This window comes from Uranotaenia lowii, chromosome 3 (assembly GCF_029784155.1).
Source record: "Uranotaenia lowii strain MFRU-FL chromosome 3, ASM2978415v1, whole genome shotgun sequence".
Classification (NCBI taxonomy): Eukaryota; Metazoa; Arthropoda; class Insecta; order Diptera; family Culicidae; genus Uranotaenia; species Uranotaenia lowii.
Window position 1 is genome coordinate 309,333,064 of NC_073693.1, and position 288,358 is coordinate 309,621,421.

The window sequence follows — 288,358 nt, forward strand, 5'->3', positions numbered from 1 at the left end:
AAGATGAAGAAAAATTTTCTATTGATTTGATTCGTAAAAATGTTAACTTCATACAAAAGCAAAATTTTTATATCATTTGATTTGGTATAAAAAAAAAAGATAAGTTATAGTTATCAGAATACCACACGATCAATTTTTATCGCAACAATTCTAAATAAAATCCAATTACGTTGGAAACCCATTATTATTTTTACAATTCATGTTATAAAAGTGCTGAGGATTGAAAATAATTTTCCCAAGTTAATGCTATCATTTTTTTTTTCAAACCGTTATAAGACCGGAAAGAAATTTATAAATTCTTACTAAATTTTTCACTATAATCAAACATGGTTTTACACTCTAGTGTTTGCCGAAAAATTAACTTCTAACATTGTGATGTCTGATAAGTTTCACAAAACTGAACTAATACAAGCTGAAAAACGTAGAACTGACTTTTCTTACATCCACAACAATTGCTATACACACACATCCATAAATCACTTGCAGCCCAAAGTAGATTGAATGTTTTCAAAACGTTTTGAAAATATGGTTCATATTATAAAAAAAAATTCTAACTGAAACATAATTCAACAACCGTTCGAAGCCCTATAATCTAAGATGTCAATTTTCAATTCTAAATCTGAACTCTGATTATAAATTCTGAATCTGAGTTCTGAATCTGAATTCTGAATCTGATTTCTGAATCTGAATAGGAATTCTGAATCTGAATTCTGAGTCTGAATTCTGAATCTGAATTCTGAATCTGAATTCTGAATCTGAATTCTGAATCTGAATTCTGAATCTGAATTCTGAATCTGAATTCTGAATCTGAATTCTGAATCTGAATTCTGAATCTGAATTCTGAATCTGAATTCTGAATCTGAATTCTGAATCTGAATTCTGAATCTGAATTCTGAATCTGAATTCTGAATCTGAATTCTGAATCTGAATTCTGAATCTGAATTCTGAATCTGAATTCTGAATCTGAATTCTGAATCTGAATTCTGAATCTGAATTCTGAATCTGAATTCTGAATCTGAATTCTGAATCTGAATTCTGAATCTGAATTCTGAATCTGAATTCTGAATCTGAACTCTGAATCTGAATTCTGAATCTGAATTCTGAATCTGAATTCTGAATCTGAATTCTGAATCTGAATTCTGAATCTGAATTCTGAATCTGAATTCTGAATCTGAATTCTGAATCTGAATTCTGAATCTGAATTCTGAATCTGAATTCTGAATCTGAATTCTGAATCTGAATTCTGAATCTGAATTCTGAATCTGAATTCTGAATCTGAATTCTGAATCTGAATTCTGAATCTGAATTCTGAATCTGAATTCTGAATCTGAATTCTGAATCTGAATTCTGAATCTGAATTCTGAATCTGAATTCTGAATCTGAATTCTGAATCTGAATTCTGAATCTGAATTCTGAATCTGAATTCTGATTCTGAATTCTGAATCTGAATTCTGAATCTGAATTCTGAATCTGAATTCTGAATCTGAATTCTGAATCTGAATTCTGAATCTGAATTCTGAATCTGAATTCTGAATCTGAATTCTGAATCTGAATTCTGAATCTGAATTCTGAATCTGAATTCTGAATCTGAATTCTGAATCTGAATTCTGAATCTGAATTCTGAATCTGAATTCTGAATCTGAATTCTGAATCTGAATTCTGAATCTGAATTCTGAATCTGAATTCTGAATCTGAATTCTGAATCTGAATTCTGAATCTGAATTCTGAATCTGAATTCTGAATCTGAATTCTGAATCTGAATTCTGAATCTGAATTCTGAATCTGAATTCTGAATCTGAATTCTGAATCTGAATTCTGAATCTGAATTCTGAATCTGAATTCTGAATCTGAATTCTGAATCTGAATTCTGAATCTGAATTCTGAATCTGAATTCTGAATCTGAATTCTGAATCTGAATTCTGAATCTGAATTCTGAATCTGAATTCTGAATCTGAATTCTGAATCTGAATTCTGAATCTGAATTCTGAATCTGAATTCTGAATCTGAATTCTGAATCTGAATTCTGAATCTGAATTCTGAATCTTAATTCTGAATCTGAATTCTGAATCTGAATTCTGAATCTGAATTCTGAATCTGAATTCTGAATCTGAATTCTGAATCTGAATTCTGAATCTGAATTCTGAATCTGAATTCTGAATCTGAATTCTGAATCTGAATTCTGAATCTGAATTCTGAATCTGAATTCTGAATCTGAATTCTGAATCTGAATTCTGAATCTGAATTCTGAATCTGAATTCTGAATCTGAATTCTGAATCTGAATTCTGAATCTGAATTCTGAATCTGAATTCTGAATCTGAATTCTGAATCTGAATTCTGAATCTGAATTCTGAATCTGAATTCTGAATCTGAATTCTGAATCTGAATTCTGAATCTGAATTCTGAATCTGAATTCTGAATCTGAATTCTGAATCTGAATTCTGAATTCTGAATCTGAATTCTGAATCTGAATTCTGAATCTGAATTCTGAATCTGAATTCTGAATCGGAATTCTGAATCTGAATTCTGAATCTGAATTCTGAATCTGAATTCTGAGTTCTGAATTCTGAATTCTGAACTCTGAATCTTTATGAACGACTGTTTTGGTTTATTTCTTAAATGATTTTTAACGTCTATCACTCTCGGATTTTTTTAAGTTACAACGACTGTTTTTTACTTCAACGTTTAGATCCTTATTGGATCTTCATCAGGGGCTAAAATTTATCGATGGAAATCTACTTCGAATTTTGTTGTTGCTTTCCCCTGATGAAGATCCAATAAGGATCGAAACGTTGGAGTAGAAAACAGTCGCTTTTACTTAAAAATCCGGGACTGATAGCCGTTAAAAATCCTTGAAAAAGAAATTCTGAATCTAAATTCTGAATCTGAATTCTGAATCCAAAATCTGAATCTTAATTCTGCATCTGAATTCCGAATCTGAATTCCGAAGATTGAATTCCAAAATTTGAACCTTAATTTCACATTCTGCCAAATTTTAAACTGTTTCTCACGTTACCCTTTCTTGAAGGATTTCAGCCAACTACATTTACTTAATTATTATACAACTTAAGAGATTATGTTGCCATCATCGCTTCATTTAGTCCGAACAAAAACACTCATCATTCGGCAAGTAGATAAGTATGCAAACTTTCCGGGCTGGGAAAAATGTTAATTAAGAGTCGCATGGAAGCGCTTTTGTGCTGCAGCCCCAAAATCAGTAAGCAAGGTAGAGTTTTTCGATGTGTTAAAGTCTTACTCACTTTGCTGTGCCGCCGATTGCACCAACGAAAATCCACCGAAGAAATTCGCCAACAAGAGCAGACAGAGCGATGCAATTGATTTGCATTTTCCGCAACGGACGCCCATCTTCAGCATCTGTTTCTGTTGATGTTGCTGCCGCTGTTTCTGTTTCATCTTCACAACAAACACACGAACTTCACACAAACACTCACACAAAAAGGGGGTAAAGCAAGGGTGCTACTTGTAATTTTTCGCGAATGGTAAGCTTTCTTAGGGCAGGTTAGATTTTTTTAAAACCAAATTTCCCTTAAAACACAAACACTTTTGCAGCTCCCGATCGTATGGAGATAATTTCACTTGTTCCGAATCCAATCCGTATCCGATGGGAAAGAAACAATTTTTTTTTCGGTGCAACGCACAGGTGTTTTGAATTTGTGTTTCCTCTTTGCGTGTTTCAATTCCTATAATTTGGTCTGCGATTATGCACGATTGTGATAACGAAAAACTTTAGCATTTTCACTTGCCATTTTTTTTGCTGCTGCTTCTTCAATTATAATTTTTTTTTCTGCTTGGCTTATTAAAAACAAACACCGAAGCACGGAGTTACGATTTTCACATTTTTTGTGCTTTATTTTCGCGCAACCAAACGGCTCTAGGCTAAGCTGCACCAATCGATTGTGGATTGCACAATTTCCCCCTGCTGAGGGGTTGTGCATCGATAGTGGGTTTTTAGTGGTTTTCTTTCTCTATTGCACGAATCAATCGGAGGAATCGAGGCCTCACAAATTTTGGAGATCCCCCAACCCGGAAACCAGCTGATTGTCACACACGTTCGAATTCCTCAAATCCAACCGGATCCAAAGCCGAAACAATTCACGATTATTGTGAGAAATGCCAGTGATCGAGGCCACTCACCAAACACGGTATTGCACAATAGCCCCCACGGGCTCAAAAATGCTGAAGCACTCACACCGAAGCACGAACGTCTCACGGGGACACACAACGCGGCCAAACCTCAGGGTCCCAGGGCACTCGCTAGCTACTGGGTTCGGTGCATTTCGTGTATAAGTCGAGACCGTTTTAGGAATGTTGTGTCTCCCGAAAGCTGCTACTCACTACCAGCAATTGGTGGGTAGTTGCACAAAATCACCATCAACAAACACACAAGAAAACAAATTGAAAAAACGAGGTTCGTCGCCTAGCCGCTCCAAGCGCACAGGCAACCGCATTGAAGTCACCACCGAACAGAAGCAGAACACTATCGTGGATATTTGGCTCAGAAAAAAATGAAAGGCCATCCGCCGCGCGTCGTCGTCGCAAAACGATCGGTGCCAAATCCGCGGTTGGACCCCAATCAGAAACGTGCGTCCGATCCAACCAAGCAAAACTCCTAAACTGACTGAAGAAACCCCAATGAAAGTCGTGAGTGTGAGGGCTCCCCCCACGATTCGTGATCGGGAGCATTCGGCCAAAAGACGCACGGAACGAAGAACGGGTGCAGCAAGCACAGCAAACAAGCTGGGGCTATTTCTTGTGTCTTGGTGGTGTCTTTGGCGAAAGACACGATCGGCTTTAGTGGAGATAGTCAACAGAAACGTACACAACTCCGTTTCGGAAAGTTGTTTTCCTACCGCACTCACACCAACCAGTGGTTCAGAGGAGATCAACCTCGGCTGAGATAAACAGATTTACAACTTACCGACGAAAATATATTATAAATAGGTAGATACATTTATTATACTAACATGTAACGATTTTCTAAAGGTTGAATTGTACACCAAATGTCATGAAACAGATTTCAACGATTTGACCGTAAAAATTTATATTTTCCCACAATGCGATAACTAACCCACATAATCAATTACACTTTAGTTAGAGACCTGATGAAGTTTCCGAAAGAAACATTAATACCATATGGCTTCTGAGTGCACGAACACTCTCAACCACGATGTTGGATACCGGACTGTAACTGTGAGTTGTGTGGCCCCCAACAAGCAGCTGGAGCAGGTAGCGGTGTATCCTTTGGCAATCATCATGTGGATGGAAACTGTCGATTTGCTACGTCCCATTACCAACACCAACAATGCGTTTAGATTCGTTTGTAGCCCGAGCGAAGATGAGTCACAAAAATTTGGTATACGTCCAAAAAATTAAATAATATCGTAGATCTGATCTTGGGAATAATTTCAGATGGTCTTTCCTACATCCCTTTCAGTGACGATACACTAAAAATGAACTCGAAAAAATGTAACTCTTTCGTTTATGTAAAACCCTTGATAAAATCCAAGGCCGGATTAAGAGGGGGGAGTGAAGCCGATGGGGGGCAATATCCCCGAGCCTCCGGGCAGGCGCGGTCCTATGGGGGGGGGGGTGATCGGGGTGATCACCCCCCCCCCCCCCCCAAACGGCAAAAAACCTTTACAAAATACCCGTAAATGCTTGAATTTCTATAAAAACTTCGAACTTCCCCTAGTAGATGTGCTTTTGAATTTTCAAAAAAATTCCACTCCGTGGGGGTGTTTAACCAACGAAAATAATTATTTATTTATTAAAGGCTCAATTGAAGAAAAGGCGGTCTACCAAAATCAAGCAGCTGTTGCTGGCAATTCTCTGGACCGAATTATATCAATCAATTTCTGTTGAATTACTAAGGGTGTTGACTTTGAGGTGAAGAGGCAACACTGCCAAAGTGTAAACATTTGTTTAGTGCTAGTGCAGATAAAATTTTGAAAATATATTCGAAAAAGGGCCGCAAATTGCTCGTTTTTGTCCTTCAGTTTAGTGATTTATTGTTTCCTGTGTCGAGAAAGTGGAGTTTCACCGAAAAGTCGGAAAATTCAGTGTTTTTTTTCGGGTTTAAACTAAATGAAGAAGTGCAGAGGGCTGGTGTTCTGCCCCCAAGATTCACCTAAGAACAGCAACGAGAGGGCTATTTTATAGACGTGATCCTCCTGAGGCTACACGAGAGTTAAACAGATTACAAGATAAGTCCATTGTTTATTAGTACATACATAATTCATTAACTTTTTCAAACTTAAATTTTGGATTTAGATTTACAGTACAGAATGACAGAAGCTTTGAAATATTTCATAGAAACATTTCAAGGATAGTAGTATGGAATACAATCTTTTGTACAAGTTTATACACAAGGAAACTTCGCAAGTAACATTTGAAGATTCATAGCAGCCTATAAGATAAAGTTTTGGTTTTAAGGGGTTTGAGGTGTCCAGTAAAGCTATCGGTGTTACTTGGGTTTACTCAAATTGGCAGTTTAATTTTTTGCTAGGTACAGATTTTCAAAGCATCGAATATAATTTTTCAATATAGGAATCGAAATAAAAAAATGCTTCTGTTAAAGAAATTTGATGATGGTTTTTGGACCCAAGATGTGTGTGTGTGTGTGTGTGTGTGTGTGTGTGTGTGTGTGTGTGTGTGTGTGTGTGTGTGTGTGTGTGTGCATGTGTGTGGATGTGTGCGTTTGTTGGTTCTGTCGTAGGAGTTTGAAAATAAAGTGCCTTAATGCTGTTGCGAGTGCAAAGAAAAAGAGCTACTATGGAGATTTCCTCCACCGTTTAGTTGCTTGGGAACAGAGCATATCAGGCAAGCGAGGCGCGATCGGATGCGTTTTTTTTTCTCTTTCTTTCCCCGTTTTCATAACGCGTTAGAACGTTTTTGCACGTTAGTTCGTTCTTGCTCCTCTCGTTTTAAATGCTTGATTAAATACGGTGAGTTGCACCGGTGCCAAGTGTATTGTACGTGAGTGAGAATGCCACGTTAGGACGTTTTTGCTCTTCTTGTTTTAAGCGCGCGATAATCTTCGGTGAGTTGCACCGGTGCTAAGTACATTGTCCGTGTATGACAATGCCACGATAAGACGTATTTATTCTAAATAAACACGCGATGTACTCGATAGTATGCGACGCGACGATCATTAAATATTTAACTTTGCTTTGATCGCATCCCTTCCCAAAGGGAATCCAGATCTTATTTACCTTCCCCACTAACAAACCACCCTTCCTGAGACGACCGTGGAGATTTAGAGGTGTATTCGGTCTCTAGTAGCAACGGAAGTCGAACTAACAATCCTTCCCTTTCCCCGATAAACCGTAAGGACGTGGCCGGCGCCGTTATTGACCATATAAGATAAGGAACCTTCGAAACGTGCACACAGAAAATGGTAAGCTAATCCCAAGCCCCATTTATTTGGATCTATGTACAATTTTGATGGTTCTTGTCAATCACGGAGTAGCAACTACTGAAATGTACGGTTTGTCTAAGCTCAAGCTAAGCTCAAGCTCAATTACTAAGGGTGTTGACTTTGAATATGCTAACCATTTATATACTTATAATTTGAGCTAGGTAATGAAATGTAGGGACATATTTTTAATTGTCACTAATATGCCGCATATGCCTTAATTTACATGAGCAAATTGTGATTAATTTTGTACCTATTTGTTTCAAAATCTGAGCTTCTTAATCTTTCATTATGTTTTGGATTTCAATGGAATGACAAATTTGAAATAGTCAAAAAGGGGAGAGAATATTGTTGTAACACTGAAAAACTTGAATATTTTTTCTTCTGAAGTCATATATTGATTGCTTTTTTATTCAATCTGATAGAAAAAAACAAAAATCCGAATCTTCAACTCAAACGTCAAATCCGTATTGCTGTACGGGTGCGAAACTTGGTGCAAATATGCGGTAACGACGCGAAAACTGCAAGTATTTGTAAACCGCTGCCTGCGGAATATCATCCGCGCTTGGTGGCCTGGCAACTGGATCTCGAATGAGGAACTACATCGCCGGTGTCATCAAAAGGCGCTAGAAATCGAGATTCGGGGGGAACGTAAGTGGAGATGGATTGGGCACACGCTGCGAAAAGATGAAAACGAGATTTGCAGAGAGGCGCTTGACTGGAATCCAGAAGGTCATCGAAGAAGAGGCAGCCCAGAAACTCGTGGCGGCGAGCCTAGCCGACTGAAATCCGAACTGTCGACGAGAATCTTGACTGGGACCAGGTGAAGACGCTGGCTCCAGATCGTCAACAGTGGAGGTCTTTTACCACGGCCCTATGCACCGGAGGATCGGCGCGGGATCATTAAAGAAAGAATAGAAAAAAACAATAAAAATACTCAAACTATATACATATGTACCAAGGCCGTGCGAACGGGGGGGATTTTAAGGGTTTAACCCCCCCCCATGAAGATTTTTTCCAAGTAAAATTTTCGAAGAAGTAAAGAGAAATCACTTCATCTTAAAGGTGTTAAATAAGTGTTAACAGAAAGGCAGAAATTTTTCTCGCCTCCGGCGGAAATTAATCTTGAATAAACCTAGGCTTGAGACATTTTATTTTACGACATTACATACATATATGCCCGTTCACGAATTGGAACTAATTTTCAATAATAAATTTCGATTTGCATTTCAATCAACCTTTAGCATGGAAACTCTTATCTTGACATATAAAAACCATACCTCGTCTTTAGAATGGGTTTTTATTCCAGAAGTGTAAACCAAACAAATTCAGAATTTGGAACATTTTAACTTCAAAATTAATTTACCGAATACTAATTTCATGCATCAACAAGTTGGAAGCCATGTATCATGGCTATGACTCAGGATGGTCATCAGAATTAACAAATTAAAATCTTCAACTAGTATTCTCTACTTTTTTACTTAGAATTTTGATTTACAAAAACATGTGGTGATATGAAATATTGTTTAACAACCCAATTTCGGTCTCAATTTTATTTTGTGCTTTTTTGCTTTTCTAAGTGCTCAACATCACATTCAAAAACGTTTTGGTAAATTACACAAGGCCCCGAAATTAAACATCCTTCGAGGTGCAAAAAATTTAAAAGCTTATTTGCGACCCATTCAGGTGCCCTGGATCTAAAGATGCAGTTTTACTATCAGCTTTTTTCTTGAATAACTTTTGCAAATATTTAAAAGTAATTTAATAAATTTCTGCATTTTGACAAAAACTTTGAAACAAAAACACGAGGTCTTAAAATCAAGGTTTAAATCAATATTCAACTTTCCTCAATACTTCAAGTAATTTTGAATTCTGTGAAAAAGTTATATAGATTTTCAAATTGTGTACCTTTCTTCATTTTTATTGAAGTTGAATTGAAATTTAAATATTTTTAAAGCAAAAATCTAATCGTTTTGCAGGTTTTAAACAATTTTTTATAAACTGTAGAATTTAACTTTTTTAGATTATGCATCATCATCATCTTTAAAATATTATTTCTTAATTCAATAAATGGGTATAGTAAACAAATTCAAAATTTCTGTAGCCGTAGATGTCTTACTTCATCAGTTATCAATGATTGATTTCGCTTAAAACTGATGAATTTTAAAGCTTATAAACTCCATATCACCAAACGCAAGGTGATGGACAAAAATTTGAAAAAAGATTCGAGTTCAGAACGCTTAAATCTACCAAATCAATCATTCAATCATAGGCATAAAAATGCTGTTCCTTTAAGTTGTTAATTAAATTCTTTTTAAAATGATTGGACGAGTTTTATGAAAAAAATCCTTCGAAAATATTAAGAAATTAACCTTTTTCTTCTTCATATTTTGATTCAATTTTCAAATAAATTTAAGGAATTTAATGAAAAACTATTTAAATTTTACGAAATATTTTTCTTAATTTTCTCTTTGTTTTTCAAATCTGAATTTTCGTGTTCTAAAAACATAATCTACAGCTTTTGAAACTAAATTTTTAATAAGAAAAACATAGTTTCCATCTCCTGTCCTTTTCAGGACCCAGTATTGCAATTGATTGCGACAAAATATTCAGATCTTCAAATTTTAAACATCAATTGAAATTTTTTAAAGTTTATCTAGTTTTCATTATATTAAATAATGCATTTTAATCGATCATGAATTTAAATTTATCTTATCTTATCTGATTCGAAGTACCAACTTTAAAGTAAAATTTAAATACGCAATTTTGAATTAATTTGTATTATCTTTGTGGTTTGAATATTAACAACAAAACTTGGAATTCATTATTTTTATTTTATCAGTTTCTTATTGATCATTTCCCAACCTGTAATTTGTTAGTATAACTTAACACGTTGTATTTTAAAGATATGTAAAAAGACATTATTTTGAACTTCAGAGCTGTTTTTGCCTTTTGTTTGAATTACTTAATGAATTTTAATATAGAAAAGGGTTTTTTCTTTGGCTTTGATCAAAATTAAATATTTTCTTCTTTTAATCAAATAAAATTCAATTATCTACTCTTGAAGTTCAAAATGTTTTTCTCCTAATCAAAATTCACATTGCTAATCAGGATATATTTTTTCCGAAATTCAAGATACCTACTACAGTGGATTTTTTAATCAATACTTCCATTAAAAATGAAGAAAAGAAATGTGAAATAAGATGAGTTATAAAAAAAACAATGATTATAATTTTTTTAACAATTTTTTATCATGGGTAATTTTTAACGTGATCTGACATTTATTGAAAATTCGAGTTTATTATATTTTGAGCTTGTGTGATAATTATAAATAAGCAAATAGTTTAAAATTTATTTACCTATTTCTTGTGTATTTTTGGTATTGTTATTATTTTCGGCTGAATTTTAATTTCGAAACCCCCCCCCCCCCCATGGACGAGTCCTTCGCACGGGCCTGATATGTACGATATCATAAGGTTGGTAATTTCCTTTAATTTTCAGAAATTACCATTATGTTTAATGGATTGGAAGTGCTAAATTGCCTTATTAGTAAGAAAATTAAATTGTAGTCACGTTCTCCATTGGAGTGATCAGTTTTCCAGTAGGCGCTTAAGAAACGTGTGAATTCAATTGACAGTCTTTGGTACCTTCTACACTTTCTGTTTGACAACAATATTTTACAAAATAAATTCAATCGTAATAAACAAAATGTTGAGGTCGCATGAAATCCATTTTCAAGGAAGATTCGGGAACGGAAATTTCCTCATTAGGATTTTTCTTTGTAGTTCAAAATATCTTAAAAACCGAAAGAATCGGGACAAAATATTACAATATACCTTTACTTCTAGAATAGAAAGCTAAGACGAATCAGAAATTCAAATATCAATTAGAATTTCCATTTCTGTATTTTTTCTTTTGTTCACAGTTGGTTTATGGTCAATATTAAATCTTCACAAAGTGAAGTCTAACTCATTCCAAAATCAAATGCAGTACTATTCTCACTTGCGTTTTCAAGGAATTCATAATTAGAATGCCAAAAAAAAAACAATTGAGTTTTTGAATCACAGTAAAGATTCTCTTGCACGATTCATCTCTCCCTCGATTTTACATCATTCAAATATGAATTTTGACACTTCAAACTAACCTTTATTAAGAAATTTAAAAAAAAATTAAGATCCAATTTAATTGAGTTGGTTTGCAATTTATCACATCAAGCATTCATATAATGGATGACCGTTAAACGATTCAAGTATATACTACCAATAAGAAATTGAATATGAAAATTTTAAATTTTAATTGTTAGAGTTTTAGTTTTAAAAACTTTTTAAAGATTTCTAAATGCAAGTTAATGCGTCCCTATGAGCTTTTAGAGCCAAAAAGGAATAAAAACTATTTATAAAAGCTGTTTCAATATGAAGGAATTGGTGTTTCGAGAAAAAGATTTTAATTCATCTTCAAAACTCAAATCTGCATTCACAATTATAACACAAGGAAACATAATTCACATTTTCCGAGGTGCAAAGAATTTGAAAACTCCCGATCAGGAGAGCATATCAAAATAATAACTCAAACGTATTTCACCAAGATATTTACATCTGATTCAGTTATAATTAAGTACTGAAAAGTTTAGATTCTAAGTTTCTCCAATCTGAATTATATCTTATTCTGATTGACAGACTTGAATGGGGTTGAGATAATTTTCAATGATAATGAATTCTTTCGGGTTGTCCCAAAAGAAAATGATTATATCTTATTTTGATATATGTACAACTTTTTCTGAAACACGGACATCGAAGTCAACGGCCCAAAACGTACATTAATGAGTTTCACTCAACAGATCCTTAAAATTGGATCCAATTTTTGGGAAACCAAAAATGGAACATGGTTTTAGCAAATAATATGGTTTATTGACATTCTACTAGTAATTTTTCTCGAAGCACTCATATCTTGATAAGTTCCCGATCAGGAGAGCATATCAAAATAATAACTCAAACGTATCTCACCAAGATATTAAAATCTGATTAAGTTATATTTAAGTACTCTTAATTTTCGATTTTAAGTTTCTCCATTCTGAATTATATCTTATTCTGATTGACAATCTTGAATGGGGTTGAGCTCATTTTCAATGATAAAGATTTTTTTCGGATTGTCCTAAAATCAAATGATTATATCATATTTTGATATACGTGCAACTTTTTATGAAACACGGACATCGAAGTCAACAGCCCAAACCGTGCATTAATGAGTTTCGCTCAACAGATCCATAAAATTGAATCCAATTTTTGGGAAACCATAAATGGAGCATGGTTTTAGCATATAATGTGGTTTATTGACATTCCACAAGAAATTTTTCTCGAAACACTCATTTCTTGATAAGTTATAATTTTGAGAGGTTTTGTTCTGTCCAATATCAAACTTTGCTATCTGAATGAGATATAATATTGAAAGGAGCATATCTGAAATTGATATAATTTAGCTATGATCGCATAAATTTTTTGATATAATTTGAGTTATTTTAACATCCAACGAGTACTGAATAATAACTAATTTAGATAGGAAAAAATTAATATCAAAATATCTCATCTTGATATAATTTAGTTTTTCCCTCCTGATCGGGCTAACTTTGACTTATTTAAGGGTACCGAATGCAAATTTGAATTTTTTTTCTATCTGCTCTGTTTTTCGGTATAACTTTGAAAATACAAGTTTGAAATTCATAAAAAAAAATTATGCACTTTTAGCAAAAGTGAACAGTATCAAAAAGATTTAGAAAAAAAGGTTTTTACTTCATAATCAATTTACTGAAGACTGTGAGTAATTTACCATGACTTCTGGATGACAAAATCATACAACTTAAGAAAAAATGTTAAATTTATTTATTCAAATAGTTGTTTTTTAGAAACAAAATTTTTTTTTTTGGAAATTTGCCACTTAGTGGCATTTTTCCTTAAAATATGCACCGATGAATGAATAAAATATAATTTATAGATTCAAAATAATTATTTGTTGTTCATATAGGTAAGTTGCTTTGTCAATTATCTTTGATCGATTAAACTCTAAACTTATTAGTTTTCTGATAAAAAATCGAGTTAAGGATGCAAATATTTTTTAAAATCAGTTTCCCTATGTTTAATTTTTTCTCTTGTGGATTAAAACTTTCCCGTTATCAGTTGATTATTTTTTCGGCATCAAGGCAATCCATCAAGCTAACATTCGAAAGAGCTTTTTGTGACTTTTGACTTATACTGCTGGATTTCAATTATATTGCCAAAACTGCTTTCAGCTCATCCACATAATAATTTTGAAATTTTAAGTTAATATCCAGTTTAAGTTTTGACACTCTACAACTGAAAATTTGGCTAATTCAATTCCTTCATATACTCTTCACTAAATTAACCCTTCATGGCTTCATTCCCTGTTTTTATTACAAATCCATATCATTCCAAGAGTTTGGAATTATGAATAAGTACCTTCATGAAGAAAAAAAAACGTTGTTTCACTTTCTTTATAATATATTTGTTGCTATTTCAATTGTTTCAGTACAACAAAAATTTAAAATTTTGCATTATATCCTGAAATTTAAGAGCAAATCAATTGAAATTAAGTTTTAGAAGCTTCATACTTCAATATCTGATTTTGATAGTCTTATTTCCAACTAAATTTATATTTAGAGTGTTGATTTTTTATTTTGAAAATATGAAAAATCAATAGAACTTCGAACAAGGATTGTGTTTTCAAATTAAAAATTATACTACGAAATTTCCAAATCACCATTCAGTAAACTATTTCAATGAAAAATTCAATCCGTGTTATCATAGCAAATTGAAATTCATAGCAATAACTAACTAAAACTTATCTCAAAATTCTAATTTTTGTTTGGCCTAGCACTAATATTCAGAAGCTCAACAATGTGTTTATAATTTTCATTTGTCAAATGACATTTAAAACAAGAAATTCTTTAAAAATCTTTATAGGTGACAATTGTAAACTACCAAATATACAAATTATGTCAATTTTCTTTTTATCAACATTTTTTGCAGTGATTATTATAGATTTGCTGATTATTCGATAAATAATGAAAAAGTCAGTTAAAAGATTTAAAAATTCTTCTCTTATTTCATATTTTTCGAAATACATCTGATTTTGTTCAGTGAAAAGTGGGGGAGGAGGGGTAGTTTGCAGCTTATATTATACTCATTTGAAAAACCTTTTCCCCCAACCCTCCCAATCTGACAGATTTTTGAAATTTGGAAAAATCACACCCCCCCCCCCCCCCCTCCCCAAGAGCCAACTCTAGGACCGCCTCTGCCTCCGGGTAATTCAATAATATTTGAGTTATAAAAATCCAGAAAAAGAAATCAAATTAAAAAATCCGAAATGAATACCTATCATAGTTAAGGGAGGACCCGCGAACGAATGTCGTGGAAATCTTTCTCTAATATTAGCTTAGGGCAGGGATGAGCAACACACGGTCCATAAGACAGTTTTTTTGCGGCCCGCGAAGCATTTTGCAAATTCAATTTAGAAAAAAACAATCCTAAAATTGACTTTATTTCTTGACTTTTTCCCAATAAATATACGCTGTTCATTATCACGATTTATGAACTTCTATGAAATTTCTATGGAACTTTTTAGTTTGTCGAAAACTTTAACAAAAACTTTCACAATCTCCAGAAAACTTTTCAATTTCATTCGTAATTTTTGACAGTGAATATAAGAATGGATTATTTGCCAAAACAAAGCCAGTAATCTATCTATCTATTATATAAAATTCTCTTGTAACGGTGTTTGTAGTACAACCTCTCCGAAATGGCCCAAACGATTCAAATGAAATTATTTTTAGAATATTCTGTAGGCATGCGAATCGGTTTATATCGAATGAAAAAACACAAAGTCGCATCAATTGTCCGTAATAATTAAATTTGTAGTTTTTTTAATCAAATTAAAGTCATGGCTTCCATTTTTTCGAGATTTTCTTTCCTTTGGACGGTTTGTTTTTCGTCTCCAAGTTCGAGGCGTCGCAAGTAAACGTCGCGAGAGAATAGTAACCATGGCATAGCACAGGATAGCTAGATTCCTTAGGTATGCTACTTCGTTGCTTGCATATGGGTCATTCCATGTCAAGTGTGCACAGCGAAAAAAAAATCTTATCAAAAATTCGCCAAACTTGGCCGAAAGACTTTCTGAGGCCTACAAAATAAATCCTCAATTTTTGAGAATGATCCACCCACCCCTCGTTGCAGGACCCTCCCTTCTTTTTTTCACGATTTTGAAAAATTCTTCATTTTTAAAATACTATATCTCCGGACTAAAAAATCATACCAAATTGACAAAATATGCGTTGTGTTTCAAACGTCAAAACATAGCTCTAAAAATAAAACGTTTAATTTCGCAAGGAAAGTATATTTTTTTCTTGAATTTTATGATTTCATTGTTTTTTTTTGAGAAAATTTTACGTAAGAACCATTTAAAATCCCATTATAATATTTCTTGTTTTCGAGATATGAAAGATTTAAGTTAAACCCTTAAACTTTTGGTAATTTTTTTTTCTCTAATTATAGACACTTTACCACGTTTGTGGCGTTCGTGTCTTAAACTTTTGGTAATCCCATTCACGATTTTTTGGACGATTTAAATTTAAAATCAGCATACAAATGATGTTACCTTCTAGTGAGCAGCAATTTTTTGTAAAGATAAGATGCTTTAAAAATATAATAACACTTTTTTTTAAAATTCGTTTTGCTATTAAATAATAATTTTATTCACTATCACACTGTATAAAATCATTAAGCAAGAGCTTTCTTAGCGAATACTGCGGATGAATAAATGTGAGGATTTGGTTCATTTTTCCATAAAACTGTTAAACTTATTCACAGAAAATGTGTAAATGTCGAGAATCTGCTCGTATGTTGATTACCTACTAAACTTACATGAATTATGGCGATACTGGTCTAACAATACTGACTATTGACGCACAACATTTGTTCATTGTATAACATTGTATAGTATTGTATTGTATAATTTTATAATAGTTTTGTTTTGTTGACACCGAGTGGCACTGAACAATAACAATTTTTTTAAACTGATTCACTGACTATTGTGAACGAATTGTTGCCTCAACTGCTCGCTTGCTGCTACTTACTAGTAGTTATGAATACAACTTCTAAAATCAAAGATTGCGGTTGAAATATCCAGTTGCCTTCTGTTACTGCATTAGAACGGAGTTGTCTTAGTGACTTTTTTGTTAAGCTTCTAAATAGTCGGGAGCAGTTTTCCGAGCATTGCAAAAGCAACGTGTTCAATTGGAAAAGAACTTCATAAGCGATGCTCAGTGGATACATTTTTCAAGAACACACGACTTTTTACCTCAAGGAGTTAAATTTGTTCAAATTGCGATCAAAAGTGCATAATCTAAAGTTTGTCTGCAAAAACCATTCTAACAAGTTTGGTAAATTGTATCCTGTCTTATGATTAATGCTTTCAAATCAGAATAACATTGACTTGCAGGTTTGAAGCATCTATGATGGCAATCGAAGGAATTTGTTCGTTTCACGCCGCAATCCCTTTAGATGCTGAAAAATTGGAATGAAAACATTTTCAAGCTCCACAGAATTTGAAATGTTCAATGTATGCAAAAAGAAAAGACAATCTGAAGATGATTTAACTTGCAGAGTTGGAACGAAAAAAAAAGAAGAAACAAATTAGTTATACTTCGAATAAACATATTTCAAAAACCGATAATATTCAATACTGATGTTATGAAATCGCTTGGTACATCTTTGTACCTGAAAATATTCACATTTTCGTAGATTTCACCACGGTGAAATTGGCTAACGCGCCGTTGTACTGAAGCGGAGATTGCTGGTTCAAGTCCTGCCGGTGAGCCGTTGTATCTTTTTCGAAAAATTCATGATATTTACGGCTTATGTTCTTTCGTTCTTTGATAGCTCATTTTTCTCTAATTCTTTCCATCATCTACGAAAATGCTGATAATATTGTTTTCCGTTCATTCAAAATGTTTTTTCAAATTTTCTTTAGTTATAAAACAAATCATGAAAACAAAAAATCTGTTCAAGCATGGAAGATGTGACTAAAAATTTCGACGATTGTTGCACTCTAGTGAAACCACTGAGCGCTGCGAGTAAATAATTGTTAGACAATTCAACTTAAATCTTTCAAATCTTGAAAACAAGAAATATTATATTGGGATTTAAATTGGATCTTACGTAAAATTTTCTCAAAAAAACAATGAAATCATAAAATTCAAGAAAAAAATATACTTTCCTTGCGAAAATTAACGTTTTATTTTAAGAGCTATGTTTTGACGTTTAAAACGTCATTATTTCAAAAAATGAATAACATCAATTGATAGATTTTAATAAAATCTACACAACGCATATTTTGTCATTTTGGTATGATTTTTTAGTCCGGAGATATAGCATTTTAAAAATGATGAATTTTTCAAAATCGTGAAAAAAAGAAGGGAGGGTCCTGCAACGAGGGGTGGGCGGATCATTCTCAAAAATTGAGGATTTATTTTGTAGGCCTCAGAAAGTCTTTCGGCCAAGTTTCGCGAATTTTCGATAAGATTTTTTTTTTCGCTGTGCACACTTGACATGGAATGACCCATATGTATTAGTAGGCCAGCCAAAATATAGTTCTAAAAATTCCACAGAAATGTATGGAATTTTTTTTTAAATATTAGTTTTCTAGAAAAATTACTGATTTTAAAATTCTGCAAAAAAATATAAAAATATTAACCAAAGTATTTACAATCCATTAAGCGCTTATGCGGTTGAAAAACATAATTTTACGTGGATTTTTTATTGAGTCAAAAAATAGCCCTTTGCTAAATTCCTTATAACTGATTATTTTCAGAGGTCGGCATTAAAGCGCTATTCGCTAGTTAGTCCGCTACATTTTTGTTTTAATATTTATTTTTTAACTTTATTTCTGGAGAACTTACGACACAAACAACTCCATCACTTTATAGAAAATCATATTCATCAGCATTTCTGCTTGAATAATTGCACCTGGTAGAGTTTGTTTATCCTTTTTTTCAACTGAAATCCCGTAAGAAAATAAATTTGTCGAAAAAAAAGTAGCAGACTAATTAGCGATTAGCGATTTAACGCCAGACACTAGGAAAAAGCATGTATCAGCATTCTTCCTGGACTGATTACCAAGGATGGAAAAATTCGTTCACCAGCATGAACGCTAATGATTCTCAATCACCGCTCCGTTCACGATGATAGCATCGGCGATGCGAGCGTGAACAGACGACCGCTGATTGGTCGGATTGGCAATCCGAATGAATGAACTTTTAAATACGTTCGGGTGAACGAACCGATGGCCGAAACGTTCGCCGCAGTTAACAGGATCGTTTTTTATTTTCACCACGACGTTCGTTGGGTGAATTGATTCGCAAATGATTGTTGAAACACAATCGCCAAACGATTGCACGATTGCATTCGCGAATGTTTCTGTAACCGGTAAAGGATTGCACCATCAGGTGCTTGTTTTTCGGCTAATTTTGTGCGTGTTTTAGCCCCCGCGCTCGCTGACGGTTTGTTTTCTCATGATTTTATTATAATTTATTTTCGAATAAGAACATTCAGCACTTTTGCACATTGCGTAGATAACTAAACTGACAAAGGGGGGTTTGAAAATGTCCACTCTTGTTTACGAAGCGTAGGGATTTATCTTTTGGCTACTGGGACATTTTTTTAACCAAAATTGCCAAATAATCATTTAATTATGTTGAGATTGCAAGAATACAGAATACAAAATTATTACTTTTATATGCGTCACATAAAAGTTATAAAATCCCACACATAAATATTGTAAGCTGACATAGCACTCAAATATCTGCCTACATCTGGGCGATTACGTGCCTGCCTACTTGAAGGCGTTTTGTTTTGTTCGAATTGGTTTTCGGAAGGAAATAAAAAAATGTGAGGTATTGGGTCGAAATTTTTTAAAATTTTTATTGTTAATTGAAATAACTATAAAAATGCTAAGCCTAATACGTGCGTATGTTTCGCGTATCCCATTGGGACATAAAAGCGAATTCCGCACCGGAAAATCAGCAGCTAAGACGACGTTTATTCGACTGAAACAATATCGACGGCTTTGATCGACACCAGGCCGACGTCCTTGCCTCCTATTTTCAAACCCCCCATTGTCAGTTTAGTTTCCTACGCAATGTGCAAAAGTCCACACTTTTACTAATTATATGTTGAATGTTCCTATTCGAACATAAATTAAAATAACATCATGAGAAAACAAACCATCAGCGAGCGCGGGGGCTAAAACACGCACAAAATGATGGCGCAATCCTTTACTGGTTACGGAAACATTCGCGAATGCAATCTTACAATCGTTTGGCGATTGTGTTTCGACTAGTGAACCTACATATAAGAGAAGCGACGTCTGAAACGCAAAATTCCAATGGATACAAAAGAACTGTCAAAATCGATTCCAATCGATCCGAGCATTTTTCGCAGATCTTTTACCTTTCTTATTGAAAACTCAACCAAGGAAGGTATTGTGATTGTTGTTATAGTTCAAACAGATAATTTTAAAGCTGGTCATATGAATTTATGATTAGGTGCAATTTCCTAGGTGTTCCTAGTTAGAAAACTATCTGATTGTTAACGAAATTCAAGTCATTCATACCGTTTATCGCGATCCTTCGGGCATCGATTTCAATGTTGTTTTGTTGAATTGAAGGAGCGTTCACTTTAGAGCTTGAACATTGAGCCAGAAAACAGTGCTGAGGATTTTTTTGTTCAAGATTTTGGCGATGTTGCCACATACTTTATTTCAAAAGGGATCAGATGTCGCTTCTCTTATATGAAGGTTCACTAGTTTCGACAATCATTTGCGAACGTCGTGGTGAAAATAAAAAACGATCCAATTGAACGCGGCGAATGTTTCGGGTTTCGTTTCGTTCACCCGAACTTATTAAAAGTTCATTCATTCGGGATTGCAATCGTTAGTGTTCATTGTGGTGTGTTAACTTTTTCCTTTCCCGATTGCTTCGATTGGCAGTTAGAATTGAATGAGTTCACCACGGATTGCAGATTGAATGTACTTCGATCCGATTTTTCCCATGCTTGCTGATTACTTGTGGTGACATTTGTTTATCTGCTGGTTCAAAAGTTTGGTGAAAAAAATAAATGAAAACGATAGTTATCTAACAAAAACGGATCAGACAAATTAGCGATTAGCGCTTTAATGCCGAACACTGATAATTTTTAAATTTTGTAGGATCTAAAATGAAGTAGCATTCATTACAAGTTGCAACAAGTCATTTTTTCCGCATATTTTTACAACTATATTTGAAAAAAAAAATGCTTTCCAAAATTCGAATATTTTGCGGAAATCCTGCTAAATTTCTAAAGAAAAACTGTCTCGTAGTCAGAACATTGAAAGCATTTGAACATAAATTTAACTAATTGCCACACATGTGATTTCAAAGAATGTGACTGCATACTTATTTGAACAATAAGACCCCTCAATTTTCCATAAATTGTAATTTTGTTTCAAATCCCGTAGGTACATACATATCGTTCGAAATTCCATAACTATTTTTTACCCTGCGTTTACACGGCTATGTCGATTGAGGTTGAGTGCAATGATTTACCTTTTTCTCTACCTATCTTGGGCATAGCATAGGGGAGAGTGGGGATACTTGATCCCTTTTTCTTATTTTCACCATATTTTTTTGAAAAAATTTAGCAACTCGCACTCTTTTACATTTTCTGACAGCGTGTAACTTCCAGTTTCTATGCTCCTAAAATTAGAACGATACTTGAACCCGTAGATGAACTAAAAGCATTTTCGTGGGAGCAAAAAAATTGCGATATTTTGAAAGTTAGGGGAGACTTGATCCTTTACTCAGGAAGTCCTAATCCATGGATAAAATCAAACAAAACCTCAAGATAGAATGTTAATTGACTATTTTGGTCATGTTTGTTCTCATTTCACAATCTATAATTGTCAGAAAAAAAAATCTATAGCTTATTCTCAACCCTTATGACATTGCATACTTACGGGCGCAATTTTTTATAAACAAGAGAAAATCAATTATTTTAGCCCTTTTCTTCAGATAATTGATGGATGAATATTAGTTATCGGATAAATATTAGTGATCTCGTAATCAGCAATGACCACGATCCATTGAGAAGAAGAATATACCGGGAACATTTGTACCCATATATTAGGGATCAATTCTAGAGTTTGTTTTGATTAGGTCGTATGAACCAATATGACCAAAATCGAGTTATTCACTGCAAACGATTGATAAACATGTATTTTATCTTTGGTAAAAAATTGGTTTCATTTTATCATTAAATAATTTTTACACAATAATTTAAATTTAGGACGTATGTTGACTTTTTCATTTTTGAGTGCAATTTGGTTTTTGCGTCATTTTGCATTGCAGTGTATTTGCCGCGATGCAAAAGGTCGCTAAAAACAATTCGGCAGGTTGGTTTTTACGACGTAATGCTTCGTCGCAAAAAGTTCTTTGAAAGTGATGAAAATTCGTGTGAATAATAAAAGAAACTGTCTCCAGGAGTGATCATAGCTGTGCTAATATAATAAATGGCTCAAAATTGGTATTGGGTGAGTACCATAAGCTTCACTATTTCCACTGTGTGAATGGTCAGTGTTATTTTCTTCATTACAGAGGCAAACAAAATAATCAAGAGATGGATGCTTTTTCACACTCCTCGAACGACCAGTAGCACCTATGATAATGGTTGAAAATGTCCGGGTGGACTCCCAATGACCAGCATCACAATGCAGTAATTAGAAATTACCATCGATCAAGGATTTACGCGTACTAACTGAATAGGATTATCATTTAAAGCCTTTCTTCAATCAACTTTGAATCAATAAGTGAAGATTTGGGCCAATCACCTCAGTTTATGCACACAAAATTATCTATTGATCAAAAGGACGTTTGCGGCAAAAGAAAAATGCAATATGTCGTAAGTACATCTTCATTGATAAGAAAAGAATTAATTCAAGTTTCAAGGGCATCATCATGTTCTGCGTAAAGTTTTACATTAAATTTCGCATTAGCAGACGAATTGGACCAGCAATCATAAAATAAGAATTGAAAAGGTGTTTCGAAACTTTAACATCGATTTTCTCAAAACGTACCAAGTGGTTCATACGACCTAATCAAAACAAACTCTAGAATTGTACCCAAAATCAACATTTTAGAAAACTTTTTCTGAAACAAGTTGGGAGTTTTCCATCGCTTTGAAAATATTGTATTTTTAAGTTCATTTTACACTCAAAGATTGATGTATTGGAATAAATATTTTTGTTATAATATTTCCATGTTAGGAACATTTTAAAATGATGAGAAAAGATCTTCAAGTCACATTTTGTGAAATTTTTCAAACAAAGTTCAATAGCCCAAAAACTTATTTTGTTAAAAATTTTTGAGCTTCAACCATTGCTGTTTTTTTTTCATTTGGCACATTTTTCTAGAACATTTGATCTTTGTACGACATTCCAGTTTGGAGATATAGCTAAGGAATCAAGTATCCCCAGGGATCAAGTATCCTCATTCTCCCCTACTATACTGATTAGTGGGAACATTTGGGCGCCTATTTCTCAACCAAGCATATTTTCAATGCACGTGGTGGCGCTATGAAGCCTAGATGTGATTTTTTTTCTTCCTCATTCTTATCTCATTTGTACCTACCTACCTACCTAAGAGTCCGGCGCCGATTGACCGACGCATAGGGCTGAGATAAAAGATCTCCACTGCTGGCGATCCAGAGCCAGCGTCTTCACTTGCTACCAGCCAAGGTTCTCGTCAACTGTACGGATTTCAGCGGCTAGACTTCGCCGCCACGAGCTTTTGGGCCTGCCTCTTCTTCGATGCCCATCTGGATTCCAGTCAAGCGCCTCTCTGCAAATCTCGTTTTCATCTCTTCGCAGCGTGTGCCCAATCCATCTCCACTTACGTTCCCGAATCCCGATTTCTAGCGCCTTTTGATGACACTGGCGATAAAGTTCGACGTTTGAGATCCAGTTGCCAGGCCACCAAGCGCGGATGATGTTCCGCGCTTGGCGGCCCAAGTTTCACACCCGTACAGCAATACGGATTTGACGTTTGAGTTGAAGATTCGGATCTTGGTTCGTAGAGAGATCTGGCGTGAGCGCCAGATGTTTCGGAGACTCGCAAACGCAAATCGGGCTTTTCTGATCCGGGTTTCGATGTCCTTCTTGGTACCACCATCAGGCGTAATCTGGCTACCAAGATACTGGAAGCACTCCACCTTCTCAACCTGTTGTCCAGCTACCACGAAATTGGAACGATTTTCTGTGTTGATTTCCATCGACTTGGTCTTTCCGACATTGATTATGAGACCTGCTGCCTTGGAGCTTTCGGCGAGGTCGTCGAGTTTGCTCTGCATGTCTTGTTGTGTTTGGGCGAGCAAAACAATATCGTCAGCCAGGTCAAGGTCGTTCAGTTGCTCCATTGTTGAAGGATTCCACGGCAATCCTCGGTTCGGTGCACAGTCGATTGATCCAGTCAGAATCTCATCCATTACGATTAGAAAAAGTAGCGGTGACAAAATACATCCTTGTCTCACTCCAGCAGTTACCGGGATTGGTTCGGACAAGACACCGTCGTGCAAGATCTTGCACGAAAATGCCTCGTACTGTGCTTCGATGAGATGGACTAGTTTCTCTGGGACCCCTCGTCGTCTAAGAGCAGCCCAGATGTTTTGTACAGCACATATTAATGAATGATGCCTAGATGTGACCCAGATTGATATTTTGCCAATCGAATCAAAACCATCTTAAACGATTTTAAAAATTAAAACTATTCTGATTTCGTGTTATTTAAAGCAGCAATTGTTGTCTAAAAAGTATGAATTAATGGTATGACTGATTGCGGACGTTTGAAAAAACAAGTGGGAAGATTTACATACAATTTTGAAATCATTACGCCTAGAAAGTTAGTTTTGATGCATATCGAAAACAGAAAAAAAAAGAATAAGATGTTTTCAACAGAAATAAATCGAAAACATTTTTTGAACATGTTCTTAACTGAATATGTATCAAGCGCCTTATAAATTTTCAGAACAACAACAAAATCCGATGAAATTAAACAGACACTGAGCTGAACAAGATCCTGTCCTTTAAAATAGAGGATTGATGTTTTCAAAGTCCGAATGCAGAGAACTTTTTGATTTTTTGCAAGCATAAGTGAAAGTTATCAATAAAATGAACCACTTTTTCATAAAAAAAAGGTGAGCATATGCATTTTCCGGAATAGTTTTAAGTTAAGAAAATACACAACGTTCAACGTTTATAAATTGTTAGGCTAATCATACATAAACTTATACTGCAAAAATACTTCAGATTTATCAATAAAATTTGCTGAAACAAACAGGATCAAGCATAATATTAATTTCAAAGCCTTAGGGTACGAACACAGTGAGCGCGAAGCGAACTGCGAAGCGAAATATTCATTCACCGGATGAATTTCGCAAGTTCGTTTTTGAAGGCCGGCCACAGTGTACGCGAATTGCGAAGCGGTTCAACACTGAAAAAAACCTTCGGTCTTTTGCAAAAATTAATCACTCATGAAAAAATCTTTGCAAATTTAATTTGCAGAATCAAAACTGTGAGCGAGGAATACGTACCGCGCAAAAAAAAAATTAATCCGCGTTAATTCCGAAAAACCACGTTAATTCGGAAAACCGTGGAAAAAAAACCTTGCGCGTTCTAGGACCGCAGGGATAATGAAAAGAAATCTTAAGGTCATGAATACTCGGTGCCTGGACTTTATGAGTACGTCGGAGAATAGATTTTTGACACCCAAATCCTATATGGCGGCTTCAGCCTAACACCAAAATGCTTTGAATGACTGAAAATCGCATAAAACAAGCATAATGTGGATATTAGGTGAGAGGAATCAATTAGAAAAAGTCGAAATTTGCAGTCTGACGCTATGAAATGCCATCTTAAAATCCAATACGGCGGATTCCGCTCAACTTTAAAATATTTTAAATGACTGAAAATCGCAAGAAAAAAAATCTAACAAAACTATGACAAAAACATAACAAAATAATGAAAAAAAATTTACAATATAATAACAACAAAAATTACGAAACGCTGACAAAACTTTATAGAAATATGGCAAAGGTGACAAAAATATTACAACAATATGATTAAAATATACTAATTCTATGGTAAATTTTACAGTTAAAAAAATCTAACAAAAATTAAAAAAATTGACTGAATAATAAAAAAAAACAATCATTTCAAAACTCGAAATAAAAACTTTTACAAATATTTGACAACATTATGGAAAATATGAAAATTGAAATAATAATATGACAAATAGGGTAGGTGTACCCTCCTCCGTCGTATCCCTCTGATTCGTCGCAATTCAAGAATGCATGTTTTAGAGCCGAAGAAACACTTTCCACTTTAATTGGCTACATCACATGATAAACTTAAGCTTGTGAGTTTATTTTCTATCATAAATTTGTCACTTTTAAAACTATTTCTTAATTTATTTGATATTGAAATCGCGAAGTGAATTGAATTATTGACGCTTTCCGCCATATTGTAAAACGAACTTAGTGATCCCCCCAACGTGTTTCTTTGTTTTATCGCTTCCTGTCAATGCATATAACGATCAAAATCATAAAATTCGATAGAAAAGTGTTGAAATAAAATTAGAAAAATGATTTCAAACTAATCTGAACGATATAAATTTGTCAATATTCGATTGAAATCGAATCGCTCGGGCCCCATAATTCGTCGTAATTTTGCGACAGGAATAGGAAACCGTTTTGCAAGAATTGGAATTAGACCGGTTCATTTTTACTATTTTTTGCTGAACACAGTCGGACTCATAGAGAATGAACATAATGGATTTCCAAGTAATCACAACACAATACAGTAATTTTGTTTATTTTGAAGCTACGAACTTGATGCGCTGGGAGATAAGTGCAAAAAGTCTATTTATATTAATAAATTACTTGAATGTATTCAGCATTGCTTATAATGCATAATTTCAAATGAACAAAGAATTGATGGATTTTTTAGCTTAATGGTTGGTGTTTTACAAATTATTTACTAACAGTATCGTGCATAATTAAATAGACTTTTGGGTGCACGCAAGAATATCTCCAACTTTCACATTTCTAACGTTCAACTCCAATGACATTGTTTCTTCAAAATTATTTCATATTTTAAGATTTGATTATTTTTGGTTCTATTATCTGATGACACTAAACCTTTCCCAAGTGTTTGAAACATGAGATACATCAATTATTTGAAAATTAGACTTTTTAAACTTCTTGCATTCAAACTGCAATATCTCACATACGACCAAACGCTTTGCTCCACAGAATGGTCACTGAGAGATACTTGAAAACTAAAACTAAAACTTCTCCAGTTTTCAGACATTCTCTAAATGGGGATCAACTCGAGGAAACAAATTCAATTCCTGGACCGAAAACCTCGATTTTTATTGAATCTTTACGATGCATGGAAAAACGATGCAAAAAATTCCCGTTAATGGTCAAAATGACAAGAGAATTTGGATGAATGGATCATTTAAACTTTGAAATAAGAGTTCATGAGTCTCTGGTTAGGATCTCAATACAAGTTTGGATAAAAAATCGGTAGATATGATTTTTTGTACATATAGTCGTTCAAATTTCATTAAAATGAAACCCGCTTATATTCTGATTTCTACCATATAAGTTTTAATACTTGACTCATGTTTGCTGCATTTTTATAAATTCTCAGTGAATTTTCAACAAAAGATGTTTTGTCGTTTTTGACATATTACAATTTGAATGAAAAAAGTCGAAAAGTTTAATTTCAGTTGGATTACTCTACGTCATTTCCCAAAAAATTGAACCCAAACAACAAAATGTTAGAATAACGAAGCGTCAATTTCCGAAAAAAAAACATTTTTGCAAAAACTTTTATCGCTCGCAAAAAAACTCGAATAGATGAGCTGAACCAGTCTAATGCGCATTACACGCATCAACGTGGCGTTGCTTTGTGTCGATATCCTTCGCCAGGGCTCCCACATGCATAAGAATACACATGTTGACAAAACGCAAGTGTGATTCTGCCTCTCCTCAAATGTCTTACTATTCAGTCTCATTGCGTAGAAAAACATATAGTACTATTAAAAATGTTGATGTTCTTTAAATATATGCAGTTACTGTGTAAATTTGTGCCATGTAATTTGTGAAAAATGTTTGTTTGAATGTTATAAAATCTTATTTTACAGACAAATCTTGGATCATGGCATCCCAGTCCGTTGGAGAGTGTGTTGGTACAAAATACATTTGCAGGGTGGATTCAATTTGTAAGGTCTAATATTGTGCTGCCTGCAATTGCCTTAGCCAAGCAATGGTACCTAGCTACAAATTCGCTACCTTGGGATTTCTTGGCAAGTCCATTTTATTGCGACTTAGATCTCTCTCGAACTTTGCAGTTATCCTGCACGGTTGATCCGTGCGAAGTAAATAATCGCATTTGTATGAACCGCAACCGCAAAATTTCAAATCTATCCCTCATGAGGGAGGAATAGTTTGAGACAATTTCGGTAGAATTGAATAGAAGGTATAATACTTTGCTGCCTGCAGATGCATTAGCCAAGCAATGGTAGACCTGTTTAGAATAAAGCTATCCTTGTTTCATAGCTTATTGCGACTGGTTACTCGAGAGAACTTCTGCTGTTATCCTGCGCGGTTGGTCCGTTCGATGTAAGCTGATGCTAATTGCATGAACCGCAACCGAAAAATTTTAAATGTATTTCTGAAGAGGGTGGAATAAATTGAGACAATTCCGGTCTCCTTGTACGACGGAATTAGGGACCTGGTACGACAATGGAGGAACTTGAATGAGAAAAATAAATCATAAATTGACTCAAAAGTACGTAATGGATTGATCTTTTTCCTACATAGTTTCATAAAACAGTATTCGAAATATGGTTCAATGAATAAATATCAGTTTCAACTCAACATGGAAGGCAATTCTATTGAATTAATGAAAACAGCTTCCTTAAGCCGTTGTCTTAGGTACATTTACCCTATAATAACTTATCAAATTGAATTGTAACCGAACGATTTCTTGAATAGTCAAAAGACGGTTTGATGAAGCGTAAAAAAACTTTTAGTAAACGATTATTCAAACCGTGAAATACATTGGTTGAACCGTGAATTCCGAATTCACAGTATTTTTAATATGTCGTTAGGTTATGTTATTGTTAAAAACTGTTAACACACTTATATGGAGGAACTGTTCTACAAACAGTTGAGATAATGTACAAAATCCGCTTGTAGAAACGTTTTTCATGCATCGAACTGTTTTTGCTATAGTTTTCCTTAAAGTTCTATTGTATCTTAACATTTATGTCTATAGTTAAGAAAGGATTTGACAAAACGTTCTTCTAACGTTACAAAAACGGTATTCGGAACCGTGCGTGGATAAATCACGCACACATACACAAATGTGTTTGGAGTTTTAGGATTCGAATAAATAAAAACTTTTGGAATATGGAGAGCCGTAAAGAACGAACTAGCTTCGTTAACAGTTGGAACAAGAGAGAATTTTATTCAAATTTAAAACATGGGTCACTATGATTATTTCGCTACTATTAAACGCCTGCTGCGTTCAACAAAAACACCATTTCTTTTCACTTTTTGCATATTATTTTAATTCACATTTTCGTTCAGCTTTAACTCCTGCTCAGATAGGTACCGCATGCGTATTTTGTTTAGAAGTTACCAATGGTAATATTTAGATATCCTACGAGCATGATTAATTGAGCCAGAATCTTCACTGACCGCACACAGCTCACTGTAGAGGGAGGTTCTCACGGCTGGGGAACTCGGATTTCAAGTCCTTATATTAGTTCTGTCAGGTAATTTTATTGTCAAATTTTGATTATAATTTTGTCATAATTTTTTTTTCTCATTTGTCATAGTTTTGCCATTTCTGTGAATTTTTTCTCATATTTTTGTCTAATTTTGTAATATTTGTCATATTTCTGGCATAATTATTTTACCACATTTGGCGTGTTTTGTTCAAAGTTTTGTAAATTATTACTATTTTTTTGTCATATTTTTGTCATATTTTTAAATATTAGTAATGATTATTCATATTTTCCCACAGTTTTGTTATATTTAGTATTAGTACCATTCGATTTTCAGTTATTTATTGCATTTTGAATTAAGCGGAAACCGCCATATTTTATTTCAAAATGGCGTTGGACAACCAAATTCGACTTCTTACTTATTGAGTACTTTCATCCAATACCCATATTGTGGGAGTTTCATGTGCTTTTCAGTCACTTCCAGCATTTTAAAGTTGAGTGGAAGCGGCCATATTGGATTGCAAGATGGTGTCGGATAACAAATTCCAACTTCTATCCGTTCAACCCCTTCACCCTATACACATATTGTGGGGCTTTCATGCCACCGGTCGTTTATTGCCAGTTAGAATTTGTGTTTCAATTTAAAAAGACTGAAACCACGATTTTTTTTTTTGAAAATCCGCGCTAAAAATCCGCGCATTTTTCATTACCAATACAGAAAGTGATAATTAAATAAATAAACTTCTGAAAGAGATTTTTTTGATAAATCATTTTACGATAAAAAATATCCGAGAGAATAATTTCAGTGTATGTCCAGATGAACAGGATGAATTCGCGCGATCCAGCCGGGTTTTCGCATGAAAATTCGCTTGCACTGTGGCCGGTCGATGTTTTTTTCAACGTGTTTCAATGAAAAGCGGTTTGCCGCGCGAATTGAAAATTCGCTTCGCACTTCGCTTCGCGCTCACTGTGAATTCGACCTTACACTGTTTCGCATCTATGAATAAGTTCATAAAAGGCATAGTGTTTTCACTTGCCTTAATAAACGGGACAAATGTGAGCTTAGAAATATCTTTTTGTCAACATGTTTGCATATTTTACGTTCAACAAGAGTTGTTGTCTAACTAACAAACGAAAATTGATTTGCTTTAAGGATTTTAATTTTTTTTAGATTTATAAAAGTTCAACTATGGTAAAATCCGTTTGCACTTGCCCGGGGTATCTGAATTGAAAAGAAGATTGAAATTAAAAAATAGAAGCAAAAGAAACTAACTGTTAACATTCTCAGCGCAAAAATCTACATTCTAAGGTTCTTAGTGATTTTTGCATGAATTTCTAGAAAATATTCATACCACCATCGAAGCATGAACAGATTTTTTTTCGATCTATTCAATTTTTGAAAATCTATTTTTCAATAGATTTTTAATGAAATGATAAGGTCAGTTAGTTGAAATCTTTAAAAAGACTCTCATCACAAAAGAGAGAAAAAGTCGCCAAATGTTGTTCGGCATTACTTGAAGTTGTTATGTGTCATATCTACAAATTCGAAAACATTATTTACATGATTTTATCATGAGAAGGTAATTGGGTACGAGATATGTTTTTATGAGCTTTACAAACATATCTGCATTGCAGTGTTAAGATGGGAGGAACAAAGGGAGTTCCATATGAATTGCGTTGAATAGCTTTAAAATTTATCAGGGCTTCCATACAAGTTTGTTGACATGAATCGAGAATTTATCGAGCAAAAGGAAGAGAGGTTGTTTGCATACGAAAAATTTGAGACCCTTCCTTATTTCTGGGTAGAGTTGGAAAGAAGATCTTTATTCATATCATATTTGGCATAATTTGAAAACTTATGAGACAAATAAAGCTAAATGTTGCGTCATTTAGAAACAAAAAATGATTTAATAGTAGCACTTCTTGCATTGTAAGAGGGAAAGGACTGGAAGTCTATATCATTAAAACATACATTTTGACATCATTATAAACTTTTTGAAGCTTATAAAAACAGAGTAAAATTATCAGATCTTGAAAAACAAATCTAAAGATCGATTCTAAGAAAATATTATTAAAACATCTTTGAAATGTAGTTGGAAACTTCAGGTGCTGCTCTTTCTTTCTTTTTTTAAAGCATTCGCTTCTAAATTATGTTGAAATTTGGTTTGAAACGCTGTCTAGGCAATAAAACTGAATTTTAATTATTTCAACAAATTTTATTGAACTTTGGAAGGTGGAGCAAAGCACACGGGGTCAGCTAGTCTATATAATTTAAAAAAATGAATTTCTGTCTGGCTGTTCCCTATAGACTCGAAAACTACTGAACCGATTTACTTACGTGAAACTTGAAGTATGTGGATATTGGAGGCCGGGGAAGGTTTCTATAATAATTCAGGAACCCTCCCTCTTCCTGGAAGGGGGGAGGTGGTCTCTCATATAAAAGTAATAAGTCTTCATTACTCGAGATCTGATCGAGCAAATAATACTAAACTTGGCATGGATGGGTACTTGGGTACGGGGAATGTTTCTAAGAATATTTGGTACCCCTCTCTCCTTCCAGTGCACTAGTAGTATAACTATGAATCTAGCTATCCTGATGTCGAATGACTTCCCGTCGTTCATCCGCGAATCTTCTTCGCTCAATCATCCAGTTCACTCTCTTGCGTTTATTCATCTATGTTTTTCTCTCACAGCCACTCAAATAGAGTGAATGAGTTGATTGAATTTTACACTTTTAACTTGAAACAATCAGCTTCTTAAAAATAACTTCATTTACGGATGCGATTGAACAAGTCGAATGAGTAATCTCCAATAAATAATATTTCGATTGTTTGAGGTTGTTCTAACCAATGCGATTCTAGTATATAAATTTAAACTATTTATATTTCATATTTGTTTTTACTGTCAGGACATAACTACCACACTAGATAGTGGAGCACAATGCTCTGTTCTAGGCCTAGGATCTGATTCATTACTAAAACAGCTCTAGTTCAACTACCTTACTCAATGCAGCTGGGAAATTATTGCCAGTGATCGGTTGTGTTGATTTACCTTTTGAATTTGACAACAAAATTAAAGTTACGTTAATCGCACGAATCGCACCACAACTTAACCGAAGATTGATGGTAGGAGCCGACCAATGTGGTGGAAAGAAGGTGATGAAGAAACACGCACACTAATACAGAACTCGTTATTAAAGAAGTAAAAAGGTAAACAAAGCCTACGTCACTTGCCAGGATGTTTATGTATCCTAGGCGAGAATCGTAAACAGCAGTTGGCAATGATTTTTTTCTCTATGGTTTTCGCTGTTGATTGTTTGTTTGGAAATGCAACTGACGTCACGAATTGTCATGGTTTCAATGTTTACAATAAAAAACTTTTACTAACACTTAGCACGGGATTTCCATCGCCACCTGAGATGTGTATACAGGTTGGGAGCCGACATCATCACTTATTCGAAAACGATGAGATAGCTACAACAAAACAAGAAATTCAACTCACAGTTCTCAGAAAGCTCAGTTAGAAAACATAAAGAAAATGTTCAAAGTTGCCATCGAGGGAGAACCCCTCGGTGTAACACCAGTTATTTCTCATAAGATCTTGAATTCTTTTCGCCCGGATTTTCTTTTTAACATGTTCATAGTCACATTTAAATTCACTGGAAAATGAATGTGATACAACTCGTGCTTCTTTTCTATTCGGGTTCGCAACGTTTTTTTCTCTCTTTCCGCCACATTTTTTTATATTTATTTATTTGATCATTGGGATTTTAACATCTATGGGGTCATTCATCCCTCAAATTTTCGCCACATTGCTGGAAGCGTTGGTTTTAGAAGAAAAAAAAAGTTGAACATGTAGTAAGCATTGCGAATTGCTCCCACAGTTACCGGTTACCGTTTCCATGGATTCTTCGTTTGTTAGGAAAATAAAACATTTATTTTTTGTTAGCACTCAAACACGTAAGTTCAGTTTTATTCCCAGCGTTTTCGATTACAAGTGTATTATAGTTTTGTAGTACGTCGAAATGAATACTCGATCGTATGATGTGTTAGTATGGTTGGATACCTAGTTTTGTTAGGAAATATGATTTTTTTTAAACTTCCAGAGCCAGTCGAAAGCAAAACCCATATTGGTATTCACAGTTGTCATCTTCTTACAAATTCTCCCAATCAAATCAAGGATCAAGTAAATGCAGGTGCTCCGCTTACCACCTGCTTGCTGCTGTTCGACAAATGGCTCAACCAAATTTTGCCAAAACGAGGCTTGGTGCTTCCCAAAAGCAACCAGAAAAATTCGGTAGTGAACGTTGCGTTTGCCACGTGGAGTGATTGGGACTTGGGGCATGTTTGAACAACGAATGCACGCGAAAAGGGATCAATAAACCAGCTTACTTTGGTCAATGGATTGATGTAAGGGACATTTATAGGGTGCGTTTCAGTTGATACTTACGCTGAGAGTTTCATTGATATGAATGTTTCTCTCTCCATCCAGATTTTTTACCATCGGTAGTCGAGTTTCCCGGAAGCACTAGCCCAGAGGGGTCTACGATTCGAAGGTAAAGAACACTGTGGACTTGACGATGCAAAAAATCTGGCCCGGCTGATAATGCGGATGGGACAAGATGGTGCCCTACCCTTCTTGGGATGATTTGATTATTACCTTGTTATCTTACCTTATCTTTTTGTTTAATTAGTAGCTTGTATAAGTGAATACATGCTTAGATTATCGAAGAAATTGAGAAAAAACCTTTCTCTTTAAAAATGTAACCTGTAATCTGTAAATGTACCTAAATCTCATTTCAATTATAAACAAAAAAAAACCTATAGTTTTTCTGGATTTTTATTTTAAAGGTGGCTTGTAGCCGCCACTGACCGATCCCTTACTGGCGTACGACTTAAGCGCCACTCCGTTAGGAGATCGTATGCCACGGTTTAATATGCCCGGTGAGACTCCGCTAAGGGCGAGTCCATAAATTGTCCTTAGAAGTGATTAAGGACCGGATCAGATAGGGCTTTCCAAATAGCTAACCCAAAATGCGACGAAACTAACACATTATGACGAAATTGCTACCAATCAACATAAAATCCTTAGAAAAACTCAGTTATAGATCGCCCATACCTGGCAATCTCATCACTGAGCTAACGACCTCCCATTCCCCGATTGTAAAGGACAGCTTATTTGCGCATGAAACCCCCAGGTCCTCCCCAGACTACCCCAGTATGGTCAAATTCTTCAATCAATAACGAAAGCGAATCACTACTTACTATTACAATTCATAGATTTTATTTCCTACGGTCTTCGATTATGGCATTTTAAATCTATCTAATCCTACTTGCGTGCAACATTAAATAAAACGCCTAAAGGTATCCTTATAAATCGTGCGTGCTTTGGCGACAAGCTTATAGCAACATATACCGTATTTGTTTATGCCGAGTGTTGCACTAGTGTTGCACTGGTGCACCACTAGGTGCTGTCAAACTGTTTGTTTATTCGGACGGTGTTGCACTGGTTTTGACCTGTCGGAGTTCTGCTTACGGACGGTGGCCCACCGATAATTTTGCCAGTGTTGCGAGAGAGCGTGTGAGTGAGTGAGATAGCAATACACTGGCGACGATTTGTGTTTGTTTTTATCGGGTACGGTGGAACACTCCACGAGTGGAGAAAACAAATACAGTAATAGCTTGTCGCGCCCGGGCTTTTATGTTTCCAGAGGGGTTTCCCTAAACAAAGGCACGGGAATTTCGACCTCACTTCTGGCTTTACATTCGTGACGGGACTATGTTAACCGTCGGCTAGCATTAAACATAATTCAACATGGATCTTTAAATATGGATGACCCCTTTGTTGAACATTAAAGCTCTCCAATTAGAATGGGCTCACCGAATGCTGCGATCCTGTTCCTTGCTGGACGAAGATGAGAGCGTTGGCGATGTTGAATGATGACTCCTTAGCGGTGATGAGTCATCATGCTCTCGGAATGCTGGCTGGCGAGTATTCGGCGACCTCGATGGCGATTTTGGCGAACACCGATGATGTTAGGTGCTGGCTGGTGATTTAGCGCCCGCTGAAGGTGTTGGCTAACATTCAGCGATGATGAAACTCGACAAACGAGTTGTCAAGTGTCGTTTGACCTGCGGTCAAAGGTCGACGACCGACGCTGTGCTGCCTTGCCTTGACCTTGAACAGCACTTGGGTTGGTAATTGGTTGGCTGTGACAACTGTTGGCCCACACGGCCACGTGGAGTTCCCGGCACTCCCCCGAGACGCGATGTTGACGGAGCGCCTCGCTTCAGACGGGTCTGAACGTCGGGTGTTCCTGGTGTGGCGGGAAAATTAAGCAGCGGAGTGCTGCGTGATCCATGGATTGATCCGCTTCTGGTGGGAAAAATGTGCTGTGCCTTCTTCGACACAAAGAAATTAAAACAACGCACGATTTATTCTCACACGCACAATTTACCTGCAGTTTTTATGATGCAACGAATCACACGCTCTAACTATCTAGGCACGCAACTTCCCTAGCTTATATACCTAAACATACGAATAATAATTTAATTATAATTGAAGGTTCTGACCGCACTTCAATTTACCAAAATTCGGACCCAATCAATCTCGGCCCACGCGCACTTCCACTGCCGATCACACTCAAGAAACGTTTGATCGTCTCCTTGAGCTCTCAGAACAGGGAAGGTGATCTTGCTACGAACGCCCTCGGCGGAAGTTCATAATCCCTGAGAGTTCTATGAGATTATCTCAAGAGATAAGAATTTCGGCAGATGCATTAGAATCGCAGTAGCTAATTGGTTCTAACTAAAACAATTCAACACCTCGCGGGAGAATGTATGAACGTCTCCTCAGCGTATCGAACCGCATTGCTCAAACCGTCGATCGCGCGAATCGATATTATGTTCGAGATCGATCGAGGGGCGGACAAACTGGGCCTACTTTAAGGCGGAGAGTAAATGTTGAATTTTCGAACATGCGGACTGCTACAGGCTCCCGTTCTGTGAGATATTTAAGGCCTGTGCAAAGGTAACGATATTATACGTTTTTATCAATCCTTTGCAGTCAAAAACTCAATTTTGGTTATATTGGTTCATACGACCTAATCAAAACTAACTCTAGATTTGTATTAAACAGGCTAGCCAAAACTCATACAGGTAAACTTCTCATAACTTTAGGTACTTACACTTACCTACGTTTTCATCAATATTTTTCACTTGACTGTATCATATGAGCTAAAAACTTTGGCAGGCAAGATTAACCTGTTAATAATGTGGATAAAAATCAAACTAAAAGGCAGACTAACGCAACTATTTAACATTTTTGCAAGTTTTTAGTTTTGCTCACCTGCTTCTCTGTCAGTCTTACTTTTTACGTTAGAGACTGTCTTTTTAAGCTCCAAGTTGGGCCACTGCATAAAATCGGGAACCAATTTAATCATGGGAAACTTGACAACCCAAAGTTAAACGAATACGACAAATAAAGATGGCTTTTGGTATCATCCGTAACAAAAAAAAGTTAATATCAAAGAATTTAGATTCACTGCCATCTATAATCGTACCGAAGTACCGATTCCTTATTGGGAAAAAAATAGGTATACACTTAAGCACATCAAGACCCAGCGAGGCTTTAACGCCTGAATGTAGACAATAGAATTTTCTGTTCCAGATGCATGGCGCGTCCAGAGGAATTGCATACAAGTATTTCAATCCCTTGCATGCAGGTAGTGTTTACAGTGTTGCTGTCAATCAATAATTGAACTTAATGTCGTCATATAAAATCTCATATTCAATACCAACGATGACGTTCCGAAAGTCAAAACTAAGGAAGCGAAATGCTCAATGTTTGAAGTGGACTTTTAGTGAATGATGGAAAAATAAAATAAAATTTAATTTATTATAATTTAATTATATTAATTAACTTGATTTTGCAGCCAAAACGCCCAAAAATAAGCTGTTCCGATTTGTAAATAAAGTTTCAGAACATCAGCACGAAGGAAATGGCAACCCTTCCGCATTTCTACCAACATAACGGAACAAAAATGCCACTGTCAACAAAATAACGGGCACTGCATTATTCTCTCACAACGAAACCGAAAGGGCGTAAAAACTCAACTTTTGTTTCTCAGAAATTCATTTTTCTTCAATCTTGGACAGTTTTTTAGAAAATCTATATTTTTTATGTTACAACTAATAAAAGTTTTTCTCAATGATGCTAAATAATTGATTTTAAAGTACAAATTTAAAAAAAAAATCATTTCAATATTAAACCTTTTCGCCATATAGTGCTAGTGTTTTCTCCTGTTGATAACTGCCCTCTCTGCTGCGGAAAGAAACCAGCCAACTCCCCCAGCAGAAAGCAAGCAGCATATCTGGCTGGCCCGTCGTCGCGGTGGTTTAACGCATACACATCAGCAGCATACATTTTCATTGATGGCGTCTTTTTCGATTTGACGCTTGGGATTTGAGTGAAGTGAAAGAAAATCTGCCGATTTACGTCGTTTTAAACGAGGAAGACATCTGTAACCGTAATCAAACTGTGCGCGAAGTTAAGCTGAGTTCGAGTACCATCGAGTTTAGTGGTAAGTATTACGGATTTGAGTGAATATTTAGGTGAAAACTAGTACCGAGTAATTGTTTTGGAAGAGACGCGCGTTTTTCTCGTTCCTCTTCCATTGTATTCCGTTATGATTTGGCGATGGTGGGAAAGATTTCGTAGCAAAACGTGAAATCGAAACGACGAGAGCGAGAGGAATTTTGCTAAATTTTCACACTATCAGCAAGTGCCAGTGTTTAAACTGTTTAGTGTGGAAGTGGGACCAAAAACAAAAAAAAATAGCGCGAACAGACAATAATAGTTTCTGGTAGAGTTTGGCCTCCGAGAAGAAAATCTAGGAGATAACCTCGTTTTTGGCTTCAGCTTGGTGCTATTTTTGGTTTCCGAGATCGCCAGTAAAACTGGTTTCATTTACTCCGTTGTTTTCTTATTTTTGGTGACCTTTTTTTGTGGTCCGCAGGTTGGAGTAATGGAAAGTCGTCGAGCAACACGGGGTGCTCCCACCGGAACGGGGACAACGGCTACCGCAGTTCCAGGACCGGCTGAGTTGGCCAAACGGGGTCGCAAATCGGTGGCAGTCCGTAACCGGTCTCCTTCGCCCCCAGCCAGGAAACCGTCACCCGCGAGAAAGACATCACCCGCAAGAAAGGCATCACCCGGACGACCCAGGAAACAATCTCCTGCTAGGAGAGCCTCGCCGGCCAGGAAGGCATCACCGGCTAGAAAAGCATCACCCGCCCGGAAAGCAAGTCCTGCTAGAAAGGCATCACCCTCGAGAAAATCTCCAGGACGGAAACCCGCCCCAAAACCAACGAAGGTATCACCGGATGAACCCAGACGTACAACAAGGAGCAAAACTTCGGAACAGCGAGACAAAAGTCCTCCTTCCAAACGGGTTTTGCGAGATAAAAATCTCTCAATAATCCTAGACGAAGCCGAGGAGCTTTCGAAAAAAGGTTCCCCCGCTAAGAGCATAACTCCAAACACCAGCCAACGGTCGATTGTGACCTCTACCGAGCGCAGTCGTATCACCGGTTCCCGTTCCGTTAGTGTGGCCAACGACTCCCAGGAATTCTCCGATCACGAAGAAATTGAATTCCAGAGTTTCCGCAAGGACGACAATGGGCTACTTGGAGAAAAATCTTACGCCCGGCGAAGTGCGACCAAACAACTGCAAGAGCTCAAAGAATTCGGGGGAACCTGGGGAGCAGTTGCAGCCCTGCTCCTGGTACCGGCCTTCATATTCTTTACCAACCATTTCTGCTCCGGAGCCACCCATCGGGATTGCTCCTTCAAAATACCCGCTAATTTGGATGAATTCAAAAGCCTTTCGACATACTTCAACCGGGAAATCGGAGTCATCTTTCTGCTGTTTACATGGGGTATAGCAGCCGTGACCGCACTCCCCATCGGCAAAGCCGTGAAAATCGTCGATGAAATTCGGGGCCAGCAAAGTTTCACCTTCACCGGTCTAACTTGTGCCGTTTTCACCGGACTCGTAATCTTCGTAGCCGAATATTGCTACAAGTACCCTCTGATCTCAACAATCAGCAAAGGCTACAACCAACTGTTGGTCATAAGTCTTGTCTATGCGCTAATAACCGCCACCCTTGCCTTCATCAAATCTCGCTATGTTCCACAAGCCAACCACAATCCTTACGCCAAGTCCAACAAATTCCTACCGGACTTCTTCATCGGTAGAGAAATCAATCCCCTCACCTTCAACCATCTGAACCTTAAACTGGTCCACTATCACATCTCGATTATCTTGGCCCTGGTATTCAACTCCATCATCCTGTACCGTAATCTCCACTTCCCGGCCCTACCTGATGCTGAAGAACCGCTAACACTTCTCGAAAAAGTCACCTTCACCCTCAAGAACCTCGAATTCGTTCCGGCCTCGGTGGTCGCCGCTTCGCTCACCATCCTGTACCTACTGGATCTCCTAGCCTACGAACACCACCTAACCTTTTCGTTCGATCTGCAAAACGAAGGCTTCGGTTCCGGTTTGTTGCTGCGCTATGCCATCTTCCCCTTCACCCTGACGCTGCTCCCGAAATACATCTCGGCCCACAAGCTAACGGAAGTTCCGGTGTGGGCCCTGGCCACCGTTGCCCTTCTAGCCCTGGTCGGACTCTTCGTCAAACGATCTAGCCAACGGTTGAAGCATCTGTACCGGTTGAACCCACTGGGCGAGAAATTTATCGGTAAGTTGAACTTTTTATTTACTATTTGAAATGTTTTTGGGAGGAGTTTTGTTTGGAATATATTTGAGTTGGTTTTAAAAAATGCTGTTGCTGAGCAAAGGTTTGATCGATCAAGATTTGTCAATAGACACACATTTTCACATGATTTCAGAGAAATGTTGTATTCCATCTCTACATAAAAAATATCATTTGCTTTCTTCGACAACAGACACAGAAGTTCACTCACAGTCACAACAACAAGTTAAAAAAAAAGATATATCCGTATAACAGAAAAATCGTTGAAAAAAATGAGTTGAAATGTTTCTTTGTAAACATTGGATAGGACTGTTTCTTTACTAATTGGTTTAAACCTTATTAACGGCGTGTTCGTAAATTGATTTTTTCTATCGAAGTGATTTTTTCTATCGATGCTGGCGTTCGTAAATTAAACAAACTGTATGCAAAAGCATTGAAAAGTGATTTGACATCTACCAAAAAATCGTTTTTCAATTTCAGTCGGCCTCTGAATATAAGCGTTCTATCGATTTAGTAAGGCAAAATCGATTTAGACTAGTTTGAATGAATTGCTTTTTGTGGTCGACTAGACCCACAAGATTCGTCTCGTCTGAAAGTCATTAGGTACTACCCGCCCTCACGATTGTTCTTTCCATAGACATGTGTTCATTTTTGTTATTGTTCTTGCCAATCAAGCTCTTAGCTAATTGTCGGCGATTATCATCTTGAGCTCGTCTACCTATAGCTAGGAACTCCACAAATTTCGCTTACTTTTTTTTGTACCTGAAAAGTCTCGACAGTTCGACAGCTTTAATTTTACGGAAGGATCTAGTCCAGACGTTAGGTCGCCGTGCCTTCTACTTTCGATAGTTTATGACGGTATGTTCTTTTTAGTAGACGGCTACCAAACAGTTTATGACGATACATTAAAAAAAAACGAACAATAACACATACAGGATCTCAATGAAACTTAATGTTTCCTCGAAGAGATTCCTTTCACTTAACTCTAAGCGTACATCTTTCGAGGATATAATGGCTAGCATCTTACAAATGCTAAAACCACCAACCCACAGAAAGTGTACTATGTATGCCGTGACCGGGATTTGATCTCACGACCGTTGGCTTAGAAGACTGGAATGCTATCCTCTACGCCACGGACTGCGGACTGCGGACTCATCAGGAATGCAATCGATTCCATGTGCTTTGTTAGACTGATATCTTTGATTACCGCTGCTATCTCAGCTAAGGAAAGCGTGTCCTAGTTGACGTCATCAATGCGTTTTACTGTTGGCGCCACGTACTGCGGGTTGCTATTGAACATTTTTCGCGGAATAACTTTATCCAGGACCGTAACTTTGTATCTTATCAGGCAAAAAAGTTATTAGCTGTTAAACAGGGGTATGTCTTTTGGCATTGAAAAACAATAAATTTAATTGACATAACTGCTCGTGCCTCGCGAAGTATTGCATGAAAGTAGTCAAGCAAATAGTCAATTTCGATGCTTTCGGGATTAGATTTCTCCGCGGTCCTCAATGTACTCTAATCGTACTTCCATAGCCAGAACTTATGTCTGAGTCCCACAGAATAATAAAGTGTTTTATTATTCCTCTTTTCTTTGTTTATGTTTTTACTCATTTTAACATTAAAACATTAAAATGATCAAAGTGGTTGGGCCTACCATGGAGCCGAGAACGCAGAGACATCTGGAACACAGGAACAAGAAGAAACGTGGACCACCAGTACCATACGTTTCAAAGATTGTATACCGATTGGCAGCTCGCCGTGCCTTGGAATGCAATCCGTAAAAAGGATTTACCACCTGGGTGATCAACTAATAAAAAAAAAAAATACCGATTGGCATAAAGTCATTTGGCATAAAGCCGTTTGGCATAACGGCGTTTGGCATAAAAGTCGTTTGGCATAAAGCCGTTTGGCATAATGGCCATTTGGCATAATGGTCGTTTGGCATAATGGACGTTTGGCATAATGGTCATTTGGCATAATGGCCGTTTGGCATAAAATGATGGATCAAAATTTCGAGTAAGCCTCCTCACGCTTCGCGTTCGAACTAAAATTAAGTATGGTCCTTACGCTTCGCGTTGCGGACCGGGCTAGGGGATTGTCCCTAGCTTTGGGTAAACCTAGAAACACGGGGCCTTCCTAGGGCTTTGAATAAACTTTGGAAGACGGGGCCATCCTAAAATAATGGATCAAAATTTCGAGTAAGCCTCCTCACGCTTCGCGTTCGAACTAAAATTAAGTATGGTCCTTACGCTTCGCGTTGCGGACCGGGCTAGGGGATTGTCCCTAGCTTTGGGTAAACCTAGAAACACGGGGCCTTCCTATGGATTTGATTAAACCTAGAAAATCGGTAAATTGAAAAAAAAACTTATGTATTTTAATTTTTAGCAACATTTTATGTTACCTTATGAATGTTTATATTTTTATGCCAAACGGCCATTATGCCAAACAGCCATTATGCCAAATGACCATTATGCCAAACGGCCATTATGCCAAATGACCATTATGCCAAACGACTTTTATGCCAAACGACGTTATGCCAAACGGCTTTATGCCAAATGACTTTAGGTCAAACGGCGTAGGACCGTTTCAAATGGGCAGTATCGTTGGAAGCATGCTAAGATAAATGCTCCTTGATGAAGAAACCATGTGAAATGTAAAGTAGCTTCGTCAATCGATTGGACTTTTCTGAGTGGCTGGAAATGACTTATTTTGTACACAGAAATCACAAAACTTATGAATAGGAGCATTTTGCAGAAATGATTGTAATAAATTAAAGTATTGGAAATGGTTTAGCTGTTATTTTGCTTGAACTGTTATGGATTTCTGTGTTCAATCATTTCTGGTCATCGACCAAGGATATAGCGCCTTTACTCGCTCTTGAAAATAAAAAGAGAAACAGAAAATATGATTACTTCACAAAACCTTTCGAGTTCTGTTTAGAGCTCGAGAGATTCTTTAAAAAATTTCATTTCATTTAACATATATTTAAGTAAATATTTTTTTGTAATAAAATCAAGTTTCTTCGAACCACAATTGAAAAATTCCCACTTCATTTTTGTAAGTGATCTACTAAGAACCTTCAAAAAATTTTCAAAATGGATACATGACAATTCTCAAGGACACTTAGCTTTGAGGGGCTTCAATATTCAACCCTCAGTTGTTTTTCAAAGAACACATTTTCCATTTGAAAATCAAGATTAATTGCGGTGCAGCAGCATAAAAAGCATCACATGTGGGGGAAAACGGCAAAAACACTTCACTGATGGTATGAATTATTTTCACCCAAACCACACCAAACATATTTTGCCTTTTAGAGCCAATATGGACTTGGACTGGAAACTTTTTTTTATAAGCGATTCCTTGTAACAAGCCCACTTTCCTACGTAGCACAACGTGTTTTCATTTTTCCAAATCACAGTAGGTACGCTGTAACACATACGTCACCTAGGTTCCATAGTTGTTAAGATAACCGACTATGAAAAGATCTAAACCTGTTCTTTCAAGATCCTGTTTAAAATTCTTCTTTCAACCACACAGCACAAATTGATTTATTCACTCTTAGCACCCGTGTCAATTTTTAAATTAAAATTGGTTTCCCATTTTCAATCACAACACTAAAAAGTAAAACTCCAACCAGAGTTTCCTTCACAATTGTTGGGGTCCGGTTCCCAGCAGAGCTCCAGACAGTACAAATTAAACACCAAAGAAGCGCTAACAATTCACTTTCGAGCTGGTCATGCTTATACTGAATTCTAGCCTTTTTTAGTCATATTTCGGTTATGATCCTTTTAACACATTTTCGTATTTATCACCAAAAAACACAAATTTCCGAAAATTTTTACGAGCGAAAAAAAAACGCGTGCGTTTGCCTTTGCTCAACGCCTACTTCTCCTTCTTCGCGGTCCTCAATGTACTTACATAAATTAATGATCCCGCGCCGATCCGCCGGTGCATAGGGCCGTGGTAAAAGACCTCCACTGTTTACGATCCGGAACCAGCGTCTCCACTTGGTCCCAGTCAAGACTCGTCGACAGTTCTTCGTCGCCACGAGTTTCTGGGTCTGCCTTTTCTTCGATGTCTTTCTGGATTCCATTCAAGCATATCTCTGCAAATCTCGTTCTCATCTTTTCGCAGCGTGAGCCCAATCCATCTCCACTTACGTTCCCGAATCTCGAATTCTAGCGCCCTTTGATGACACCGGCGATGCAGTTCCTTATTTGAGATCCAGTTGCCAGGCCACCAAGCGCGGATGATATTCCGTAGGCAGCGGTTTACAAATACTTGCGTTTTTGCGTCGTTACCGCATATGTGCACCAAGTTTAGCGCCCGTACAGCAAAACGGATTTGACTTTTTATTAAAGATTCGAATTTTCGTTCGTAGAGATATCTGACGTATTTTTTTTTTTCTTTATTAGTGACACTTAACACCTATAAGGCTATTCGTGCCAATATCTGACGTATGTTCCAGATGTTCTGGAGCAATGCAAATCGGGCTTTTCTGATCCGGGTTTCGATGTCTTTCTTGGTATCACCATCAGGCATTATCTGGTTACCAAGAAACTGGAAGCACTCCACTTACTCAACCTAGTGCCCAGTTACCAAGAAACTGGAGAAGTTTCCCGTGTTGATCTCCATCGACTTGGTTTTTCCGACATTGACTTTGAGACCTGCTGTCTTGGAGCTTTCGGTGAGGTCGTGGAGTTTGCTCTGCATATCCGGTTGTGTTTAGGCGAGCAAAACAATATCGTCTGCCAGGTCAAGATCTTTTGCTCCATTAAGGATTCCGATCGATTCGATCGATCCAGTCAGAATCTCATCCATCACGATTAGAAAAAGTAGCGGTGATAAGATACATCCCTGTCTCACTCCAGCAGTTACTGGGATTGGTTCGGACAAGACACCGTCGTGCAAGACCTTGCACGAAAATGCCTCGTACTGTGCTTCGATGAGATGGTCCCAGAGAAACTCCTCGTTGCCTTAAAGACGCCCAGATGTTTTCATAGTTAAGTCGGTCAAATGCTTTTTCGAAATCGACGAACATTAGCAGAAGAGAGTCCTGGAAGTCGTTGTATTGTTCCAATATGATTCGTAGCGTTGTGATGTTGTCCACACATGATCGTCCGGATCGGACTCTAGCTTGTTGCCGTCGGAGTGTAGCGTCGATGTTCTCCTGGATCCTGTCCAGGATCACTTTGCAGAGTACTTTGAGGGTTGTACAGATCAATGTTATGCCTCAGCTACCGCACTCGGTCAGGTCTCCTTTCTTCGGAACCTTTACGAGGATACCCTGCATCCAGTCGGTCGGGAATGTTGCACTCAGTACAACCTTAACCTTAACCACGTGCGTATCGCAGTAATCAAAGAAGACATTTTCTAGCTAGAAACGAATCCTGATAGTTTTTTTGGAGCGATTTTCGGAACATTGTGTTGCAGTATCCCAAATGTCAGCAAAAAAACGGTGCAACATTTGTGCTGACAAGGGTCGGCTTTCAGCATTTCAGTAAGGGTGCAATCGATCCCAGGCGCTTTGTTGGATATCATGTCTTTGATTGCCGCTTCTATTTTAGCCAGCGAGGGCGCTTCCGAGTTAACGCCATTTATGCGACTTACTGTTGGCGCTTCAAGCTGCGGGTTCTGTTGGCCATCGCTATTCGTGACTCGGAAAAGTTATTTGAAGTGCTCAGTCCTTCGTTTGAGCTGATCTGTTCGATCGGTCAATAACTGACCTGCTCGGTCATCTAGCGGCATTCTAGCATTAATCCTTGCACCACTAAGGCGGCGAGAAATGTCATAAAGTAATCGGATATCTCCATTGGCGGCGGGTCTTTCTCCCTCTTCGGCTAGGGCGTTTGTCCAGGCTCTCTTATCTCGTCTACAAGCTCGTTTAACTGCCTCTTCCAGCTCCGCATATCGTAAGCGGGCGGCTGCTTTGGCTGACCCAGTACATGCCTGCTCAATTCCGACTTTCGCCTTTCTCCGATCATCGACCATCCTCCAAGTTTAATCCGACATCCATTCACATCTTCTTCAACAAGCTTTACCGAGAGTACCATGGCACGTCGTGATAAAGGCATTCTTGATTCCACACTCTAGCTGTTCAACGTATGCCCTTTTCACCTCTGGGTTCTCCAACCGGGTCGTATCGACACCCGACTTTCTCCTCGCGCCGTTGGGCACGCGCAACTCTCAGTCGTATCTCGCCAAGGACGAGGTGATGGTCAGATGCAATGTCTGCGCTTCGTTTGTTGCGGACATCAAGAAGACTCCTTCTCCATTTTCGGCTGATGCAGATGTGGTCAATTTGATTTTCTGTTCGGCCATCTCGAGATACCCAAGTGACCTTATGTGCTGGTCGATGGGGAAAGAGCGATCCAACGATCACCATGTTGTTGTTGTCACAAAATTCTACAAACAGCTCTCCGTTTTTGCTCATCTGTCCTAGGCCATGGCGCCCCATGATGCGCTCAAGGTCCTGATAGTCGGAGCCAATCTTTGCGTTGAAGTCGCCCAAATGGATTTGAATGTCACCCTTCGGAATTTTCTCTACCACGCTGTTCAGTTGACTGTAAAACTACTTTTTCTCCTGCAAATCGGTAACTTCAGTTGGCGCATAACACTGGACCATTGTATGGTTTCAAACCCGTGTTCTAAATCTGGCTACGATTATTCTTTCGTTTATCGGTTCCCATCTAATGAGGGCCGCATGGGCCTGCGGGCTTAACAGGAAACCAACTCCTCGTTCCCAAGTAGCGTGTCCGTTTGCCAGAGTAAAGCAAGTACTGCGTCTTGTTTTCTCCAGCGTTATGCCAATGGACTTCGCTGAGTCCCAGAATTTCAAGCTTGAGGCGGCTAGCTTCTCTAGCAAGTTGAGCCAGCTTGCCTGGTTGGGCAAGGGTTAAAACGTTCCAAGTTCCAATTCGTATCCGTGTTTTCATGCTATAAGTCGTTGCCAAAGTTCCAGGTCGGTCATTTCTTCCAGATTCCGTAACAATTTTATAAATCGGGAACAGTAGGTTGGGGCTGCCATCTTGGACTTAGCTGGCGAGAGCCGCATTTCATAAATGGGGAACAGACGCGTGCGGCCACCTTTTCAGTCTGCATGCGACCAAAGCATCCACCGGGGTTGGGTACCCGATCTCCGCTTAGGTTACTTGCATCCCAGCCGGCACCGCGGGGAGGTAGAGATAAGAATTGTGAATAAGAGGTGATATGAACACTATGGGGCCTCGTGTTGCACATTATCCACCATTTGCCAGCCAACGTGTTGATACAAATTGTGACAACATTTCTTGAACCTGGGTAAGACAACTCGTTAATAACAGTTATGAAAAAAGGGGTCCTCGGTGACTCCCTTGTGGTACACTACTAGTGACTGAAAAAGTACTGGATCTCACTGTCTCGAGCAGGTTCTTTCGATTAGGTAAAAACAAATCCATATAAACTTGTTAAAATGTAACAGCTGTAGAAAAAAAAAAGTTTTAATGCTCCCGGATCGTCAAAATCGTCAATCATTTCATTGGCAGGTACACGAATTCGCCATATGACCCGAATAAGCTTAGATTTCCTTGTTTCTTTTTTCAATAATGACAGAATGTTAAAACAAATTGAACAAATTACAACTGTACGCATTTTTAAATTTAAGCATTTGAACTCCCATAACACAAATTCTATTCAACACCTTTTATAATACATGGAGCTTCAGAGTTCCCCTTTTTTATTTTACTCGTTTATATGTGTAAATTAGAAGGCTTCATATTTCTGCATTTATATGTTTTCCTCTAAAAATGTTCGTCTGTGAGGTGTTTTTAAAATTTTCATAAAAAAATCTTCAACGGTGGTTTGCATTATAAACGTAGTTTAAAATTGTGAATTAATAAAATATTAACAGAGTCACAGCCACACTTTTCTGTTCTTTACTTGAACCCTTGAACTGAATTGATCGGCCTGCAATCGAAAAGACAACAGTGACACTCCTTCGAGTGATTGGCTTGCTGCTGATGATGCACGCGAACAATTCGAGCCCCAGCCCTCGTTTCCCTTTTTGCATTGGCGATAAGGAAAGGAAGGGCTCGGCCAGACATTGTTTTTGTTTTGCATCGGAATGTTAATAACCTCTCGCACGAGGGGAAAGAAAAAAAAACGTATCGATAAATGGGGAGAAAGATGGAACGATTTCCTACGTTGGTTGTCGCATGTATTTTTCTATTTTCTCTGACGTACTAAACTACCGGCAGTGATTTGCCTGTCTGTCGAAACGGTCGAAACGTTAAAACCCAGAATGTTTGTCAAACGAACTTCTCAGTTGATAATTTTTTTAAGAAATAGGGAAACATTAGGTTATTTTTAACAATTTTTAAACGCATATCGCTTTGTAATTCAACACAAATGAACGAGGCCTTCAACTCCCAACAACATAAAATGTTTTGTTGCCTCGTACGACCTGCTCCAAATGCGCACACCTGACGGGGCCAATCTCATGCGAACGAAGCGCTACGTTCGCTAGAGGTGGTAGAATGTGGACCACGTTTGTTGTAGAAGCACGAAAGGAATGTGCAATGTTTAAAAACGTGTTCTCTCGCTCCCCAAAGTCAGGTTGTTGTCTATCTATGTAGCTAGCCAGCTAGGTAGCTGGTTTATTACGTCCTCTCTTTTGACTTTCATGCTTGAAAAAAAAGCGCGCGCAGCCCAGCCTGGGTGTTGTGTGTAGAATCTCTTTCTGTTCCTCCCGTTGTTCGTTTTGTGCGTTGCTGTTGTCGAGCAAAGCGCAGAGGGTGATGATAGAATAGTAATTAAATGATATGCAGGCGCTAGAGCCGGTCCGTGATACCGATATGTTCCGTTGGTATGCTGCGCGCTAATCAACTGATGCTCTTTGTGCGTCCGAACTGGTGGTGTTCAAGAAATCATTACTTCGATCATATAACATACCAACATATTATTTGAAATTCCTTTAAAAAATATTGTTTAGGTTTGATAGTTGTCCTTCTCAAAACACAGAGTTCAAACACGGTTTTTTTTTTATTTTCCACAGATTTGGAAACGCTGCCCACCTTCCAGGGTCGTCGGCTACTGGTGGCTAAGCTTTGGGGGCGAATCCGTCAGCCCAACTACGTCGGTGATATCCTGCAAAATGTGGCTCTGTTGCCCCTGCTCTACTGGCGCTTTGCCTGGCCTCCGCTATTGGCCGTGCTCTTCACCGTGATCCTGCTGGTGCACCGGGCTCATCGGGTTAACGAACGGAACGCCAAGAAGTACAACTCGGCCTGGCAACGCTACTGCACCACTGTCCGGTACATGCTGATCCCAAAGGTGTATTAAAGCAGGTTGAAAGGCTAAAACAGACCGGAGAGAATCGAATACAAAGCATTATTTGTATAAAGAACAATTTTCTCGTTGCTCCAGAAAAGACGCGATTATGATATGCTTTTGAGAGCACTATTCTAAACGCTAATGAATGATGGTTTAAAGCAACTAAAAAAAAACAATTAAATTGAAGCCAGGCGATCGTGTTGAAATGTGTGACTTTTGACTAGTTCTAGAGTTGGCGAGTGACATTCAAACACAGATTTGAACAAATTTATCGAATATTTCATGTTAGAAGTAAGATAGAAAATTCAACCATTTTGATTAAACCACTTCAATCTTTTCTTTATGGATAGCATTTTCGCAACGCATTCTAACATTAAGGCAAAAAATGAACATTTATTAGCAATATTCGCATGGCCACTCTTTATAGAAGAATCTATATAATTTTTGGAAACAAAACAAAGTAACGAAAATTTATTTTTAAGATGGTTTACTGTAAGCAAAATTGACATCTTGAACAACAATTTTTAAAAACATCTTGCAAATAAGGGCAATTTTACAATATTGACTGTACAAATTGGACTTAAGTGAAATATAGCGTAATATTAGAAGCACTGATGAACAGCTTAAATTCAGTGAATTTGGAGAACACAACATTAAATTAAAGGAAACAAAAGACACCACAATCTACAATTATTTTCTCAAACAACAGACAGCATTTCTCACCCCGTATTTTCTTGCTACTAAAATAGTTTCCCTCCTCTATTTTTTTTTTGCGAGTGCGCTAAGAGCTGTACTATTTAATTTTTTTTCTTAAGATGTTTGTTTTTCTCCAAGGGAGATTTTAGTTCGACCGCACTTGGAGCACACTTCTTGTGAAAACAGAATTACTCAACGCTTTCCCACTGATCCTATCGATTGGGATGGGAAGCGTTAATGTAGGACGAGGGGTCCCGAAGATGTACCTTTGTAAGTTGTGTGAAGCCATTTTAATATATGACAGTAGACACCGAGAAATAGAATCAGAGATTTGTATGAAAGAAAGAGCACACTTCTTCGGTGGCTGTGCTTAAAGAAATCAAACTCATTGTACAGAATTTAATTTTTTTTTTTTCTGAATATAGTAATAACAAAAAACGCGTTTAAACAATTATAATTTTAATTTTTCAAGAGTCGACAAAAGCCGTTCTATATTAGGGAAAACTGAAGAGTCCGAAAAAAACAATATAAATTTCAATGTCAACCCTCATTTTTTCTTCGTTTAGCGTTTAAGTAAGTTTCTATCTATGCTTTTATTTTGAACCATCAAACAAAAACATTCACTTGCTCCATTATTAGACAGGAAACCCCATAAATTAGTGATTGTTGTAAGTTCACACATACCTACACACAGACACACCCTTTTCTTTTATTAGGAATAAAGATTTTACAAACACAACACCGATAAGGTTGTTTTCGAACGTAGTTGATACTATCACTTTCATAAACTAATATTTTTTCAGCATAAATCATGCTTAAGTTATAATAATAATTTTTGGACTGGGATAAGCTTGGAACCTTGAGACAATAGACATGAATCCTGTAACCTTAACCCTCTGAGATCTAAGACCTTAGACCGAGCGTTAATATTTGGGACCTGCAACCAGAGACAGTTTTAGGTTCAGATCTCAAATATCAGGCCTCATGTTTGGTCTCAAGATTTATGTCGCAGATCTTATCTCTTTAGAATCATAACTAGAATATCCCCTATAAACCCCTTCCTTTTCCCTTGTTTAAAGTTTTTTTTACTGTTGATTCGCCGCGACTATTACGGCCCCCTTCCGGCTTCCCTAATAACCTAGTGAAGCGAATACACTCGGCACATTGAAACTTTGTAAAAGTAAAAGGTTTTTAATAAACTATTTTTTAAATAAAAAAAGTCTCATTACTTATGCCTCAGGGCTAATCGCCATCTCAACTCAACATTTTCCACAAGTTGAAAATGAATTGCAAAAATACGTTATTGAGCTTTTCAGTTTGTTGGATATTATGTCTTTGATTGCCACTTCTATTCCAGCCAACGAAGGCGTTTAACACCGTTGGCGATAAGTGATGCGAGTTCTGTTGGCCATAGCTGTTCGGGACTAAGAAGATTTGTTTTAGTTGATCTGTTCCATTTATCAATATAGCTGACCTACTCGGCATTCTACCATTTGTTCTTGCAAAAGTCCATTAAGGTAAATTTGAGTACCAAGGATTTCGAAGCCAGTTTCACCACTAAACCTTTTCAGGTAAATCTAAAAGCGTTTTATATATAGGCAATAACTATTTTCTACATCATACTTTTTTATACAAACCATGAACAGCTCTCAACGTTCCTATTATTCAATCAAAATCCGTCAAGATGCCGTCGCTCACGTTAAACAAATCTTCGTTCGAAATGGCAGGAATTGGTTGGCTGTCGACTTCATCGGTTATTTCAGACGGCGAACCAATCTTTATCCGATCAAGGGCTGCATCCTGTATCGACGGACTCTTCACATCTGCTACTGAACCACCGAGCGATAGTTTGCTCATACCCATATCAACCAGGGTTGTGGATAGATCTAGTGGTTGACTGTTGTCCTAAAAATAAGAAAATTAAATTTCAAAATTCTATTCACACTTATTCGCGTAGAAGACGTTTTCGAAAGTCTTTCTTCACCTGCGCATTCAGGGTACGATCTGTTGAATCATTCCGCTCGGGGCTACTGGCACCGTGCATTGCGTCCATAGGATCGTCGCCATCCGTCTCGACTGTGGCCGCCAGGGATGAAGATAGCCGTATCTTTGGCTGCTGTCGGTAGAATTTGCCAGCACCCGGAGCACCGTTGACCAGTGGGTCCAGCTTACCGGAAGGGGAGATTTGCAACTGATCCAGCTGTAACAGCGAACTTCGCCTTCGGTCCGGGTTGCGGGTGCCCAATGGGAATAGCGAATCGGGGGACATCGTCACTTTGTTGCTTATCGTTTTTTGAATTATATCTTCGTTGTAAATGGCTTTCAATCGAGGCGAGGACTGATAACTCGGTGAATTAGTTACGGTTAAGTTGAGATTGGTTTGTGGATGTTGCTGAGGAACCACAAGGGTGTCATTGGCATTAATACTGCGTCTGTTGTGCGATTGTTTTTCGGGTGATGCAAGAAGTGTTGACGAAAATTCTGGTCTAAGCGACATTTCTCCTAGTGCGGAAAGAGACGAAATGTTCAAAGTACTATTAACTTGCAATGTAACGGGAGCTGGTGCCTTGGGTTTAGTTTTGCCTTGAGCGGTTATTTTGTTAAGCATAGACAGGGGATTCATTTTTTCTTTACGAGCTGGCTTAGGAACGGCAAATACATTCACGGGACTCTGAATGGCAGGAGTTTTCGGTTTTTTCGAGGATCGAGGTGTTTTCGGAATCTGATGACAGACACTTGTCGAAAGAAGCTTCATACGGAGGTTCATTTGATGAACATGATCATCGTCCAGAAGTGCCAAACGAGAACATTTTGAAGTTGTACCACCACCATCTTCCAAAAAGTTCAAACTTATCGGAGGAGTATTGAAAATTTTGTTTCTTATACCAAGATCATTGTTTAGCTCCTCATTCGTATCTGGACTGGTAAGTTCTCGAAATTTAGCATCCTGAAAAGGAAGAGATCTACGTAGTGAAGCTAGCTCATGGCATATGCTGTCCGATTTGACTGCGACTTTCGACAGTTCTTTCAGTTCAAACTTCAAGGACTCTGTACTGCGAACTGAAAAGCTTCCGAAGTGTTGTTCGATTTGCGGTAAAACAAATAACAAAATTTCGAATAATTTTACAGCATCAATCTTTCCATTCTCATCAAAAACCTCTCTAAAATGGCAAGCATTATCGGGGAACAATATCTCCAAACGATACAAAGTTTCTTTCAGCTCCTCTTCATTAATTCCCAGTGACAATTCCTTGGGCTCTAATTTCCGTTTTGCAGATACTATTACCCTGTTATACTCCTCAGTAACTTCCCGGAGTCGCCGCCTGCGGGCTTCATTGTCCTCAAAATGTTTTCTGTTGATAATGCCCCAGAGTTGCATCAGCTTTTCAAAACTCATCTGATTAGCAGGTCCGTGACATTTGCCCAGAAGCTTCTCGATCCAGTCATCAATTTCCAGAATTCTGTTTTGAATGATCCTCAGATCCTTCTGTACGATTTCTCGCATGTTTGCTCCTATTTCTTCCCACTCCTGGTGGTACTGAACTACATCGTTGAGATCATTTTTGGACAATATTTTCCCTCCTGTTCCACCCCCTGTACGCCTTAACTCTTCTTTCAGCACCATTTTGATAAGTACCAGCAGAAATTTCATAAACTTGATTCCTCCTGGCAAAACCACTGTGTGGGCTTTGATTTTTTCCAGTTCCAGTCGACCCCGTTCGATCAGACTGTTGACATATTCTACCGTGGCGCTCCGGAATGCACTTTCGGCATTTTTGTCGTAAATCGGCCAGTAGAAACGCTTACGAAACTCTTTGACGTCGTATATATTAAACAGAAAATGCAGCACATGAATGAAAGCCTTGGTGTTGGGCTTGATGAACATTCCCTGAAACGGAAAGCTTGTGAATGAATTTTAAATAAAAAAAAAGTTAACCTAAACCTTAACCATTGATTTCAATTTTTTTTAAAGTATATTAAAAGATCATGAAAGCTACTCTCAAATTTACGATATTTAGATTTTGAAATCATTAATTAATAACATTCGCTATTCTCGAGTTTTTAATGAAAAATTTGTTTCAGGATTTAACACATCTCATTGGAACCCAATTTCTGTATAAATAAATTTATTGAGAAAAATAAGCCAAATGAAAATAATTTAATGATCTTAACGGAAGTTATTAAAAAACCTACCTTCAGAAAAACGGCCCGGAACTCGGCGGTAGCCGGATGTCTCTTGGTTAGCGCATTGAGGCAATAAAATATGGCAGCATCCAACTGTTCCTCCTGGGCACTGACCGAGCTGTTATTACTGCCACTTCCACTGCCGGCAGTACCGATACCGGAAGTGCCAGTACCCGTCACTGCACCCGCTGCATTGTTGGCTCGTTTGATCGGAATACCTTTGCTGCTCATGTTTTATTTGCACAATCTGCTTAACGGAAACTATTTTTTCGTGAAATCGTCAACCGTTGTTCGAATTGGAAATAAAACCGCCGCCTTTCTCGTTTTTTCGTTGGTTTGCAATAACAGCAACAATTTTTAGAACTGACAGCATGATAGGGATGTGCATTAGGACAACTAAAGCACTGATAAATGACCGTTTTAGACCCGGTACCGAGTCGAACAAAAATTTAGTTTGATACCAGGGGGATGGCAATCTGGTTCTTCTTGCGAACAAGAATCTTATTCTTTATTTCTATCCATCGGGAGAAACGTTTATGGTGTTTTCCTCGCAAAGCAGTACAGAGTTGAAAAAGTCAAAATTTCAACCAATGAGGAACCAGAAAGATTGTTGTGTTAGTGTGTTAGTGTAATTCTCTAGGATTTGACATCTAGTCCGATTCCTTGATAGCAAAATGTCAGGTTTGTCATGAACCCACAAAATCGTGGGCCCGTAATTTTGATGGTTGTCAAAATCAATGAAAAGGATAGGGATGTCACCCCCTGTTTCAAAAAATCTTTTTAAGAATAAGTTGACCCAATTTGCCCTTAGAAGCTCGAAGAACACCTGTATCCGTGGTCTAAACTGCCGGTTTAGACCCAAATTCCGCCCAAGGCAATCGCATCATTTGACAATTTAATGGAACACGAGTGGAGTTGCCAGTTTTTTCACTGGATTGGATCAAGGAATATTGAAAGAAGGTAGTGCCGAGAGACATATTGGATTTTTTTCGTGACGTCACTGTTGCCAAGCTGTCGAAGGTTTATACTGGTAGAACTCAAATTTCAAAGTTAAACACATTAAAGAACTAAATTAAAATCCAATTTGATTCGGATTATGTTGTAAGGTCACTAGTTGATTGTGCTATGAGGTTTCTTTGTGTTTAATAGACTGCAGTGCGTATTATTCTTGAATTTGTTATTGAATGCACAGTCATGCTCTATGTGAAACGAGCAAAAATAATAATTTTTCCCTTTCAAAACGTCTGATTGGTAGTTTATGGCAGTGCACCTCATCGTCATGATTTGAATCTAACATGGTGTACCATGTGAATTTCTAATTTAGAACAATTAACCCCAATAAAACCATTGCAACTTTGGTCACTGCTTTGGTTTACTAAATTCCAATAAAAGATTGTGGTTGGATTCGAAAAATACTATTTTTGGTTATTTTATTTTATCAACGATTCAAACCTAACTGATTTCAACATTTATAAGCAAAATTATGAACTAATTATCAAGTTTTGTCAATTTGAGTTAGGATACCTCAGCAACTTCAATCGTCTGAATTAAAGCAAAACAACTACACTCAGAGGAAATCTTATTATAAATTTCATAAGAGGCGTCTTATGAACCACTTTTTTGCGTCCAAAATAATTTTTCATAAGAGTCTTATGAGATTCTTTCAATTTTCATACGAAGTTTTATGAAAAATAGAAGAAGTGGCATTGTGAAAATACAATGCACACATTTATTCTATCAGTCATTTTTTCGTCAACATACTAAGTACCTACTAACCTGTTGTGGAGCCACTAGTTTTGTTTTAAAAGTTAAAAGTGATTTTGTTATTTTAAAGGGTAAGTTTATTATTTGTGAGCGTTAAAATATTCGTAAACTTATACAGGATTTTTTTGTTTTCTTTCAGCATGTTCGCCGGCGGAAAGGATAAGGGGAAGGGGTGCGGCGGAATGACTGTTAGAATCGGGCGTTGATGTGCTGCTCATAGTTATCATGAAGTAATATGTAACAAATAACCCAGAAAATAAATTGAATGTTTTTAACATCCATTATCTCGATATTTTTTCATTAAAGCTAACATTTTCTGTTTCCATAAGACCCTCTTATGAAAAGCAGCAACCTCTCATTGAAGCAGGTGTTCATCTGAAGAATTCATTCGCTTCATAAGACAATCTTATGAATTTCATAGATTTTTCTTATGGCGCCACTTTATAAGAGAATCTTATGATAGACATAATAGTATTTTTCTGAGTGTACTACATTCAACTTTTTACGTATCAGTCTTGAAGAACAATAATATTTCTAGAATTGTGTGCCTTCAAAGCTGAAAAAAACTTCAAATTTTTTTAATTGCTAACAAAAAAGGAAAAATTTCCATATAAATTCACAGATTATTGGCAATAGTGACGTCACAGGCGATACTACACGCAGAGAAAACTAGTGCCATTAAAACAAAAGAAATGCGTTTTTGAATCAAAGTTCTAGTGTTATTGGAATCTAAATCTTATTTTTTTGATTTTATTTTTTTTTCTATCAAAAGGAAAGAAAATTATTTTGAGTTGGTGTACAAGAATTTTTAATTGATGTACTGTACTTGAAATCAAAAGACAATAAATTTGTGCTACAATCAATGAAAAAATTCTTTGATTTTGATTAAATTTTCTTCGAAACCAACAACGATGGAAAACATTGTGGCGGAAAGTTCTCAATGCCGTGGAGGATTTTTGGTGAGTTTTCTTTAAATATATCTGGAGTGAATTATTAAATTTTTTAATTAGTTTTAGGTCAACTATTCAGCCGACGAAGACTAGTTCTGAAGAAGGAACGAATTGAAAGCTGCGAAATTCCAAGTTGCTCAGTTTATAACATGATCCGCTTGTTTGCCAAAAATTCGTCTGCAGATCAATGTTAGCATGTTGAAATGTGAGTACCTTCAATATCATGTATTGTCAAACTACAATCTTTAAATTGCTAGTGCTTAACTTCCTTCCTCACATTTCATTCAATGTTTTTAGGGAATATATTTTTGTCATTCATTTGTGTTTTATTAATTTGATTTTTTTCTATTTTCCTCTCTTCTTTACAGGTAGACTTCCGGAAACAAAACTTAAAATAAATAAATTATTTGAAAAATAAAATGTATTATTATTCTTCGAAATGAAACATTTGTGGTACCTGTGGTAGAAACGAAAGAAAATAATAAGAACAAAGAAAAAATGTTTTCGAATTAAAATCAAAATAACTTGGAAATAAAGGAAAATGTTATGGCATCAAACGGAAATGCTATAGGTTCAAGGGATTTAAGATTTTGAATCAAAGTATTTCAGATTTTGAATCAAGAAACATTCTTTGATTCAAAGGAAAACATTTCTTCGAAACAGAGGAAAATGTTTTTGAATCTAAGTAATTTTTATTTGTCCCAAAATCAAAGGAAAAAATCCTTTGTTTTCGTGACACTTTCCTTTGAAACTAATTTCTATTTTTCTGCGTGTAATACTAAAGCAAGGCTGCCTCGGCACTACCTCCTTTAAATATTCCTTGGGATTGGATCTAATTTCTTTGGTCCAATTCTTGTATAAATTAGACCCAAGAATAGGCCACGGATACAGGTGCTCTAAGAATTAGAGTTGAAACAAATTTAGCCCAAAATCACACCAAACTCGATATGAATTCTGGAATTATTTATAATGTAGATGTATATAGATTGACAGCGTTACTGCGCAGACACCAGATACCCAGACTGATCAGTGGCGCTTGAATCCATACAACTACAAGTCGCCCAGAATCATACTCCATCTGTCGGGGCATCGTGAAACTACTGTGCTTCATCAAGAAAAAAAATTACACTTGATAATAAACAAGCCAAATGAAAATTGCCTTGACTGAATCATCTATTAGTATTTGAATTCTATCACAGAGAACAGAGTTCGAGCTGGAGCTCAACACGTGTGTTTGAATACCAACCTAAGTTTCAAACCAAATGCGTAAGTGGACTAACATACATAAGATGTCGCTACCGGTACACCTATTTTTGTTTTCATGTTTTTGACACGCTTAGAAATTACTACTCATCGCTTATCTCAAAGGAGGCCAATGCAATGTATGACAGTAACACAAATTTTGGTGTAATAAATTTTAAAACATCATGATTTAAAAAAAATGCAAATCATATTTCAATCACAATTGAACGCTGTCATATGCCCCATATTGTTCAAACAATTTTGGCGCTGAATTGAAAGTTGAATTCCAAGTGTTAAAGTATGTTTTGGGATATTACTATCAGTTAACAGTTTTCTAGAACAGAAAATGTGAACATAAATGTTATAATTGTAAACTATGGCTCGATATTCTGGTTGATGTTACCTGAGATCGATAGATGAGGACTTCTAACTCAGGGTTAGTAATCAGTAGAAATGATTAAAGTTATTAATAAACATGAGTTACATAATAACATCAACCGGAATACCGACCCATAATTAACAATTATAACATTTATGTTCACATTCTCTGTTCTAGAAAATTATTTACTGACAGACATACTTTAAAACTTGGAATTCAACTTTCAATTCAGCGCCAATATTGATTGAACAATATGGGACATATGCTGGGACATATGACAGCGATTAAAGTATGATTGAAATATGATTTGCATTTTTTTAAAATCAAGATGTTCTTAAAATTTATTACACAAAAAGTTGTGTTACTCTCATACATTGCAATGGCCTCATTTGAGATAAGCTATGAATATTAATTTCTAAGCGTGTCGAAAAAATGGAAAAATATGTGTACTGGTAGCGACATCTTATGGATGTTAGTCCACTTACGAATGTGGTTTGAAACTTTGGTGGGTATTCTCACACACGATTTCAACAAATTTTTGTTCGGGCCCGATGTCTGTTCTCTGTGATTCTATCTCAAATGTTTTCATTATCGTTTTTGTCTTCAATATTAATTGTTTACTTTAATTTACTGTATCATAATAAGAGATGAATGTTATACAAACAATGACTGTTGATCGATTGAGATGAAAAAAAAAGCAACATTATATGTGGTTACAAATATTCTAAATGGAAAGAAGTTGCGACTAGTTTATGTCAGTTTTTGTTTTTTATTTCGTAATAAATCTGTTTGATTACATTTTTTTCATACGACGTAATGAGAGAACGCGAGAATTTGGCATAATTCTGGACTGGACTGGAAAATTAACCTTAAAAGCGACCATGTTTTTAGACTTTTTTCCCCATCCTAATCCGTACACGAGAGCAAAGCAAGGGCGCGTGAGAAATGTCAACTTAAAAATCTTTTATTCGACAAAAAAAAAATGTTGAAAAACTGCACTGAATTTGGAATATTTCAAAATGTATATGTTTCAAATCCATTTCTCTTTGCTTCCAAAATTTTTTCACCTTTGACATTCAACCAAATTCTTTGATTCAAAGTTTTGTTAAAACCATATTTCGAAAGTAATTAGTTTATTAAATAAATCCATTCTTCAAAAAACAATTATTTTGAATAAGGGTCATTTTAATGTTCCTTAACCGCTGCCCAGTAAATAAGAAATAATTTCGCTGTAACTAAACTTATATATCGATTTCAATGCTTTTCCACACCACCAAAACGAATTTTGAATGGTAAAAGAACAGTACTATCTTGATGCAAACGAAAGTCATTTTTATTTTCTTGTCGTATTATGGAATGTCAAATAGCGTATGTCTGTGTGAGTGAATTCATTTAATGTTTTGATTCTGATGTGACGAATTCACGTTTGTTTTATTTTACCCATGGATAAAATCAATTACACGTGCGATATTCAAAAAATGGTTCGAAATTTAATAAAAAAAAATAGTAATGAAAAAATAACATAACAACAGAACAGGAAAAGCTAAGCTATTCTTACTGAACGGACTCGGATGATTGAGATTGTTTGTCAAGAATCATCATTATGTCAACCAACGCACTTTGTTAGGAATTTATACTAAATTTGCAGGAAAATACATCATCTCGAAGCCAAATATATTGTTTCCACAACTGCCTCTACCAGTGCAGTGGGCGGTAAAAGGGCTAGTTTGATATCCAAGTTTAGTTAGATATTTTGAAAAGAAGGCATTTCTCGAATGTGACAAAATTTTTCATAGAAGGGAAGTTTAGGATTTATTGGAGAAAAAAGTAAATAAAAATCTGACACCGATATTTTTTGTTGTAGATGGTGACTAAATGGTATATTTCGTTGTTGCGATTTTCATTAAGCTTCTTCTGTTAACAAAACATTGCTTTACAAATTTTGTAAATATTACCTCTACTTTTATTTTATTTAGTTTTTGTAAACCTCTATAAATGCGGCAATTCGGCTAGGTGAAGGGTTTTGAGAAACTCTAGCTGAAACAGATTTTTCAACAAAATTTTATAAGAATCTCGTCCATTCGACTGATTTAACAGTTCTAAACAGTTATATAATTTAAAGCCACATTCAATATACTGTAGTTTTGCAATATACAATCAGTGGAATGTTTTTACGAGTCATTTGTTGTTTTCTTAACAAGTCCTAAATCGTTTTATAACTATTTACAAATAATTGGGTTTATCACAATATTTTTCTACTCCGGAAACTTGAACTTACCCTTGACGGAGGTTTCAGGGTTAACGAAATTTTGCAGTTGAAATTGATCTTCACAAATGAAGCCAATAATGTCATAAAATGGTTATTTTTCAACCACAACGCAATAAGGAAGTGGAGCAGAAAATCTCAAGTTTTCATTCAATTTTCATTTCTTTCGAAGTCGATGTATTTTTTATAAGTTTTATGGTTGAATTCTAACCACATTTGGTTAATGCGTTCCAATTCAAAAACGGTTAGTAGTGGTTTTCGAAATCTATCGTGTTTGTTATTTTTTTCTCTCAAAAGTAAATAATCAAAAACGACCGTGTTCATCGCTTGATATAAAAAAAAAAACAAATAGCACAATGCAAATGTGTGTGTGATATATCCATATTTTTCCTTTTGTGTATGTGGCCGTTAGTTTCACGATAACCCGTAGATAGCGCTGCGGAACAAGCGCCAAAATCAGCCTTAAGTGGTCAGTCTGGGTATCTGGTGTCTGCGGTTACTGTCTTCTTCAAGTTTTTTAGATAGATTTTCAATATTTTAGTGTAGTTTCAACAGAGATGCCAATTTTACATCTCTCACGCACACTTATTAAGTGCGGACAAGAACGAGAAAAAACACTTCAATTTCAGGAAAATAAACCATGAAACCTGTTTTTCGGCTAGTTTTTTGTACAGAAGGTTTTTATGGTGACATATATTCTGTTCTTCTTCATCCGTACACGCCAGCTAGTATGGGTGTGCTATGAAAAATGTCCACAAAAACTCTATTGAATGCAGCGCTGCTAACATTCTATAAATTTAGGCGTAATCTGATGCAGTATACGCCTTAATTTATACAATTAATTGAACAAAAACTTGCTGCAGAATGTAGAGCTGGGCGAAACTGATTTTTTAAACTGACAGCATACATTCTTTCAGCGCATCGGAGCGGTAGTGAAAAAAATTGAAAACAAAACTTTTTACAAAACAAATTGAATTGTCTCGGTTTTTACCAGTAAAATTCCTATTTTTATAGTTTGTAGCCCAACAAAGATTCCAACGATTTCAATGACCCGACTATAACCGGCAGATTAACATGGATCATCGACAGCACCAGTCGCTGGACGCTCCAGTACCTCAGGAAGTGCACCCCCTAGATGCTCGGCACCGGAAGCCCAAGTCGGACCCACTCAGCTGTCCGATATGTGGCGTTACCCTGAGACCGCATGATATCGATCATCACTTTGCCCTGGAGGTGGATCGGCTCGATAAGATACTGAAACCGAAGAAGCATGTTTCACATGGACCGATGAATAATGGTACTGGCAGATTTTCCGTTGCCGACCTAACGATGGCCATACCCAGTGGAAGTGGATCTTCATCGTCCAGTAGTTCGACCGCTGCTGGTGTTGGAGTCAATGGACATGGTTCAATGGAAGGCTGTAGTTCGGATACGGTTGGAACGACTCCCTCAGTCAATCCGGATGAGTGCTGGGGAACTTATCAGAAAATTAAGAATAACAGACAAGCTAGACTGAAGGTAGGTTACATTTATAGGTAAGAAATAATTTGTTTATTTTTGATAACATTGAATGATTATTTTTAGATGAAATCACGAAAACGTAAGCACGAGGATAACGTATGTCCTATCTGTAATAAATTGGTTTCGGAAGAGATGAATAGTCACGTGGAGAGTTGTCTGCGGCCATCGGTGGAAACTAATGGAACTGGCAATGGAACCAAGACAAATGCGTCTGCAGCTGCTGAATCCGAGGATGATGATGACACGAATATCGATGTGGAGGGTGAATCTTTTGAGGTGTACGAATGGGCTGGTCAGACCCGGGTACGAACTGCCGGGGCTTTCCATCAGGCTGGGGCATTTGCCAGCACAACAGTCCGTGTAACGAATGCTGAAGATACAGACGATGAACTGAATGTGGATGGAGATGAAACTCAGATCTATGGACCGCCACAATACACCGAACGCGATGTGATTTATTCTACGGTTGAGACTCACGACAAGGATTCATACCTTCGAGGGTTAGTCATGGCAAATGAGCCGACTACGGTAAATCGATCTCTAGGGATTGATAATCCGGGAGAAGGATCCAGTCGAAGTTTTGGCTGTAGTAATGCTGTTCCTAGTCATGCCGCAGATTCGCGTAATGAAGAAAATTCCGATCAAATAATAGAATCACTGAAGTCCAAAATCCGTGAATATGAAGGCTACATTCAGAACCGACCAAAATGTTTGATCTGTATGGATGATTTCAAAAAACCGGTGGTTTCCATCTGCTGCTGGCACGTCTACTGTGAGGAGTGCTGGCTGCATACTTTGGGCGCCAAGAAACTTTGCCCTCAGTGCAGTATGATCACTTCACCCACCGATTTGAGACGGATCTATTTGTGAAAAAAAAAATAGCTGACTTCCCACACGAGACGTAAAGAGTAAGTGATCTAACACCCCAAATACAGGTTTAACATTCCGAACGAATTTTATTCTGCGGAAGCAAAACGAAACGGAGGAGCTCAAAGTTACCCATAAAATTTAGCATTTTTTGGATTTCCAGTAACGTTAGCAAAAGATCGAGAAAAAAACATATACAAACAACCATCGAAGACAATAATCGTCCTTAGGAACACATTTTTCCGGTTTCTCAAACAACTTTTCTCAGTATCTCACTATCGGATTCACTCTTTGTTCTGCATAATGGATTTTATTTTTCGAATCGTTCTGATTCATTAAGGAGCATTTTTTTTGTATCTATGCGGTTAAATGCCATACCTGTAACTGCAACAGACCTTCGATTTGGAGGCTTCGCCTCAAATATTTCTATGAATGTAAGTAACTAGTGCTTAGAATCTTAGGTTTATCCTAGATGCAATCCCTCTAAAATGTTAAAACCCAAATTCGATGAAGTGGTATTTTTTTTAGCAGACACAAGAAAAACGTTTTATTTTTTTCAAGCAGCTGTTTCTAGTAGGTATAATGTACTTCAATCATTCGTCTCTCGCGTTTACTTTATTTGCATGTAAGTATTCTCGTTCCTCATGTTTCACTGTTTATTTTTAATTTTTATTATATCTATTTAGATTTTCCTAAAAATAATAAATTTTCTATTCAAGCATAAGAATACAAGAAATAAATTATATAAAACTAATTTTTTTCTCTTTTTAAGCGCCGAAATCCAAATCTATTATCACTTTCAAATTTTACAATTCTTTCTACAAATGAATACAATTGATGGAGGGCGAATTTTAAATTGTGTGTGGCGACCGTGATTTTCTTCAAGATACCTTGATCTATTTCAGATTTTATGTACCTACCTCACATTATTAAATGTAAATTGGGTGCAGTCATGTTCAAGCTGAGAGAAATCCAAAGTGGATAATATTCAATTTCAATATTACTGATAGTATCAGATCAGTGGAGACCTTGATTGGATCGATTGACTGTAGATCAAACCGAGGATTGCCGTGGAATCGTTTGACAATGGAGCAGCTAAACGACCTTGACCTCACCGAAAGCTCCAAAGCAGCAGGTCTCAAATTCAATGTCGGAAAAATCCAAGTGAAATCCACACAGAAAGTCCTTCCAATTTCGTGGTGGCTGGGCAACAAGTTGAGAAAGTGGGAGTGCTTCCGGTATCTTGGTAGCCAGATAATAATGGTGGTGCCAAGAAAGATATCGAAACCCGGATCATAAAGGCCCGATTTGCGTTTGCGAGTTTCCTGAAAATCTGGCCAGATCTCTCTACGAATGAAAATCCGAACCTTCAACTCAAACGTCAAATCCGTATTGTTGTATGGGTGTTAAACTTGGTGCACATGTGTGGTGACGACACGAAAACTGTAAGTATTTGTGAATCGCTGTCTGCGGGCGGAGTATCCTTTTGATTAGGCGTTTCTCTAAAAAAACATAACTAGGGACTTGTTATTTTATTCAACATTTTATTGTTTGAATCTCATCAGACAGCCAAAACAGGGTTGGAAATAAGTTAATTTCGAAATATATCCCTTGCGGATACGGCAGAAAAAAAAACAATAATTACTGACATTCAATACTCTCTATCTCCCTATCATTCGTCAATTCCGTCCTGTTGCCTACACACATCCTTTCACTAGCCTAAAATTTTTATGTTATATGAAATTCATGATTTCCAATGTAACGGTAAGTAGCGAGATGATCAGTATAGAGTACAAAGGTAAAGAAAAACCAACGGATAGTTATGAAACTTGAAACATCGACAGCGTGCAAAATGTAATAAGAAGGTGCAACAAAAATTGAACAGGTGACAGGCTAGATCAAATTTTGTGAAAGATCCTAGTAGTTGTGAGCGATTGAAAATGGCGTGCAGTATCGGGATCTCTAAACTATCAAAAAGTTCAAATGGGGATTTGTCTGTTTAAGTCGATTAACTAGCTAAACCTAACAAGTCGAGTAGATTGCAGCTGCTGCTCACAGCTTCCGTTTGCGACCTCGACCTCCTCCACCGGTAGAAGCAGTGGTGGTTGGGACATCTCCGTTTTCCTTTGGCGCGGTTCCATTAGTTTTTGGAACTTCCGCAGCGGCGTCTGTCGATTTGTCCTCCGTGCTATCTTCTGTTGATTCGGGTTCAGGTTCTGTGCTTGACTTGCTGTTGCTGCCGCTTGAGGACTCCTTGACGGGTTTCGGTTCCGGAACCGGTGTAGGATCCTTTTAGAAATAGTTGAAATTAGATCTAAACCGTGAAATAAGGTTTTTTGTTTAAAAGAGCTTACCTTCGATGGTTTCTCCTCCACGAGAAACAAGCTGTGCTGTCCGCCGCTGGAAACTTTGAGGATCTTTTTACCCTGTACCTGTTTGCTGCTGATCTGAACGGGGCTGGTTTCATCGTCTTCACTGCCAGTTCCCAGCTGCTGATTGGATCCCATTCCCCAAGCAAAGACCTCTCCCTTGTCGGTTACTGCAAACGAAGTACTTTCGCCACACGCAATATCCCCAATGTTCCGGTTTGCGAGAGTTTCAACTGGTGTCAGTGTTATGGCATCGGCGTTAACTTCCCCTAGACCTAATCGACCGTACTCCTTGCGGCCGATAACGTACACCTTGTCGTCATTCTTGAGGACCATCGTGTGATGCTGCCCTCCGGTGATGCTTTTGACGTCTGTAAAGCTGGTGAGTTCCGGTACGAATACCGGTTTTACGACGTTTTCGCTAGGATTGGGGATTCCCAACTGGCAATAATTGTTTAATCCGAAGGCAAAGATTCGCCCCGTGCTGTGGTCTTTGTAGAAGGTGCAATATGTGGAAGCCCATATGGCATCGGCCTGTACCTTTTTACCTTTAAGGGTCACCACACCCGGTTGAAGCAGATCGGTTTTGCCTCTTCGCGATTCACCTGATGCGGCCCGAGTTGAAATGCGTCCTAGCTGACCTTGTTCGGCACAACCAACCGTGTAGACGTGTCCATTCTCTGCTAGGATGACCAAGTGATCCCCTCCGGAGGCAATGTCCACCGATCGAATACCGGGGATGACCTGGATCGGGAGCCGTTTGTTACCTTCCAACGTGAGACCCATGTTGCCGTGAGAATCCTGGAAACGAGAAACCAAGTAAGACGCGATTAGTTTAACGTTTCCTTCCCTGAACCCCAACAAATTAAAGAACCCACCGTACTGAAAACATTCCGCATAAGTCAAGCTCGATACTTCCCCCTCTCGATAGGCTATTCCGGGCGTAAGCTAATGTTAGATTAGTCTGAATTGAGTTCTGTTAGTTTGCTTTAAAAAAAGGCTAACCTTCCTCGACAAACACACAGCTCGCAGATTGTACTAAAAGTGCTAGCCAGTCACTTCTCAATTAACCCGCCATCTGACCATGGGTACAATAGGACGATGCGTTCCTTCGGTGTTTGAAGGGTGACATCGAACAATTGCACTCATCGATAATTATGATGGTTACCATCGGACAATGGTATACATCGATAATGATGGCAAAATTAAAGTCAACCCGACTGGGTTGTTTTTCTGGTAGCGAAGCTCCCCCTTCCAAGAGGGTACCTTGCTGAGGTATCTATTGCAGGCTTTAGTCTCAGACCTTCCCGAAGCAGAAGTAAGGAGCAACGAGTGCTCGTAGGGGTGCTCCAAGTGCAAGATTAACACTAGCTTGGAAAGCCCATTTTTAAGAATCTCTACCGATGGTGAGGGGAATCGTATTTCGCTGGAAGCAGAAATATTGCGGTATAAAATTTGAAGAAAGATTTTTTGATAAGACGAAATATGCCATATTCTACTTTATTTAGTGTGAGGGCAGAACGTAAATCATGAAATACTGTTAACCTTTTTTCTTCACTTTTACGAGACACCTCGGGTTGGATTCGAACCAACATCATTCTGATCTGTTTCATACAAACACAGCTGCTTTAACCATTTGAGCTAACCAAGGTTGTTATGCAATTGTTAAAGAAAAAAAATCTGAAGATCTTACCTATAACCATAGCCCATTCTAAACAATTTTTGTAAAACAATCTTTATCGGAAGACCACTGCAACAATAACTGATACAACGACAGGAGGTTGATCATGCTTTTAAAGGAATTTTTCCAGGCGGCGATTCTACCTATTGCATCAAATTAGCTACCTAGCCCTTGTTTTCTCACGGGTAGAAACTCGTTTCGAAATGCACTCAAACCCGTGAAGAGTAGATTTTTGCAAACGATAGTTAATTGTTGTCTTCAAGCGAAGGGGGAAAAAAGCAAACGTTATCTTACGTAGGCAGCCAAATTGATCCCTGGCTCAAGAATATAATCTTAATTAGAGAAATTCCCTTTGGCAGGGGATATCTTCCATTCAAACAGTCGAAAATGTGTCCTGACTGTTGAACGAAAAAGGAATAGACAAAGAAGTGTAGGGTCCCTTTAAATTTTAAATCAGACGATGCGCCTCCGACAGGTAAGAAAAGAACGGTAAGAAAAGTTTCCCCTAATTTATCACTACAAGGCAGGAATTGAAAAGCAACGAAGTAGAAGGAAAAAGAGGCAATTGTTAGACAGGCCGAACACGAATAAGGAAATGCGCTTCGTTGGACCTGGAAGAACACCTGAGAGTTTGGAAACCAGAACTCCCTTTAGCTGCCTCTTGTCTAGCTGTGCGGTGAATTTGGGCGGGAAATGTTTCATTTGGCAACTGTCGTTTTGTTGAATGAAAAAAATTGGTTCAACAGCTGTTCGATTCTTAAATTCCGTTGGAAGCGAAAAGGACTTATTGGACTACTGTCAGTTTTTTAAGTCTCAATATATGTTCCTCGAACGACCTTTGTCTTGACTTGAAAATTATAACCTGTAGTTCAAAAACTGAAATTTGTACCTAATATAGATAAGGATTCTATCATTTGACTTAATTTACATAGTAGAAAGTATTTATAAAATTTTCCACAAATTAATAGAGCAACAATATGATTTCTTAATAATATCTTCTTTATAAACATCCCAATGACGATAAATAAGCCGTATTCACAAGAATAAATTCCAATGCAATTTAAAAAACTAGAGAATAGAGATGACAGGCAGATACGACTTCATTTTGAATATTTTCACTGTAACGGAAATTATTTTCCCTAGTATTTATTAAACCATTAAAAAGACTCAATCAGTTGAAAAATGTATAAGTGAAATATGTATGTTTTCTGGGAAAATCGAAATAATAGTTGGGTAATAATAATTGAGGTAGTTATTTTTAGTTATTCAAGCCTCAAATGTAAAATTTGATTTAAATTATTGTAATAATGACAAGAACTACTACTCGAAATGGCGTTGTAAACTAAAATAGGTACATGCAATTTCAAAATCTTTTAGTTGTTCGTAAGATTGAAAATTTAAAGCATGTTTAATGATTATTCGATAGAAATTTGGTATGTTATGTTAAAATCATTTAAAGTATTATTTTAGATAAGAATCAATCAACCCGAAGAAAAGCGTCTTACCCGGAACGACCCCCAGGCATAGACCCGCCCGTCGTTCAGCAAACATGCGGAATGTGAATCGCCGGCCGATATTTTGAGACACGGTGCCGGCAGCTCAATCTTGCGTGGAATGAACTCGGAACCCTCCTCATCGGCCGTTGCCCGGCCTAGGGCTCCCTCGTCGTTGCATCCGAACGAGAACACCTCGCCCTTTCGGGTCAGGCAGAGGTTGTGCATTCCTCCGGCCGAAATGTCCACAATATCCCGCAGCCCGTCAATCAGAGCCGGCCGGGTTTTTTCCATCACGTCCTCGCCGAGGCCCAGCTGCCCAACCTCACCCTGGCCGCAGGACAGCACATTTCCGCACAGCTTAGGCAACGTGGGAAGCTGTAGCTCATCTACGGCGTGGAAGAAGTAGAGAAGCTATCTTTTAGAAAAGGTATTATTTTCCGGAAACGGGACCGAACGTTGCTCTCATGTATACTCACATTTTGTGCTGGTTCTGGGAATTTTAGCAGCAGGAGCATCCCCGTTGGAGGGGTTTTCGCGCTTCGGTCGACCGCGTCCCATTTTTGGTGCTGCTGGCCTACGTCACCCGATTGAGGTTATAATTTTAATTTCACTTATGGCGAAATAAACTCGACTTCCCTCAATTGAAAACGGTTCACAAACTATTGCTTCAACAGATAACTACAATCTAGCATCACTTGGTATCCGTATATAACGGTTTTTCGGGTTGGTTACTTGCCGAAGGCCGAGACACGTTTGAAAGAAATTTTCAGCGTGATCAAACTGCTTCTGCTTCTGCCCCGTTTTCTTCGTAGTTCACGTACTGCCGGTTGGTCGATCAACTTTCCGTCCTTTCCGCCCTTTCCGCGGTTTCCGCGCGCAATCCGTAAACTTTTTTGATTTTCCATCTCTGTTTCGCTTCCGTTGCATGCGCATGATGCGCATGCGCATTCATCTGTCATGCACGCTACACGCGTAGAAATAAATGGCTTAAAATGGGTTTCCGGTTTAGCTTTCCGATTAATGGACTGGGATCTACACTGAGATGAATATTCTTCGAAATCATTTTTAAAGTCTTTGGATAGATAACATTTTCAAATCTCCGCACATTCCCAAAATAAACTTTTTCGAAATATAATTATTATTATTCAATACAATATTTAAAAAAAACAACAACGAGAATTTATATTGTATCCATGCTCAAAAAAAGGATTTGTGTGGAGAAAAAAATCAAGCCTGATTGTTTAAAGAATATAATACATTTTTCCAGGATTTCCAGGACAACTTTGAAACGAAGTGTGCATGGTATCTTTAGAATTTATTGTGTTTATTGTATTTATTGGTTGTAATTGTAATACAAATTTTACGTTATGCAACATTGCATTAAAACTTAAAATACAAAATCTGTACATCTTACAGAGTTGGAAAATTTAATGATAATTTTCCGAAATCTAACCTTTTGAAATATTTTCTAAATTTTTATCTAAATTTTTATCTAAATTTTTTTATTCAGTTTTGCAAGGTAGTTTACTTCAGTGTCACAGTGCCGTACGCAAGTTTTCCGACGACAGCGCACATCCTGATATGTGAAATCCTCGCGCTGCCCTCAAACCATTATCAAAACACCAAGACGTCTCGTGTGCTTTATATCGCTTCCTGGTTTCGTTCAGGTACCCGCAACGACTGGCATGGAACCAGAGTAGTGGACGCAATTGCTAATTTGCCACCGGTGAGTGACCTTGGTCGACACATGATCACAACAAGGAAAAGCTATGAGGAGCAGTGATCCGGAAAGCACGAAAACAGCGGAAAGTGATTTGTTGAGCCACCACATTCAGCAGGCATACTGTAAAAATCGTCCCCAGTATCGTCAGTCCCGAAAACTTACAGCTGTAAAGGTAAAATAAATTGTTTCAAAATGATCTATCTACAACACCGAACTATTCAGAAGTCAGAAGATAAAAGAATTTTGCATTTAAATTAAAACGCAATTTCGTCCTTGGAAGAGCATCAGGTGATTGTGTTAATTTGTTTTTCTCATTTCAGGCTTATTCTGTGGCAAACGAGTCCCGGCATTTGCTAGTGTTTGGTGTTCCTCAGATCGACCTGACCCGAGAATTGCGAAACGAGCTAAGCCGATACGGAACAGTACAGCAGGTGCAGAATGTTACCGAAGCCCTAAAGAAAACCGGAAGTGGTAAGTATTGTGTCATTCATGTTAACTATGTATTATTTTTAGGTACTTACCTACATAGGGAGGGATACTATCAACTTTACAATGAATTTATTATAATTAAATTGAGTTTATTCGTTGAAATTACGGAAGAACAGGCGGGTCAAATAAAAACTATACCTAATAGGGGATTATTAATTAATTAATTAAAAAAGGAATTATAGACAACTTTGAATCATTTATCTTCTTTCTTTGGGGAAAGTTTAAAGGTTTTTTGTTTAATTTTTGCTTCGAGATTTGTTATTTATTTATTCAATAAGCTTTTATTCAAATGATCGAATATGTCAAAACTAAAAGCACCACCTTCCATTTTGTGTCATAATGCCAAATGATCATTATGTTAATCGACTATTATACCAAAGGACCATTATGCCAAATTACCATTTGTAAAATTTACTTTCGTTACATTTGAAGCATTTTTGGTTAAAATTATCTTAAATAAAATAAATTTATTTTTACTGGAATGAGATTGCGTATTAATGAGAAAAAAAACAATGAAACTCATCCAAAATTTACATAATATTTTCAAAATATTAGGAAAAGAAATCCGTGCACATTTAGTTATTCAGAACGTTTTTAAATTCTAGATTAATAAATATTCAGAAAGTTGAATTCAGAATTGCAGATATCAAATTTAGCTATTCAGATATCTGTAGGAAGAACAATTCTTAAGCAATTAATTTCATTTCTGCTATCGGTTTGCTGTAATGTAGCTCGTAATGTTCGATACAATTCTGAGTAATGTTGTTTTAGATATCCAAATCGAACATGCACAGTATTTTCACAAAGTTTAAACAACTGTCAGAACATGGAGAATTTACGTAATTGGAACTTTTTTTCATAGCTTCACTTAATCCTTCCAATATCACTCAGAAGGAGTATTAATCTAGAATTTAAAAAAAAAATAGGGCTTACTTTCTGAATAAATAAACGTGTACGGATTTTCTTTTCCTAATATTTTTAAAATATTATATAAATTTTTGATGAATTGTTATTTTCATATAGCATTTTCGAAAAAATACAAAGCGATTAATCTCCGAAACACTAGACGGCTGACAGGCGTCCAGTTTTTATATGTTCTTATTTAAAAAATGCAATTTAAATCAAAATGCTATGAATTATTCGTTTTTCGTTTTCCAGTCAAAATTGAAGCATTTACCGACGTGTTTCATGTGAAGTTTGAAAAACTTGAACGCGCTCGAAGGGCCAAAAAGCTGTTGGACGCCCGCAATTTCTACGGCGGTATCTTGCACGTGTCGTACGCTCCGGAACGGGAAACAGTTACCGAGCTACGGGAAAAACTTTTCAAACGACGAAAAGAGGTAGAATTCAGACTCCGCGTTAATACACCCAAGCGTGATCACAAAGCGACCGACCCTGACGGTAGTAGTGCTTCTTCGAGTGGCGTCGTCCCAAACAAACGGTTCAAGTCCACAAACTTTCCGTGAGAGGATCTTCGCGTTATTATAGCTCAGCAGCAACGAACAATAGATTGAGATTGGAAACGTCAAAACGTGAGGAACCATTGTTTGCACCATCCATCAGGAACTGCAATAGCAAAAGCGATGAAGGTGCCACCAGAAGTAATTTAGATTAGAGTTTATTTAAAATTGTCTTTTAAGCTATAATTTATTTTTTCCACAAGGTGCAATGTAAAACGTGCTCGCAGGTGTTCTGCTGTACAAAATGTCGGATCAAACATGAGGACAACAACCATCAGGAGATGCGGGCTATACGGCAGATCTGTTACATCTGCAATGGACGACCTTTTCCGCTGCGAATCGATACCAAAATAACGCCCGGCAATCTTCTAGTGAATCACATTTTGAAGGAACATCTTCCACTGCGGTGCAATCGATGTGCTAAGGTTAGTATGGTTCAACAAATTTTGACCACATGAAAAGTTTTTCAACGTTAGAGATTCAGACAACCATTTTGGTATGAAAAAAATGTTAATACAAAAAAATAAGCAGTAGACAAGGTTTAACAGCAAATCTCTCGAAAAAATTTTGCGGTTTATCACAAATACTACCTGATTCTTTAAATATCATGACATTTATCAATCATCCATTAATAGCATGACAAAATCTGAAGCTGAATAAGAACATAATAATTTAAAACGGTTTTAGGTATTCACTCACGTTTCGGACTTCAGTTCAATAATGCGTTGCCTCCATCGTAACATCAACGATCAGAATCTAGACAGTACTTGTTACTTAGAGAGAAATCATATTGTCCAGGTCGAATGCGTCGATGGGAGCATAAGTTCAGTTGAGTCAGAAAATAAGGAAAATCTAATTGATAATTCTTCGTCCTCCACCGATCGTTCGGATGCCACTCAAAAAAGTGGACATGGTCCGGCAACTGCTATAAAAATCAAAGGTCCTTTGATGGCGCCGACTCCACAGGTGTCGAAAGATTTGAATGCGATCTCTGAAGCGCCAGACGACATCAATGAAGCATTGCTGACCCCGTTGTCCATGATCAATCTTCGGTGGAAGCGCAAAAGTCGCCAGAGCTTTGACAGTATGCTTTGCACAACGGGTAACATTTCGGCTGTGAATGCTTCGACTGGGGTAAGCAACAGTCCGGGGAAAAAGTTAGTACGAACTACTTCTACTCCGATGGTTTACGGTTGCATGACAAAAACGGTAGGAAACGAGTCATACAGTGCAATAGGACAGGTGTCCAGTATTCATAGCAATAGCGGAAGTGAGTCTGATTCCCGATCCAATGACATAACACCCATTTCGCCGACTTCCTATGAGATCAAAAAAGTTAGAGCTATCATACGTAGTCGATCCAAAGTGGCGGCCACCCCCTTGAGACAAGTGATGTCCCGTAGCATCCAGCGAGCAATTGCTCAGCATGGATACTACAGTAAAATGGTAGCACCCGGGACCCAGCGCAAGATGAGTTTCAATACAACAGAAGGCAGTAGCATGAACAGCGGTATAGACTCCCCAGTAAAAGAAGCGCTAGATCTTAGAACGACTCCAGCACTCAAACGATCTTCCAGCGAATCATCATCAGGTTCTAATCGCTCATCAAAAATGGTTCGTCTGAGTTCAAAATATCGTAGTGAGGACTCCAGTGCAACAACGCTAGAAGGTACAAATCCAACAGCTGGAAACGACGTTGACCAAGAAAATCGAGATAATCACAGAATATCCGATGAAGCTGGCATGTTAAAACCTGTACCCAGTCATTATCAGGACACACCTCGCATTTCAAACGGTATGCTTAAGAAGGTGATTTCATTCGCTACTCCAGACCTAACAAAGCTAAGAAATACTATGGCTGATTCAAGTCCAGACGAAAGTCGTGAGATCTGGGCCACTCCATGTGCTCCTCCGCCGAGAAGTTTGAGCTGTTCAGCACTTCAGGAGTCCAAATACGATTCATTTACCAATGACGAAAATAGTGACGCTTCCAGTTCGGACGAAGTCTTCCTTCCACCGGCCAGATCACGATCATGCAAACAGCTAAAATTACACTCCCAATCTCCGCCAAGTACTGGTAAGCTGTGGACCATAGTTTCCAACGTGATTCGCTTGGCTTCTCGATCGGACGTCCAAGACGAACTGTCCGGCACTGGTAGCGAGTCAGATGGAAGCGTAAATTCTAAATCATCATCCTCAACGTTGGTTCAAACGGCGGCCTCCTTTGCGGGGTATCTGAAAAATCGTTTTCAAGCAACGACCTCGCTCGTTTCTCAACGAACTTCATCATCTGGTTCGGACGACTACACCGCGGCAGCCAACCGGTACAGTGCCAAAAGGCGCCGGGCTAACACTTTGTACAGTCGCCCCTACGAAACAGGCGGAATGAGTGGCCGTGCTTTATCCAGCCCCATTGCCAAACGGAAACGCATCCAAGGGCGACAACCAATCGAAAGGATGAGACTGAACATGGGCGACAGCGGAAGTGATTTTTATTAACCAATTATAAATTTTATTCGATAACCCGTTAGGGTGAAAGTTAGCTTTTTATGTAATTTTTGTAATATTTTATCAATAATAGTGCCATACTGTGGAGATATCATTGAAATAATAAACTAACGTAAGACGAATTTGTTTTGGAAAAATGTGAAATGTTTGCTGGATGTATTCTTGATTTTTGGAAACTGAAAACGAAAGCCAAGGTCACATAGAAATTCAGTTTATAAGATAAAATTTATTACCACTTCCGTTTATAATTACAATTCTCAGTACTGCATTGAAAGGAGTTATGTTTCTTGTGTTAACAAATACGCTTTTTAAAAACAGACTAGATACATTTTAATTATTCATTGATAAATTAATAACTAAATCATAAAAAAACCCGAATGAAAACAAAAATATCACATTAATTCAATCGATAAAACTACAACTTCGCTTAGGACTAGACGGTGAGTACAGGGATTATTAGTGAGCGCTACTCTTCACATTTTTATTTTAGTTCGGAACAGGGAAGACTTGGTCAATCGCTGGCTACCAATTGCTGGGGTATCCCATCAGAGTTGGTAGATTCGGGGCGTCTCCTCAAATCAAATGAGGCGGAGGCCCACAGCTGTAGCTCTCGGATGAAGATCCCAACGCAAGCGAGGTCAAGATAGTGCGCCGACCGGGATGCACTCCCAAATTCTCCCAGTTGATCCACGATAACCGCGCCGTCAAATCTGTTGATAAATTTTGAAAAGAAATCAATTTAAGAATTTCGTTTCCTTAAGACCTAGCAGTTTTCTTACCACTCGTATTCCAGTTGGCTCGGTCAGTTTTAATTTCTCCTCGAAGGCATTTTTCAACGTAGGTCAAGGGATCGTAATCGGCCTCAAGAACTTCACGGAGCAGTGCAATGTAGGCTATGGCCAGCCGAAGCGTATCGATCTTGCTGAGACGCTTCTCGTACGGAAATGTCGGCACGTGGCCACGCAGTTCATCAAATGCGGCGTTTATGCTGCTGTGGAAAGAAGAAAGGCGGAAATACTCATAGAATTGCTTGGGTCAACAATTTAAGGTTTTAGAAAATTTCAAACATACCCGTTGGGAGCAGAACGCATCACACGTTTGCGCTCTCGGACCGTACTCGTCTGTTGGCGCTGGATTTTGTACGGGGCCGATGGATTGTATGGGTGACTTCCCATAGATGTGGCCAAAGACGGACTTGCCGAGTTCGGGGAGTCCAGGCATTCTGAAGAAAAGAAGTAAAATGTGTAACCATAATGTGGATTAGAGTGAGCCGATTTCGGGTCATTTTTGGATTTCTCAAACTCTGGGGTCTAAAACACTGCGTTTTGGTTTAAAACTCAAGAATAAATTCGAACTTTTAGGTTTCTATGGGAAAATTGAATAATTTATACTGGAAAATCAACATCATTTTTGTATCTTCTGTGGAACCGAGTCCGCTTATGGTTTTTGTGCCAATTTATCATATCTCTTTTCTTTTTCTGCTGAACAACTTTGTCGAAAACTGTAACTTTGTATCTCATAAGACAAAAAAGTTATTAGGTGTGGAATGGAGGTATGTCTTTTGGCATTGAAAAATAATAAACTCAAATGACATCACTGCTAGCTGCATGTCATTTGAATTTATTGTTTATCAATACCTTAAGACATACTCCTGTAAAACAGGTAATAAGTTTTTTGCCTAATAATATACAAAGTTACTGTTTTCAAGAAAGTTATTTAGCGGAAAATTTCCTTTAGAGATTTATAAATTGGATCAAAAACCATGGACAGAAAAAAGAGATTTTTGAAATCCAGATTTGAAATTGTTTTTATTTCTAAATCTTATTTGACAGTTATAAAAGAATACTTTTTGGTTTTTTGTTCTTGAAATGGCTGATTATGAAAAAAAACGAATTAGCATTTCCAATATAAAATAATTCTATCATATTTATCACTGGCTTTCAAGTGACTACTAATTGTTTAAACTAAAACTGGAAAGCTTTGCAATTGAAAGATTTTGATTTGAACCTTTTAATATTTATCCACCTTTAGAAAATATTTTGGAAGTATGTATGCCCACGTGGACACGGCCCAAACCACCAACCCTCTCTCCGTGGACATGCGTGGACATTTTCATACACCACCCCTCCCCCTAAGTTGTCCACGTGGTATGTGAATGGCCCCTAGGCTTGGCTTGGTTCCACAAAAGAAACAAAAATGATGTTGATTTTTCAGTACAAAATATTCAATTTTCCCATACAATCCTAAAAGTTCAAATTCAATCATGTAAACGTTACTTAAAAATTCTGCGAAAAATCATAGATGAATTTCTAACCTAAACGACCCCAGGGTTTGAGAAATTCGAAAATGAACCCAAATCTACTCAGTCTAGTACAGTGGTCGGGAACCTTCAAAAATCAAAATTTATGAATGATCATTGAACATTAGTTTTACGAAAATAACTTCGAACCTAAAACAGTTTTTTTTTCGAACTCTTGGATTTTTCTTTTAAATCTGTTTCTGATTACCATTAAGTGCATGGATTTTTTTCTAGATCGTCAACTTTTCTAACTTGGCGCATCAATTTTAATACGTTGGCAAACGAATCAAGAAAATTTTGAATCCATATAAAGCTTGAATCAATAATTGGCATGATGTTCAAGTGAAATATTTGAACGTATTTAAATAGCAGATTGTTTATAATTTAATCAAATCTTATGATTCCGTGTTGGTACATTTCGTACCTGAAAATTATCAAATTTTCAAGGTAATTGAAAATTTTAGAGAATCATGACGGTCAAAGAAAAAGAAGATCATAAGCCGTAAATAACCAGAATTTCTCGAAAAAGATGCAACGGCTCACCGACAACACACGTTCAATTTCTGTCGGTGGGCCGTTGTATCTTTGTCGAGAAATTCTGGTTATTTACGGCTTATGATCTTCTTTTTCTTTGACCCTAATGTTTCTCTAAAAATGTTCCATCACCTTGAAAATTTGAGAAAATTTATAAATTTTTAGGCAAAGAAAAGCTTTTAAAATAAAAAGTAAAGGGAAGTAAATTTTCTTAAAATTATCAAGCTTTTTTAAGACATTCCCCAGATTTAGCTAATTATTTCCAAACTCCAGAAGTATGAGGTAAAATTAAACTAAAATTTATGTAGTCGAATATTTTAATCTTCAACAATTATGCTCCTCACACCTGGAAAAAAATTTTCTAATTCATGACATCAAGCGAAATTTCGTGTGTGTCTTCAGAATTTTATGTATATGGAGAATTTAAAAATCTCATTTTATGTCACATGTGACATAAAATGAGCTACTTCTTGACCAGTAAAAATCAGTAACAGGTTTTAACTTGTACAACTACAAGTTTTTTAAAACCGTGTACTTTTAAAGTTTCAAATTGATAAAAAATAAATCAACGGTGATTAACTCTTAATCGAAAATAAAAATATGTCCGTTACTGATACTTCGTTCAAAATTTGTGTGCTTTTGGTAAATATTGGCTGCAAGCACCACTCTTGAAATTTTAAATGTGTTCAAAGACTCAAGGTTTACATTTTTTAAACATACTATTTAATGATAGTATGCTTCAGGATAAAAATGTTAATTTAGTTATTGATGACAAGTATTTAGCCTGTGATTAAGTTTTATAATAGATTTTCAGAATTGAAAATTTCATTCATTCTCAATGCTGATTCGAGTTTGAAAAACTTTAATTTGTAATTTTCAATTCTTAGTTTTGAATTATTTTTATCAAGGTACACCAACGGCGTTCAAATGTTATCTAACAATTTAGCGAATTTATTTCGCAAATATAGGTTAAAAATTTGGAAATTCGTAGAAATTGTTAATGACTTTAAAAAAACCGGGCCTCTTTTTTCTGTTGTATGTTTTAGAATAACGCCTAGATTTTTTTTGCAGATTTGCCCTTTGCTTTAACAAATTTTTCAATAATTGTCCTGAATTGCCCGATCACGTTGATGCGTATGATAGAAAGTATGGTATGCTATAGGCTAAAGATCATCGTTCTTTTAAAACAACTATTTTGAAGATATCTTACACAAATTCGAATGCACGAATTAGATATACAATATCAAATAAGCAATTATATTTAAACTGCTTGGCACCTGTTAAAAACATGTTTTGTCCCAGATTTCACAGGAAACCAATCTCTTTGGTAATAGACGCCCTAGAAGCGACATGTCATCTGATATCATTAAAGTTATTGATGACATCTTAAAAATATGAGAGACCCTTACTTGAAAAAGACTTTGCTATACATCATCTGGTAATATCATCTGGGTGAAAATAATCGACTCAAAAACATATAGAACGAAAATGAAATAATCTCTTTTGTTTTTTTTTTTTATTAAAAACTCAATGGAACATTCGACCAAATATTCGTTTGCCGAATAGTTGAAAACGTCAATATTCGGTATTCGGCCGTTTGCCGAATACCACTTTTTGGTACATCTCTAGTTAGTATCTTCAATTGCGACGCCGTCCGGGGGATAGAGGAGCCTTCAAATCTTCTAAGCCAACGGTCATGGGATCGAATCCCGATCACGGCATACATAGTACACTTTCTGTGGGTTGGTGGTGTTAGCATTTATAAGATAACGTCGTTTAAATATTCTGCAATCAAGGAACATGCTCTTTACTCCTTTCCTCAGTTTGCCCAGAGCGGTTGAAAATAAAGAGATAAAGCGATTTTGAGCTATTATAGCAATTTATGTTAATAAATTCATCTAGAACTCTGCAGAGATCTTTTTTGCCTTAGCTTTAAGGGAGCATCCATAGAAAAGGAATGATGCAACATGAAACATTTTTGAATTCCTTAGAGTTCCCATAAAATAAAATTTTTTTTCTTTGCCTCTGAAAGAAATAACACACGGTGTATTTCTAGAAGATGTTTAAAAGAAAAAAAAACAGTAACTCTAATATTTTCATAAATTAAAAATTTAGCCTTTTATTTTCAAAATTAACATATTTTGTCGGTGAGTCCCCATACGATATGTTTTTTTTTAAGATTTATAGTCCAGTGCAATGAAATTCCAATGTTTTTCGTAAAATATTTATTGTATTTCATTTTTATTCAAGTTTTTGTCATTCTGAAACATAAAAAAAAATCAACCCTTAGAAAGACTAGTGATTTGAATTGAAAAACTTATTTTAGGGATGAAAATTTTATTTGAAATTTATTATTTGGAATATCCTCGTTGTAATTGGAGCTATCAAAATGTAACTTGAACATTCATAAGTGTTTATCTTGGCAAACTAATTCTGGTTTAATGAAATTCAATGATACATGAATAACAACAGTCCAACATCCTTCAATTGGTCTCCAACGAAATATTTAAAAAAAAATCTTCAGGCTAGTTTGCTACACGGAAAATGAAAAAAAGGTAAAATTTACCTTTTTGCGAGGTGAATTTTTTCCACCCCACTTTCGAGGTAAATTTTACCTTTTTTTCATTCACCTAGCAAAAAGGTAAATTTTACCTTTTTTCAATTTACCTAGCAAAAAGGTAAATTTTACCTTTTTCGCATTCACCTAGCAAAATAGTAAATAATACCGTTTTCCCATTTACTGATTTAAAAGGTAAATGCTAGTTGGTTTGATTGTTTTATTCAATAAGAATTAAAAAAATACAAAATTCTTTCAAAAATGATATTTATTGGGGATAAATAGGGACTGGTAATTCGGCTTCGCGTTCTTCTGAGCCGCTATGGCCGCTGAATCCACCTGCGTTGCGTACATTCATGGCCTCCTCCGTTCGACTAATCCGGTCAGGTTCGGCTTTTCCGGCTGGAGGATGACGTGGAATACACCTCAAAGCTCTATGGGCCGATCTGAAACAAAATCAATAGTATTATGACGAGAACCAGCACAACTAAATGATATTTAAAAACACTTACCATTCTATTCCGATTTTCACATATTAGGCACAAAGCAAAACTTGTTCCTAGAATGACAAAACAGTTTAACCTCAATGAACGGGTTCGGTGAATAGTTAATTTTTTTTAGAAGAATTGTACCGTTTTGTTTAGCTCAATCCAGGTCAATTACACCTCGCTACGAGGTAAGTTTTACCTTATTTGGATTTACCTTTTTTTCTAGGTGAATTATACTTTTTAATCGAGCTCAATTCAGGTCAACTTCACCTCGCTACGAGGTAAGATTTACCTTTTTTGGATTCACCTTTTTTCTCGGTGAATTGTACCTTTTTTCCAACCTCGATTCAGGTAAATTTTACCTCACTGTGAGGTGAGTTTCACCTCGAAGAGGTAGAAGTTACCTTTTTGGCTTTCACGAGCGTTCACCTTTGCTAACTCGGTAAATTTTACCTTTTTATTATTTTCCGTGTATCGATCATTTGCAATTCACTTTTGTCAACAATACTGTTGATTTTTGTAAATTTAGGGTCGAGAAAAAGATAGAAATGCATTTTTTGGAATAATATCAAATTCATCACAATTTTGGGCTAGATTCGTCCATTTAAAAAAAATCTTAAAAACTTTGAAATTCAATTTAAAACTGTTGGGAACACTGGAACAATCATCGAAACCGTTCGGCTCTCAGATGACTGCTTGCCAGTCATTCTGTTGACGTCACCACCTCACTTGAATCTGGTTCTCCAAGTGACTAAGAACACGTTTTAATTAGTCAGTAATAAATACTTTTAATTCGTACGATTCGCGTTCATAATTCTATTTTATATTGCCTCCGACCATCCTCGTCTCGCGAGTCGTAACAGTGGCGACGAGAAATCGGTTTACCGACGGTTATTCGGTGATAATCGCGAAAGTTTTGCGTCGATCAGTTGGACGAAGTTGAGGTTAGGATGGAAGACCATTCCATGTCTCCCGAAAATCACGTTCCGCGCACATCAACACCAGCGGGAAATTCCGTGGTACCGGGTTTTCAACAGCACCCGCCCACAGCATCGGGAACAGCGGGGTTTCAACACCAGCCGCCGCAGAACCACCTCCTCCGTCAACCAATGCTCCAGCAGCAACAATTCCAGCAGCACACACCACCGTACCACGCGGATCCAGTGCTCACCCAAATCCTGCACCAGCTACAGCAACAGCAGTCGGTCATCACACAGCTCCTCCAGAAACATCAGGAAGTTACACCACCTGCACATCAGACAAACCTAGAACTCGTGATTGAATCTTTGGCCAACAGCATAGCAGAGTTCCGCTACGAGCCTGAGCATAACATAACCTTCACAGCCTGGTTCACTCGTTATGAAGATCTCTTCGCCAGGGATGCAGCTCGGCTTGATGACAGCGCCAAGGTTCGATTGCTGCTTCGCAAGATCGGAACGTCTGAACACGACAGATACACCAGCTATATCCTCCCGAAGGCACCTAAAGATGTGAGTTTTTCCGAAACAGTAACCCGGATGAAAAGTTTATTTGGCACTCCTCAATCCATCATAAGTAGGAGGTACCAATGTCTCCAGGTATCCAAGCAACCTTCGGAGGATTACAAATCGTTTGCGTGTCGTGTGAATAGACTGTGTGTAGAATTTGAACTAGGGAAGATGTCGGAAGACCAGTTCAAATGTCTCAAGTTTGTGTGTGGCCTTAAGGCGGAAAACGACGCGGAAATGAGAACCAGGTTGCTCTCCAGGATCGAAGAGAGGAACGATATCAGTCTGGAACAAGTTTCGGACGAGCGCCAACGGTTGCTCAACATCAAACACGATGCGGCCATGATAGAGGGTGCTTCATCGTCAGCAGCAGTCCGAGCGATCAGGGGGAAGAAGACGTTTGAGAAACGATTTCCGAAACCTTCATTCTCACCGCCGCGTTCCAGTAAAGAAAGTGGATCCCGACCAGCATCTCCATGTTGGAACTGTGGCTCCATGCATTATGCTCGCGATTGCCATTTCATCAAGCATAAGTGCACATACTGTGGCCAATTTGGTCACAAAGATGGCTACTGTTCTAGTGCGAAGAAGGCCAAACGTTCTGGTAAACGCGATAAGTTTCGACCAGCAACGAGAAGCCTGCAAGTGAAAAATGTGCGTCATAGAAGGAAGTTTGTCCCGGTCGTGATCAACAACCAAACAGTGAGGCTTCAGTTGGACACAGCTTCTGACATTAGTATTGTGTCCGAGGCTACATGGCAGCTCATCGGGAAACCAGAATGCCGCAGGTCGATGGTTACAGCATCAACAGCTTCCGGAAAACCACTTAAGCTCCAATCAGAATTCTCCTGTGATGTCACGATAAATGGTGTCACTCGTACTGGAAGGTTTTACATCGTGAAGCAGCAGCTGAACTTGCTCGGTCTCGATATTATCGAGGCATTCAACCTGTCGTCCTTACCCATGGAAAGTTTTTGCAATCAAGTTACCAGTGGACCAGCCAACGTACAGTCCCTGAAAGAAAAGTTCCCTACCGTGTTCAGTGATGTTCCGGGACTTTGCACAAAAACAAAGGTGAGGCTTACACTGAAGGAAGGAAGTGTTCCTGTCTTCCGGCCAAAACGACCGGTGGCATACGCCATGTGTATCATCGTCGACAGCGAACTCGACCGGCTGGAGAAACTTGGCATAATCTCTCCTGTCGAGTATTCTGAGTGGGCGGCTCCGATTGTAGTCGTCAGGAAAGCGAGCGGAACAATCAGAATATGCGGCGATTATTCGACGGGACTCAACAATGCACTCCAACCACACCAGTACCCACTCCCACTACCTCAGGACATCTTCTCCAAACTGGCGACATGCAAATTATTCAGCCAGATCGACTTATCTGATGCGTTCCTGCAAGTAGAAGTGGATGAAAGTTCGAGGGAAATGCTGACCATCAACACACACCGGGGCTTATACCGCTTCCATCGATTGTCCCCGGGCGTGAAAGCTGCTCCAGGGGCCTTTCAACAGCTTGTGGATACCATGCTCGCCGGACTGGAGTGCACTTCAGGGTATCTTGACGATGTCCTAGTTGGCGGCAAGACCGAAGCCGAACACGACCGAAACCTGCAACATTTTCTGCAACGAGTCCAAGAATTTGGGTTCACCATCAAGCTGGAAAAATGCTCTTTCGGCCAATCCCAAATTAAGTATCTGGGACATCTCATCGATCAACATGGTATTCGTCCAGATCCGAGCAAAATCACAGCCATCCGCAACATGCCAGCTCCTTCAGACGTATCCGGGGTTCGCTCATTCTTGGGTGCCATTAACTATTATGGCAAATTCGTTCCGGCCATGCGAACTCTCCGGTACCCACTGGACGATCTACTGAAAGAAGGCAAGAAATTCATCTGGTCCAAGGAGTGTCAAACGGCGTTCGACAAGTTCAAGCAGATCCTTTCGTCGGACATTCTGCTCACACACTACGACCCAAACCTCCCGATTGTGGTATCAGCGGACGCCTCTTCCGTTGGCATTGGCGCCACCATCAGCCACAAATTTCCAGATGGATCAATCAAGGTAGTCCAGCATGCATCACGAGCTCTAACCCCAGCGGAGCAAAAATATAGTCAGCCGGATCGCGAAGGGTTAGCTCTTGTTTATGCCACAACAAAATTCCACAAAATGGTATTTGGAAGATGATTCATCCTGGAAACCGACCATGCACCGCTCCTGCGCATTTTCGGATCCAAATCCGGAATCCCTGTGTACACCGCCAACAGGCTCCAACGGTGGGCTCTCCAGCTTCTTCTGTATGATTTCCACATCATTTACGTTAACACCGAAAAGTTTGGGAACGCAGATGTTTTATCCCGACTCATTGGAAATCATGCCAAACCCGACGAAGATTTCATCGTAGCCAGCATTGCAGTGGAAAATGATGTAAGATCAATCGCATTAGATACGCTAAAAATCCTTCCTCTTTCTTTTAGAGTTGTCCAGCGAACTTCCCAATCCGATTCAGTGTTACGAAAAGTTGCCAACTATATACGGCAAGGTTGGCCTCAGTCAAAATCGGCCATTTCGGATTCGGAGATTCGTCGTTTCTTTGACAGACGGGAAGCACTTTCCCTCATCGACGGATGTGTAATGTTCGCTGAGCGACTCGTAATGCCCTCGGAATACCGCCAACGATGCCTTCGCCAGATACACTGCGATCATCCGGGCATTCAACGTATGAAGGCGATTGCTCGAAGCTATGTGTATTGGCCCTCAATCGATGCCGATATTGAAAACTACGTGGCAACATGCAAACCTTGTGCATCGGTTGCCAAAAGTCCTACGAAACAGCAACCACTACCATGGGCCAAATCGACGGTTCCGTGGCAGCGAGTACATACAGACTACGCTGGCCCTATCGAAGGTGAATATTATTTACTGGTTGTCGACTCCTACAGTAAATGGGTAGAAATTGTACGCACCAAATCCATCACGTCTTCCGCTACTATCGCAATTCTCAGAAGTTTATTTTCTCGGTTGGGTATGCCATGTACGTTGGTGAGTGATAATGGTACCCAATTTACCAGTGGAGAATTTGCTACATTTTGCATCGAAAACGGTATTGACCACGTCACAACTGCACCATTCCACCCACAATCCAACGGCCAAGCCGAAAGGTACGTTGACACCTTCAAAAGAGCTATTAAAAAAATCCGAGAAGGAGGAGGAAGTATAACGGAAGCTCTAGACGTTTTTCTGCTAACGTATAGAACAACGCCAAACGCATCAGCTCCAAACAACTTGTCACCAGCCGAGATTTTGTTTGGAAGAAAAATTCGAACCAATTTAGACCTGTTACTTCCACCATCCATACCGTCAACAACTAGCAACATCGACGACGGTAAAGTAGCTTCATTTGAGCCTAAAAGTAAAGTCTACGTGAAAGTACATGCAAGGAATTCGTGGAGATGGGAACCTGGCGTTGTCATGGAGCGCATAGGTCGCGTTATGTACAATGTGTGGGTGCAAGATGAAAAGATGGTTCGCGCTCATATTAACCAGATGCGTCAGAGATCGAATAGCGAAAATTTCCTCAGCCAGCCAGTAGTCGACCCGGTCCAACGTAAATTGCCATTGGACATATTGCTTCGTGCTTGGGATCTGCCTTCGCCTGATACACATGCTTCCGGAGCTTCGGCTAGTGTCGCTGATTCACAAAAAGGTTCGTCTCTACAATCAACGACGTTACAAGCATCACCACCGCTTCCTGGCCGGTCCGGTCAAGTGTGGGTTTCGCCGCAGTCGCTATCCACCGCAGAAAATCTGGAACTGTCCCCGTTATCGTCTAGTTCATCATCGTCCATGTTGTCTACATCTTCTGTGGTCCCATCATCGTCTTCGGATTTCAAATCAGCTAATGAATACCAAACACCAGCACAAATTCCTCGACGGTCCTTGAGGGTTCGAAGACCGCCCGTTAGGTTTGATCCGTATCAGCTCTTCTAACGAGGGAGATGTTGGGAACACTGGAACAATCATCGAAACCGTTCGGCTCTCAGATGACTGCTTGCCAGTCATTCTGTTGACGTCACCACCTCACTTGAATCTGGTTCTCCAAGTGACTAAGAACACGTTTTAATTAGTCAGTAATAAATACTTTTAATTCGTACGATTCGCGTTCATAATTCTATTTTATATTGCCTCCGACCATCCTCGTCTCGCGAGTCGTAACAAAAACAAAGAGTTCAAGAGATTATTATAATCATATAGTGGGTTGAAAACTGTAGAAGCTAGGATTATTTAACCTTAAAAGTAATGTTTATTTATTGAATAAAATGAAGAATCACAGTATACATGAAGGTTACTAAAATTGGTCTTAAAATAGAAATAAAACGTTTTATAAAGCACTCCAGCCTTATAATGTTCATTTTGTCAAAATAAAGTGCTGTAGTGACTAGCATTGAGTCTGAAGTGCGAATGGGATTTTAAGACATTTGACTCAGGAGAAGCAAAAAAACTGATTTCTCTTCAAAAATTGTTTTTAACGAATCGTTTACTTTTGAATATTGATTTTCTTAATTTTTTAAAAGCTTAATTAAATTAAAGCAAATGTTTCTACTCCAGATCGTATCACGATAAGTGTTATCACAAAAAAGTTTTATGTTATCTTATTTTAATCGCCGCTGGGATATATTCTTATTTAATTTTTGGCATTTCGGCGAGTTGTGAAAATTCAAGGTAGAATATTTAGAAAGAACATGAAAGTATTATAGGTGGAAAGATCAAAGCTAGAGCGCTTTGGGTAGAAGAAATTGAACACGGAAAATAAAAAAAAGGTAAAATTTACCTTTTTGCGAGGTGAATTTTTTCCACCTCTCTTTCTAGGTAAATTTTACCTTTTTTTCATTCACCTAGCAAAAAGGTAAATTATACCTTTTTTCAATTCACCTAGCAAAAAGGTATATTTTACCTTTTTCGTATTCACCTAGCAAAATAGTAAATAATACCGTTTTCCCATTTACTGATTTAAAAGGTAAATGCTGGTTGGTTTGATTCGTTTCTTCAATAAGAATTAAAAAAATACAAAATTTTATCAAAAATTATATTTATTGGAGATAAATAGGGACTGGTAATTCGGCTCCGCGTTCTTCCGAGCCGAAATGGCCGCTGAATACTCCTGCGTTGCGTACATTCATGACCTCCTCTGTTCGGCTAATCCGGTCAGGTTCGGCTTTTCCGGCTGGAGGATGACGTGGAATACACCTATAAGCTCTATGGGTCGATCTGAAATAAAAGCAATGTATTATGACGAGAACCAGCACAACAAAATGATATCTAAGAAAACACTTACCATTCTATTCCAATTTTCACATATTATGCACAAAGCAACACGGGTTCGGCGAATAGTCACTTTTTTCGAGAAGAATTGTACCGTTTTGTTTAGCTCAATCCAGGTCAACTTCACCTCTCTACGAGGTAAGTTTTACCTTATTTGGTGTTACCTTTTTTCTAGGTGAATTATACTTTTTTATTCAGCTCAATTCTGGTGAACTTCACCTCGCTACGAGGTAAGATTTACCTTTTTTGGATTCACCTTTTTTCTCGGTGAATTGTACCTTTTTTCCAACCTCGATTCAGGTAAACTTTACCTCGCTGTGAGGTGAGTTTCACCTCGAAGAGGTAGAAGCTACCTTTTTGGCTTTCACGATCGTTTACCTTGGCTATCTCGGTAAATTTTACCTTTTATAATTTTCCGTGAATAGTTGGTGAAAATGTGAGCAGGGCTTTTGTTTTGTTTGTTTTGTTTTGTGGGTAGGAATGCGATGGGTTTCTTCATCGCTTCCTATCAACATTGAAACGGCGAGCGGCAAAGAATCACGCAAGTAGTTCAAAAGCTGTTCACAAAACAAAAGCCCTGCTCACATTTTCACCAACTATTCAATTTCTTCTACCCAAAGCGCTCTAGCTTTGATCTTTCCACCTATAATACTTTCATGTTCTTTCTAAATATTCTACCTTGAATTTTCACAACTCGCCGAAATGCCAAAAATTAAATAAGAAAAAAGTTTTATCGATTCCTAGTATTAACTGATTTTTTAATCATTGAGATTTTTTTAATAAAATTCCCTCCAGTGTTTCCACAATCAGAATATCTATAGAGATAATAGGTTCAAATGGATTCAAATTATTCCAGATAAATCTAATAATTTCAGATAATTTGCCAGCTGATTTTTATATTTTAGGATTAGAAGATATTTTTATACAATTTTCTTCATTTTAATTGCTCTGTAACTAGTTTGAAATAATTTTGAACATTTTTCAAAGTTTTTTATATGATATTTGAGCTACCAATTCTATTTAAAAATATTGAAAGTTAGAACTAAGAGAATGAGCACCTCTGAAATTAAAATACACTTAAAATATATGTATATACCTATCTTTCAAAGATTTAAAAAAAAAATTCAAACAAAATTTTGCAGGGGGGGTTCACAGACCAAATATTTAAATTTTTGGTGGAAATGAACCGGGAAAAGTTCTTCTTTCTGCCCATGCAAAAATTAAAGTTACTGTATTTTTTTTTTCTTTAAGCCCTTCTACGAAACTCACCGTGTACAAGTTTTGTGAGTTGTGTACAACTGTGATTTTGACCTAATCTAAAATTTATCCTTAGAAATATTTAAAACGAAACTTTTAAATCAAAACGATTACAATCAGGAGATCAAGAGATGATCCTTCTTTTTTGAACGATTTTTTCCCATTTTTTAAATACTCCGCACAAGATTTTTCTTTCCTCACCTGTATGATGCAGATACTGATGCTGAATCTGCCGCAGACTGTTGGTATTCAGCCGCAGATTGGAACTTCCGGCCCCGCTGGTCGAAGCCGTACTGGCGGCGGCAGCGGCCATTCCCAGCTGGTGATGATTTGCATACACACACGAGGGCAAATCCGAGATCAAATCCTCATCGAAGCTATGAAAATTAAGCCCACTATCGTAGGCCGACATGCCGACAGTTGCCATCATCATCGTTTCAAATTTTGTATGTTAATATATTGGTAGGTTTTTTTTATTTGTTGGAAGCACACGTGTCGCGTTAAGATAAATCCCGTTTCCAGCGAGCAATTTCCAAAGTAAGCAGACAATGGAGATAAGTAGATTGAATATTAATGAGGGTTAAAATCACTCGAGAGCAAGCACTTTTAATTGATTTTAGTTTTCTTTAATGCTAATCAATAGTGGATATCTACACCAATTCAGTCACTATAAGCTTCTTAATCACTTTAGATCACGACAGCCATAAATAACATTCACAGGCACCTGAGGGGTGGGGGATGATGATGAATCCGGTAGCTGACTGCGACAAATCTTATCCATTGGATGTACACAATTTATGGGTTTCAACGGGAAAATAATCCTTTTCCTTTCAATGGATGTAACGCAACCAGGAACTAGGACGATGGAACCGACCGGAAGTGTTCAATTTAAATGCGAGCACCAGTGGCGGTTGGCAGGACTTTTATATGCGATTCCAATGCACATCATTTTGCCCGGAGGGGTTGATAAAGTCGAACTGCGCAAGGACCAAAAAAGATGGAGGACAACTGAGGCTCCGCCCCTTTGAGGAAAATAAGGATAAGGTGGAAACAGTAATGGCAGTCTGGATTGAAACATCCTCGCTTAGGGATGTCTCCCGAGCAGAATACGATGGAAAAACTTGAATCAAATTTTAGGGAAATCTTGTTGATTGTGATGACTTATCACTGCCGGCAGAACACCTACCTAATAAGGAATTTCAAATTAAAATTCAATTTACTTTTCGTGGTCTTGTGATATAGCTTAGTTGGCAAGTCAGTTGCTTCCTGAGCCGATGTCCGTGAGTTCGAGCCCGAGAGTAAACATCGAACACAGTTGTACTGGATAAGTTCTTCAATAACTGTCCGCCAACTGCAACGTTGATAAAGTCGCGAATGCCACAAAGATGGTAAAACGATTATACTGCCGTTCTAAGCAAGATTGTCCCATGTGGAAAAACGTGCAAACGAGAAAAATGCGATTGAAATATAGCTGATATTTCCAATTTATCTCTCAAACTAAAAATTCACCGACAGATTTTTCGTAGTCAACAGTTCAAGTTAATCATTTGACAATGTTTTCTGCCAAAAAACTTACATTTCCTACAAAAAAAAACAGCAAATTAGAGCAAAAAATGCTCCGTGTGACACTTTTGCGAAGAATCAGAACGCATGCCGATGCTAGTTCTACGAAAAACTGTCACACGGCTACAATTTTTCTATCATTTTAAAAGCTTGTGTAGTTTATTTTTTCCCAAAAACTCATGCTAAACCGTAATTTAAGAAATACGTTCCTATTTGTTTATAAAAATGTATAGTTGAGTATGGTTCCTGTAAGTAGCGCCCCGAAAAGTGTTTAGTGAAAATTTTCTCTGAATAAAACACTCAAGGCTTCTCGCTCCTCCTCTGCCCTCTATTTTGGTGTTCTTTTCAGTGAATAACATTAAATTCAACAGTCTGAACTCATCTTAAGACAATTTTTTGATAAAATTTGCATTTTTCATAGAATTTTCTCTAGTGTGACATTGTTGCGTAGATCTATCAACATAGAGACAACCACCTTGATGAAAATTTCGTATAAGTTCAGAACAAAGTATACTTGTTTGTGTTTTTATTCGAAAGTTAACACTAAAAGAGACCGTTTTCAGCAAAAAAGTGAAAATGATCCAAAAGTCACATGGGACATTGCTTAGAACGGCAGTATAATCGAAACAAAAAAAAAATTACTTTAAACTTACAATTTTGATTTCTTTGAAGTTTTATTTTACATTCTGAATTTTTAATACCGTTAGTTTTTAAACTTGAATGGAACCTTAATTTTTTTTCAGATCCTTAGAAAAATACTCTGATTTAACTTAATTATTTTAAAATAAACTTATGAAGTAGGTACATATGTATTATTTGAAGAAAAGTGATTCAGTCAATCGAATCTTTCGGTCCTTCAATTCTCAAATATGGGTTATTCGATTAATATCTAGACACTTGTGTCCATTGAAAGAGAAAAATTCGTCAGCAAACGCTTGACTTGACTTGAGAGCCAACAATCTCTATTGGTCAAAGGCATAAGCAAAATATTGCAAATAGTGTTCCTATATTTTCTTCACATGTCGTTGTTTTTCGATTCAATGACATCATGCTACTAAACTGTCAGCCGATTCTTATGGTTAGCGAAATGTGTTTGTGAGAGTATTTCGTTTTTATGGCAGAGATTTGTTTTTGTTCGGAACGAAGATCTTTGTCATAAATATTTAGCGTTTTCATTTTTTAATAGTATGGAAACGAATTTGATGAAATATGTGTTTGTTTCTAATATTCGTAATGTAATCAGTGTAAATTTAGTTTTCCCAAATCTCAAGTAGTGACAAAGGTAAGTTTTATAACGGTTAAAACATATGATTGATTACCGATGGGCTGACTATGTGTAAATAACAAATAACTATCATAATGAAAATATTCCTTTATTCTAATTCTGAGCTCTCTATCTAAAATTTCGTTTAAAATTAGGGGTTTTTAAATTCCAAAAGTGTTTCTGATTGTTGCTTTAAAATGTTAAATCTTAATTCGGAATCTGCTTAATTTTGAACCTAGATTCAGAAACTCTGAAATTTCAATTTTATTTCTAGAGTTTTATTCCGAGTCTGATTTTATATTCGGCATTCTTGATTTAAATTTTGAATATGATACCCGAATGCTGTTTGTAATTTCTTCACTAGAACTGGTATGTTTTTTTCTTTGTTTTGAATATAGTTTTATTGCGAAAATGTTGTATTATTATACTCCATATGCATATAATTGAACGTAGAAAACCGTTATGAAACGCAATCGTGCGGAGTAACAATGGGTCAAAGAACAATGTTTTTTTAATTGTTTCCCAAATAACTCCCGTCATTCTTATCACAACAAAAACGTAACAACGCATCATCTTGAAAGACGTCGCGAAATATTGAAAAAAAAATTTGTTCAATGTAAATTCAAGTATGAGAAGCAAGGCCGTGCGAAAGGGGGGGGGGGGGGGGGGGGAGGATTTAGGGGTTTGACCATTTTTCTCGTTTTTCTCAGCATCACATTTGAGCAGGTTTTGATAAATTACACAAGGCCGAAAAAATTACATTTTTCCGGGGTGCAATGAATTTAAAACGTAATTTGGACTTATTTTAGTGCCCTGAATCTGAATATGCAATTTTTCTATCAGCTTTTGTTATTGAAATAACTTTTCAAAATAGGTTAAAATTATTTACACTTTTTTGACAAATCTTGAAAACAAAAACATAACATTTTGAAATAAAAGATTTGAATCGATCATCAACTTTCATTAACATTTTGAGTTCTGCGATAAAAGTTATAGAAGTTTTCTATTTGTTTACTATTTCTCATTTAACGAATTTGAAAAGAAGTTTAAAGCCAAATGGAATTTTGTTGTGCCAGTAATGTCAAAAATATTGGATTTTTCCGTCGTCGCGTTTTTTTTCCGTTTGTTTATTTTTTAGTGAATTTTGGAGACTACGTCCGCGGGAAATTTTTTAAGTTTTAAAACCTGGGAGAGTATAATTCAACCGGCAATAAGGCGCAAATTTAGCTTTTTGAATAGTTTTGTGAATGGTTGAAACAACGGGGCTACGCCATCCAGACTAAACCAGGTACAGAATATTCGTTCAGGAAAGAGTTGCATGACATTCAACCAGGAAGTAAAGCTGTTATACTCAGATAAGTAGATCGCTTCTGTTTTCTCTGATAAAGTACCAGATATTCAATTCAGTAAATTTTGTTTCTGATATTTTTGAATTTTTATGGTTTTTCTACATTCACAGGTTTGCAAAAGAATACATACCTAATTGATGATGTCAATTATTTTATTCTTTTATATTAAATTATATTTTTTATCTATGTTTTATTATATTACTTTTTATTATATTTTATTAAATTATACTGTATTATATTTGTTATATTATTTCATTTAAAGACATTGTACTGATTTCATATTTTAACAACAAGGGCAGGGGCATCTGGGTATCCTCGTTTTACAAGAAGAGCGGGTTACCGTGTATGCTAGTACCGTATTGAATACTAGAAAAAGTGACGATCTGTTTTATTAATGTGATTTAGTGTTTTGGTGGCATGAGGGTTTGAATTGGATCTCTATAAGTTTTATAGAACCAGCAATTTTTTCATAAATTAATAGACATTAAAAGGCGAATAACATAACGTCACAAATAACCAATAAATAGGAAGTGAGAAAAAAAACCGAGTAATATGTTTTCGGATGGCTGTGACGAATTATCAATGTAACATTTCTTATGTAAGATTTTTGGAAACCCCCCCTATCCCTTTGGTAAGAGATCGTAAGCAAATGTGAAACCCCCCCTACCCCCCTATGTGCTTACGTAATTAGTGAACGGCCCCTAAAGTCTAAAGCATTTGATAGATGATTTACTGCCATTTTTTCAAGCATACTTTTGGTTATGTTTTCTTCGATTTTGAATAACGTAGGGAAGATAAGGGCATTACGAGCACCCGGGGCATAGTAAGCACACCTCTTTTCCACAAAAGTACGAATTTTTTCAAATGAATTTTCATGAGGAACAGTTTTGTAGTTCCTATAGTATTAACTTTTCAGCTAAAAAGAAATCTCTTTATCATCTATACAGTTATATCCATCATTAAATTTTTGATTTTTCACTATAAATAATCATTTTTAAAACGCATTTTTACTTTAACTTGTTGACTCGGGGAGTATAGAGAAACATTGATCGGGGCACGATGAGCATTTTCTGCCGTAGAATCTAGCAGCGAATTGAACTCGATGAAGTCAACTGAATTATAAACCCACAGCTTGACTATAGTTTACATCTGACGGTTTAGTCTATTGGTTAGGTGTCGGAGAGGTTCGATTCCTGGTCGAGCTGGTTTAACCATGTTGAGTCGCCGCGACTATTACGGCCCCCTTTCCCTTACTAACAATAATCAAAACTAAATGTAATTGGATACCCTAGACACAGAAAACTTCATAATTTTAAGACCTGAAATACACGTTTTTATTATTTAAAAAAATGAAAACTTTATTATTTAAAGAAAACTGTTAAGGTAAAAAATACTGTGACTTTGAGGGTAAACGGTTTCGATATCAGAGTTTGAATGATCGCGTTTCAGGCGTATTCACGCATGGGCAACGAACTATTCCATAGGCGCCTCAGCCGACGTCTAGGTGCGTTTGTAGGTAGTCAGCGTCGCAACAGCTCAAGATATGATGACGCAAAACGATGACGAGACGCTGCCACCACACATGGCATGGCACATTGGGGAACAGAAAAATACCCACTTCAGATGCGTCGAAAGATTTTGTATTTCCACTCATCGACGCTGGCTGCGGCGCGACGCCGCACGGTCAGGTGTTTAGATAGGGCACCTAGCAGTTAAGTCAGACAACCAGTCGATCATCACAATCACAAGTCCACCGGTGTGGTCTGGCCAAGTTAAGCCAAGCCGAGCCGACCCGGTCAGAGCAGAGCCTTCATCAGTTGCTTCCTCGCAGGCTTTGGAAACGCGCGCGAAATTCTCCAGCGCTTCTGGAATGCGCGCGCGCAAGGATAGTTCATCTCGTTCAAATCGAAGCTTCAAGCGTGTTGCTCTAAAAGTGAGATCGTCGGTTTTTCTTTCCAAGTTATTCAAATAATTACAAATTGTGGAATACAAGGTGTACTTAAGACACGGTTTTTTCCCAATAAGTGGTCGGAAAAAAGTTACATGCTTCGCGCTACCGAGTGTTTAACCAGCTCAAGTGTTTTTGCTCTATTGGTTTTTTTTTATAAAGTGTCAACCGATTGTTTGCGATAGCATCAATAGTTACTGAAAATTCAAACTGGGAGGAAGACTTACGCCCCCGGAATCGTGCTCTGGAAGAAAGTAAATAAGAAGAAAACACGCAGACGCTTTTCGACAACGTGGAACAGCATCCACCTTCTGTTCCTTCATATCTCTTATCATCTTTCTGCCGCCGAAGTTTACGAATTGTAAAATGTGTCTAGTGATATTACTGTAGATTGGTGGTTCTCTATGGAGTGATAAGTTGGTGATAAAAATAAGGAGATTCCACCCACGACACGGTCACGTTATATTCCCCATGTTAGCGAGGTATGTTTCGAAATGCAATCAAATGGACAAGGGCAAGCTCAGGTAGATCTTTTTGGGGAAATTTGCTATTTTGAATGGACAATGGACCACAAAAGTGTCATAACCCTTTCTTACCCACCGGGTTTTTCGCACGTAACCCCAATCCGCTCTTGAGTGTCAATATGAAACTATTGGAAGTTTGGCGGCTTGGAACTTTTTTCGGGTGCATCCAAATAAAAAAAAAACTTCTTCAGAGACCCTCAATGAAATCTCGAAATTTTTAATTTTGCATCATTACTTTTTTTTATGGACGAAATCTGAAAGACCAGGAAAAAAAACTCCCTTATCAGACCTTGAGTGTAAATTTGACACTCCTCGCTTAAAGCCTTAACTGATTTTTACAAAATTTATAGTTTTGGGAACCACGTGATGTAATGTAACTCAAATATGTTTTTCAGACAATATCCAGCTACAACACTTCTGTTATTTCGTTATTCAAAGTCTTAAAAAAAATCCGAAAAATAATGCTTCGGAGAAAGACTGTGGATCAGCTACGAAATGCTCAAAAAATTCACTTAATGTCCAAGAAGCTTGCGTTGCACATAAGTGTATATTTTTTTTTTATTTTTAAGATCATGACCACAAAAATATAAAAAAGTGGTGTAAAAACCGTACTTTGAACCGTCCAAATTGTGCAAGTCACACCAGATAAATTTTGAAAAACATTTTGAATATAAATTGATTGCGAAATTCTTGAGTTAACGTACAAAAAATCCAGCGTAAAGTTGAATTTAAGCGCAAAAAAATCTGAGAGATTGCATATTGACAGTTCGGAAAACAGCTACCTTTGAAAATTCGTCAAAAATCCTGTGTTTCGTATTTTGACAATCTAAAATGACCAAAATGTGCCAAATTATGTCAACTTTTCAATTCTCTTTTTAAAAATTGTCTGATGTGACTTAAATAATTTTGACGGTTTATTGATTGAAAAGCACGGATACACCACTTTTTCACATTTTTTGTGGTCATGGCCTTAAAAAAATTCAAAAACTATATACTTATGTGCAATGTAATGTATAGCTTCTAACTTCAACTTTCTTGAATTTTTTTTTTAGCATTCCGTAGCTGATCTACAGTCTTTTCAGAAGCATGTTTATTCGGATTCTTTTTTAGACTTTGAATTACGGAAAACTGTTTGTAATGTTTGAGAAACATATTTTAGTTACATTACAAGGCTTCCAAGACTATAAACTTTGTAAAAATAGGTTGGGAAACAAGATATATTGGTTTAAGTTTAAGAGCAGGGTTGCCTACATATTTTTTTCAAAAATCAGGGATCAGATTAAATAAAAATCAGGCCAAATCAGGCTACGTTAAAATAACGGAAATTTCGCTCAAGGTGATGACCTTTTTATTTGGTCATCGCTCCACATTTCACTCTTACCTATATGTGTTTTGAGTCTACTTGCTTGAATAATACTACTGAATCAAACAAAAGCAATCGAAAGATTCCCTTAATTCCTTTTTTTAAGGGGGGAGTAGGGTCTAACGGGTAAAAAAAACACCATTTTCACGAATTTTTTTTAGAGCTATCGTTCAAACAAATGTATTTAAATTTTTTGCATTATACAAAGCATTGTTAAAAGAACATTTTGTATTTTTTTCGTAGAAAAATATTGAAAAAAGAGCCGGTGACGGATCATTTTCGAGGATGTCTTTTAGAAAACAGGATTTGCGGTGGACACTGTATCTCAGCACAGAATCATCTGAAGTCAAAAAATCAGAGTAAAATATTATTAATAGATGTTTTTCTGGACCCCAACGATTTTATTTAACTTAAAATTTTTTTTTTTGAATTTTTGTGGCTGTTTGAAGTAAAAACTACGATTTTTCACGAAAAAATCCGTCATTTTTTATATGTAAAATCTCCCCAAAGTAAAAAAAAGAAAATCATTGGGATTTGGTATTTTATATGTAGAAAATATGTTCCAAATTTGAAAAGAATCGGACAAGTAGTTTTCAAATGACGATGTCCACTGACTTTAAAAATGTGCTTTCGAGAAAAACGCGTTTAAAGTTTCTGCTCTCTCTCTCTTGCAGTATTAGATAAGAGAAGATAAAGGCCTATAATTTCTACAGTTTTGCTTCGATTGACTTGAAAATTTTACACACTCTTGAAATGTTTTACAATAAGAAAATAAAAGAAAATAAAAAAATCGATTTTTTGAAATGTTAGACCCTACTCCCCATTTAAATACGAATTAAAGGGAATCTTTCGATTGCTTTCATTCAGCAACATTTTCATTTTTTTACTTTAGCAAGATACCATTGCTCCAATCCAGTTTTTACCCATTTTTAATCACATTCTCAAAAATCTGGTAAATTCAATGGCTTATCAGGTTGTCAGGCTGAGCCTTTAAAAAATCAGTCAAATCCTGAAATATCAGGCACATTGGCATCTCTGGTCAGGAGTGTCAATTTGATTCAAAATTTAATTTAAAATAATGCAAAATATGATAAACTAGAATAATTTGGACAAAAGCTTGCATGCAATAAAGTTGCATGAAATTTCAAATGCAAGAAATCGAATAATCATCATTTTTTTTTTATCAAAAATTTGAAAAAATAAAGAATGCAAAAGGCGATAAACTTCTAGTCTTTCAAACTTTGAGTTTGGTTCGTAAAATTGTTTGAATTTTCTATTAATAAATTTAAATTCCCATAAAAAACTTCAAACTTTATTTATTCCTCCCTTCGAGTTATTCGGAAAAATTGAAGGAGGGGGGAATTAATATTTGTATTATTTGAAGAAAATATGAAAAAAATGCTTTAATCAAATTAAAAACGTTTTTTAAGTAGTTTTTTGAAAAATTGCCGTCGAAAATCCGGACAGTTTGGTGGATTGATACTTTTTTCAACAAAATCGATCTTGTTCTCCACTTAACGACATCCCGGCTGTAGTGACAGCTTGCCAGGTCCGGCCAGAACTTTACCGGACCTTTGTGGAACCGAATGAATGGCAAAACCCTTTTCTGGAGACATTCTTCTTTGTAAACATTTCCATTCATTGTTTCCCCAGTGATGAAAATCTTAGTCTTCTTCCCACAACTACAGATTCAAAATGCATCCGTTGTACTTGGTCAACACTTTCTCGTACAACTTCCTTGCCCTGGTTTTGGCAACCAGGGGCGGGATTATGGAACTCGAAACAATCGAGTTTCGTTCGATTCGACCAACTTTGGCATTACCGATCTCGATTCGAATGGAATGTTTCGAGATGATATACTACCCGATTTACTCGAAATCTAGTACGTTAAAATTCAGAACTCGAACGAGATTCGTAATACTGATTCTAATTCGATTCGAGTTCAACTCGAAACGGGTAACTCGAATCGAATAGGATTCATAATTTCACCCCAGGTTTTGTTTCAGCGTCCTGTTGGGGTGTTTACTTGCATGATACGACCGCAAGCCTTCTCCCAAACAAATTCGTCGAGCTGTACTGTGTCGTCTTGAACTTTTTCGCCAAATCACGCAAGGAGATTCCAGGATTATTGTGAACTGATCGAAATACCTTTGCTCAAAGCTTCCGGTCATATGTTCCACTTTTACGCCTGGTTTGTTATGCTTGATCCACCGTAAGGGTCTCCTGGTAACGTTGCAGCACCGAATTTACAGTCGACCACGTCAGTTTCTCTACGTGAGTGTGCAGAATTTTCTCTCGCCTTTCGCGTTCCATCGTCGATAACTTTTGACTGACTGCTTCAATCTTGATGAAATTTTCACCACTTAGTAAACAAACCATCCTTATCAAAACACTGTCAATAGATTCGTGATGTGACAACTAGGGGCGCTGTAGTAAATGAAAAGATGCGACCAGATTCTATGTGAAACAGACTTTATCTTGACTTTCTGGGACTTGGTTGATTTTCCAAAAAACGGCCGGTTTTCCTAAAAATGGTCGAAAAAACAATTCCAGAAAGTTGATTTTTGGCCTAAAATTTTTGTTCGAGGTCTTGACGTTTCATGCATTTCTAAGTCATTTGGAATCATAATTAAAATTTCGATTTTCCGGATTTCCTTTGTTCCCTCTTTTTAGATTATTGTCGTTTTACCATTTTCATGGCATTTGCGACGTTGCAGTTGGCGGACAGTTATTGAAAAACTTATCCGGTACATGTCAGGTATCAGGTATCAGAATGGGGGTAGGCTTAATAGCGGCACGTTATCCAAACATACGGGAAAATTGTGCCTAGCCTTTTTTTATCCAAGATTTCATCATTTACCTGAGAAACCTGAAAAACCTATAAAAGGAAGAAATAAATTCAATCTATTTAAGATGGCATAAAGCCTTTCTACTAGGGATTATTAGCATTAAAGCTCTTTTCTACATTCGGTAAGGAATGATAGAATGTTTTTTAAGTTTAATTTCTTAAACTCAGATTCGCTTAAAGCGTAAGATCCCAGAGTACGAAAACGTAGTCTGGCAAATGAGGGACAGTTACATATAAGATGGAAGGGATCTTCCACATCTGATTCACAACTACCACATACTGGAGATTCAGCACGCTGAATGTTGTGCATGTGATAGTTGAGTTTACAATGACCGGAGAGTGCTCTGATCAAGATGCTGCAATGAGATTTATTTAAAGTTAATAAGTAACTCGATATGATTGGAGATGGTTTTTCTAAAAATAATTTAGTTTGACGACAAGTGTCCAACTCTTCCCAGTATCGTTCATGCTGGTTAGAGGACCAAGTTTGAATTTGGTTTCTGAACCAACATGGCGATATTGGGACAGCCGGCTCTGGTCCGTAAAATTCCTTTTCCGACCCAGCTCTAGCGAGTTCGTCGGCGCATTCGTTTCCAAAAATTCCCTTATGTCCGGGTACCCATAGAAGGTTTAATCCATTGCCTTCAGCAAGTTCTTCGATTGCTTTCCGGCATGCGATTACCAGTTTTGATCTAGAACTGGAAGCACTGAGTGATTTGATAGCTGCTTGGCTATCTCAGAAATAAATTGTTCTGAACATAATCTTCTTTTGAAGTGCAATTTGCACTCCATACATAATAGCATATAGCTCAGCCTGAAAGACTGTACAATATTTTCCTAGAGGTTGAGCATATTCTATGTTCAACTCATGACAGTAAATTCCTGCACCTGCACGGCCGTTTGATAATGAACCGTCAGTATAGAATACAATATGAGAGGACATTTGGTCCTCTACGAAACCTGATAACCATTCTTGAGGAGAAGGAAATTTGACTTTAAACCCCATGTAGGGAAAACTACTCGAGAGTGTTAAATCGTTTGGCGCTAGATTAAACTTGTTTAATCTAACTAATTCAGGCCACACATTTGTATGACTCGATGATCTTTCGATATTTTCTGACAGCCAGAGACCAACTGCCTGTAGACGAAAAGCACATGAGAAGGCTTCCTGTTTTAGGAACAAGTGTAGGGGTTTGATAGAAAACAGAGCCTCTAGTGCTGCAGTAGGAGTTGTAGTGAACGATCCGGACATCCCCAAAACACACATTCTTTGAAGGTGATTTAGTTTAGTCCGAACTGTTGCAACTTCTCCTTTCTGCCACCACACTAGACACCCATAGGCCAGAATTGGTCTTACTATTGTGGAGTAAATCCAGTGAATATGTTTGGGTTTGAGTCCCCAGTTTTTCCCGATTGCACGTCGGCATTGTCCGAAAGCCATGCATGCTTTTTTGATTCTGAATTCGATGTGATCAGACCAGTTTAATTTGGAGTCAAGAATGACACCCAAATAATTAAACTTGATCAGACACGGTGATTTCGGAACCATAAAACAGCAGAGGGCGCACCCCGCGGGTGATACGTTTTTTAGTAAATAATACAATATTAGTTTTTAGAGGATTAACTGAAAGTTCTACATGAGAACACCATCGTTCAACAGAGCGCAGAGCTTGTTGCATTATATCAAATAATGTGCTTATGCACAAACCTCTTACCAGCAGAAGATAATCATCTGCGAATCCATAGGTTGGTATTCCACGGTCATTGAGTTTTCTCAACAAACCGTCTGCAACTAGGTTCCACAAAAGAGGTGATAGTACACCTCCCTGTGGGCAACCACGTGTGCTAACTTTTGTTATTGAAGCCTGTCTTAAAGACGAATGAAGATTCCTGTTACTTAGCATTGCGCTAATCCAGTTAGTTATAACACTAGGCACTCCATGAAGTAGTGCCGCATCCATTATTGATGTAAACGAGACATTATCAAATGCTCCTTCTATGTCTAGAAATGCTCCTAGACATGATTCTTTCTGTGAAAAACTATTTTCAATATTATGTACTACGTTGTGCAGAAGAGTTAATGTTGATTTTCCTGTTTGGTATGCATGTTGTGTCGCATTAAGCGGATGTTGGACAAGGCATTCTTGCCTGATATGATGATCAATTAAACGTTCAAGTGCTTTTAATAGAAATGAACTTAGACTAATAGGACGAAAGCTTTTGGCTTCGTCGTATGATGATCGTCCCCCTTTAGGGATGAATTTCACGGCTATCTGCCGCCAAAGTTTAGGAATATATCCATGAGCAAAACTGCTTATCATTATTTTTCTTAATATGTGTTTGAAATGATCGAAACCTTTTTGAAGCAAAACTGGAAATAAACCGTCACTTCCAGGAGATTTGTATTGAGCAAAACCATCGATTGCCCATTTGATCGATTCTGTAGTAACTATTTTCCCAGCAAAATGCAAGGAATCTAGACTTCCAGAAAAGAACTCAGGCTCTATCGATGAATGTTGATCACCACATCCTGGAAAGTGAGTATTGAATAGACAACTTAATGTTTCTTCGTCGTTTGATGTATACCCAGATAACCAGAAATCGTAAAGCAGTGTTCATTGTAGATTGTATAAGCATCCAGTTTAGATTGGAATTGTATAAACGTCATGTTGTAGCTAATCCAAGTTATATTTTATCGTTTATGGTTTGTATAGTTCATAATACACGATAACATTTTGTTAATCGTATAGAAAGATCAATAAAGTTGTTTTGAATCGCAGTAGAATTGTGTAAAGCTCAATATTTAATCCCATTGTACAACTAAGCAATCTTTCATGCTTGCGATCTAAGATGACATATTATTTCCATGAAAGGTCGTACAGTAATTGAGGGAAAATCGTATAATGGAATTTAAACAATCTATTCATTCATGTCATTCAAAGTTGCTTATTGAGATAAACTTTATCGGTAAATAATTGTTAATAATGCAATTCCCATGCTTAGTAATATCGTAATCATCTTATGTCAACAATTGCAAAAATTGGAAATCCTGGACGAATTATGTTGCAAAAATGAAGGCAGTTTTAATTTAGAAGAAAAAAAAATTAAAAATGAAAAAAAAATTGGCACATACAGTCGGCGTTTGCAAAAATACAGGCGACACTTAAAAAACCCCGTTCGGTGATAAATGATTCTAGATAAACAGAAATCGTAAAGTAATGTTCATTGTAGATTGTAAAAGCATCCAGTTTAGATTGGAATTGTATAAACATCATGTTGTAGCTAAACCAAGTTATATTTTATCGTTTATGGTTTGTGTAGTTCATTATACACGATAATATTTTGATAATCGTATAGAAAGATCACAAAAGTTGTTTTGAATTCCAGTAGAATTGTGTAAAGCTCAATATTATATCCCACTGTACAATTAAGCAATCTTTCATGCTTGCGATCTATGATGACATATTATTTCCATGAAAGGTCGTACAGTAATTGTAAGAACATCGTATAATGGAATTTAAACAATCTGCAGATTGTCGAATTGTTTAACAGTACAGTAAATAGCTAGCTAAGATCGCACAGCGCTGAATACAATTAATCGATTGTAATAGAATCGTCGATGAGATAGGTGAAAGTTGTATATCAAAAAACGGCATCTATAAATAGATTTGGAGTCCGAAATGATGCAGTCAGTGGTACTTTATACGATCAACTGATTTTTAAACGGAACTCTCAACTGTACATGAACAAATTGGCTTGTTTGTATCAATATAAAAAGGCGCCGAGGAAGTATCGAAGGACAGGGATCGGAACGTTGTGAGTTCGAGACTGAGGAAAAAGAGACACATAAAGTTGCATATGGTTCAATTTTTTTTCGCAGTAAACATTAAATTCTATTGTATTAATGTTCACGGCGATTCTTAGTAAAATCGTCATAAAGGAAAAATATAATTGCTTTGGGATACAGTAACAATAAATTGTATTAAATGGCGAAGAAAGTTGTACAAACCTTAGGCTACCTGCAAAAGGAAATTGTAATCAAATTGTAGGGCAGGCAATAAAAAGTTGTAAGTTGTACAATCCTAAGATTTTATGCGAAGCAAAGTTGCTATCAAATTGTTGAAAACGCAATACAAAGTTTTATATTTTCAAGATGAGCAAAATTTGGTCCGTATATTGCCTCCACTTTGGTACGTACAGGCTCATATAGAATATTCTATACAACTTTTTCAGATTGTACAACAGTGTGTATATCTCAGAAACAACTGAAATATACAGACCAAAATGTTCACTGGGTAATCACCACTAGGGGTTTTAAGGTATGAAACCTGATAATCTTTTGATTTGGCTAAGACTTTATTTAACCTACTTGCTTCGTGCAAGCTTGAAATGTTTGTGCAGTAGCTCCGCCAACTTGAGCGTTCGGCAGCTCTTGTTGCTTTCCGGTAAGCTCTGCGAGCCAACTTGAAAGCATCAAAACCTTCCGTGCGCCTTCGGTTCCAAGAGCGTCTGCAGTTTTTTCGTAATTTACTGAGATTTGAGTTCCACCATGGTGTACTGTTTTTGTTGAATTTCAACGTTCGTAAGGGACACGCTTCTTCATAAGAATTTAAAATAATTTCGGTGGTTTTTGCAACCACTTCATCCAACTCAGAAGGAGTAGTAATTTCAGGTGTATATCCATGAAATTTAGTAGCAAGATGCTCCAAATATAGGTCCCAATTAGTTGTTCTTGGGTTTCTGAATGTAATTGTTTCTAAAAACTCACCTGAGTGTTCAAAATAGATAAACCTGTGGTCAGAAATCGATTCTTCGTTAGGCACATGCCAATTTGAAATTTCCTGAGAAATTGTTCTAGAACAAAGTGTGATGTCAATCACCTCTTCTCTGTCACACCTAACAAAAGTTGGTTTATTTCCTACATTTAGAATTTCTAAATCAGTGCTGCTTAAATATTCCATTAAATTTAAGCCTCTCAGATTGATATCTGAGCTACCCCATACAAAATGATGGGCATTGGCATCACAGCCAATTACAAGAGGTATATTTTGTGATTCACAGAATGAAATGACATTTTTTAAATCATCCGTAGGGGATGATTGTTCATATGGTGAGTATGCTGAACAGTAGACGTATTTTCTATCAGGCAGCGAAACCTGAACGACGCAAATATCTCTTGTTGTTAGATTGGGTATAAGTGTTGCATTTAAAGAATTGTTTATCAATATACATGCACGAGGCATTATTCGGGCATTAGTCATTCCAATTACACTGAACACAGTAAAGTTTGGTTTGAGCAAATTCCCTAAGTAAAAAGTTCCATTTCGGAAATAGGGTTCTTGGACCAAGGCGATTGATGCAGTTCCATTAAGGATTAAACGACATAAGTTAAGTGTAGCGGTTCTTTTGTGCTGCAGATTTATCTGTGCAACCTTAATAGAAAGCATTTCTATCAAAGAATTCCACACATATTTCCATCACACACAAGAACCTCTACACCTTCATATCGACGCATGAAGCGGGGTATCCCATACAGGATGAAAATTTTAAAATCGTGTGTATAATCTGAATCCCACTAGTTGCCAGGAAAAATACGGCCCTTTGCACCAGTGCCTGGCTATAGTGCAGACCTTAACAACGTTCTGCTTAAGATAGGATTATTATACACCCTCCTACCCCCACTTTGGGGCCCGCAGGCACAGAACCACCTTGAAGCGGGTGTTTACAAAATTTAGGAGAATACAACTCGTGCATGCGCATTAATAGCAATAAGCACAATTGGTGAATCCTCCCTGAAGAAAACTTGGCTTAGAACTTCAAAATTCCAAGCCAAGTTTCCCCCCCTCCCAATGTGATAGTCGCATTTGAAGAATGACTAACGCATATGGGAAGTACTGGATAAGTCGCCTTTTACGACGTGGACCAGTATCCCAGTGGTAGTATTCTATGAGCCGCCACCACACAGCAGAAAGTTGATTTTTGGCCTAAAATTTTTGTTCGAGGTCTTGACGTTTCATGCATTTCTAAGTCATTTGGAATCATAATTAAAATTTCGATTTTCCGGATTTCCTTTGTTCCCTCTTTTTAGATTATTGTCGTTTTACCATTTTAATGGCATTTGCGACGTTGCAGTTGGCGGACAGTTATTGAAAAACTTATCCGGTACAACTGTGTTCGATGTTTACTCTTGGGCTCGAACTCGCGGACATCGACTCAGGAGGCAACTGAGCTATATCACAAGCCCAGCACCTTTGTTTCCCCCTAAAAGGTGAATTTTGAAAACCTAGCCTATTTTTAACAAAAAAAAATTGTTTTGAGATAACACCAGATTTCGAAGTTTTATGCATTGTTAAGTCATTTGGCATCAACATTAAAATTTCGTCTTCTCCGATTTCATGTGTCCCCCCTTTGACGATTTTTAAGGGTGAAAAGAAACCGAAACTTTTAACGCTTTGAGGCACCTCTAAATAAGTTGATTGATCTGATATTTTCCCCAGGTCAGTTTTTTAGGTCAATCAACAAAATGTAGGTCGATTTGCGAAATTCGACTTGGCCCATTTGGCTAATGTACATACCTTGTTCTTCACGATTGGTCAGGATGGGTCAAAAGTTTGTCACTACAATCAAGTTGGACATTAATAATCTTTTTTTCATTTTTGTAAATAAATAAATTACTCAATCATATACTACGATACCTCTGAACTAACAACTGCATTATTTATCGCCCCAAAGCATGCATTCCAAAACCTGGAATCGACACGCATCGTTGCTATCTCTATTATGCTGTTCAAGCTTTTAACAGCATCCGAAGGAAGTCCAAGTACAGCGGGAGGTGGCGCCTTCATAAATAACATGCTTTGCGAAATGTTAATTGTTCATTTCACCCTGGAACTCTTTTGATAGCTGGCAATACATAAATTTATACCTATTGATATCGTGTGATCCCAAGCTTACCTTTTCAAAAGGGGGCACCACAAATGGGTCGGCAAAGAACATTGTGGTGAAAAAACACAAAAAAAAACTTGTTTCTTTGGCCCAACCAGCTTGAGACAATAAAAACAATTGAGAGGAACCGGTAGTATCGAGATGTATTTTTTCGATCGATGAATTCGATAGAAAAGTATGATGAATGGTAAATTATAGACGTTCCGATTTTTTTCGGTTGAACGAAACTTTGAAAAATATGACAGTTAAAGCTTTTTTTTAAAATTATTATTATAGAAAATTTTTGTCATTTGTTATTCAAAATAAGACAACGTTAGCAGGAAGAACTTAAGTTGAAAAGCTTTTTTATGTTAATTATTTGAAAATTTAAATGCAGAGGAATCCCAGGCAACACAGGAGTAACTCACATGTTCTTTCTTGACATTGGGCTGAAGAATTACAATAAGGGGGAATTTCAATATAAAAATACCACCGTTCATGAAATCACTGTACTTTTGAATACAATGAATGGCACCACGTGAGCAACTGTTTAAGCTTCAAATTTCCTTTTATGACAATGCGACTTGTGGAGAAATGTTTCACATTGAAATTAGGGGCGACGATAAAGTGGTTGATAAACAGAAAGACAATTTTTGTTTTACCTTCCAGCCTTAAACAAAATTTCACTTAAGTCATACATTGGCCGGGGAATGAAAACACAATTGTTGTATTTCTTTTTTCAGGATTTTCATCCTTGCGGATGAAAATATAAGCAAATAAAAAAATGAAGAACATTTTGTGTTATATTTACCCTCAACTCCCTTGTAAGAGATTGTTTTTTTTAGTAAACGATTTCCATTTGTTTTGATTTTTTTCTCATTTTGATGTAAAGGGTGAACATGAAATTATTGCGACACCGAAAATGTTTTAGGATCTAAGGATAAATGGTGCGCTAGGTGAACGGTTGTAGAAGAGCCAACGAGTATCTTTTGTAGTGACAGCTTGAATGGCAATATGTTAAAGTAGGTAGTAGGCCACTTTCTATCATTAGAGATTCGATAAGGCTGGACTTAAATGGCTGATAACTTTGAGTGGGCGTGGGCTACAAACTTTTATCTGTCGTCTACGTGCACGCCGATGATGCGGGTGGAACGGACTATTTCAATATTGTTGTTGTTTAGGGTTAGTTTGGAGAGTTTTCTTCTGTTGGCACCAAGGTGGAGAAGTTTCGACTTAGCTACAGAAAAGGAAAAACCTGCGTGGGGTGCTCATTTGGCCACTAAGTCGACAGGCTTGTTGGAGTTTTTTTACGGGCAAGCCTGGTTAAAGCAGCTTCGGCAGTTACTACTATGTCGTCAGCAAAAAGCAAGATAATAACATTGGGAGGAGCACACTTAAAGACGGTATGCATAACAGTTAGAAACAGTATGGGGGAGATCACAGAGCCCTGTGGTACACTATTGTTGATAACCTTGTGCGTGGAGTACTTCCCATGGACAAATACTCTACTGCGACAGTTCTGCAGATAACTTTTGACGTAGTTGCCTAGATTTTCTACTATTCCTCAATTCAGTAGGGTTTGAAGGATCAATTTTCAGTTGACTCGGTCGAATGCCTTTGAAAGCTCCAGTGAAAGACATTCTATGTGCATATTTCTCTGGGTGGCGTCATCAAAAATTTGTTCTAGATAGGAAAGGTGATCATCTGTGCTGAGGCCTGGACGAAAAGCAAATTGTCACAGATCTAGAAGGTTGCTGGACTCAAGGACAAACAGAAGTCGTCTATTGATCATTTTCTCTAGCAGTTCAGCCATGCAGTCTAAAAGTGTTATAGGACGGTAGTTATCCGACAGATGCAGATTTTGCTTAAAATCGGCTTCAATATACGTTTCGTCGTCCATCACGCAGCAGCCGTATTTTGTCAGCATCTTCTCGTAGAGCTTCCGTGCCCGAGTTTTAGACGTCGATTGTTGCCGCTCATCGCAGTTTGGGAAATTCTTTACCTTGTATGTATGTTGTCCAGCTCTCTTCTTTGCATTCTGGACGTAGCTCTGCGACATGCCGATCTTTTTAGCCAAATCACGACTTGAGATGTTGGGATTTGCTTTAATCATCCGCTTCACCTTTCCCTCCGTCTTTTTGTTCTCCGGTCCCGGTTTTCTTCCAGCTCCTTTGCCGTGGTCCAACGTCAACTACTCCTAGAACCGCTTCAACACTCTGGAAACGGTTGAATGGTGAATGTTCAACATTTTTCCCAACTGTCGGCGTGACAGGTCAGGGAATTTCAGGGGTTTGCAAAGAATTTGTTCTCTCGACTCGCGTTGGTTCACCTCTATTTTCGTTGAATCGAAAATCACGACTTAGAGTTGGACAGCATGTACACAATACACATCAATGAAAAAGTGTGCAAAATTTAGGTGATTTTTCCCCAATGGCAAAAAAGTTATGCCCTTTGTTCGCCATTTACCCATTTTCCATCATTTAAAAAAAATCATGAAAAATCTGGCTTATTTCAAAAAATCAGCGAAAAGCAGAGGGCTCATCAGGTTATCAGGATGGGCCTCCAAAAATAAGGCACATTTTAGAACTACAATGGTCCGCTAGGGTGGTCTTAAAATAGTTTAAAAAACCCTTAAAATAGGGAAAACATAAATTTGAATAACAAATTATTTATGAGTCATAAATTATGAACACTAATTTTGGAACAAGATTTACTTCATGGTCGAACGAACAATAAATTGAAAAAGATGAGTCCATTCAGATTACATTCTCCAACAGGAGTTCATCTGGCGTATATAGTTAACATCCATCTAGTGTCATTTTATTTCAATTCGATAATTCAATTTGATGATAAATCAATTTAATAAACCAGATTATAAGGTCAGGTTTTTGCCAAATACGTAACAGTTGAGGCATTTAAGTAAATATCTTGAGAAAAAATTTAGACCAAAACGTTACCTTTTAATGCATCATAGTTGCATTTGAGACTAGCAACAACACGTGTCTTTAATCGAAAGTGTGACCAGACCATACAAATGTCTATCGAGAATCTGTGTTTAGTGATCGTTCGAAGCGAAAACAAGATTATTAAAATGTGATTTAATATCTTGCATGTTTGAAAGACAATTAAAGCACTAATCAAATTAAACAACTATAGACTAATCTAGCACGCGGTACAGGTTACGTTGGGTGAAATTGTATAGCTTGTTTACTGTATCGTGACATGTGTATGGGGTGGCAAAATTGTTTAACTAGAAAACAGCGCCGTTTATCATTTTATCGTATATGTATCTATTTCATTCTCCAGACACTGGTTTTTAGTTCCAAGAAAGTTTGAAGATTATCATACTTGATCTATATTTCTCGCGTGAGCTTTCATTACGTCGTATGAAACAAAATGTAAACAATCAGTTTTATTACAAAATAATACAAAAACTGACAGAAACTAGTCGCAACTTCTTCCCAATGAGAATATTTGAAGTCTGGACAACATATTCTGTATGTTAAATGCAAATTTTAAACTTGTTTGGATAACTTTTGCGGCAGTTTTCTGTGAATTCTTAAGATACGATGTAATGAAAGCTCACGCGAGATTTACTCGAAAGGTGAACCTAGCAGTATTTCGCTGTATAGACATGTAACTGTGCTCTTCTTGATCGATGTTTTGTTAATTAGTTTTTTCTATGGAATGTTTTCAAATTTTTCATTTAAAGTTGCTGTTTGTCTGCAAAATCCTGTTTGAGAAAAAAAAGATTTCACCGGAAACTATTTTGTAAATTGATAAATAGATCTACGGAAGTTTAGGGCATAGCGAGGACCCGAGGCGAAGTACCTAATTATTTTCCCTGAATAAATTTTCATGAGAAACAGTTTTGTAGTTCCTACAGTATTAACTATGCAAACAACAGTATTAATTATGCACAAAAACAATTCCATCGAAGTTGTGATTTTTTGCCAAAATCAATTTAAAATCCGTTTTTACTTGAACTTGTTGATTCGAGGCGAACAGAGTACCATTGATCGAAGCACGATGAGCATTTTCTGCCGTAGAATCTAGCAGTGAATTCAACTCTATGAAGACTACTCAATTATAGCGCTACAGCTTGACCAATTTCATCCGACGATTTGGCATAGTGCTAAGGTGTTGGACAGGTAACTCCGAGGACTCGAGTTCGATTCCTGGTCGATGCGATTTTTTTTAGATTGTTGCATTATACGGCTAGTCGCATCGTCCGCCTAACATAGCACCAGAAAAATTAAGTATGAGTGTATGTGAATTGTTTGTATTCTACAAACGACTCACCGTTTAGTGCACAGTGCATCGATTGTGAGTGGTTAACAAAAAAATCGCATCGACCGAGATTCGAACTCGAGTAATCTGAGTTACCTCTCCTAGTTCGACATCTTACCACTAAATGCCAACTAACCAGATGAAGTTAGTCAAGCCGTATCTCTATAATTGGGTTGACACCATCGAGTTGAATTCGCAGCTAGATTATACGAAAGAAAATGCTCATCGTGCTCCGATTAACGGTGCTTAAACTGCCCCAGGCGAAGTTCTCATTATCGGTTCTCATTCGGTCATTTTTTAAATTAAACCCTGGAGTCTTAAAAGCTTCGTTGTGGTACAAAACTCATCCATAATATCCCAGCAAACATAAAACCGCATCAAAAATGATAACTCAAGTCATTTAAAACGTTACTGCGAATCGTAATTCCAACTAAGGCAGTAAAAGGTCGTAAAATTCGTTACTCAAAGTCGGCATAAATGATTTAAATCGGATATGATAAAAAGTCCGTCATGTTTGCAGATTTTGAAAACGATTTCGTTCATTTTTTCTCCCTCGTGGGTCAAGTAATACCGTATTTGTTTATGTCGAGTGTTGCACTGCTGCACCACTAGGTGCTGTCAAACTCTTTGTTTATTCGGACAGTGTTGCACTGGTTTTGACCTGGTGTTGCACTGCCATCGGGCGGAGTTGCCCCGAAAATTTTGTCAGTGTTGCGAGAGAGCGTGTGAGTGAGAGAGGTAGCAATACACTGGCGACGATTTGTGTTTGATTTTATCAGGTACGGTGGAACACTGAACGAGGGGAGAAAGAAAACAAATACAGTATAAGAGAACAGCTTTGTTGTTCTCTCTGCGACTAGCAGTGCAAATAGATTGCTGAAAATCAGATACACTCTAGGCCGGTCTAACCCAAAACCAAGTTGAAATGCCGCAAAATCGGAACAAACTGGCTCCCGACAAAAATGAGTTTGAGGGGGTTTTCCCAAACTTGAGAACAAACGTCATTTTTGCAACTTAATTTTGGGGCATCCCGAATAGCAGGAACCATGGTATTACATTAATTTTCCAATGATTTCGAAGGTGACCATGTATTTCATAGTAAAAAGTACATCCTATAGCTTTTAGTACAAAAATTTACGCATTTCCAATTTTTCGTGTACGGTTTTGACAGCTGCGGCAACTTTGTTTTGCTCATACAATTTTCGGTCGGCATATTCGGCATCAACATTTTTCGATGGGTTTTCGGCAAAAATATTCAACAACTAGCTGATCCCATACGAACTCCGTTTCGCTTTCAATTTAGAATATGTCATGAAAAGTTTGAATGAATGTCAATTGTTAGGCATTTTCCAGACTCATTTTCGAATGCATTGTTCGCTCACTTTTTCTGTCTTTTGCTACTAAATTTGAAATCAGGAATCAATTGACCGTGCCAAAAAAAACACCGAATATGAATTTTCGTCTTGATGCGTTACAAACTCACGTAATTGTTGCTGAAACAAATTAAACATTTAATATGGATGACCCCCTTTTTTGTCCTTTGATACAAATATTAAGATCAGAAATCAATTGACCGTCCCAACCCCCGTGTATAACTTTCGACTCGATCATTACAGATCGGTGGCCTCTTTTACGAAATTTAATTTCTGAAATCTATTGTCCTTCCCTCAAAACTCCCGTGTGCAAATTTTCAAAACAATCCGATGTATAATAACGTCAATATCACAAAAAAAAAAAATGAAAAGGTAATATGGATGACCCCTTTTGCCGGTCACATACACTGAATATGATACATGAAATCGTTTGCACAACATTAAAAATTCTCGTGTACCAATTTTAATTTGAGTCCGATGCATCACAACGTCAAAACCGCAAAAATAGCGAACAGCCAATATGGACGACCTCTTTGGCTGGTCCCTTACACAAAATTTGATACCAGCAATCAATTGCATGTCCCTTAAAAATATTCGAGCGCAAATTTTCTTCTCAATGCGACGAATAACAACTTCAATATCACAAAAATATTGAAAAATTAATATGGACGACCCTTTTTGCCGACCAATTACACTAAATTCGATACTTGAAATCGATTGCTTGTCATTCGAAACTCTCATGTACCAATTTTCATCTGAATTCGATGTATAATAACGACATTATCGCAAAAATACGGACGACCCTTTTGGCTGACCCCTTACACAAAATTTTATACCGGCAATCGATTGCCCGTCCCTTAAAACATCCGAGTGCAAATTTTCTTCTCAATCCGATGAATAATAACGTAAATTTCACAGAAATATTGAAAAGTTAATATGGACGACCCCTTTTGCTGACCCCTGACCCCAAATTCTATACCTGAAATCGATTTCTTTTCTTTCAAAACCCCCATGTGCAAATTTTCATCACGATCCGACGAAAAATAACGTCAATAACGCGAAAACAATATTTGTCTTGTATGGACGACCCCCTTCAGAAAGGGTCAACCGAAATTCTGAAAACATTTTTCATCATTCCTGGTCCTAATGAGTATCCATGCCAAATTTCAGACCTCTAGCTCTTAAAACGTCTGAGCCTATAGAGGACAAACAAACAAACAAACCCACAGAAATTGCTTTTTATATATATAGATCTAGTGTTGATATGATCAAAACGGTAAGTTGTATCAAAGCTTGGGAGAAAAAAATAATTTTTCATTTTTTTTTCTCAATTTCAACGACATAATTCCTTCACACAAGGCTTTGAAGAAGTGGAAATAAGAAATGCGAGCTCCAAAGCATTCTAGCTGGTGGTCGACGGAAAGAAGGTTGCATTCTCGTGTACAGTGTTAGGTGTTATTATTAAGTGTTTTTATTGTGGAAATTAAAATTTGTTTTGTTCAGAAATAAATATTATATAAAGAAAACTAAAAAGACAATTTTATTAAAAGATCACGAAATAACATTAAATTTAATCTTCCTTTAAACCATGTAAATTCGTTGGAAAACGTTGAATTTCACAGTTTCCTTGAGCAAATTTGGAAGCTGTAATAACCATTCATTTCATAGTTTTGTGTTTTGAAATTTTGGTAATTTTGGTCTAAACCGTAAATTTCACAGTCGAAAACGATGAACTTGACAGTGCATTCAACGTTTCTTTTATCATGCTATTCATAGTGTCAACTGTCAACCATGCAATCAATGGTAATGTGAAAATGAAATTCATGGTTTTTTCACAATGTTTTTCTATTCGGGATGTCATGCGGCAGGGATTTTTTTGGGATTTTTTTTATTTGATGAACCAATTATCAAAAGGGATTATAAAAATTAAATGAAGACTAGGTTTTTGTTCAAATTTTCAAAATATTTTTTATTTTCCAAAATTTTAAACACAATTCCCTGACCTCGGCAAGTTTCCGAAAAATGCAATTTAAAGAAACCCGAGTCTCATTTTTCCCGGAGCTATTTTCAATGATTACGGTCAGGTATAACAGAATGCTGTTAGTATCATAAAGAACGGAACTTATAGAAAACTTTCAATTTTTTTCAAAATCAACCTGCACGATTCACCCGGAAGGAAAACCAGGCTGCAATCGTCACTGGAATAGGCGATGAAAGCGCTGACGAATTTGGGTGATGGTTTTGCATTAGTGCAAGTGGGATGCAGCTATAATTTCACCCAACTTTTGACAGTTCTAAAGGCGTTTTTCTTAAGGAGAGAAAGAATAACTTTTCGATTCCATCGCCCGACTTTCCAGTGGATAGTATCCACGGCAACGATTGATTCGCAGAACAGTCGAATTCTCGTCATGTCAAAAACATCCGGCGATTGGCACTTTTTAGGAACTTCACGTGCCCTCACATTCTTTAGACCATCTAGCATAGTGATATCCGGAGCTCCCGATTGAAAAATGCTGCGATTACTCCAGATCCTCATACAGTTGTTCCGGTTTCCCAATGGTTTTTCACCCTTCCGGAAATTCGCTGGAGGCATGTTGGAAATGATACGAGATGACGGTAGATACGACTTCTGAAGAAGGTACAATCACCAATCGATGAATAGACGTTTTCTGGAAAACTTTAAAGTAGAATTAATGAGGTATAATAAAATTTTATCAAATTCGGAATCTATAGAATCGTCGTGTGTACCAGTAGTGTAGGAATTCAGCTTTTCTCCCAGATCTCCGGGATATAGATGTGTTGGCTGTGTTTTAAGTGATTTGTAGTGGATAAGTGCGAAAATTTGGAAGGAATTTTTTGGAACATGTTCGAACGTGCCCATTTCGATCACAGCAAGCGAAAGCAGAAGGCGTTAACAACAGCAAAAGAGAGAGAAAAAACGGGTGAGAGCGTTCCTTATTCTTTTGATATTCTTTTTCTTCCCACGAAAAGTATAGCTTTTTTTTTCATTTGACCGCTGTTGCTGCGATAATTAGCGGTGGATAGCAAAAGCTCGAGGAGCGAAAGAGTGGGTTTTTTTCGTAATTCCTGTAATTCAACAACAGATGTCATTAAGATCTGTTGATGATAGATATAAAAATCATTGGTTTATTCGTCGATTTTTTTTTGTTCGTAACAATATTCGTAACATGACTACTATTCTTATAAACACTATAAATATTCAGAAAAAGGAGTTCTCAACACTATTTTAAACCATTTAAATGAAAAAAATGGGTTGAAAAGAGACGAAACGTCTCTTCATTTTAATATGCTAATAAATTTTGTGCTTTCCAGACCAGTATCCTTTTTTTAAATATTAAACAAAATATTCATAATCATTTTCATAATTTTATATACATAACTGTATTCTTTTATAATATTTTGAGTAATGATCCTTACGGCCATATAGCTGGGTATAGGGTATTTCTTGTATTGTCAATATTTTATTTTTTAGAAGGAATGCATCTGGGGATAACCCAAAGAGATCATTGCAAGCGGCACGGGTGGCCGGCCATTGTAGGTTTTGAGGGTTGGATGCCTTCTTTCGACGAACCATCGGACCGTGGAAGCCATAGAAGAAATTCGAAGGCCAAGCCACACAGCCATAGGCAGGACCTTGCTACCGATGGGGGAACCATACATACATACATACATATAATAAAATTTTATCAAATTATTAGCATTTTACCAGACACTGCTTTCGGTGCGGCAGACTTTTTTTTTGGTAACAAAACGAAGCTAACTGAAAATCAAAGGGAAATTTTATTGGGGTAGTCAATTCGAGCTTCAAACTTTGCTTTTGGTGTATTGACAGCAACCCAAAATTAAGAAAGCCAATCGAACTTTGCTTTGATGCGCTGGCGTTCTAGTTTTTGGGTTGTTTTGATTCTGAGTGTAATGTATTTGCAAGAATTGTCTAATGACACAAGCAACGAATCTATATATATATATATAAAAATGAATGTTTGTCTGTCTGTCTGTTCCCTATAGACTCGGAAACTACTGAACCGATCATCGTAAAACTTGGCATCTGGGGGTTTTTGGGGCCGGAGATGGTTTCTATAATAGTTACAAACCGCTCCGACTTAAGGGAGAGGGGGCTTTCATACAGAATTTGTAGTTTTTCGAAACAAATTAAAGTCATGACATCCATTTTTTCGAGATTTTTTTTTCCTTTGGGCGGTTTGTTTTTCGTCTCCATGATCGAGGCGTTCGCGAGCCAACGTCGCGAGAAGATAGTAACCATGGCATAGCATACTGATCAGGGGGAATATTTTGGCGCGTATTTCTCAACCACGCATATTTTCAAAGCAAGGGATGGCGATATGAAGCCTTGATGTGATTTTTTCTACTTGATTCCTAGCTCATTTGTACAGCACATGGTTATGAATGACGCCTAGATGTGATCCAGATTGACATTTTGCCGATCGAATAAAACATATAGATACATTTTTTTTTTGCCAAAATCTGAAATTGAAAAGGCATGGCATTCATTTTTAGAGATTTTCTTTTCTTTGAGGGGTTTGTTTTTCGTCTCTATGGCCAAGCAAACGTCGTCGCAAGTGGATAGTAACCAAAACATACTGTTCATTGATCGCTGGAAAAATTTAATAACTAGGCGCCTGTTTCTCAACCAAGTACCTATACTTCTTATGCACCAGGGGGCGATATGCAACCTAGATGTGTTTTTTTATTGCTTAATTGTACACAGCATGTGAAAATAAATGACGCCTAGATGTGACACGGATTGGTGTTTTATCAATCGAATCAAATCCAATTGAAAGATTTGCAAAAATACTATTGTTGATCATATAGCATTTGTTGTCTAAAAAATATAAATTTAGTTCTGATGCTAATGAAATAATGTTATGAGACTTTGCGGACAATTGAAAAAATTACAGAAAGTAAAGAATTTACAGACAATTTTTTAACCCATTTCGCCTACAAGTTTATTTTTGAATCATATTGATAACAGAAATATGAATAAGATGTTTTCTACAGATGTAGATCGGAAACATTTTGTTGAACATGTAAAAATGTACTTAACTGAAGTTTTATAAAGCACCATTTAAATTTAAAGAAGATCAAAAAATCCGATCCGACACATGAACTGATCAAGAGCCTTTTCTTTAAATTAGAGAAGATAGGACAGACGTGTGCAGAAGTGAAAGGTATCAGTGAAATAAACTGATTTTTATTGACCAAAAGTGAGGGAATTCATTTTCCGAGAGAATTTTCATTCACGGAACACTAGAGCATGTTCAAACGTTTAATTTTTCTCAGTTTAAAAAAAAAAGTTTTTTTCTAGAAATTGTTACTTCGGCCCAAATACACACCTGAAACGAATTTAGAAATGAAAATAAGAGCTTTTTATTTTGAATAATTTTGAAAAAAAAACGTACTTTTTGCTTACATACCAATTCAAGTACGTACTTAACATGAAAAGTGATTTGTGTTACATGGCTGCATAAACGAGACTTTTGATCCGCTTTTTTTTGAAAAGTGAGACTTTAGAACTGATATTCAACTGGAAGCAAAATGTTTATGAGAAATTTTTATTATACCCTTGAAGTGTTAAAAACAATATTCCCTCCTGTCAACTTACACGGCGGGGCAAGGGCAAACTTCGAACTTTTAAGAGATTCATCTTCAAAATGATTCAATATGTTGGAAAGACCAGAAAGGGTGTTCCGAATGTTGAAACTGAAGCAGATATTTAAAATTCTTAAATGTCTTTGTAAATGCAAGTCATTTGCTTTGAACAGCATTTGTTAAAAGTGGAGTAACAAACATACATTTATTCTGCAGGAATACTGCAGATGGTTGTACTCCATTTACCCGAAAACCATTGCCCAGAATGAAAAATCCCCAGAATTCCAATCGCCAGAAAGAACCATTCCCCAGAATTTTTTTCCCCAGACGAACCATTCCCCAGAAAAATTTTCGCCAGAATGTACCATTTCCCAGAAATTTTTCACCAGAATGAACCATGTACCAGAATTTTTTTCGCCAGAAGGACCATTTCCCAGAAAATTGAAAACATTTATCCTTACTAGAAATTATTTAAAAAAAAGGAATTGTCACAAAAAATGGGGTTTCATATCTTTATTCTTTTGCGGCAAAGCCGCAACCAACGAGGATGAAGGGGCTGAGGTGGCACAAAGCCGCCGAAGCTCCCAAATCCGAGGAGGCCGCCGACCCGCCGTCGGAAGCGGCGGCCCTAAGACATTGGTCTAGGTCTGCCGGGGCTTCCTAGGTCTGCGTGAAAGCTAGGGGTGATCCCTTAGCCCCGTCCGCCACGCGACAGCGTGAAGGACAAAACGTCTTTCAAGTTCGAACGCGCAGCGTGAGGAGTCGGATACCAAAACGGTTTATTAAAGGACCATGGTAAGCATTGAATCATTTAAAGTACCCAAACCATAAACAAAGCACAATATTGGTTCTAAAATAAATTTAGTTGGAAAATTTCAAAGTCATAGTTTCATTGAAAAAATCATTTTGAAAAAATTAATTTCGAATCATATGAAATATTCAAGAATTCATTAGAAAAAAAAAACAAATTAAAATACTAGGGGAAAAAATCTGGGATTTGTGCCATTCTGGTAAATGTTCCATTCTGTGGAAAAAATTCTGGGAAATGGTCCATTCTGGGAAAAAAATTTCTGGTAAATGGTGCATTCTGGGGATTTTTTTTCTGGGAAATGGTTCATTCTGGGGTTTGATTTCGGGTATTTGTCATTCTGGGAAAAATTCATTCTGGGCAATGGTTTTCGGGTAAATGGGATACAATCCTGCAGATATATCAACGGAACTTGATAAAACAAACACACAGAAGTACGTATTAAATCCATTTTAAAGCCTTTATTCTGACGCATCTGAAAATAAGCTTTGCGTTTACACTTACCCCAACATACGAGACAAATGTTAACTTAGAAATTTGTTTTTGCCAACGTTTTTGAATATTTGACTTTGATTTAATTTTATTTTTTTCGAAAAAAGGATAGATATTCAAACTGCTTCGAAAGGTGACGATGGTGAAAAAAGCTGTATGACAATGGATATTAAAAATCCTTTTCATCGTTTTTTTTTTCAAACTTCTATAGCTTATTTTTTCAACTCAAAAAAAAAACCATCTAAATCTAATCAGGAGCTGGAAGTGCTCATAATACAGAATATTAGGAATATACTCAGAAAACTGTCCCGATTCACGCTTTTGATCAGTTTTCAAAATTCTATCTCCATAAAGTACAATATGCAATTAATTCCAATATGCGAATCTTTTTCTTTCAATTAGAAATTCATGTAAACTCGAGCCGGGTAGATCAGCCTACCTTCTTCAAGCAGTGGGGGACAAAATTGGAAAAGATAAGGGAGCTCCCATGCAAGTTTAAGATAAAAAGCTTTATTGCGTACGGATATTTGGCATAACTCAAAAAAATATGTGACAAATGTTTTTATGGAAGTTCGTTATTTCCGCTTTGGGAAAAAAGATGTAAAATCCATAAATTTTGACATTATTTAAGTCATTATGAAGCTTTTAAACAGAGTACAAATTTCAGATCTTGAAATCAAATTCAGAGATCAAGTTTCAGTAAATAATATATACCATCTTTGAATCGCAATTCGGAACTCCAGCTGCAGCTCTCATTTCAAAGTTGTTGGTTCTGAACTATGATGAGGTTTGATTTAAAAAAATGCTAACAAAAATCTTAATTTGAATAAATTTTTACTTATCACATTTATTTTTTGAAGGTGTAGCAAAGCACACCGGGTCAGCTAGTATAATATAAATATAGCAGTCGCTGGCAACGGTTTGCAAGAGTTGTGAGAAAAAACTTGTGCATTCTGGCATTCTTTCAGTATGTATGAATAAGGTGTCGAATATTTTCATATTCGTATACTTTAGCTTTAGTCAAAATTTGAAAATAAGTACATATGTATATTTTCGATAGATAAATGCTGTTTTTCCGAGTTTCATACGATCATTCTATAATATATATGAAACGTATAATAAAGTTGTTGAGAAATATACCTACAAAAATGTTTGCTGGGATTTGGCAGAATATTAAAGTAACGTTTACATGAGTAAATTTATACTTTTTGATTGCCATGGAAAAATTGAATATTTTTTTCGAGAAAACCAACATCATTTTTGTTTCTTCTGTGGAACCGAGCCTGCTTATGGCTTTTGTGCCAATTTATTAAAATTTCCGCTGAACAACTTTGTCGAAGACTGCAACTTCGTAAAAAATATTAGCTGTTGAACTGGGTTATGCCTTTGGCGTTGAAATACAATCAATTCAACTGACATCACTGCTGGTGCAGAGCGAGGTTTTGCTTCAAAACTAGTCATGCAATACCTCCCTAGGCATCAGCAGTGATATCACTTGAATTTATTGTTTATCAACGCAAAAGACATGTCCCTATCAAACAGCTAATAACTTTTTTGTCTTATAAGATACAAAGTTACGGTCTTCGACAAAGTTGTCCAGTGAAAGATATATTTAAAAAAAAATTAAAAAATGGTACCAAAACCATTCGCAGGCTCGGTTCTTCAGAAATGATGATGATTTTTCCGAACAAAATATTAAATTTTCCCATACAAATCTCAAAGTTAAAATTTATTCATGTAAACGTTACTTAAAATTTCTGCAAAAAATCATGGAGGAATTTTGAACCAAAACAAAGCTTTTGAGACCCTAAGGTTTAAGAAATTTTAAAATGACCCAAAATCGACTCTGTCTTTCCTACAGTGACCGATTTTAAGCTTTCGACAAAAAAATTTTAAAATGCTTTTTTAAACGTTTTCATCTACTTTTTCAAGTTTTATCCAGATAGGAAATAGTATTCTTCAGTGTCTGAACACGAAACAATCTCCCCTACGTACAAATTTATCTGCAAAAATAGAGAAATTAAATTGCACTAATTCGTCAATACCCATAAATTAAACGAATATAAATCAACACGCGGAAATGTATATCAACATCGATCATCGTCTGGTGCCCGGTGACAGATCCACATTCGATGCAGCACAAGAGATTCAAACACAAAATTTACCTGACAAACAACGGCAGTCATTTACTACTTGAATTGTTAATGAATGTGATCGACCAAGCAACAACAAACAAGTTTGTAGGAAGATTGGTGAGTGGGTGGGTGGTATTTTTCACACGCACCCGCCCATTGCAACCGGGCTGGGTGACGATTCAATCAATTCGAACGCCGCCACCCGGTGAATTTTTGAATTTGCGAAGCGTGTCAAAAGATGAAGATTTTATGCATTAGGTGCTTAAATATACTTAGGGGTAAACCACTTATATCCTCAAAGTAAGGCGGCAGGTAACAGTTTGTTGTAAGAGGGTGCGATTTTCTTGCTTCGATGGGTCCGCGACCTTGATACGAGTGACCAGATTTATTTTTTCGTTTATGCATAGTCGAAAAAAATCATCCACGTTCGACTTGTCTCGATCAACAAAACCCGTTAAAAGTTGCGTTGGTCAAGCACATGTTTTCCGATTTGAATAGTCGGTGAATTGATTGATTGATTTATTGAGTTTGGTTTTGTTCTTTCATTCAAACATTTTCATAAGCTGACTGACAGAATTTTACAACCCTGCTGATGTGTCCTTCAATCGTTTCAGGTGCCCCCTTGAATAATATTTGTGGAAAAAATCAATCGAGTGCCTATCTACATATCTATCAAATCTTAAGCGACGATCTTTCGACGAACGTGATGATAATTAGACAAATCTAGTGCCTGCTCACGAAGATAAGAGCCAACGGATAAAAAATTCATTTAAAAAAAAATCGATGATCTTGACCGCCTAAACGTGTCACAAAACAAATCGTTCCTCACACCAGTTTACATCTCCAGTCAGTGATCCTCCGAAAGTACCAAGTACCTGCTAATGGAGACATCGTCGTTGCACGAGATGATGTGCCAAAAGCTGCAACAGCATCACCGTAAACATCGACATCATCATCGGAAGATGCCGGGGACGACACAGACGTTGACGTCGTTGCTGCTACTCATCGCCATCGGATTGACCTCCGTTGATATCGCTTTAGTCCACGGTCAATCAGTCAGTTCCTCAGGTGAGTGTCATTAACAGCGAGATGAGTAGACATTTATCAATTACTTTTCAGTAGGGTTTTTTTTCTCTAACAAGTTAGGTTGACGTTAGGTTTTATGAATGACCGCCGATTTGTTTTCTTCTAATTTTTAATGAAGGCTCATTTTGAATTCACGATTTGCTCGAAGATGTTAAGTATGGCGATATCCTTAAGTTGTGTATTTATTAGAATAAAAACGGTACATTCATTACTAATTAAGGAAATTAAACTTATCGATTCCGTTTTATATTTTTCCATTTTTCTTGTATCATTTCAAATTAAAAATCAGACACTGCATTCATCCATTCATCTCCGTTACAATTATTAAATTTTTGATAAAAACAATACAGATTTGTGACCCCAGTTTATCGTGTTGTATGAAATCAAAGACTTTAAGCCATTTCGATGAAATGGTTAAGCCATTTGGTTACCATTAGAAATGTGAGAGATGTAAGGGGCCGTTCAGATACCACGTGGACAGAAAAATGAGATTTTTGACCCCCTCCCCCCTCTCCGTGGACAAGCGTGGACATTTGGCAAACCCCTACCCCCATCCCCGGATGTCCACGTGGACATATCTGAAATTATTTTTGAAAAAAATAAGCATTTTCTGATATAAAATAATTTTTAAAAATTTAAATTTCTAAATTATCATAAAACGAAAGCATACAAAATCAAAATGAAACTTGAAGAGATTCCTTTTTCCAATCTTTAGGCTTTTATTTCGAAGATATGGGAATTTTAAACGAACTTGGTTTATTCATCCCAAATTTAAACATCTTCATATTTATTCACCTTTAGAAAATATTTTGGAAGTAAGTATGTCCACGTGGACATGACCTAAACCCCTACCCCCCTCTGCGTGGACAAGCGTGGACATTTCGATAACCCCCTCCCCCCCCTAAGTTGTCCACGTGGTATGTGGACGGCCCCTAACCAAATAATGGTGTATAACAGATAATTGATTTTTATTTATTTATATTTATTTATTAATATTTATTTATTTATTTATTTATTCATTTTGTACGTAATTTTCAACGGCAGACATTATTTTCTAATTGGCATTTGAGCCTTTAGGAAGCAAATTACTGAGTTGTACAATTTGGCCGACGTTTCGGCCTTTGATCTAGGCCTTTTTCAAGGAATAACTGAAATGTTTTATTTTTGATAGTTTCTATTTGGTAAACTTTAAAAATATTTTTCTTGTGTTTTACTTACTTTCCTTATACTGTATGTGTTTCTGAATGTATACTGTGTAAAGGGAATTCCTGTCGGATTTCAACCTGTTAACTATTTTAGACCTTTAGTGTCTTCGAGACAAATGACCATCATGACAAGGGATATAACAAGGGATATATATAGGTCTTAAAATGTATATTTTCGGCAGAAAATAGTTTTGATCGCCTTATTTAAACCGTAATACCCCTGTGTGCAAAGTGTGATTTTTTTTCAGATTTCCGAAATTCAGCATTTTTGTATGCAAAAATTCCATTTTTTTTTTTGCTTTTTCGGTTTTTGTATGTTTTCTTTCCATGCACCGAAAATGGAGTTATAATATTTGAAGCCTATTAGAAAATTTTCGGGTTACAATGTTGCTGAAAGCTGCAAAGCGAAAAAAAAGAGGTCCGAAATAGGGTAGTCTTTTTTCATTAAAACAATCTAATCTAGAAACACTGCTAAAAAACCTGTTAACGTTAATAAACATTGATATAACGAGGAAGTTTTTAACTCTAGGGGCTCGAAATCATGTAAATTCATGCTAAGGGATCTTCTAAAAATTTTCTATCTCTTGCAAGTATTTATATACTTGAGATCCCGATAATCAGAATTTCAAAGTCATCCGAAATATCATTTAAATTTTTTTTTTCGATTGAAATTTATTTCTGGCGTTTCTCACGAAGAGGTTAAAAGATGATATTCGTATCATTTAAATTTCATCGTGGCAATTTAACGGATTTATTTTTATCCAAAAAAAAAAATATTTGTTTGATAATTCTGATCATTCCATGAAATATATGTACATATAAAATGATTTTTCTGTCGCCAAATCATTACATTTAGTTGAAAACTCGGTAGGGCAAATTACATAATAAAATTTAATTTTAATTTTTTAACCTACAAATTTGAACACTGAACACTTTCAGTACATCTCTGATGGTTTTTGAATGAAAATTTGGATTTTTCCGTACAAGCCTCCTTTCTAATTAAAAACACGTTTTTATAATTCAGTACATAATCAATCGCTTCAAAAAAATTTATTGCTATTTTAGACTGTTAAAACAACTAAACAAAGTTTTCGGAGGCAAACGAATTTATAAATTTGAAATTTCCAAACAAATTTTGCAGCGGAATTTTGTACAACAATGGGGCAGGAGGAGATTGAGCGGACCAATTGTTGCACAATCCGACATTTTTTTCTGGTTAAGTATGGATCACAATTTTTTTTTTCAAAATCATGGTGTTAAAATTGTCCAACAAACGTTTCGTATAGAAAACTGATACTAAAAATGTTTTGTTCTGGCGTAAAACCTTATTTGCCGTAGAAGGAATGTTAAGGTTTTTGTTGACAATTAGCACAAAAACCGCGCGAAAAAAACAAGAAAAACTAAAACTGTCATAAGATAAACATTTAACAGCAGAAAATATCTCAAAAGCCCCATTTCATCAGAAAACATTCCGAATTACATGATTCAGTATTATTTTTGAGGAAAAGTTGAAAAACAGCTGAAATATTGACAATTTAAGTCATGCTGTGCAACGATGGGTTAGGGGACAACGATTGGCAAATCACCCTACCTAGTATTTTATTTTTGTTTGCGTTGATTGATGTTTTGTAATTTTGTATTTTACCATTTAGATGACCGAAATTGAAAATTTTGATTTCATAATTTAATACTTTCTTGTTTTCTATTAGGAATGAGGATACTTGATCCCTGGGGAGAATGAGGATACTTGCTTCCTCAGCTATATTTCGAAACAGAAATGTTTTATATAAATCAAATGTTTAAGAAAAATTTTCCAAATAGAACAGAACAGCAAACCTGTTATCTAATATTTTAAATTCATTTTTTGAGTTATTGCACTTCGTTTGAAAAAGCTAACAAAATATGATTTGAAAATCGTTTTTCATCACTTCCCACACGAAATGTTTCCCACACGAAAAAATTATAATAAAAATATGTATTCCAATCCAATATGGCAATAGTTAAAGTATAATATGAACTTCTTAATGCCATATTTTCAAAACAATAGTAAACTCTCAATTTTTTTTAAGAAAGGTTTTTCAAAATGTACGTTATGAAGTCACTTGATCCTTCGAATCCAAAAGGATATATTTTTCTTCTGAATGGTTGATATTCATTGCTATGCACGAAATTTTTAATACTCATGCAATGACTTTATATTCATTCAATAATTTCCTGATAAAAAGGACTCCAAATAGTGCTTTAATTTAAACATTAGAAAATTGCGCCTTTAAGTTTGCAATGAGTATAGGGTAGCAGACAAACTTTTAAAATTCTTTTTGTCTGACACTTATGAACTATGAAATGAAAACTAATATGGCCAAAAAACTCTAAAAAGTTCCATTATTTCTTTAGATTTTGCATGATTTTTGCGAAAGCTTAGGGCATTTGATTGAAGGATCAAGTCTTCTTTAAAGAAGTATCAAATCTGCTTTACTTTCAAAATATCATATTTTTTTCGAAAACGCTTCTGGTTCATCTACGGGTTTAAGTATCGATCCAAATTTTCTATAATTTAGACTAGAAATTACATGCTGTCAGGAAATGCAAAAAACGGTGATCTGCATTTTTTTTTCTTAAAAGATATGATAAAAATAAGTCAAAGAGACCATTCCCCCCTAAAGTTCGGTGTTTGTTCTTGGGCTCGAACTCATGGACCTCGGCTCAGGAAGCAACTGGCTTGCCAACTGAGCTAAATCACAAGCCACGATAATTTGGAACTAAAAATGAAATTTGTATTCAAATACTATTATAAAATTTTGACTTAAATTTTTTTTTAATAATTTCGTAACTTTTATAACAAATTTTAAAATTATGAAAAATCGAGTTGAAGAAAAATTCTTGCAAGATACACTTCACTCTATTTCAAAGTTTTCATTTCTGAATTCCAAATTAAATCATGAATTTTAAAAATAAATACTAATATCGATTTTTATGGCAAAACTTGATATGAATAACACTAGTTTACAGCATTTTTGAACTCAGTAAACTGAAGGCCATTTCCAATGTGAAATCTGGCGCTGAATCCGAAAATGAAATTCAAAAAAATCTCAGTAGATTCGTTTTTGAGTTATGCTCCAAATATGAAATTTCGAAAAAATTAAAAAAGTTCTTGTACTTAGATTAAAATATCTCGGACGGCATAACAGTAATTTGAAATTCTTCTTTTGCATATTGAAGGTGAATAAGTTTTCTATCGATCATCTGAACATTGTTTTTACGTTTGACCAACAGTATTGTTGATATTAGGGATTTTATGAGAAAAAAAATTATAAAAAACGCATTTTTTTTAGAGAAAATTTTGTTTCAACGAAAGTTTTAGACTCGATGGTAGCATTTAAAAAATCTGATTTTCTTTTGCGCTTGAATGTCAATTTAAATCAAAGATTTCAAGTGGTGATTTTTCAAAATCGGTTGAGAATTGAAGAAGAAATGGCTACTTTACCATAACTGAAATTTTAGAAGTTTTTAATAATTTAACGAACCGCAGTACACTTATCATAGTATAGGAAGAATGAAACATGATAAATCTCACTCGCTCCAAGTCAAAATTATTTATTAGCTTACCAGAAGGTCACATGCCAAGTTTCAGGAAGATCTGACCATAGGGAGGGGTTGCTTAAGTCTCAAAAGTGAATAAAATTTTGAGGTATTTTGCCCGGAGGGAACGAAAAATACTGGTTTTTCATCAATAACTTTTTTCGTCACTAGCTGATAGTTTTTTATGGTTGATTTTCTTAAAGAGTAAGTTGAAACAAATATTTCACCCGAAGACTGTAACTCGATTGGATTTGAAACAGAAAAGTTATTGCGGTTCAAAGATTGTATTTTGGTCGAAAATTGTCGTATAAAACGCAATGCGTAAATAGTACTCATTGCGAGCTCGATTAGGTGTGTTGGTACACATCTAATCCATCGGGTTGATTCTGTATGCGAGCTGCGATTGCTTCGCCCCCCATACAGAATTAACCGTTGCCGAGCAAAGATTCAACCGATTAGTTTGAGCTTTCTCCCACATGCCCTAGACCAGAGGTTTTCAGATCATTTGCTCGGCGGAGCACTTTTTAAAACCAAAAATTTTGGCGGAACACCTACATTTTTTAAAGAATGAAAAACCCGAGTTTTGAAAACTTGATAGTATTTATCGTTTTAATAAGATGTGTCTTGTCATCGTAGTCAATGAAATCAGTAATGAATGGCTACTCTTTGAATAGTCTTGTTTTTATAAACAAAATATGTGTCATCAAAAATAAATGATTTCAATAGAACAAAAACGCTTTTTTCGATTTTTCAAGCTGTAGCAAGTTTGGTTAAATTCGTGTCAGTTGTAGCCTGACGTCTGGTTCCGCGTTTAGTCGGGATCGGTATTTTGTCTTCGTTGCGATATATGTGAAGAATCACATCACAGACTCACATAGATAAGTTGTAGAAAACGGCAGAAGAATAAGTTTTGCTTTATCGGACAAAATTTAAAATTTATTTTTCAGTTGACACCAATACTCCTCCAACGACTTTTTGAATACGAATCTTTCTTGAAGCTTTGAATCCGATGTCATATCTATCAAGCATTCATATTCTTGCGATGTTTATGATTCTGGTTTCTTTGACATAAAAAAAAGCTGTTCCACGTATTTTAAGTCTTCGATCTTTTTGATATTTTATGATATTCTACGGGGAATTTTGTTGAAAGTTGTTCAACAAATCCTGCGACACAACATTGTTATTGTAATTGTAAATGAATTCATTAGACACGTGAGCCTGTTAGTTTAAGTTTACACCAAGGAATATAAAAATAAATTTATCAACGAAAAGTGTTGTGATTGTCATAATTCTTGAAATTGTTTGGATGATAACTTCAAAGTTATTTCTGATTGAATTCGGAAAGCTGTCCAGGTTGCGCTTTTTGAGCGATTCTGCCCAAAATTTGATTTTTCTCTTGATAGTCATGAATTTGCCGTATTATTCGAAGATTGTTATTCCTTTACCTTGCATTGAAAGACTGAAGTCATTCCTAATTCAAACAGGCGAGACAACATTTTTCTACGAGATAACCAGCGATCTTTAGTATGAAGTAGTATCGTGGAATGTTGGGTAACCATCTCTTTGCACAACGCCTTGAATAACCCTGAATTTTTTAGTTGATTATTTTTATGCTCCGTCCAAGACTTCCTTCAAAGATTATGTTCTTCATAGCGAGTGCATGTCGATGAAGGATGTAATGACTACTACCGCAACTTTTGGTATTTTTTAGATCTTGGCATTGACTCCAGCAGTATTTCCAACTATAGCTTTTGCACCGTTGTCCGTAACATAATCATAAATTATTTAGCTTGAAAATTTTAGCCCCCGACGTGGAAGTTGGCAATGGTTTACAAAGGAACAAATCTTCTTCAAAACACTCAGAACCTTGATAGCGAACAAATATCATCAGAATTGCTAGTCCTGCTACATCTGTGTATTCGTCAAGCTGCATGTTGAATTTTGAAATTCTAAATCGCTTTCAACATCTTCAGCCATGTCAAAATTCGCCGAAAAACCGTGTTGTCAGACATGGGAATCGAATTTACTAATTCCATTCTTGAATACAAGGTTTGATTAAGTTTTCAGCAATAGTATGCACTTCTCCAGCTTTTCCAATCGGTAGCTCGCCAAGTACGGCGCAAAAACAGCCTTTTGATTTCATTGAATGTTTTGCACACTCAGTCTTGCAACACAACGTTGTTCGATCAAAGCAGTGCATTTTGACAATCCTCCATTCTTTGACAACATCCCTGCGGGTATTAAGCCGCCAGTAAAAACAAAGTAAACAAAATTTATTCATTCGTACAATATGCCCTGTGATTTGTTTTTCTCATGTTTCGATAAAAATATCAGACTTTTTCAAAGTTGGTTTATGATTTTCGTTGCTTACGTCGCGGAGCACTTCCAAAAGCTTCGCGGAGCACCAAGTGCTCCGCGGAGCACGATCTGAAAACCCCTGCCCTAGACTTACATTTTCAAAACCACCTTTAATGTTTCTTCTCCAAAGCGCCCTAACTTTAACTATCCACCTATCATTTCCTATCTTTCGATTTCATTCTACTAGAGTTCATCTCGCCGAAATGCCATTAAAATATTCTAAAATAACTAACTATGTAAGATCGATTAACCTTCAGCTGTAAATTTAAATTTTTTGGAAGCTTTAATAACGTTAATTAAAAAAATAAAGATTAACTTATTTTTGTTTGAAGGAACTGAAAGCTTTATTATTCAATATTTTAGAATTTGAATGAATTTTTAAAATGAAAATTGCCAAGTTAGTATTACAAATTGATTTCAGAAAAATTTCAGTTCCAGGAACCATAGGAGGAAATTGGAATAAATTTAACAAAAGCTTGTATGCAACATAATTGCATACAATGTATGTTGCACAAAATCAAGTTATTTAAGAACGAAAATTTGAAAAAAATATACAATAGATTATAGTGTTTCTTACAGTTTTATTTTCGCTGTTTCAATTTCAACTGTTTGAATAATTTATCAAATTTTTCAATTAAAACTTTCAACTTTATATTTTCTGTTGACAAAAAAAGAATTAAGAAGATTGTTTATGAAAAATTCTGGAAACATAATTTGACCGTCACTGACGCGAGGAAAACAAAATGGACAAAAGTCTTAAAAAGTTGGTGAATTGATAACAGGTCAAATAGAACCTTTTTGTTTATAACTTATTTAATGTAATTTATCATAATTTGCTCGCAATTTATTCAAATTTGAAAATAAGGAGAAGAATCAGGAAGGGGTTCTCCGAAAATAACTGATTTTGATGGATTGACACCTAATATTAATTGAATGCAATATTTTTAATATTTTAAAAGCGGATCTAACATTATCTCAGCTGAGGATGACTACACAAACGAAAATATTACAGTAGATCCGTGCACCCATGGTGCACATAAATTGTCATAATTGTAATTCAAAGATATCGGTTGAATAAGCCTTAAAGGTAATGTTTATCGACTTCAAGTCACTGTAAGAGTCTGTGCTATAGGCTCATATGAATAAATAATACAGACATTCAGTGATCTAGTGTTTCAGCTGAGATTAAGATTCTCTAGAAAAAAGACCAACCCTTCAAATGATTCCTCCCACAGATGAATGAAATTCAGCCGAAACGGAGTCAACTATCAACCCTCAGTTCCTGTTTCGATAATTGCTTATGGTCAATCCGATTTTTATATCAGAGGTAACAGGTTGCACAGCGTTGGCTTATATATTATATTTTATGGAATGCTAGCCCTGTTGGTGGCTCGTGTGAATGGGTTGTCGAAGCGTTACTTCTAGGAATGAATCGTTAATTGATGCGCCGCGAGCGCTCCCACTATACGAAATTAATAAACTTAACCGTTCCTTTCATGGTTGATTCTTAAAGTTGAATTCGGGGGGCCTAAACAGGGTTGTCCAATTTTGGGAAATTAGCATGAAGAACGAAACGAAATTTGGAGGAAAAAATAGAAGAATGACCCAATAAACGGTTTCCGGGTGCAATGCTTCAACGTGTGGTTCTCCCCACGAAAAAAAAAACGAAAAATCCATGTCGAATATGGCTCGACGAGGATTCACCAAGAGCGGATTTCAAGCGAAACCGAAAATGTTTGTTTTAAACTTTTGCCTCCGGGTAAAGGTGAACCTGACTTGGGCTAGCTAGTCTTGAACCTCACTAATAAATTTCCTCGGGCAAGGTCGCAGACTTATGTGGTCGATGGCACCTTCACTTGATCACTGATTGATGGACAATCGAGAACCACTTGGTGAATTGATTGTTTTTTTTTTATGAATTGTTTGTTTTTTTTCCTACATGTGATATTGCAATAAATCAAACAATTAAGCACTAATTGGATTTCGGAAAAGACGACCATCAGTTGTTCCACCATCTCCATTGATCCAGTGGGAAGTTCACAAACAAAAGATTTTTCCAGCTCCCGATAGTTCTCAAAACAGCAATTCCACACAATTAGAGAACATGCCGGCCCAAGAATCAATCAAACAAATTCAGTTTTATTTGGCTTTGTTATATTGCTTTGTTTATTTGATTCCTTAAACCACTAGAAGTTGTGTTAAGAGTTAATCAAGTTTTAAATCTACCGTTCAATGTACAGTTTTCACATGACATTTGTACTTGAGTTTTCCTCCACTTCTTCAATGAAATTCCATTTCACGGCCCCTAATTTCATCTATCATTGCATTAAGCTTATATGTTAGACAAGAAACGATCAAAATTTTATAATTGATACGAATAATTTATTCAATTATACGATTTTAACGGTTTCCTAAACAATATAACAATACAACATCGGAAAACGAACTGATATCCGATGTACAACTAATTGTTCCGAACGATGGAGTACAATAGTTCTCACATCTCAAAGGCCTATCAAGCGTTGTTGTAACCGGTTTACAAGATTGCGTAAGATTATTACGATTTGTCGAACATCATCTCCGCAAGTTACTATCAGACATCCAACAGCTGATAGAAAAGTAATTTAACCTTGAATATTAACAGATGTCTGATATCATCTATCAAAATGTGACTGATCAAGATCAAACGATTTACAAATAGGTATGTTTTTTACAGATTTAAATCTTTCCAAAACTCTAACTGACTGTTATTTACTCTAACTGTTCAAGGTTAGCACAAACTACAATCCAGCTTAATCCAGTTTAACATTTTTGATCGCAATCAAATTACAGACTGTTACATTGTAAAACTAGATGCCGTAATTCAAGGTCTTATTCAAAAAGGCTGTAAGGCAGGAGTTCATTTTTTTTGCACCCTAGCGGATCGTAGCGAGAAAGCGCGATTGTAGTTCATTGATAGTACCCAACCAAATTCATACGAGCATACCATATCAACGGATGCTATTGTTCCGGGTAACAGTGAAATTCCCATGATTTGAACGATAAGCGCTGCGCCAGCAGAGGTGATAGATTAATTTGATACAGATTTTTTCCTCCAATATGTGAAATTTGGAGGCATATAATAACGCATTAAACTGTATCCCATTCATGCGGGTTGACTGATACACAGTTAGGCCGCGATCACGTGAATTGTTACCGTTGATGTAACCACCACAGATGATCACGTTTATATTAGGTAACTTGAATATTTCAACAATTTTCTATTTTCGATTGTGGAAATTTTGAAACATTTAGTTACGTTAAATTGTGTTCAAAATTTAAAGAATTTCTCCGACATGTAAAACTCTCCTTCTAATAATTTAAATTTTGGTGTGGTTGCAACAAATTAAATTTTCTCATTATTTATTGAAAATTTATTCACATAGGATACATGTTTAATTAATATGATGAACTAGCTGACCCGGTAAACTTCGTTTAACCTTTAACTTAATAAATCGTTATAAATGTAAGACTTCATCTACAATCGTGAATCGTGAATCAATTTTTAAGAAAATCGTCTTAAAATTTTTCGAGTTGTGTCCTAGTTTAAGTTGATTTTGTATGAGGGCCCCCCTTCCATAAACAGTTAAATTCTTGAAACTAAAAAAAACATCACTGACCCGAAAAAACCCTCGAATACCAAATTTCACTTCACTTCGACTGTCCTTTCATACGTCATGGTTTTACAAAGAAAATGCCTCAATTTTTATAATAATGAAGGGTATTCATTAGCCAACGAGCCTAAAATTTGTATGGGAGTTAGAGACATTTTGTTCGGGAGAAACATGAAAATCCAGTTTTTCATAAATAACTTTGGTCCCCTTCGGCTGATTTCTTTTGAAAACGGGTTTTCTTAAAGCCTAAACTATGACAAATATTTCATCCGAAGACTGAATTACCATTACTCGTATTTTATTTACAGTCCATACGCAAATGCCCGCACCTTGGCCTTAACCCCGGCCATAAGATTCTGCACAACCTGTGAATCAACCGTTTTATGCATGTAAACTAGACTGCCCCAAATGACTCGACTTTTGAAAATGTTAAACGCTGCAGGCTGAAATTGATCCTGGGTTCAGTACAAGATCTCAAGCCAAATTTGGGCCAGATCGGACCACGGAAATCGAACGCAACAACAATGCAATGGTTGAAATCGGTCCTTATTTGACGAAACGACATGCATTTTACATTGAGTGTTCTGGTCGGACATTTAGTCGCATCATTAAAACAGTGATGAATATCACCCTAAAAAAAGTTAGCCAATTTTTGAAGCTTAATAACTTTTTTATCTTAACTCTAATTGACATGCAACAAAGTTATTGACGAAAAACTGGTTTTTCATGTTCCTCTCGAACAAAATGTCTCAAAATCCCATACAAACTTCAGGCTCGTTGAGCGACCCCTAAGCCCAGGATCAATTTCAGCCTGCAGCGTATAACATTTCACAGGTTTAAAATTTCCCATACAAATTTGGGGCAGTCTAATGTAAACCCATACTTCAGTTCAGCGACTGTCTTCACTACCTTAGGTCGTTTAAAAAGGTATCCTTCGTAATCGCCCAGTACTTCTCGATGGGGCGGAGCTCTGGAGTTGAACATTTTCGGAACCAAATTGACCTTATTGTCCGCATACAAGCACGTCCTTGGAGTATTGGCATGAGGCCAAATCCGGCCAGAAGATTGTTGGGACGTTGTGGGCCTTCAGGAGTGAAAGCTGCCGCTTCTGGAGGCACTCTTTCATGTCCACCTGTCCGTTCATCGTGTCCAGGATCACGAAAGGTGCACACTGCTTCCCGCACGTGCAGATGGCTTGCCAAACCAGAAATTTATTCGCAAATTTGGACATCTTTTGAGTGCGAACATGCTCCGGAACGCTGAACTTATCCTTGGCCGTGAAAAACAGGTTATTTCTCAACAAAATTTGTTATACGTTTCATATACATTATAGAATCATCGCATAAAACTCGAAAAAACAGCATTTACCTACCAAAGTGGAGGTAATATACATACATATTTTTACCTTTTGGCTTGAGCGATAAGTATTGTACAAATTGGACGATATTCAACACCTTATACTGTACATACATCCTGACATTGGGCGAGAGAGCAAAGTTTTGCTCCCAATGCATGCAAACCGTTGTCAGCGACAATATTTGCTGCATCCTTCATTGGACATTTTTTCCAAATGAACCCTCTGATGTTTAGAAATCTGGTTGCACTGCATATCGCAGAGAGAACAAGAAGGTTTTTTATCACTTGAATCCCGCGCGGGAGAACAAATTTGCAAACATGGCGGACTTTTTATCATATCCGAGTCGGTAGACTTTAAGTAACCATTTTTACGATCGTTTTTTATGTTTTGGTAGGAATTTGGATTAGCATTACCATTGTTAACGAGTTAAGCTGTCATTTCTAATGCGATTATATGTTTGCTGGGTTAGTTTTGGCCTTCTGGACAAAACTTCGGCTTAGGTGCAGCTTCTTAGCCACATCCCGAACGGAAGCGTTCGGGTTTCGGTTGAAGGCCTCAACTACGCGGTTGTGATTTTTGGTGTTGTACGCAGAGATGCCAATGTGCCTGATTTTTTAAGCATTACCTGATTTTTCGAGGCTCAGCCTGACAACCTGATAAGCCATTGAATTTTCCTGATTTTTGAAAATATGCCTGATTTTACCTGATTTTTACGAATGTGACGAAAAATGGTTATTAAGGAACTGGATTAGGTACCATAGATAAAGTTTTTTTTTTTTTTTTTATTCGCTTATAGTCGTTTTACCATCTTTATGGCATTCGCGACTTTATCAACGTTGCAGTTGGCGGATCGTTATTGAAAAACTATCCGGTACAACTGTGTTCGATGTTTACTCTTGGGCTCGAACTCGCGGACATCGGCTCAGGAGACAACAGACTTGCCAACTGAGCTATATCACAAGCCCATAGATAAAGTGAAAATGTAAAAATGTGGCTAAATCAAAGCAGTCCAACCCTGTAAAAAAGGGAATTAAAGGAAATCTTCCGATTGCTTTGATTCAGTAGAATTATTCAACCAAGTAGGCTCACAACACATATTAGAGTGAAAATTTGGAGCGATGACCAAAAAAAGAGTCATACTTTGAGCGAAATTTCCGTTACTTCAATAAAGCCCGATTTTGCCTGATTTTTATTTCATCAGTTCACTGAATTTAAAAAAAAAATTTGGGCAACCCTGGTTGTACGTAATACTTTTTCCTTCACTTCTGGACTCCCGATCGATGGTCAATCGTTCTTCGAACCGCTTAATCACTCGTGACACCGTGGAATTCGCGTTTCACAATATTTCAGCGATGGAGCGATGCGAGAGATCCTTGTTCTCGTGATGAATGCGCAAGATTTTATCACGCACCTGCCGTTTTTTCGACTCCATTTTAGCGAGTTATAATCACAGGACTTCAAAACTTGCAGGATGTAAACAATGCACTATGAAGTAAATCCACCCAAATTTTCATTAAATTCTACCCAACGGTAAAAAAGTTAGAGCAATTTCATAGTGTGGCAACTTCATCGTGGACACCCTTTATTAGGAAGTTTATCTGTGTGTCCTTCATTAGTTCTAAACAGTAGACAATAGTGAACAGTGCAGTTATTCAAGCTTTCAAAAAAAAAAGCAGATAATATTGATAGGGATGTGTGGGAGTCACGTGGGCCTGTGGTTCCTACCGGGTCGATTAAATTCTTTACTGATGCATGGGTCAAAAATGGATAATAGAACTGGAGCAGGGCTGTTCGGACTTAGACTCAGAATCTCAAATCCTATGGGAAACTGGCCAGCAGTGCTCCAAGCAGAAATTCAAGCAATTCTAGAATGCACTTTAGCCTGTTTGAAATGAGGATACAGGTACATTCACAGGTATCTGCATTTTCTCTGACAGCCAGGCCGTTCTTCGAGCACTATTGTTCCCAACTGGAAAACAGCGGAGGGAGCAACTCAGGCTAAAAGATTCATTGAACCAAGCGCACGAATCTCAAAAAACATGTTGAGCTCAAGTTAGCACAAATTAAGTACTTACACAGGTCTCTTGACCAGACATTGTCCAACAAAACAGCATCTAAAAAGGATAAACATTATTCAAAACGAAGACTGCAGGTTCTGCAGGTTCGAAAAAGAAACTGCAGGGCAGCTTCTTTGCAACTGCTGCGCTCTCATCAATCGAAGAGAGCGTATACTTGGGGCTAAACAAGCGTACAAGACATATGGTTGCACATACATATGTATGTAAGTCCTAAAAAGGTTATATCATAATCTTTGATATCATACCCGATAGGGACAAGATGCTAAATCAACAATCAACTGTTACTTCAATCAATAGTGCAGGTGAGTCTCATACAGTAACGCGGGGTAATTACCACAATAGATCAACTGCTGGTCGCAGTGGGCTCTCCCCTACAAGGAAAAAATATTGGTATTATTTCTATTCAAATTCATAAAATAAGAGTAAAAATCATGAGTTTGGATTGAATTTGGAAATAATATAATTATTCGTTTCATTTAAATCTATGTTTATATCAATTATCTGCAATTTAGCTTTGGAAATAAAAAAGAAAACAGATTCCACCCCTGGAATTTTGATTTGACAAACTTTCTCAATTGATAATTTTTCAATAGCTGAACCTGGTTTTAGGTCATAAGAATTGACTGAAACCCCTTTGTATTATAGCGCCAGCACTAAATTTTACTTCGGAAGTCCGGACTTCCGATCCCGAACTTACTTCCGAACTTTTGACAGTTGTGTTTAAAAAATAACAGTGTATTATATGCAACGTTGCCACACATAAATTTGTATCCACCAGAGTATCTCTACATACTTTAAGCGGGCCACAGACTACACAACATTGGTACAAATGCGATGAAATCAAGAAGTTCCGCAGGTGTTCGGGAGAATAGGGCGACCAGGTAGACCCAAACGCAGTAAAATATCACTTTTTTATTCGCAAAGTCAGTTTAAAAAAAAAATTCAAAATAATTTAAGACAAGGCTTTGGGATGTTCCTAAAAACTTTTAACTTTCTCCAATATTTCATATTTAGAGCATAACTCAAAAACTGTTCTACACTAAGATTTTTTTTTACACGGTATGAATTCCGTCGTTAGGGTATAGGACTTATTTTCGCTCGAAAAACATATTGATTCGCGAGAGCCGTGTAGAAGCATCGTATCCATGGCAAAAAAAACCGTGTAAAAAGGAGCCGTGTTAGAAAAACTGAGCAAAATCAATCCGCGTAAAAAAACCTTAGTGTACTGAGATTTTTTTTAAATTTAATTTTCGGATTCAGCGCCCAATTTTACATCAGGAATATGAGTCAGGAATATGGTTCACGAATTAAAAAAAATGTAAGCAAGTGTAGTCAATGATTTTAATTTACAAAATTTCATAGAAAAAAATATAATGAAAGCTGCCACTCTTTCAGAGATCACAAAATAAAAATCAAATTCTAATTTTCTTCATTTTTAGAGAGGATTTTAACTATTGCAGTCATTCGTCTTCTAGGCAAAAAAGTCTCGTTTTACTCTCGATCTGAAAAGTCTGATTCTTAAATGGTTCGTGTTTTGTTATCGTTCAATAATTGATACTGGTGGTGGTGATGGTGATGGATTTTACTATTTCATCCCTTTCTTGTAATTATTATAAAGTCATGGGGTGATTCATAAAGTTGTCATGATTAGCAGTCTTAAAATCTTACTGCGTTATTTTAAAAATAGTCCAAACATCCGGCAAAAATATCATTAATTAATAATTACTTAGCGTGCCAAATGCCGCACAACTTCAAAAAAATACCACCGGATGCCAAGAATCCCCGGCAGACCAAAAAACTGGTTCCGAATTCTACATCGTCATTCAGAACAAGACAAGATTGGTCGGTTTATCCGACAAAACAAGACATAAATGATCAAAAACAAAGATCACCGTTCGAGGTCTTCTTCAGGTAGGTTTGTACGCAAGCAACCCACAATCCGCATAATCAGAGTGGTATCAATTTGAGGGGACTTCCCTAATGATCACGACAACTAAGTTTCCGTACGCCGAAATGGTTTTCCCCATAAATTAGAAAGTGAGCTCAAGCTGTGCCGGAAGCGAGAAATAAATTTTCCCCGATGGCGGTGACGGAATATCGATTAATTGTCATTTAGAAGTAATCTATCTATTAGAGATTGTGCTCTCCATTTGATTCACGTGCGTTCGGCAATCGTACTTTGGATTGATTCATTGACGCGCTCGAGTGAATAAAATACATTACAGGTTTGTACCTACACTTGTATTTAGTAGGTACACGATCTTAGACATTCTATTCCGCTTGGAAGGATTGACAGTTATTGGAGGAATTAAGCCGGTGAGCAATTAGTCAAAGCTCTACAATGGACAATTCTGGGTCCGGTTGCCTCACGTGTGTCAGCACCTACAAATTTATCCCTTCTCAAATAGTTTATATGACAGCCGGCATATAAAATTGCCATATGTGATATACGGTCATAACGAGTGTAATCTTTATAATCATGGCGATGACTCTATATACCTACTAAGATAAACAATCAAGCAAGTCTAGATTTTAAGTGATATCGCATCTATAATCAAGAAGTAGGTTGATGATACAGTTTCGTTTCCAACTGGTTTGAATAAATATTCCAAGTATTGTCTGTGTTGCCAACTGTTGTTTAAGTTTGTTTTAAATATTTTAGAAAATATTTAAAAATTCAAAAAAAATCAGAGTTTCAGTTGAAAGTACTGAACACAGTTAATTCGAAAGCATCCAAGCATAAACAGCATTCTTTTGTCACTTCAAGCTAGTGAGCAAATGCATTTCGCAATCTTAATCATTCTGAGCTGAGAAGTACAAATTTAAAATAGTACGTTGCTCTTACTAGGTAATCCGATTGAAAATTCTTCCGCGTGATCCTTTTAAGGAAGGTCGTTTGACTTAACCGAATGCTCTAACTAGAAACTGTTTCACCTGTTTAGTAGACGTTCCACAGAAAACGGATGACTGATGCGATTGATAAATTTCACTGATCAAAGTATTAAAACTGTGAGTATTGAAAAAAACAATGAAGTCCTGAAGACTTGTAGAATCGATTTCTCATAAAATATTTGATTGGATTTTGTCTTGCTCTTTAATCAATAATAATTAATAGCTTTTCACCCTTACTGGCAAGATCAACAACTGATTTTCTAGCAAACCAATCCATCCATCCGTTGTCTGTGGTTCTGATAAGCTCGTCAATAACAGAACACCTTATGCTGCACGTGCATTGCATGTCAATCAGAGCGCCTTGTGGATGGTTACCTACCTCCTACTTCAGAGACGCGTATTTGCAATCGCGTTTCTTGTACCCATGTCGAGCGTTTCATCTATCTACTTATTTCAGTGATATGGGCTGCAATCGAAACAACGCATGATGTTGGTTGAAATTAACTTAAACATCCTTAAATGCTGGTCCTTATGCTGTGTGAGAAATGTAAAATCATTTGTTAATTTGTTTTCAAAATTAAATTTTTATCAGCATTATCACTGGATTCTTTCTTTTAAACGATCTTTTTTTACACGGTTTTATTTTAAACGATTTTCTCGAAATAAGACGATTTTCGAACATGTCAACAACAGGTTCTAGACATTCCCGCCTTTTTTCCAAACCACTCTTGGGTGGAAAATTGATTCGGATGATGCCTTTCGACAGAAACATGGACCGCAATGGCCACTTAGAGTCTCTGCGGAAGTTTCGGAACAACCGTGGCTTAAAACCCAAAACAAATCTTTGAGATTCTCGATCTCACCTCAAAATTGTTAACCTGGTTGGAAATGATAGATTTACAGTCCAAGTTGGCCACTTTACTAGAAATGAGTGATGAATTTTGCCTGGTTGTTTTGAACTTGTGTATACTATACCACACCGCTTCTAGTGGTGGTAACTGGAATGTTTTGACAGTACTTTGTTTTGGAATGTTTCCTCTATCAGTGGTGAAAATTTCATTACGATTCGTTTGGTTTCTAAAAGTTACACGTGATGGAAGCCGCGAAACGAAAATTAATTTTGGATACCCACGTTAAAAACCCAACGTGTTCAAGTTCAAAAATCGCGAAGTCGTTGAAAATTGTCAAATCGACCGTGTGCAGCGTTCTCAAACGTTTCCGTGAGATGCATACTATCAATCGGCAGGTTCATACCAAGCGCCAGAGTGGAATTGAGGATTGGAAACTGCATTTGAAGGTGTTGAGAACGATCAAGGCAAGCCCAGGGCAGTCGGACTACGACATCGCCAAGAAATTCAATGCCGACCGGTGCACCATCAGAAGGATTCGTCTGCGCGAAGGAATACGATCTTATCAGGCCAGTAAGCAAACAAACCGGACTTTGAAGTAGCATGTAGTACCCAAAGGACGTGCCCGGAAGTTATACAACAAGGTTCTAACGAAGTACGATAGATGCATCCCTATGGATGATGAAACGTACGTGAAGATGGATTTTGGGCAGCTCCCTGGCCAAAAATTTTATAAAGCCAATGGTCAGGTGATGTCCCCGGCAAGTTCAAATTCGATGTTGCCGATAAGTTTGCAAGAAAGTGTTGGATCTGTGTGTGTGGTTTTTGTGACAAACAAGACCATGGACTCCAAGATGTACAAGGAGGAGTGCCTGAGAAAACGTATTCTTCCGTACATTAGATCTCACAAAGGACCATTAAAGTTTTGGCCAGATTTGGCAAGCTGCCACTACAGCGAGGAGGTACTACAGTGGTTTCGAGAGAACGGAGTGAATTTTGTCGAAAAGGGCATCAACCCACCCAACTGGCCTCAATTCCGCCCTTTCAAAAAATATTGGGCAAATGTCAAACAGAAGATGAAGAAGAATGGCAGGACGACTCGGTATGCAACAGAGATGAAAAGATAATGGAACAAAATGGCCGCATCGCATTTTTTATTATTTTTCCTTTAAAGTTCAATAAAAAACTACTTTTTGAGAACAAAACATTTTCATTTCGTTCACATAACTCCGAGATAGACCCGTTTTAATGCGTCCAGCTTTAAGATGATCCCTGCTTTATTTCTAACGAATTCTAATTTTGCTCGTTTTCCTATTCCAGATTGCGACCCCTCGAAGTGCACACCGCCGGTCGACATACCGGACTCGCTGTTGCAACTCGGCGAACGCACCGTCCGGGAACTGGTCAACTGTTGCGAAGTAACCCGGATACACTGTGACTACCGGCTCTGCCCACCGAAGATCGAGTTCTGCGACCCTGAACAGCAAACCGTGCGACCTAAGATTACTCAGGGAAGATGCTGTACAGTTTACGAATGCGAGAGCTCCTCCCGAATGACGCGAGGAGAGATGCCGACGCAACAACCGCTAGAAGACATGCAGTCGGAGGAGCAGCAATGTGAGGTGGAAATCAACGGAACCGCTAGCCGAAAGCAAATCGGAGAGAAATGGTTCGGTATGGTCAACGGGACGACCTGCATGAACTACGAATGTTTACCGGGGTTCGGGGCGTCCAGTGAGCCTTTCGTCAACTCAATTGGAATCGCCTGTAATGCCAACTGTTCGGAGGTAGGATTGATATCTCATTGGTTTTAACAGGTAGTCATAACTAAAGGAATTTGTTCTGTTTCAGGGTTTCGCTCTCGAATACTCCGATCAGCACTGCTGTCCACAGTGTGTGCAGGCAATGTGTCGCTTCGACGATCGTTTCTACCGGGAAGCGGAATCGTGGCAAAGCGCGGACAGTTGCTTGAAATATCGATGCGTAAAAGAGAATGGATTGCTTTCGATCACCTCGGAACGAAAGCGATGTCCAACACTGGAGAACTGTTCCGCGGAGAATGTAGTTGAGGTGGAGTGTTGCAGTGTTTGTCGCAGGCCGAAAACTGAGACCACTACAGTGCACTATGACGCTAGGGAAGCAGTTGAGTATTTTGATGAGCAGGATTATAAGAATCATACTTGTAAGAGGGAATGTTTGCGCGGTCGCAAACCAATGACCTGTTACTACAAATTCGAGATAGAGTGGTACCAAACTTTGAGCAAAGCATGCTACGATTGTCCCTACAACGCGACGGATTGCGCACGGCCTCACTGTATTGCTGCGGATGGTGTGAAGAGGAATGTTATGGTCATCAATCGGATGATGCCTGGACCGACGATCGAGGTGTGTGAGAACGACATAATTATGGTAGATGTGGTCAATGGGCTGATGGGTGAAAGTACTACTATACATTGGCACGGATTACATATGAAGAGGACGCCATTCATGGACGGGGTACCGCACATCTCACAGTGTCCCATTAGTCCAGGTAATACGTTCAGGTACACTTTCAAGGCCGACAACCCAGGTACACACTTCTGGCACTCGCATACCGGTATGCAACGAGGTGATGGTGCCTTTGGTCCACTAATCATCCGAAGGGATAATGATCCTCAAGAAATAATGTACGATCATGATCTTACCGAACATGTCATCACTCTGCAAGATTGGGGTCATGCCAGTGGAGTTCAGCTATTCACAGCTCATCATCATTCTACGGGTGATAATAAACCACCGAATATATTGGTCAACGGTCGCGGAAAATACTTCCAAAGATTCCCGAAGATTACACCCATTAACCCAACCACAGAAGCACCTTCTACTGCGACCCCTGAGGAACCCACCACAACTTCACCAAACTACCTAGACGACGCAGAATTGATTCAGAACTCCAAAGACAAGACTTTGAAAATGGAATCTACTTCAGTGGAATCGCCAAGTGTAGATGTGTCCAAAAACAGTTCAACACGCTCACTCAATCGCATCAAACGACAATCACGGACAGTCAACTACAACGCCGTAATAGTGCCTGAATCAAAATTCATCCCCTTAACCGTATTCAAAGTAGAATCGAAGAAGCGCTACCGCTTCCGGCTAATCAATGCAGAATTCCTTAACTGTCCAGTAGAACTTTCCGTCGAAGGTCACAACATCACCGTGATAGCTTCCGATGGCTTCGACATGAATCCGGTGGAAGATTTGGCCTCATTCGTCAGCTACGCCGGCGAGAGGTTCGATTTTATCATACGTGCCAACCAACCCGTAGGAAACTATCTGATCCGATTCCGTGGCCTCATGGATTGCGATGAGCGTTTCACCTCGGCCTACCAGGTGGCAGTCCTCCGCTATCAGGGTGCACCGGAGGTCGAGTACGAAGAGTGGCCCAGCTACGATTTTCCGCTGACCGGGCTTCAGCTCAACTCGCTCAACAAAGGTACCGGAAATGTAGACACCCTTTCGATCGCCGAAACCACCTCCCGGGATCAGGAGGATTTGCTGCTGCTCAAAGAAAAGACTGATTACAAATTTTACGTTTACTACGACTTTTACGCTAAGGACAATCCTCACTTTCATGTGCCATCGCTTTACGGGTTCCATAGTGGTAAGTTGAAATTTTTAAAACATTTTTTTTTTTGAAAAGGCGCCTAATATCTTACATTTTTCAAACTCCAACAGTTATCAACAACACCAACCGGCTGTTCACACCGCAGCTGAACCACATCTCGATGCGAATGCCCAAGCTGCCGATGATGCCTTACAAGGACCAACTGGACGAATCGAGTTTCTGCAATGCAAGCTCGCTGCTGGAACAGGGCCGAAACTGCCGGGAGGAGTTTTGCGAGTGCAGCCACGTGCTCCAGATTCCGCTGAACGCAACCGTCGAGATGGTCCTCATTGACGAGGGCTTCACCTTCGATGCCAACCACCCGTTCCATTTGCATGGACATGCCTTCCGGGTTGTCGGAATGGAGCGCCTAGCCGGGAACATTACTGCCGAGGAAGTGCAGCGGATGGACGAGGCCGGAAGAATCAAGCGCCGGCTGAAGGGAGCACCCCGTAAGGATACGGTAACAATTCCGGACGGCGGGTACACCATCATCCGATTCATTGCCAACAATCCAGGTAATTCTGACCTCGAATAACAGAAATTAATTATAATTACTGACATTTTTGTTTAAATTAACTTCCGCAGGCTACTGGTTGTTCCACTGTCACATCGAATTTCACGCGGAAATTGGAATGGCCCTGGTGTTGAAGGTGGGAGAAGCTTCGGAGATGGCTTCGGTACCGGCTAACTTTCCCAAGTGTGGAGACTTCATGCCAGACTCGTTGGCCACCAGTTCTGGCATCAGCCATCACCATCGATTGGTTGCTAGTTTTTGGATTCTTCTACTGACGATGATTAGCCTGATACAAGTATTTTCGAACCGAGTGTGATATTAATGTTAAACGAGTTGTAAGCTCTTCACTAGTTTTAAATTCAATATTATAGATAATTAACGAGTTTTAAACGAGATAAATTTTATGTACAAATGTTAGTTCAATACATCCATCTGATGACATCGATATATCAAAAAACCTAAATTCCTCTATAACAGATATAAAAAAAAGTTTTCCGGCATAGTGCATGTGTTAAATCGTCTTCATCAATGTATCGGTTAGTAAATTCAGAATTTCCCCTTCATATTGAAGAACATGAATGACCTCCCCTGGAGTTGCAAAATGTCTGTTCCTGATGGGAAATCGATGGGATACAGATGAATCGGGTGAACGCATGCGCCACTTTCATCCTGATTTGTTCCACTACCCTTTGCAATTATGAAGCGCTGATCACAAATAACGTCACACATATATTTGAATATTGCTTCGAGTATTTCTAGAAGCAGATAAAAAAAGTAACGAGTAGCATACACAATTTTAACCTTCTCAAGCCGTTCGCAAAATTTAATAAAATATTTTTGATCGTTTTTACTAGTAGGTTAATTGATTTCGTTCCCCTGGTAACATATCTAAACCGATTTTCATGAGTTTAGATTCATTGTTTAGAAATAAAAGTAAATTATTCCAGTCTTTGAATGTATAAAAGTGAAATCAAATTGACTTAGCAGATGCAGCTTACAGAAACAGAAAACCTCCAAAAAAAAACATCATATTCGAGTATCCATATCTGCTGAGTGCTTCGGGGTATTGAACTTATTGAAGTAGTAAAACCTTATTCATACAAATAAAGCTAGATGTTCATGAAAGTTGAAGAATTGCGCTTTTGAATGCGTGTTCATATAATTGAAACTTTCAGAGATATTGGACATTGAAAAAACGACATTTAAAAATGAAATTACTCAAAAAGTACAATTAAGCTTCAAAATAGTGGCTTGACACCCTCAATGAAGTTGTGTAGTTTTAACAATTGTCATATTCCTATAATTCCAGCAAATCTAAACGTGCCAGTCAAGTTGAGTCTGCGTTTAGTCTTTTTAAGGCAAGGAAGCATCGAGTTATATCAACGCTCTTTGACTTTTAAAGTTAGGAAAATTTGTTTTATGTGAGCTCCTTTCGAATCTGCAAGAGATTTTTCAATAATATACATCTTCTACTCATTTATGTGATATGTTTGTCAGAAAATATTTGTGTTTTAAATCTGATGAAATTCTATTAGTAATTTTATTGATTGTGTCGTATTTTACAATGGTTTTGTTGTGTTGTACACTCCCGTTGAAAAAGTTGAAATGTTTTTTTTTAATAGAAATAATTGTACTAATACGCATCTTGTAAAAACCTTCTACTGTACAATCAAAACTTTGCTGCTCGAGTCAACTGATTAATGTCAAGAACAATTGTTACCTATATGTATATATATTTTAAATTGTTTATAAATTCCTAAACCCAGATTACCACATTAGACTTCGCCGTTAGGGGTTTGAGTTATGTCGTATTTTGTGGATAGTAGCCTCGGGTTGGTGTCACCATTAGTTAGTTCATTTTTCCGTTATTTATTTATTTGTTTAGTGTTGTTCATATTTAGGTATTTATTTTTTCAATTCATTATAATTTATTAAAATTATTTAGTTAGATTAATGAAAATTAGAAAAAATCATTACTTTAGCTTCAGGGTGGCTAGCGAGTTTCCATTTCTAAATTCCCGTTTTTTCGCGATTGAGATTTAATGACTTTACCAGTTTGAAAAAAACTTAAGAGGGGGGTAGGGTCTAACACTTTCAAAAAATCGATTTTTTTTATTTTTTTATTTTCTTATTGTAAAACATTTCAAGAATGTTGTGTCAAGTTTTCAAGTCAATTGAAGCAAAACTGTAGAAGTTATAGGCCTTTATCTCCTCCTATCTAATACTGCAAGAAAGCAAGAGCAGAAACTTCAAACGCGTTTTTCTCGAAAGCACATTTTTAAAGTCCGTGGACATCGTCATTTGAAAACTAATTATCCGATTCTTTTCAAATTTGGAACATATTTTCTACGTATAAAATACCAGACCCCAACGTTTTTATTTTTTGTTTTTTTTTACTTTGGGGAGATTTTACAGGTGAAAAATGGCGGATTTTTTCGTGAAAAATCGTAGTTTTTACTTCAAACAGCCACAAAAATTTCATAAAAATTTTTTTTAGTTAAATTGAAACGTTGGGGTCCAGAAAAACATCTATTAAAACTATTTTGCTCTGATTTTTTGACTTCAGATGATTCTGTGCTGAGATACAGTGTCCACCGCAAATCCTGTTTTCTAAAAGGCATTCTCGAAAGTGCTCCGTCACCGGCTCATTTTTCAATATTTTTCTACGAAAAAATTACTAAATGTTCTTTTAACAATGCTTTGTATAATGCAAAAAATTTTAATACATTTGTTTGAACGATAGCTCTAGAAAAAAATCGTGAAAATGGTGTTTTTTTATACCCGTTAGACCCTACCCCCCCCCTTAAATAAATTTGTATACAGGTTTTTTTTTTGCCAAAAAAGGAGCCATTTTTATAAAAGTTGAACGTAAATTTTCAGTTAATTTTAAAGCTGAAGAAAAAAGTTCAGATTACAGTGATCCTGAGCAGACATTTATGGCAAAATTATACCTAATTTTGCTATCATGCCTTGAATGTAAAATGAGGTATCATTTCGCCCGAATAAAGGTGGTACAATGCCAAAATTTGGGTCTCACTTTTCATATACGGATACCTCGATTATACCAAGTGTAGGTTTCATTGAAACCTTAATGATGCCTCGTTTAAACACCACCTCGAAACGCGTTTGAGAGCTCAATCATACCACATTTTGGCTTCGATTGCGTTCAAAGTTAGGCATCGGTGTGCTTTTAAAATATGTTTCACAAGGTTGGCTAAACGAGGTATCATTTACCTGTCGGGGAAACCAAAATATGGCCTTAATATCCCGAGCACCCAAAAATTGGGTCTCACTTATCGTATACGGGTACCTCGATTATGTTCGTTGGGATTTCTACAGAAAATTGCAGTATTTGCTAAATGAAATACATAAAAAAGGATAAGCAAATAATTCTAGTTATCATAACCTTAACTTTATCCTGCGAAATCTTGTCAAAAATTGTTACCTTCTTTTCAGTCTTTCACATCAACTTTGCTTTTTGTAAGGGGAATTCCTTATAGTCAACATGGCTTTGATATGATGCCATGTAATACTCTTACTTCATTCATAATGAATCTTACTATTGAGCTCTGGCTTCTGAATTCTGTAATTTTTAATATGTTTGACGAACTTCGGATTGAGTAACTAAAGGGTGATACGGTCAAAATTTGGTGAATTTCAACTTGACGTATTTCTTTCAATTTTGCATTTAAAAAACCTGAACACCCCTCATTTTGAAGGTGTGTGTGTGTGTGTGTATGTAGAATGTTGCTCCTATTTCGATTTTGGAATTCACTCTTCAGTTGTCAAAATGCCGTCCAAGGAAGAAGAGCAACGTATCAAAATTTTGCTCGCGCATCGCGAAAATCCGAGCTACTCGCACGCAAAGCTGGAAAAATAGCTAAAAGCTGCCAAATCAACCGTTACAAATGTATTTAAAGTGTTTGGGGAACGTTTTTCGACCGCCAGGAAGTCTGGATCGGAAGGAAATCGAAAACCGGAAGCCGCTGAGACGACAAAGAGAGCTGCCGGTAGTTTCAAGAGAAACCCTAACCTCTCTCTTCGAGATGCCGCAAATAAGCTGGGTGTATCGTCTACAACCGTGCATCGAGCCAAAAAAAACTAGCCGTACTATCGACTCAAAAGAAGGTAGTGACTCCAAATCGCGATGATAAACAAAATACGACGGCCAAAGCGCGATCCCGGAGGCTGTACCCGACGGTGCTGATGGACGACGAAACCCACGTCAAAGCAGACTACAAGCAGCTTCCGGGACAGGAGTTTTATACGGCAAAAGGAAGGGGAAAGGTAGCAGATATTTTCAAGCACATGAAACTGTCAAAGTTCGCAAAGAAATATCTGGTTTGGTCATCTGTACCTGTGGCTTGAAAAGCAGCATTTTCATAGCTTCCGGGACTGTCAACCAAGAAATTTACGTGAAAGAGTGTTTGAATAAACGTCTGCTGCCTTTCCTGAAGAAACACGGTTGTTCCGTACTGTTTTGGCCGGATTTGGCATCTTGCCATTACAGTAAAAAGGCCATGGAGTGGTACGCTGCCAACAACGTGCAGGTGGTTCCCAAGGACAAGAACCCTCCCAACACGTCAGAGCTCCACCCAATTGAGAAATACTGGGCTATTGTCAAGCGGAACCTAAAGAAGACCAAAAAAAAACTGCTAAGGACGAGCAGCAGTTCAAGGCAAACTGGCTTTTTGCGGCGAAAAAGGTGGACAAGGTGGCTGTACAAAATCTGATGGCAGGGGTGAGCGTAAGGCCCGGTAATTCGGGTTTGAAAAAGCGGAAGCCTAACTGAATATTTTTCCTGAATATTATACTAATTAAACTTGAAAAAGAAATTTAATTTGATTTTTTAAATAAACGATTTCACCGATTTACACGCGTTTTCCCTTGACCAAATTTTGACCGCATCACCCTTCACTCATAAAGTACCATTAAACTTCTAAATAGTGACTTTATACCTTCAATAAAGTTGTGTAGTTTTACAATTGTCACAACTCTCTCATACAAAGAAGGCCTCAAAACTCGCTCCGAAAAATTTTGTACAAATTTTTGTTTTCTGAGGTTAGTTTTTAAAAATATGTCTTAAAAACATGTTGTTTCATTCGAAAATAGAGCGTAGGCGTCTCAATATAGTTTTTTGTCATAATTGAATAAGCAACAAATTTTCAGAAGACGTCATTCTGATAAGATGATGAACTAAAAAAAACATAAAAATATCTGATTTTTAGGTGTATTGATCAGGAAAAAAAATTCAACAAACCATGCGCATTTTAAAATAACAAAACATTGTAGAGCTCATCATGTAATTTTTTAGACATTAAAGCCTTCAAAAAGCCTGTGACCTGTCAGCACTGTGCTGTGCAACGGCTTTGAGTTGTTTTTAGAGGTTTGAGTCTTGCTCTGGCTGCCGCTACCCAGTGAATTCCAGGTACTGAAGTTTGAATTGAGCAAATACATGATACAAGATGTAAAGTTGTTTTTAAGGTCGAAGTTATTGATTGTTACAACTTTACTTTTAAGTTTTTGTATGTGATGTGTCCATGTCCGCTGAGTCGATCGTCACGTCAACTAAAGATACAGTATTGGACAATACAACTGCAACCATGTTATGGAAAACGTTTTGAATGAATCTCAAAATGTTGACTATAGCATCAAAATTGCATTCAGAAGACATCAACTGCAACAACTGCAAGTTATCAGTATTACTTAAAAATTCATAATAAAACTCCGTTTTTCGTTGAGAAGCATTTATGGTTTATTAAAGAAATCTCGCATTTGTAAGACGTGAACAATAAAAAATGATCATTCAATCATTTCAGGAATGTTTTTGAAGTTTATCGGATCGAATCGATGGCTCTATTTTGCAGTTCTTTTGCTAGTTTTGCAGGATCGGATCGATGGCTCTGTTTTGCAGTTCATTCGCCTGTTAACTGCTTTCCAAACGTTATTTAACCCTCATCCGTCCGTGAATTTTTTACCCGTTTCAGTCCCTGGAGTTTAAATTTGACTCTCCTGACTAAAACCAATATATCTCTCTTGTTTCTCAAACATTTTTTACAAAATTTATAGTTTTGAAAACCTCAAAATGTAACTCGAATATGTTACTCAGACATTATTCATCTACAACACTTCAGTTTTCCTTTATTCAAAGTCTAAGGAAAAAAAATCCGAAAAAACATGCTTCAGAAAAAAGACTGTGGATCAGCTACGAAATGCTAAAAAAAATTTACTTAGTGTCCAAAAAACCTGAAGAAGCTATACTTTTATACACTCAGAGGAAATCTTATTATAAATTTCATAAGATTCATCTTATGAACCGCTTTTTTGCGTCCAAGATAATTTTTCATAAGAGTCTTATGAAATTCTTTCAATTTTCATACGAAATTCTTATGAAAAATAGAAGAAGTGGCATTGTGAAAATACAATGAACACATTCATTCCATCAGTCATATTTTCGTCAACATACTAAGTACTATATAACCTGTTGTGGAGCCACTAGTTTTTTTTTAAAGTTGAAAGTGATTTTATTATTTTAAAGGTTAAGTTTATTTTTTGTTAGTGTTTGAATTATTTGTAAACTTATACACATTTTTTTGTTATCTTTCAGCATGATCGCCGGCGGAAAGGATAAGGGGACGGGGTGACTGTTAGAATCGGGCGTTGATGTGCTGCTCATGGTGATCATGAAGTAATTTGAAACAAATAACCCAGAAAATAAATTGAATGTTTTGAACATCAATTATCTCGATATTTTCTCATTCAAGCTAACGTTTTCTGATTCCATAAGACCCTCTTATGAAAAGCAACAACCTCTCATTGAAGCAGGTGTTCATCTGAAGAATTCATTCGCTTCATAAGACAATCTTATGAATTTCCTAGATTTTTCTTATGGCGCCACTTCATAAGAGAATCTTATGATAGACATAATAGTATTTTTCTGAGTGTACATAAGGGAATATTTTTTTTGAATTTTTTTAAGATCATATCCACAAAAAGTAAAAAGTGGTGTAAAAACCGTAATTTTTATACAACGAACCGTCCAAATTATTCAAGTCGCACCAGATAATTTTCGAAAAAAAAAGATTGAAAAGTTGACGTAATTTGGCACATTTTTGCATTTTTAAATCGTCAAAATATGAAACACAGAACTTTTGACGTATTTTCAAAGGTAGCTGTTTTTCGAACTTTTTGTCAATATGCAATTTCTCAGATTTTCTTGCACTTAAATTTAATTTTGCTCTGAATTTTCAGTATATTAACTCAAGATTTCCGCAATAAATTTACAGTCATCTGAAAGCCAATTTCATACCGATTCTAGTGGTATAAAGGAAAAATTGAATATTTTGCACTGGAAAATCAACATCATTTTTGTTTCTTCTGTGGAGCCGAGCCTGCTAATGATTTTTTTGCCAATTTCTAATTTCTAAAGAAAATTTCCTTCAGATAATTTATAAATTTGCAAAAAAAAAACCCATTAGCAGCACAGAAGAAACAAAAATGATGTTGATTTTTCAGTACGAAATGTTCAGTAATCCCATATAAACCTAAAAGTTCAAATTAACTCATGTAACCTTACTTTAAAATTCTGCAAAAAATCATGGATGAGTTTTGAACGAAGCTTTTAAGACCCCAGAATTTGAGAAATTCAAAAATAACTCCAAATCGACTCAGTCTACTGTAGCATAACATCTAGCGACTTTTTATCGCGTGTAACGGTCTCTTCTTGAGGGATCATGTGCACGGAATCTGGGTGATGGATAGCCACGGTCTGGACGTACTGTAAAAGTGGTAAAAATGGCCAAGACGAAAGTGGAGCGGAATTCATTAAGATCAATCCAGAGACTGGCTAACGAAGCGAAAATCTCGAAATCTTTCATGCAACGATTGGTCAAAGATGACTTAAATACATCACCAAGCAAAGCAAAGCTTCGTTTGATAACAGAACGAATTAAAGCACTGCGACTTAAGCGCTCGAAGTTATTTTTATATAAGTTGAAGAAGAAGCAGCCTATCGTCGTGTTCTCAGACAAGAAACTTTTTCCATTGATCTGGTTCTCAATCCACGTACGGATCGGTATATTTCACCTTTTGTAGGCTAAGGATGTTCCAGAGAAAACAAAAAAAATCTCAACAAAAAACGGAGTAATACTGGAAAGTGGCAATTGTTTTGTTCAGGTGAAAAATGAATTCTGAATGCCATTGAAACAGATTGAGCACCACTGATTTTCAGTGTGTTCTACGCGAACACGCAAAATCCAAAACTTGTAGCTAATACAATAATTTACGTCCACGAGACATTTTTAAAACCTAAGCTTGCTTAACGTTATCTACTCACGGGCCCGTTTCCTACCATAACACCTCACCAAAAACAATGATATGATTACAGTTCGGACGGCACAGGTGTATCAAAGCAGAATATCACTGACCACGGTCGGGAGTATTTCCAATCTGTCAACCCTCGTTGGCTGCACTGCTCGAAGCGCGCATGGCAACAGCTCGGAGCACCTTCGACGACCTGGCTTTCAGCACGTCTGAACCTTACTTCCGCAAAAACGAAACTCGCCAAACCAAAATGGCGAAAAATCGAGTCCCGAAACACTAAAATAATGAAATTATTTTTCAAGCTGTGGGTTTGCTTATATTTTTGATTAATTTTGGTAGTACTTACAAGCCAAACAAATACAGCTGAGGTCCGTAATCCGTTTCTTAATTTTTGAAATGAAATCAAGTTTGAACGTCAACAAAGGAAAACATTGACTACTTGATGCGATATCACATAGAAGGTTGTGATATTACACTTCACGACGTATTCGAGTTGTGTACATCATTTAGATGTATTATTTCAACAGAAATCCGTAATCCCCAGAAATTACATCGTCCATCGTTACATTTTTTTTTGCTGTGTTCTTCGGTTTTGTTTATCTTTTTTCATCCGAATGAGTGCGTTTGACATTTACACTCTAAATTCTAAACACTTTTGTCTCCTGTTTATTTTAACGGTAGGACACGCTTAGAATAAATTAGCTACACAGACTTAATTATAATGCTACACAATTTTAATTCTATTTTCGACATTGTTGACCAAATCATCCCCGTGTTTTTTTCTTAGATTCATTTAAAAATTGTTTTTCCAAACTAACCTAGCTTTGAGTAATGTTAATAGATGTATTTAATAGTTTTTATCGCCAATTTCATGAAGTAGTATAAATAGTTGCATTAATATTGTCCAATACTGTATGCGAATTTTGTCACTTGTTCAATTTCAATCGAATCGACAATAAGCTCAGTGTATAATAAATCAGTGTCAGCAGTTAGAAAAGGATTCCTCTTTGGTCTTAGAAAAAACATTTACATGACCACACCAAGTGGAGCGTGATCTAACGAATGTGGGATTTCCGAGAAATTGGAGAACGGTTGCCATGGATCAAATGAATTTTAGGAATTATGTTCATCTACTTATGTCATGGGACGAAAAACTATGAAAATAAATAAATAAATAATTTGTAGACCACGTCGCAAAGTTTCGAATGAACCAGGAAGAGTTCCAGAGAATTAAAAAAATACAAATACAAGCCATGTAGATCCAATCCCGATAACTGATGGAGTTAGATAAGATGAGTCATATAAAATTTCAGTTCTATAGCTTTGATCTAAAAACTTGGAGCGTTCCTTGAAATCGTTATGAGAAGTTTAGCTCTATGAAATGAATCATTCAATAGAATGAAAATTCCTGAAAAAAAAGTTATGAGAAGTTTGATACGACATAAATTCAAAACATCATATTGAAACATCGATTAACGAGCTGTTAATCCGGTTTCGCGTTAATATAATGGGAGATTCCCTGTATCTGATGTCAGAAGTTAACCTCAATCTTATCAAATGACTTCGCAGAACACCCTTCCTCAAACGGTTTCTACCGGCAGCCGATGGTTTTAAATGGGTTATCAAACGGCAGATTTTCCCATGGGAATCCCTAGGAAACTGTAGCTAATTGCAGAGTGAAATAAAAGCCCGAGCAAGAATTTATCACAATTTGTCATCATCTCCATGCGAATTACCGCACTGTGCAGCGCACACATGCCAATTGTTTCGTCATCGGCCGGTGACAGAATCATTCCAGCAACGCGATATCACAAAGCTTCCGCAAAACAGGAAAGACATATTTAGCCCGTCGTCGTCTATTCACCCCTCCTCTATTAGGTGAGAATGGCTTCCGCTTGACGATCAGAGCCAGAACCCACCCCATGCTTTGCTGGTTTTGTTCGCGCAACCCTCAATTGTGTATCATTAAATGTTTGTTTTCATTGTCTCGTCTCGACAAATTCAGCTGCCCGTGCGATTCGGTTTCCAATGAATTCAGTTCCGATCCGATTGGGGGAAATCATCGAGATGCTGCACCCTTCTTGAACCGACAATGTTGTCAGCTAGCTACAGGTCTCTCTGTTTCGGAAATCTGCTGGTGGTTGTTGGTCCTGCATGCGATCAGCGATAAATTATAGGGCACTTCAAAAATTAGCAATGTCAATAGCAGTTAGGACATGCGAACGCCGACGCGCCGCCCGTCATGCGTCGTCGTCTCGTTCGGCTTTTGACGCGTGTCGCTTGTCAGTTTCGGGCGGAATTGAATTTCCCCACTAGGACTCGGCAGCTGAAAAGTTTCGGTATGCTCCGAATGTTTGATTGTGGAAAACCTCATAATTAATTCGAATAGAAAAAAAAACAGATTTAAAATTTTGTTCAAAAAATTAAAATGAAGCTATCCTGCAAATGAAGTGTCAAGGTAATCAAAGCCTCTAGCTTCACAGTAAAGATTTGTGTCAATGTTTTGTTCATGTTTGGGAAAATCTGACTTGGCTTTGAATATGAAAGGCTTTGAAATATGGAAGACAATACTTTATTTCTCTTGATGAAAAAATATTCAAATGAAGCTTCTTGTGAAACTGGAAACTAAAAACGTACGAAACGTCGAGATAGAGTGTTATATCGATAAAAAAAACTTGATCAAATCAACTTCTGGTCAGTTTATTTTAGAATATGATAAAAATGACTCACAACTCGCTCCAAACCACAGATCTATCCCTGATTTAAACGTTTATATGGCATGTTAAATTTAATTTTCATAAACAAGTCATATTTTTCATATGCGTCGTCAAGTTTATTTTTCATATGCGTCGTCAATGATGAAAATTTAAAAAATAATGACAAAAATGACTTAATATTAAAATTTAAAAGAAAAGCAGAAAAAACCAAAACAATTAAAAAAAAAACAAAAATTATATAAAAAGGACAAAAATGACAAAAAAGGAAAAAAAAAACTTAATTACTAACTAAAATGAAAAAAAAAAAATAAATAAAAATGAAAATGTTGAAAAATGAGTAAGTAAGAAGTTAGAAAAGAAATTCACCTCCTAATAAAAAAAAAACAAATATGTACACAAAGTTTTTTTACACGGCTATCTGGAATTAACACGGCTTTTTTTTACACGGATTTCGGAATTAACACGATTTTCGACAGTAAATAGTCGTTTTGAATGGGAAACATTTAGAAATTTTTAAAGTTGGGAAAATCTTAGCTCTGAGACTAAGAATCTGAGACATGAGACCTGACATAAGGTATGAGACATAAGACATGAGACCTGAGGCATGAGACAAGAGCCATGAAACATGAGACCTGAAACCTGAGACATGAGACTTTAGACCTGAGACAAGAGACATGATACTTGAGACTTGAGACCTAGAACACGAGATCTGAAACAAGAGACCAGAGACCTGTCACATAAGACTAAAGACCTGAGACATAAGACAATAGACATGAGACTTGAGACTTGAGATATGAGACCTGAAATCTGAGACAAGAAAACTGAGACCTGAGACATGACCCATGAGACATGAGACATGAGTCCTGAAACCTTAGACCTGAGATAAGAGACAAGAGACATGAGACCTGAGACCTGATACATAAGACTTGAGACCTGAGACCTGGTATCAGGTATCAGTTCTCATGTCTCAATTGTCAGGTCTCAAGTCTCAGGTACGAGATCGCAGGTCTCAGATCTCAGGTCTCAAGTCTCAAGTCTCAGGTCTCATGTCTTTAGTGTCAAGTTACATGTCTTACTGATTCAAGTTTCAGAGCTACAGAATTTGAATGGTCTTTTTTACACGGTTTTCCGCAATTAGTACGGTTTTTTGTATAAGGTTTTCGGGAATTAACACGTTTTTTTACGCGGTACGTATACACGGATAAAAAACTCATACAGGTTGTTATCAAAACTCGTATGGTTGACTCTTCCATGTCACTGATTTTTGGTTGAACCTATAATATTGCTAAATCTACATCAATGACTACGAATAAACCAGCGTTGCTGTAAAGTTGTTTTGGCTATCGAGGATTTCTTATCTGCTCATCGCTAATATAAACTAACATATCGCGGATTTGGCTATTTTATTCAGGTCAACTTTAAGATTCTAAATGTTAGTTTTTGAATGTCACAATAACAGAAGATGGTAAATGTTATTTTTTGGAGGACACATATCAGAAAGCGAAAATGTAAGTTCAATTTGTTGTGTAAGTTTATTTGTTCTACTATTTAACAGTTGTTTTCAGTTTCAGATTCATCCGCTGGGACATATATGTTGAAGCGCGCATACTTTGATCCCGGTAGACCGAAGCAATGGGAAAAAAACAAAATCCCCCAAAATGTTTCCTAATTAATTTTACAGCAGAGAAATTAACCACGTAAGTAATTTGATATTTTTTAAATATTTATAAAGTTCTCTCGGTTGAAAAAAGAACCCGATTTAGAATTTGACGATTTTTTTTCCAATTTTGTTTCAGGGCCAGGGTGGCGTTTTCTGGAAACGGCGGAGCAGCAGCATCAATTGCATTAAAAAATGTTCCACTAATGTGATAAATGATAAAATTTAAAAAAAAAAACATATGTTTTATTAAAAATATAAAGGAAAAACAATGCATTAACTGTTCAAATTAATTTTTATTTATATTGGAATCTACAATTTCCGACGTTCATGGGGATCAGCATTACGTTAAAAAAAGCCATACGAATGATTGACTAAAAATTCCTGTTGGATTCTCGAAGCTGACGCGATCGCTAAATCAGCCATTTATCCATTTGTGGCAACGTATAATCAGATTTTTGGCTTGATTGTTTTTTTGGGAACAGAACCAAACAATCACATTGATGGTCCTGTAGACGCGTAATATAACTGATAATTCTATATATTTTTCTCCGTGTATCAGTGTAAAAAAGCTAATTGTAAATAGTTGCAAAAAATAATATAAAAATAAAAAAGATGCAAAACGTTGAAAAACAATTCAAAAATAACAAAAAGGCAAGAATTTTATTTTTGAATTTATTTATTCAATGCTTTTTAAATGTTAATATTTTTTGTCATTCTCGTCATTAACTTTAAACATTTTTGATGAGGTTGTCTAATTTGCCATTTTTGTCATTTTATAACCTTTAACCACTTTATCATTTTATTAATGAGATAATTTCTGTCCTTTCTTGTCGTTTGTGTTATTTTAACGTTCAATAAATTTAATTATTTTTGTGATTTTTTTTAAAATAATTTAGAATTGGTAATCTTTTAAATTTCGCATGTCTTTAAAGCATATTAAAAGAAAATTTAAAAGAACAATAGAAAATTTACAAGAATAACAAAAGAACTACAAATTACAACAATTACAGAAACATACAGAAACACCGGAAAAATCGTAATGTCTTAAACTGTAAATTTTGTCATTTTTGTGTTTTTGTCATATTTTGGTATTTTTTTAATTGTTGTAATTTTTTAAAACTTTTTCAACCTTCGCCGTTTTGTCAGTTTTTTGTATTTTTGTAAAATGTAATAAAAAATAAAAAAAATAAAAATACAATGAATTACCAAAATTGCAAGAAAAAACGTCAAAACCAAATCATAAAGCTAAAAAATTTAAAAATTACAAAAAATTCACAAAATCATAACAAATATACTATACACACTACAAATGTTACAATAATAAAAAAAAATTAACTTGTTATAAAAATTAAATTAAATACCAAAATTTTAAATTTAATTACATTAAATTACACACTAATTAAACTTTTATTCTTCCTTCGTCCCATCATACCTTAGGTTGCCAGAACTTTTTTCAGCATGTATCCGGGCCAGACAATCCGGCAATTTTTTATAAAAAAAAACCTGGCAAAATCCGGGCCTTTCATTTCTAAATCGAGACCGAAAATCCAGGCAATATCCGGGCAAATTTAGTCAAAACCCAGAAATAATTCAACAAAAATCAAAATAGAAGAATTTAAAAAAAGAATTTTTTTCATCAAAATTCAAAAACAAATTTGAAATCGTATTTAAGACTTCGAAAAATGATTTCAAGATTATTTTTGCAAAATCTGTTCAAAAATTTTTGTTTTGGTGGCTAGATAAAAAAAATTGCAACACAATTTAAATTTTTTTTGTTACACTTGCCAAATAAAGTGAAAATTTCCTAGCAAAATCCGGGCATTTTTCAATGAAATCCTTCGGGGCCGGGGCCGGACTGTTCTAAAATTTTGTATCAAATATCCGGGCATACCCGGATAAAACGGGGCAATTTGGCAACCTTAATCATACCGCTATTTGCCATAAAAAGAAATTCTAAGAAAACTTTCAACGCTTTTGAAAATGTACTTTCTCTTCAGAGGTGAAACAGGCAGCTCAACTAGTGGGAAGCATTCTGAGATATCAGAGATTGAGAATAAATCACGTTATTTAAAAGTTCAATCCTCAGTTAAACAGGAAATTACCATCGCTGTTTGAAAAACCCGTAAAAGTGGTAAAAGGTCCAAGCGTAGATACTATCGACCTCGATGTTCCATTTTTATCCTGACATCCATATTTTCCAAACCAGTCAATTGAGGTGCAAATTTTCATAAGCGCATATTTTAGAACCTATATTGAGCATTTCCAACAAACACAGAAAAAAGTTCTAACTATCGTGCTGCTGACAAATGCGATGATGAATAAAATGAATCCTAAAATAACTAAGCCCAATTTAAAAGCCTTATATATTTTTTATCATAATTCGAATCAAAATGCAGTCTTCGGATGAAATATTTGTCATAGTTTAGGCTTTCGGATAAACACTTAAAAAAAAATTGGCCGTAAGGGACCAAATTTATTGATGAAAAACTGGATTTTCATGTTCCTCTCGAACAAAATGTTTCAAAATCCTAGACAAACATCAGACTCGTTGAGCGACCCTTTCCCGTGATCCGATCGGACCCAAATTTGGCATGAGACCTTGTAGGTACTAGCCCAGCCCTAGGATCAATTTTAGCCTGCAGCGCATAACATTTCACAGGTTTGGAATTACCCATACAAATTTGGGAGCAGACACATGTTTCCTATATCAACATTGGAGCAATTTTTATGTAGAAATATCTTACAGCTTTTGAGAAAATGGTATTATAATAGCAGAAATAAAAAAAGCCTATTTTTGAAACCAGCATGTTTCCCTCAAACTGGACAGATTGATATGTTGATTTGTCAACCATTTCGTCAATCGACTTACCGCTATGCGCATTTAGGAACACTTCCCCCTTTATAAATTTTTGAGTTAATAATTCCAAACGATGCATCATCCTTCCATCTTCTGTTGATGGAAATTTCAGATTTAAAGATTTTCATTTCCATAGTTTTCGGATTTAACTGCTACTAAAGCATGGATCACTACAAATCTGGACGCATTAAAACGGGTCTATCTCGGAGCTATGTAAACGAAATCAAAATGTTTTGTACTTTAAATGTAGGGATTTTATTGCACTGTAAAGGAATTTTTAAACTTTCCGTCCAGTACCACTCATATTTTTTTTGAAACCCCATTCGCTGAACTCAGCGGCCATTTTGTTCCACAATCTCTTCATCTCTGTTGCATCCCGAGTCGTCCTACCATTCTTCTTCATCTTCTGCTTGACAATTACCCAAAAATTTTCGATAGAGCGGAATTGAGGGCTTGTACATTCCGGAGTCCATGGTCTGGTTTTTCACAAAAACCGGGGTTTTTCGTCCGCAGCTGCAAATACCTTACCAGATCAAACATTTTCTTGCAAACTTATCGACGAATACGAATTCGAACTTGCCGGGGAAATCACCCCGACCAGTGCAGTGCAGTACTGCAGTGGCTTTATAAAATTTTTGACTAGGAAGCTGCCCAAAATCCATCTTCACGTACGTTTCGTCATCCATGAGTATTAGACTGCCCCAAATTTGTATGGGAAATTCAAAACCTGTGAAATGTTATGCGCTGCAGGCTAAAATTGATCCTAGGCCTAGTACAAGATCTCATGCCAAATTTGGGCCAGATCGGATCACGGGAAGGGGTCGCTCAACGAGCCTGAAGTTTGTATGGGATTTTGAAACATTTTGTTCGGGAGAAACATGAAAAACCAGTTTTTCATCAATAACTTTGGTTCCCTACGGCCGATTTCTTTCAAAAACGGGTTTTCTTATAGCCTAAATTATGAAAAACATTTCAGCCGAAGACTGCATATCGATAAGAGTTAAGACAAAAAAGTTATTGGACTTCCAAAATGGGCTAACTTTTTTAAGGATGGTATTCATCACTGTAAATGAGTCGGGGCGGTCGAACTTAATGACGCCTCATTAGCAATGATGAATACCACCGTTAAAAAAGTTAGCCCATTTTGGAAGTCCAATAACTTTTTTGTCTTAACTCTTATCGATATGCAGTCTTCGAATGAAATGTTTTTCAAAGTTTAGGCTTTAAGAAAACCCGTTTTTGAAAGAAATCTGCCGACGGGAACCAAAGTTATTGATGAAAAACTGGTTTTTCATGTTTCTCCCGAACAAAATGTCTCAAAATCCCATACAAACTTCAGGCTCGTTGAGCGACCCCTTCCCGTGATCCGATCTGGCCCAAATTTGGCATGAGATCTTGTACTAGGCCTAGGATCAATTTTAGCCTGCAGCGCATAACTTTTTCAAAAGTCGGGTCATTTGGGGCACTCTAATGAGTATGCATCCGTCGTACTTCGTGTGAATCTTGTTGTATAACTTCCGGGCACGTCCTTTGGCTACTAAATTTTGCTTCAATGTCCGGTTTGGTTGCTTATTTACTGGCCCGATAGGATCGTATTCCTTCGCGCAGATGAATTCTTCTAACGGTGCACCGGTCGGCGTTCTTGTCGATGTCGTAGTCCGATCCGACTACCCTGTGTTTGCCTTGATCGTTCTCAACACCTTCAAATGCAGTTTCTGATCCTTAATTCCACTATGACGCTTGGTATGAACCTGCCGATCGATAGTATGCATTCCACGGAAACGTTTAAGAACGCTGCACACGGTTGATTTGACCATTTTTAACGATTTCGCAATTTTTGAACCCGACCACGTCGGGTTTTTGACTTGAGTGTCCAAAATTAATTTTCGTCTCGCGGCTTCCATCACGTGTAACTTTTTTGGAACAAAACGAATCGTAATGAAATTTTCAGCACTGATAGAGGATACATTTCCGAACAAAGTAACTGTCAAAAAATTCCAGATCCGACAACTAGGGGCGCTATGGTACACAGAATTTTTTTTTGACTATTACGTGTCACTGAAAACTGCAACCTTTAAAATAAATCTCCTGTAATTAACAAAACCTGTAATTTTAAATTGTTTTCCTTGAAAGTTAACGAAGATTCATTAATTATTACAGCAAATGTCCTGTAAAAGAGTTGTACACTAAAAATTAAATGTCACGTAAAGATGTTTCCGACCTGTAAAATTACGGTGAATGTCCTGCTCATTTTCGTTACAGGACATTTGCGTAATTTTACAGGAAATGATTTTTGCTGTGTATAATAAACAGTGCGTCCAGATTTGTAGTGATCCATGTTTTAATGTTTATTCTCGGAAATACTTTGCAGGCGCTTATATCCAAGTTTTTGTTGAAATCTTTACAACCATTCTGATTACTTAAAGCTGATGGGATTTGTTTAACAAATTTAAGCAAAGCACTCCCATCTCGTTTTTATAATCCCGGAAATGTTGTTTTCCTTTCCCACGAAAAGTAAGCAAGTTAGAACGCCACGCTCTATTTCAATCACTGTCCATCAGAGGATGAACGGAGAAAAAAAAAAATTAATCCACTTTCCATCAAACGAGATAAAAGGTATTGTAACCACAACAGACTCTTCCTTACACCTCTACCAGAAATAAACAGCAAATCATACAAAAGCACACGACCAGTTCAGCCTCGGCTAACTTCAAATGAAGAATCACAAACCAATTGAAAAGTTTTAAAAGCTAATCCACCGAAAACATGCGTTTCCCAGCACGCAGCGCACCCACAATAACAACAACGACGAGCACCCTTTGGCAGAACGTCCCCTTACCCTTAAAGGAGGAAATCCTTCTGCCTATTAACAATTTTCACGCAAACATCATTATCAAAATGAAGAGGAATCTTTCTCATTCCGCACATTGACTGGTACAAATGATGATGGGTGAAAATTGTACGCTAACTATCGGCGGAAGCATATGCTTCTCAGTGAGCAATTTCCTCACTTTGAGGGGTGCGCTACCCTAATTTTCCCATCCGCTTTTCAATTTCCTTTGAGGACATCAGACACTCCCCTCCCTCCCTAGACCATACGTAGAGTTTTTACTGTGTGGACGACATTCACGCACAATTGCATCCGTTGGTTGGTTTTTTTTGGCACGGTTGGGAAGCAAAACACCATAAATATAATATTAAATGCAAATAAAAACAAATCCTAATCCAATTCCGGGGAACGAACGGCGGGAGTGCGTCCTGTGCTCATGAGAATTGGTTATGGTTTTTTTTTCATTCGCCAAAGACTCAGGTTTGGGAAAAGTGTTGGTGATGAGTATCAATAAAAATTAATTCTTGGAGAAATGTTAATTGATTATCCGAAATTTGAAGGAAACGTTTTATTCATATGAAGTACATAACTGAAGTTGGGAAATCATTTTAAAAAACTGTATAATATAAATAAAAGATAGAATACAAAAAACAGCACAAAAAATCACAAGTAACAAGCTGACTCCGTGTGCTTTGCTATTTTTTTTTTCTAAAAATCAATGAAATGTGTGGAAAAAGAAGTATTTCTAAATTAATTTTTCGATATTTTTATAATGAGAGCTGTTACATGAAATTTGAAATGCAGTACAAAAAAGAAGAAATTTTTTTGAATGATTTTTATCATAACTTGATCTGAAATTTAATTTTGATCCATTGTTTCAAATATAAAATTAAGAAATGGTTTTTGTTTTCCACTGCTTGAGGAACATTTATTGTAACCATAAAAAGTGGAAAGTATTCCTAAATGCGCATATTGGGTAATATGCGCATTAGACCGCCGCAAAAAATTACTCTCATATGTTTTTTAGATGCCTTTTGGGTCACCAAGCATCAGTGTAAAATATTAGATTATTTGATTGATACCTGAGTTAGCGCAACGCGTTCCAATTTTGTATGGAAATTTGTATGGAAGAAGAAATTTTTGCACATTAAATCATCCAGGAAATTCGAATAAGCTTAAAATTAAGTCGGTTTTTTATTTTTGATTTTGACTATTCTAAAGCTTCATTTTTTGCTAACATGACAAACAGCTTAAAATTTCATGAAAAAAGATATAACCATTTCAAAAATAAGAAATCTTAATCGATTGAAAAGTATTTAAAAATTGCAGACTTTGCTTGCTTGAGCTGATAATAATTGCATGAAATGTTTTTGCAAAGGTTATATACATGAATAAATTCTCTAGCAATACAAAGCAGTTTTTTAAGATTTTTTATTTTCATCCTGCGCCTACACAGCTTTCAAATAAGCAGACAAAAACGAAAATATTTTTAAAAAAATTTAGAAAAAAAAATTCTATAACTTTTCTGGGATACAACTGAAGTTTGTGCTTTGTTCACATGAATTGTACTGTAAGATTCAAGAAATATTTTTCATCCAAAGTTATATTTTTTTGGAACTTTAAGTACATCTCTGGCGATTTTTGAATGAAAAATTTTGTTTCCCATACAAATTTCCATACAAAATAAAAATTCGTTGCGCTAATTCAGGACTGAATGGACCGCTTCCAAGAATTTTATTGCTATTTCTGATAGCAAAAACAACCAAAAAAAGATATGGGAGGTGTGTAATTTAAGAATTTGAAATTTCCATACAAAGCTTGCAGCGGTCTTATGCGCATACAGCCGATTGAGGAAATGATTGATAGATCAACATATCAAATCAGTGCAGTTTTAGGCTCAGCTGGTTCTGACACATGACATGAAATTTTTTTTATTGTCATATAAAGTAAAAAAATCATAAAGGATTTTTAACAGTTAAAATATATTGAACTTTAATACTCATGCGTTCAGAATCTCTAAACAAAAATGTTTATGGTTTTCTATCTTATTCATATGAAAATAAGAAATTCTTCAAATTGAAGCTTTCAGCAAAAATATAAAAAATAAGATATTAGAATGAGAGACAGGTTTTGAATGCCCATATCAGGGAGGTTAAAGTTTTTACTTTTCATAATTGAATCCATAAATCTACGCCCTTATTACAACCTTCAAGTGAAAATAGAAGAGCTTAATACTGATCTGATTAATATATGATTTGAACCAAATATTATTTTGATATATGGCCCATGGTATTCCTAACAATGTTTTATGCAAGAGAACTTAGTGATATCTAAAATTTTGCTAACATTTCAGCTTTGTCGTAGCTTAACGTCTGTTTCTACCATTTTCTAATAAATTTTAGGAAAATATCGCAAGTGGAACTGAAATATAGCTAGATACATAAATATGCGCATTTGGCCCGCCTGGTTTCGGAATTCTGTTTTTTTTTGTCTTCGTTTCTTATAAAATCAGACTTCAGACTGCAGATCAGTTTTCAGACTGCTAGGTATCTGTTGGAATATGGTAGAAAATGAGTATTCTCCTTATACCGTATTTGTTTTCTCCCCTCGTTCCGTGTTCCACCGTACTCGAACAAACACAAATCATCGCCAGTGTATTGCTACCTCACCCCCTCACACGCTCTCTCGCAACACTGACAAAATTTTCAGGGCAACACCGCCCGGTGGCAGTGCAACATCAGGTCAAAACCAGTGCAACACTATCCGAATAAACAAACAGTTTGACAGCACCGTGAGGGAAACCAAATCATCCCTGAAATATTTCTTGTATCTAAATAATCTCCTTTCCCAAATTTGTAAAGATCTGCTCGATTAGCACTCAAGTTATGCATTGTATGGGAGCTCCTCTTCCACCTTCCTATTGCTCCAGTAAAAGGAGAGAGAAACCTTAAACAATTATAGAAAAAAATCTACTCATACTCATACCCTCTGCTGTTAAATTTGAATAATAAGTTCTTAAGTTATCCAAAAATATTGTATGAAAGCCTCCTCCTCCCCCTCTTTCCATTGAAGGAAGAGAGAAGGCTCGAAACATTAAAAAAAAACATTTCTTATGCTCAAACATACTCCCATGTCAAATTTGGTTTGGTTTTTTCGATTAGATTTCGAGTTAGGCAAAAATTTGTATGGGAGACTCCTTCCCCCCTTCTCGTCCTGCCGGTGGAGGAGGGATGGGTTTCAAAACATCGTATAAACATTTCTCGTCTCTTGATATCTTCCTATGTCAAATATGGTTTTATTTGTATTAAATTGTATAGGAAACTCCTTTCCTTTTATATCTCCCAATCGAAGGGAGAGTTGTCCCATATAAACCAATTTTTATCATGAAAGGAAGTTACAAATAGTTTTTCCTGCAGTACGCACTATCGATTTAAGAGTGCGCATCGATCGCTTTTAATGAAATGCAATCCCAGTTGGAAAGTTCCACCCAAATTTCAAGGAAAAATAGGCAGTTTCGACGATACAATCGTACTAAACATGTAAATTTTTCTTACATGGAATTGTTCATAAAATTTTGGCAAGGTTCGCAATACCGACGATAGGTGGCAATATTAGGCAAAATGATCAAATTTTTGCTCTAAGTGTCATGTCAGTGAGATCAGTGGTACCACTCCCTCCTTCCAGTGGGGAGATAGGAAGGGGAAAGGGACTCCTTTGCAATTTTTGGCATAACTTGAGAACTAATCAAGCAAATGGAGCTAGTAGAATTTTTTGTAGTATTTTTCATCCCTAAATGTATGCAGCATCCTTATGCTTTTTCTTTAAGGGGGGGGGGGGGGGGGGGTCTAACGGGTAAAAAAAACACCATTTTCACGATGTTTTTCTAGAGCTATCGTTCAAACAAATGTATTCAATTTGTTTGCATTATACAAAGCATTGTTAAAAGAACATTTAGTAATTTTTTCGTAGAAAAATATTGAAAAATGAACCGGTGACGGAGCACTTTCGAGGATGCCTTTTAGAAAACAGGATTTGCGGTGGACACTGTATCTCAGCACAGAATCATCTGAAAGCAAAAAATCAGAGCAAAATATTTTTAATAGATGTTTTTCTGAACCCCAACGTTTTTATTTAACTTAAAAAAAAATTTATGAAATTTCTGTGGCTGTTTGAAGTAAAAACTACGATTTTTCACGAAAAAATCCGCCATTTTTTATCTGTAAAGTCTTCCCAAAGTAAAAAAAAAATAAAAGAAAAACGTTGGGGTCTGGTATTTAATGTGTAGAAAATATGTTTCAAATTTGAAAAGAATCGGATAAGTAGTTTTCAAATGACGATGTCCACGGACTTTAAAAATGTGCTTTCGAGAAAAACGCGTTTGAAGTTTCTGCTCTTGCTTTCTTGCAGTATTAGATAGGAGGAGACAAAGGCCTATAATTTCTACAGTTTTGCTTCAATTGACTTGAAAATTTGACACAACATTCTTGAAATGTTTTACAATAAGAAAATAAAAAAATAAAAAATCGATGTTTTGAAAGTGTTAGACCCTAAAACCACCCCCCCCCCCCCCCCCCCCTTAATAACATTTTTGACAGAAAAAAAAATGTGAGATAATTTGCAGTAATTTTTGTTAATGTTAATGTTAATTTGTCAAATAACAATACCCTTCGAATTAAACAAAAACAAAAATTACTGCAATTGGTGTTTTATGGGTAATGACATCACAAATTTATTAAAAACTATAAATTTTCAAACGTTTCCTTAACATTTTTCATCAAACACAAAGTTTGTTGCAACTTATACCCTTTTTTCTTAGTAGGGTGAAAGTCGTATATTTTTGTAAATTATAAAATAACTGGTGAAACCAATAATTCTTTTTAATACGTCAATTTGATGTCCCATCAACCTTAAAACATTAAGTTTTTAGAAGCCATTGAATTTGAAAAGTGTTGCATGATGCCCCAGTTGACGGTAACTTTCGGTAGGTTTCGAGTTCGATTTCTGGTCGAGGCGATTTATTTTTCGTCATACCATAAGAGGGGTTCTACTGTATTTCTTTCCTTTTTGTTATAAAACTACCCTTATTTCGAAAACATGGTTTGAGTTAGTGTTGTTGTTAAAGTCACACTATTAAAAAGAAGCCAGTTTCGACAAAAATAACGAAAATTGAGAACTGATTGAACAACGCATGAGGAAGAAATTAGAAATCTGAACTTCTTAGAAATTAAGATAAAAACACAAAAAATACAAATCGTTGATAAATGATATTTAAAACTTGAAATTAGAATATAAATGAGCTACTCGCAAAAAAAAAGATAAAACAGGCTCTATTAAATAGCAGTATCTACCAAGAATTGTGAATTGACAGAAATTTCCAAATTGAAAATTTAAACGAAAAGAATACAAAACTTTAATATTCATTATGAAACTTGATTAGCATTTAATAAATTGAAAATAGATTGAAAGGAAAGTGAAAAATTTATGGATGGAGAAAGGAGTGAAATGTAAGTTGATGGCAACAAAATTAAAAAGCTTAAAAAATACCTACTATTTACGTTGGGTTAGAAAATTTTAAAATATTTATGGAATGTTAAGAATGAAATAAAAACTAAAAATATTAAGTTAAGCATTTTAGTATGGAAGTTCGTAATTGATACCCATTGAAATAAAAATAACAATTTAAAATTCAAATAAATTATGATGAATAATATCAAAATTCAAAATTAATTTATATTTTTATGCCAGTGCAAACTGTCTAGTAGATCCCTTCAATTATAAATTTCCCATCCTCGAACAATTATTTTTCCCAGTTCACCTTGTCTGGCTGGTGGTACAAAGCCAAACCATATGATTAATTTGGCTTATTGGCCACCTCGAAAAACATCTACGCCAAGCCATCCGTCCACAGAGATGAAACAGAGACACTAAACATATCGAGCAAGGATTGTTCCATGCCGCAGGGCCAAACAGGGCCCAGGCTTCGGAATTATTGTAATTTAAATTTTATCGCCTCAAGCGTAAATAGAACAATTTCACCAACCGTGCGTCGACGCCATGCGTATCCCTACAAAGGTCGCGTGTTACCCACGTGACCACTTTAGAATTATCGTCCTCTCGATGCACGGAGTGTGTGCGTTTGATGGGTGGTTCTGTTCTGCTGAAGTTCGGCAGCTGCTGTCAGAAACAATCTTTCGGCTGAGATTGAACTTTTGTCGAAAAATGGAGGTTGTTTGAGACAGCTGCGCTCTATGTACGAAATCAGCTGTTGTAACCAGTGCTGCAAATAATCAGTGTCAGCTTTCAATTTTCAATTGAATTTACTGCAGTGTACGCTCAGTTCATTTCCATCTGCATTCATCTGATACTGAACAGAAAGCTCAATCCCGAAAGCACTCTGCATATTCATTCACGAATCGGTAACATCGGTGCTTAGTATACATTCAGGCTCTTTGCAGGTTCATGAGATTACCCAATATTCATTTTCAGTATCAAGCAAACATTGCTGAAAGTGAAAAAAGCTCAATTCGATTATCATTAAGTTTAGTTGAATGGTGACAAAGCTTGTTCGATGCGCTAGACTTGCGGGAATTGAATCATTACTGCTGAGATGTCTTTTTTTAAGGATTTTGATTAAAAAAAACGTGTTTTCCAAGAACGCTGGCGAGGGAGCGTGTGGGACGAATATGGGCACAACTATGACAAAATTACGACAAAAAGTAACAAAATTATGACTCAAATATGATAAAAATTTGGCAATAATATGACAAAACATGACAATTGTGGTAAAAGTATGACAAAAAAAAATACAAAAATCTAAAAAATAAGACTTAAATTTTACAATACATTAAAAAAATCAACACAACTCTGTCGAAAATATGACAAATGTGATAAAAATATGACAAATTTTTTACAAAAATGACAAAATTTTGCAAAAAACATAACAACTGTGGTAATAAACTTACAAAAATGTGAAAACTATAACAAACATATGACGAAATATTTGCTAATATATAACAATAAAATGACAATATCATGACATAAAATTGTGATAAATATAAAACAAATTTATGGCATAAATATGACACATATGACCAATTTATGATTTAAATATTTGAAAAATTTAAAAATGAAGGGACAAAAATGTCGTCAAACTATGTAAAATTATGACAAAGTGATAAAAATATGACAAATGCCATATCTTTCAGATTGTTGTCATTTTTTACCAAATTTATCATAAGTTTGCCATGTTTTTTTTCATTCAAATGTTAATTTTTGGTAATAACTTTGTCATAGTTTTCAGAGTCATGTCATAATTTTGTCTAATTTTTAATACATTTGTCATATTTTTGACTAAAGTTTATCGAATTTTTGTCATTTTTGTTTTGTTAAATCAATGTCATATTTCTGTCTTTATTTTGACATATTTTTGTCATAATTGTCAGATTTTTGTATTTTTTTGTCATGTTTTGTTATTGTATTGTCAAAATTGTGCTATATTTTTGTAATATTTCTGTCATGTTTTTTCCATGTTTATTGTCATGATTTTTGTCATGTTTTTGTTATATTTTGTCACTTTATAGTTAATTCTTTGTCATATTTAGGCCATAATTTTGCTATATTTGTTAGATTGCTGTAATTTTATTGTCAAATTTTTGTGATATCTGTCAGATTTTGTTAATACTAAATATTTTCATAATTTTGTCATGTTTTCACCATATTTATTACATTTTGTCATAATTTTGCCATTTTTTTTACCACAATTGCAATTTTTTTCATATTTGTCAGATATTCGCCATGTCGCCAACAAGAAATTTATATTCATCTTTTTTCCCGTCCTCTCTGAATAATCGTATAGGTCTTAGCGAATTTCAAATCGTGTTTTCTTTTCGAATCCCATTTCACAATTTTCGAAAATGGCTAAAACAAATGCCAACTGAAATTATCAGCAACTTTAGCTGACACTGGCCCTTATTCTGCGCCGCGAGTGACGTGACAGTTGGCGAGTCACCCCACCGTCACTCGACTCTTGTCACCTTATTCCGACAGTCGGTTTAAGTAAGGTGAGAGCAAGTGACAGATACTCATTCCGAGCTGAGTGACTGGATGAACCCATCTAGCATAATGGCGAAATTTGCTCTGATTGTGTTGTGCCGGTGTTTACGATTCGGTTTTTGAAAATTGAATTTAAAAACAACGAGTGAAAATTGTGCCCCGTCTTGGACAATTATCGGATTGTACGGTGTTAGCAAGCTGATCAAGTTGAAAAAAAGGACAAATTTGGCTACAAAAGTTGGAAATTCCAGCCCAGTCCGGATTTCAGAAACAGCATCAAACTGGAGCAACAAAAATTCGAACAACATGCAAGGGCGACTGCTGTCTCACAAACCGGTGCGCAAAAAGGCTTCCAAGTATCTGCGACAACCTTAGCAGCTATTTCAGGTTGGAAAAATAAGTTACTTCTTTTAATCGATAATAATTTTTAATAATTAATATTTTAGGTTTCCCGAAATGAGGAAAACAGGTTATTTTAGTGATTATCGTTTTGGCTATGGAAACAATGAGCCGTATCATCGGTGTTCAGGTTCGTCTTGCGCTTTTCGATGGAATTCTTTCGTTCTTTATACGGCGGAAGAAGATACCGGTGGTGACGATTAAAAAGACGATCTGTGGGATTTAAAACCGAATCTTTAATGAGACCGAAAATACCGATGTATGTATGTGATCTGAGATTTAAGTGACGGCTTCCCCCAGCGACGGGAATGTGTTCCGAAAAAGGGTAGGGTTAATAGTGGCACGTTATCCAAACAAACGGGAAATGGTGCCCTATAATATTGGATTAATGGAACATGATTTGAATCTGATACAAATAAAGATCAAGTAAAATGATTCAATGTGTTTGTTCAATTAACTTAACCATAAGTCCATAAGTCGGTTTCATGGAGACACTTTTTAAAGAACTTGCTGAATGCAATCAATTAACTGTTATTGTTTACATCATATTCAATTTTATTAAACAAGATAATTTTTGGATTGGAATTTCGATACTAAAATCAAGGCCCTAGCTGCAGATTCCAATTAACATTCCAGGTTCAGATTTTAGATAAAATTCAATCGAATTTGCATATTAATATTCCGATTGCAAAATGCAAAACCCAGAATCCGTTTTTGATTGCACTTTTTTAATTTCAATTTTAAAAGCTTCAAATGAGGTTGAAAACTAATAAAACAAGCTTTTTCGTTCAGTGCTAAGGTTGTCGTATCCCTTACATCATTTAAAATCTCTTTTGACATGAATTTCTGTTAAAATTTTACCTAGTCGGTACCTAAATCCATACCGACAATCCTCACCTAAAATCGTCACCCGAATGCGACAATTCTCACCCACGGTGACTACGATTATAGGGTAAGAACTCACAAAGTTCATCCGAAGTGACGTTTCTCACCTAAACCGACTGCTGGAATAGGGTGACTTGGGTGACTCAATTATCATCACGTCACGCGCGGCGCAGAATAAGGGCCACTGACTGAATGCTAAAGCTGCATTCACTGATCGAAAGCAGTGAGTGACAGAAACGCCTAAGCGAAAGACGCTTTCGTAGCAGTCGAGTGAAACAAGTTAGTTCGGGTTTACGAGTGAGCTTTCTACTGACTGATAGACATACTCGCAAAGCTTGCCGTGAGCACGAAGATGACCGAGCCGATCAGGAGCTTTTATATTTGTTGACTTTTCTGTTCAGTTCATTTCAGTTCAAGCTTTTTACACTGATAGAAAATCACAGTCAATATCATTTGTGCTTTCAGAAAATTTGCAGCACTGGTTGTAACACTAAACCGGAAAAAAATACACCCCCTATGCTCCAAGAATGGAGTCTATCCAGACAAAAACACCTCGCTGCACAGTGGTTTAAAACTCTAAAAACGTGAGCATGGGCTTTTTGAAGGCTTAATATCTTGATGATGATGAGCCCAGGATCACGTTTTTCGAGTTTGAACCTCTGTGTGCTGGTACGTTAAGACATTTTAACCTTGAAATTATTTTGTCAAACAGAAAATAAATTTGACACTGTTGGATGTTTGATGGTTTGTAATGTTCGTCAGGAGGTTTTAGATACATTTTCTTTATTTAAGCACCCCGAAGATGGAAAAAAAAATCTCATATATCAGATCAATTAGGGTCAGTTTCACACTTTTGGGTTTGGAGTTAGGCCCCCATGAGGGTTTTAAAATGTCAAGCGAAACTTTCTCAAAATTTCAAATATTTATTTTTTTTTATAAACGATAAAAATGATTCAAGAGTAATAAGGCAGAAACAAATTTCAAATTTTTCTTTCTTTTGTCACTCAGAGTTGAACATCGCGAGGGGGGATAATAAAAAATAATGCAAAAAAATGTTAAATTGGAATAAATTGCACGAAATTTTGTATGCAACAAAATTGCATACTATCTCATTGCTCAAAACCTATAAATCAAGTAATTTTTTTAATAAAAAAAATTCAATAAAATCAAGAATACAAATGGTGATTAAACTCACATCTTCCCCAAATTGTGTTTTGTTCTTGTAATTTTTCGGAAATTTGACAATTTTTTCAAAATTTCCATAAAATACTCAAAACTTTATTTATTCCCCCCTTCGAGATTTTTGAAAATTTTGTGTGTGGGGTGTGTGACAAAAAAAGAAATTGATATTTGTTCCGGCCTAATCTCTATTCAGAACTTAAGCTAAAACCTTTTTATCTTATCTCAGGTCCACAATTCTACAACACTTTTTTGAAAAAAATTTTTGAGCTTGTTGAAAGAAATTTCGTATCGAATATCGAATTTTAATAAGGCTAGACTAAACTTGCCAGATTGCCTTTTTTTTATTTCACTTGAAAAATGTTTGATTATGAAATTTAAATTAAGAATTATGTATTTTGCGTCTATTTTTTTGAGCAAATTTTATCAAAATAATGATCATGAACAATTTTTTGGAAGCTTAAAATATTAATGAAAATTTACTGATGTGTTTTCATAAAAAAAAATTCAACTGTTTTTCTTCATGATTTTTAAGAAAAACTTCCGATATTGTTAAAAGTAGCCCGAACACATGTGGAAAAGTATCTGTAACGTTTAGGTTAGAATCATTCCGAATTTTGTGATTCCAAATTTCCTTATAAACATTTAAATTCGATGTGTGATCAGATTTTGGATTCGGTATCCTGTTTGTTGTTTCAGTTTAGATCATCATTGGGATAAAATTGTGATTCTTTTTTTTCTCGAGGGCAATTATGGCAAAAAAATCCTGATTCGAATCTTGGTTTTGCCTTTTAAACTTAAACTAGATGCGTTTTCCATATTCCTTTATTTGAAATGTCAGATTTCTTAGCCGTCCTTAATGTGTTAAAAATGTTTCATAATTGTAATCCATAATTAGAAAATCGGAAACAGTTTCATCCATCATTCGCAACTTTCATTTAGATCCAAGCCAAAAATTCAGAATCCAATTAAGAGATATCTAGTTGAAGGCTCTGATACAAATGTCGCATTTTGGTTCATAATTGAAAGGAATCATGATCTGGAAAGGATATTAAAATGTCGTTTTCAAATTCGGAATTCAGATTTCGAACTCAGATTTAAATGGCAGGATGCAGATTCGGACTGTGAATTAAAAATTCAATTAAAGATTCAGCTCGAAGTTTAGTTTTTTGATCAAAATAAAAATATGAATGAGAGAATTTCATTGAAGATTCTAATTGCAGGAGATCGCAGGAGATTTGGACTCAAAATCAATTTTTTTTATAATATTATAGTCAGTTTGGAAACCCAAACCAGAAGAAATCACAAATATTAAAAAAAAATTTAGATCGTTTTGAAGATTTTGTTCTTTGAAATCTCGATTTTATTTTTTTTTAATATTCACTGGATTTATATTTAAAATGAATAAATTTTTGATGGTCAAAGAACTTGAACTTAATCTTCAAGTAAAAATTCAGTTTACAAGAGAGTTAACAAGAGTAAAAATCTTATTTGAACCGCAAACATAATCTCTTAGTTTTTTTTTTCTAAATATTTAATAAATTTTTACCAATGCTTGTAATAATGGTTACTCAAATCTGAATAATTATAAAGTATTCAACTTGTTTTACTTTCCTATATGTAAACATTGTTCAATCAAGCAAAAATGATATAAAAAAAAATATGTCATCAAAATGCGATTCGGAAGTATAGAGAGAAAGCGGTTAATAAAAAACTTGGCGGAAACAGGGTCCGGTGGACAAAACTTTGGACCGGAATGCCATGTGTGCTTACGCCAGTAAGAAGCCTGCTTTAGTTCGGGATGTGACCAAAAAAGTGGAATCCCCTCTCGGCACCGAGAATGCTGTTACCCTGTGTTATAACCAGATCAACTAACCCACAATCATCTGACGAAATTCGACCAAAATATTTTGAACTTAAGATACTACAGCAGTTCTACAAAAATTACACAGTAAACGAAAATTACCGAGTTCGGTAATTTTTTTTACCGAAATCCTAACATGTGTAAATCGTTAAACTGTTCGGTAATTTTTTCGGTAAAAAATAAACGAACATCGGTAAATGAAGAATCTATGTGGCGGGGGGGGGGGGGGGGGCATCTGCAGAGCCGATGTTAGAAAATTGTAAAAAATTGTGTTTCTCGAAATAAATAAATCCCTTATTGAAAAATAATAATTTTGAATTGAAATATAAATTTGATACTAAATACGACCGGTTGTGTTGGAAAAAAGCTGGTTTCCAGCAATCTGAATTGCTGATTTTTCAGCAATTTGAATTGCTGGTAGCCAGCATTAACGTTTGCTGATTTTTCCAGGAAATTAAATTGCTGGAAATTTTGCTGGAAAGTCAGCGGGACAAAAACCAGCAAAATTTTGCTGGTTTCCAGCAAAATTTTGCTGGTTTCCAGCAAAAAAAAAATTGCTGTGTATACTCTCTTTATAGTTTGAACAACATACGTTCTTATATATTTCAGCAATAATTTTTTCACCATTAAATTGAAATCTAAAATAAGTTTGAAATTTCATAAAAAACGGAATGAAAATTTTAAAATTGAATTTTACCAATCTGAAAAAAATATAAAATCTAACTAGTTGAGTTAGAAAAAAATGATTTTATAATACTATATAATTATAAATTTTATAATAAAATAAACATCATTGCTCGATAAGCAAACGTGTATAACTTGTCCGTAAACTATGGATTATGTAATTACACTAACAATATTTTTGGGATTATGTTCAACAGAATCCAACTAGCCAAAACTAAGCAGCTGAAAGTTCCCGTTTGAGGAGAAAAAATCAAAAGCCTCCATGTCAAAATTCTTAAAGAATTGATATGATATGAGTGTTAAATTCTCATTCTTCCTATATTTTGAAAAGTAGTTTTTCTTAATCAACCGACAAAGTAAAGCAAAAAATTATAGTTGACTTTTCTCAGATGATCTACCTTTTCTTTTCCTTAAAAGGATGAACAAATCAAAAAGAAATTTGCAGCTTCAAATGGATGTTCTTTGGAACGTAAAATTTCACTACAAGTTCATGAAAATGTCGATAACATATATTTATCAAAAAATCGGTAATTTTTACCGAATATATTATAAATTCGGTAAACTCTGAGATAGACACTATCATAGATGCACAAAAAAGTAATGCAAACAAATTTGAGAAGTTTTTCAAACCTCAGAATCGACTCTCTTAAAAGGTTCTTCCTAAATCCCTAAAAAAGATAAATCTGTCCTACCTTAAATGTCGGCTTCAGGCCTTGGCTCTTGATTCCCTCCGCATCACAAAGTCTTGGTGTCTTACTGGATATGTTGGAGTCACGCGTTTATCTTGATTTGCTGGCATTGCTACTGGACACCAGACTCTCGATGTGGAACTCATCAAGCTGTTACGGCAGGCTGAAACAGTTCTCCGGAGGCACTTCCGATAAGCCTACTGAAGAGATCCGGAGCTAATCGACGCTGGAGATTCAAACAAAAACTTTTTTCGACTTACGTAAAAACAACTAGCACTTCACCTTTCTTCCTAACTGTTTCACCGTAAAATTATTATTCTGTACCAGGTTGATTCCACTAATACCCGACTTTGGAGTTCTATCTTTTCGCTAGTAAATAACACCTTTTAACTTTCTTATACTCTTTTATTTCACCTTCAAATAGCTTCCACTTCTCAAGACCGATCCACTTATTTCAGCGCACACCTTTTTTTCTCCCGTTTCTTCTTCTGAACTCTCCTGCACCTTTGCCTATTTCTTCGGAAGGTTAGTCCGTCACTTTCCACTAAATCACTAGAATAATGTGGCAGCAATGAATCTGATTAGAATAGTAACTTTCACATGGTAACAATATCATTGTTGAACTTCGGAAGACACTATACTCAAAAGGAGCACGCCTTCGCACAAAATTTAGAGGCTTCAATACACTGATAAAGACGTAGAGAGATAACGCGTTAAAAAGTTTGGTGTTCAAACGAGTGGTTACGGGAACAGGACAATTTCGGCACACAACAGTTAAGACTTTTAAAATATTCGGTTCAGCGTTTTTTTTGTTATATTTTCAATTTTTTTTCTTCTATTTCACTTAAAATAATGATCTTTTCATAATCATAAAAACAATATTTTCCGTCTCCATCTTCTCTCGATTTCGTTTTCTCTCAGAAATCTTGTTTGCAGCAGCTTCATCGTTTTCCGGAAAAATTTCACATCCGTGTGTTGCCAGAATATAAGAACTTCGGGAGGTGGGGAGGCTGCTGCCTTCGAGAGATTGCTTCGTGTGCGAGACAAACAAAAAACAAAATAACAAAAAATAGTTTTCATCCTCTCGATTTGATTTTTCTTCTTTCCATTCTTCGTCATCTTCCTTCCGTTTGATGTTTTCTTTGTGTAACGATTTACTTTCACTTTCTTTACTTCTTCAAAGGTTCCGTTTTCGTATGGAAAACTATTCTTCTTGATGTTTTTTTTTATTCCTACTTGTTTGCTTTTTGCTGGTTTTCCGATGTTTTGCTGTTCTACGGGATGTTTTTTGTTTTGTTTTCATGTGAATGATAGATTTTTTTTTCATTTACTGATGACGATGATGATGCTAAGGCGATTCTCATTCTTCGATTCTTGTTCAGTGTGTTGATTTTGTTTGAACAAATGTAAGGTTTCTTCATTTTTCCGGGAAAAATTCAAATGCGAATATCCAATGAAAGTTTTACTCAAGTGCTTCACATGGTCATTCTCTTGATCATGTTCACTTATAGGCAAATGCGTTTTTAACTTTGAAACAAAAATCATATTCGCAACCAATACTCCAGCTAATAATCGAATTTTGAATGAATAATCCATCAAAAATTGAACCTATTTTTGACATTACGATGTCTCGTTTGATCGCCAGTTTTGTTTCATGTAGTTATGTTTCATCGATATTCTCACAAAGTGTTTGTTATTCCGATTCTTTTCACTCTCCTTATTTAACTACTTTGATTAACATGTTTAACATGTTTTGTTTTTTTAAATCATTTCTCTTCCTTTCTCGGGTTTTGGTTTTTCTTGCTTCAATTTCTTTCGTCTTTTGACGATTTAGTTTTCCCTTTTCAACGATTCCAGTACCTCTTTCATTCTTTTTTTTTACTTTTTTCACACTCCGAATTAATTAGTTCGCTTCGCAGTAATTTAGCACCGATTTGGATGCCAGAGAGATTATCAACTTGCTCTCTGCGTTTTTTTTATTGTGGCGTAGTCGCTTCTGGATCCACTCCAGACGAGTATAATCCATTTGCTTGATCCTTCCTTCTACTTCTCGCTTCCATAGTGCCTAGTAGTTTGTGTTTTTTCACATTCCTAGCGGTTCACGCGTTTTCCCTCATCTGAGGCCATAAACCATTTATTCAATTTCTTTCCTATAGAGTTGTTAGTTTCCTTTCAATAAGTTACATTGGCTATTTAGTTTTTTTTTGTTACACCTCCTCCTTCACGCTGTACTATATTATTCGACAATACTCAACAACTGATATTTCGTTGCCGAGACGATCTGGTTTTGTCTTTCGATATTGTTCATTCTCTTCTTAATTCAAAGAAAACAAAATCACATTCATCTCTTGTTCGTTCTGCACTCGACCACACACAAAAAACAAGATTCACACATTCGTTTCCTCAGTTCGCGTTCGCAAAGACTTCACGCGGGCAATCAAATCTATTAATCTAGAGATTATTATTAATAATGTAAGTTTTCCTCTGAAGGATATATCTCGCATGTCTCGCTTTTGCCGCCGTCATTCGTTCATCAGTGAGCTGTCCAGTTTTTTCTCGTATTACTTACATTTTTCCACTTCATTTGTTGTTTCTCTTTTACTTTGTTCAGTTTAACGCAAGTGATTTCCGGCGTTTGGCGAATTTATCTACCTACTTCTCCTGTTTTTCGTGTCTGTGGTGATGGATTTTATTTTAATTATAAAAGCATTTTTATTTTATGTATTTGTGTCGTCCGTGTTTGTGTATTTAGCAAGTTAAGTCGCGTAGTTTTTTTTATTTTGTTTTGAAGTTTTTTTGTTACATTCATTTCCTTTTTGAGTTGGTCTCATCTCTAACGGATCTGTTGGAAAAGTTACAAACATTTTGACTGACATCCAATACTCTCTAAATAATTAAATGATCATTTTAGGAAAGTTTTTTGCAAATTTATTACAGATTTTTCAAAAGCATGATATATTTTTTTATCATACCAAACTAATATCGCATCAAATAACGATATATTTTTATTTCAAAAAAAGTTTGACGTCGTAATAGCTGTGATTCTTTTGAAAATTGCTCTTAGATCTTATTTAAAATTAACAAAAAAATACCGAAGAATGTTTTCATTTGTTAATTCGATGAATAACTCATTGACACTTATGATTTTCTTGCTTATATTCTGATACTTTTCAATTAAAGGGATAATTCTTAAAGAGATAGAACTGAATCGAGTTCGAAGAGATATTTTGCAAAAGATTCAAATTCTTAAATGAACAAACAAGTCTTAATTTTTAGAAGAAAAAAAAAAGAAAATGAATGTAATTGCACAATACTTCAGTAAAACTTTTCACGCTTGCAATACATTTGCTTCAAACGATCTTCAAAGATTTTTCTCCTAGATTTTAGCAATCAAAGTCTTCTTTTAAGAAGAGTATTTTGTTGAATTATGCTTTTTGTTCGCTTTTTGCTAGATTCGTTACGAGACGTTTTTTCTGCCAAGCAGCAATCGTGTATCTGACTTTCTGATGTTCAAATGATCATTTAAATTGAATACTTTCTGTTCTTCTTATAATACATAGGTTTTTAACTCGTTCTAAGGGGAAACGTTCGAATTTCGAGTTGATCTCATCGACTCACAACTTGCGGAGAGAAAAATGGCAAACAATAGACAACTCTGAGAATGAGTTCGAGCCAAACTTAATTTGACAACAGGCAAATAGGTAGATACACGATTGCTAACTGGTGCACCGTCATGTTTTTCATTCCTCTTCTCTTCCATTATAACCAATCGTAGTTCAACAACAACAACTAATTATATAGCTTAGTAGGGTCAACAAAATGGTCTAAAAATATTCTGTTTCTGTTCGTTTCTGTTGCGTGGGCGGTTTTTTTTTCTATTTTTGCGAAAATCTTTTGTTGTGTTTATTGTTTTGTCTAAGGTCTTCAATTTGCGATACAGCCTGAACTTGTGAGATTGGAAAATTGTTTATCTTTCCATATCATAAGAATGAAGATGCTTCGTTACAATTTTTTGATGTCTCATTATTTAAAGTGTTGTCCTTAAGAAGGATTGTTTTCAGATGTTATAATTTGCTTCATTTTTCGATTTTTATTAATAAAAAACCGAAAAATGGGCTTGAAAATTCAAACTTTGCATAAAGTCATATATATTTTTTTTAATGTCTTTATTATAGAGAATTTCAGCTTTCAGCTGGTTCATCTCTTTATAAAATCTTAGATAAAAAAATATGAAATTTTTGAAGAGAGATTGCAAAAACTTCAGAAGTCTTTCGCTTCAAGATCGCCAATGTTTATAAATTTTATGAAGAAAGAGCTAATTGTTGGCTAATTTAATCTTTTCAAAATAGATTAATTCTAAGTTACTGTCAATTTCAAAGTAGATTAATTCTAAGTTCAATTCAAGAAATGCACAGAAAAAAATTAAATTTATAGAACTCCGTTTGGAAAAATTACATATTCAGAATCCAGAACACACTAATTTTGAAAAACGCTCAACCAGAAGTTTATGGCAAAACCAAACGAAAACTAAGATCACTTTTTCTAAGATTTCCAAAAAATAGGACCTAATTTTTGAATTTTTAGAAGATGATCAGCTTATTCAAGACATATGTCCTATATTCTTTGTTACCCTCTTTGACAAATATAAGCTGAACTCTTATCAATAGTGTGTTTCTCTTTCTTCATCAGATTTATACTTACTTATTCAGATTGTTTTAAATTTTAAAAAGAAAACTTGACTTGAGAATTTTGGCAGATCATAAAAAAATTAGATAAAGCTGATAGCCTATAAAAACCATCAGCACAATTGGACATTTGAGGCAAACAGTCAGTGAGTGTAACGAAGCATTCTGATTTCATATCTTTTCCAAACTAGGTAGTTCAAGTTCCTGCAGCCTAAGGTCAGTATGACAATTTTTCCACCATAAATACTTATGTGAACACACGAATAAGAAAAAAAACAAATAGATCTCCAGTGCCGGCTGGTTATATTGCAACACCATTCTTCTGCTCCTTCATTTCTCGCCAATCAACCAACCGTTATCATTATCGTAAAACCTAACCCCTTGCATTGCTCATCACTCTTTACAATTTTCTGTTTTCTTCGTTTTACAATACTTTTAGTTGTAGCACAATAGATAGCAAAGAACAGTATCCGCCCCGAGGGTCACATTGATGCTGTCTAATCTTACTTGTGTTTTTGTGAAAATGTTTGTTTTAGGGAAGTGTTTTTTAATGTTTTAGTAATAATGGTGTTTTGTATGAATGAAGAGTATGTGCAATAAGCTGAGACTATCAACGGAAAACATTCAACAACTCAACCAAAAACCAGAAAAAAAAAACTATTGATGGTTCAACGAAGTTAGTTTTTGATTGTTTTCCCACCGTAGGACATGGTCGCAGCGGCGGCAGCCATCGTCGAATAAGTGGCGGCGGCCGCGGTCGCTCCGTTACTATTGCTGGATTGGTGATGATGGTGATGGTGATGATGATGCTGATGATATCCGCCGCTGTGACCACCGGATGCTGCTGTCGCTGCACCGCCACTGCCGCCGTGTTGTTGATGCAGGTGATGGACGCCGCCTCCGTGATGGTTGACTTGGTAGCTGTGACTGTTGCTACCGGCAGCAGCAGTAGCAGCAGCAGCTCCACCATAGATGGTTGCCACTCCTCCTCCGACCGTTGACGACGAGGACGACGACGACGATGTACCATGATGGGAATGGTGATGTCCATTTCCTACGTTCTGTTGATGCTGCAGCGTTTGCTGATGGTGTTGATGATGGTGGTGTAAATGGTGTTGTTGCGGATGGGTCGTGGTAACGCTGCTGCTACCACTGCTGATACCATTTAGACTACCACCTTGTTGTTGCTGCTGTTGATGGACATGGTGATGAAGACTGGTGCTAGCACTGGCGTTGAATTTATGCTACTGAGCGGAAGGATGCTGCGCGACATGCATCACGTGCAGATTTTGCTGGTGATGGTTCTGCTGCTGCTGCGCCATGTTCGGATAAACTGTGGGCATAATCTGGGGTGGGGCAGCCACGATCGGGCACATCATCGGATAGTGCGGAGGCTGCTGCTGGTGAGCGGGAGCGTAGGCTTGCGGTCCGGCCGCTGCCGGAGATGGTTGCGGTCCCGGGTGGTACTGCTGATGGGGTTGACCGGGCGAGGGAGTCGTGGAGGGCGGTGTCGGGGCCAGGTATTGGAGCTGCGTGGGTTGCGGGCTTTCGTGATAGATTCGGTACTGCGGGAATGACGGCGCCGGCTGGAAGGGCTGATGGTGGAAAGTTGGCGGGTAGGGAGGCAGCATCTGGATTGGTCCGGGAGCCACCAGCGGCTGTCCAGTAGCCGCGGCAACCTGTATCTGGGCTGCAACCGGTACTGTTGGAAGGAAATAATCGTATTAAATATTTGTTACATTTTACTCATCTTCTACACAGGTATGTCTGAATATTGACATTTATGTAGAAGTGTTTGATTGAATTCAATCGATACTGATTATTGTACTAGCGATGTGTGTCCCACAGGAAAAAAAAACGGAGGCTCCTGAGAGAAAATAGTAAACACTCCTTTAGCCTTTTATCAAAGTTTTTTTTTGTAAAAAATTACAATCTTTCACTGACTGAAAACTTGGAAAACTTAAGATTAACATTTTACACCCAGTACTGGGAATCGAACCCATGCCACCAGTGAACTAGCGATTACCGACTTTCCACGCTAAATGAAATGATCTCGAATCTGTTGTCAACTTTGATTATGAGACTCATCCTGACTCTGATCATATTGTTCATATTGTTATTGGATCGTCATTCTCGATTCCTGATCCTGATTCTTGATTGTGGTCCTTAATTTTGTTTTAATCCCGATCCTATTTTCGTACTTTGTTTCATGATTCCGGATCCTGGTTGTGGATCCAGTATCTTGATTCGGGTTCATGAACTCGGATTCTAATTCTGACCTTCAATCTTGAACCCGGATTCCAGATCCTCCAGGAATTAACCTGATCCTAATCACTTATAATTTTTCATTTCAATTATAAACCGGTTGGTTTATTCAGCCCCGATCCTTGATCATAATGCTGATCGCCGCTCTTGATCCTGAGTTTAACCCTGATTTTACTGATTCAAATCGTGGACACCTGGATCCCAAAATTTGGTTTTGTTAGAAAATGTTGTTCTATGTGTTATTTGGATGTATTTAAAGTGTAGAATGGCCTATCAGCCATGTCACATGGCATAATAAACCAGTTATAGCTTTGTTGCTATTTATAATATTTAATGTTGTTTTGTGTAACGTAACAGAAAAATAGTAGCCTTAATGGGTCTGAGCTTGGTTGTTACGATATGTAATGCAGTTATGTGTAACGTGACAAACAAATAGTAGCCTTTTAAGGGCTGAGTAGTTTTATGACGAGAGTTTTGTAATGATGTTCTGTATGAGGTAAAAGACATACCATACAATAGGCTTTCTACTAAGGAATCAGCCCTTTTGTTACAATGTGTAATGCCGTTCCGTTTAACGTAACAGACAAATAATAGCCTCTATGAGTCTGATATTTCAAGCGTGAGTTTTCAAAAGGACGTATGTAACATCAGACAAAATCTGAGAAAAAGGAGGGACAAAATTATGTTAATATAAATAAATGCTATTTAAAGCTGTTTGATCTAGAATCAAGTTTTATCATGGCAGCTGTAGGAAAAACAATAATGTTTTAATTATAGGTTTGAGCATACTGGATTTTTTGCTGTTTCCTAGTGAATTTGTCAAAAAAAATATTTTACACCGTATTGTTGAGTTTTTTTTCACATACGCCATAATGATTCGTCGTTGTGACAGTTTAATATTTACATACACCCTTTATGATTCGTCGCTTGGACAAATTGTTTTCATTATGCGTCAAATCAGATACGTCGGTTTTTTCACATCATTGCAGATGCGTCAGTTTTAAAATAATAATTATTTTAAAACTGACGCATCTGAAATGATGTGAAAAAAACCGACGTATCTGATTTGACGCATACGACGGTTTGCTGCGATCCTATCTGCTGTGTGTGCGATATTATTTGTTTTGACAGATGCGTCGTTTTACCAAAAAGAGGTGTAAAGAAGAATTTCGAAAACACTGAGAAAAGATGACATAGGTCGTTTGTATATTTTTTTAGCTAACGGCATATTATTTTTTTTTTGTACAAACAGTTAATTCATACAGAAGAAAATAAAATTTACTATACCGTGCAAACAGTAACTCAATTTGTTTACTTTTGCGACATACGTCCTTTTGAAAACTCACGCTTGATTTGTTGATACGCTGTGTAATGCTGTTCTGTGTAACAAACAAATAATAGACTTATGGAGCTGAGCTTTAGGTTTACGATGTGTAATGATGTAAAAAAGTAAATTTAATTTTAGAATATTGTTTCAGGGAAGTACCTTGAAGAAAAAAACACTCAACCGTAAAAAAGAAAAACCCACAAATCGCTAGTAAAATCAATACGCATCGAAAATGTAAAAAACGAAACGAAAGAGAAAATATAAGACAAAGGGGGGGGGGGGGGGGGGGGGTGTTATAGTAAAAGAGAGAACAATATCAGAAACCTCGGAACCCACCTTTCCGGATGCGGGTCTGCTGGCCGGCGTGGGGATGCTGCTGGGTTGTCTGGAATGTGGCCTGCGGGGGCATCATGTAAGACATGATGATCTGCTGCGGGGCGGCGACGTGCTGCTGCTGGCCCGGATAGCCCGTTTGTTGCTGCGGGGGTTGTTGCTGCTGCTGTGGCTGCTGTTGCTGCGGTTGCGGCGGTGCCTGGCTCATGATCGGCCCCGGAGTTTGCGGCGTGTGCGGGCTAGAAGACGTGTGACTTTTGTTCGTTAGACCCGGAGATTGGGGTGAATGGTTTTTTTTTTGTTTGGAAGGAAAGTAACCAGAAATATATGGTAATAGATTAGTACAAGGATGAGTTCCCTCTCCAATTGCGTTGTTTTGGGTGCTTTGGAATTTGATTTGCTCGAAAGGTTGTGCACGAGAGTTAGTTGTATACCTATTTTAGTAGTAATGAACCCATGAAACCAGAAAGCTGACGAGCAAACCAAACAAGGTCAAATAAATGATCGAAAATTTATTAAGCGCCTGAAGTTTGAAGTTGTTGAGGACTAGGGTCTAAGGTACTTACCGTGATGGGTTCTGGGTGCTGGGACTACGTGGCGTGAATGGTTTCGCTGCAGGGTTCAGGGTGAAAGTTTTCTTCACCGGAGGGACCTTGGCGGAACCATCCGTGCTGGTGTTCACGGAAGCTCCACTGGTGTTGCTGACGTCCAGCAGGGAACTGTTCTGACTTTGGCCACCGGCGGTAGCAGGGTTGGAGCTGATCACACTACCGCTACCGGTACTGCTAGCCGAAGTATTGATCTGTTGACTTGAATTGGAGGTGTTGCTGCTATTGTGCAGTGATGACTGTGGGGGCGAAGTGGATGTGGATTGTTGCTGGGTTTGGGGAGGGGTTGGTTGTTGGGGTGGTCGTTGAGATTGTTGCTGAGATTGAATCATATGCTGCGGGGGTTGTTGGTGAACAATTCCCGAGGGTGTTTGCGACGCTTGGTTCTGCTGCTGCTGGTGTGGTGGCGGTTCTGAGTGTTTTTGAGCGATCGGAGGGGAGGATTCCATTGGGGATTGCTCCTGTTGCTGCATGGTTTGTTGAACTGCGTGTTGCTGCGGGGGCGGTTGTTGATGCATAGGAGGTTGCTGTTGTTGGGGTGGTGCAAGTTTGAAATCCTGCTGGAATTTGCGTAGGTTGTCGACTTCCATATCGCGAGAGCGCACCACAACCGGTCGTTGAGGTTGTGGTGGGGGTTGTTGCATTTGTTGCTGCTGGGGAGGGGCGGGTCCTCCAACGTTTATCATTGGAGGCGGCAGCACAACGTGATGTGGTTGCATAACCACTTGTGGTGGTTGAATTTGCGATGGATCTCCGGCCGCAACCGCAACTGGTGGTGGCGGCATGTGTGTGGCAACTCCATGATGGGGCCCGTGAGTAACGTGCATCGGAGGTTTGCCCATAGATTGCATTTGCTGTGGACCCAACGAGGGCGGCGGCTCACTGTAGTTCACCGGTGCCGTGTTCTGGTATTGCTGTGGCTGCCGAACTGTTCGCTGCGGCATTGGCTTAGTATTACTATTTACATTCATATTATTACTAGATTGTGACATGTCCCGGGCACCACCGTCACCGTTCATTTTATTCATATTATTACTACTATTTACAACTGAAGATGATTGGTTATGCTGTTGCTGCTGCTGCTGGGGCGGCGGGACTTGCTGCTGCTGCTGTTGTTGTTGATGGTTCTGATGCTGTGGAACATGACCACCATACTGATTCGAATGCATCCCACCGTACTGAGGTTGCTGTTGCTGCTGTTGCATTCCTCCTCCGTGTTGATTCACAGGAGCTGACTGTTGAGGCTGAGATTGGGGTTGTTGCTGTTGCTGCTGCTGTTGTTGTTGCTGCTGCTGCTGTTGCTGCTGCGATGGCATCGACATACTAGGATAGGTATTCTTCGAATGGGGAGGTGCCTGTGGACTCTGTGGTTGTTGCGAGGGTGGCTGTTGTGGTTGTTGCTGCTGCTGCTGCTGTTGCTGTTGGCTTGGTGGTGCACCGTTATTTGCAAGAGCTGGAGGTGGAGTACTCCGCACTGTTAGTTTTCCGGCTTGACCTGGTTTACGTTTGGCCGGTACGATATACTTCGCGTTCGATGGCATCACTGTATTATTGTTACTAGAATTATTGTTGCTGCTACCTCCCTTGTCGTTCATACTATTAGAGCTTTGTGCTGAAGATGAGTTCGCCGATGATGGCTGAACTGGACTGGCGTTCGCCGGTCGGACAACAGCTGCAAAAGCCGATTCCTCGTCGCCGTTCTCCAAATCAATCCTATCCTTATAAATCGGATTGCTTTCTATCTCGTTAGCAATTCGTTCTGCTTCCGATTCCTGATTTTTGAAGTCGTCAGAATCCTTCTTCTGAATCTGAACCGTGTACCCGGTTAACGATTGATCAAACGTAGACTGTACTCCGTAAATCGTTTCGTTCTTGTGGAACATATCATTCACATCCCACCCATTTGCATTGGCATCTAGTTCCAGACTGAACTCGCAATCTCCGTTCAGGGCTCCACTTTCATCCCACGGTTCGAGCTCCCGTTCTTCTGGCCGGCCGTTTCCGTTGCACCGGGATATGGCCGTGTCCGTCTTGAAGGTGTCCCGTGTGGCGTAGTCTAGGTCGACGTCTTTGGCAGAAATACTAACAATGTCGCCGGGTTTGAAGATGAGTCGATCCACCACCGAATCGACGAGTATTTTGCTCTCGTTGTCTGGGCCGATCTCAATACGATGGGCCATTTCCAGTACAACCTGTGCCGGTGGAAGTTTTGATTAATAACCGTTTCGTAGATTTATATTTTTATTTCATTACATTTTGTAAGAAAACTTGCCTAAACACTATGTTAAATACATGAAAAATTCTCTATGAATAAAGAAAATCCTGCCTAACTAATCCTTCAATGTCATAAAGCATACTTCTGCCCGATATCAACAATTTAATTTTCAGACGACACCGCAACTGTGGGAATAAACGTGACTGGTCCAGGTATCACGTCTTTTTGATTAGTTAGTTATTGGGTGTTATGCCGTTAGCTTGAATGCTGCTGAACACACGGCTAACAGGAGGACTGCTGGCTAGGCTACACCGGATGGCCTATTTAGGTGAATAATTAATGGCGCCTGCCACACTTAGGTCTTTCTCAGGAAATACTCACAACTCACAACTTTCGTTGTTTCCCACGTATAAATATAGCTAGGTACATACCTGAAATTGCGACGAGAACGTCCGAAAGACTCCTTCGAATATGATACCGGATGCCGTCTGGACCTGGACGATGTTGCCGACATGTGAGGTGGCCGCATGCATGAACAGCGCGTTGCTGTAGATGCCGTCCGCCACGATTGACCGTTGCCGCGGGGTCCTGGAATGGGAATGGGGACGAGAGCGAGAGAAGAAATTAAAATGAATCCATCACCGACAATACAAGGTTTCAAGAACGAGGCGGAAATAATTTTAGACTCAAAGAATATATTTTTAGCGGAATAATTTGAATTAGAAATATTTGGCCAGAGATAATTTATCAATAATTATCGGAAAAGTTATCGTAGGATCACAGTGTTCCTGAATTTTGAACAGACTATTGAGATAAATGACAGTTTGGGGAATGTTTAAAAAAAAATCAATTTGCTGAGTGAAAATATGTTTTGCCTTAATTATCATAATTGTTGGAGTTGTACTGAAGTCTTCATAATACTGAACAAATTGACAGTTCTCACAGGAGACTCTCTTTCCAGCCAGTTCTCTGCCTCCTCCGGTGTGCCCCAAGGAAGTCACCTAGGACCGATTATCTTTTCAATCTATTTTAACGCTCTCTCTCATCGATGGTCCGAAACTTTGACATGTTGATGATCTTTAACTGTTTTACCTACACCATACACGAACAGGACGACATTGATTTCACTTCCATCTGTACCGTTGAGCCGTCAACACGTACGCCGGAGCATCGTATCGTATCGCATCGTATCTAATTCAGGTCCATCGCCCAAAAAAGTTGAAATTTCCAATTCATTCGATGTCCATCAAAACTTCGGTGATGAGGAAATATTCATATTCTTATACTCTTAAAAACGAAGTTTCCACCAATTACGGTCACGATTCCGGACTTCAATGCCTTTCGGAAAGAAATCGTCGCTTCCGTCAAGGATGTGAAGATTTCTTTTCAGATCGGTCGAAGCAGTTCCCCGTATATTGGCGGAATCTTTCAATGATTTTCAAAAATTTTTAAATTTTTTGAATAATAAAAAACATCAATTTTTTACTTACGACACTAGAGGTGATCGTCCTTTTAAAGTTGTACTTCGTGGTCTCACCGGCGATCAGACACCGGATGAGATCACAACTGAATTAAATTCTTTGTTAGGTTTTTCTCCAATTCAAGTAATTCAAATGAGGAAAAGAACCAACACGAATAATACCAGTAGTGTTGGTTTTGCTCCTGAACTTTATTTGATCCATTTTAAAAAGGATCAGGTTAATAATTTGAAAATTTTGGAAAAGGCTCGTCTTATGTTTCATTGTCGAGTAAAATTTGAACCTTTTCGTAAATCCCATACCAATTTTTTACAAAATATTACGCAATGTCGTCGTTGTCAAGCTTTTTGTCATGGCACTAAAAATTGTAGAATGAATGCCAGATGCATGCTTTGCGGCTCATTCGATCATGAAAAATCTAAATGCCTTTTTGGTGGTGATAAACCACAAACAGAATTTTTCAAGTGTGCGAATTGCGCATGTAATCATTCCTCGAATTTCATAGACTGTCCCGTTAGGGAAAAAATTATTGCTTCTAGAAAAAATCCCAAAGTTGTCAAGAAAGTTTCTTCTCCTCCTTCCTCTTTTTCGTCTTCACACGTCAGGCCGGCAAACAATCTGCCTGTTCGCAGTCAGACTCGGCCGACATTAGGTAATGCTCGAAGTGAATTTTATGTTACCTGTACTGATTCTGCGTCACAGACTCGTTGTTTAACGTTCTCAGAGGTGGTTGAAAATGGGTTGCCCTATTAAGGTATAACTAACAAAAATTGGAAAAACCCAAGTCTCAACGTTAATGCTTAGGCTTGGGAAGGTTCCCGAAATTCAAATTCAAATACCTGTTCTTCTCCTTCATTTTTTGATCCTAACAATTTTGTTGATTTGGGTGAGATTACTGAGGAAAAATTAAAATTTTTACATCAAAATTTAATGGAAATGATGCAACTTATGTTGAAAGCAAATTCAATGTTTGAAGCTTTCCAAACTTCTTTTAATTATGCTAACAAAATTATTATGACTTTACGATTCCCTCATGGATCCAAATAGATATTTAAATATTATGAATTGGAACGCTAGATCTTTGCTGGCTTACCAAAATGAATTCTTTTTATTTCTGAAAACTCAAAACATAAATATTGCTGCCATCACTGAAACATTTTTTAAGCCAGACAATAACTTGAAAAGCAATGCTTTCTTTAAAATTTTGCAAAATGATCGACTTGATCGACAAGGTGGGGGTGTAGCTATTGTCATCAATAGTCGTCTTAAATTTAGACTTCTTCCTTCGTTCAATACAAAAGTCTTAGAAACAACTGGAATTGAATTAGAAACTTCTATGGGGAAAATTATAATTGTTGCCGCATATTTGCCTTTTCAATGTAGCGGTGAACAGAAAAATTTTTTGAAGGGAGATTTACAAAAACTCACCAGAAACAGATTTAAATTTTTTATTATTGGTGACTTTAATGCAAAACACCGATCTTGAAATAATATTTCATCAAATTCAAATGGGAATATTTTATTTAATGACTGCTCTGCAGGTTATTATATTGTTTAATATCCTAATGGGCATACTTGTTTCTCTTCAATTAGAAATCCTTCCACAATTGATTTGGTTCTAACGGATTTAGGCGAGCATTGTAGTCACTTAGTTACTCATGCGGACCTCGATTCATATCACCTTTCAGTAACTTTTTCTTTATCCCAATGTCCCATTGAAAACCCTTTAAAATCAACTTTTAACTTTCAAAAAGCTGACTGGGAGCGATATAGGAATTTTATTGAACGTAATTTAGATGTAAACGTTCCCCTGAATTCAATAGAAGATATTGATTCGGCTGTAGAAAATTCAATAGTCAATGCTAAAGCCGCTTCAATACCTACACAATATTAAAACATCTTGTCAACTTGAATGGGAATTTGACTTACAAAACTTTAAATCATTAGATTGGAAAAGATATTCCTTTCGTCAGAAAAACGTAATTTTGCTTAAATGTCTCACGCTACCAAAATATTTGCATTTGCATGAAATTCGTATATCAAACACTGACACCGAAAACTAAAACTGGTAGTCGGAACCTAGATGAGCTAAAAGGTTAGAATTCTACGCTGAAAAGCACCGAAATTCGATACTCTACATACCTAGCAGAAACTATTGGCCCAAATTAAGCAGACATTATTGAGTTACCGAACGTTTTGTGTTTAGTTTAGTAGATTATAAATTCATTATTAAATTTATAACATTTGAGTTATGCTTGTAAGTGCAGCGCTCTTGCGGAAAGCGAAAAAATTAGATATCTCGAACGAAAATAAGTGATGAGTAAACCATAAATCTAAAACAAACTGCCGAAAACTACCCTTAAATTTAGAAAATATTTTTAAAATATTTTTGAAATCCTGTGCAAATTTTCCTGACATGACAATTTTCCCGGTAATGTACCGAAATTCCCGGTTTTTCCCGGTTTCCCGGTGATGAGATGAAATTCCAAAGTTTTTCCCGGTATTCCCGGTTCGCTAGCAACCCTGTAAGAAATCTACTCCGAGAAACACTAAAATTCGACACGCTCTATATCTATCAGAAATCACTGGTTAAAATTGTACAAACTTGGTATCATTGAGTTACCAAACATTTTGTATTTAATTTTGTTGGTTATAGTTTCGCTTTGAAATGTATAACATTTGAGTTATGCTTGTTTATGCTTGTAAATGGAGCACGCTTCTAACTTCGTTTGTAAACTAATGAACGGAAATAAGCGTTGATACTGTCAATCTATATCAAGACTGTCGAAACTACTCTAACATTTAGATATAAATTTAAAAATATTTTGGAATTTCAGTGAAACATTTTCAAACCTGACAATTTTCCCCCGGTGATGTGCCGAAATTCCCGTTTTTTTCCCGGTTTCCCTGTGACACGATGAAATTCCAAAGTTTTCCCCGGTATTCTCGGTTTTCCCGATTCGCTAGCAACCCTGTAGTATTAGGAAGTGTTTTAAATAAAATTAAAAGTATGGTCAATGTTAATTTTTAAGTTTAAATTCATATAAAAGGCATTAGCCTTGGATCATCAATTAATAAATAAATAAAGTCTCAGTTTCCAAACAACTTATTAAACGACAAAACTGACAGAATTCACCCCACATACAGGGTGACAAAAAAGTCCGGTCACACTTTTTTGGGGTCGCCTGTAGCCTACACGTTGCATCTCTCTGGTGACTTCTATATGTCAAATGAAAGGGCTAACCTTGCTGCTCAAAGTGGCAGAGTTTCGTTTTTGTGCAGTTTGTTTACATTGAGTTGTGAGCCATGGCAGAGTTAAGGGCAGCTGTTATCGCTGCTTGGTTTGGCGCGCAGATGACGAGCTCTTTTTTTCGGACGAGAAGCTGTTCGTTTTAGAGCAAACAGTCAATCGCCAAAATGATCGAGTTTGGAATGTGAGGCTCCAGCAAGCTTCTGCGGACAAGCTGAACGTTTCCCGGTTCCAAAATAAGACGTCAGTCTTGCTTCCTGACAGATAGCGCAGCATCCCACACCGCAAAGGTTGTTCAGGCGTGGTGTGAGAAAAACTTCACCGATTTCATTTCGAAGAATGAATGGCCTCTGTCGTCTCCGGATCTGAATCCACTGGATGGTTACGTGTGGGGATACATGATGTCGAAGCTGAATGACTATAAAATAGCAAATTTGGAGCAATTCAAGCGAGTTTTCACGAAAATCTGGTACGAGATGCCGATGGAACAGGTGCGCGCCGCTTGCGACGACTTTCCGAGACGTCTGAAGCTGGTTCGATCAGATAAAGGTGGTGTAATTCCGAGGTATCGTCTGTGAAGTATCTTTATGAATTACTGAATAAAGCTATGAAAGCCAGATTCAGATTTTCTTCTTATTCTTTGAGATATTGAGGTTTTCCTGTGTGACCGGACTGTCACCCTGTACTTCCAAAGTTCTTTGGGAGCACAGTACCCATTTCATCCAGAAACAAGTTCCATCTAAACTTACTACTTTCAACGAAACCCCACCCACCCGCTGTTCCCAAAGCCATAAGAAGTAAACCAGTCAGTGACAGAGAATAGTTTGTAATGCACTTCCTGAATGACAAATCAACCTAGAGTAGCTAGCATGACAGTGCACACCCCCCTACATATAAAGCTACATACTTATATCCTGTCAGAAAATTATTGAGCCTACCATAATAGAAGAAGATGAAGAAGAAGGAGTGCCTCCAAGGAACGAACGTTAAACGGTGATCAGGTGCTGAACTGGATTGACACAGTATTCGCAGGTGTAAACTAGCAAGAACCACCGGTAAGGGATGGGGGTTGTATTTATACTTCTTTTTCGGAAATGATATTGTTCTACTCTATACACAGTATACACTGAAGGCCGGTTAGTGTTGTAACGTTCTTGAAGGGGTCCCTCAGTCACAGTCGTCACATATCGTTCACATAGAATCCAACAAGAGAACTAGATAGAAAAGTTTTTTTTCTTGCTTATGCTTCATGTGCAAATGTAGATTTCTTTAAACTATCCTATTATGACAGACGTCGAATGGGTGGCACTTTTTCATAGTTTTTTGTTGTGCTTTGTTTCGAGTACACTCGCGACGACGACGAGAAGTAGAGGCGGCTCCAACAAGCCGGAATTCGTGTCATAACACTTCACGCGGTCCCGGGTTCGGCTTGACGGAATGACGAGAGCGGAACCGGGTATTCGGTTGGGCGGAATTGACGGAGGTCAGTTTCTAGTTTCTCCGAGTTCCGCGCTTAACGGAAGAGAGTCTCTTTCTCTCGTAGTGGATGGTTTTTGAGAGAGTATAACGATACACTTCCACTGGCTGTTTGCCGCTTCCCTCATTTCTTCCTCCGATTCGTTTCGGCCTGCATGAAACTCACATGCAGTTCAGCACGGCACAACTTTCAACCCCAACTGCTCTCTCTGCCACCTGTCACCGTATTTTGTGATCCACCACACCAAGATGTTGCTTCCCTCCGCACGTTTTTTTCTTCTGCTTCTCCGCAATATTTGTCTCACAGGCGGGGGGGTTAAAAATATTGACAAAACAGTAATTAATGATCCACGACTTCGGAATATGAATACCAATTATCTTGTTCGGGATTTTTTATGGGAAGACCGGCTTTTATTATGCTCTTATGTGGTTGGAATCAATTTCTAGAAACACGCGACTTCACGGTTCACACACAATGGGATCGTGAAAATTCTCACACACACGCTCTCGGCCATAGTTGATTTTCACCCAGTGTATAGGTCTCGTCACTTCCCAGTGCTTAAGAGAGCACCCATTTTGTCACATTTTCATCTACCTTTTAATCGCTAATATGGCACAGCACTATTGGAACAGAACAACAATCATCCCGTTCCAAGTATCACAAATAGTAAGTCGAGTAACCATTTTTACTAAATACGGCACTATGTAGTAGAGAAATCCACGAAACGAAAGAAGTCCGAACAGAGTACGCGGAAGAGATTCGCCTCTTCCCGATAATTGATCTAATTGGTCCAACACTTTCTTCTTCACCGATTGGGTGTCCAATTGTAATGAATATCAGGAACCAGCAACATCAACCGAGACCGCCGTCGGAGTTAAAGAAACTAAAACTCTAAATATATCACCGCTTCTTCCTCGCCGATTTGCCACCTCTCCGCTTTCATGTGGCCGTCGTTCGGTGCTTTTTGGTTGGTATTTTGGCTCTCTAGAGGCCGAAATTAAAAAGAAATTGAAGACACAGTGCGTGTCTTTTTCGGTGCTGCGGGGAGACCCTTTTGTTCTTCTTCATTCGACGTTGTTGTCGCAAATTCTTGTCTCCTCAAAGCCGAGAATACCACCGTGTCGTCTACTTCTCTGTCTTCACTGTCGTCGCTAATCTCGATGGTGCCGCAGAGAAAGAAATGCAACACAACTAGAGGAAAAAGTACTATACCAACTTTTCTATCGAAAACCGCCACCCGACGAAAACGACCAAGAAAAAAACAACATTCCCTAGAAAAACTTCACACAGAATCGTCCTCGGATCGACCAAATTGCACTTAAATTTAGAGTTTCACTTATCACAATCAATTTCTTCACACACTTCTGTCCCATCGGAAAAATGCTTGCGGCACTCGGGAAAAAGTTTTTCCTTTCATGGAGGACGACTACCGACAATCGAAAACCAGAGCCAGCAATAGCGAAAAATACACAATATTTTTTCCGGATTCCAATCCCCATCAACACACACTGACTGGTGTGGTGAGATATCCTATTGGGTCTCAATCGTTGTCGTCGGTGTCGGTATCGGCAGACATAATTTCTCTCCCATTCCCGAACTCAAGTCGCGGCGACGGGCCCCACAAAATCAGCAGGAACCACAACACGATGAGAGATCACTACGACTGACTGACTGACTGTACTGTGCCTTTACCCCATCGTTCGATTCGATTCGTGAGTGAGAGTTCCACCCGAAAAAAATCGACACACAAAAACGATGGGTGGTAAGAAGACGAAGGAAAACCTCCCGACGGAAAAAGGGGGGACGCTGAGGCGGAAAATTAGAACACCAATCCGGCACCGGGAGAGGGAAAATTAACCCTACCGCAAAACAAAGAGAGAGCGGTTGAAACAGCCGCTACTTAAACATGAGAGAAACCCCCCAAGAGAGTGAGTGGAAGAACGGCGATCGATACTAGTATTATTGGGGGTGCCTTTTTGGTTAGCAGCATAGCATACGGATGCATAGCTCTTGAAATCAAACGAGTATCATATGTACGCAACCTAGTAGACGGCTGCTGGCTACTGGTTGTTCGCACACTCGTGGGGAATACAATCGAAGCTACTCTCACTCGACACAGCACTTTAGACCACTTGGTGCTGGTGGCATATGGTTGATTGGAGTAGTTCCCAGCTGGAAAAGGCATCCCAAATTGTCGCAATAAAAGTTCCGGAAGGTAGTGGATGGGCCCCAGTTGATAATTACAGATGTGCGGCAAAGAGGACTACATACAACCATACCGGTCTAGATCTACACACAAAACTTTCGAGGCTCCACTTAGCAAAAATGAGCTGTTACTTTCCGTTAGCAAAAAATTTTGTTTACTATTGAGTTAGCACTTTCCCAAATTGTCATGACTTTTGCTCAATTTGAGTAAAAAACACCCATTTGCTACCAGTTTTAGTATTTCTTGTAGCACGGACTCGAACAATTAGTCCGTGCTCAAACCGCGGTGGTTTATTTGGCGGTGTGTTTTTTCGAGTTCGGTCGTTCCCGATTTTTAAAGCGAGCAATAAAAAAAGAAAATAGTTGTTTCTATTCCTTTTATCGGCTAATGGTGATTCCGTTTGCTGCTCGGGGAACTCGTCCCAGTGAAGCGTCTTGTAAACATCCGGTGTGGACAAAGTTTTTGCATGCTCCGTTCAAGGCTGTACATTCGCCTGAGGCTTACCCCACAAAACAGCGTCCAGAATGATCACGTTTAGTTGGAATCCGGATCGGGAAAATCTTGAGAAAACTAGTGAGGAGCCGGTGAAAGTTCTGGTGCTCCCACGTCCCAAAGATTCGAGCCGGCACTGCTCCTCCAGGCTGACCCCGATCCGGCTAACATCAGGATCGATGCCACCGTCGCTGCCGCTATCACTAAATAGTACAGCCGGTGCTGATCCCTTGGCCACCCAGCCGCTGCTTCAAATTATGCGTAATAATCGCTGCAGAACCAAGATAAGACACAATACTCTGCTGACTTGATCGGTAAGAAGACATTTTCTTTAAAAATAAAATTGATTTTTAACTAAACTTTACTTTTCAGCTAAGGATGAAATAGGTCCAAACGAAAGGACACGACATTAAGTGGAAAGTTAAGCAATTCTTGATTAACGATTCCAAAAATTGTACTTGGTTGAAGTTGGCGGAGGTGCGTTACGAAATGGCGTTTACCACAATCGGAAACATCTCGTTCTTATATGGAGTTGGTAAGTAATTTTAAAGGGCATATCAATCCCGCAATGCCCTCCGTAAAACTCAAATGGGCACAGGGATATTTTTTCGCAGTTGGCAGTTACCTACACATTATCTCGTTTTCAAACGACCAAAATCCTATAAATTTGAAAGAAATCATTCTAAGAGTCAACTATATTTTTCAGGTTATTTCTCTGATTGCTGTGGCTGATGTTGGGTGTATTAACAGCTTTGGTGGAATGGAAGTTGGGTAAGTCACTATCAATATGTTTTAATTCTTTTTATTTTATTGACCGATACACTGCACTTGAAACCAAATGCAAATTGATGCTGTTTCCTACACAGAAAATTCCATTTAGAATTTGGAATTGTTTTTCCTTTTTTTTCAATCATATATGGAGGTTTGTTTGTTAATATTGTTTTCCCTTATACTAATGAAAATTGTGTTATCCAACAAGTATTCAGATCACAGTAGTGGATGTGACTTTCTTTATGTTATGTTCTTAAATTTCTAATTCGACTATCAATATTGTAAAATATTTTGGTTAAATTTGGTTCACTAATGATCTTGGATTAAAAAATACCCAGTTGTAGAAAAACCTTCACACCAGTTCAAGAATATGTGTGCCTGATGTTTCTTTCTACATTTAATATCGAAAACCATAAGTTAAGTTTAAGAATATAGTTCCGAAATCATTACGCCATCTATATGCATATATTTTGCACTTGCGACAAATAATCGACAACATTTTGTTTGTAATTTGGAGAAAAAATTGTTTAACGAGTTAATTGAAGAATGATGATGCAAGGACATGAGACTCATCTTCGTAAAGGGGGCGGTTATCATCTCAAATGATAAATTATCAATTTAAGATTTGAATCTCATTTTGGAATCTAAATCTGAATTTATCCAAGAATAACCGATGTCTAAAATTTGCATTTGAAATTCGTACCTGGTTGAGTTTGAAAATGGTATTTTAATAACAAAAAAGATGATTCTATTCATGAATTCTGAATTTTTAAAAATTATTGCTTTATTGTTTTAAAAACCATCTGACATAGTTGTCTTAATGATATACCGTAAACTGGGGGTACTTTGATCAGCGGGGTAACTTTGATCAACATGATTTTTTTGCAGATAATCATCATTAACTAAGTTTAAAGTTGAAATATCTGAAAACTGTTTACTACGTTTGAAAGCCTATAAATTAAGTTACAAATAAGCTGAATTTGGTTTTTATTAGAAGATTTTCTATATTATTTCAAATGTAATTTTAAAATCTTAAAATATCTTGGTTTTTGAAGGCTCACAAACAAACATCTCTCCTGATCAAATTTAAGCATTTAGAAGCAAATGGGTTGTCAAATGTGAAAGGTTCCACTTTTTCTTGGTTTGGGTTTAGTTTAAGTGTTATTTTTATGGTCATTTGATGATAATTTTTGGATATTGAAAAAATCGGTCATTTTCCATGAAAAAGCTCGTATAGAAAAAATGGCTAAAAACACTATCAAATGATTAAGTTTGAAGAAAAAAAGAACATAGGAACAGTGCGAGGACTCAGGGAATTGCATGAAGATATAATTTCATTTGTTTTTGAGGCCAAAAAATATAAAGCAATGTTTATAATTTTTGCCCCTAAATGTATGCAGCAACATTGTCCATCTTTTGAGTATATTTGTTTTTGAAACAAAACGTTGAAAAATTCAATCGAGTCCAAACAAAAAAATACTGTTATCGATATTTTGAGCCTTCTGTGCTAAATGGCATCAAAACCATAAATTTGAAGATGTTGAGATACATTTAAACCAAAGTGATCAAATTTACCCCGAAACTCGTAATCTGGTTTCGTAACAAACATTTAATTATAACCACAAATGTCGTTTGAATTTACTGCCTTTAATGATCATGTTTGATACTCCTCACCTCAGTAAGGGTTTTAAAGCTTTTAGGTATTACGAAAAAGCAACCCCTTCCAAAATATTCAAAAATGAATGAAAAAAGTGATCAAAGTTCCCCCAGTTTACGGTACTTAATTTGAGGTTAATTTAATTGTATTGATTGTATCGATGTCAGTCAACCGTGTAAAATATTTTGATGTAATTTTTTTTCAACTATACTTCCTTTTTATTTTCAGCTTTCATCAGCGAATGCGAAGAGAGTATGTTTTGCTCGAAGCACGGATTCGGTCGCGCTGAACATTTAGGTGACAAAAATTGTATGAAAATAAACTAAAAAAAATATTTCTTGGCTGTACTGCTACATATATTCAAGTCACAATCCCTCTAAAAATGCAAATCAACGAATAAATTAAAAATTTTAATTTTACTTAATTCCTAGTAATTTTTGGGGGTAAAAATATTTTTGCTAAAAATTTTAGCAAACAAAGATTTCATTTACTGAAAAATTAGTAAAAACTTAGTCCAGACACTTTTGACTATTTTGCTAAAATTTAAGTAATTTTTTTTTGCTAATTTCATTGCTAACTTTTTAGCTGGTCAAATTTGAGCAAAATTTTGCTAAATTCCGGCCTCATAAATTTTGTGTGTAAGCCTGGGCCTCGTAAGGGAAAAGGATTGCAGTCTAGGGACCATGCAAGGCAATCACAGCCAATGATTCGAGCAGCTCTTTCCAGTGGTGATAAGATGAACACCAATTTGCAGGCTCGACTGGAATTGTGTAACAAATCAAGTGATACCAAGGAAGTGTAGCAGACTGCATAGCATAGAGTACGGCAAATCAAGCGTGTCGTTCCACAAATCAAAAGATGGATGTGGTACCGGTGCATCTAAGAAGCACCGGGTCAAATACTAAAGGAGAGCTATGTGCTCCAGTAAGAGAACTTACAACCAATAAAATGCTGTCGATGAATGGAGTTCGGACGTAAGGTCGTTTGAAAGTCATGGTGTCGACAGACGTAACAAGTGTAGACGATGTGGGATTTCCCGTCACATTTCGACCAGTTGTGCGACCAGCTGTGTCCTTGGCGTCCTCGCAGAGTTGCCTGCTCTGCGAAGTAGTTCCACCTCCCCGTGGTGCAGAGTGGAAACGTGTCTACTTTATGCAGACGTTCGGCCGAAAGAACTACACCCCCTCTATGAAGACCCCCGCTAACGAATTTTGAACACTGCTATGGACACACCATCGGAAACCGACTCCATTGGTCCGTCTCGCGGAACCCGAGGCCAGGCCAAAGGAGAAGGTCAATGCCTTCGCCCAAACAGATAGCGGTCTTGCGTCTTGCGCCGGCAACAGCAAACGTAAGAGAGGGTCTCCCGGGGGCCCAAAGAAAAGAGCGCAGGATCCGTCTATCCGGCAGGATCCTGCGGCCAGCGCTTCCAAGCGAGTGGAAGGCCCTGCAGAGAGCGCAGGTGAGCCGATGAGCGCAAATACCAGATGGCAAACGGTATCGCGAAAAAAGGGGAGGCCCAACGGTGCGGAGGCGAAAAAAGCCAAACCGCGACCCCAACGACGCAACGTCGCGTCAGGGAGAGAGGAGAGACGATTGTCATCACGGCACCTGAGGGCACGTACGCAGACGTCCTGCGACAAATGCGTACTAACGAGGACCTCACCGATCTCGACGATAACGTTCGGAGAATACGTCGAACCCGCACCGGCGAGATGATCCTAGAACTTAAGCGTGGCGCGGGAAACTCCAGTGGGACCCTTACGGCTAAGCAGCCGAAGCCCTTGGCGACAAGGCAGAGGTACATGCCCTCTGTAAGGAGGTGACCATCCGGGTTAAAAACCTGGATGAAGTCACGACGGAAGAAGAACTGCGGGTGGCACTGGTCGAGCAGGGCAAAATCCGCTCTGACCAGATGTCTGTTCGTTTGAGAAATGGCCCACCCAGATCTGGAATGCAGGTCGGGCTGGTCAAACTTCCGGTTGCAGCAGCAAATACCGCACTTAGGTATGGGCGGCTAAAGCTGGGATGGTCTATCTGTCAGATATCTATCCCCCAGCAACCGGATATGTGCTTTATGTGCTTGGAGATCGGCAACAAGTCGTTCGACTGCACTGGGAAGGACAGAAGTGGCATATGCTGGCGTTGCAGCGAAACCGGCCACAAGTCGGATAACTGCAAGAAGCCTGCTAAGTGCCCCCGCCTACAAAAAGGCGCAAGCGGTACCACCCCGGGCGCCAAAAGAGCATAGAGGCCGTCCAACTTAACCTCAACCACTGCTACACAGCTCACCAGCTGTTGCGGCAGATGACAGTTAAGGTATAGTTGGACATCGCGCTAGTGGCAGACCCGCGTAGAGCCGCGAATGGCATAAATTGTGCAACCGATGATGCCAAACTGGCCGCGATATCGGTAACAGGTAGTTTCCCCAAACTAGAAGTGGTTACGACTGATAACGAAGGCATGGTGGTAGCCAAAGTTAACGGGATCCCAAGATGGTCCTTGGAGAGGTTCGGCACTATGGTTGACAAGATTGTAGAGGTGCTTACGGGAAGAAGCCCCATCGTTATAGCTGTCGACTTTAACGCGTGGGCCGATGCATGGGATAGCCGCCTCACAACCCCCAGAGGTCAAATTCTTTTAGAAACCCTGGCAAGGCTGAATGTGGATCTGGAACGGGAGCGAGTCAACCGTAGATGTAACCTTCGGTAGCCCGGGGTTGGTATGCAATTGAAAGGGTAAGCGAGACTTACACGAATAGCGATCACTACGCGATCCGCTATCGGCTACGCTCAAGTACGCGGACAGGTAGACGTGAGTCTTGGACAGGGGAACGCCTATGGAAGATAACACAGTTGCACCACCTGAACCGTGGCCGGAAAAACTGAGAGTCATCATCAATGAGCTATTCCCACAGCCCGATGTTGCCCGCTGTCCAACAGTCCCGTATGACTGGGACACCAGCGACGAAGAGCGGATAACGGTGGAAGAACATCGCGAGATCGCCATGTTTCTCCAACCGAGGAAGGCCCCCGGAACGGATGGCATTCAGGAAGTTCCCCGATATGTTCCGAACATCGTTGCAACGATACGTGACGGAACGAGTGTACCCTGACACGTGGAAACGGCAGAAACTCGTCCTTCTGCCAAAACCGGGTAAGCGTCCAGGAGACCCATCGGCATATCGCCCGATCTGTCTACTGGATACAGCGGGTAAGGTCCTGGAGAAGGTGATTCAGAACCGACTTCAGAGATACACTGAAAGCGAGGGCGGACTCTCGGAAAAACGGTTTGGTTTCCGTAGAGGTCGCAGCACTGTAGATGCCATCCGCTCGGTCATCGAGGTAGCGGACAGAGCCAGGTTAACCAAGAGGAGAGGGCTCCGCTTTTGCGCGGTGGTCACTCTGGATGTGAAGAACGTCTTCAACAGTGTCAGTTGGACAGCGATTGCGTCGTCACTCATCCAAATAAGGATCCCGGCATATCTGTATAGGCTTGTGGAAAGTTATTTCCACAATCACCAACTGCAGTTTATGGCCGGCGAGGGTTTGCGAACACAAGAGGTTTCGGCGAGTGTTCCACAGGGGTCAATACTCGGCCCGGTTCTGTGGAACATCACTTACGACGAACTCTTTCGAACGAGCCTCCCATCGGTAGCTGGACTCGTAGGATTTGAGAATGATGTAGTCCTCTTGGCGAGCCTCTCGAGTCGGTGTAGGATGTCATCACCGTCGGGAAACATCCGAGACGTAGCGTTCAAAGTCCCAAACGTGTGCCGTGATAGGCGCGAGTCCAGGACAAGCTGCTTTCGATCTAGCACACGACGGGCAGAAAAATCCTTGGGCCGAAAATCCTAGGGTTACCAGCCAAAGGGGGTAAAGAAGACCGGACAATGGTCGTAGTAGACTGACCCCATCGACGGGGGGCTGTCGAGTAGATCGCTTCCGACCCCACGGTTTAAAGCTACAAAAATAAGACAACATCTTCTGCGTAGCGGATGCCGTAGGTGCGCCGCGTTCGTACGTAGGATGCTCCACCTTCGGGGAGTATCTGACTAGGGCGGTTCTCAGCGACAGAAGGTGTGGGGATAAGACTATACCTCCTTCGCAGTGGAAATCGTTGGGAAAGAGTTATTCCACGATCGGGGAGTACCCACGGGGGGAGTGGCTCTCGACGCCGGGTGAGCCATTCGAGTCGGAGTAGGATAAGACGTCATCCGTCGGGAATCATCCGAGTCGTTGACAAACCTCGAATCCTGGAGATAAGAGGTTGGGCTTCGAGTCACTAGAGTAGAGGTCAGGCCTCGAAACTCCAGGCGGAGAGGGTTTGTGTGGTCAACCCCGAGTCTTTATGATGAGGGGTCGGATCTCGAGTCGTAAGAGGAAGGATCAGGCCCCTTATCAACAAGAGGAGGGGTACAAGTAGTCATCTCGAGTCATTACGAGGAGAGGTAGATTTCAAGTCGCTAGAGGAGAGATCGGGTCTTGAATCGTGCAGAGGAGAGGTAAACCTCGAGTCGATGCGAGTAGGGGTCGGATCTCGAGTCGTTAGAGGAGAGATCAGGCCTCTAGTCGCGAAGAGGAGGTGTTTGTGTGGGAATCTCGAGTCATAGCGAGGAGATGTCGGTTCTCAAGTCGTTTGAGGAGAGTTCAGGCGTCGAGTCGTAAGGAAGAGAGGTTTTGCCGGAAGTGGTCTCATTAATGAGTATTGCCTTGGAGCGCACTAGCGCGAATAGACCTCCCACTATTGAAGTATAGTGTGCTAAACAGTTCGAGGTGGGAACAAGGTCTGCAGCCCCAGGTGGAGTTTAGGTAGTAGAGGGTATACACGGAGTATATCATTGTACCCATGGACCCAGAGTAGCAAACTGGTGGAACGCAGTGGCTCGCCGTGCCTTGGAATAAAATCCGTAAACCGGGATTTACCACCTGTGGTTACCAACTAAAAAAAAAGAGTTGCCAGAAACGTGCCTTTGTGTAACCTGTATATGACACTCATTAGACCGGTTGTTCTCACGAGACATGGATATTCCTCGAGGAAGACTTGCGTACACTCGGAGCATTCGAGCGTCGAGTGTTAAGAACCATCGTTGGCGGCGTGCAGGAAAACTGAGTGTGGAGGCAAAGGATGAACCACAAGCTCGTGTGACTCTACGGCGAAACCAGTATCCAGAAAGTGATGAAGGCTGGCCGGATACACTGGGCAGGACATGTTGAGAAAATGCCGGACGACGAATCTGGGGTGCAATGAGTGAGGTGATTAGAAGTGGAACGTGAACTGGCGAATGTGGGATGTCCGAAAAATTGGAGCACGGTTGCCATGGATCGAGTGAATTTTAGGAATTATGCTCTTCAAGTTATGTCGTGAGACGAAGTACTATGAAAATTAAAATGAATACGTCAAAATTTTTCAACTCAGCAAGCCTCGTTGCATAAATGTACAACTTGTGCTGAAAAAATCTTCTAATCTTCAAAGTTCAAAATCAACTAAGATGCTATAATTTTTCAAAACAAAAAAAAACATAAACAAAGTGGACTAGAGTCTGTCTCAGGATATACCTGATTTCCTAATCTCTCAAACTCTCATTTATGTCAAATCATTCGAAATGTTGGTAGTATTTACATCGATCTTTTCCACTTCAAAGTTCAAAAGCATACAATATTCCTTCCAACGATTTAGGAACCACCTCCAGAAGCTCTAAATTTATGGCCCAAGTATACAGTACAGAAGACATTTTAAATTTATTCCCATAGCATGGCACAGGAGGATGTCGGCTTCTCTCAGTATTATTTCCACTCTTCTCTCGGCACGCGCGAGTTCTCGATCATCATAATATGGCGGCCGCCCGTGGAGAATGAGTGCATTTTCTCCGATATCATCCGACCGAAAAACAATCCATCCGGTCTGGTCGAAGCGGCGGAACAGGAGCAGTAGTGGTCTCAGATGGGGCCGCATGGTTCCGCGTGGAAAATGGCAATACCCACACCCTGCTGCACGACTCGGACTCACACATTTCTCGCTCTTCTTTTTCTGCTGCTCTCTGTTTCTTTCTGTGCCGTGTACATCGGGTTGAGCACAATGAGGTTAAGTGGGACCTCTTCCGCTCTGCCACCCATTCATGAGGGGTGATATGCAGTAGTGGGGGTGCACTCGGGGGAAAGGAAAGAAGAAGAACCGAAACAGGGCTGGTGCAACAAGGAAACAGAGACACATGATGCTACCCTACTACTGTTATTAGTACCTATCGAGACATATAGCGCTATGTTTTGGCCATGATGATGGTGCATCGCCAGTGTTTTTTTTCTTTGCTTCGTTCTTGCTGCTGTGAATATTTTGTGGCACTCGCTGGCTGGGGAAAATAATTTCATTTGCCAATTGATTGGAACCGCCGCTGATGATCAATGAAAATGTTGGAAACATTGCACCGAATGATTCCGTTCGTGCCGAATGCAGTAACTTCTCGATAGCATGGTCCGGGGGAATAAATCAAAGCTATTTTTGGAATCCGAACTAAGAATTTAAAAAAAGGATTTTCGGACCAACTCTAAACCGTTGTAATATTATTTTGTCTGATAGCATAAGGATCAAATCTATTGAATTGAAACAGTATTAAAAAGAAAAAATAATAATTTAATCAATAATTTACCATTTCTTTAAAATTGGACCTAACTCGTACAGTTTTTTCACGTCTTTGTACACTATTCTTGATGGAAATTGAAAAAAATCAAAAATATGTTGATGTTGAGTTTACCGATTTTTTTCTTTTGCGAATATACAAAACACTCAACAACCTTGCAGTTTACCCCAATTTCCCCACGAAGGATAAAATGGTAGGCCACACTTCAGTGGTTCTACAACCTAAAGACACATTCGGTTCACTTTCTGTTTTTCCCAGTAGGAAAATCCAACAAGATCAGTCTTAAGAAAACAATGTAAACAATGAAAATAATACTCAGGGATCAGTCAAAATGGTTGTTTAAAAGAATTACGAACATTTGAAAAAATGATGTATATATCTTTGGTTGTCTTTGATTTGATAAACTATGATAGGCTTCATTTCACACACTGCTGTTGGGAACATGATAGTCACATTAGACTGAGTCAATTTGGAGTCTTTTTTTTATTTCTCAAACCCTGGAGTCTAAATGCTTCGTTTTGGTTCAAAACTCATACACAGTGTAGCCACAGGGATGTTTTATTGTCGCTGAATCCCCAAACCGGAGTTTTCGTCAACATTAGCGACGGTGACATCACTGCTGACATTTCATGTTGACCAGACATCTATCAAAAAAGGCCGTGTTAAAAAGGAAATTTCAATAAATTAGCCGTCATTATGACTAGTTTAATTGTAAACCCTATTACAGTTCATAAAATCCATGTTTTTAAAGTTTAAAATAGTTCAGAGGTGCGTTCAATCAAGAAGAAGAAGAAGAAGAAGAAGAAGAAGAAGAAGAAGAAGAGATGTGCCTAGCCTAATTTTTTAAGTGCTTCGGTTCATTTCGACTTTATTGCCTGTTTTTCATAACTGAAATTATCTGCGATCAGCATAAAGTGTGCATAGATGCTTGTGTAACAAACTGTGCATAAAGTTATTTGTGAAAAACATCTCTTAAATCGAAAAACTACCAAATAAGTTCTTGCAGTTACTCTAGTCTGCAAATCACCGCATTGTTCAACTCTTGTTTTACGAACGGAGGAAGAGTAGTAATGTCGAAAACAACAAGATCTGCTTCGTCATTGCTAGTGGCTGATTCACTAAAATCGGCAACAAAACGTTCGCGTGAAGATTTGACCGACGTTGGTCCCGAGGAGGTATCCAATTTGCAGCAGCTTTGGGAGAAGATAGAAGCCAAAATTGACAGCTTCAATACCCAACTTAACCAGCGGATCGATTCAGTAGAGCAGCAAATATCTTCACTCAGAACGGAATGCACGGACCAAATTCGATCTCTGGATGCAGCTGTTGGTGAAATTCGTTCGGAAATAATCGAGTCAAGTGAGCTGCTGGCAAAGTCTCGAGAAGTCATCATCTCAGGTATCCCGTTTGTCCCCCAAGAAAATCTACCCAGCTTGTTCGAAACGATTTCCAACACACTCGGTTTCACTCATTGCCCGGTAGTCAATCTACAGCGTCTAGCTAAATTTCCTGTTTTGGCTGGCTCTCGCCCCCCCCCCCCCCATATTGTGCGAATTTGCATTGAAGGGAGCTAAATCCGAGTTTTATCGACGGTACATACAATTTCGCTCGCTATCACTTCGTCATGTGGGGTTTGAGTCGGAAGAACGCATCTATATTAACGACAACCTTTCGATAAGTACCAGGAAAATACGGGCTGAGGCGATAAAGTTAAAAAAAAACAACAAGTTGGAAAAAATTAGCACCCGTGATGGTGTCGTCTACGTAAAAAAGCACGACCAACCAGAGATGATAGCAATTAAAAATATCGATCAGCTAAGCTCTATTCTCAACGAAACCCCCTCCTAAAAAGTTACTCTATTCCTCCCCAGTTCCCTTTACCGCTCCTAAAAGTCAACCTAACCTATCCATGCAAAAATCTACTTCCTTTCATTTTTTTTCCCATGTATCCAATCCTATAAATATCCGTGATTCCTGGTCCTTCCGAAGTCATATCCTACCATGGCTTCAAAAACAAAACAAAAAAAAACCTTCTCCGCGTTATAATCTGCTTCCTTTCCCCCTCTTCCCGTGACTCCTATCCTCAGCTATCCATGATTCCTACTCCTTCCGAAGTCATTTCCCAAAATGACTTAAAAAAAAAAACAAAAAAAAAATTAAAACAAGAACCAAAAAAAAAATTAGATTATAGGACAAGATTCGTTTGTCCTATGTCAGAACGGAAATAACCCATAATCAATGGTAAATAATGGAATCCTATCTAGACGCACTGTTTAGGTGTTCTGGATGATCGCGAAATATTGCAAATTGGAAATAATTTAAAAAACCAATAGATTTGAACAATTTGGAAAAATACCAACTGAATCTGAAAAACCGAGCTATTTTAGATCAAATATTTGAAGAAAAATTCACGAAAAAACAAGAGCGGTGAAATAATCCCATTTTCCACGGCTTGTTTTTTGCTCTTGGATTTGTACTAATTCATCGAATTTTTAATAAAATTTCTCAAATTTAATTTATTTACCCTTTCGTATTTTTTTTTAAATATATAAGGAGAGGGTGACAAAAGAAAAAAATGGAACTTGCATATTTCGGTCCATGAACAATAGGCATGAGACTAGTAGCTGCTCATAATTACCCCAGTTAACTCTAACATTTTCCGAAGTGTTTTTAATCGTAAAATATATTTACGGTGATTAACTCTTCATTTCGAAAAATATTTTCTTTAGAGCTCAAAACAGTTTTTTTTTATTTTGAGCCAATAAATTGAAAAAATCAAGTTCAATCAAACATTGATTTTGTATCATTTCAAAGTTCTCACAGCAGAATTAAAAAAAAATCGATCTCAATGTTGATTTCTGATTTCGAAAATTTAAAAACAATATGGACAACATGTTTCATGGTCTCGAATTTACAGAAATGGGTTAAAGATATAAAAAAATAAATAATTTTGTATCTGGTCAATTTAGATTCAACCATTGTATTTTATTAAAAAAAATGTTAAAAAACTAAGAAATTTCAAGTTTGAAACAAATATTTTAAAAATATTTGCAAAATTAAATATGATTTTCTAAATTTAGGATAATAAAATCAGCTGTTTCTTAAGCCAATAAAAATTAGAAACATTCCTTATTAAATTTCCAAGCATAGTATAAATTCAGAACTCACGTAATTGAAATTAAAGTTGAAATGTTGATATCTATATTATCTTAGAAATCAAAGACCTATTTCTTCAATCATGCTATCGGGAATTTTCAGGCTGAATATTACCCAAATTGGCCGAATATTCAGCTCACCAATGCTAGTTTTCAGCCAAATATATACAAATTTTGAAAGAAATTAAAAAATATACAATGAAAATTTATTGACAGTAGTCATAAAAGTTTTAAACAAAACATTGCAGAGCATCTCTTACAGCTTTGTAATCTCAGAAAATTTAGATTTCATTACACTGAAAAAATTTATAGTTGATTGTTCAAAATAACATTGTACCTCCCTATTCGCTAGGGGTAAAGTGTGGGGTAAAACTTATGAAAAAATAACTGTTTCGGTTAATGAAATTTTGTGTAATGTTGGCTTATTAAATTTTAAAAGTTTAAATTTTCAAGGTTTCTGCAAAATCAAGCTTAGCTTAACTACACTTGCTGAGCTAAGATTTATTTCAAAGATCTATACATAAACTAAATTTAATAGTGGACAAATAAGGTATTAAATGAAATCATAGAGAATTAAAAATCGAATCATCATTTGTCAGATTCTGTTTATGATCTTTAGTTTGGGTTTTGAGTGGAATCAATCATTGATAATTACTGAACTGACAAACAAAAGCTGATTTCGAACCTGATCCATTTGATCAAGGATTAAGATTTCGTCCTGCTATTCTATGGGATATAGTTTCAGAGAAACAATGCTAGAAAAGGGAAATAATGTTATAAAAAATTTGTAACTATTTCTAATGTCACCGAAGGAAGTATTCTTACCTTTGAATATTAAAGATTTTAGTTCCATTAACAACATTGTTAAAATACGGCAACTCGTTTTGACATATGCTTAAAAATATCTAAGATTTTGGAAATTTTCATATTTTTGATGAAATCTGGTAGACTGTGATAAATTAACTATGTATAAGAAAACATAGATCAAAACTATTCGCGGTATTAAAAAAAGTTGATCATAGATTAAACACTTTTAATTTGAGTATCTTAGAGAAGTTTTGCCGATACTTTTTAAGGCTTTCTACTTTTCTTCAAAAGTAATCCTGAATATCAATAATTATGCTGGTAGATTTATCAAGATTCCTGCGCCGTGCAGTTCAATATGACCCGAAAAGTACTTGAAAAAAACAAGTTTCATTCCAAATGTTCACAAATAGCCGTCAAAACTTCCATTGAACCCTTACATGTTAAAATTCTGTGGATAGATTTATTCTTTACAATTACCATAAAGCTTAATCAGCCCAATTGTCAATAGTAAAAAAATACATTCAATACAAGGTTTTTCTGAAAACTCAAAAATTTTAAAGGATCTAAGGCTATTTGTGTTCAATCTACATAAGCATCAAAGTTTTTGAAAATTCTGTACAGCGTTGCTAAAAACACCTATGGGTATTTCCAGTGGAAATTTTAAAGTTTTCTTCGAATTTTAGCCACGGAGCAGGTTGGAAATAAGATCATTCGATTTTTTTTTTAATTTTCGAGAATTTAAAGTAATCTTATAAAAGTGAAGGTTTCTGGAAATTATAATAATTTGAATATAAAAAAGTGAATTTTGAAGCTTAAAAAAATATACTCTAGTTAAGTGGGAAACTATTTCCTATTAAACAGTGCGTTTGATAGGAGATAGTTTCCCATTTAAAATCGCAAATTTTCAGAGATGAAGCACCGCGCCGTGCGTAAAGATGATTTGTATATTTATTTTTAATTTGTGTCTTGTGTTTAACTATTGAATTATACAATACTGCAGAAAAAATATACCTTATATTAGCCTTTTTATTCGCTCTCAAGTTTGCAACAAAGAGAATGGTGAGTTTTTTTTGTAATTTAGCAGCAATTGATTTTGAAGAGATCTGAATGTTTTTGTTTTTAATTTCAAAACTTATTATTTTTTCCCACGAATTTTTGGAACTGTTCCGACTTGAAAGTTGAAATAATAATTCTGAATTTTCGGTTAAATCCCTGATCTTGAAACCTGAAATCTTGAGACTTTCCTTTGTATTTTTCCCGGTTTTGGGTATGAATTCCCGTTTTTTTCCCGGTTTTCTTGGTGCGATTTTCAATTCCTGGTTTTATCCCGGTTCAGGATTTTCAAGTAACGATTACATGAGTTAATTTGTACGGAAAATTTTCCGCTAAACAACTTCGTCCAATACCGTAACTTCGTATCTTATTAGGCAAATGAGTTATCAGATGTTGAATAGGAATACCTATACACCCATAGATGAGGTTGCAAAAATCCAATGCCTATTTAGCAAACCTCTGTGCCGAAAATGTGCTGAAAAGTGTACTGTACCATATGATGACATGATTGATTGCAAAATGATGCATGGCCACAACATTCAAGCGAAAAAAGAAAAACATTTTATGGGAACTCACTGCAACTTTTATCGCGACTTGCTAGTCTAATATCTTACCCAGTGCACCATCTGAGTCTCGGTTAGCAAACGAAGGTTTATTGCCATAGTTTTTCAAATCTTCAAATCTTTGAGCTTCGCGATTTTACTCAAATCACCTCAGAATGATCTACCTGGTTGGAAATGATCGATTTACAGTCCAAGTTGGACACTTTACTCTAAATGAGTGAGGGATTTTGCCCGATTGTTTTGAACTTTTTTTTAACGATTTCTTTTTTTGGCGCGTACACAACAATCGTTTAAAAAAAGAATCCAGTGTACTATCCTCAACATTTCGCTGAGTCAGTTGGCGAAAATGGAAGGAGTAAGAATTGGAGAGGTCTGAAATTGGATCCAGAAGTATGGAGAGAAAATCAGCTTCGTGAACAAAAAAATATGGGCGGAAATCGGGTGGACAAATCTTTGGACCGGAAAGTCATGCGTGCTTACAGTATTACACTGTTCAGGATGGCAAAGAGTTAACGAGAAGGAGACATCAATTTCTACCGAAAAATTCGGTAAAAAGGTCATGGTTTGGCAAGCCATATGTGAATGTGACATGCTTTCCGAGCAGTCTTCGATGCATGAAAAATTCGATCACTGGCCAACGATTGACTGGAATATAATTTTTTTATTGATTCACTGTAAAAGAAGTGAAAAAAACTGGATTTGCTCTTAAATTGTGTCTATACAGTTCATTTTAAAACGTGAAAAATCAACATCATTTTGTTTCTTCTGTGGAACCGAGCCTGCTTATGGTGTTTGTGCCAATTTATAAAATTCCTTAAAGAAATTTTTCTTCTTCCTTTGCCGAAGACTGTAACTTCGTAGTTTATTAGACAAAAAAGTTATTAGGTGTTGATTTGGGGTATGTATTTTGGCATTGCAAAATAATAAATTCAATTGACATCACTGCTGGGTGCCTAGCGAGGCTTTGCAAGACTATTTTCATACAACACTTTGCGAGGTTCCAGCAGTGATGTCAATCGAATTTATTGTTTATCAACGCAAAAAGACGTACCCCTGTTAAACAGCTAATAACTTTTTTGCCTAAAAAGATAAGAAGTTACGGTTTTCAACAAAGTTGTTCCGGTTGCACTGGGAGGACATTGCCATTTATGAAAAAGCTTGTTAATGCCGTTCCGGCATAAAGTCTTATACCGATGAATACACCTCCAAGGAAGTTCATTATTGGAGTACAGCCTGATTTTTGGGTGTACATAGTTGTGTACGTTTTAAAAACTGTCACCACGAATGGGGTGTACTAGTTGTGTACGTTTTAAAAACTGGCACCACGAAACCATGCGAAAAAAACATCGTGTAATGTAATTAAAATGGCCTACTAAGAATATAATTTGATTGTTTTCATCTTGGTTGACCATTTTGGATGAAATCGGTAAGCTCAAAGATTGGATTTGGATATTGTTGCCTTCTACGGTTATTTCGGATATTTTTATTTGGCTGAGGACATACAATGCTACGCTTTCACCATGTAATATCATTTTTCTTCGCTTAGATGGAAGAAAACAAGAATATTGCCATACTTGCAATTTTCATTAATTTTGAGAAACTTTAAGAAACCATGTTTGAAGCGTTTTACACTGCATAGATCGGCAATCGTTTTCTGTGCGGTGCAAAGCATTTCGAGACCTTGCTGAAAGCTAGCTTGTTGTAACGCTTTTTCTGTAAATATTCCCAATTATCTTATCGTAAAAAAGAACCGGTAAAAGAAAAAGTAAAAGTAGTAATGTAAAAGACACATAAGCTGTATTTTTAGAATATCGGTTTGCAGAAAATTAGGTTCGGTCAACTGACCAAGCATTACTCATAGGGATCCTACAATCATTCAAGTGGTGACAGCTCATGCGATGCATTGAATGAAAAAAAGCGATAAGAAATTTTGGCTTAATAATTCGTCAGGGACACAAAAAGCCAAAACTATGAATTCATAGATGAATTTGGAGATAGGATCGGTCCAAATTTTACACATTATTTCTTTTGTCCTTGATTTATGTTGTTGGTGCCTTCTGTTGATTCGCTCATTCAAAAATGCAAATTCCCTCAATGGAAGCTAGCATTGATAAAACATGATAGGATCTGAGAGAAACAAAATAGCAGAAACCCTTCATAGAGGAAAGGCACCCAACCGATGATTATTTAACAGGATGTTTATTTATGTTACTTTTATGATGCTGTTCTCTCTCTCTTTCTCTCTGGCTCTCCATGGACAGTCGCTCCCTCACTCTCTCCGGACTAAACGCGATGATAGAGTGTCAGTCACCTATTTCCCTTTTCTGATTCTGCGTTCTGACTATTTATAGATATGCGCTTTTTTTGTTGCTTTTGTTGTTGTTGTAGTTGCCGTCTAGAGTCGTAAACCATTCGTTTCGAGTGTGTTTGGGGTGGTGTGTGTATGTATGTTGACACGTTTGTGTGAGATAACGCAGCAGCATGTTCTTGCTGCTCTCCATTGAGGAATTTCAAGTCGCATGGAAACAAGAGCATATGCATATCGCACTTTATTTCTGTTATTTTTGTTGTTGCTGTTTTACTTTTCTATATCACTGCAAAGCCATCAGGAGGAGATTCGAATTGGGTGATGAAAATTGCGATATTCGAGATAAGATTGTCCAGTCGCTGTTGCCGTTTGTCTTTTCTTTTTGAATGAGTACATAGTTAGTCATAACTCATAACTAAAAAAGTAACCCTTTGTTTCTCGAGAAAATTTAAAATTATTCCAAAATGAAAAGCCGATTACACTGATAATTTCATCTTACGGGATGCAAATCCCGTAAAAAAACATGAAATTCCAACTCAACACTCGTATTATGGGTATTTCCCTTATAAAGTGATAAATGAAGAATTAAATACAGATAGGGGAGATGGGGGCATAATGGCCTCCTTAAGGAAAACGCTTATTTAACCATAGAGAATAGCTGTAATATGTGAATTACATCATTGTTTCGTGTTCAGACACTCAAATAGTCTATTGCCTAATTGGATGAAACTTGAAAAAGTAGATAAAAACGTTCAAAAATGCATTTTAAAAATGTTTGCCGAAAGCTGAAAACCAGTAACTGTAGAGGCATAATGAGAAACCCCCCGAGGCAGTATGAGCACCAATTATGAAGGCATAATGACCGTTTTCTGCCTAGCAGCAAACTCAACTCGATGAAGTCAACTGAGTAATAGAGCTACAGCTTGACTTGTATCGCCTGACGATTTGGCCTATTGGTAAGATGTCGGAGAAGTAATCAGTAGGCTCGAGTTCAATTCCTGGTCAAGGTGATTTTTTTTTCATTTATCATTCTTGATCATGATTGCACTAAACAAAGCAATAACAAAATAATCTAAAAGAATTAACACATGCTCATACATTATGTTTCTGGTGTTTTGTTTGACGGATGATGCTTTGATGCTATTAGCCGTATAATGTGACAATAAATAAAAATCAATCATGAACGGTATGTGCAAAAAAATCCCCTCGAACAGGAATCGAACTCGAGTCTTTTGATTACCTCTCCGACACCTTACCAATAGGCCAAATCGACAGACGAAACAATTCAAGCTGTAGCTCTATTATTCAGTTGACTTAATCGAGTTGAATTCGCTGCTAGATTCCCCGGCAGAAAATGCTCATTATGCCTTCATTGAGAGTGCTCTGTTCGCCTCTAGCGAACAAATTAAAGTAAAAGAGCGTTTTAAAATTGATTTAAGTGAAAAATCAAGAATTTTATGATGTTGAAAATTGAGAAACAATGTGTAGATCATGTTGCAGTGCGTATATTTCAGATCAAGATGATTTAAAGGTCATAAAAGCTTATTTGGTGGTGCTCAAAAATTATAATATTTTCGTCACTTGAGAACCTAGCTGGTTATTCTTTAATATTTCTGTAAAGATGAAAAGGATATTTCCTTTTTGGTGAAAAATTAATATTATGGGCAAGCATGGAAAAAATCGGATCGAAGTACATTCAATCTGCAATCCGTGGTGAACTCATTAAATTTTAACTGCCAATAGAAGCAATCGGGAAAGGAAAAAGTTCACACACCAGAATGAACACTAACGATTGCAATTTCGAATGAATGAACTTTTAATACGTTCGGGTGAACGAAACGAAGCCCAAAACATTCGCCGCGTTCAATTGGATCGTTTTTTATTTTCACCACGACGTTCGCAAATGATTGTCGAAACACAATCGCCAAACGATTGTAAGATTGCATTCGCGAATGTTTCCGTAACCGGTAAAGGATTGCGCCATCAGGTGCTTGTTTTTCGGCTTATTTTGTGCGTGTTTTAGCCCCCGCGCTCGTTGATGGTTTGTTTTCTCATGATGTTATTTCAATTTATGTTCGAATAGTGCTCTGGTGAGATCCACATCAGCGTGTATCAATTTTAATTTTTTGTTTTTAAACGTGTAGCTACTGGCTGTAATAAAAGTTTTGTGTCGTAAAGGTACGCCGCGTTTTTTATTCCGTTTCGCTTCCACCCCACAAACATTGGTCCTTCGGTATCCGGATACAAATATTGCCAGCGAAAATGGACAATTTAGTGAAGAAGCGCAATAATTTGTTCGAAAAAATCAAGTGGGAGCTCGAAACAGCAAGGAGAGTGGAAACGCGCAATCCCCCAGTGTGTGAGGTTAGGGAACGCCTCAGTCGTTTGCACACCCTGGGCACCACCTTTTTCGACATCCAGGACGAAATAGAGGAACAAACCGAATCACTGGAAGCGGTCGCTTCGGTTTTCAACTACCGTACCGAGTTCGAAGACCGGTACTATGCGGCGAAGGCGATCTATTCGAATATGGATGACACTTCCGACATCAGCGAAGACACCGAGGGCGATTCGAAAGGAGGAATCAAAAATGCGATCGAAACCTTGATCCAAGCGCAGCAGTTGCTTCTGTCCAGCCAAGCTGCAGTTTCAACTCGAACCAACGAGTTAACTGTGCAGCTACACGAAATGCGACAGATCGGATTTCAAGGTGCACATCTCGCAGACCAAGCACTAAATGTTAGGTTACCTCCAATCAACATCCCGATCTTCAACGGCCACCGCAAGGAGTGGCAATCATTCAAGGATCTCTACACCAGCACAATCCACAATAAACCGACGTTGCCAAATTCTCAAAAGCTCCAATATTTGCTTTCCTATTTGGACGGCGAAGCAAAATCTCTCGTCAATTCCTTCACCATCACAGATGTCAATTACCTCCATGTGTGGGAACGACTATTGGAACGTTACGATAAACCCAAGTACACGGTATTCGCCCTGGTAAAAGAATTCCTCGATCAACCAAAAGTTGCCTTCTCCAACCTAACAGGCTTGCGAAAGTTAGTGACAACATCCGACGAAGTGATACGGCAACTAGACGCTATGGGAGAAACTTATCGAACCCGAGATTCCTGGCTGATTCATCTGCTACTGGAAAAAATCGATAACGAAACACGAGCATTGTGGGCCCAGAGAATCGTCGAGCTGGAGAATCCAACATTTCAACAGTTCCTTGGATTCCTCGAAAACCAGTGTGACGCTCTTGAAACTTGCTCCTCTTTTACCAACAGCAAGTCATCTTGGGGAGAAGTGAGGAAAGAAAGGAGCGAGACGAAATCATCAGAGAGGAAGATAACAAGTTTTTATGCATCACCCCATCAGTGCGCAGCGTGCTTTGAACAACATCAGCTGTACCACTGTAAGCAGTTCCAGGAATCAAATCCATCCATCCGGAGAGAGATAGTGCAAAAATCAAACCTGTGCGTCAACTGTCTCCGGCCAGCACATTCCGTTAAAAAATGTACATCCAAAACCAGCTGTCGAAAAGAAGGATGCCAGCAACGGCATCATACACTCCTCTGTCAAAAAGGCGACAGTCAGGAACCCAACGCCCGTTCCTCACTCGTTTCAAGTTTTAAAGCGGACATCAACTCAACCGAAGCATCTAACAAAATTTCAATTTTACCAACGGCCCTCATCAGACTGCGAAATAAAAATGGTTCGTTTCAGACTGTGAGGGCGATGATAGACTCCGGATCCGGTACATCTCTCATCAGCGAAGCGTGTGTAAAGAGACTCGGCATTAGCAGAAGCAATACGAAACTTCCCGTCACCGGTGTAGCTGGTACCAATGCTGGTACTACGAATGGTGTGGTGCGATTAGAAATCGCATCCAGGTTCAACGACGAAATCAAACTATCGACTCAAGCTTTTATCCTCGATGTTCTGGCATCATCAACGCCGTGTCAACACTTTGATACGAATCGATCGCACTTTCTGCGCGATTTGCCGCTGGCGGATCCAGGCTTCAACAAGCCGGGACCCATCGACGTCATCCTGGGGGTGGAGGTGTTTCTGCCTATTCTCCAAGCGGGTCAAGTATCCGACGAAGATGGCTTTCCGATCGCACAAAGGTCTTTGCTCGGCTGGTTGGTTGCCGGAAGAATTCCTGGTGAACGCAGTATCGGTTCTCATAATGTGTCGTACACTGTGCAACTGAATGAGAACATTCATCGGGCTCAGGACAGTACTTTCGAAACCGAGGAGACAGTACCGATAGACAAGCAATGCACGGTAGAATTGTTTGAATCGACCCACCACAAGCAGAACGAAACTGGTTGGTTTTGCCTACCATTCTTGAAATATGCACAACTAAAATCAACAGTCCAAAACGTTCCCGAGAAATAACCAATCTTTTCATTCATCACCACCGTGAAGCCCGAGCGAATGGTGGCTTCATATACAAAAAGCTTTTCTTTCTCACAACATGCAACTTCCCATAAGAAAGCCAAAAGGAATGCAGAAACTAGTTTCGATTCGCTGACTGGTCCCGATTCCTTCTGATTGAGGACACTGCCTCAAGGGGGGGAGTGTGTTCTGGTGAGATCCACATCAGCGTGTATCAATTTTAGTTTTTTGTTTTTAAACGTGTAGCTACTGGCTGTAATAAAAGTTTTGTGTCGAAAAGGTACGCCGCGTTTTTTATTCCGTTTCGCTTCCACCCCACAAACAAATAGGAACATTCAACATATAATTAGTAAAAGTGTGGACTTTTGCACATTGCGTAGAAAACTAAACTGACAATGGGGGGTTTGAAAATAGGAGGCAAGGACGTCGGCCTGGTGTCGATCAAAGCCGTCGATATTGTTTCAGTCGAATAAACGTCGTTTTAGCTGCTGATTTTCCGGTGCGGAATTCGCTTTTATGTCCCAATGGCCAATGGGAGACGAACGCGAAACCTACGTATTAGGCTTAGCATTTTTATAGTTAGGTATTTCAATTAACAATACAAATTTTAAAAAACATTTCGAGCCAATACCTCACAATTTTTTAATTTCCTTCCGAAAACCAATTCGAACAAAACAAAACGCCTTCAAGTAGGCAAGCATGTAATCGCCTAGATGTAGGCAGATATTTGAGTGCTATGTCGGCTTACAATATTTATGTGTGGGATTTTATAACTTTTATATGACGCATATAAAAGTAATAATTTTGTATTCTGTATTCTTGCAATCTCAACATAATTAAATGATTATTTGGCAATTTTGGTTAAAAAAATGTCCCAGTAGCCAAAAGCTAAATCCCTAGGCTTCGTAAACAAGAGTGGACATTTTCAAACTCCCCATTGTCAGTTTAGTTATCTACGCAATGTGCAAAAGTGCTGAATGTTCTTATTCAAACAGAAATTAAAATTAAATCACGAGAAAACAAACCGTCAGCGAGCGCGGGGGTTATAACACGCACAAAATTAGCCGAAAAACAAGCACCTGATGGTGCAATCCTTTACCGGTTACAGAAACATTCGCGAATGCAATCGTGCAATCGTTTGGCGATTGTGTTTCGACAATCATTTGCGAATCAATTCACCCAACGAACGTCGTGGTGAAAATAAAAAACGATCCAGTTATAACTGCGGCGAACGTTTCGGCCATCGGTTCGTTCACCCGAACGTATTTAAAAGTTCATTCATTCGGATTGCCAATTCGACCAATCAGCGGTCGTCTGTTCACGCTCGCATCGCCGATGCTATCATCGTGAACGGATCGGTGATTGAGAATCAGTAGCGTTCATGCAGGTGAACGAATTTTTCCATCCTTGATATGGGTAGAACGAAACAAGTCCTTATGAAAATTTGTTTAAGAAAATACGTACTTATGTAGAAAAAAGGAGTGCTCATTATGCCCTGGGTGCTCGTTATGCCCTCATCTCCCCTATTACCTGGTCTTTGGATAAGGAATTACCATACAGACAAATTTCCTAAAAATTAAGTTATTCTACTTATGTCTAGTTTAAATTCACGATTACACACATTGAAATAAAACAGATAGTACACTATAATGAAACGTGCACAGCATTTGTCGTTAGGGTGGTTTCGATCATACGCAGTATGGTGGTTAGGTATCCAGAGAAGTGCGTAAAGCATACCTTATAAAACTAAGTTGAATTCGTTCAATACGGTAACACTGTGTGCTCTGAAAGGGAGCCCATATCTGAGCAGCCTATCCCATAATGCTTCGTACTGATGCGCACAGGGTTGCTAGCGATTTTTCGTTTTGAAATTCCAAAGTTTTTCCCGGTTTTCCCCCGGTTTATTCCCGGTTAAAAATGATGATTTTCTCGGTATTTATTATACTCCTTTTTGAATATAAAATCAAGGTGAATGAAATAATTGTTAAAATGTCTAACAATGTTTTATATCTTTTTTTTTAATCTGTATACCGGTATGAAATCATGACAAATACTTCAACGTCTTTCACCACGTTGTCTTTTTGCATCAAATTGACAGGTTATCTTAAATTTTTAGACAAATACAACATAATTAAAATAGTCATTGATTTGCTCCACAATTTAAACAATTTGTCTTAAAGAAGTTCAGCTGACTCGATCTTAAAATTTTCACTGTTTTGGGGTTCTTTTGAGCCACTATGAATATTCCAGTTTATCTAAAAATTGTACAAAGTTGTAGAAAGAAAATGTACAGTTTTTATAGAAATAAGTAGAAAATACATCGAAGTATAATATTAAATAATCTTGTCAACTTGAATGGGAATTTGCCTTACAAAACTTAAAATCATCAGATGGCAGGAAAAAATAGTTATTTTCTTACTGCAGTTATATTTTTATACAAATCCAAAGACAGGTTATAGAAAAAAAAAATACTTTCTTCATACAAAACAATAAATAAATTCAGTAGTGCCCTAGTCATTTGAACTTAAGATTCGTGAAAATATTGAAAATTGTGAATAACACAGGGCTAAACTAGAGACATCAGATTTCGACAGGATTTTTACTATAAAACATATATTCCAGCTCAGGAAACTTTAAGTTGAACGTTGGAAGAATAAAAAAATCAAAACATTTTTGCGATATCGGCTTCGCTCCTCAGGCCAATTTTAACGAAAAACAGAACAACATTGCAAAAAATATCTTTTTATGGCAAAAAAAAGATATTTCTTCATATTCATTTCAAAAAAAAGTTACTCTGCTTTAAAAAGTCTAACGCTGCCAAAATATTTGGTTTCTGCATGAAATAATTTAATGAGACGTGTTTCTCGAATACTGAACCGAAAACTAAAGCTGGTAGTCTTTAACTAGAAAACATTTAAAGATTTAGGTAACATATTAAGGACCGCGAAAAAATCTGCGCCTAGAAACACCGAAATTCGACACTCTATATATGTATCTATTTAAAGAAGCCGCTGGACCAATTTATACAAACATTGTATCATTAAGTTACAAACGTTTTGTGTTTAGCTTTGTCGATTATAGTTTAATTATTAAATTTAGAACATTTGAAATATACTTGTTAGTGTAGCACACTTGCTGAGTGCAAAAAAAAAAATCTCGTATTTGGTCCGCAATGAGTTAGGAAAACTATTTAAACTTTGTTTGTTACTATTGAACGAAAATAAGTGTTACCTCATGTAAATGTGTATCGAGGTTGCCGAAAACTGCCTGAAACTCCGTGAAAAATTTACTAACAAGGCAATTTTCCCGGTGATGTGCCGAAATTCCCGGTTTCCCGGTGGTGAGATGAAATTCCAAAGTTTTTCCCGGTTTTCCCGGTTCGCTAGCAACCCTGTGCGCAGTAAACAGCTTTCAACGTATATAGATGTCGTAAAAATCCTCGCTATTTCGACGCAGAAATCCTGGTGCAGAAAAACTTTTTGCGGAAGTAATTGCAATGTGTTCAGCGAATGTGAGTCTGCTATCAATCTTCACTGCGAGATCTAATTCACGTTTTCCAGATAACTTTCAGATAGATGGTAGTCAAAATTGACGATGTTTCGTGAGCGGGTAAAATTCACTACCTTGATTTTTTTGGCATTAGCCTGTATCCCGTTCAAGCGGCAACGGCTTTCAAGCAGTGTTCCGAATATCACTCATTTTCAATGAATGTTTCTGATTGCACTTCGCACCTGAACGTACAACGGTCAGGTTTCGTTATTGATTGCTACTGGACCTACCCGATCATCGATCGTTCAATTCATCGCTAAAATACAGATCACCTCGTACGATGCTTGCTGTCAAAACAGTGCAGCACCATCATCAAATTGGAATCTCACCAATGCGCAATGCATATGGCGAATCTTATTGGTCTTCGATCAGGAGTGAATGGATCAGGCAGTGAGTGAGTGATACATGAAGCCGATCATTAGCGTATTTTGTTTGATTTGATATATAGCAAATTAATAAATTTATTTGTTGTTATAACGTTTTTTAACATCAGTATGATCAAAATCAAATTGAAGTTGTGTTTGTGAGGGAAAGATGTTCACTTTCGCCATGTTTTTCAAATTTTACAAGTTCTCTTATTAAACTATCGTCCGTCACGTTAAAACTACTGAGAATTTATGGTGTCCCGCACAACTGTTTGATTTTTCTCGTCCTGCAAAAAATAATTTTGAATTTCATATAATTCAGGCAGATACTGAGTGAGCTACATTCAGAATGGATCAGTTTGTATCTCACTCATCTCCGATATGCGATGTTTGCTAAACCGATGATTCTGAATGATGCGACTCGGTTTGCATAGCTGATAGGAGCGCTGATCGAGATTGCATACCAGCCAGGCGAAGCAGTTGCGAGAGGCGCTATCCCATTATACAATCTGAATGTTTCCAACAGGAAACGCATCCTGAGTGTTTGTTTTGATTGATTTTCGGAAGACTGCTTTCAAGCATAGCGATATCAATCTATACTACTTTGAATCCTCCTAAAAAGCTTCTGATTGTCAGCATAGAGGTGCGTCAGAGTGCAGTGTTTCACGAAGATCATTTACAAATGTAATGAAAAGTAGCGGTCCGAGGTGGCTCCCTTGGGGTACTTCTGACGGAGTTTCGAATATACCAGATCGTGATCTATTAATTTTTATGAAAGCGCAGCGATTTGTGAGATACGACTTGATCCACTCGAACGACCAAGTTGGAAAACCAAGTCGGCGGGTATATCGTGCGGGACTCGATCGAAAGCTTTTGCAAAATCGATTTAAATCGAGTCCACATGACAACCTTTTTCTAAGCTATTGCTGATTGAGCTTACGTAGCACATCAAGTTGCTAATAGTCGACCTCTTCTTCACAAAGCCATGTTGGGAATAAGTATATGAAAGGTTTAACGGCGGCGTACAGTCTTTCTTGCATCAAAGCGTCGTATACCTTGGAGATAGAATTCAAAATTGAGATGGGACGGTAATTTTCGACGTTGTGCGCATTTCTCGATTTGTATATTTTAGAAATCGGACCATCTAGAGGTGCAGCACAATATTTTAAAATCGATGGCGGTATGCAGTCAGGACCTGAACCTTTACTTGGGTCAACAGTGGACAACTTTTCGTTACAATCTTGTTCAGAGAAGCCCGGTAAGGGCAAATTAAAGTCATAGGAAAGCAAAGAGTCTAGGTAGGTAGTTGTTGTCTTTGCATACATCAGCAGAGCAATACACACTTCAGAAAAAGTCTGCAAACATATTAGCCCATTCGGTTGGATTACTGGCAGTGACACCATTAAAGTTCACATTTGCGGGGATGGTGGCGTTTCGCTTCTAGTTGTTAAAATGCTTCGAAAATGAAGAGAGATCACGCAATTTCTACGATAAAATCGGGCTAAACAGGACAATTTTTCCTACAGGGCATTTTTTGTCAAATTTTTCAGGTTCGCCACCTGCCGTCGGTATTGCGAACCTGCAAAATCTGACAACAAAAAATTAGACAGAAAATGGTTGAATTTTTGTTCTAAGTGTCATGTCAGTGTGGTCAGTGGTTGGACTACGCCAAAGGAGCTGGAAGAAAACCGGGACCAGAGAACAAAAAGACGGCGGGAAAGGTGAAGCGGATGATTAAGCAAATCCCAACGTCTCCAGCCGCGATTTGGCTAAAATGTCGCAGTGCTACGTCCAGAATGCAAGGAAGAGAACTGGACCACATACAAACAAGGTAAAGAACTTCCCAAACCGCGATGAGCAGCAACAATCGACGGCTAAAATTCGGGCACGGAAGCTCTACGAGAAAATGCTGACAAAATATGGCTGCTGTGTGATGGACGACGAAACGTTTATAAAAGCCGATTTTAAGCGAATTCCATGGTTAGAGTTTTTCATCGGCAAGAGCAAGTTCGATGTGGAAGACAAATTTAAGAAGCAGAAATGTTTAAGTTCGCCTCTACCAAATATCTCGTTTGGCAGGCCATCTGCTCTTGCGGACTGAGGAGTGAGCCTTTTGTGACGAAGGGGACAGTAAATGGCGAGATTTACAAATTTGAGCGCGTCGAGAAGCGCCTTCTGCCATTCTTGCAGCAGCACGACGAAGCTCCGCTATTTTGGGCAGATTCGGCATTATGCCACTATTCTAAAAGTGTCCTGAAGTGGTCCCAAAGGACATGAACCCACCAAACTGTCTGCACCTGCGCCCGGTGGATCAGTACTGGGCAATAATGGAGCGGAAACTTCGGAAGAGCAAGAAGACAGTCAAAGACGTGAAGGAAATGTTAAGAAAATGAAAAAAAAAAACTGAGAAACTGATACCGGATGACACTATACAGACTTTGATGGTGGGCATTTAGCGAAAATGCGTTCAATCTTACACTCAAGGCTCCATTGATTAGCTTTCCTTTTGTTTTTGCAAAGTACATCTGTCAATGAGATTTGCAAAAGACTTTACGAGATCCATTCCAATGCAACTGGCTCAGATAGCATCCCTGTCAACTTCCTTAAACTATTGTGTCCTTGCATCCTACCAGTATTGTGCCACCTTTTTAACAGTATAATAGCTTCCGTTACGTTTCCAAGTATATTGAAGAAAGCTACCGCAACTCCTATCCCGAAAATAAGTAATCCTACAGCTGCTAAAGATTACAGGCCAATAAGCGTTCTTCCAGCCATGTCCAAGATACTGGAAAAAGTACTACTGGCCCAAATAACAGAACATCTTAACCAACACAATCTTCCTCTCCTTGCTAAACATCAATCTGGTTATCGTAAAAGTCACTCAACTACAACTGCTTTAGCCAAGGTGACACACGACATACTCAGTAATCTCGACAATGATCATTGCACAATATTGGTTCTTGTTGACTTCTCACTAGCATTTAACTGCGTCAATCATCGATCGCTAGCAAGGAAGTTGATATCCGACTTTTGTTTCTCATCACCCGCATGTAATCTCATATCGTCTTTTCTCACGAACCGATGTAAGGTCGTGCGTTGTTCTAAATGCGACGTCAGCATAACTACCACTCACAGATGGTACACCTCAAGGTTCATGCCTGAGTGCCTTGCTCTTCAGCTTATATGTAAATAGTCTCCCTACCATCCTAAAATGCAGCTATCAACTCTATGCAGATGAATTACAAATTTACATAAATGGTCCTATATCTGAAGTCGATCAACTTGTCCGAACCATCAATGAAGACCTGGCGAGAATTGAGCTATGGAGCAAGAATAATAATCTCTCACCCAACCCCAGTAAGACCCAAGCGATTGCTTTCATCAAACGAAATAGTATCAGTCCTAACATTGACATTATCTTCTGTGATCAAACCATTCCTCTGATGAAAACAGTGAAAAACTTAGGGCTCACAATGAATCACAACTTAAATTGGACCGACCACGTGAACAGTATTACATCAAAAGTTTTCCTCACTTTCAGAACTTTCCGTAAATTCTAATCCGTTCTTACTGTTCCAATTTGTTTGAAACTGGTCCAATCTATTTTTGTTCCCGTCTTTTTATACTGCGATACAGTTTATTTCCCAGGACTCTCAGCAGCCTGTGAGGACCAGCTGCTAAGGTGTTACAAATCTGCGGCAAGATTTGTGTTCAATCTTAAACGAAAAGAGACTACAGAGACCACCAGAAGACTCATACTTGGCTGCGATCTCCTGGAGAACTATCGGAGGCGTATATGTTGCTTCATGCGCCAGGATTACGACCAAAAGCTACCTACCTCTCCTTTCTCACCTCCAGCGAGGGAGTAACGAACGATCCAAATGCTTCATCATCCCCCAACATACCACAACCTCAAGGAAGAGTATACTGGTGTATGGCGCCTCCTGTTGGAACAACTTGCCTTTGGCGACAAGACAAACCAGTTCGCTAACTACCTTCAAGACCGCGTTGAACAGAGCTTCATAACGCAAATATTAGATTTCGATATCGAAACATTTATTAATATTCCACGCGTTTTGTAACACAAGGATTTCCTTAACCTGAACTAATAGTTAATTGTAACCGACAGGCTGCGTTAAAGTTAATACCTAAATTAAAAACTATAAAACAAATTATAAACATTTGTATAAAATTACCCTAAAATTTTGGTTTGATTCTGAACATTTTAAGTAAATTGGCATGACATTTTCGGTGTCGCAATAATTTCGTGTTCGCCTTTATAGACGAAAGAAAGATACAACCCAAAGCTAAACGTTCAAGTATCAGATTCGGATTTATTAATGAATTTTATAAATATTTAAAATGCTTATCCGTTATCCTTCTAAAAAATTGTTGATAAAGGGAAAAAAGCCTAATAAGTTTCAGAGTATAAAATATTAAATTGGATGAAAATAATACAGTTTCAAAGTCGCCCTTTTCGACTATCGCCACACCGAGAACGCGAATGCTTTTCTACAAGTCATTCAAACGGTCGCGGCTGGGGGATGCAAATTGCGAAAACAAATCAGCGCTAACCAATTGATAAGAAGAAGGGCGTTCGAGGTACGGTATGTGGTGTGGTAAAAAATAAGGTGCAAAAAAGTAGCTTAACACTCACCTGGTGGGACCGGGCCGAGCCTTGCTGTTCCGTTTGCTGTTCATGTCTGCTGGGTGGTGGTGTTGATGCTGCTGCTGATAGTGGCTGTGGCTGTTGTGGTTGTGGTGATGGTGGTGATGATGATGGGAGTTGTGGTGACCGTAGCTACTGCTGCTGTGGTGATGATAGCTGTTGTTGTCTCTGCTGCTGCGGTGGCTGTTGCTGCCGCTAGTGTTGTATTCCGCCGATGAGGACCCCACCGCACCACCGCCGGACGCCGAGGAGGACGACGGTGAGGAAGAGGACGACGACGACGAGGAACTGTTAGCGGAACCACCACCGTAGTAGCCGTATCCGGAGGAACCCGACGACGACGACGATGGGGGATGGTGGCCCTGCGAGGATGGCCCTTCCCGATAGTGGTTTCTCGTGGGGACCGGAATTTTGGCGGCCGTTTGGGGTTTTTGGGTTGGTGGTTGGTTTCTTAACACACGGGGATTGTTTTTTTGGGAGATTTAAGTCTTACTTTTTAATTCCCTAACACGATAGCGATCTTTTCAATCAGATTTCTTTAACCGGGAGAGCACTTGCGTTTGTCACAATAGTTTAAAACAACCAAAACAAAATGTCGCAATCTGCCGCCGTGAAGCTCAACAATTTCGACAACGTTCAACGTTGTTGCGTATTTATCTCGTGTCGCGTTTTTTCGCTCTTATATTTCCTCGCGTGTTCTGCTACCGAAGCGATTTTCGGGGCCTTTTATGTAATACTCCCCGCGTTCCTCGAAGGGGTTGAACACTGCTAAAGCTACTCTAGCTCTTAATTAACCGAGCAATCCTCTGGTGCTCTTCTGGTGGATATCTGACCGCATATTTGTCCCATCAGCCGTACGCGAATGTTACTTCCGGAACAAGCTGTGTCTGCTAGGACAACAGGCTGATACGCGAACTAATGTGGAAAGAAAGCGAAGGAACCAGCCCTCGGAACAACAATGGTGTTTCACTTTCTTCCAGAGGCGCAATACTTTTTCGTTTTTATTAAGGGGAACGATTTCCCGTAACCACCGGATTCGGAGACTTCCGGAAAAGCAAAAACAAAAACAACTTTCCCGTTCGGAGACAAAATTGACACCGTATATTTACCTCTTTTCCAATGGTCACTTTGTGTTAGCCTAGTGTTTTGCTGATCGACGATGATAGCACACTTCAGAATATTATTCCAACAAAATAATAATGGTCGAAGGCGGCCAAGTTCCCTTTTTCTGGCTCTTCTCGCTCAATACACTCACGCGTGGTGCGCCTCACGAAATGGAACAAAAAAATATTCGTGACGGCGGGCGCTGCGATTAGATTTACACTAACACATCGATAACTTTCGAGCTTTTTTTGTGTTCGCCTCTTTGAGCCAACACACTGAACTTTTATTTCCCTTTCGTCGTGCTGCTGCGTTTTTTGCTTCGTTGGCTGCGAATTTTCCTCGCTTCTCTATTTATGCTTTCGACACTTGGGACTTGGTGCTAGAAACCTTATGCCCGACTTTTTCCGTCTGCAGCGCGCTTTTCCTCAACTGGGAACGACAAAGAAAACGGCGCGTGACTTTTCCACTTTTGGCTCTTGGAATGGCGTTATTGGTGCCCAATGCTGGTACACTCGCGAAACAACTTCCGGAACGACTTGGTCGACTGGCGGAAACCCGATTATTCCACCGTAAAACTTCGACGACGACGGAAATTTGGTTCACTCTTACTGCGCTTTTGCTTGCTGGCTGCTTACTGCCTGGCTTTGCCGTTTTACTTTTACCTACACCCGTTTAGTGGTGTGTAAATGGTGGATTAATTTCCCTTTTCGTTCAGCAACAACACGCTGCGTTTTCGAAAGAACTTTTTGTGTTACCAGTTCCTGATTTATTGACAAAATAAACATTACCAAATTGCTGTTTTCGTTGAAATTATCAAAACTTATTCATGAAATTTTGTATATAAAAACTAACCCAATCAAACGAAAGGTTCTTTTTTGTTAAATTACACAAAATAAGGATGAATTTTAATTTAAAAAATTTAAAACTACCTATTTCCGGAACATAATCGAGCATTCGGAAATAGGTAAATAAACTTGAATTAGCGTGTGAACGACTGCGTTTGTGTGCGTGCATGGAAATGTTTCCAAAATTGTTTGGCTGTGTGAGTGAGACGCATTTTGGCTTTTTCCCTTTTGAATTCTCTGTTGTCAAAAAAGGGAATTTACACGATAACTAGAAGGATGTGAAAAAGGTTTAAATACTAACAAAATTATTATTTCTTCAAAGAAAAATCAAAGTTTCAAATGAATGAATTCAATTTCAATTTTAACATGCGCATGCATTTGACATCGATCAATAAATTTATGTAACATCTTAAAAAAATTTAAAAATAATTAAAATGATTTAATTCTCAAAAATATATACAAAACATAAAAAAAAAACATTATCCAGAAATAATTTTCAAAACTTCAAGATAAATTATTTAAAAAGCAACAAAAATAATAAATTTAAATAAACAATTATTTGAAAAATCAACAAAATCAACAAAATTTCATAAAACAAAATACTCTGAAAAATACCAAAGTAACTTAAATTGTTTAACACGGAGAAAAAGACGAATTTTAATTAGAAGTTCAGAAATTCAAAAAATTCGAGATTGAGAAACCAAAAAAAAAAAAAATCATAAAAAATAAATACAGAAATTCAGGAATACGTAAATTCGGAAATTTTCATTGCTCATCGCATTGCAGAATTTCTAAATTTCAGAAATTCAGAATTCAAGGAATTCAGAATTAAACAAATGTAGAAATTAAGAAATTCATAAAAGCTGAAAATCAGATATTCACTTATTCAAAAATTCGAAAATTCAGAAATTCAAAAAATCAGAAATTCAGAAATTCAGAAATTAAGAAATTCAGAAATTCAGAAATTCAGAAATTCAAAAATTCAGTTATTCCAAAACTCCAAAATTCAGAAATTTATATTATAAATAAAATACAGATAATTAAAAAAATTAAGAAAATTAAAAAAAATAGAAAATTTATAAAAAATTTGAAATTTTTAAAAAACTTGGGAAAGTAAGAATATTTTAGAAATTTATAAAATTTAGAAAATTTTAAAAATTTAGGAAATTAAGAAAATTTAAAATTCTTTAAAAAAATGTTGAAATTTAAAAAATTAAGAAAATTTAAAACTAAAGAAAATTTAGAAAAGTTGTGAAATTGAGAAAATTTAGAAAATTTTGAAAATTAAAAAACTTAGAACAGTTAGAATATTTAGAAAATTAAGAAAATTAAGAAAATTTAGAAATTTAAGAAAATTTAGAAAATGTCTGAAATTTGAAAAATTTAGAAAATTTAGAACGTTTTAAAAATTCAGATAATAAAGAAAATTTAGAAAATTTAGAAAATTTAGAAAATTTAGAAAATTTAGAAAGTTCAGAAAATTTAGAAAATTTAGAAAATTTAGAAAATATAGAAAATTTAGAAAATTTAGAAAATTAAGAAAATTTAGAAAATTTAGAAAATTTAGAAAAATTAGAAAATTTAGAAAATTTAATAAATTTAGAAAATTTAGAAAATTTAGAAAATTTAGAATATTTAGAAAATTTAGAAAATTTAGAAAATTTAGAAAATTTAGAAAATTTAAAAAATTTAGAAAATTTAAAAAATTTAGAAAATTAAGAAAATTTAGAAAATTCAGAAAATTTAGAAAATTTAGAAAATTTAGAAAATTTAGAAAATTTAGAAAATTTAGAAAATTTGGAAAATTTAGAAAATTTAGAAAATTTAGAAAATTTAGAAAATTTAGAAAATTTAGAAAATTTAGAAAATTTAAAAAATTTAGAAAATTTAGAAAATTTAGAAAATTTAGAAAATTTAGAAAATTTAGAAAATTTAGAAAATTTAGAACATTTAGAAAATTTAGAAAATTTAGAAAATTTAGAAAATTTAGAAAATTTAGAAAATTCAGAAAATTTAGAAAATTTAGAAAATTTAGAAAATTTAGAAAATTAAGGAAATTTAGAAAATTAAGAAAATTTAGCAAATTTAGAAAATTTAGACAATTCAGAAAATTTAGAACATTTAGAAAATTTAGAAAATTTAGAAAATTAAAAAAAATAAAAATTTAAAAAATTTAAAAAATTCAGAAAATTTAGAAAATTTAGAAATTTTAGAAAATTTTGAAAATTTTGAAAATTTAGAAAATTTAGTAAATTTAGAAAATTTAGAAAATTTAGAAAATTTTGAAAATTCAGAAAATTTAGAAAATTTAGAAAATTTTGAAAATTTAGAAAATTTAGAAAATTTAGAAAATTTAAAAAATCTAGAAAATTTAGAAAATTTAGAATATTTAGAAAATTTAGAAAATTTAGAAAATTTAGAAAATTTAGAAAATTTAGAAAATTTAGAAAATTTAGAAAATTTAGAAAATTTAGAAAATTTAAAAAATTTAGAAAATTTAGAAAATTTAGAAAGTTTAGAAAATTTAGAAAATTTAGAAAATTTAGAAAATTTAGAAAATTTAGAAAATTTAGAAAATTTAGAAAATTTAGAAAATTTAGAAAATTTAGAAAATTTAGAAAATTTAGAAAATTTAGAAAATTTAGAAAATTTAGAAAATTTAGAAAATTTAGAAAATTTAGAAAATTTAGAAAATTTAGAAAATTTAGAAAATTTAGAAAATTTAGAAAATTTAGAAAATTTAGAAAATTTAGAAAATTTAGAAAATTTAGAAAATTTAGAAAATTTAATAAATTTAGAAAATTTAGAAAATTTAGAAAATTCAGAAAATTAAGAAAATTTAGAAAATTAAGAAAATTTAGCAAATTTAGAAAATTTAGAAAATATGGAAAATTTAGAAAATTTTAAAAAGTTAGAAAATTAAGAAAATCTAAAAAATTGAGAAAAGTTAGAAAATTTAGAAAATTTAGAAAATTTAGAAAATTTAGAAAATTTAGAAAATTTAGAAAATTTAGAAAATTTAGAAAATTTAGAAAATTTAGAAAATTTAGAAAATTTAGAAAATTTAGAAAATTTAGAAAATTTAGAAAATTTAGAAAATTTAGAAAATTTAGAAAATTTAGAAAATTTAGAAAATTTAGTTAATGTAGAAAATTTAGAAAATTTAGAAAATTTAGAAAATTTAGAAAATTTAGAAAATTTAGAAAATTTAGAAAAATTAGAAAATTTAGAAAATTTAGAAAATTTCAAAAAATAGAAAATTTGGAAAATTTCGAGAATTTAGAAAATTTAGAAAATTTAGAAAATTTAGAAAATTTAGAAAATTAAAATAAATTTAGAAAATTTAGAAAATTTAAAAAATTTAGAAAATTTAGAAAATTTAGAAAATTTAGAAAATTTAGAAAATTTAGAAAATTTAGAAAATTTAGAAAATTTAAAAAATTTAGAAAATTTAGAAAATTAAGAAAAATTAGAAAATTTAGAAAATTTGGAAAATTTAGAAAATTTAGAAAAATCAGAAAATTTAGAAAATTTAGAAAAATTAGAAAAATTAGAAAATTTAGAAAATTTCAAAAAATAGAAAGTTTGGAAAATTTCGAGAATTTAGAAAATTTAGAAAATTTAGAAAATTTAGAAAATTTAGAAAATTAAAATAAATTTAGAAAATTTAGAAAATTTAAAAAATTTAGAAAATTTAGAAAATTTAGAAAATTTAGAAAATTTAAAAAATTTAGAAAATTTAGAAAATTAAGAAAATTTAGAAAATTTAGAAAATTTAGAAAATTTAGAAAAATTAGAAAATTTAGAAAATTTAGAAAATTTAGAAAAATTAGTTAATTTTGAAAACTAAGAAAATTTAGAAAATTTAGAAAATTTAGAAAATTTAGAAAATTTAGAAAATTTAGAAAATTTAGAAAATTTAGAAAATTTAGAAAATTTAGAAAATTTAGAAAATTTAGAAAATTTAGAAAATTTAGAAAATTTAGAAAATTTAGAAAATTTAGAAAATTTAGAAAATTTAGAAAATTTAGAAAATTTAGAAAATTTAGAAAATTTAGAAAATTTAGAAAATTTAGAAAATTTAGATAATTTAGAAAATTTAGAAAATTTAGAAAATTTAGAAAATTAAGAAAATTTAGAAAATTTAGAAAATTTAGAAAATTTAGAAAATTTAGAAAATTTAGAAAATTTAGAAAATTTAGAAAATTTAGAAAATTTAGAAAATTTAGAAAATTTAGAAAATTTAGAAAATTTAGAAAATTTAGAAAATTTAGAAAATTTAGAAGATTTAGAAAATTTAGAAAATTTAGAAAATTTAGAAAATTTAGAAAATTTAGAAAATTTAGAAAATTTAGAAAATTTAGAAAATTTAGAAAATTTAGAAAATTTAGAAAATTTAGAAAATTTAGAAAATTTAGAAAATTTAGTTAATGTAGAAAATTTAGAAAATTAAGAAAATTTAGAAAATTTAGAAAATTTAGAAAATTTAGAAAAATTAGAAAAATTAGAAAATTTAGAAAATTTCAAAAAATAGAAAATTTGGAAAATTTCGAGAATTTAGAAAATTTAGAAAATTTAGAAAATTTAGAAAATTTAGAAAATTTAGAAAATTCAAATAAATTAAGACAATTTAGAAAATTTAGAAAATTTAGAAAATTTAAAAAATTTAGAAAATTTAGAAAATTAAGAAAATTTAGAAAATTTAGAAAATTTAGAAAATTCAGAAAATTTAGAAAATTTAGAAAATTTAAAAAAAAAAGAAAGTTTAGAAAATTTTAAAAATTTAAAAAAATAAGAAAATTTAGAAAATTTAGAAAATTTAAAAAATTAAAAAATTTAGAAAATTTAGAAAATTTAGAAAATTTTGAAAATTGAGAAATTTTAGAAAATTTAGAAAATATAGAAAATTTAGAAAATTTAGGAAATTTAGAAAATTTAGAAAGTTTAGAAAATTTAGAAAATTTAGAAAATTTAGAAAATTTAGAAAATTTAGAAAATTTAGAAAATTTAGAAAATTTGGAAAATTTAGAAAATTTAGAAAAATTAGAAAATTTAGAAAATTTAGAAAATTCAGAAATTTAGAAAATCAAGAATATTTTGAAAATTTAGAAAATTTAGAAAATTAAGAAAATTTAGAAAATTTAAAAAATTTAGGAAATTAAGAAAATTTAGAAAATTTAGAAAATTTAGCAAATTTAGAAAATATAGAAAATTTAAAAAATTTAGAAAATTTAGAAAATTTAGAAAGTTTTGAAAATTTAGAAAATTCAGAAAATTTAGAAAATTTAGAAAATTTAGAAAATTTAGAAAATTTAGAAAATTTAAGAAACGTGAAAATTTAGAAAATTTATAAAAGTTTGAAAGTGTGAAAAATTTAAAAATTAAGAAAATTTAGAAAATTAAAAAAATTTATAAAATTTAAAAAATAAAGAAAATTCAGAAAATTTAAAAAACTTAGGAAATTAAGAAAATTTAGAAAATTTTGAACATTTTAAAAATTTTGAAAATTCAGAAAGTTTAGAGAATTTAGAAAATTTAGCAAATTAAGTAAATTTAGAAAATATAGAAAATTTAGATAATTTAGAAAATTTAGAAAATTTAGAAAATTTAGAAAATTTAGAAAATTTAGAAAATTTAGAAAATTTAGAAAATTAAGAAAATTTAGAAAATTTAGAAAATTTAGAAAATTTAGAAAATTTAGAAAATTAGAAAATTTAGAAAATTTAGGAAATTTAGAAAATTAAGAAAATTTAGAAAATTTATAAAATTTAGAAAATTTAGAAAATTTAGAAAATTTAGTTTATTTAAGAAAATTTTATAAAAGAAAATTTAGAATTTCAGAAAATTTTGAAAATTTAAAAAACTTAGAAAATTTTGAATATTTAAAAACTTAAGAAAAGTTTGAAAATTTAGATAATTTAGAAAATTTAGAAAAAATTGGAAATTTTGAAAGTTTTAAAAGTTAAGAAAATTTAAAAAATTTAGAAAATTTAGAAAATTTAGAAAATTTAGAAAATTTAGAAAATTTAGAAAATTTAGAAAATTTAGAAAATTTAGAAAATTTAGAAAATTTAGAAAATTTAGAAAATTTAGAAAATTTAGAAAATTTAGAAAATTTAAAAAATTTAAAAAATTAAGAAAATTTAAAAATTAAGTAAATTTTGAAAATTTAGAGAATTTTTAAAATTTAGAAAATTTATTGAAATAAGAAAATTTAGAATATTAGGAAATCAAGAATGGTGAGAAAATTAAGAAAATTTAGGAAATTTAGAAAGTTTAAAAAATTTAGAAAATTTAGAAAATTATAGAAAATTAAGAAAATTTAGAAAATTTAGAAAATTTAGAAAATTTAGAAAATCTAAAAATTTAGAAAATCTAAAAATTTTAGAATGTTTAAAAAAATTAGAAAGTTTAAAAAATTTAGGAAATTTAGAAAATTTAAAAAATTTAGAAAACTTAAAAACTTTAGAAAATTTCGAAAATTTAAAATATTTAGAAAATTTAGAAAATATAAAAAATTTGGAATACTAAGAAAAATTAGAAAACTAGGAAAACTTTGAAAAATTGAGAAAATTTAGAAAATTAAGAAAATTTAAAAAATTTGAAAAATTTAAAAAAAATTGAAAAATTTAAAAAATTTGAAAAATTTAAAAAAAATTGAAAAATTTAAAAAAATTTGAAAATTTAGAAAATTTGGAAAGTTTTTCAAATTAAGAAAATTTAGAAATCACAGAACACAAAAACATAAAAGTTTAAAATATTAAAAAAAAAGCTTAGAAAATTTCAAAAAATCAAGAATATCCATTATTATAAAAATTTTAGGAATTAGAAAAAATAGAAAATTCAAAAAAACTTAAAACATTAAAATCATTTTAAAATTTCCAGAGTTTAAATATTCCTAGGTATTTTTTTGCTTTGAAAATTGAAGATTATATGAAACCTAAAAAAGTTTTTAAAGAAGTTTTAAAAGATTGAAAAATATCGTTATTCGTTCAAATAAATTTTAATGTGAAAAGTTATTTTGCAAATAACTGAGCTGTTTGATTCACGATTATATAAAAATATTTTTAATAAGTTTTTTTTACTTGAAAATGAAAATATTCGGATAATGCCAAATAAACATTCTGAGACGCTGTTGAAAGTTAAGAAATTTATTTGCCTGTAAGTCTTCAACCGATTTCTTCTCTTAGTTTTCTAAACATGTAGGTATTCTAAAACTAACGGGTTATAAAGTATCTACACAAATCCTTAAGCTTTAGAGTCACTTGTTTTGTTTTGTTTTCGACTTAACTTAATTGAAAAAAGGGATTTGCTCAATTTGAGCTACACATCGTATCACAGGTAAAATTAAATTTTACCAATTTTTCTTCAACTGTATTCACTTTAAATGGGATGGGAATCTCTTAAGTCTATAAGGGATAAAATTTGTTTTCAAAAATGTCTTTTTTTTCGTTTCGTTTAAAAACTTGTAGTCTTAGCGTGGGTTGATTGCTTTTGCTTTCCCTTTTTTTTAAACTTCGTCCTCGAATGGCACAGCATTTGATACAATAAGTATAGAAACACGTTTGCGATGTCTTTTAAAATTTGATTGAAATAAAATAAAACTTGTGTGTCAAATTTTTTTTGTAAGCTTCTCTTTTTTTGTAAAGGTATCTAATACTTTCTAAGTTACCATATTCTTGTACATCTTATTTCGTTTTTCGAGTTCCTCAAAATGATTTTCAATCCTTTGTAATCTAAATTCAAAAATTATAACAATATTTCAAAATAAAAATAAAAAACAATTGAACAACACTACAGATAAAATATGAAAATTTGTTGTAGTCATTCAGAGTAAATTTTATGTTAAAATTGATTAATTCAACAATCAGCGATTAAAAAAAACTGGATTACTGTTATCTAAGGTTTGAACTCTAGAAAAAGACCTGTTTAACATTTCCAACAAATTTGATGTTTTTCAACTTTTTCGTTTGGGAATCACTATTTTAACTAGTTTTTTTTCTTATTAGGTTTATTGATAATAGCCAAAAATCGATATAAGTGATGTAAGTATACCTACTGGATTAAACAAAATTTCAAGTTTGGCAGCATTTTTGCGATAAACAAAATTACGATCTCAAACGTTTGCAAGTTCAGCCTTTAAATCTTAAACAATCAATCAATCGTGATGAGTACTGAGGGATTATGATGGCGTTTTTAAGATTTAGTTCTAGCGTTATTATTTGGTTAATATAAACTTTCAGCGCTTCTCCGCCACACGATATTAAATTTGTTACTTATTTGCAGGTTTGTGGCAGAACTAGTACCGAATTAAGTAGCTTAGTCTTAGTTTTTGTTTGTATGTTTTGGATTGCTATAATTCGAATTGAATTGTCTTACGTCCTATATCCAGCGCTAAGTAGCTCGTTTTCTATCGAAATTTGACCCTTAAAATCTAGTAAAATTATCAGCCTTTACTATAAGTATAAAACTTTTGCTTAAAATCACTTTCAACAATTGTTCTACAGGGGTTTTCCGTTTTGAGGGGGAGGCTCATTTGCTGAATACTATTCCTCTCGTCTAAAGTTTGAACAAATTCTTCCGTTCATGTTTGAAGATGATTTGAATTTCTCTCCATTATGATACACAGTTTGATTCGGGTCTGTTTGGAGTTTGAATACAAGTCGAAGGCTGCGACCACATTCAAGATTGAACGCAACAGCTTGCACGCAAGTTTTTAGTCACAGCTCCAGCACTCAAAAAAAACTGTACATTGAAAATTATCATGTACATCCGGTAGTTGAGATCACATTTTTGCAGCAATGAATGCAATACCGGATTGACCAGGGACTTTTCCGTGATCTGTGCGGCTAGTACTTTTCCTCTTCCAGTTCCAGCTGCCTCGCGTGACGAATGTTATTCAGTCCGTGTGAGTTCCGTTTGATTGTGGCCGTGTCAGAATCGTTGAATGATTTAGCCAAAACTTTTGGCGTACTGTTTCCAATCGCTCCATTCACGTTGTTCGACTTCGTTAGCGTCGTGTGTCCGTTGGATATTTTCGACCCGCTAGCATCGTTGCGGCCATTGAACGAGGTCTGCCGTTTGGGTTTGTGGTTTTCCGGGAACTGCTGTAACGAAAACTGTTTCAATTAAAAATGAAAACCCATTTCGACGAAAGAAGAGGTTTATGCAGCTTACATCCTTCGTCGGAAGCGATGAGTACTGGTTCGGGTAGGACCCGTAGCAGGGCGAGCCCTGGATCGCCTTGATGCCCTTGGTTTTCTTCCGCATCATGTAGATGGTGGCGAAGACGCTTCCGGCACAGCACATGATGATGAGCAGCACCACTCCGGTGACGATGGCCGCCACCGAGGAAGCTGCTGCCGTGTGGGCGTGGGGAATTTCTGGGGAAGAATTTTGGAAAAGTTGTGATAAAGACTTCCAGAATCAATTCAAAGTTGTAACCCATAAACATACCGTTTGAAGTGAGTTCCACGTGGCAAGAACGGATTTCCCGATCGTTGCCCTGGCACATCTTCTGCTCCGGAGTCGAAACCAAACACTTTCGGGTGCGAATCTTTTCGCCATCGCTGTTGCAAGCCGACCAATCGGTCCACTCTCCCCAACCAAGGAATGCTGAAAACAGGTTAAAAATTGTTAGAATTTAGAGGTCAAACAAATAACGAAGAAGATCTCTACTTACAGTCACAGCTAGGCATCTCACAGGTATCGTATTGGGTGTTTTGACCTTCACAATCGCTTCCGAAGATAACATTCCCGGACATCGACAGGCATTGACGCGTTCTGGTTCTTGTTCCTAGTCCGCAGCTGACGGAACACGATGACCAATCACTCCAGCATCCCCATTCACCTTATAATAAAAAAATCTGTCAAAGTCAAATCAATGAAAATGTCTTCAGTTAACCTACCTTTACAGGGCTGACTATTGCAGGCCCGCGCCATCTTATGAACTCCATCACACTCGGCTCGTTCGCAATTGCGGGTGCGGAACTGTTGACCTCCTCCGCAGGAAACGCTACAAGCGCTCCACGAGCCCCACTCGGTCCAACCATCTTCATCGCCGGAGTGCCCGGACGAGTCACTAGACCTCTGACAAGAACCATCCGTACGACATATCCGAGTTTCTTCCTTTGGAGTTATCTTCAGCATAGCTGCATCTGCCACCGAAGCCTTGCACGTATACCTGAATCGCTTCTCAACGTAACCACCGTCCGGTAAACTCCCATTCGTAACCATCAGCCAAGGAGTCCAGGGACTAGCACGTTTAACATCCGGACAGGTGTGGGAATTGCAAACTTCGTAATCTAGATGACACCCAGGACAATCCATGCCTCCATTCTGCGGTTGGGGATCATCACACTTCCTTCGACGAATACGGAAGCCACCACCGCAAGTAGCGCTGCACTCACCCCAAACACCCCAAGGTCCCCAACCTCCATCGATCGGAGGTTGCTTAGGCGCTGGACACGGCGGAAGGTGGGTACAGTAGATTTCGGCACGATCAGGCCCTACGCAAACCCTTCCCCCGTGAGCAGGCTTCGGATTACCGCAAGTTCGACGCCTTGTTTTAACAGCCATCCCACAGGTCTGAGAACAGGCCGACCACGGACTCCAATCGGTCCAACCTCCATGGACGGTGCAGTTGGTTACCGCAATACTCACTCCGGTGCAACTCTTTCCACCATTCTTCGGCGAAGGATTATCGCAACTCCTTGTCCGACAAAGACAACTATCCGAGTTAGCCGCCAGATCTTCATTTCCATTCGATGCAGCTTGTGGTTGAGCCCCGGCTTGAGCGCATTTGTTCCAATCAGACCAAGCAGACCATCCTCCATCAACCGGAGCTGTCAGCACCGGACACTCGGTAGCATTCTGTATCCAATACCTGGCCAACGTATCCCCATTTGGTGCAATTGTGCAAGCTTCCTGCAATTCGTTCCACCCACAGTACGGATCCATCGAGTTCAAACAGCTAACCTTGGACAGGTGACGATTGCAGTGATGCGCCGATATCCGACTCAACGCTGCATCCGTTCCAACATATAGCGAATCCGTCTCTTTGACGTATTGGATAGTCCGAATTCTCACATCCGCGGTCGGTTCCGGACGCCAGATTTCAACGACGCATGTCGTTTTCGTTCTCGGTAACACGGAGATCTTCTTGATCAGTCCCGTATCGGTGGCCACGTAGATGATGTGGACACGTTCGTGCAACTTCGTAGGAATGATGTCGATAGCAATTTGGTGGAACCTTTCCAATTGTGTGTGGTGCAGCGGTTGTCCGATGATCGGTTGAACGGCTTGATCCATCAGTTGATACTTGGATGAATCCATGAGCGAAGTGTGTCGGGTGGCTGGGTTGGCGTTGCATTCGAACTGCTCCCGATGCTGAGCTTCCTGACGGTGCCAAGCCGAGCCTTGCGATTCCTGGTACTTGAAGGAACCGGCGAAGGCGGCCTGTATCGAGGACATGTTGTAGGCGCATATTGCCGATCCGTGAATGCTGTTTCTGTAAATATGAAAAGGACAAGAAAAATGATAAGTTTTATTCCGCCGGTTTTCCGAAAATGGTTAACATTTTTTAATCATTTGGTATCAAAATTTAAATTTTGTTTTCCAGATTTCCTTTGGTTCGCCCTTTGGTGATTTTTGAGGTCGAAAACCCTAACTTTTGAAGTTCGATTGAGCTGAAATTTTGAACAAGGCAGATTTTTGAGCTAATCCTCAAAATATATATTGTCGGTTTTTTTTTTATTTATTATGCAATTTTTTTCCATTTATTAATTATTGCCCTAATGTATGCATGGATAATATCCATTGGATATGTTAGGGTGTTCTGTTTCATACAAAATCAACGAAAATTTGATGACAATCGAACGATTTCCGGAAACTACTAAGCCAAACAACGTGAAATTTGGTGGACAGCCAGTTTCAAGACAACGAATGGTTTCTGTATTACTTCCAAATCCCAGCGAATTCAGAAAAGGGGGCTTCCATACAAAATTAAAAAAAAATATTAAAAAAATCGAACAATTTTTTGGGCAATCATCTCATATTTATTGAATTGACAAACAAGATTAGACAATTTTGTCAATTTTGTCAATTTTGTCAATTTTGTCAATTTTGCCAATTTTGTCAATTTTGTCAATTTTGTCAATTTTGTCAATTTTGTCATTTTTGTCATTTTTGTCATTTTTGTCGTTTTTGTCATTTTTGTCATTTTTGTCATTTTTGTCGTTTTTGTCATTTTTGTCATTTTTGTCATTTTTGTCATTTTTGTCATTTTTGTCATTTTTGTCAATTTTGTCATTTTTGTCATTTTTGTCATTTTTGTCGTTTTAGTCGTTTTTGTCGTTTTCGTCGTTTTTGTCATTTTTGTCATTTTTGCCATTTTTGTCATTTTTGTCATTTTCGTCATTTTTGTCATTCTTGTCATTTTTGTCATTTTAGTAATTTTTGTCATTTTCGTCATTTTCGTCTTTTTTGTCATTTTTGTCATTTTTGTCATTTTTGTCATTTTTGTCATTTTTGTCATTTTTGTCATTTTTGTCATTTTTGTCATTTTTGTCATTTTTGTCATATTTGTCATTTTTGTCATTTCTTTTATTTTTGTCATTTTTGTCATTTTTGTCATTTTTGTCATTTTTGTCATAAATTTATGTCCTGAGTTTGTGATCTAAATTATTTAATTGAGTTTAATTTAATGGGTTTATTTATAGATTAAATTTTTCTTCAATTTCAGTACAAAAATCCCTACCAACTTCTATCAGAAAGTATGATTCAAAATCAATTTCTATTGCAATGAAACTTACTCTGGCGTTGAGAAGGTCGCATACAGGACGTTCTCTTCCTGTGAGAAAACCATTCCCTGTATCTCGTTGAAATAGAACGGATAATCCCCAGGTAGAGAGCAGTTAAGCCGGGCCTTCATGAACGTTGTCCAGCCGTCTTTCAGTATGTGGGAGCCTCCCGGATCATTCTTGCAGACCCTCGCGATCCTCGAGTACACGATCTTGCCACAGTTGATATACTCCACAGCCGACTCCCGGAACAGGAAGTAGATAAAGTCCCCATTCTCAAAGCTCCCAACGAAGTGAGGATCGTTCAGCCATTTCGAATTGTACTGAGGTGTTCGGAGCATCCGAGCGTTTTCCTGGTACAGATCAGCCCTCAAAATGGCGGGATCCGATCCGGAAAAATCCGTCGTCGTTCCCACGTACAGCTTCCCATTATCCGAGAGGTGGGCAGTATTGTTGACCAGCTTGCTCGACGGACACTTTCCGACACCGCTCTCGAACCGGATGCTGGTCAAGTTCTCCATCTGCCGCCAGGAACAGGACGGACTGAACGCATAAGTTCCACAAGCGTACACCTTATTCCCGTGGCTCTGCAGCACCATGATGTAGTTCCGGCAGGCTTCCTCATTCTGGCCCTTGATGTGGCACATGAAGCGCATGTTCTGGTCCACCTCCCACGCCACCTGCTCTCGCCGGTCCAGGTGCAGCGAAAGGCGGTACAAGTTGTCTCTGGAAAGAAAAAGTTATAGAAAAAATCGGAATGAGTTTCTAGTAAGTTTTAAAGTGAACGGAGCAATTTCAGATGGATGGAAATTGTCACATAATGTGACCTTAAACCGATATGCATTGGTTTGCATTTCCAGACCGCAGACTGACTCGGGGACAATGAAATTGTGAATAGTGGTCCTTAAACCGCAACTTTTCGCGGTCGGTGCCATATTCATAGAGTTGAGGTGCATTTCATGAGTTTGCTGGCCTTGATCAATACCGGGAGAAAAGTGCAATGTGCAATTAATCTTTTGACTAAGGACAGCAACTTTGAGGTGAAATTCTAGTCCGTGGTCGTTGTAGGCTGTGGTCGATATAATTCGAAGCATGATGAAGATTATGAGGACTTGTGGCTTTGAGTGCTGCATCGTAATATTCATGACATACCTATGAAGCTTCATATGACATATAATTTTCACTGAGATCAGTTTTCAGTTTTAATGAATCAGCATAATTTTAACCCTTTAATACATGACTTTTTTTTAAATGAGAATAAAGTTATTGATTCAGTGAAATAATAATATTTTAATTCGAGTAACACAACAAGTGCAGGTTTGAAGTTGTTATTTTGAGTATTATAAAAGTTATGTCCCATCAAAGTTGAAAAATAATTTTTAAAATTCTTAATTCATTTCAATACGATTTTGAAAGTTTCTTCCAAACCTTGTTTATTGGGTGCAGGAAGGTGTTTGTGATTGATGGGGATTACTAAAAATTGTTAGAATTTGCTAATTTGAACAGCGATTTTCCAAAAACCTTTTTTTTTAATTTAATAAATTTGATTTTTTCAATTTTTTTGCACACTTTGTTCAATATCTCACACATACATTGAAATAAAGTATCAAAAATACCATTGGCTACCATATTTTTCTACGATGGATAGTTGATTATCATAAAATTGCAGTCCCTAGTAAACAAAAATAATGGTATATCAATAACTTGATATGCACGTCGATTGTTTGCAGTTGCATTTGTCCATAATCATCCAGATTGTTGACTTTTTTGTAGGATTAAAGATTTCCATTGAGTACTTTTAAAGGAATTAATGCAATATTATTTCTTGAAAAAAAACGTAATTTAGGAGTTAACAAATTCATTATTGTGTGTTCAAATTGTATGATGAAGTGAAATATTTTTGTTCTTGATTCATGACAGAAATAAGGAAAGTTTTATAATAATAAAGAATGGGTGAACGATTTTCATATCAACATGAATAAACGAAATTCGGATTTATCGATAAAAAAAATATCTGTAATTCTATGTGATTCAACTCAAAAAGTTTGTAACAATTACACAGAGGAACAGCAGCTTGGTGTCTATGTTTCAATAACTGATTTTGTAAGATTTTGGCGTCCTGCGTTTAAAACCTTCACAGAATTCCAATAACGCTACATAAAAACCAAAAGCTGATTTTCAATCAAATTACTATCCTCCATTCAGTCAAGGGCTCAGATATTGCCAAGATATTCTCGTATCAGAGACACAACGCTTTCAAAAAATTTAATTCTATAATTTATAGCAACTAAAAAAAAAGATTACTTCTTCTGACATTATTAATGAAAGTAATTGAATATTTGGTATTAAATATTATAATTCATTCAACAACTCTGTTGAAGACTGCGAAATGATTTGACTTACTGTTTAAAAATATCAAAAATTCAATTCAGCTTTATTTTCTATCGAAATTGCATCGAAATTCCCGTTTTTGCATGTTGGAAAAAATAAAAGCTGACAAAAAAAAAGTAATTGAATATTTGGACTCAACGCCCCTTAATTAGACAAAATCAGTTCTGAGATTATTTGCACCTCGGAAAAGTTTAAATTTGGTTGTCTTGTGTTATGTGTGATGCAGTTTGCAGTTTCATTGGCAAATCATGCCAAAAATTGATTAAATTGAGTCATTTTACTTCAAAGTCATCAATCCACATTACCAAAGTCATAAAAGTTTCATGATTCAGCCTTAGAAAGCCTATTCCAGAGGTATCGAGGTATGTTAATAAAATTAATAAAATTGAGGAAATCTTGAAAAAATTTCAAAAATAAGAAATGTTAGCTGTAACTTTGAAAAATCTGGTTAAAAATCTGTGAAATTATGAATTTCATGATTTTCAAACCTTGCTCAACATCTCAATGCAATGATTTTAGACGGAACTTCAAATTTAAAAAAAAAATCGCCGTTTATATAAAACGGCTTTACAACAAAATTTATTGTGATTTTTTTTCGAAAATGGGCACAGAATAAATCGCCATGGTTAAGCTCCATGAAACTTTTAAATGAAAGTGATGACGAAAAAATCATCGCTCGAACAAAAAAAGGTTTTTCTCCGAAAACGGTTCAAAGTTTTTACAAACCATAGAAAGACTATCATAATTATTCGTTTTTATTAAATAAACGGGAAGCAAAACATGTAACCTTTTTGTAAGAAAAAGAATATTCGCTAAACATTTAAAATCAATTAAAACATTTCAATTATTGAAAAATCATCAACATTTGGGATGAACCTATTAAATTTTGGCTGGTTTAATCACCTTAAATAAAAAAAAAGTTTATGCAAGTTTAACATGAATTCGTTTTATTTTTCCTTTTTCAGTTTTGCTTTTGTCAAAAATTTGTCGCTATAAAAAATTGCGTAAAGCTCTGAGAACCTTTTCCTATTACCTAAATTTTATTTTAATGCGGCTCGCCGAAAGGATTCCAAATTAAAAGTGGCCTGTTACTTCAAAAGGTTGCTCACTTCTGCATTAAAGGGGTAAGCAAACAAGACCAAGTTCAAGCAAATAGGTAGCTGTGAAATTTTTTAATGAACCATGCCGTTGATCGAGTTTGATGGCTCTGACATTTGGAGGAATTAACTAGTTTTTGAAGTGATATTTTACATGAAAATCTTAATGTATTGACTGTTTTTTTTATTAATTTCTGAGATGACTAAGCAGGCCGCATTGAAGGAGGGCGTGGGCCTTTGTGGATTATCTATAGGTGGGGCTGGGGACAACCAAAAACTTTAGTATTAGTTCGCTGTATCCATACAGTTGCTTATGAACATTTGTGACGTAAAGCGACGTTGTTTATTATTTAGAACTCATAGCATCGCCGTACTGCGCGTCAGTAAGAAAAAGCCCAAATAAAAGGGTGCTTTGATTGTGATTTTTTAAATAACATGAAACGTTGCCTGTCGTATTTTAATTCTAGCCTAGTTTCTACCCACGTTCAATATTAGAAATATTTTTTTGGCATCAGAAAGATTTGCCAACATAGTGTAGAAACTTATAACCGGACCTAGGAAACAATATTCGGCTTTGCCTCAAAAAGTTACAAAAGAAACAATAAGCATTCAACGATGATTCAAATGTATTGTATTGTTCCACCATTCTTTAACATAACCTGCAACTTTTCGTGAAGAAATTGGGTCTGCCACGTCACTCCTCCAAATACGGTTTCAATACTAAGAAAATCGCTCAAATTGTACGATAGTTAATAGTGTATGATATCTCTAAACGCCTCAAAATACCTAAAAACCGTCAATTTCAAATCATAGAGCATTCTTCTTCGAGAATTTTATGAAAAAGTTTTAGGTTGTAAAAAAGTCCTAATATTATTTTTTTTTGCTAAGGATTGCTTTGATTTGTATAGTGAATCTTAAAATCAAATTAACTTGATATGAATATCAAACTTTTTCACCTTTTAAGGGATTTTTGAACCTCTAAAAAGAACCATGTCAAGTTTCTAGACTCATTTAGAAATTTATTAGAATTTCCTAATACGATTTTTTATATTTACTACTAGCCCTTAGTGATTTTTTTAATTTCTGTCAATTTGATCTTTGGATCTTCCCCAAAATTGAAAAATTGATTTTTTTTTACGACTTCAAAACAAATTTGATTTTTCAGATTTCTTAAATTTCTCTTTTACGAGTTAGATTCGTCGAGTATTTTTTGCAAATAAAATAAAACCATATTTCAAAGCTTCAAAACTCTGTTATTTTTTAATAGAAATCATAAAATGGCACATCAAAACGAAATTAAATTTTATTAGCTTCTCATATTTCAAAATTGTTTAGTAATGACACATGAAAAATTGTAAATAAGCTTTAAATCGTGTTTTAAAGTATCGTCTGCATCATCGAATATTAGCAAAAAAAAACCATTATATAGCCCGATTTATGATGCAACTAGTATGAAGACACCAAGAAAGGTCAACTCCTCTAAGAGTTGTGAAAGAAAAAAAAAGTTCAAAACCATCAACAAGTGGCAAGGAATATTCGCAAAAAGCAGCAGTATCAACGCAGATTTTTGAACTAGGATAGCTGGAGGCTGATGATGTTCTCAGTAAGTATATTCAATTTAAAATTTTTATTTTTTTTTGTTAACTTCACTTTATACCAACATTTTTTTTTCTTTACTTAAACTTACAGAAGGGGTACCATCAGCTCCATGACTGCAGTTAGTTAGAGCAAGTTCACTGGTGTTGGGAAAAAGTGGTAGAAATTTTGACATTTTGAAAATTTACCATGCAAAAATGTTTTCAAGATCTTGAGGCGTTGTATTTTCTTACAACACTGTTTCTATTTCAGCCGTATGTGATAGAAATATTGCTATTTTTACATCACAGCATGCGAAAATACAACACGTGTTGTAAAGAAACTAGATGGCCACAGATCTTGAAAATGTTTTTACATGGCAAAATTTTCAAAATGTGCCGTTAGTGTCAAAATTTTCTACCACTTTTTCCCAACACCAGTGAACTTGCTCTTAGATCAGTTGCAAGGTTCGCATAATGTGGAAAAGTTCAACAGTATCGTATTGACGTTGAATGTGTAGTAGACTAGTTCACTTTTCGGCTTTTCTCGCTGATCACAACGCCACTTATAGGGTTTGATCCTCATTCATTTTCAAGTACTCTGGCCAAATTTGAGCTCATTTGAGTAAATTTCCAGCGTGCGCTAGGAGTTTTAGTAAAAAAGTCAATTTTTCTCAAAAATATCGTAGATTTGTTCTAGCAAGCTGTTGTTAATTTAAAATGATAGTTTTATAATGCACGGTGATTGGTATGACAAGCATCGGTATGGATCTGTTTTAGATAATCGACTAAATCAAACCGAAAAAATTTAAAAATTCATATACTACCAACTTGTACAGAAAATTTACTTACAAGTTGAGAGCTAAAAATTAGCAGTAAATAAGAAAAAAAAATATTTTCAAGAAAAACTTTTTTTAAAAAGATAGCCTAATTTATAACCTTTAATTTGATGTATAACACTTAATTGTCGAATCAGTACGAGCAAGAGAGAAGAAGAGTTGTAGACCACTGAAGAGTTGTAAACCACAACACAAAAAAAATCATCGAATTCTGAGATGGGCGTTTTTATAAGTTCAATTTTTAGTTTTTAGTTTGCATTTTATTCAGCATAGGATTTCCACTTAAATTTACCATCAATTATTAATATAATATAATAGAAAACTTTTTTCTCTTAAATATGCACGAGTTGCAATGTATGTACGACTTGTAGGCCTTATTATTACCCGGCATAGAAATTTTTTTATCAAATTCTGAGATGGCATTTTAAGAGAAATTGAGTTTTTGTTTTTGAAATGCATTTTTCTCAGTGTAGGATTTCAGCAATATATTTTTTTTCTCCTAAAGTTCCATCATTTTTCCAAAACTCTCTCATGAACCACATTTGTGTAGGAATAGTAATTTTGGATCTAAAAATGTTAATAAAATTTTCGCCTTAAAAGTTTGACCCCTTTCAAATGTTAGTCTAGATTTTTTTCGTATTTATTACAGAGGTGCCAGGTGGTTTCATCAAAAATCTGGACAACGCGAATCTTAAGATCAGGATTTTTCAGGACACCTTGATTCATGGAGATAATAAGCAGCTCTGTTTTGATTGCATAAATAAAGGCGCAATACAGATACTGTAAACGCCTCAATTTATGCTACAGCAGTACGCAACATTTTGACTGGTATGCAATTCATATCGAAAAATACCATTTAAATATCATCGGAACCGACGATTACCAACTTTTAAATGGGTTTAACAATTTTGTTTTGAAAATTCTTTATTTGAAACGGCTCATACCTTTAGACTTTAAGGAGCCAAACTCGTTTTGTTTGATTACAGTTGTGTGCTAATATTAGTTCACTTTAGGAAGAAAAAAGAAGATAGATAGGGAAATATGAAAATAAAAAGGATTATAGACGAAGATCAATAGGGTTTAGCAATTATATTACAGATTTGTTCGTATTCTCACAGTTTAACAACAAATTCGATAAAAATTGAGAAGTTTTTATGAAAATCAGGACATTTCAGGAAATTTTAGAGACCAATTTTCAAAAATCGAACAACTCGAGAATTTTTGAAAAATCAGGACGGTCTCGAAAATCAGAACAAATCCTGATAAATCAGGTCACCTGGCACCTCTGATATGGTAGCTTATAGTATAGTGTTCGTGATATTATGCTGGTTGTTTCACCAACACTTTTCAGTTTTGGGACAACCAACCTCAAAAACGACCATGTGTGTCGACCGGCTGCCCCGTTTTTGTACCGAGAGTTATTGAGGTTAATTGTCCCGTCTCATCTGTACACGCTCAGCAAGTGTGCGTAAGAAATGGCAAAAACAACTCTATTAGAATATATTGACAGTTCTACACGAGCACCACCTTAGCAGGAGGACTCAGCCCTAGCCTCAAACCAAGGCGGGTAAAGCTCAGGTGTGTTCTTATACCAATGCAGGGAATCGTCCATCTTGTGACAGGCAATCGTAATCGTAGGCATGGTAGGCGAACAATTGGCTGTCAAAAAGCGCTCCGTCTCCACCCCCCACCAATGAGAAACTTTTGGTACCCCTTGCCTACTTTTCCTCAATATGCACCCACCCGTAGCTGGAGGCACTCTGCCTCAAACCATGGGAGAAAAGAATCGATTTTTGAGAAGGGCGCACGATAAACGCGATACACAGATGTTCGGGTTTGGAAAATGATTATATTTTTTTTAAATCGCATTGTTATTGAAAAACCTATTCATGAGTGCCGAGAATTTGCAACTTTTCCGCAGATTTCTATTCGGAAGTGAAATTAAACGCATCATTTATCTGAACGAAACAACAACTTACTGTAGCACACTTAAACGATGTAGCGAATTATGTGGATATGTTTAAAATAATCAGCTGTTGATAGTTAAACCATTTAATCAATTCAGAGATATTATAAATAGTTTAGAACAAACAAATACTGATTTTAGTAACGCCAGTGAGGCCGCCAGCAAATCAAAATTTGAGGATATGGGTATGGCTGAGGCAAATTTTTTTTTAATACTATTGTCCGTACATACCCTTCTATATAATGAAGTGAAATAGTGAAGCTCTCTACAATTTTAAAAACTGAATTCAAATCAAGGAAGAAATTTATGTGATTGTGTTTGTTCATTAAAGGAGTTATTTAAAATTTGCAATTGTACTAAATTAATCTGAAATTCTAAACGGCAACATGCAAGTTCAATACATCAATTAAAGGGGTTGAACGATTTATTTATTTTTAAACGTTTTCGGCAATTTTGTGTGTGATGTCCTTTTCACCTTAATTTACAACCCAGAACACCCAAGCACAGAACTTTATTCTATGAACCCCTGACACTAATCCGTGAAAAAAGCCAATTCGTGCTCACATGAATCCAGATTTTTACAATCGTCTGGCTAAGTGTGCTCGCTCACCCACGAGCTCAAAGCAGCAAACAACCTCCAGTATATGGTGCCAAACCCTTCTCGGTGGAACCACATCAAACCGTATATCGTTTCTCTTAGGTCCTTCCACTTGTTGTGGGTGAGCAATCTGGAGTAACCCTAGCCGGGTGACAAGTTTTCTTAGAGCCATTCTTGACTGGACTTGGACACAAGCCGCAATCTGTGTGCTGCTCGGGATCCAAAGAGACACAACTAATGGCACAATGAATATCAAGTGACGCTAATTTACGATTATCGGTCCTCTACCAGTGAGTGGCACGGTGTTAAGCTTCGAAGGGGGTTCGTTCAATGGAGTGCACCCCCTAGTCGAATGGACTTCTTAGCTCCGGTGACAAAATAATAGACACAATGGGTGCATTAATAAAGTGTTATTAGTGCTAACTGTTACTGCCAGTTGAAAGGTTTCCTGCAGAGTTTGCTAAAAGTTATATTTATTTGAGAATTCTATACTCCCTGTTATGACTGAGCTGAGTTTCCAAATGCTGTTTTCATGAATAAGATTCTTAACAAATATCTTAATAAACAATCTATATTTTTGTTCTGATTGAAGGTAAAACAAACGATTTTAAATAATCTTTTTCGAGAAGTAACTAAAAAAAAAGATTTGATTATTAATTTTCCTTAGTGCTTACAGAATACAATTTGCTCCGAACTAGCGTTTTCAACCAAAATACCCTCTAGCTCATCACTATGTGATCCAGAGTGCACACGAATATCAAAAAAGAGGTACTGATCAGATTCAGATAAGCAAATCCAGCAAACAAGAGAGCTTATTTTATTCTGACGTTTGAACTTTTAGATCTGGATAATCAGTTTTTTTTAAATTTTGTTAATGACCTTTTAAAGCCTGAGTGTTCATTCGGGTTTCAATCTACTTAATAAATATTTTAACAACTATTTACATTGTATAAATTTTTTACAACTATTTACACTTTATAAATTACAATTTTAAATGTTTTTTTTTACAACTTAATAATTCTTTGATCAGACCACTTGTTTTTACGAATTTTATTAACTTTGTTTCCACTTCTTCGGTGTATGCAAGAATATCTCCAAAAGTAGTTCCGATGTTGTTTTCTTGCCTTTGTTGTTCTTTAAGAGTGATACGGTCAAAATTTGGTCAATATCAACATGACGTATTTCTTTCAATTTTGCATTTAAAAACCTGAACACCCCTCATGTTGAAGGTGTGTGTGTGTTGCTCCTATTTTGATTTTGGAATTCACTCTTCAGTTGTCAAAATGCCGTCCAAGGAAGAAGAGTAGCGTATCAAAATTTTGCTCGCGCATCGCGAAAATCCGAGCTACTCGCACGCAAAGCTGGCAAAATCGCTAAAAGTTGCCAAATAAACCGTTACAAAAGTAATTAAAGTGTTTGGGGAACGTTTGTCGACAGCCAGGTAGTCTGGATCGGGGGGAAATCGAAAACCGGAAGCCGCTGAGACGACAAAGAGAGTTGTCGGTAGTTTCAAGCGAAACCCTAACCTCTCTCTCCGAGATGCCGCAAATAAGCTGGGTGTATCGTCTACAACCGTGCATCGAGTCAAAAAACGAGCCGAACTATCGACTTACAAGAAGGTAGTGACTCCAAATCGCGATGATAAATGAAATACGACGGCCAAAGCGCGATCCCGGAGGCTGTACACGACGATGCTGACGAAGTTTGACTGCGTGGTAATGGACGACGAAACCTACGTCAAAGCCGTCTACAAGCAGCTTCCGGGACAGGAGTTTTATACGGCAAAAGAAAGGGGAAAGGTAGCAGATATTTTCAAGCACATGAAACTGTAAAAGTTCGCGAAGAAATATCTGGTTTGACAAGCATCTGTACCTGTGGCTTGAAAAGCAGCATTTTCATAGCTTCCGGGACTGTCAACCAAAAATTTACATAAAAGAGTGTTTGAATAAACGTCTGCTGCCTTTCCTGAAGAAACACGGTTGTTCCGTACTGTTTTGGCCGGATTTGGCATCTTGCCATTATGGTAAAAAGGCCATGGAGATGTACGCCGCCAACAACGTGCAGGTGGTTCCCAAGGACAAGAACCCTCCCAACACGCCAGAGCTCCGCCCAACTGAGAAATACTGGGCTATTGTCAAGCGGAACCTAAAGAAGACCGAAAAAACTGCTACGGACGAGCAGCAGTTCAAGGCAAACTGGCTTTCTGCGGCGAAGAAGGTGGACAAGGTGGCTATACAAAATCTGATGGCAGGGGTTAAGCGTAAGGCCCGGCAATTCGGATTTGGAAAAACGGAGCCTTACTGAATATTTTTCCTGAATTTTATACTAATTAAACTTGAAAAAGAAATTTAATTTGATTTTTTAAATAAACGATTTCACCGATTTACACGCGTTTCCCTTGACCAAATTTTGACCGTATCACCCTTTAGATTCTGCAGTCCATTAGAAGATGTTTTACGGTTTTTGTTATCCCGCAAGATTCGCAGGTCATTGATATTTTCAAAAGTGTTCCAATCAGCTGCATTAGTGACCCACTGAATAAATACGCCTGGTAATGTTAGACGATTGATGCCTTGTCGATATTTTAATTGGAAAATGATCACTTTCGCATAGATCTTCCAGAACATCCCATGTGAAATTGGTCACTTTCTCCCCTTTCTACTAAACTAAACTTTTTTTTTTAACTAAAAACTAAAGCTATCCTAAAATTAAACTAATTGTAGAGAGAGCGAATCTCTGCGATGGAAGACTGCATCGATTTGCCTCTGAAGTTGGAGATGATTTTGTTGGCCATCTCTTCGATAGATTCAATGCCTGCAATCCGATGAAGATCTTCGGTGCTGTGCCAAGGTGGAAGCCGCAAAATCATTTTCAGAACCTTGTCCTGAATCCTCTGGATGGCTTTTTTCCTCGTCGCGCAGCAGCTTGACCAAATCGGAACTGCATACATTATCGCTGGTCGGAAGACTTGCTTGTAAATAAGCATCTTATTCTTCAAGCACAGTCGGGATTTCCTGTTGATGAGAGAATAAAGAGATTTAGTGTATTTATTACATTTAGATTGAATATCTTCAATGTGATTCTTAAAAGAAAGATTCCGATCAAGTGTGAGTCCCAAGTACTTCACGTGATCAGACCATTCTAAAGAAACCCCATTTAAAGTTATGGAATGATTTTCATTAGGTTTTAAAAAACTTGCTCTTGGCTTATGGGGAAATAAAATAAGTTGAGTTTTGGAAGCGTTAGGAGAAATTTTCCACATTTTCAAGTAATTCAAAAAGGAATTTAAATTTTGTTGCAATCTACTGCGTACCACCCGTAAATTTCGACCTTTGGCTGAAAGCAAAGTATCGTCAGCAAATAATCTTCTACCTTTTCCTTCTGGGACATCAGGAAGATCAGAAGTAAAAATATTGTATAAAATAGGCCCAAGTATACTACCCTGAGGGACACCAGCTCTAATGGGTATCCTTTCAGAGCATGAATTTTGATAGCTTACTTGCAAAGTTCGGCTAGTCAAATAATTTTGAATAATTTTGGTGAGATATACAGGAAAATCAAATCGAGCTAATTTAGCTACTAAACCTTTGTGCCAAACACTGTCAAAAGCTTTTTCAATATCAAGAAGAGCAACACCAGTTGAATAACCCTCAGATTTGCTAGCGTTAATCATATTAGTTACACTCAAAAGTTGATGTGTAGTAGAATGTCCATGACGAAAACCAAATTGTTCATCAGGGAAAATAGAATTCTGATTAATGTGAATCATCATTCTATTCAAAATAACCCTCACAAATAGTTTACTTAAAGAAGGAAGCAAACTAATTGGTCGATAACTTGAAGGCTCTGAAGCACTTTTTCCAGGTTTCAAAATTGGAGTTACTTTGGCATTTTTCCATTTATTGGGAAAATAAGCCAAGTGAAAACATTTATTGAAGATTTTAACTAAAAAATTTAAAGTGCTTTCAGGCAACTTTTTAATAAGAATAGAGAAAATCCCATCTTCCCCCGGGGCTTTCATATTTTTATTTTTTTGAGAATCAATTTAAGTTTATCAATATTTGTCTCACAAGAACTTTCAAATACATTTTGCTTAGAAAGAATATCATCAAATTCAAGGGAAATTTGAGCATCAATTGGACTTACAACGTTTAAATTAAAATCATGAGCAGACTCAAATTGTTGGGCTAATTTTTGAGCTTTTTCTGAATTAGTTAAAAGAAGTTTATCCCCATCTTTCAAAGTAGGAATTGGCTTCTGGGGCTTTTTTAGAATTTTAGTTAATTTCCAAAATGGCTTTGAGTAGGGTTTTATGTCCTCTACTGCTTTAGCAAAATTTTCATTACGAATGAAATTTAAACGACGTTTGATCTCTTTTTGAAGGTCGCAATAAATAAATTTCAAATAAGGATCCCTAGTTCGTTGAAATTGGCGTCGACGAATGTTTTTCAGTCGTATCAAAAACTGAAGATCATCATCAATTAAAGGTTGATTAAATTTATGTTTAACTTTAGGTATTGAAGCGGCTCTAGCATTGACTATTGAAGTTGTCAAATTTTCTACAGCCAAATCAATATCTTCTATTGAATTCAATGGAACGTTTACATCTAAATTACGTTCAATAAAATTCATATATCGCTCCCAGTTAGCCTTTTGAAAATTAAAAGTTGATTTTAAAGGGTTTTCAATGGGACTTTGGGATAAAGAAAATGTTACTGGAAGGTGGTCTGAATCGAGGTCCGCATGAGTAACTAATTGACTACAATGCTCGCCTAAATCCGTTAGAACCAAATCAATTGTGGAGGGATTTCTAATTGAAGAAAAACAAGTATGCCCATTAGGATATTCAACAGTGTAATAACCTGCAGAGCAGTCATTAAACAAAATATTCCCATTTGAATTTGATGAAATATTATTCCAAGATCGGTGTTTTGCATTAAAGTCACCAATAATAAAAAATTTAGATTTATTTCTGGTGAGTTTTTGTAAATCTCCCTTCAAAAAATTTTTCTGTTCACCGCTACATTGAAAAGGCAAATATGCGGCAACAATTATAATTTTCCCCATAGAAGTTTCGAATTCAATTCCAATTGTTTCTAAAACTTTTGTAATGAAAGAAGGAAGAAGTCTAAATTTGAGACGACTATTGATGACAATAGCTACACCCCCACCTTGTCGATCAAGTCGATCATTTCGTAAAATTTTAAAGAAAGCATTGCTTTTCAAGTTATTGTCTGGCTTTAAAAAAGTTTCAGTGATGGCAGCAATATGTATGTTTTGAGTTTTTAAAAATAAAAAGAACTCGTCTTGGTTAGCCAGCAAAGATCTAGCATTCCAATTCATAATATTTAAACATCTATTTGGATCCATGAGGGAATCGTAAAGTCATAATAATTTTGTTAGCATAATTAAAAGAAGTTTGGAAAGCTTCAAACATTGAATTTGCTTTCAACATAAGTTGCATCATTTCCATTAAATTTTGATGCAAAAATTTTAATTTTTCCTCAGTAATCTCACCCAAATCAACAAAATTGTTAGAATCAGAAGAAGAAGGAGAAGAAAAAGTATTTGAATTTCGGGGATTTTCCCAAGCCTTCGCATGAACGTTGAGACTTGGTTTTTTCCCATTTTTATTAGTTAAACCTGAAGAGGGCAACCCATTTTCAACCACCTCTGAGTACGATAAACAACGAGTCTGTGGCGCAGAATCAGCCCAGGTAACATTAAAATCACTTCGGGTATTACCCAGCCGTGATTCCAATGTAGGCCGGGGCTGACTGCGAACAGGCAGGTTGTTTGCCGGTCTGACGTGTGTAGACGAAAAAGAGGAAGGAGGAGAAGAAACTTTTCTGGAAACTTTGGGGTTTTTCCTAGAAGCAACAATTTTTGCCCTAACGGGACAATCTAGAGAATTCGAGGAATGATTACCTGCGCAATTCGCACACTTAAAAAATTCTGTTTTTGGCTTATCACCACCAAAAAGGCATTTAGATTTTTCATGATCGAATGAGCCGCAAAACATGCATCTGGCATTCATTCTACAATTTTTAGTGCCATGACAAAAAGCTTGACAACGACGACATTGCGTAATATTTTGTAAAAAATTGGTATGGGATTTACGAAAAGGTTCAAATTTTACTCGACAATGAAACATAAGACGAGCCTTTTCCAAAATTTTCAAATTATTAACCTGATCCTTTTTAAAATGGATCAAATAAAGTTCAGGAGCAAAACCAACACTATTGGTATTATTCGTGTTGGTTCTTTTCCTCATTTGAATTACTTGAATTGGAGAAAAACCTAACAAAGGATTTAATTCATTTGTGATCTCATCCGGTGTCTGATCGCCAGTGAGACCACGAAGTACAACTTAAAAAAGGACGATCACCTCTAGTGTCGTACGTAAAAAATTTGTGTTTTTTATTATTCAAATAATTTAAAATTTTTTGAAAATCATTAAAAGATTCCGCCAATATACGAGCAGTTCCCCTTCGGCCGATCTGAAAAGAAATCTTCACATCCTTGACGGAAGTGACGATTTCTTTTCGAAAGGCATTGAAGTCAGGAATCGTGACCGTTATTGGTGGAATCTTTTCGTTTTTAAGAGTATAAGAAGAAGAAGAACGTTTCTTAGTACTCTTATCAGAATTAAATATGAATATTTCCTCATCACCGATGTTATGAAGGACATCGAATGAATTGGAAATTTCAACTTTTTTGGCAGATGGCCCTGGATTAGGTTCAGCAATCCGTTTTCTTCCGGCCCTTGAGCCGGCCGAAGACTTCCCCATGCTGGAAAGAAAAGAGAAAATATGAATAAAAGAAAATGAAAATAATTTTAGCACTGAAAAGTGCTGATTGAAATACAGGTAAGGAAAAAATAAATAATGTAAAATGTTCCTGCAGGTACACAGCAACGATACGATGCTCCGGCGTATGTGTTGACGGCTCAACGGTACAGATGGAAGTGGCCTTTCTCCCCTTTCCCTATCGTCAAATCTATGTTGGTAATATCACCTGTTCTTGAACAAAAAAGGGTTCCAGAGCCGTTATGCAACAAAATCAAATTATTATCAGCTATAATTTTAGAAATTATTCTTCCAGATCTATTGGCTTCAATACTTCCCCAGTCCAGATGACAAGCTTTAAAGTCTCCAAAAATTAAGAAAGGTATTAGCAAGGATTTAATAAAGCATGAGGGTTACGTTTTTTTCCCAGTGTCCATTTCAGAGGTATAGAGATACAACACAAATTTTAAATGGGTATAAAATTTGAACAGTAGCAGCTTGAAGTTGTATATTTAAGGAAATTTCAACATGAGGAATATTTTTAAAAATTGCAATTGCAACTCCACCCCATGTGAAATTGTAATCAATGCCTTTTTATCGTAAATTTTAAAATTATTTATCTGAAATGTCATTTTATGGTGTGTTTCTTGTAAAGCTATAAGTTGAGGATTTATGTTAGCAATCAGATTGTTCAATTCATTTCGATGGGAAATTAAACTATTCAAATCAGTTCATTGGTGGAACTAAGTTCATGGAAAAATGATAAAGCTGCATATCTGCGTTGATAGTAGGAATTCTAATGTTCAAATTTAGTGTTGAAAAATAATTTGCAAAGTTTCCTGAACCTGAAGTTTCTTGCAAAGTTCTGAATTTAAAATTTGCTTAAAAATAAAAAAAAAAAGAAAAAAAAATTGAAGCAGTCTAGTTTACTAATTTGGAATCAATTTTTTTAGAAACACCAGAAAGAGAATGCGAAAAAAATTTCCAGTGAAACCAAAATTTAAAGCTCTTTACATAAGAATCAGTGCACAGAAATAGAATATTTAATTAGCTTTCTATCTCATTTTCTTATTAAAGAAAGTGCTAGACTTTAGTAGGTTATGAATTGTAAAAACAAAAAAAAATATTGTATATAGAAAAAAGATTTCGAATTTGTAAAATATAACATCAGAATAGAAAAGAAATCAAATCTGAATTGTAAAATAAATATCAGACCAGAAATCAACCATGATTTAAAACTGTTCAACAAATAGATAAATAATAATTTCAATATTGTTTCTTCATTTCTATTGATGGGTTTATAAAATATCGTGTGCAATTAAAAATGTACAGTTTGTGTAAAGGTCGATTTCAAATGATCAATATAGAATTGATAAAAATAAAAATAAGCAATTTCCAGTTCGGTTGTAAATATTGAAAGCACGAAGCATATACTAATTAAGTTAATAATGTCAATTTAACAGCTGTTACTTCGAATAATTTTTCGAACTTTTCATAGATTAAATTAAAACAATTATGATCGATTCAAGAGAGATGAATTAAAACAATAAAAATAAGTGAAACATTTTCGATTTCCAAGCGCAGGATTTGTAACTTAAAATTTCAAGCTCTGAATATTTTATCGCCGCCTATTTGAATATTGGGTCCTAGATAGAACAAAATGTAGAAAATATGTTTTTCTTATAAAAAAAAATGAAATTCCAGGCTTGATTCAGAAATTGAACAGAAACAAAGACAATCTTATAAAAAATATTATAACTTTTTTTAAAAGTTTTACTAAAAAAATCGGTTAAACTTAAAAACCGATTCTACAAAACTTGTTAAACTTATTTGAATATTTAAACAAATATGAAGAAGAAAAAAAATTTTTTTTTACTATTTTAGAAGTAATTATTTTCAATAAAAAAATCATAGCATTTTCAAATATTTAAAAAAAAAATTGATAGATTACTCAATAATACATCATTTTTGAAAAATTGTTTTGAAAATTTGATAGATTTTATCTTCCCAAACTCTAATCTTTTCTCTATCATCTCTGATTAAGGTGATATGATGTTTATAAGTTTTAAAATGAAGTTGAGTTGAGTTTTGAGTTTGATCAATCATTGATAACTGATGAACTGACAAATCTACATTAAATAAAATAAGACTATTTGAATTTGATTAATCATTTAGTTAAGGACTATTTTGTTGATGAAGATTATGGTAAATGATCTAAAAAAGTTAAATTCTAGAGTTTTTTTTAATTTGAAAATATATCTTCACAAGTATTACTGACAGAACTGAAAAAAAAAGATTTATTTTATTTAACATTTTTTTTAACTCGTGCATAACGATGTTTGCTTTAAAAAATAACTAAAATTGAATTTGGTTAAACTTAAAATAATCCCGTATTTTAATAAACGGGGTAAAGGAACAAATAGAAATCTTCTTTTATTTTCTGCAAAAGTTTAAAGTTGTTCACGTGTGGTAGATATGCCCACTGCCAAGGCAAATCTATATATATAAAAAGCAATTATCTGTATGTTTGTTTGTTTGTTTGTTTGTTTGTTTGTCCTCTATAGACTCAGCCGTCTTAAGAGCTAGAGATCTGAAACTTGGCATGGATGCTCATTAGGACTAGGAATGATGAAAAATGTTTTTAGATTTTTGGACGACCCCTTCTGAAGGGGGTCGTCCATACAAGACAAATATTGTTTTCACGTTATTGACGTTATTTTCCGTCGGATTGTGCTGAAAATTTGCACATGAGTGTTTTGAGAGACGAACAATCGATCACAGTTATCAAATTTAGGGTCAGGGGTCGGCCAAAGGGGTCGTCCATATCCACTGATTAATGTTTTTGCGATATTGGCGTTATTATACATCGGATTGTGATGAAAATTTGCACATGAGTGTTTTGAGAGACGAGCAATCGATTACAGTTATCAAATTTAGGGATAGGGGTCGGCCAAAGGGGTCGTCCATATCCACTGATTTATGTTTTTGCGATATTGGCGTTATTATACATCGGATTGTGATGAAAATTTGCACATGAGTGTTTTGAGAGACGAGCAATCGATTACAGTTATCAAATTTAGGGATATGGGTCGGCCAAAGGGGTCGTCCATATCTACTGATTTATGTTTTTGCGATATTGGCGTTATTATACACCGGATTGTGATGAAAATTTGCACATGAGTGTTTTGAAGGACGAACAATCGATCACAGTTATCAAATTTAGGGTCAGGGGTCGGCCAAAGGGGTCGTCCATATTCACTGATTAATGTTTCTGCGATATTGGCGTTATTATACATCGGATTGTGATGAAAATTTGCACATGAGTGTTTTGAGAGACGAGCAATCGATTACAGTTATCAAATTTAGGGATAGGGGTCGGCCAAAGGGGTCGTCCATATCCACTGATTTATGTTTTTGCGATATTGGCGTTATTATACATCGGATTGTGATGAAAATTTGCACATGAGTGTTTTGAGAGACGAGCAATCGATTACAGTTATCAAATTTAGGGATATGGGTCGGCCAAAGGGGTCGTCCATATCCACTGATTTATGTTTTTGCGATATTGGCGTTATTATACATCGGATTGTGATGAAAATTTGCACATGAGTGTTTTGAGAGACGAGCAATCGATTACAGTTATCAAATTTAGGGATATGGGTCGGCCAAAGGGGTCGTCCATATCTACTGATTTATGTTTTTGCGATATTGGCGTTATTATACACCGGATTGTGATGAAAATTTGCACATGAGTGTTTTGAAGGACGAACAATCGATCACAGTTATCAAATTTAGGGTCAGGGGTCGGCCAAAGGGGTCGTCCATATCCACTGATTTATGTTTTTGCGATATTGGCGTTATTATACATCGGATTGTGATGAAAATTTGCACATGAGTGTTTTGAGAGACGAGCAATCGATTACAGTTATCAAATTTAGGGATAGGGGTCGGCCAAAGGGGTCGTCCATATCCACTGATTTATGTTTTTGCGATATTGGCGTTATTATACATCGGATTGTGATGAAAATTTGCACATGAGTGTTTTGAGAGACGAGCAATCGATTACAGTTATCAAATTTAGGGATATGGGTCGGCCAAAGGGGTCGTCCATATCTACTGATTTATGTTTTTGCGATATTGGCGTTATTATACACCGGATTGTGATGAAAATTTGCACATGAGTGTTTTGAAGGACGAACAATCGATCACAGTTATCAAATTTAGGGTCAGGGGTCGGCCAAAGGGGTCGTCCATATCCACTGATTTATGTTTTTGCGATATTGGCGTTATTATACATCGGATTGTGATGAAAATTTGCACATGAGTGTTTTGATAATTGATTTCAGGTGTCAAGTTTTGAATCGTGGTAAAAAAAGGCCGTCCATGTTAGTTGCTCACTGTTTTCGCGATATTGTTGTGATCATGCATCGGATTGAGATGAAAATGTTCAGATGAGGGTTATAAACTATGAGCAATTGACTCCAGGTAGCATGTTCCGTGTCAAGGGTCGGCGAAAGTGGCGAAAGAGGGTTTCATTGAAAGTTCAGTGTTTTGTGCAATAATTTTGTCGGAGGCAGTTAATTGATACCAATTTAAGTGTGAAGGTCAAGCAAAAGAGTCGTGCACACAAACAAATAGTACATGTTTCTGCCATAATGTCTAGATTTTGCAACCGATCGAGAAGAAAACACTCTGACATAAATTTTAATAAAAAGCCAATCAACCGTTTAATTTGAATTTCAAGTAATAGTAATAGTAGCGACTTTAAACACTGTTGAATTTTTTCCCCAAAATTTTCGAAAGAATGTTTCGAATTTATTTTCTAAACTCATTTTGACGTACCAATGATTTGAAGCGAAACGAAGTTCGTACGGGATCAGCTAGTGAATATATAAATATGATCTTAGATAAACTAATTAAGTCACTTTTCGTTTAAAAAATCATCCAATACTGAGTCCAAACAGCTTTGATATTACCATTCAATGTTTATTTATTAAACTAATTGTGACTTATTTTGTTTATCTAAGATCATTGTTTATATTTAATCTTTTGCTCGGGCATATCTACCACATTGCGGTCTTGAAAGAGTTGATAATTGGTTTTTTACCGTTATTATAAATTTTTTAATGTTTATAGAAAAATGCAAAAATTTCATAAAAAATGTTTACCATTTTTTTTAAAAAGTTATTTCGAAAATAAAAGCTGATTGAAAATAAAACTAATTAGGGGAGAATGAGGATACTTGATCCCTGGGGATACTTGATTCCTTAGCTATATCTCGAAACTGGAATGTCGTACAAAGATCAAATGTTCTAGAAAAATGTGCCAAATGGAACAAAACAGCAATGGTTGAGGCTCAAAAAATTTTAAAAAAATAAGTTTTTGGGTTATTAAACTTTGTTTGAAAATTTTTACAAAATGTGACTTGAAGATCTTTTTTCATCATTTTAAAATGTTTCTAACATGGAAATATTATAACAAAAATATTTATTCCAATACATCAATCTTTCGAGTGTAACATGAACTTCAAAATGTAATATTTTCAAAGCGATGGAAAACTCCCAACTTTTTTCAAAAAAAAATTTCTAAAATGTTGATTATGGGTACAATTGATCCCTAATATTTGGGTACAAAAGATCCCGGTATATTCTTCTTCTCAATGGATCGTGTTCATTGCTGATTACGAGATTACTAATATTTATCCAATAGCTAATATTCATCCATCAATTATGTGAAGAAAAGGGCTAAAATAATTGATTTTCTCTTGTTTATAGAAAATTGCGCCCGTAAGTATGCAATGCCATAAGGGTTGAGAATAAGCTATAGAATTTTTTTTTTCGACAATTATAGATTGTGAAATGAGAACAAACATGACCAAAATAGTCAATTAATATTGTATCTTGGGGTTTTGTTTGATTTTTTCCATGGATTAGGGCTTCCTGAATAAAGGATCAAGTCTCCCTTAACTTCAAAAATATCGCAATTTTTTTACTCCCACGAAAATGCTTCTAGTTCATCTACGGGTTCAAGTATCGTTCTAATTTTAGGAGCATAGAAACTTGAAGTTACACGCTGTCAGAAAATGTAAAAGAGTGCAGGTTGCTAATTTTTTCCAAAAAGATATGGTGAAAATAAGAAAAGGGGATCAAGTATCCCCACTCTCCCCTACATATTCGGATTCAGGGCACACAAATTAATAAAAATAAGTTCTTAAACTCTTTGCACCTTGGAAAAATATAAATTTTTTGGTCCTGTGTAATTTTACAAACCCCTTTTGAAAGTGGTGTTAAGCGTTTAGAAGAACTAGATAAAAAATTTAATTGAGGCTGAGATCTGTTTCTTGAAGAATATTTCATATCAGCATAAATTTTGTAGTTATATACACGTTTTTTTATAATAAGAAAAATAGTCGTAAAGTAATAGATGCTAGGATTTAGATTTGCTTATTCTACATTATTAAACACCTGTCACATGGCTCCCAACTTGTTGATGTGTAAAATTAGTATTCGATACATGAATTTTTAATTTAAAATGGTTTGTTCCAAGTTCTGATCTTGTTTGGTTTCCTTGTTAATAAAAACCCATTGTTAAGGTAGGTTTTTTGGGTTTCAAGATTCGAATTTCAACACAAAAAATTTATTGCATTGCCATTTTAAACTTACAATAAAAAATAAGTTTTAATTCGTGAAGGTCTTATAGAGTCGTAATATGAAATGTATTTGGCTTAGAGTGATTTAGGACTGAATTCCACCGAATGCCGAAAATGCCAAACTTTGTCAATTCCTGGCTTAGATTTCTACGCGATCCAATTAGCGGACGGAGCTTATCAAAATTGAGTTTGAAAGGCAAAATCTTATTTAAAACTCGTATGAAAAACTGACTATTAATTACAAATTACAATTTCGATTGTAAAGTTTGTTTAAATATTCACAAAATATGTGACTCCTACCTTAATGATGATGCGAAATTGGTATCAGGAAACTTAATCTGTTTAGGTACTAAATCTACAGCAGTTTCTGGTAATTATTCATTTTCCAAAAGTAGAATTTTTACTTGCAAAGTGATATCATTAGCTTGAATATGATTAATCATCCAATGGAAATGAGATATTCCATGAGCCTAATATCATTTCTAATAATTAATTTTTATTACTGTCCCTCCTGCAGAGGTTCATCGCTTCTGTTCAAAGTGTCATTCAAGTCTTTCGTATTGAAATGATCAAAGACACCCAAATGAGCATAATTATGAATCGCTTAACCTTGACTGCAATTTCGAAAAACAGCAATTAAATTGCCATTTGCTATCGGGTAGTATCAATTAGCCACCAGCTTATACTATTGACCAATCAATCAAAAATACTGAAGTGGTGCATTTTGAGGGCTGGTCTAGAAATGCCTATGTACTTAGATATCAAAACCAAATAGTCGAGAAGATTTTTTTTCTGTTTGTTTATCCAATACAACAATTTTAAGACATTCGAATCACGGATTGGATCCTAAAATTCTGAAAGACATCTAATCGTGGGTGAGTCATTAAAACTCTTCAGGAGAGACTTTAGGACATTACTAGTAGATGAACATAAGCAGATAGATGCCGCAAAAGCGACGAACCCCTAGTCGTAGTCGAAGTCTCCGGAGCCATAAAATCTGCGATGGCTGCTGCTGCCAGGGGAGCCATTTGCAAATTGTAATTAACCACTTGACGACGACGATGCTGCCGACGCCATCGAATGCATTTTTTTCTCTCTTTGCTGAGGAGACGCTAGATCATTAGTGCCAATTTGATGGCGTGTAATTTGTTTTGCACACATGCATGTCGCCAAATGGATGCTAATAAAAATAAAACCGACTAGAATTTAAAAAAACTGCACTCAACCATGCACTGAATGGATTCTGATGCAGTGGGGAAGTTCTGGTGGCGACATACGACTAATGTTTTTAGAAAAAAGTTGAATCAAGGGGGGTAGGCCGATCACCTTCCAATGAGGCAATCTGGTCTAAACGATTTGATTATGTCAATAATCGGCTAGAGGATCGATGAAATTATACACCAGGCCGACAACGAAGAGGACGACGCAATCGTATGGCACGACTTAGAGACGGCATCAACCACTACTGTGAGAAATTAAGTGTCCGGAATGGATGAATGCTGGAGCCACACGTCGGAACATCCCGCTGGGTTTCGAGCGGGGGCCTTTTGGTCGCCGTTTTCGTGTTCTGCCCTGGTGGCCATAAAATGATCTAAACCAGGATTAAAAAAAAAACAGACGGACCGTTCCTCTCTCCGAAAGGAGGAAATAGTCCACAGATGGTTTACAGGAGATCTAATGGTGATTTATGTTTCATGCTACGGCGATCATTATTTATGGGTATTTTGGTGTGTCGATTCCTGGGTGTTCCGAAGGGGGCAGCATGGGGCCTCTGCTTTCAGTCGCCAAACCGAATTGAATAATTATCACACTTCGAAGGTCGGGTTGCTGGTGGTAAACTCAATCAACCAAAAGTGTTAACATATGTGGATACCTCAACATTTTATTGATCCGAAAAAAACTTTAAACGCTCTGATGAAATTAATCAGGAAACAATTAGGAGCAAATCTTATATATAAAAATGGAGGCGCTATCTTTGTGATAACATCACGTATGAACGGGCGGTCGGAATGAAGTGAAACTTGGTATCCGAGGGTTTTTGGGGCCAGAGATGGTTTGTATAATAGTTTCAAGAATCTCACTATTTATAGAAGGGGGGCTCCCATACAAAATCAAATTGAAACGGGACATAACTTGAACAATTTAAATGCGATTTTCATAAAAATTGGTTCACGAGATCGAAAAGACACAAAAAGTTGATTCATTATGCAGACTGCAATTGCTCGCTTTTAAAACGTGGGGCTCCCTTAAAAAAATGTGAAAAAATTTGAAAAAATATATACAACCCATACAATTCACATGGGATATTCATGAAATTGTGTACACATGCATGTTTTGATGTGGAAAAACAATCTATTTTACTAAATAACACATCCTACCTTTATAACCAGAGGCTCCCATACAAAATCAACGTGAGTTATAACATAACTTAAACAATTGCCAAGCGATTTTGCTTAAACGAGCCAGGCAGCCATGTTTTGACAGTAAAATATGATTTATTGTAATAAATAACGCTTTCTCCATAACCCCCCCCCCCCATTTTTGAACTAAAGGTGAGAGGAGGGGAGAGAAGTCTTATATATAAAAATGGAGGCGTTTCCTTTGTAACAACATCACGTATGAATGGTCGGTCGGAATGAAGTGAAATTTGGTATTCGAGGGTTTTTTGGGTCAGAGATGGTTTGTATAATAGTTTCAAGAATCTCACTTTTGATGAAATGGGGGTCCCCATACAAAATTATCTCTTCACATCTTCTTATATATAAAAATGGAGGCGTTTTCTTTGTAACAACATCACGTATGAATGGTCGGTCGGAATGAAGTGAAATTTGGTATCCGAGGATTTTTTGGGTCGGAGATGGTTTGTATAATAGTTTCAAGAATCTCACTATTGATGAAATGGGGGTCCCCATACAAAATTATCTCTTCACATCTTATATATAAAAATGGAGGCGTTTCCTTTGTAACAACATCACGTATAAATGGTCGGTCGGAATGAAGTGAAATTTGGTATCCGAGGGTTTTTTGGGTCAGAGATGGTTTGTATAATAGTTTCAAGAATCTCACTTTTGATGAAATGGGAGTCCCCATACAAAATTATCTCTTCACATCTTCTTATATATAAAAATGGAGGCGTTTCCTTTGTAACAACATCACGTATGAATGGTCGGTCGGAATGAAGTGAAATTTGGTATCCGAGGGTTTTTTGGGTCAGAGATGGTTTGTATAATAGTTTCAAGAATATCACTTTTGATGAAAGGGGGGTCCCCATACAAAATTATCTCTTCACATCTTATATATAAAAATGGAGGCGTTTTCTTTGTAACACCATCACGTATCAATGGTCGGTCAGAATGAAGTGAAATTTTTTATCCGATGGTTTTTTGGGTCAGAGATGGTTTGTATAATAGTTTAAAGGATCTCACTTTTTATGGAAGGTGGTCCCAATACAAATTCAACTTTATTTGTTACGATTTCCATAAGAATCTATTCGCGAGCAAGATGCAGTTAAAGACGTGTAGATAAAATTAAACATTTATTACGATTTATACTTTAGAAGGTAAAACGAAGTTTACCGGGTCAGCTAGTCTATATATATAAAAATGAATTTCTGTCTGTCTGTCTGTCTGTCTGTCTGTCTGTCTGTCTGTCTGTCTGTCTGTCTGTCTGTCTGTCTGTCTGTTCCATATAGACTCGGAAACTACTGAACCGATTTGAGTGAAACTTGGCAGGTGGAGGTATTGGAGGCCAGGGAAGGTTCCTATTATGGTTTGAGACCCCTCCCTCTCTCAATAAGGGAGGGAGGGGCCTCCCAAACAAAAGACATTTTTTTGCATAATTCGAGCACCCATCAAGCAAATGGTATCAAAATTGGCATGGGGTGGTATTTGAGTACGAAGAATATTCCTATGAATATTAGGTACCCTTCCCTCCCCTCAGTGAGGTGATAGGAAGGGGGGAGGGGGGCTACCTTACAATTTTGCATATAACTTGAAAACTAATCAAGATATTGGAACCAAATTTGGCACGGGAAGGTATTGTATACGAAAATTGGTATTGTATACGAAAAATATTTCAATGATTATTTGAGACCCTTCCCCCTTTTTTGTAGAAAGGGGGAGGGGGCCTCTTTCATATTCTTTTACATAACTCAAAAACTAATAAGGCAAATGGAACCAAATTTGGCATGTGAGGGTATATGGATACGAAAAATATTTCTATGATTATTTGAGACCCCTCCCTCTTTCCAGTAGGGAAAAATAAAGGAGGGAGGGGCCTCTTTTATAATTTTTTACACAACTCAAAAACTGATTAAACAAATGGAACCAAATTTGGCATGGGCGGGTATTTGGGAACGTGACATGTTCTAATCATTGTTTGAGAACCCTTCCTTCTTCAGGTGGGGAGAAAGGAAAGAGAGAGGGAAGTTTCATGCAATTTTTACATCATACTCAAAAACTACAACAGCAAATGGAACCAAATTTGGCATGGAACGATATTTGGGTACGAGAAACGCTTCTATGAATATTTGGTATCCCTCACTCCTTCAAAGAGGTGGATGAAAAGGGCTAGGAAAGGTCTCCCTTACTATTTTCAGTATAACTGAAGAGTTGATCGAGCAAATTGAACCATATTTGGCATATGAGGGTATTTGGATTCGAGAAATGTTTGTATCATAAATTGAAGCCCCATATTTTTTTCAGCGAAAAGATATTAAGAGGGAAAGGGGAGCTTCCATATATTTTTTTTGCATAACTCGAGAATTTATCGAGCAAATGAAACCAAATTTGGCATCAAAAAGTATTTGGGTACAAAAAATACTTTTTCTATGTGAAACAATTTCTTTCTTGCAGTAGGATGATAGAATTGGGAATAAAAGAAGGGAAGAGGAGGCTTCCATTTAATTTTTTTTTACAAAATCCGAGAAATGGACAATACTTAACATGGATAATCATTTTGATATGATTCTATGATTATCTGACACACCATTCTCCTTTCAGTGAGTAGGTACATAGAAGGAGGGAGGTGAGCCCAATACAATAGTGTTAGCATAAGTTCTCAATTTATGCTAACGAAGCCAACAAATGGGAACAAATATGGCATGGAAAGGTACTTGGTTACAAGATATCTTTCTCCGATTGTTATAGATCCTTACGCTTTACAGTGTAGATAGGGGAAGAAAGGAGCAGTGTTGTAAAGCTTAAAAAGCTTATTTGATATAAGAGGGTTTTTGGGAACGAAAAATTTAGGTATATGATTATTAAAAATCACGACCTCCATTTAGCAGGGAGTGAAGGTAAGGACAGGAGAGGGGCTCTCTTATCAGTTTTTCAGCATAAATCCAGAACATATTAAGAATAAACAACCATATTTTATAAGTTAGATTGTTTGCATACGATTAATTTGAGACCCTCCAGATAGCTTCAAATTATCAAATCTTTAACACAAATTTATAGAGCAAGATTTAGAATATTCGTTTAAGTTATCTTTGTGTTGCAATTCGAAACTCCAGCAGCAGCTCTCATTTTATAGCGGTTGCTTATAAATCTTATATACAAAAATGGAGGCATTTTCTTTGTAACAACATCACGTATGAATGGTCGGTCGGAATGAAGTGAAATTTGGTATCCGAGGGTTTTTCGGGCCAGTGATGGTTTGTATAATAGTTTCAAGAATCTCACTTTTTATGGAAGGTGGTCCCAATACAAATTCAACTTTATTTGTTACGATTTCCATAACAATCTTTTCGCGAGCACGATGTAGTTAAGGATGTGTAGATAAAATTAAACATTTAGAACGATTTATCCTTAAGAAGGTAAAACGAAGTTTACCGGGTCAGCTAGTTATGTTATAATTTGATTTAAAGTAATGCCAATAAAACAATAAAAAATTGAATAATTTTTGAAAATATCATTTGATTTTGAAAGGTGTAGCAAAGCACACCGGGTCAGCTAGTGATATGATAAATTATCGGGATTCTACCAGAACGAACTGAACGCCAATTTGATCAGTTTCAGTGGATATGAAATGTGATAAACTACCTATTAAATGAAAATTAGAACATTTTCTCTATTTTTTATGATTTTATTAGAAAATTTCAATGCTGCAGGCAGTGAAAATGCAAAAATGCGTTGCGCCAAAGTGTACTAAGGGTTACCTTAGAGGTAAAGATGAAAAGCATGTTTTGGTCATGAAAACTGCTATTGTGCGAAATAATCTTACGTGTGTTGGTTTTTTTGGTTCTATACAGTTCTTTGGCTCGTCAAGATCTAATATCTGATAAATTAAATAATAAAAAACCGTGGCTAAAAACTTCATATTGCGGATTGTTAGCATTTCCATTTGTTAAAATCTTGTTCAGCCAGACTGTAACCGAATCCCTTGAAATTTGTTTTCCAATTTATCTAAGGGAATGTTGGCATTTTTAACATTTAACAATAAAAGATATTCCGCATTTCAAAAGTGCAAAATTTTAATGGCTCGGTTCACTCTGGCTCAACGAAAAAAAAAAAACATTTTTCAAGCATCAGCCATACTCGTTGGTTGTTGCTCATTTGAAACATTTGGAACAAATTGCCCATTCAAATGATAGTGCATGGCAATTTTTCAAACATTTTGGTTCAACCAGAGTGAACTGGGTGCAAACATAATGCTATCAAAATTCTGATTTCTGCGTATTGGACATAATATCAGAAATCGACCAGTATAGCTTCGACGGGTTTATACGAGTCAAAATGTGATGCTAAAATAATTAAATTAGATATCTAATGGAATGGTAGGGCTGTGAACTTTGAACTCGATTTTCTCGAAATCAAGTTCATGGCGTTCAATTCGGTCTGGTCGAATCCCGACCAAATATTCTACGAATTATTACTTTGAAAGGGCAATTAATCCTACTAATCCTAGTGGTAGGGGAGATAAGGGCATAATGGCCACCTTAAGGAAATGCTTATTTAACCATAGAAAAGAGCTATAATATGTGAATTACATAATTTTTTCGTGTTAAGACATTAAAATAGTCTATTTCCTAATTGGCTGAAACATAAAAAAAGGAGATAAAAACGTCTAAAAATGCATTTTAAAATTTTTTGCCGAAAGCTGAAAATCAGTCACTACAGGGGCATAATGAGAACACCTCCATTCCCTGGGGCAGTATAAGCACCATTAATCGGGGCACAATGAGCGTTTTCTGCCGAGGAATCTAGCAGCGAATTCAACTCGATGCAGTCAACTGAATAAAAGAGCTACAACTTGACTTGTTTCATCTGACGATTTGGCCTAGAGGCAATGGGCGCACTCGCTCTCCCGGTATACGAATTCTCATGCGTTGAACAGAGAAATCAATAGCATTCGCTCCAATTTCACACCGATAAGCTGTCATTCTTGTGGAAATCTATGTAAGAGTAAAGAGCAAGCTTTATTTTTTTTTAGCAGGCCCAATCCCAATCGTCAGATGTAAACTAGTCAAGCTGAAGCTCTATAATTCAGAAATCGCTCATCGTGCCCCGATTTATAGTGCTCTGTTCGCCCCGAGTCATCAAATTTAGGTAAAAACCGCGTTTTAAAATGGATCAAAGTGAAATAACTGGCGGATCTCTGCAAATAAACCGAAACGAGCTTTTAAATGATTTCCAGTCTAGTTTTCGTCAAAATCATAGTACTAAAAGTGCTTTGATAAAAGTACACGATGATATTGCCAAATGCATTGACAAGACTGGAATTGCCATACTTCTTTTGATTGATTTTTCGAACACTTTAGATCGCGTTTCTCATGGCAAATTGAATACAAACTAATTTCTCGTTATTTTTAGTTCATCCGCTGTAAACCTCATCAGATCATACTTGGATGATCGGCAACAAGCGGTCTTTTACCAGAATAATTTATCGAGATTTGTAAATATCGAATAGGGAGTTCCGCAAGGTTCTGTCTTGGGACCTATTTTATTCTCACTGTTCATTAACGATCTTCCACGTCTACTTTCTCATTGCTCCATCCATATGTTTGCTGATGATGTGCAGCTGTATTTTAGTAACTATAGCAAGTATAACTGTTCTGATTTGACTCTAAAAATAAATCAGGATCTTTTGAGTTTATACCAATGGTCAACAAATAACTTTCTTTCTATAAATACCGCAAAATCCCAAGCCCTTTCCATCCATAAATCTAAATGTTCACTTATACCTCCTGATTTAGTTCTGAATTCTGAACCCCTGACTTTTTTTTAACAAAGTAAATAACCTCGGTGTAATTTTCGATCAAAACTTTCACTGGGGAACTCAAATTAAACATCAATGTTCTAAAATTTATTGCACTCTCAAACAACTAAATATAACAACAAATGTTCAATCCAAGCTAAAACTTTTTAAAACATTTATCTTACCTCATTTTACATACGGTAATTTTGTAGTTCACAACGCGCCGTCTAATTTTATTGTTAGACTCGAAGTGGCTTTAAATGCCTGCGTTAGATACATACGTGTTCAAGTTATCTCGTTTTTCCAGTGTCACCTATCTACAGAAACATCTTCTTGGATGCTTTTTTTTTTGTTTCGATTATAGTCGTTTTACCATCTTTATGGCATTTGCGACTTTATCAACGTTGCAGTTGGCGGATCGTTATTGAAAAACTTATCCGGTACAACTGTGTTCGATGTTTACTCTTGGGCTCGAACTCGCGGACATCGGCTCAGGAAACAACAGACTTGCCAACTGAGCTATATCTTAAGCCCAACCTCTTGGATGCTGTTTTTAAAAATTTTATCAGTTTCGCTGTTGTATGGTAATGCACAATTTAATTACTATAAGAACCCCAATGTATTTAAGATCTCTACTCATACCACTTCGAAATCCACGCTCTTCCAGCTTCCAAATACCGAACCATAGCTCCAATTACTATAATTGCTTATTTCTAGTTAGAGGTATCGCTAATTGGAATCAACTACCTAATGCTATCAAGAACATTACTACTAGAAGAGGTTTTAGGGAGAGTCTTTCGGCAAAACTGAACAGGTCAAGTTAGGATACACAAAAAGAATAAATACACTTTTAGAAACAATTATTTCTGACCTTGGAATTTTTTTCAAACGAATTTTTACTCAAAATGTATCAAACTGAAAGATTTTCATAAATAAAAAATAAATAAATAAAATAAAAATAAAGTGAAAAATAAAAAAAAATAATGATGGTGAAAATAGAGAAACAATGATTTTTAGGATAAGTATAGAATTTTCGCATTTTAAAACAACTCTTAGGTAGTTAATTAATTTTGATTTGAAATACGTTATTTTAAATTTAACTAGCACAGAAATGGTATCAACAGTCTAACAAAATTAAAAGAAAATCAGATTTTTTAAAAATATTTTCCACTCATAATCTTTTTTTTGATGGTTCGCGTTTTTTTTCCAATGCGAGTAGATATGTGAATGTGTCAATGCTTACAGCGGGGAAGAAAAAGTTGTTAATTTTTGAAAGTTGTGATGGGCGTGGGAGTCAAAATATTTTTTTTTTTTCATTCACTCTGAGGTCCGGACAAGGGATTGAAATCAAGAGAGAATTTTTTGCATTTGCAGTGGTAATGATAAAAATTCCACAACAGTTAGCACATTTTCACTCTCTCTGAGCACTGGTTTCTCTCATTTGAACTCAAACCTTCTAATTTTCTCTAACAAATTGCCACAAATTACCACAAATTCAATCATTTGCTGCACGATTTGTGTGATCATTGACGTATTTTCTCCCTTCATTGCAGTTCCCCGGGTCCGGATGACTGAAAAACTAGGGCGCTCTTGGCTAAAATTCTCTTTCTCTCACTCAGATGCGAGAACTCTCACATTTGCTGTCCAAGTCGTTTACAGCTCGTGTAAACTCGGATAACGAGTGGAGTGTACAGTGATCAGCAAACAGGATTGCAATCGGAAGCCGAACTGAGAATAGTTCGGTTTTCACCCGGCTTTTTGTTGTTTGGGAAAAGCCGACCAACCATGCATACAACCTATGATGCCAAACTTGCTCCGAAAGGATGTCTTTTGTAGTGAAGCTTTTTTGTGGCGCAAAATTCATATTATAAACTCATTTTAATTTGTACCCCCAATACACACCGGGAATCTTCGATAGAAAAATGTACCAATTTCGAAAAAAGGCAAAAATATTCAGCTAGCGTTTGTGCCACTCTTTTCTTCGATATAACAAACTTCCCAAGTAACACTGATTTTTTTATAAGATTCCCAGGCCTCTTATAAAACTTAAAGTTGATCTTGAAGCTGGTTTTAAAACCTAAAATGTTGCTTGGGTTCTTCAATCCATAACTTTTTTCTACCACGGTAGATTTCCTTGGACCCATAGTAACTTTTTCTTGTTTCGTCAAAATCCTTCGAACCGTATATTGCTCATCCTTGTACATCCGAAAACCTATTTGCCCATTCTTTATCTAGCTTTTCATGCAAAACGTAGGTAAAATCGAGATTCTTAGCTTTTTTACCATATGAATATGAATGGTTGACAAGAATTGATCACGGGCGGGGTACTTGAAATAGGTACATACTTTTTGTGATCGAAAGTCCCCAGTATTTGTGTTGCTCTAAGACGTTATCGCAACAACAAATTTCCCACAGCAACATCCTCAAAAGATGCACCTTCATCATAACATTGGCATCGTTGGAGTTCTGAGCTAAATTGAAAAATTTACACCACACTAGACACAAACGTCAACGGGACGCGAAACCGCGGCAGGGGTTAGAAAATAAATTTCGCCCCGAAGATTATCATATTTCATTAGCACCAACTAAAGGACGATGGCAGCCGGGCAGGCAGGAAGCATTTTCGCACATGATCGCCATTCGCTATGCTTAACTTTTTTCTATGAAGGAAGAAAAAAAGACACCACAACGCCAATAAAACAAATACCGCGGCCGATCGCTTCGGGGCCAATTTTCCGGATGAATTATTTATTAAGCGAAATGTCGATGAAATATTGGCTGATGTGGGCAGTCAATAGTTATAATACCTTTCCGAGTTGACTTTCGCGCGGAGAGAGACGGTATTTAGTTTGGACATTTTGGTGGGCCCCCAAGAGAAAGTCTTGGCTTGACTCCGTCTGGTTGAACCTTCAAGCCAAGAAACCCAGCGAAGTTGCAAAAATCAAAACAACACAGGGATGGTTTTGTTTGTTTAGCAATAACGCGCTTAATCGGATTAAGCATGGCGCGCACGATGAGCGCACAAAACCGTGAGATTTTATTTTGCTCTTCGAGCACTGTCAAAGTTTTTTGGATGGCCACAGGTCGAGTGTTGGTCATATTTGTAAAATTTTTAGGGGGTAGTTGACTATCACGATTCATTTGGAAACGGAAAAGAAAGGCTCGGGACCACCCTCGTGACAAAGCGAGAGGATTCATTAGTATTGGGCGGATTATGTTAAATGAGTCTTTGTACCAATATGGAGAAGATCCGGCTTTAAGAGGTCTGAAACATGATTTGCGATTTAGTTGAACAAATAAATACTTTGAGACAGGGAATTTGTTGGATTTCGATTGTCAGAGCTATCAAACGAGTTGAAGTTTAGATCGCCCGATGGTTTGATCACATCAATTTAGGTGCAAATAGATTATGTAAGTTGAAAATAAAGACTTAAACATCAAGTTTCAACTTCTTAATCACTGCTGAGTATTATGATTTTTTCCAATACACTCTACATTGATATATTTTTTTTTCCAAAAAAAAACTCACATCCCTTGCGAAAAATGGTGGGTGTGGGTTTAGCTCAGTTTGGAAGCAAACAAGAGCAGCGAAACGACAATAACGCAGAAAAAAGTTTTGGTGTGGGATTGGCCAAAATTGCGCCCCCACAATTCCGGCAAGCCTATGTATCTCCATGACCGTGAACTCTGGACGGGTGTTTGGGCAATTAAATAAAGGTAACTCAAGTTTTGTTACTTTTTCACTTTTCTCAGCAATGGTTGGAAAAATCTGTTTTCAAGTAATATCTGAGAATGATTGTAAAATCACATCCAATTTTTTTTTATCGAAGTTTTGACTAAAACAATGCCTGTGCGTTTAGCTTCTAACTTTAGCTTTCTTAGACACTAAGTGAAATTTTTTTTTAGAATTCCGTAGCTGATTTACAATCTTTTTCCGAAGAAAGTTTTTCGATTTTTTTTCTATAAGACTTTGAAAAACGGAAAACTGAAGTCTTGTAGCTGAATATTATAAAATCGGTAGAGAATGCAAGGACTCTCAAATTGACACTCAAGGTCGAATTAGGGTTTTTTGTCTGAACTTTCAGGATGCAAAAGATTTTATGAATTTATTGAGGGTCTTAAAAGAATTTTTTTTATATGGATTTGCCTTAATAAAGAAACTAGCCGCCAAACTTCCAATAATGCCATATGCACACTCAAGAGCGGATAAGGGTTCGGCTATTTTTTGTTAACTTTAGTTTTTTTGTAACGTACTAGAGCGTGTAGAATTGCTTTTTTTTTAATTTAAAACACCTGAAGTTCAAAACGTTTCATTTTTGGTCAAAACGATCGACAGATATTTTTCATGTTTTAAAAATAAGGTAAAGGTTTTTATTTGAAATTAAGTATGAAAAAACGCAAAAATTCAATCGGAGATTGTTAATTTTATGATTTTTACTGCCCCAAAGTTGTCCCCTTTTTTCACGAAAAGAATATAGCAACACTGTCCAATTTTCCGTCTAATTTTCAGATATATTATTTTAAAAAGAAAATTATTGAAAATAAAATTGGTGTTATAAAAAATTTGGTCACCAGATAACATAATTTATGATAATTTTTAAATCGAAGAAGCCTAAACTAACTTCAGATAAGCGGAAAGTCTACGTGTACTCTACTATTTGCTTTGTGTTAAAATTATTTCGCTGTAGGAGAAACACAAGAAAATTTCCGGTAAAGTAAAAATTAAAATAAACGTAACAATTGGAAAAATTTTAAAAATTGGAACATTGGAAAAAATTTCAAAATTTTCAAAATTGCAAAAATTGTAAAAATTGTAAAAATTATAAAAATGTAAAAATAGTGAAAATTGTAAAAATTGTAAAAATTGTAAAAATTGTAAAAATTGTAAAAATTGTAAAAATTGTAAAAATTGTAAAAATTGTAAAAATTGTAAAAATTGTAAAAATTGTAAAAATTGTAAAAATTGTAAAAAAAGTAAAAATTGTAAAAATTGCAAAAATTGCAAAAATTGTAAAAATTGTAAAAATTGTAAAAATTGTAAAAATTGTAAAAATTGTAAAAATTGTAAAAATTGTAAAAATTGTCAAAATTGTCAAAATTGTAAAAATTGTAAAAATTTTAAAAATTGCAAAAATTTTAAAAATAGTGAAAATTGTGAAAATTGTAAAAATTGTAAAAATTTCAGGAATTGTAAAAATTGTCAAAATTGTAAAAATTGTAAAAGTTGTAGAAAATTGAAAAAATTGTACAAATTGTCAAAATTGTAAAAATTGTCAAAATTGTAAAAATTGTAAAAATTGTAAAAATTGTTAAAGTTGTAAAAATTGAAAAAAATGTTAAGATTGAATAAATTGTAAAAATTGTAAAAATTAAAAAAAAAAGGAAAAATTGTCAAAATATTGAAAATTGTAAAATGTGCAAAATTTTAAAATCGATTATATTGAAAAAATTGTCAAAATTGTAAAAATTGTTAAAATTGTTAAAATTGTACAAATTGTAAAAATTTTAAAAATTGTAAAAATTGTTAAAATTGTCAAAATTGTAAAAATTATCAAAATTGCATAAGTTGTAAAAATTATAAAAATTGTTAAGATCGTAAAAATTGTAAAAATAAAAATTGTTAAAAATTGTTAAAATTGTAAAAATTTATAAAATTTAATAAATTAAAAAAATTGTAAAAAGTGTATAAATTGTAAAAATTAAAAATTGTAAAAATAGTAAAAATTGTCAAAATTGTCAAAATTGTCAAAATTTTCAAAATTGTGAAAAATGTAAAAACTTTAAAAATTGTACAATTTGTAAAATTGTAAAAATTGTAAAAATTGTCAAAATTGTAAAAATTGTAAAAATTGTAAAAATTGTAAAAATTGTCAAAATTGTCAAATTTGTCAAAATTGTAAAAATTGTAAAAATTGTAAAAATTGTAAAAATTGTAAAAATTGTAAAAATTGTAAAAATTGTAAAAATTGTAAAAATTGTAAAAATTGTAAAAATTGTAAAAATTGTAAAAATTGTAAAAATTGTAAAAATTGTAAAAATTGTAAAAATTGTAAAAATTGTAAAAATTGTAAAAATTGTAAAAATTGTAAAAATTGTAAAAATTGTAAAAATTGTCAAAATTGTCAAAATTGTCAATATTGTCAAAAATGGCAAAATTGTCAAAAATGGCAAAATTGTCAAAACTGTCAAAATTGTCAAAATTGTCAAAATTGTCAAAATTGTCAAAATTGTCAAAATTGTCAAAATTGTCAAAATTGTCAAAATTGTCAGAATTGTCGAAATCGGAAAAATTGCCAATATTGTGAATATTGTCAAAATTGTCAAAATTTTCAAAATTTTCAAAATTTTCAAAATTTCCAAAATTTTCAAAATTTTCAAAATTTTCAAAATTTTCAAAATTTTCAAAATTTTCAAAATTAGCAATATTTTCAAAATTTTCAAAATTTTCAAAATTTTCAAAATTTTTAAAATTTTCAAAATTTTCAAAATTTTTAAAATTGTCAAAATTGTCAAAATTGTCAAAATTGTCAAAATTGTCAAAATTGTCAAAATTGTCAAAATTGTCAAAATTGTCAAAATTGTCAAAATTGTCAAAATTGTCAAAATTGTCAAAATTGTCAAAATTGTCAAAATTGTCAATGTTGCCAAATTGTCAAAATTGTCAAAATTGTCAAAATTGTCAAAATTGTCAAAATTGTCAAAATTGTCAAAATTGTCAAAATTGTCAAAATTGTCAAAATTGTCAAAATTGTCAAAATTGTCAAAATTGTCAAAATTGTCAAAATTGTCAAAATTGTCAAAATTGTCAAAATTGTCAAAATTGTCAAAATTGTCAAAATTGTCAAAATTGTCAAAATTGTCAAAATTGTCAAAATTGTTCAAATTGTCAAAATTGTACAAATTGTCAAAATTGTCAAAATTGTCAAAATTGTCAAAATTGTCAAAATTTTCAAAATTGTCAAAATTGTCAAAATGGTCAAAATTGTCAAGATTGTCAAAATTGTCAAAATTGTCAAAATTGTCAAAATTGTCAAAATTGTCAAAATTGTCAAAATTGTCAAAATTGTCAAAATTGTCAAAATTGTCAAAATTGTCAAAATTGTCAAAATTGTCAAAATTGTCAAAATTGTCAAAATTGTCAAAATTGTCAAAATTGTCAAAATTGTCAAAATTGTCAAAATTGTCAAAATTGTCAAAATTGTCAAAATTGTCAAAATTGTCAAAATTGTCAAAATTGTCAAAATTGTCAAAATTGTCAAAATTGTCAAAATTGTCAAAATTGTCAAAATTGTCAAAATTGTCAAAATTGTCAAAATTGTCAAAATTGTCAAAATTGTCAAAATTGTCAAAATTGTCAAAATTGTCAAAATTGTCAAAATTGTCAAAATTGTCAAAATTGTCAAAATTGTCAAAATTGTCAAAATTGTCAAAATTGTCAAAATTGTCAAAATTGTCAAAATTGTCAAAATTGTCAAAATTGTCAAAATTGTCAAAATTGTCAAAATTGTCAAAATTGTCAAAATTGTCAAAATTGTCAAAATTGTCAAAATTGTCAAAATTGTCAAAATTGTCAAAATTGTCAAAATTGTCAAAATTGTCAAAATTGTCAAAATTGTCAAAATTGTCAAAATTGTCAAAATTGTCAAAATTGTCAAAATTGTCAAAATTGTCAAAATTGTCAAAATTGTCAAAATTGTCAAAATTGTCAAAATTGTCAAAATTGTCAAAATTGTCAAAATTGTCAAAATTGTCAAAATTGTCAAAATTGTCAAAATTGTCAAAATTGTCAAAATTGTCAAAATTGTCAAAATTGTCAAAATTGTCAAAATTGTCAAAATTGTCAAAATTGTCAAAATTGTCAAAATTGTCAAAATTGTCAAAATTGTCAAAATTGTCAAAATTGTCAAAATTGTCAAAATTGTCAAAATTGTCAAAATTGTCAAAATTGTCAAAATTGTCAAAATTGTCAAAATTGTCAAAATTGTCAAAATTGTCAAAATTGTCAAAATTGTCAAAATTGTCAAAATTGTCAAAATTGTCAAAATTGTCAAAATTGTCAAAATTGTCAAAATTGTCAAAATTGTCAAAATTGTCAAAATTGTCAAAATTGTCAAAATTGTCAAAATTGTCAAAATTGTCAAAAGTATCAAAATTGTCAAAATTGTCAAAATTGTCAAAATTGTCAAAATTGTCAAAATTGTCAAAATTGTCAAAATTGTCAAAATTGTCAAAATTGTCAAAATTGTCAAAATTCTCAAAATTGTCAAAATTGTCAAAATTGTCAAAATTGTCAAAATTGTCAAAATTCTCAAAATTTTCAAAATTCTCAAAATTTTCAAAATTGTCAAAATTGTCAAAATTGTTAAAACTGTCAAATTGCCAAATTGTCAAAAATGTCAAAATTGTCAAAATTTTCAAAATTGTCAAAATTGTCAAAATTGTCAAAATTGTCAAAATTTTCAAAATTGTCAAAATTGTCAAAATTGTCAAAATTGTCAAAATTCTCAAAATTCTCAAAATTGTCAAAGTTGTTAAAATTGTCAAAATTGTCAAAATTGTAAATTGTCAAAATAAGTCAATAATTCTTAAGAAAAATTTAGTAGTACTGCAGGGTGAATTGGTTTTTTGTTTCTTAACACCTCACTCTGTGCATATTATTTATACTTTTCAAATGTTTGCGTGGGTTTGTTTGACTTCGCACAACAGCAAACGGCGCCGGCCCGATCCTTGATATTATAACTCAATCGTTTCCGAAGCATTTTCGAATTTTGGGTGGGGGCGAAAGATTTTTTGTTTTTGAGGAGAGATAAACCGCTTATCCAATTTGGAGATGGAGCTCGATCTCGAATTTCAGCAATTCAAGCCCGAGCAATATTACTTCTTTCCGGAGAGGAACATTTTTGAGGAGCGTTAATGGGAAAGATGTCACCGATTGAGATTTTTTCCCAACCCTCAATATGCTCCTAATGAAAGAGCAATTGTACTTCGCCAAGAGCAGATAAGAAGGGTAGAACCCACACATGTTGTCCATTGGTTGGTTTAATCGATGGCAGAAAGATCAAACGAATCCGAAGATGTGAGGAGGAGAGAGCCTGCAATTTGTGCATCTGATTACACTTTACTCGAGAAGTCTCCCGGGGGTCAAATCTCGAAATCATTGAGGTTCGAGGGACAGAAGAAGACAAACAACAAAATGCATTCATTGCGGAAGACGGCACATTGTGCTCCTGGATAAGTTGGGCGTTCCTTTGGAGAAAATTACGAGACATGACCTGTTGGAAGCTAACCGAACGCTAACTGATCTTCACTTTCATCTTCGATGGTGACCGGTTAAAATTGTCTATCCGGCGATAATCGGTCGAGGAGAGAGAAAAGTGAAACCCGTGACCACATGTTGGCGATAATCTTAAAGGTCCCCCCAGTTTAATTTTTTCTTTATTAAACCTACTAAAATCCCGACTTTGCGTTGCCACTTGAGCCGCCTGCGTCTTTCTCGGCTTATGACGAGAGTGATGATGATGATCCATGGGTGGACCAAGACGGACACCGATAAATCGAAGGATGGATCTCTCTACGCGAGTGAAATGGCGACATAACAATTTGTTGCCGGATCAAAACTCCGCGGTAGGTCCTCATCGGTCGGTAGATCATCAACCACCTTGGCTTGGATTGGCTTGGCGAATCTGGCTCTCTAACTGAGTCCGGCCAAGGCCTTCAAACGTAACTCCGGATGTAATTCTAGTTAGCAACGCTCCAGGGGGCCCTCTTCTCTTCCGAGATACACTGACTAAGACTAAGGTTGAAATCTCTAGCCTGGAACTGGTTTCCCTGAACCTGGACGGAAGCAGCCCGCCATCGAGGCGTTTGTTGCAAGATGTGTTAGACACTGTATGAAGGTTCGATCGATTGAGTTGCATCGCATCAGCGAAATTGCGTCTCTCTTCGTCGTCGTTCGTCGGATGAAGTGGTTTGATTTACTGGAAGTGTTTCCCCGTTTTTTTTTGCTTAGCTCTTTTCCTTCATTATCGTCATCGGTGGAGTCGTCGTTGTCGTCTCCGGTCGGGTGATCGATGTCTGCATTCAATAAGTAAGCGTATGGACAGCATCGTGGAGAATGATCGATTACCCAGCTATCTGTTATCTATCTTGGAGTTCTATATCGACCAACAGGTAAGGAATGGCAACTGGTTTTTTGCATAGCCTCGCGAATCCGGTTCTTGCAATATGCTCTTACGAACAGCGAATTCCAAAAGAAAATTCCAGTCTAAGGCTTCCTAATGATGGAATGATTGTTCTGTTATGGATAGTGGCATATTCTATTCCAAACGCAGAAAGTACAGATAATTTTTAATCTCATCAAATACGATATTTTGGTAAATGTTGAAAAAAAAATGGAGCAAGATGGAAGTTGTATAGAAGTGAAACCCTAATTGAATTTACTCTTCTAGGAGAGAAACGCTATTTCATTACTCCCTGAACACCGACCTAAAAGTGCAAAATGAATTGCATTTGAAAAAACGTGGCCCCCTTCTCGTTCTGCCTGAGTTTTGAGTCCTTCTTAATCTTAAGCCTTTCAAGCAGACTCTATCTGTTTGTCATATGAGCTTTGAGTGCGAGGGTTTCTGCTAAATCTATCAGTTTTTAACACTCTTTCCGAACTGAATATGTATAATGAACAAATTTTTTTTGGAAGCCAATAAGTAGTAATAACTTATAACTTACGCAATATTCATTACTTTTGGCCTAAGGATATTTTGAATGTTACCTGAAAATAGAAAGCGAGAAAAAAAAAACGTTAGAACACATTTTAATGACAGTGTTATTAAACATCATTATGTTTTACTTAAATGCAGGATACGTTCACAAAATTCTAAGATTCGTAAGATTTTTTTTAAAATTTATTGAAAACATATGCACATACAAACATTAACCCAAAGGAAAAAATTTTCGGTGTCTACGTTTCAATAATTTTCAATAAGGCTGGAACAAATATCAATTTCTTCTTTTGTCACCCCCCCCTTCGAAATTTCCAAAATCCCGAAGGGGGGAATAAATAAAGTTTTAAGTATTTTTAGTACATTTCAAATAAAAATTCAAATATTTGAAAAATTACAAGACCAAAATCAAATTTTGGAAGATGGAAGTTAATTCACATTTTGTAATCTTGATTTTATTGAATTATTCGATAAAAAAATACATGATTTATAGATTTTATGCAATGATATGGTATGCAATTTGGTTGCATACAAGGTTTCGTGCAATTTATTCCAATTTATTTGTTTTCCACATTATTTTTTATTGTCCCCCCCCCCTCGCGATGTTCCAACTCCGAGTGACAAAAGAAGAATTTGACATTTGTTCCGGCCTAACTGACTGTTGAAGAATTTGGTGTCCTGAACTCGATGCTTTTGTCAGATTTTGGCTATCACTACTAGTTTTAGTGCTATGAGAATTATAATAAAAAAATTATAATTATTATTAAATATATTTTTTACTACCTACCATTGGAATTCTTTTTTTACATAAAAAGTCTACCTAAAATATATTAAGTGGCATCCATTGATTACGTAACGCAAAAATAGACTTTTTGGACCCCCTCCTTCCCCTTTTGTCACAAGTCATATTGCTGCAACTTAGGCCCCCTTCTTATATTAAAATTTTGAGATAACGGTGTCTTTTTAGAACAATTTCAAGAAAAGAAATCGACATCTCTGAAAATTTACCACATTATACACCCAAAGAAGGAGTTGCAAATTTTTAATGCGTCTCGGCGCTAACTCTATGCCAAAAATGCGCTAAAAATGCATTATACCAAAGATGATATGATTGGAAAAGCACTTTTGGCATAAAGACTTCAGCTCCCAAGCAAAATGATGCATGACTACTACATTCAAGCGAAACAAGAAAATCATTTTATGAGATTTTTATCCTATTGGATAATTCATCCCAGAAACAAGAAACGTCACTTCTTCGTCACTTACTACAAACAACCAGCTGGTGCTGGTAAAGCTGTCGATAACACAATGCCCTAGCTCACATTTTCACCATCTATTCGTTTCTTCTACCCAAAGCGCTCTAGCTTTGACCTTTCCACCTATCAAATTTTCATTTCTGTCTTAATTGCTCTCTAACTAGAATTTCAATTTGCCGATATGCCATAAACTTAGATAAGAATATATCCCAGCGGCGATCAAATTAAGATAACAGAAACAAGAAAGTAAAAAAAAATGCGGTCGGGTGGTTCGAATCAAACTCACAACAACTTTTACCTTCATCTTGCCAATTCAACAGCTTAACCAGTGCCTACTATCTGATCTAGATGGCAAACGAGGGATAATTGTCATATTCATTCTGCCACGCCCAATCTTAAAAATAAACAGTGCTGATTTTCTGGCATTTGGCCAAGGGTTTGTCAGTATTGTCTGGGAAAGAGAATTGGTAACGAGAAACTGTTCCCGAGCAGACTTTGATGCCTGAATCGATAGCAAACAGTATCCAAAACGAGCTATCAATGCCAAAATGATAGCATAAATTAGTATCACATTTTTCATGATGGCAAAATTAGGTTTCATTGAAGCATTAATAAGTCGAAATATGATGGCAAATCAATACCTGAATAAGGCATCGAGACCAAAATGAAAGCACTATTTGGTTTTGCTTTTTCCAAGATAATAAAACAAGGCATCATTAAGGTTTCATTCATTACGATGATGCAGAAAAGTGAGATTGAAATGGTAGCATGATTTGGTGTTCCATTTTCTGTGATAAAAAATCAGATTTATTTAGGTGTTCAAAATTAAATCTAACTGAATACAAACCGGCTTAGTGCGCGTAATTTGAGTGTTGATTTTTATGTGGTTGCAAGAATAGGCATCATTAAGGTATCTGCTTGGCTAGCAAAATCTGGTATGGTCTAAATTAAGGTGAACAATAGCAAAAAATGGGACTCTTGGTTCGCATACACGAAGACCCCAATCATGTAAACTTTGGAGCTCAAAATAAGCTTAATAATACCTCGTTGAGACACCCCTTTTTAAAGGAATTTTGAAAGCTCAACGGTGCATTCAAAACATGTTTTAAAACGTTGAGAAACGGTCAAAATTTTGGCTTCGTTCCACCTTCATTCGGGCAAAATAATATAAAATTTTATATAATTAGTTAATAAATAGTAAAATTGCCCTTTAACTTAAGTCTATTAAAAAGGAAATTCCAAACATGGTTCTTGGTTGAGACGTTTTTTTTTGAAAATTTGATTTTTAACCCGGGTTAAATTTCTACAACAATACAAAGGAACAAGTACAATTTTTGCAATTTTCCGTAAATTTAAGGGAAAATCATAATTTATTTGATCTAAATCTACCCGACTTACATACCATATACCAAACTTATATACTATATTTTGCTATCATGCATTGAAAGTTAATTTACACAGTAAACGAAAATTACCGAGTTCGGTAATTTTTTTACCGAAATCCTAACATGTGTAAATCGTTAAACTGTTCGGTAATTTTTTCGGTAAAAAACAAATGAACATCGGTAAATCAATTCATCATTTACCGATGTTCGGTTATTTTTTTCCGAAAAAATTACCGAACAGTTTAACGATTTACACATGTTAGGATTTCGGTAAAAAAATTACCGAACTCGGTAAATTTCGTTTACTGTGTAGGTAGCATTTTGCCCGTACACGGTAAACAAAGTTACTCTATTCTGTATAAAAATCCATACAGATTCGAGAAAAGTGTCTCCACTTAGTTTTAAGTTTGGGCCCTTTACGCAGAGCGTGAGCAAAAAGCTTTTATACATTTTGAGCTTTCGACCAGTTAGTCAATTCTGTGTATTTTGAAGGGATGCCAGAATTTCAATAATGATGTTTTCTTATAAATAATAAATTTCAGCAAGAAATAATTTCTTCAAACTAAATGCTAATTCTTTATTTATAAATTCATTTGGACAAATAAACACTACATTGCAAAATACATGCAAAATACAAAGCATGCATATGTTATATGCCATAAATATTAATTGTTAAAAACACTTGAGCTGTGATTGCTGGGTCGTCCTCAATTATCAGGTTCCGTCGGAACCTATTTTCCAGCAATGGATTTCTGGGTCCATAATACGATCCGATGGACATGTGGCGCCGCTGATTCACTTTTTTGGTCGCTTTTCGTCGTAGAGCCTACAAAGAAAGAGATGAGTGATTTTGTAATTTTATCGACATAAATGAGTTTTATAACGACGAATGAAGAAACTAAAAATCCCGTACATATACTAACCTTGAGTTCCTCCATTTCGGTCATATTTTCCACGAATTCTGGACTTTTTCTAGTTGCATTTTGCTGTTAAGATCCTATCATAGAAAACCTTTTTATTGGTGAAACTGAACCTTTCCTGACCTTCCTTCCTTGTTTGGAATCTTGACGGTAGCTGCGCATATTGGGCTCTCCTAAAAATTCCGATCCGCTGGTATTGGATCTCGGTTGCTGTCCGCAAAACAACCGCAAAGCGGGAAGCGCTGTCCCTCGAGCTCTACATGAAGTAATAGAAACATTGGAATCGTTTAAAATTGATTCGTTTAGCGGCGGAAATGCAATGGCAGAAGCTCGTTTTTTTTTTTACTTTTACTTACCCGGTTCGGTCAATGATTTACTGATCAACTTGATGACTGATATAACAATTTACCACGTCAACAATTTCTTTTCAGCGTTTTGCTTCTGCTAATAATTTCTGCCACCATCTGAAAGCTTTCGCAATCTGTTCGCAATATGCTCGACATGGCATCCCTTTTTAATGAAATTCCAACAAAAACAACTTTTTATACTCATTCGTCTCGCATCACTCGTCGTGTGCAGTCGCTTTTTGTTGTCTTTCGATAATCGCGAACAAGTGAGTGAGACTTCGTCCACTATATCCGGGAGTTAGTGCCGTTCGGACGGTTAAAGGGTGTTTTGTGCCGTGTTTCCTGCCAGAGGCAGATGAAATTGACTTTCCCCAGCTAATCGGGAGTTCAATTAAAGACTGTTGCTAGTGAGTGCTAATTTTGTGGCTAGCAAAGGCAATCGGAAAAAAAACAATAGGTCACCACGAGGGCCGCCGCCATTGTTTGGCGAACCATTGTCATCATCATCATTGTCATCATCAAACGGGTCGTGCTCGCCCGAAACCGAGTGGAGGCGTGGCAGCCATCTTCGATCGAGGAAGGACCACGTGGTTGGATCAATCACCAAAGGAGCCAAATTAATCGAAAAATCAAGTTTGTAATTCTTATTTCTTTTTTCCCTATATCTTGTTCTATTTTCCCTATAGTTATTTTGACATTCCGTGCTTCGCTTTTATTTTTATAAAATATGAGCGAAGGCGGGGGGTCGGACCCGCCTGATGTAGATGGTGAGAAGATCGTCTACGAAGATGAGGAGCATCTGGAGGATTCAGCTGTGGCTGGTCCTTCAGATGGTCATCTTTCTCCGTCAGTTGAACTTTCTACGCCATCTGCAGCTGCGAAAAAGACAACCCGACTCCGAGTTTATCCGAATAATTCATCCTCTTCTGGGCCGTGGGTGGTTTTTATCCGGCCCAAAACTAACGGAAAACCTCTAAATGTAGTGCAGATCACTAAAGATCTGGCTAGGTGGCCCTCCGTTACCAGTGTGACTAAAGTAAGGCCAAACAAAATGCGCGTTGTTGTGGGCGACCGGAAGGCCGCAAACGGTATTCTTGCAAGCAATTTTTTTAATTTGGAGTATCAGCTCTATATTCCGTCTCGAGATGTAGAGATCGAAGGTGTGATCACCGAATCGAGTCTGGAGGCTGAATACGTTAAGGCTCACGGCGTTGGCAAGTTTAAGAGCCTTGATTCGACTTCGGTCGAAATCTTGGATTGTCGCCAACTCATGACTGCCTTCGTCGTTGATGGCGTTACAAAGTATAAGCCTTCAGCCTCGATTCGGGTAACATTCGCGGGAACAGCCCTCCCTCATTACATCTTGATTGATGGAATTTTAAGGCTTCCAGTACGCCTTTATGTGCCTCGCCCAATGCAATGCAAGAATTGCATCAAGTTGGGGCATACTGCTTCGCATTGCTCCAACAAGAAGCGATGCTTGCATTGTGGGGAGAATCATGAGGAAGGAGCATGCTCAGCAGTAGAACAGAAATGTATCTATTGCGGGGGCTCACCTCATGATATCTCCTCTTGCGAGGCATTTCAGGCAAGCTGGGATAAACAGAGGCGCTCTTTAAAAGAGCGTTCTAAACGTTCTTATGCCGCCATACTGAAGAGCGCCTCTCCACCGGCCCAATCTCAATCTGGTAACATTTTTTCTGTGCTGCCAGTTGATAATGATGACACAGATACGGCTGATGAAGTACAACCATTACAACTCTCTGTAGGATGCTCTCGAA

The 288,358-nt window shown here is 36.4% G+C and overlaps 10 protein-coding genes across 18 annotated transcripts in view; 5 read left to right on the plus strand and 5 right to left on the minus strand.

Annotated features, from left to right (window-relative positions):
- The first annotated feature begins 37,704 nt into the window (after nucleotides 1-37,704).
- Nucleotides 37,705-49,596, plus strand: LOC129751534 (lamin-B receptor-like). Of its 2 annotated transcripts, none has more exons than XM_055747086.1 (3): nucleotides 37,705-37,906; nucleotides 38,342-40,088; nucleotides 49,138-49,596. In XM_055747086.1, exons 2-3 carry the CDS (start codon nucleotides 38,351-38,353, stop codon nucleotides 49,422-49,424), a joined length of 2,025 nt encoding a protein of 674 aa, XP_055603061.1. In that variant the 5' UTR covers nucleotides 37,705-37,906; nucleotides 38,342-38,350; the 3' UTR covers nucleotides 49,425-49,596. The 2 variants fall into 2 exon arrangements, with proteins under 2 accessions (XP_055603061.1, XP_055603062.1); XM_055747087.1 differs by lacking the exon at nucleotides 37,705-37,906 and adding an exon at nucleotides 38,060-38,276.
- A 1,914-nt stretch (nucleotides 49,597-51,510) lies between these two features.
- On the minus strand, nucleotides 51,511-54,621 carry LOC129755812 (augmin complex subunit dgt6-like). Of its 2 annotated transcripts, XM_055752471.1 has the most exons (4): nucleotides 54,306-54,621; nucleotides 52,096-54,000; nucleotides 51,749-52,016; nucleotides 51,511-51,688 (listed from the first exon to the last, which is right to left on the minus strand). In XM_055752471.1, exons 1-3 carry the CDS (start codon nucleotides 54,525-54,527, stop codon nucleotides 51,777-51,779), a joined length of 2,367 nt encoding a protein of 788 aa, XP_055608446.1. In that variant the 5' UTR covers nucleotides 54,528-54,621; the 3' UTR covers nucleotides 51,511-51,688; nucleotides 51,749-51,776. The 2 variants fall into 2 exon arrangements, with proteins under 2 accessions (XP_055608446.1, XP_055608445.1); XM_055752470.1 differs by lacking the exon at nucleotides 51,511-51,688 and having other exon boundaries at nucleotides 51,703-52,016.
- A 7,214-nt stretch (nucleotides 54,622-61,835) lies between these two features.
- Nucleotides 61,836-63,991, plus strand: LOC129755258 (E3 ubiquitin-protein ligase Rnf220-like). The gene is made up of 2 exons (XM_055751650.1): nucleotides 61,836-62,415; nucleotides 62,482-63,991. Exons 1-2 carry the CDS (start codon nucleotides 61,972-61,974, stop codon nucleotides 63,286-63,288), a joined length of 1,251 nt encoding a protein of 416 aa, XP_055607625.1. The 5' UTR covers nucleotides 61,836-61,971; the 3' UTR covers nucleotides 63,289-63,991.
- An 818-nt stretch (nucleotides 63,992-64,809) lies between these two features.
- On the minus strand, nucleotides 64,810-69,676 carry LOC129756987 (regulator of chromosome condensation). 2 transcript variants are annotated; one of them, XM_055754070.1, is made up of 4 exons: nucleotides 69,308-69,676; nucleotides 68,841-69,242; nucleotides 65,640-66,455; nucleotides 64,810-65,574 (listed from the first exon to the last, which is right to left on the minus strand). In XM_055754070.1, the coding sequence occupies exons 1-4, from the start codon at nucleotides 69,344-69,346 to the stop codon at nucleotides 65,338-65,340; spliced, it is 1,494 nt and encodes a 497-aa protein (XP_055610045.1). In that variant the 5' UTR covers nucleotides 69,347-69,676; the 3' UTR covers nucleotides 64,810-65,337. The 2 variants fall into 2 exon arrangements, with proteins under 2 accessions (XP_055610045.1, XP_055610044.1); XM_055754069.1 differs by having other exon boundaries at nucleotides 68,841-69,217; nucleotides 69,308-69,672.
- Nucleotides 69,677-70,386: 710 nt separating this feature from the next.
- LOC129751734 (RNA-binding protein 48) lies at nucleotides 70,387-72,509 on the plus strand. Its single transcript, XM_055747401.1, has 3 exons — nucleotides 70,387-70,726; nucleotides 70,875-71,025; nucleotides 72,202-72,509. The coding sequence occupies exons 1-3, from the start codon at nucleotides 70,601-70,603 to the stop codon at nucleotides 72,507-72,509; spliced, it is 585 nt and encodes a 194-aa protein (XP_055603376.1). The 5' UTR covers nucleotides 70,387-70,600.
- LOC129751733 (mitosis initiation protein fs(1)Ya) lies at nucleotides 72,505-75,159 on the plus strand. Its single transcript, XM_055747400.1, has 3 exons — nucleotides 72,505-72,644; nucleotides 72,707-72,928; nucleotides 73,191-75,159. Exons 1-3 carry the CDS (start codon nucleotides 72,627-72,629, stop codon nucleotides 75,000-75,002), a joined length of 2,052 nt encoding a protein of 683 aa, XP_055603375.1. The 5' UTR covers nucleotides 72,505-72,626; the 3' UTR covers nucleotides 75,003-75,159.
- A 120-nt stretch (nucleotides 75,160-75,279) lies between these two features.
- Nucleotides 75,280-89,842, minus strand: LOC129757596 (achaete-scute homolog 1). 3 transcript variants are annotated; one of them, XM_055754870.1, is made up of 5 exons: nucleotides 89,686-89,693; nucleotides 89,163-89,356; nucleotides 76,083-76,233; nucleotides 75,791-76,002; nucleotides 75,283-75,721 (listed from the first exon to the last, which is right to left on the minus strand). In XM_055754870.1, the coding sequence occupies exons 2-5, from the start codon at nucleotides 89,272-89,274 to the stop codon at nucleotides 75,585-75,587; spliced, it is 612 nt and encodes a 203-aa protein (XP_055610845.1). In that variant the 5' UTR covers nucleotides 89,275-89,356; nucleotides 89,686-89,693; the 3' UTR covers nucleotides 75,283-75,584. The 3 variants fall into 3 exon arrangements, with proteins under 3 accessions (XP_055610844.1, XP_055610843.1, XP_055610845.1); XM_055754869.1 differs by having other exon boundaries at nucleotides 75,280-75,721; nucleotides 75,791-75,999; nucleotides 89,163-89,842; XM_055754868.1 differs by having other exon boundaries at nucleotides 75,282-75,721; nucleotides 89,163-89,842.
- A 5,063-nt stretch (nucleotides 89,843-94,905) lies between these two features.
- LOC129757067 (uncharacterized) lies at nucleotides 94,906-145,080 on the plus strand. Its single transcript, XM_055754182.1, has 6 exons — nucleotides 94,906-95,567; nucleotides 122,088-122,541; nucleotides 141,850-142,316; nucleotides 142,381-144,172; nucleotides 144,247-144,693; nucleotides 144,764-145,080. The coding sequence occupies exons 2-6, from the start codon at nucleotides 122,355-122,357 to the stop codon at nucleotides 145,006-145,008; spliced, it is 3,138 nt and encodes a 1,045-aa protein (XP_055610157.1). The 5' UTR covers nucleotides 94,906-95,567; nucleotides 122,088-122,354; the 3' UTR covers nucleotides 145,009-145,080.
- Nucleotides 145,081-177,621: 32,541 nt separating this feature from the next.
- Nucleotides 177,622-228,861, minus strand: LOC129750703 (ataxin-2 homolog). 4 transcript variants are annotated; one of them, XM_055745706.1, is made up of 5 exons: nucleotides 227,096-228,861; nucleotides 188,695-188,851; nucleotides 186,007-188,240; nucleotides 185,432-185,679; nucleotides 177,622-183,217 (listed from the first exon to the last, which is right to left on the minus strand). In XM_055745706.1, the coding sequence occupies exons 1-5, from the start codon at nucleotides 227,137-227,139 to the stop codon at nucleotides 182,760-182,762; spliced, it is 3,141 nt and encodes a 1,046-aa protein (XP_055601681.1). In that variant the 5' UTR covers nucleotides 227,140-228,861; the 3' UTR covers nucleotides 177,622-182,759. The 4 variants fall into 4 exon arrangements, with proteins under 4 accessions (XP_055601681.1, XP_055601680.1, XP_055601679.1 ...); XM_055745705.1 differs by having other exon boundaries at nucleotides 185,444-185,694; nucleotides 227,096-228,859; XM_055745704.1 differs by having other exon boundaries at nucleotides 185,432-185,694; nucleotides 227,096-228,859.
- Nucleotides 228,862-236,191: 7,330 nt separating this feature from the next.
- Nucleotides 236,192-288,358, minus strand: part of LOC129751861 (semaphorin-5A) — a 325,193-nt gene continuing 273,026 nt past the window's right edge. The window contains exons 2-7 of the mRNA XM_055747610.1: nucleotides 241,869-242,582; nucleotides 238,965-240,565; nucleotides 238,739-238,906; nucleotides 238,513-238,671; nucleotides 238,234-238,439; nucleotides 236,192-238,163 (exon numbers count right to left, since the gene is read on the minus strand). Coding sequence (XP_055603585.1) covers nucleotides 237,906-238,163; nucleotides 238,234-238,439; nucleotides 238,513-238,671; nucleotides 238,739-238,906; nucleotides 238,965-240,565; nucleotides 241,869-242,512 — 3,036 coding nt within the window. The 5' untranslated portion in view covers nucleotides 242,513-242,582 and the 3' untranslated portion in view covers nucleotides 236,192-237,905. The remainder of the gene's footprint in view (nucleotides 238,164-238,233; nucleotides 238,440-238,512; nucleotides 238,672-238,738; nucleotides 238,907-238,964; nucleotides 240,566-241,868; nucleotides 242,583-288,358) is intronic.

Coding starts and splice junctions, on each gene's coding strand:
- LOC129751534 (XM_055747086.1), top strand. CDS start 38,351: ATGGAAAGTCGTCGAGCAACACGGGGTGCTCCCACCGGAACGGGGACA. Junction 40,089..49,137: donor ACTGGGCGAGAAATTTATCG/GTAAGTTGAACT, acceptor TATTTTCCACAG/ATTTGGAAACGCTGCCCACC.
- LOC129755812 (XM_055752471.1), bottom strand. CDS start 54,527: ATGAGCAGCAAAGGTATTCCGATCAAACGAGCCAACAATGCAGCGGGT. Junction 54,001..54,305: donor TCCGGGCCGTTTTTCTGAAG/GTAGGTTTTTTA, acceptor TTTCCGTTTCAG/GGAATGTTCATCAAGCCCAA. Junction 52,017..52,095: donor ATCGTACCCTGAATGCGCAG/GTGAAGAAAGAC, acceptor TCTTATTTTTAG/GACAACAGTCAACCACTAGA.
- LOC129755258 (XM_055751650.1), top strand. CDS start 61,972: ATGGATCATCGACAGCACCAGTCGCTGGACGCTCCAGTACCTCAGGAA. Junction 62,416..62,481: donor ACAGACAAGCTAGACTGAAG/GTAGGTTACATT, acceptor GATTATTTTTAG/ATGAAATCACGAAAACGTAA.
- LOC129756987 (XM_055754069.1), bottom strand. CDS start 69,389: ATGGGACGCGGTCGACCGAAGCGCGAAAACCCCTCCAACGGGGATGCT. Junction 66,456..68,840: donor ATGCCTGGGGGTCGTTCCGG/GTAAGACGCTTT, acceptor TCTCGTTTCCAG/GATTCTCACGGCAACATGGG. Junction 65,575..65,639: donor TGGAGGAGAAACCATCGAAG/GTAAGCTCTTTT, acceptor TATTTCTAAAAG/GATCCTACACCGGTTCCGGA.
- LOC129751734 (XM_055747401.1), top strand. CDS start 70,601: ATGAGGAGCAGTGATCCGGAAAGCACGAAAACAGCGGAAAGTGATTTG. Junction 70,727..70,874: donor GAAAACTTACAGCTGTAAAG/GTAAAATAAATT, acceptor TTCTCATTTCAG/GCTTATTCTGTGGCAAACGA. Junction 71,026..72,201: donor CCTAAAGAAAACCGGAAGTG/GTAAGTATTGTG, acceptor TTCGTTTTCCAG/TCAAAATTGAAGCATTTACC.
- LOC129751733 (XM_055747400.1), top strand. Junction 72,929..73,190: donor GGTGCAATCGATGTGCTAAG/GTTAGTATGGTT, acceptor AAACGGTTTTAG/GTATTCACTCACGTTTCGGA.
- LOC129757596 (XM_055754868.1), bottom strand. CDS start 89,394: ATGATGATGGCAACTGTCGGCATGTCGGCCTACGATAGTGGGCTTAAT. Junction 76,003..76,082: donor ATGCGTTCTGCTCCCAACGG/GTATGTTTGAAA, acceptor TTCTTTCCACAG/CAGCATAAACGCCGCATTTG. Junction 75,722..75,790: donor AGCCAACTGGAATACGAGTG/GTAAGAAAACTG, acceptor ATTTATCAACAG/ATTTGACGGCGCGGTTATCG.
- LOC129757067 (XM_055754182.1), top strand. CDS start 122,355: ATGGAGACATCGTCGTTGCACGAGATGATGTGCCAAAAGCTGCAACAG. Junction 144,173..144,246: donor GCTTTACGGGTTCCATAGTG/GTAAGTTGAAAT, acceptor AAACTCCAACAG/TTATCAACAACACCAACCGG. Junction 144,694..144,763: donor ATTCATTGCCAACAATCCAG/GTAATTCTGACC, acceptor TAACTTCCGCAG/GCTACTGGTTGTTCCACTGT.
- LOC129750703 (XM_055745704.1), bottom strand. CDS start 227,139: ATGAACAGCAAACGGAACAGCAAGGCTCGGCCCGGTCCCACCAG. Junction 188,241..188,694: donor CGTTCTCGTCGCAATTTCAG/GTATGTACCTAG, acceptor CCACCGGCACAG/GTTGTACTGGAAATGGCCCA. Junction 183,218..185,431: donor CCGGAAAGGTGGGTTCCGAG/GTTTCTGATATT, acceptor TCCTTCCAACAG/TACCGGTTGCAGCCCAGATA.